The sequence below is a fragment of the Eublepharis macularius genome, chromosome 3 (genome assembly GCF_028583425.1).
Source record: "Eublepharis macularius isolate TG4126 chromosome 3, MPM_Emac_v1.0, whole genome shotgun sequence".
In the NCBI taxonomy this organism is placed as follows: Eukaryota; Metazoa; Chordata; class Lepidosauria; order Squamata; family Eublepharidae; genus Eublepharis; species Eublepharis macularius.
The window spans coordinates 158,925,905-159,189,123 of NC_072792.1; the positions used below are offsets into that span (position 1 = coordinate 158,925,905).

The 263,219-nt window shown below is 43.5% G+C and overlaps 3 protein-coding genes across 4 annotated transcripts; 2 read left to right on the top strand and 1 right to left on the bottom strand.

The window, feature by feature from the left end:
• The first annotated feature begins 38,516 nt into the window (after positions 1 to 38,516).
• On the top strand, positions 38,517 to 144,805 carry ARHGAP20 (Rho GTPase activating protein 20). Its single transcript, XM_054974447.1, has 15 exons — positions 38,517 to 38,618; positions 60,434 to 60,519; positions 102,533 to 102,703; positions 110,131 to 110,280; positions 113,062 to 113,103; positions 113,995 to 114,079; positions 118,779 to 118,856; positions 123,983 to 124,049; positions 130,046 to 130,234; positions 135,812 to 135,990; positions 137,878 to 138,039; positions 139,108 to 139,217; positions 139,574 to 139,763; positions 140,966 to 141,080; positions 142,280 to 144,805. Exons 1-15 carry the CDS (start codon positions 38,517 to 38,519, stop codon positions 144,013 to 144,015), a joined length of 3,462 nt encoding a protein of 1,153 aa, XP_054830422.1. The 3' UTR covers positions 144,016 to 144,805.
• Positions 144,806 to 168,796: 23,991 nt separating this feature from the next.
• FDX1 (ferredoxin 1) lies at positions 168,797 to 183,037 on the bottom strand. Its single transcript, XM_054974733.1, has 4 exons — positions 182,803 to 183,037; positions 178,567 to 178,691; positions 173,521 to 173,650; positions 168,797 to 172,183 (listed from the first exon to the last, which is right to left on the bottom strand). Exons 1-4 carry the CDS (start codon positions 182,937 to 182,939, stop codon positions 172,069 to 172,071), a joined length of 507 nt encoding a protein of 168 aa, XP_054830708.1. The 5' UTR covers positions 182,940 to 183,037; the 3' UTR covers positions 168,797 to 172,068.
• A 26,004-nt stretch (positions 183,038 to 209,041) lies between these two features.
• On the top strand, positions 209,042 to 248,424 carry RDX (radixin). Of its 2 annotated transcripts, XM_054973518.1 has the most exons (14): positions 209,042 to 209,406; positions 218,475 to 218,548; positions 226,686 to 226,769; positions 230,561 to 230,656; positions 232,853 to 233,127; positions 233,952 to 234,035; positions 234,222 to 234,368; positions 234,648 to 234,744; positions 235,867 to 236,030; positions 237,465 to 237,595; positions 240,540 to 240,700; positions 241,909 to 242,001; positions 243,475 to 243,717; positions 245,929 to 248,424. In XM_054973518.1, the coding sequence occupies exons 2-14, from the start codon at positions 218,537 to 218,539 to the stop codon at positions 246,091 to 246,093; spliced, it is 1,752 nt and encodes a 583-aa protein (XP_054829493.1). In that variant the 5' UTR covers positions 209,042 to 209,406; positions 218,475 to 218,536; the 3' UTR covers positions 246,094 to 248,424. The 2 variants fall into 2 exon arrangements, with proteins under 2 accessions (XP_054829493.1, XP_054829494.1); XM_054973519.1 differs by lacking the exons at positions 209,042 to 209,406; positions 218,475 to 218,548; positions 230,561 to 230,656; positions 232,853 to 233,127 and having other exon boundaries at positions 226,711 to 226,769.
• Positions 248,425 to 263,219: the final 14,795 nt, after the last annotated feature.

Genomic DNA, 263,219 nt, shown 5'->3' on the forward strand with positions numbered 1-263,219 from the left:
GCATCCTCTAGGCTTTAGTAATGGTGTAGTAATGTTAACAATGTTTACACACACATTATATATAGAGAGAGACAGAGAAGGAGGGAGGCACTGAATCAAGATTATAGCATCTACTTTACAGTCCCCTTCCAAAGCCAGGGCAGCATTAGAACAATGCCCCTTCCCCCCCAACCTGAGCCTTAGAACCAGTTTGCAGTGACTGGCCTATGCATCATACTCATTTTTGAGCCACAGCCAAGTTGTGTGCTTTTTGGAGAAGAATGGTTAAGGTGGTGGGGTATACCCATTTAAAGATATCCAGCGTAGTGCAATGGCTAGAGTGTTGGACTAGAATCTGGGAGACTCTGATCCTGTGGCTTGGAGGCTTGCTGGATGATCTCGGCTCTGCTAATGTAACACATAGGGTTGTTGTTATCAGAGGCAGTCTTAGTTATTCTGGGGCCCTGGGAAAATGTTCACGACAGGGCCCCAGAATCAGTGCCGCCCCACCACTGGCTCCTTGCCAAGGCCAAGCAATGGGTGGCCCTTGCCCTATGTGGAGTGGGCAGGAGCTCCTGCTGCCGCCATTTCCAGTTTGTTGCCTAGGCCCCAGATAGAGTAGGCAGGAGTGTGTTGTCTTCCTTCCCCCCCCTCCACCTCCTTCAACTAGTAGGCCATTGGTGGATGAAGTCACTCCCAATGTGGGGCCTGGAGCAGCTGTCTATTGTTATAGCCTGTTTGTTATGAGGATAAAACAAAGCAAGGGAGAACAATACTGTAAACCACTATAGGTTTCCAGGGGGGAGTAAAACAGGGCATAAGTAACTAAACAAGTAACTGAATAAAATACAGCCCAATGCCACTGCTGTTTCAAACCCATTTTTGCTGATGGATTGACTTCCATTGGCATCACTGAACTTGGAAGCAGGAACCAGAAAGTGTTCCATGGGGGCTACACCTACCGTGCCAAGGCTATGAGTACAGAAATGAGGTCTCTGTAGGGTTGCAAACTCTGGCCTTGGAATTTCCTGGCAATTTGGGGGTGGGACTTGAGGAAAGGGAAATCTGAGTAGGGATTTCCCCTAGAATCCATGGTCAATTTTGCCCTCTAAAGAGTTTGCCCTTGGAAGCTGCCATTTTCTCCAGGGAACTACTCTCTGTAGCCTGAAGATGGGTTGTGATTCCAGGAGAACTCCAGGCCCTACCTGGAAGTTGGCAACCCTTGGCCTGTTCCAGAGAAAGCTGGCAAAGGAGGGCCAGCAACTGATAGAGGCATGGAAGCCCTCACCAAGACAGTAGCCGGGGCCTACTTGGGAACAAAGGACTACCAGGGAATAAAGTCTTATGGATGAGGAGAAGCTAGGGAAGGGAAAGAAGAAATGAACATTGTTTGGGAGAGCTGTTGATCACAGGCAGAAGGAAAGAGAGGCCAAGGAGGAAGGCTGCCATGAGGGTTCCTTGCTAGTTGAAGGCTCAGCCTGCTCCCACTTGGGGGGGCCATTGCATGGCCTCCCCAAGTAGGTGCTCTCAGCCCCCAAAGTCCACCCCCTACTGCCCCATACAAACCCAATTCCCCCCCAGCTGCCACACACAGACCCAAATCCCCACATTAGCCCCTCACAGACCCAAATCCACCCCCAGCTGCCCCACACCCATAACCCCAGGAACAGGCTGACCAGCCCTCCCCCTTTGTTCCCTATGCTGGGAACTTCTAAACTCTCTTTCCCAGGGCAATTCCGCACAGCCTAGGTGGTGGGCACAATGGGGGGGCACACTTCTGAGTGCCAACTTGTCCCTGGGAAAGAGCACCTGACACACAGACAACCACCCCCTGACCCCCCCCCCCTACAGAGAAGGCTGGCCAGCCTGCCCCATTGTTCCCTATGCTGGGAACCAACTTCACATCAAAGAATGAAGCGCACACACACAATGATTCAAGTTTAAAAAACTTTATTTTCTCACTTCCAAAGTACAATAGGTCAACACATCACGGCAAATCACACTAACCGTCCCCCACACAAAAGGACAACACAATTCACTACACATCAGAGAATCTTAAAAAAATTATTTTAACAAACTCTAAATTTTTGAACAGATTCAGGTTACATAGTAGGAGGGCACAACAGGGCATGGAAAAAGAAGTCCACTAGACAAGATTAACATAACTACTAGCTTCATACAACCATCCCTCCATAACCAAACTTAATTGGGGGAAACCACTGCAACAAGGTCCAGCAGAACCAATGTCATTTCCTGCGGCTATGCTTTCAGTTCAGCCACAAAAAGCTGGACTGGGCACTGCCAAGGCACTGGACAGTGGTATTTCTGGAGCAGTGTTGCAGAGGTTTCCCCCCACCCCCACACCAGCCTCAGCATTTACCTGGAAACATCTGCGAGAGATCATCATTGGCTGGTGCCCAGCCCCAACTCTTCCCGCATTTCCCCCCCACAGCAAACCAAACAGTAACATTTTTCAACTTTTTTTTTTTGGTTTTTTTTTACATGAACATTTCATCAACTTTGAAAAAACATTATTACAACTTTTGTTGTTGTTTTTTTTATACATGAACATTCCATCAACTTTGAAAAAACATTATTACAACTTTTTTTTGTTGTTTTTTTATACATGAACATTTCATCAACTTTGAAAAAACATTATTACAACTTTTTTGTTGTTTTTTTTATACATGAACATTTCAACTTTGAAAAAACATTATTACAACTTTTTTTTTTGGTTTTTTTTTTTATACGTGAACATTCCATCAACTTTGAAAAAACATTATTACAACTTTTTGGGTTTTTTTTTTTAAACAAAGATTTCAACTGTGAAAAACATTTTAAACATTCAAAACAGCAGGATCTGACATTTTCCCATTCCCTAATCCCCACCTAAGCAATCCCTTTCTAACCTATTTCTCCCTCCAGTGGCAATGCCTGTTTCTGGGGCATTATTTTTCAGAATAAATTTGGTCCCACAGGGTCTGTCTCAGTGCTGGGAGATGTTTTGAATTCCCTTGTGGGGGGCTTTCAAACTGCTGGGTGGATTCCCTTTGCCACTGGTTCCTAACCACCCTCCCTCTACTGGCCGGTTTTAACTGCGTCTACAGGGTTTTATGCAGGGGAGAGCGTGATTCCAAAGGATTGGACTCGCAGAGGATGCAGGCCACAAGTTGGGCTCACCTCAGTCACTCTGGAAGTCCAGTCCTGAGAAATCGAAGAGGCGAGAGTTGACCTTCAGGAAGGTCAACTGTTTGACTCTCCATGGGAGAAGGTGAGTGCGATGTGGGCCAACAATGTCGCCCGCATGAGAAAAGACGCGCTCGCTCTCCACGCTCGTCGGAGGACATGAGAGCAGCCTCTGCGCCTCGAGGGAGAGGTCCAGCCAGACCGACTCCTTCTTGGCCCAGTAGCTGAGCGGATCGGCGGAGAGCAACTCGCAGGGCTCTGCGAGGTAGTCCCTGACCATTGCCTCCGCCGGATCCTCTCTCATGGTCCTCACGACCCCAGAGGGGACGAGGGCCCACCGGAGCATCTCCATCTCCATCGGCACTCCGGTGGTGGCCGTGGGGGGGGGGGGGCCTGCGCAGAGGGGGCATCAGAGGGACCCGCACGGCAGGGCCCCTCTCACATCCCCCCTGTCGAGAGGTGCCCCCTCTCGGCCTGCCTGCGCCTCACCCACGAGCAGAGGGTGTTTCTGGCTTGGGTGAGGTTCCCGTCCCGCTCGGCGAAATTGCCCTTTATGCGTGGGTCACACATGGTCGCCAACATGTATGACTCGACCTGCATGAGAGGAGTTAACCTGGCAGCTATGCCATGCTGCAGCCTTCTCACCAGTGCATGCAGCGCTGGAACAAGGTCAGCACGGGGCGCGACCCAGTCTGCAAGGGTGGCCAGATTCCTCTGGAGCGTGTGCACCAGGGGAATGACCAGACCGAGGGTTGCCGTGTCTGACGAGACCGCCACAGTGAAGTCCTTGAAGGGCTTCAGGACCTCCACTGTCTGGGTGACGGTGAGCCAATCCTCCCAGCTGAACTCACCCACCTGACTCGCACCGTGGTTCTCGGAGAGCCACGTGTGCGGTGCGGCCTGCTGCTCCACCAAGTGCTCAAGCTTCGCGCAGGTGGAGTTCCAGCGAGTGCTCATGTCAGTGATCAGAGCATGCTCCGGCACACCTGTCCTGACCTGTGTCTGGCGCAGTTCGTGCGTGGCTTTCACGCTGCACGAGAAGTGACCCGTGAGCCTCCGACATTTCTGGATCAGTAACTGGAGTTCACGAGTCCGGGTATCAAGGGTTCCTTCGAGGAGCCCATCCCCAGCGCATCTCTCACCACTAGGTGAAGTTTGTGAGCCGCACAGTAGATGCACTCTCAGCTCACTAGATGCGCCGCTGCCCTCATGTTCTTGCCACTGTCCATCACCATGCATCCCACGGTGGCGGGTCCCTGGCCTACCCACTCTTCCAATTGTCTCCTCAAGGTGGCAGCGATGTTCTCCGCCATGTGGGACACGTCGAGCACCTCGGCGTGAAGCAAGGCCTTGAAGTAGCCGGCCCGGCGGTCTCCCATCCTTCCCTGCCTTGCTGTGCTAGGCACCTCCCCCCGGCCCCCACCCACAACCGCCTCAGGTTCCCACCAGTGAGCAGTAAGCGAGAGGTACGCTTGCTGCACACTTGGGCGGGTCCAGATGTCGGATGTGAAGTGCACAGTTCTCCCGGCAACCCGGGACAGCTGTGCCTTCACATGGTCCCTGGCAGCCCTGTAAAACGAAGGCACCACCGATCTGCTCAACGTCGTGCGAGCAGGGACGGCGTACCAGGGAAAGAAATCGTGGAGCAGCCCTGAGAAGCCGAAGTCTTCTACTATGGAAAACAGTCTCCCATCCACTGCTACCATGTTGACAATGTGGCGCGTGAGGCACCGGCTCGCCCTCTGGATCCCCTCTCTGGGCACACTAGGGCCCTGCGTACCAAGCATCTTCGGGAGAGAGGCTTGGCGTCCCTTCCCTACAGGAACCCTTGGGGGGAGAGCACCAGAGGAGCCTGCCTTCTTCTGGCTAGCTGGCGGCCGTGTGGTGCCACTTGAACTTTCCCCCCGAAGAAGCACTGCCTGGTGGTGCCTCTTCATGTGGGACCTCATCCCAGACGAGGAGAGATGCAGCACATCTCTGCCACGGCTGCTCGGGGATCCTCCATTGTCTGGAAGTGCTTCCAGATTTCGGAGTAACAGGCCGGCCCACACTTCACAGGAGAAGCGCTTTCGGGCCCACCCTGAGGCACCTCCTGTGAGGTGCTCTGGCCGGACACACCGTGTCCCACTCTCAGACAGGCAGTCGGGGATGGACGAGGCTGAAGGGGCAGAGATGTGGGCTCTTCCACCACAGTCTCTGCCTCTTCCTCCTGCATCCTCTCCTCCTGCACAGCCGCAAGAGGCCTGCTGCTGGCCTCAGAGGAAACTGGGGTGGATCGCCCCAGGGGGGGGGTCTCACAGGCAGTTCCTCCAACATCCTCCGGGTTCCTGGGGTGATCGTGAGAGATGGAAAAGTCACATGCCCCACGTCCATCCCAGGAGACACCACATGCTGCCCCTCCTCCAGCAGCTGGCTCGCAACCACTGGAGGAGGAGGAGGAGCCTCAGCAGCAGGCCCCTGCCCAGTGCCAGCCCCTGCCTCACGCACCTGGGTTGGGGGTGGCCCTCCAGCAGCTGCCTCAGGAAAGAGAGTCTTGCGAACCCTCTTCCTGTCACCAGAAGCCAGGCTGGTGAATGGCAGCAGCGCAGGGGAGGGCCTCCTCTGCTCAGATGGGGGGGCTGCCGCAGCAGTCCCCCTCTCCCTCCCCTCCTCCCATCTAGATTTCTCCCTAGCCTTTCCCCCGGGGCCCCTCTCTGCTTTCCTCTCTGACATGCTTTCCCCTCCCGAAATCTACCCTAACTAATCAGAAAACCTTGGGAAAACAAAGGTCAACTTTGTTTTCGAGACCTAACTTACCTGCTCTAAATCTGTGTTTCTGGTGGCTCTGTGACTTGGAGATGAACAATCAAGTGCCTTTTTAAGCGACCCTATTTATGTCGGGGAACCTGAGCCTGCCGAACAGCTGAATTCCTCTGGAATTGAGCTGGCCCTAAACCCCAATAACAGGTGACACAGCCTTAGACACTCACACACTAGTATGCCCGGGCCAGCCTGGCACCACCACGGGTGCCAGAGATGGGCAGTGGAACCCTAGTTATGGGGGCACTAATGGGAAGCCTATTGACAGCTATTCCAAATTTGTATATATATAGAATTCAAACCTAACGCTCACTCACTAATGCTTTTCCTGCTGAGTCCCTATTTAGTTTTTTTAAAAAAACTAGGCTTGGTTTCCCTATCGATTACATTGAGGGCAATTAGCCACTGAATACCTACCAACTGGCCTACCTACCTAAGACACTATTTAGTGGGAACAATGTTTCTGTGGTGTGTCGGTGTGGGGTGTGGATGTGGTGGTCTGAAGATGAGCCTCCCCCCTCCCAAGCTAGCAAGAACCCACCCCTAAGCCCACCCAAATATAAACCCGGACTCACTCACCAGTCCTGCAGTCCAGCAATGTTCAGGCAGTCTTGCAGCTGGTCCTCCTCTCCTCCGCGATGCTGTCAAGAAAGTTGGAATGTTAACAGAGTCAATAACACACGCCGCACACGCAATCCCCAAAAGTCAAGGCCCCGATCTACAAGTCAAGTCAAGGCACCCCCCCCAGAAAGGCTAGGGCCAACCAGTGGTAAAACACAACACATCCACCCTGCAGAGCAGGCCTGTGTGCAGGCCCGAAGCTGGCACACTCATTTTTTAGTCCTGGGAAACAGTAGATCAAGCCCACCCCACATTCAAGCATAACAAAGGAAACATTAAAGAAAGAAAGCACAGCAATCAATACTGAACCCCCCCCCAACCCCCAAACAATGTCCTCTTGCCCAACTAGAAAATGTCCCCCCTAGCCCAAGCCATAAAGACCAAACTAAAGCATATGCTAGCAGATTGCCACAGCAGCAGCAATAAGTTCAAAAAACAATTTTTTAAAAAACCCTACCAGTCCTCCTCTCCAGATGTCCAGCAGCAAAGTTCATCCTCCACACACAGAGGTCTCCAGGCTGATGTCCTCCAAGTGCAGTCCAGTCCAGAAGAGGTCCACGAACGGTCAGCAACCTGTTTGTGAAGCATAACTGTGAGTGCCAGGCCAGCTAGCAGAGAGAGGCACCAAAGCCACAGCAGCAGGCCTGTGTGTGGGCCAGAGGCTGGCACACTTGTTCAAGAGCCTGGTGGGAAGCCTTGGAAGAAGGGGACCAGACACAGCAAAGCAAGCCACACCAATCCAATTTGTGAAGCATAACTGTGAGAGCCAGCCAGAAGAAAGGCACCAAAGCCACCCAGCAGAGCTTCTGGCCTGTGTAGGCCCAAAGCTGGCACACTCATTTTTTAGGCCTGGGAAACAGTGGATCAAGCCCACCCCACACTCAAGCATGGCAAAGGAAACATTAAAGAAGGCAAGCACTACAACCAATGCTGAACCCCCCCACCCCCAAACATTGTCTGCCCAACCTGTCCCCCCAGGCCATGCCAAGAAAGACTAAACTGAAGCATCTTTTTGCAGAGGCAGGCCACAGCAGCACATTACCCAGCATCAATACATTTACAAAACTTAAAAAAAAGGCCTACCAGGTCTCCTCTCAGGTTGTCCAGCACAGTTGATCCTCCAGGCAGATGTCCTCCAGGTGCAGTCTCTCTCCTCTCTCGGTCAGCAGCAGCAACAGAACTGTTCCAGACCAGTCTTGCCCCAAATTTAAATCCCCTGCTGCAGCCTCAGTCAAAGATTTGAATCTATTGGCTGGCAGAAGGATGCAGCAGTGGGATTGGTGACTCCTAAAGTCCCCCCTTCCTTGCCTTACCCCCCCCCACACTCCAACAGTCACCCTCCTCCTGCTCTCCCTCCCCTACCAGTTAATTTTGGTGGGAATCTCTGCTTCCTGTCACTGCTTTGCAAATGCAAAGTGCAATGCTAGCAATGCACCTTGCATTTGCAAGGCAAAGCAAAGGATTCCCTTTCCTCCTTTGCAAGAGGGGTGGGGGGTGACAGAAGGAGTGAGTGACTCAATCCTTCTCGCCACCTCCCCTCTTCTAAGAGCCTGCAGGAAGCCTTAGCTTCCAGCAAGATTTTGCTAGACGCTTGCAAAGACAAACGCCTAGCAAAAACAAAATGGCGATTCTCGGAACCCAAAAAAACCTTGAAACAACCCGAAACGTTTCGGGTTATTTTATTTCGGATAACCCGAAACAACCCAAAACAAGTTTGTTTCGGGGGTTTTTCGGGTTTCAGAAACCCGAATTGCACACCCCTAGTTGCGAGTGGAGTACCGAATCAGATTCAAGGTTTTGGTACTAACCTATAAAGCCCTATGTGGACTGGGACCAGCTTATCTGTGGGACTGCCTCTCCCCATATGTGCCCCAGAGGACGCTCCGATCAGGGGATAAACAACTATTGGTGGTCCCTGGCCCCAGGGAGGCCCGCCTAGCCTCGACCAGAGCCAGGGCCTTTTTGGTCCTGGCTCCAACCTGGTAGAACTCTCTGTCTAATGAGACCAGGGCCCAGCAGGATTCACTATCCTTCCGCCGGGCCTACAAGATGGAGATGTTCCACCAGGCCTATGGCTGAGACTGAGCAGGGCCTCCACTGGACGAATAGAGGAGATCAGGCCCCTCCCTATTAGAGGCATCCACCACTTGGCTTTTTAGGAGATGTTTGGGTGTCAGATTGACTACCTTCCTGCTACTATCTTGTATCTTTTAAATATTTATATTACATTGTCTGTTTATTGTAGGGTTGCCAGGCCCCCTCGATCTCCCAGCGGGAGACTGGGGCCTGGCTCTTACCTTGGAGGAGCTCGTGTGTGCACGCGTAAAGCGCGTGCACGTGCTCCTGCAAGCGTAATGACGTCACTTCTGGGAGTGACGCCATCACGCAGCCCCCGTTTGGGCGCTGATCGGCCCATTGTGGGCCCCTGCGGAGCGCAGGAACGCTCCCACGCCCCACAGGGGCCCACAACGGGCCGAATCCACGCCAAAACGGGCCCAATTCGCCCCCGTTTGGGCACAGATTGGGTCCGTTTTGACGCGGATTGGGCCCATTTTGGACCCCTGTGGAGCGTGGGAGTGTTTCTGCGCTCCGCAGGGGCCCGCAACGGGCCAAATCCGTGTCAAAACGGACCTGATCTGTGCCAAAACGGGCATGGATTGGGCCCATTTTGGCACGGATTGGGCCCGTTGTGGGCCCCTGCAGAGCACAGGAACACTCCTGCGCTCCACAGGGGCCCCAATCCAGGCCAAAACAGGCCTGATCCTGGGGCTGCTGTGCGCAGGGGGGCGCTGCACCGCAGGGGGCACGCATGGAAGGTGCGGCCCCCCCGCTGGCCAGGTAAGTGGGGAAGGGGGTGGGAGGGTGGGGGTGGGGATCCCCCGCCCCCACCGGGGGTCTGGCAGCCCTAGTTTATGCTGTTTTAAATGTACATTTTATGGAAATGTTTTATGGTAATGTTTTAATTGAATGTAATCTGCCCTGAGCCTGCCTGTGCGGGGAGGGTAGAATAAATAAATAAATAAATAAATAAATAAATAAATAAATAAATAAATAAATAAATAAATAAATAAATAAATAAATAAATAAATAAAAGCACTATGGCTCTAGACTCTAGAGGCCCCATGAGAAAGCAGTTAACGGACCTCCGAGTGGGATCTGTTAGGATTAGTAATAGCAGAAATAAAGAGATATAGAGAGAAGAGCTTTTCATTGGCCCATCTGTCTTTGGCTCTTCCTCTCTCAAGACATAACTTTATATTATGTTTTCCTCAGGGATTATTGGGGATATTTGTTAGTTGATGTACAGTTGCAAAGTCAGTAGTACAGTGTGGAACTGCGTGTAGTGAAACACTCTCCAAACCAGTATATTGCAACAGATACAACTTACTTTTATTGAAGGTGATTCACGTTCACATGCATTTTTGTAGTAACAGAAAAAAAACATAGATCCAGAGGAGTTAGCCGTGTTAGTCTGTAGTAGCAAAATCAAAAAGAGTCCAGTAGCACCTTTAAGACTAACCAATTTTATTTTATTGAAAAAACAGAAACTTAATCTAAACAACACTAGTCCTTATTACAAGTGGCCAACAAATCTGGCTGTATGTGAATGGGAGTATAGATGTGCCTCTTGCAAACTTTCACAGGAGAGTTCTACAAAACTGTCTTGCCTCTTGCAAGACCACCAGGACAGAGAGAATAAAAGCACAGAAAGAGAAGGAGTAACAGAAGCTTCCAGATCAGATAAATATACAAATAAATACACAATCTGCTTCTAAAGCAAAGGTAAAAACAGCACCTCCCTGTGTTCGGGCATGCTAAGTTACTTTTATTGCAACAGGGATGATCCTGGGTCAGGTCAAGTGATGTGTTCTATTGTTCTATACATCCCAGACATTCAGGAGTCTGATTTGAATCAGGACAGTGGAATACAGGGAAAGAGGGCCATTTCCCCAAACATTTCTCCCAGGGCCATTTCCCCAAACTAACTGTGTCTCCTGCTTTTTCTTGGAATATAGCAACTTCTTGTATACAAAGAAGAAGAAAAGATCCTGCAGGGGACAGTAAGCTCTAGAAAGACAGGACCGTAGAGGGAATACCTTTTAAAGGACATTTTCCCCTTGTCTGTCTGCAGAATGCTAATTTTAAACTGTTTTTAGAACTCTGCATGCTCACATCTGTCTCACAAGTTAGTTAGGCAGCTAGGTATATCTTTCCAATTTCTTATCTAGTGTGTCAGTTCTAATAATAAAGTTTTTGCTAATCTTAAATCAGTTTGATGTCCTGACTGTTGCAAAGGCACTCCTGCCAACATTTCTTCCCACGATTTTGAAAAGGGGATTCTCTACCTGGTTGCAGGGCTACTCCTGTTTTACCATTTCAAGAAACTGAACTTTATAGATAAGGTTGCCAACTCTGGGTTGGGAAATTACTGGTGACTTGCAGGTGGAGCCAGGGGAAAACAGGATTTGGGGAGAGGTGGGAGTATATAGCCATAGAGTCCACCCTCCATAGCAGTCATCTTTTCCAGAGGAACTGACCTCTGTAGTCTGCAGATTGGTTGTAATTCCAGGGGATGTCCACATCTCACCTGGAGATTGGCAACCCTTATCTTACATTGGGTCATGAAATATCTCTATCCTTGCTTATTTCAATAAGAAGTAAGGAGGTTTGCTCTCCTCAGCTGAAGAAGAGGAAGAAGGGTTTGTGTCTGGCGTCCAGGCAGAGTTCTATTCTAAATGTTACACTTAGCACATTTCCAGTTGGTGTAGTATGAATGCATGCCATGCATGTTGATCATTGCAGACAATAATATGCATTGTATGATGAATTTTTGAAAAAGTTTCTGCTGCAATGTATTCCTCCACCTTGGAGTTCTTGAAGTTTCATGTCCCAAGAGTCATGGCTAAGTTTCCAAGGAAGTTGTAGAAGCTGTATCCAAAGCCAGTAATTTGAAGGAGAACCACAGACACATAGAAGGCTAGACACGCTGTTCTTCTGTATGATTTGGAGTCAGAAAACAATAGCTGAGGAGGCACACAATGCTGCTGAAAGCCTCATCCCTTTTGAGGTCTGCTCTATGTTCAAATGACACAGGCCCAAAAGGTCATATTAAATCATTACAGAATTCTTTAAGTGGATTCTTGAAGCAGCAAGCTAACAATTCAGCATGCCAAATAAACATTGCAACCTTGACACTTGAAAACAGAAAACTCCATATGATAGTGTAATGTTTGGAGCAGACCTAAGAAAACAGCTGTGGAGTGGAATGGCATCAATATGCAGATGACACCCAACTCAGTGTCTCACTATCTACATCACCACAGGATGCAGTAGACATCTTGGGTTGCTCCCCGACAGCTGTGGTCAAATGGCTGAAAATGAACAAATGGAAATTGAACCCAAACAATACAGAAGTGATGCTCATTGGGAAGGCAGAGATCTTGAAGGACATTGCACTCCTCACTTTCAATGGAGTTCAGCTGACCCTTGGAGACTCAGGGGCAAGCTAGAAGTGATGAGTTACACTTGAATGGCAAGTGAACAGACTCACATGTTCACTCCCTGTTCACTTGCGCTCCACTTACATTCCACTCGATCAAGTGGAGTGCAAGTGGAGCGCAAGTGAACACGGAGGAATACATGTGAGTCTGTTCACTTACCATTCAAGTGTAACTCATCACTTCTAGCTTGACCCTCAGTTAAGAGCCTAGTAGTTATACTGGATCCAGCACTAGTGCTAGAAAAGCAAGTTAAGGCAACTATTAAAAATGCTTTCTACAACCACACTCTAGCCTGGAAGATGGCATTCTACCTCAACATGGCCAATCTGGCCACCTGGATCTATGCTATGGTAATATCAAGGCTTGACTATTGTAATGCACTATATATAGGTCTCTCACACAAATCAACTAGGAGACTCCAGTTGATGCAAAACGATGCAACTCAGTTGTTATTGGGAGTGAGCAGGAAAAAGAATATTACTCATGGTTGTTGGGGGTTTTCCGGGCTGTATTGCCGTGGTCTTGGCATTGTAGTTCCTGACGTTTCGCCAGCAGCTGTGGCTGGCATCTTCAGAGGTGTAGCACCAAAAGACAGAGATCTCTCAGTGTCACAGTGTGGAAAAGATGTAGGTCATTTGTATCTACTCAGGAGGGGTGGGGTTGAGCTGAGTCATTCTGTAAGAGTTTCCCAGGGTGTGGAATGCTAATGGCGGGAGGCTTCACTGTAACCTGAGGAGGTTCTTTTGCATATGGATTGGTGCTTGATGTGCTAATCTTCTCTGCAGGGCTGTTGTCGGGTGTGGAGTGTTTTGTTGGCCTGGTGTTTTTCAGAACTGGAGCCCATGCTCTGTTCATTCTTAAGGTTTCTTCTTTCCTGTTGAAGTTTTGCTTATGCTTGTGAATTTCAATGGCTTCCCTGTGCAGTCTGACAAAGTAGTTGGAAGTGTTGTCCAGTATTTTGGTGTCCTGGAATAAGATACTGTGCCCTGTTTGAGTTAGGCTATGTTCAGCCACTGCTGATTTTTCAGGCTGTCCAAGTCTGCAGTGTCTTTCATGTTCTTTTATTCTTGTCTGGATGCTACGCTTTGTGGTCCCGATGTAAACTTGTCCACAGCTGCAGGGTATACGGTATACTCCTGCAGAGGTGAGGGGGTCTCTGCTGTCTTTTGCTGATCGTAGCATCTGTTGTATTTTTCGGGTGGGTCTGAATACTGCTTGAAGGTTATGCTTTTCCATAAGCTTTCCCATCTGATCAGTAATTCCTTTGATATATGGCAAAAACACTTTTCCTGTAGGTGACTGTTTTTCCTTGGTTGTTTGATTCATCCTGGGTTTGATTGCTCTTCGGATTTCATTTCTGGAGTAGCCATTTGCCTGAAGTGCGTGGTTTAGATGATTAATTTCCTCATTGAGAAAGCGCGGCTCACATATCCGTCTTGCACGATCCACTAATGTTTTCATTATGCCTCTTTTCTGTCGGGGGTGGTGATTGGAGTTTTTGTGTAAGTACCGATCAGTGTGAGTTGGTTTCCTGTAGACCTTGTGACCTAACTGAAAGTTTGCTTTGCGGATGACCAAGGTATCCAGGAATGAGAGTTTTCCCTCACTTTCTTTCTCCATTGTGAATTGTATGTTCAGGTGGATGTTGTTGAGATGATTCAAAAACTCCCTCAATTCTTCCTCCCCATGGCTCCAAATGATGAATGTATCATCCACAAACCGGAACCATACACTGGGTTTGTGGGGTGCTGATTCTAGAGCTGTTTTTTTCAAAATGTTCCATGTAGAAGTTTGCTATAACTGGGCTGAGTGGGCTCCCCATGGCCACCCCATCCATCTGTTCATAGAATTCGTTGTCCCATTGGAAGTAACTGGTTGTCAGACAATGATGGAATAAGGCTGTTACATCCTCTGGGAAAATCTGATTAATCAGTGCAATAGTGTCTTTTACTGGAACCTTGGTAAACAGGGATACAACATCAAAACTGACAAGTATGTCTTGTGGATTGAGTTTCAGAGAACTGATTTTGTTGATGAAATCTGCTGAATCTTTGATGTAAGACGAGGTTTTCCCGATGTGGTCCTGCAGGAGATCTGCCAGATGTCTAGCTAATTCATATGTCGGTGAACCAATGGCACTCACAATGGGTCGGAGTGGGACTGAATCTTTATGTATTTTGGGGAGTCCATATAGTCTAGGTGGCTGTGCTTCAGTCTTGCATAGTTTTCTGTGCGTGTCGGGATGTAGTGAGGAATTCTTGATCAGTGCATTTGTTAGCCTGGTGATTTTGCAAGTGGGATCTCGTTTTAGTTTTTTGTAGGTGGAGGGGTCCAGGAGTTCCTTAATCTTCTTTTTGTATTCCTCCGTTTTCATGATCACTGTAGCATTGCCTTTATCAGCTGGTAGAATGATGATGTCTGGATCTGCATTGAGGGTCTTGATGGCATTTCTCTCCTTGCGTGTTATATTGCTGGTGGGAAGCTTTGCCTTTCGTAGAATCCTGGCTGTCTCTCCTCTTATTTCCTCAGCTTCCTCTTCAGGTAGATGACGGATGGCAGCTTCTACATTTGCAATGATGTCTTCCACAGGAATTCTGGTGGGGGTGACTGCAAAGTTTCCTCCCTTTGCCAAGATGGAGGTTTCTTCTGGTGAGAGTTGACGGTCTGTCAGATTGATGACAATGCGTGCATTGTCGAGCATTGGGCTTGTCTGTCTTTTTTCCTGTAGTTTGTTAAACTTCTGCTTCTGTCTGGATGTGTGGTTGGTAAACACTTGTTCCATCTTCCTGTAGGTGAGATTATCGACCTTGTCCCAATCCTGACTTCTCATTTTATGGCTGGTGTTGATATGCAAGCACTATTGCACTGATTAATCAGATTTTCCCAGAGGATGTAACAGCCTTATTCCATCATTGTCTGACAACCAGTTACTTCCAATGGGACAACGAATTCTATGAACAGATGGATGGGGTGGCCATGGGGAGCCCACTCAGCCCAGTTATAGCAAACTTCTACATGGAACATTTTGAAAAAACAGCTCTAGAATCAGCACCCCACAAACCCAGTGTATGGTTCCGGTTTGTGGATGATACATTCATCATTTGGAGCCATGGGGAGGAAGAATTGAGGGAGTTTTTGAATCATCTCAACAACATCCACCTGAACATACAATTCACAATGGAGAAAGAAAGTGAGGGAAAACTCTCATTCCTGGATACCTTGGTCATCCGCAAAGCAAACTTTCAGTTAGGTCACAAGGTCTACAGGAAACCAACTCACACTGATCGGTACTTACACAAAAACTCCAATCACCACCCCCGACAGAAAAGAGGCATAATGAAAACATTAGTGGATCGTGCAAGACGGATATGTGAGCCGCGCTTTCTCAATGAGGAAATTAATCATCTAAACCACGCACTTCAGGCAAATGGCTACTCCAGAAATGAAATCCGAAGAGCAATCAAACCCAGGATGAATCAAACAACCAAGGAAAAACAGTCACCTACAGGAAAAGTGTTTTTGCCATATATCAAAGGAATTACTGATCAGATGGGAAAGCTTATGGAAAAGCATAACCTTCAAGCAGTATTCAGACCCACCCGAAAAATACAACAGATGCTACGATCAGCAAAAGACAGCAGAGACCCCCTCACCTCTGCAGGAGTATACCGTATACCCTGCAGCTGTGGACAAGTTTACATCGGGACCACAAAGCGTAGCATCCAGACAAGAATAAAAGAACATGAAAGACACTGCAGACTTGGACAGCCTGAAAAATCAGCAGTGGCTGAACATAGCCTAACTCAAACAGGGCACAGTATCTTATTCCAGGACACCAAAATACTGGACAACACTTCCAACTACTTTGTCAGACTGCACAGGGAAGCCATTGAAATTCACAAGCATAAGCAAAACTTCAACAGGAAAGAAGAAACCTTAAGAATGAACAGAGCATGGGCTCCAGTTCTGAAAAACACCAGGCCAACAAAACACTCCACACCCGACAACAGCCCTGCAGAGAAGATTAGCACATCAAGCACCAATCCATATGCAAAAGAACCTCCTCAGGTTACAGTGAAGCCTCCCGCCATTAGCATTCCACACCCTGGGAAACTCTTACAGAATGACTCAGCTCAACCCCACCCCTCCTGAGTAGATACAAATGACCTACATCTTTTCCACACTGTGACACTGAGAGATCTCTGTCTTTTGGTGCTACACCTCTGAAGATGCCAGCCACAGCTGCTGGCGAAACGTCAGGAACTACAATGCCAAGACCACGGCAATACAGCCCGGAAAACCCCCAACAACCATCGTTCTCCGGCCGTGAAAGCCTTCGACAATACAATATTACTCATGTTCTGCAGTCACTCCATTGGCTATCTATCAATTACTGGGCTCAGTTCAAGGTATGGGCTATCACATACAAAGTTTTTCACAGCCTTAGTCCAGCATACATATGGGACCACCTCTTTCCCTGTGTTCCTCCATGGCAGCTTCACTCATCTGAACAGGGTCTCCTGCATGTACCACCCTGCAGATGGGCAAAATCAAGAGCTGTCCATACAGGTGCATTCTCTGTAGTGGCCCCCGCCCTCTGGAACGGGCTGTCTGAAGAGGTTAGGAGAGTCCCTACTCTCCTGGCTTTCTGCAAACAATGCAAAAATGAATTATTCAAGAGGCCCTTTTTACTCAGATAGGAGGGCTGTACTGTAGGGAGGTGGTCTCAAAGAGATGCTTCACTAAAGAGATAGGGACCATATACTTCACCACTATGTCCTATCTGTTGCTTTAAGTAGGTGCTATCTTTTGCCTTAAGTATGATCCTTCTGCGTAGTTCTGCGTTGAAGAAAGCTGACAGGAAGAAAATTGATTCATTTGAAATGTGGTGCTGGAGGAGAGTTTGTGGATACCACGGATGGGCAAAAGGACAAGTAAGTGGGTTCTAAAATCAAGCCTGAATTCTCCTGAGAAGCTAAAATGATGAAACTGAGGCTATCAAACTTTGGTCCCATCATGAGAAGTCAAGATTCACTGGAAAAGACAATAATGTTAGGAAAAGAGGAAGACCCCAAACAAGATGGCTTGACTCAATAAAGGAAGCCACAGCCTCCAGTTTGCAATTTCCGAGCAAGGCTGTTAATGATAGGATTTGGAGGTTGTTAATTCATAGGGTTGCTGTAAGGTGGAGGCGACTTAATGGCACATAGTCCCATAAAGGTAGCTGATATAAGTAACTGGGTATTTGAAGTCTTTTTGTGGAAGCAAAAATCATATTGGTGTGACACTGGAAATGCAACATGGTACTGGCTAGGAAAGGATGGTTACATATGGTTGTGAACATTTTGGAAATATATGTGAAAATCAAGCACACCCAAGAGATTTTTTTTTAAATGGTACCCTGATTGTCATTGCAAAAACATTTAGAGAAGGGCAAGCAATTTTTGACATAATCATTATAAAAGTATCTTCTTATATATTGCCAGATATTTAATAGATGATGTAGGAAACAAAACTCATGTATTGGCTATTTTTTAATGACTTTCACTAACAAAAATTAAGATCCTAGTTGTATTTTACAAGCATCTGGGATTGAGCACAAAAGTTACTTTGCAAGCAAAATCACTTGCAAAACTAATAAATACTAGGGAGGTAACCCTTTTCACCAAGCATTTATAGGAAAATGATTGCTCACAAGACCACTTTAAAGGCAGCCTGAACCACATGGAAGCAATACATTTTCCCATGGATGTGTGCTTTCTCAAAGTTAATGTATGGCATACATTCCATATAATTAGAGATGGTATAAAATCTCTGCAAAAGAAGCCCTCCCTCAAGCCCTCCATGAAATGTCTGCAATAAACAGCATGTGTTTATAAATAAAAGACCCTGCCAGACAATCTTGATTGCATATTGTGACAAGAGTTTTAATATTACTAGACCAAGAGAATGCAGACAACGAAAGATTCTTTGAGTTTAGTAAAACAATTGATACAATCTCACTCTCAAAATATTGATATTGGCACAGATACAATGTCACGTGGACCAAACACTTGCCGGAGTAACTATAAACAGAAGGTTAAAGCAGAGGGACTTGGCCAATGAAGTCAGGGTCACAGTGAAGTGCCTATTGAGGCGCCCAGCTGATGAGTCTTAGATCCTGCCTTCCTTTAACAGCATCAAAGAGTAATTGGCCTCTTAACAGAATTTGAAAATGAGAAGAAGAACAACAAACATGGGTAAGGAGAACAGATTTACTCGGGAAGAAATCAGGGAAAAAATGTGTAGAAGATAAAACTTTGACTTCAGTGAAGAGCAGGGCTTTTTTCTGGGAAAAGAGGTGGTGGAACTCAGTGGGTTGCCCTCGGGGAAAATGGTCACATGGCTGGTGGCCCCGCCCCCTGATCTCCAGACAGAGGGGAGTTTAAATTGCCCTCTGCGCCGCTCCAGCGGCGCAGAGGGCAATCTAAACTCCCCTCTGTCTGGAGATCAGAGGGTGGGGCCACCAGCCATGTGACCATTTTCAAGAGGTTCCGGAACTCCGTTCCCCCGTGTTCCTGCTGAAAAAAAGCCCTGGTGAAGAGACAGGAAGCTGGTTCACACATGTATGCTCACTTGCTTGATTTTTCACCAGGTTAGGCAAGATGTGAAGCAACTCCATTGAAAAGTGCTGTGTTGGAGGTGAGATAGGGTAATAGAAAAGTTCTGTCTTCAGTGATAGTTTCTCTGTTAGCTCCTTTACATGTGCAAGTAATACCTTGGGGATATTCAGGAATGCACCCAATGTATTGACAGATAATGGACTTGACTCTTCTTCACAATCGAGAATGCTGCAAAAAAGCAGGGATCCAATGACATAAAAGAGCTTATGAGCATACAGCTACACATGAACAGGGCCATAGGTAGACTTTCAGCTGAATATGCTGATTTTGGAGACAGGTGCCAACAGGTACAGCTCCTCTCCCCTTATGTACAAACACTGTACACGCTTTTGAATGTGTGTACAGCCTTCTGATGTTGGAGCCATCAAGTGGTAAATATGCATGCATGAACCAACCTACACCTATGCTCAAGCCTGTCACAGCCCCACACTAAAAGTCAGCCAGTGGGCTACTGCCTCAAATAGCATGTGGCAACAGGACAGAATCTGTCCATCATGCTGTCCATCAGATTCTGTTGATTTATCCATGTTATGTAAGCAATTAAGAAAACAAGCAGGGACCCATGAAAAGCATGTGGGGAAAGGGAATTCCTATACCTCAGCTGGCCCCTGCTTCCTCCACTCTTTCTTCACTTCTCCATTGCTGCCTCAGAGCCAAACTTCAAGAGACACCTGACACTAGTTGAACACTTGTCAGCTTCTCTCAAGTTTTGATGGGAAATGTAGGCAGCTTGGTGGAATGTTGGACAAGTGACAGTTGAAAAGTCCATTGGACAGCAGTCAGAGAGCCAAGCTGCGAGACCAGGATGCCTACATTTCCCATCAAAACTTGAGGGAAGCTGACAAGTGTCCATCCTGTGTCAGGCATCACTTTTAGTTTGGTTCTCAGACTCTTCCTCTGCATTGCCACTTTCTTCTTCTCTAACCCTCCTGCCAGCCAGATTATCAATCAGCTGGGTGGTGGGGAAGGGAGGGAGTCTTGAAGTTAAAAACACATCCTGTGTGCTTTCTGTTCCAAGCCTCTTACTGCTGCTACCACCAGTAGGGTTGCCAGCCCAGCTCCAAGTTGCAGTGGGAGCATTTGGGGGACAGAGACTTCAAACCACCATCACATGACACTGCCAACATCACTTCTGGCTAGAAACTTGGAAAAGATGGTGGTGTCATGGGTCAGTCAGAGCTTGGGGCTAGTGAGGACTCCTCAGGAGAAGAGGAGCCTAGTGTAGCCCAGGAGGACTAACTCAGCAGAAGAGGAGCCTGGTGCAGGAGAGGCAGCGCTCACCTCCTGGCCAATGCCAGCTGCTGGTGGATAGCAATGACGAGTAGCGCCAGGACAGCTCCCTAGCAGCTGGCTGTAATCAACACACAGCTATAAAGACCAGCCCAGGAGACCTGTGGGGCATGAAAGCAACAAGTCACATTTCCTGACATTGTGACCACTACCTTGAACCTTGCCTTGACTTTTGGACCGTGTGGATCTTGCCCTTGGCATATCTTTGGACTTACTGGTAACCGACCTCTGAACCTCCTGATTTTGCTGTACGCACTTGCCCTTGGACCACATTACTGACTGTTTGCACTCTGTGCCTTGACTTTGGACTGGACCTTGACTACTCTTCCAAAGCTAAGCGCGTTAACCCACCATGCCCCATGCCCGGCAACATCACCAATGCCAGCTCAGCCCAGCCCACAACAGGTGGATTTCCCCCTATCTCTACAGTAAAAAACATAGAAAATGGAAAAATTTCTAGAGCGTCACCACATTGTACCAATGTCACTTATGGGTTCTATCCAGAGGTAACATCATGTTGTTGGGTGATGCCGTTTCCCCTATTTCTTTACCATCAACACTCCAATGAGTGCCAGTGGTGGATGGGGAACACTGGCAGGGGTTTGTCTGCTGTAAGTGGGCCAATGGCCACTGTATAGACTAGAGCCAAAAAGGTGGGAAATGAACCCACAACCAACACATCAAACAATAAACCCCCAAAAGGTTGAGCAACAGATAAAATTGATTGTGAGATACAATCCTAGTAAAACAATCCTGCTTTAATAAAAATGAAAGATATATATAAGTTCAAAAGTGTAAAACATAATACAGACCAAAATTAGAGTGTTTTTAAAATCTAAGATGCAGAGGAGTTAGTCATGTTAGTCTGTAGTAGCAAAATCAAAAAGAGTCCAGTAGCACCTTTAAGACTAACCAACTTTATTGTAGCATAAGCTTTCGAGAATCACAGTTCTCTTCGTCAGAGAACTTCGTCAGAGAACTTCGTCTGACGAAGAGAACTGTGATTCTCGAAAGCTTATGCTACAATAAAGTTGGTTAGTCTTAAAGGTGCTACTGGACTCTTTTTGATTTTAAAAACTAAATATTTTCTTATTTTGGTTTGTATGGTATTTTATGCATGCACACACATACACACAATGGACTTAGACTGGAGTAATTCTGCATAGAATTGCACCAATAGTGTATTTATTAAAGCAGGATTCCTTTACTAGGATTATATACATTCTCACAATAGATAGTATCTATTCCTCAACTCTTTGGGGGTTTATCAAATGACAATCCTAACCAGCAGCCTGCTGATGGGAGGGGTGGTTGAGACATCCTCTTCCATTCACACCCCCAAATAGACTAGTGGTGATAGCAGCAGTAAGAAGCTTGGAGCAGAAAATGTGTAGGACATGCTAGGGTTGCCGGCTCCAAGTTGGGAAATTCCTGGAGATCTGGTGGGGTGAAACCTGGAGAAACCTGGAGAAAGTGGGGTTTGGGGAGGGAAAGGACCTTGACATGGCATAATTCCATAGAATCCAGCCCCCAAAGTATCCATTTTCTCTAGGTGAACTGATCTCTGTGGCCTGGAAACCTGCTGTAATTCCAGGAGATCTCCAGCCACTACCTGGAGGCTGGCAACCCTATGCTTTCCACTTCAAGCCTCTGCCACACCTCCCAGTGGATTGAGGGTGGGTGGCTGCAAGCAGTGTTGCTGCTGTCACTGCTTCCTCTTTATCACCCCCCTTCTATTCCGCCACCTACCTGTTGCTGCCTACTCCTCTCCCTCCACAGCTTGCTTCTGCTACTGCACCTTCTCTTCCTCCTCTTGCCTCACTGTTGCTGTATCCTTTTGCTTGTTCTCTTCCTCCTCCTGCGGCTTTGTCTCCTCATAGTTTTAAATGTTTTTTTAAAAATGTCTGTTGGAATACTAGAGGTGTTCTTAGACTGACTTATTCGGTTTGGGGATGGAGGGGGAGTTACAAAACCCATTGCTTCCAGATTCTTCTACAAAGCTTGGTTTTGCAGACACTCATTGGAAAATGGCAAAATTTTGTGGGCTTTTTGATCTGCACTCTGGTTCCATTGTTCAGAGTTATATATATATGATAGCCAGAATACTAGACATCTCCATCTGCTGACAGCCATCTTCATAAAATTAGGTCAATAAGCATCATTTATAGATCTGACCAATTTCACCACCCCAATTGTGTTTCAGAATGCATTTCAGGGGTATAAAAATATTTTAGAAGACATCCAGTTTGTGATAAACTCTTTCATTAAAACTAGTACAAAGATTTCTTTAAGTTTGTTTTCTTTGGTGGGTTAGCACTCATGTTTGTGAATAAGGCAATCGTGAACTTGAAAATGCCTTACCTGATGGATGTCTCCGAATGTGAAATAATTGGTCACTGAAAGCTTTCTAATTCCTGTCAGCAATGCGATGAGGTAATGTAGAAATTATGGCGCCCTTCAGAAACAGCATTACAAATATCAAAGTAATCACAATGTTTAAAGCAAGTCACTTACTCTGAGAAAAAAATGATAGCTGTAGCTGTTCCGAGCACAAGTATTTTGAGGGCCTGAAAAACCCAGAGATGATATCATGTTGTAAGGCACTGACATTCCTATAAGATCTGACACACATATCTCCACATGTTTAAATTATAGTTCACAGAAAATGATTTTTTGCTTTCTTGGTTGCTCAAAATTAGCCTCTTAAGCACATGACTTGTCCAGAGTCCAGAATCCATTAATTTTCCTGTCAAGCCTCAAGAGATCGGCATTTTCCACTGATTTCTTCTAGCTAGAAAGAAAACACTGCTAAATAGAATTAAGCAGAGAAAACACTGTATTTAATAGATATACCACATATTTCTCTATCTACACAATGAACTTACTACCATTTTATACACTTTTTAACTGTCATGGCTTCCCCTAAAGAATTCTGGGACTTCTTGTTTGTGTCAAATGCACAGAATTGCCTATTGCAGCGGCTTAAGCTCCCCATGCAGAGCTACAGTTGTTTCTGTGGAGTGAATATGCCTTATATGGTAGTTGTAGTTCATCAATCAATGATTTAATACTGGTTATGTTGTGGAAACCAAGGGAAAAGAGGGATGAAGGCAAATTGTGATCCTGAGAGGTCCCCAACCCTTTTTAGCCTGTTGGCACCTTTGAAATTCTGACATAGGGTGGTGGTCATACAATCACAAATGGATGCTGCAAGGAGATACAGCCAATCCAAAATAGTTGCTGAGGTGGTAAAGCCATACACACACACAGAGAAGTAGGAAGCCCAAGTGCAGGGGAGAAGAGAGGTAATTTTAAAATATATACTGGGGGAAAGGAGTGAGTGAAAGAATAAAACCAACATTGTGGTGGCAACTGCTGCCAAGACAATATTACTTCAATCTGTATAACTAATCATCTCCTACGTCCAATAAGAAGCCCTTCCAAGCAAGAGCCTCACCTGCTTTCTAAAACCCTTGGCAGGTGCCTGAAAAGGTGTCAGCAGACACAAGGTGGCCACATTGGGAACTCTTCTTAATTCAGGGCAATTCACAATGATTAGCTGGTACAGACAGCACAGTTTGTTTATTTGTGATATTTAAATCTCATCCTTCCCCCAAGTTGCTTAGGGCATTGTAGAATAAATCTGAGTTACAAATTAGAGAACAATGCACTAAAGACAGTATAATATGTAAATATAATGTAACAGAGCTGAATTGCAAAATTGGCCAACAGTGCAATATATACAAGGAACAAAGCATGAAAATGAAATTTCACAGACATTGAACAGTATTATTCCCTATTATTAAAATGCCTTTCAAAATAGTTCCATTTTATACTTCTGTGAAATGATAAATGGGCAGGGGCTTTCCATGAACTCACAAGACATGCCCTTCCAGCAGGCGAGATCCATGACAGAATGCCTGGGTACAAGCAGCTGTCAATCTTATCCTCTTTCAAGGAGGTACCTTCTGTTTTCAGACCAAGGAAACCACTGGGTGAATTTTTACCTTGGCAATTAAGTCATTAGTTGTCTTTAGGTAAACCACAATTCTTTCTGCAATATGGGGATAAGATTTGTTTTTTTAATTTATACTTGCTTTTTTCTTCCATCAGTCCATCTGTCCATCCATCCGTCCGTCCGTCCGTCCGTCCGTCCGTCCATCCATCCATCCAGGCAATATTTCTCTGCCACCATTGTGTCTGCATGTAATTATCCAGCTGAGTTGTTTTGCATGGTTCAAGGGCCTCTCCATCATGGCCCCATGGAACTAGAATCTGATAACACAATGGGCTCACTGTGATTAAGTGTTGACTGACTTTGCAGACAAAATCGCCAAGAATGGTTCTGAATAAGATGCTGGCATGGATGCATGGTCAGAGGATGTAGCTCTGGCAACTGCTTTTCCAATTTTTATGGATACCTTTCAGCTTGTGGAGACCAAGGATGTGGACAAGATCCTTGCAAAGATGAGTGACTACCTGCATTCTCAACCCTTGCTCTTCCCGGCTATTAAAGGCTGCGAGAGGGGGACTGGCTGATTGGGTAAGGGGAGTGAAAAATGCTTCCTTGAGAACAGGAATTGTACCACCTGTTCAAGGAAACAGTAATTCAACCTGTTGTTCTGGCTGACTGGTCAAGCCTGATTCAGATATAGGTGTGCACTTAAGAAGTCCTGAGCATCTAGTTAGTTTTCCTATATCAAATCATTTAACTCCTGCCAAGAGGTACACCACAGATAATGTCTTAGGCTTGTTAGTGGGTATTGTACACAGGTAATACAATTATGGAATCTCTGCTTCCGTTTTAAGCGTTTATTATTACAAAATAATTATTCAGTATTCTTAATATCAATTCAATCAACAGATGATCGTACCATTCATTATAACTACATAGATCATTAAAGGAGAGCGATTACATGAGTCTTACCCAAAGATATGGAGGTCACAGGCAAGGAACCCCTTCTAAGAAGAAGCTCCATATCAATTTAGCCTGTCATATTTATAGAGTTTCAGAACCTTCTCTTAACAGTAGCTGTCTATCCCGCTTCAAAGACTCATCTTATGACTTATCTTATGACTTCATACACCAAACGAGGTTATCCATATTTGAAACATACAACAATAGTTAGTTCATTCTTGCTGCTTCTTGCCATAACAGAGTCTACGTAGAATTAGTGATTACAAGTTTCTCATACATTTCAATATCTTTTGGCCCTCCACCAATGCAGCAATTCTTGAATAATATTGTCAGCTTTTATGAAGTTAAAAACTCCTGTCATTTTTAGATACTGCCTGTTCCTGGGCCTTGGTACATTGTATATTTGTATATATTGATATGTTAGACAGCTCTTCTTATCTACACATGGCAATACAACTGTGTAACTCTATTATTTTACGTCCCTCTCCAAGGTTGTTAGATTCTAGGCCTCTAGACGCCCTTTGTGGCCTATCTACTAAGGAGCCAGAGTAGCCCTGTTTCTGTATGCAAAGGTATCTTGAACGACTTTCTTTGTCATATCCAGCAAGTGTTCCCTTATAGTTCTAGCTATATCCATGACATTGTGTTGAAAAAAACCCTCCCTGAGCCCTACTATGTTGGAGAACTTCCAGCCAGTCTCCAATCTTTCACTTTGAGCAAGATGTTAGAATGGGTGGTCACTTCTCAACTCCAGGGGTTCTTGGAAGAGACTGATTTTCCAGATCCATTTCAATCTGGCTTCAGGCTGGGATTTGGAACAGACTGTACTGGTCACCTTAATGGATGACCTCTACTAAGAACTAGATATGGGAAGCATGACCCTGCTATTCCTTCTGGATCTCTCAGTGGCCTTCGATATCATTGACCATGGTATCCTTCTGAGACACCTCTCAACCCTGGGGTTAACAGGCACCATGTTATGGTGGTGTGAATTCTATCTGGGTGATCGGTCTCAGACGGTGGTCCTTGGGAGACCCCTGCTCTACTCCATGGCCATTGACCTATGGAGTCCAACAGGGGTCGATTTTATTCCTCATGTTATTTAATATTTACATGAAGCTGCTGAGAGAAGTCATCAGGAGATTTGATCTGCAGTGTCATCAATATGTGGATGATACCCAGGTCTACCTTTCTTTTCCATCTAATTCCAAGGATGCTGCTGATGTTCTGAACTGGTGTTGGAGTCAGTAATTGGCTGGATGAGATGAACAACCTGACAGTTAATCCTGACAAGACAGAGTTTCTCTGGGTTAGTAGAAAGGCCAGCAAGTGATATGAGATCACCTCTGTCTTGGATGGGGTTACACTCCCCCAGAAAAGTCAGGTTTGCGTCTTAGGAATACTGCTTGACATGGTGGTCACTTTAGAAAGCCAGTTTGCAGCAGTGGCTCGGAGTATATTTGCCAAGCTCAGCTCGTGCATCCACTGCGTCCATTCCTGGTTCAGTCAGATCTAGCCACAGTGATCCATGCCTTAGTTACATCTCGACTGGACTATTGCAATGCACTGGGACTACTCTTGAAGATGGGTCGGAAGCTGCAGCTAGTGCGGAATGCTGTGGCTAGAATGCTGGTCGGGGCCAGCTATCAGAAATATGCGACCCCAAAATTACAGCAACTGTACTGGTTACCAATCTGCTCCCAAGGTCAATTCAAGGTGCTGGTTCTGTCTTATAAAGCCCCACATAGCTTGGGACCAGGGTATCTGAAGTACCATCTTCTTCCATATATTCCTGTCTGGGAGCTAAGATCAGAAGAAGAGGCCCTACTGACTGTCCCATTGACCAAATAAGCTTAGTTCGTGACAGCCTTTTCTGTAACAGTCCCATGGCTGTGGAACAATCTCTCCTGGGAGTTGCACCTGGCCCCCTGTTTTATTTAGGACAGTACTTTAAATGTATTTTAACTTTGTTTTTAACTGTTTTCAACTACTGTTTTTTATTTTATATTGTAAGCCACCTTAAGCACATTTAGAGGAAAGGTGGCTAATAAATATTTTAAATAAATAATAAATATATTTTTGTTTCCTCAAAGAGTTGCAAAAACTTGGTAAGCCAGGACTTCCCTTTGCAAAAGCCATGCTGTTTTTCCCTCACCAGGCTTTCTTACCTTATGTGCCTAATAATTCTATCTTTGATTATAGTTTCTATTCATTATGGTGGACTTCATGAGAGCAGAAAGACAGGGTATACATTTTATAAAACAAAACAAAATAATAAAGAATTTGCCTGGGATGTCAGGCTAACTGGCCTGTAATTTCCTGGTTTCCTTCTGGACCCCTTTTTAAAATCAATGTAACATTTGCTATTCTCTGGTCCTCTGGTATAGTGGCTGATTTTAGCGTTAAGATAAATATACTGGTTAGTAGATCAACAATTTCACATCTGAGTTCCCTAAGAACCCTTGGATACATGCCATCAAGACCTGGAGAGTAATCAGTTTTTAATTTCCCCAGTTAGTCTAGAACTTCATTTCTCCTTGCCTCAATTTTATTATTTATTTATTATTTATTTATTTTCAACTTTTATTCCGCCCTCCCTGTGAGCGGGCTCAGGGCAGATCACATCATTTAAAACCATAATAAATATCACATGTTCCATAAAACCAATAAAACATTTAAAATTCAGTCAGCATTCAGCATTTCGTACAATATAACCAGCAACAAATGGCAGCAGTCAATATTATCGAATTTGAAGCAGATGGGGGACAAACCCAATTGGGAGGGTTTAAATCATTTCTCTTCCCCTCTTACCAGGCCGTTGGAGGCCTGGCCCAGCCTCAACCATATGCCTGGCGGAACATCTCTGTCTTACAGGCCGGCGAAAGGATAACAGCTCCTGCTGGGCCCTGGTCTCAATAGACACAGAGTTCCACCAGGTTAGAGCCAGAACTGAAAAAGCCCTGGCTCTGGTTAAGACTAGGTGGGCCTCCCTGGGGCCAGGGACCACCAACAGCTGTTTCTCTCCTGATCAAAGCATCCTCCGGGAATATATGGGGAGAGGCGGTCCCGCAGATATGTTGGTCTCAGTCCACGCAGGGCTTTGTAGGTTAATACCAAAATCTTAAATCTGATCTGGTACTCCACTGGCAGCCAGTGCAGCTGGTGCAGTATAGGTGTTATATGTGCCCTATTTGGCACTCTTGTAATAACGTGCAGCTGCATTTTGAACCAGCTGTAATCTCTGGGTCAGACTCAAGGGCAGCACTGTGTAGAGTGAGTTACAGTAATTCAGTCTTGAGATGACCATTGCCTGGGTCACTGTAAGTAAGTCGCGGGTCGAGAGGTAGGGGACAAGTTGCCTGGTCTGCCATAGATGGAAAAAAGAGGACCTGGCAACCACTACGACCTGCGCCTCCATTTTCAGGGAGGCATCCAGAATCACCCCTAAGCTCCTAACCCTCGGAACTGGTGCAAGTGGCGCCTTGTTGAGGGTCAGGAGCTGGAGTCCCAAACCTAAACACCCACAGCTCCAGTTCAGGACCTCTGTCTTTGTCGGGTTCAATTGCAGCTGACTCTGCTTCAACCATCCAGTCAACCAATTTGACTCAGTTCCTCAGACTTCCTGAAAACAGTAGCTCTGACTTGGATACATGCCCCGTGTGCACACGAGTTCCATAGGACATTCCAACAAACACATATTAGTAGAAGTGAATTTGCTGTCTCCTTACAACATTTGGAAAAGGCTACTGATGTCTGGGAAATCTGCTAAAAATTACATTTCCCTGCTTAAGAGCTGCATTCACTCCCCTGATGTCCTAATGCCCCCTTTCTTTCTCTTTTTGGAAAGTGTACTAGGATTACAAAGAAAACGATTAATTTTCTTCGCAGTTCAGTGCTTTGATGGACCCTGTGCCTAGCTGCAGTCATCTGCAGGTGCTAATAATAAATTGAGATTCGACATTATAGCCGTAGGTGATAAACATGTCAAGAAACATTCTGATTGCCTAGAATTCAAATTGCATTTCCAAGAACAGAAGCCTACCAGGCAGTTTTCTGTGCTCTGAGAAAAATGTCTCATTAGTACCTCATTAACACCAGCTGCTAATGATCGACAGGTCATGGGTGTGCTGCTGCTATTCAGCAACAAATGCTGCTAGACAGTAGACACTAACAGGTCGCTTTGCCAAATATGTCAGGAGGCAGAACCCACCATGTTAGCTGTGAGAAGAACCCAAGCCATGCTGAATTCTAGCTGCTCCCCAACCTCTTGTGTGCAAGTGTCGCTAGGCACTGGATTCAGCTTCTGGCTCCTCATGCTTCTTCACACATTACAGAGGTTGGGTCTGGGTCCCATGTCAGTTGTAACACAATCACACATGAGTTGTGGGCTCTCCTTGGTTCCTGAGCATGTGGTTTCTGATTAGGATCTGGACCGTGGTGCACATAGAGAAGAGACTTAATGCCTACCCCCCGCCCCCACATACTATTTTCCCACCCAGAAAGAGTTCCAGGACAACATAATCAGTTACCATATTCAAGGTTTTGACCATCGCACACAAAGCCCTTCATGGCCTTTGCCCTTCATATCTGTAGGGCCACCTCTCATCCTATGCTCCACCATAGCAACTTCACTCACCTGAACAGGGCCTTCTGCAGGTATCACCCTGAAAATGGGCAAAATCAGCAGCTGCCCATACACATGCATTCTCTGTGGTGGCCCCCACCTGATGGCATGGCCTGTCTGAAGAGGTCAGGAAAGCTCCCACTCTCCTAGCTTTCTGCAAACTATGCAAAACAGAATTTTCAGGAGGGCATTTTTACTCAGATAATAGGCCTGAGCTGTAAGAATTGGCTCAGAGAGATGTCTTGGATAGGAACAGGGTCTGTAGACTGTACTACTGGGTACTGTCTGTTGATGTAGTTATTCTGCTACCAGGTAGTTTTCACATCTTTAAAGATGTCATGTTTAATTACTTACGCTTTGTTTCAGCAATGCTTCATCTCTGTGTTTCTGATTTATGCCCGTTTCATTTGTGCAACCCATACCCTATTGTATTTGTTTACTGAATGTTCTAGCTATTGATCATGTATTTACTCATTGAATGTCCTAGTGGTTGCTCTTATTGACTTGCACTATGTAACCTACCTTGTGTCTCAGTGAGTAAGTTGGACAAACAAACAATTTGGAGAAAGCCACATATCCCCTGGGATACATGAGGATTTCCCCAATAGTCCCTATAGCTCACCCTGGGACTGTTTCACGCTGGGATTTTGGCACATGAGGAAGGCTGAAAGTCCTTCTATATGTACACCATGATGGACATGATCTAAATTCACCAATGTAAGGGCAGCAATTGAGGAGAACCGACAACTCGTGATTTTGTTATATCTGACACAAAGTAGGAACCAGACCTAACTAGTATACTCCACAGCAGCCATTCTGTCTAGTAGTAACAGAGGGGGAGCTGATACCACGAGGTTCCATCCACCAGTCTGACTGGGGTTCAGTTGCCTTGGCTCCTCCCCTCCGAGGCTTATCCTGCAACAGCCATTCAATCTGGTCTATGACGACCATCATGGAACAACTGTTTATATTATTTAAGGCTGAGACAGGGGTGTCCAGTTTTCAGCCCATGAGCCACTGCCAGCTCACAGACTCTTTTCATCCAAACCATGAAAATATAATAAAAAACTAACAAAAGCAACCAAATTGGGGGGTGCCGAGTGTCCAGGTCAGCTTTGTGCCTCTGATGGCACACCTGGAAGTAAACAGTAGCTGCTTCCACACACGTTGGATAATGCACTTCCAATGCTCTTTAGTGATCACTTGGAACTGGGTTTTTGTGTGTGAAACAAAAAATCCACTTCCAAAGGCCTGTTAAAGTGCATTGAAAGGGCATTATCCAATGTGTGTGGAAACGGCCACTGTGTCTCTGCGATGTTGTAGAGCCATTCCCTGGATGCCTGTCTGTTCTCATTTACAGGTGCTAGAGTGGCCACTGGGGCAGGTGTGGCATAGAAAAGGAGGGTTGGAGGATAGAAAAAGGGAGACAGAATGGTTGGGAAGTTTGGTTGCCAGTGTTGAGGTGGGGCCTGGAGATCTCCTGGAATTACAACTGATCTCCTGACTATGGAGACAAGTTCCCATGAAGAAAATGGCTGCTTTGACGTTCACTGTGGCATTATGCCTTGCTGAGGTCCCTCTTGAAACCTTGCCCTCCCCTAGTACTACCCTCAAATCTCCTAGAATTTCCCGGTTTGAAGCTGACAATCCTCAGGAGAAGGAAGAATGTGAAGACGGCAGAGGCAAAGAGGCTGCATAGCAAACAAGAGGGGGACTGGAGGCTGGAAAGAAAAGGAATTCGGGAAATAATTACAGCATCCAGGAATTCTGGGTGTGTCCCAGATGTGAATCTCTGGGTTTTCTGACTTTGAGTGAGTTCGGAAGGGGGGCTTCCCAGAAAGGTAACAAAAGGTGTCTGCATCTAGATAGAGTGGGGGGAAAGGACTAGTAGGGTGGAGGCCTCACCCATGCTTGCGAAAGATTGGTAGGAGATGTTCAGGCAAAGTCAGTAAAAGTAATCAAACCCACCCGACTAATTGATAGTAATTAGAGTGGGTCCCCCACTCCCAGCCTGTTCCCCTCGACGCCACCTCTCACCTGGCTAGCAGTAGGAAAAGGCACAGGCAATGGCCCCAGGAGCCCTGCAGCACACGCTCCAGAGGACTTTCTTGTCATTTTGGGAATGACACTGCACATGCGCGTGAAGGTGAGTCTTCCTGCAACAGGCCCCCCCCCCCCCATCTCCCGGTTTGGGTTCTGGGGGACCTGGCAGACTCTACAGTTCAAAAGCACATTTATCAAACAGTTGCCAGGCGCTACTCATGTAAACGGGACTTGAGTGTTGAGCCTGAGAAAACTGATGCATCACTGGAAAAGTCCACATTTAAAAATAAAAACCTTGATCCATCCAGCCATAAAACAAACTGGCATTACTGAAATCTTGAATCCGACATTGGGACAATCTACTTTTCCTGTGTTTGATTTTTGGCAATCTCTGTTTGCTTTTGTTTATCTGTTTATATCCCTTGGGATGAAAGAGATCTAAGGTGTGGGGTATGCTGGCTGCAGTCAGATCTTTTTTTAGGGACTGTTCTTCAGGATGCTTGACCGTTGCTCTTGGGTTCTTAGATGTGCACACTGTGTCCATTCCATTCTCTTGCTTTGCAGGCACTCTATGTCCTCGGTCTTTTAGGAAGCACAGTTCATATAAACTGCTATTTCCTCTGACTCACTTCTTCTAGGCCTAGAGAGTGTACTGAATTCACTAGCTTTGTGGCAGAAGGAAGGTCATTGAAAGTCAACAAAAGGTGCCCAGCACGTTGTGGATACAGGCTCTGAGTTGCAAAGAAAGGTTTTACAGCTCCCTGTGATTAACCCACCAAGAGAGTTTTGACAAACAAGCGCAGATGACATTGGAAGTCCCCCCCATCCCCCACGTGATGTTGAACATCAAACCGTAAGGATGAGTATTTTTGTTCTGATTTCATTGAGGCGTTGTACTCCCCAATTGGATCCATTCCAGGAAGAGGAAGCAATCTCTTTACCTCACATTGTACAGCTCCACTTCAGGGGTATTTATTTATTTTACATACTTCATATATACCCTGACTCTGCTGCTTAAGTTCTTCTCCTTCCCTCCATTTTATCTTCACAACAATCTTTTGAGGGAGGGCAGGCCGTGTGTGTGACTGGCCAAAGGTCACCCAGCAAGCTTTCATGGGAGAGTGGGGATTTGAACCTAAGACTCCCGGGTAGTTTCTGTGCTTAATATGTCTGTCTTAGAATTGCTTATGCTCTGTTCCAGCATTTCTTCAACTCTGGATTGGATTTCTGCTGGCTTTAAATCTTGCAAATTTGCATTTAGAGACCCTATGAGATTGTTTACGGAAATGTTTTTGAAACTGATTGCACTGAGTCTCTGTGAGAAAGGCGGACTATAGATAATGTAAATAAAACAACCAGATCTCCCAGCTAGGGACAGCTGACTAGTCTATGGAATGCCCAGTGGAAGGTCCAAGGCAAAAGACTTAGTTTCTCAGGTTTTCCCTCAGTTGATTTTTGGAGGATATTCTCTAAAAAAAGCTTTACCTTTGCTGTGAAGTTCGTAACTCGGTTATATTTAGAAGTTGATCTGTCTACTACCTTAGAAGTAACCAGGGCTCATGGAGTGGAAATGTGTAAAAATAAACTGTTCTGACATTATTCTGAAAATCATTAGGATAACTTTATTCTATAAAGAGAAACGTGCATTTCCTGCAACAAGCCTGGAAGCAGATGATCTGGACATATAGACTGGAAATGGACTTTTTATTTGCTGGAAATGGGGAGTTCGTTTTTGCAATTGGTCAGGGATGGGGTTTGTTAGTGAGAGAGTATCATTATGTTGAAGTATTCGATGTTCTTTAATATCAAAATTCAGTATAATAATTAATTGAAGGGAAAACATGCAATGCTTAAAGTTCCTGAAGGTCAGCATCAAATTCTTATTCTCCTGTTCTGCACAAGATGGTGGTAGGGTTGTTGCCCCAATTTCTAAATGATTATAATATTTATGTGCTATTAAATTGCAACCAGCTCATGGTGACCCCTCATGGGGTTTTCAAGGCAAGAAATGAGCAGAGGAGGTTTGCCATTGCCTTCCTCTGCATAGCAATTTCCTCAGGGGTCTCTCATTTGAGTACTTCTCATGGCTGACCCTGCTTACACGTCCTACCTCTGATGAGGTTAGGCTAGTCTGGGCTATTCAGGCTACTTCTAAATGATTAGGGAACCAGATCTCTGAGGTTTCTTGGGGGCGGGGCCGCAGTCAAATGCATCTGTTCTTTTAATAGCTTAAAGAGCGGATTCTGGCTGGTACAGCTTGTCTTGAGTGGTTTATGACAAATTCTACACATCTATGAGGAAGAGTCCTGCCTTAACCCTAATTTTTCCATCCCTGCATCCTAGCAAAATAGTGAATCTCATTCCTTAATCCAATGAAGTAAAAGCCAATCTGTTAGGTACCCAAGGCACTTAAGCTCCAGCACATAGATTGCTAAAGGATATTTTGTTTCCAGCTGTGTTGGTCCAAAAGTAAAAACCCAAAAATGCATCCACGTAATACCTTTATTAGGACCAACCCAATGATGAATAACAGTGTGCAAGCTGGGTACAAAAGCTTACATTGATGCTGGTTTTGTTTAGAGATATTTGATTGGTGCCCTGACCTGGATAGCCCTAGTGAGCCTGATCTCATCAGATCTCAGAAGCTAAACAAGATCGGCCTTGGCTAGTAATTGGATGGGAGACCTCCAAGGAAGACCAGGGTTGCAGAGGCAGGCAATGGCAAATCTCCTCTGTTAGTCTCCTGACAGGAAAACTCCACCAGGGGTCGCCATAGGTCAGCTATGACTTGAGGGCACTATCCACCACCTTTGATTGGTACATTTAGCATTCCTTTCTCCTAACAGTGTTGCCAGTCCAGAACTGTAATAGCCAGTGTTGTTTAGTGGTTACAGTGTTGGACTATGAGCTGGGAGACTGTTAGGTTTGAATCCCCCTCTACTTCAGAAGCTCACTGGGTGTCCTTGGGCTGGTCACTCTTTCAGCCTAACTTACCTCACAGGGTTGTTGTTTTCAGGATAAAATGGGGTAGGAAAGAATATTAGAAGCTGTTTTGTGTCCCTGTGGAGGTGGGTAGTGAGGGATTCATAAAATAAAATGAAATAAAAAACAACTCCCCCCATCATAACTGCTAGAGCTAACATTCCCACCAATACATAACAATAATAATAACATTCGATTTATATACCGCCCTTCAGGACAACTTAATGCCCACTCAGAGCTGTTTACAAAGTATGCCATTATTATCCCCACAACAAACACCCTGTGAGGTGGGTGGGGCTGAGAGAGCTCCAGAGAGCTGTGACTAGCCCAAGGTCACCCATCTGGCTTCAAGCGGAGGAGTGGGGAATCAAACCCAGCTCTCCAGATTAGAGTCCTACGCTCTTAACCACTACACCAAACTGGCTCTCATGATGAGTTTGTGGGTGAGACCACACAGAAGACAAGAATATAAAGGCAATGTTTTGGGCTGGGTTCCCCTTCCCCTTCTCCCCAACCATAATGCAGATGTTCCTTATTTGCCAGGGTCATCTCTTTTTCAACAGTCTTGTATAGAAAGGATGTCCCTTGATTCCAGTGAATCTATGAGATGATGCCATCATTAAAGATGAACCCAACTGACTCTTTCTCTGTAGGGTGTTTTTATATGATACTAATGTGAACCTCTCAGTCTGAAGAACTGTTCTTAATGTGCGACAGAAAGTGAAGAAAGGCATTTTAAATAGATATCTTTAAATAGAAATGTTATTTTGAGTTAATAAGACCAGAAATGGAGAATAGGTTTGTTTAACTTACTGAGAAATAAAATCTGATATGTCATTTAACTACTTTCAGATACTTATATTTACCTGAAAGAAGATCCTGTAAACAAAAATTTGTTTACTTATTTTTATCTTTTTACTTCATTCATACTCTGCCCTTCTCCACAGTGGGGACCCAAAGCAGTTTACATCATTCTCTTCTCCTCATTTTTTCCTCACAAGAAATCCTTTGAGGTAGGTTAGGATGAGAGTTTGTAACTGGCCCAAGGTCACCCAACGAGCTTCCATCCATGGCGGAGTGGGGAATTGAATTTACATCAAAAACAAAAGGTTTTGTATTACCATACAGACCTGTAACACACATGCAAATTTAGAACCCCTTATTTTTCTTGAGGACACTCTTAGGGAGAAACAAACAAACAAACTAGCCTTTCCTTCAGGTAAATAGGGTAATTTTTTGCTTCGTCAGTTTAACCCCCTCCCCTTTGGTCTCTGTCTCAGTTATTACACTGCCTGAGCAAGGCCTTTTTTTTGGCAAGTTATTATTTTATCCTTTTAAATTAAAAAAATAAACCCTGAAAGCTGAGAGTTCAGAATGGTAACTTAACTAAAAACTCATTTCAATGGAATGTCTGCACTCCTCTGTCTGTCCCACTATTGGCCACATCTGACAAAGACTGAATGCTACTTACAGTCCCTGTTCTGTGTGCACACCATGCATGGGCTGATGCCTCTCCACTCAGGAATCCCACTGAGCCCAAACAACTGTGAACTGGGCTGCCACCTTACTTCAGACTAGAATCTTATGTATACACTAGCAATAAGGCCCGTTGTTTGGGAAAATACAACGGGCCCTAGCAGTGTTTCCCTCTGTGCCTCCCCCCGCAGCATCAGTCCTCCAGCCCCTCAGCCACCGCTCAACTTGTGCACGGCCCTCCTAAGGCCCTGTAGAGGCAGCAGGGAGCCCCGCCCCTGGCCACTGTGGGACCTTGGGAGGGCCTCACCACCATGTTGAGACTTCCCACAGCAGTGGCAGGTTCTTTGGGTGCCATGGCAGTGGCGGGCTTCTCCATGGCAACACTGGGCCTTTCTGGGCCTCTGGAGGCCCTGAGGAGGCAGCGGGGAAGCAAAACATTTTCCCCTGACTTGCTTCTTATCCCTGTATACTACACCTGCGCAGGGATAAGAAATGAGTTGTCGGGAACATGGTTTGCCTTTTATATAGTAGGATAAGAGGCAGTTTGGTGTACTGGTTAAGAGGGGCGGGACCCTAATCTGAAGAACTGGGTTTGCTCCCCCACTCCTCTGCTTGAAGCCAGATGGGTGACCTTGGGTCAGTGAGAGTTTCTAGGTGCTCTCTCAGCCCCACCAACCTCACAGGGTTGGTCAAGTTGTTAATTTTTTATCCTGCTTCTATTTCTTAAGACAACTCTTATAACAACAACAACAACAACAACAACAACAACAACAACTGCATTTATATACTGCTCTTCTAGACAAATTAGTTCCCCACTCAGAGCAGTGAATAGTCTTATTATTATCCCCACAACACAGCTGGGGATCTGGGGCCGAGAAGAGCGGCTTACCCAAGGCCACTGGCTAAGCTCATGGCAGTACCAGGATTCAAACCAACAGAGTGCAGATTTGCAATCCAACCACTTAACTTCATGCTTCTTTCTTGAGGACACTCAAGAAAGTGTCCTCAAGTGCCAGTTTGGCGTAGTGGTTAAGAGCACGGAACTCTAATCTGGAGAACCGGGTTTGATTCCCGACTCCTTGCTTGAAGTCAGCCTGGGACTCTAATCTAGAGAACAGGGTTTGATTCCTTGCTCCTCCACTTGAAACCAGCTGGGTGACCTAAGGTCAGTCACAGCTTCTAGGAGCTCTCTGAGCCCCACCCACCTCACAGGGTATTTTGTTGTGGGGATAATAACATACTTTGTAAACCACTCTGAGTGGGCATTAAGTTGTCCTGAAGGGCAGTATATAAATCGAATGTTATTATTATTATTCTTTTGCCTGTGCCTTTAATAGAAGTTTCATCTGCTCCCTTCCTTAAATATGAATCTCCAACTGTTAACCTTGAAAATTATATGGATATACATGTGTTTATAATTTAGTATTTAGCTATTTTTAAATTATCACAGTATGTTTGAGTTCTTAATCAGATTAGATTTAATATGTACACACACTAATAAAAAATGCCTCTTTGGGGATGTGAGAGCAGCTCAATTGTATTAAAAATTTTGGTATCAACTGGCAAGATTAGTTTTATGTATGATAATTGTTTGCAAAGTAAAAGAAAGAAATCTGGTGGGATTGGGGCATTACAGATTGAATGAGCAATTCTAAACCAGCCTACTCGCAAGTATGTCCGATTATATTCAATGGGGCTTACTACTCCTAGGAAAGTCTTCTAGGCAGAGTTACCCTCTTCCGGGCGCATTGACGTTAACAGAAGGTAACTCGGGTTAAGATGCCGCTGCAAGAGTTATCCTGGCATCACACTTTTGGATCTAGCCCCTACTTTGTCCGACGAATAAAACCTTCCCTCCGTTGGCCAATATTTGCGCAGGCAGGCATGCACACATGACAAAATATAGGAGACCAAAAGGGGCCATGACAGTCCCATTTTACTTGCAAACCGTTTTCATTTTTTTAAAAAATTAAACTCTTGCATGCCGCGCCACGCATTCCTTCTACACACTTGGGTGGGCAGGGCCATACCTAGAGGCGTGGCCGATTAGGCAGGATGACAAGAAACCACAGTTGGTAGGCGGGGCCACGCAGCAGCCGGGGCGGGGCCTCCTATGCAGATTACCGTGCATGGGTGGGGCTTGGCGACAGGGCGCTCCCGTGGTTTGCTTGAGGGGGCGTGGCTAGCTGCGCAGTCCCTGCCGCGCTCGGTTCGCCTCTTCCCGGCTGCTGGTGCAGGCAGATGCAACGGCAGCGAAGCCCCTTTGGCTAGTGTTGCTGCTGCTGCGCGCTGCACAAGGGCTGCCCTGTTCATCCATGAGAAGCGCCAGGAGCGGCGCCCGGGCTGCCTCGCCTCGCCCTGCGGTGGGGACGAGCGTGTAATGCCTCCGGGCTTCCTTCGGGCTGCCTAACAGCCGGGGGTGGCAGAGGAGCTTGATGGAAGAAGCGATGTCCCCGCAACAGGATCACCTCGGGCAAGGACGCTCTTCCTCCCTGGCCGGAGCGTCCCGGCTCTCTGCGCTCTCCGACGGCAAAAAGGTGAGGCCAGCTCGGTCGTTTGCGCTCCAGTCCTCTGGGGACTTCCCTCTGCCGGGCAGGCTGTCCTCCACCTCCACCCCTCCGCCGATGGGCATTTCTTTCTCGCCCGTCCCTTCTTCACGTCTGCAGCTGGCTCCAATCCTGCGGGCATGTTTACTCGGGAGTAAACCTGACCCACTTGGATCTACTCCCGAAGACACACGCATGCTTGAGGATGGCGACTGTGAAGTCCGACCCAGCGCGTTTTGCTGGGAATCCAGCCCGGCTGCAGTTGGTGGGGCTGACTTCCAGGTGGAGCCTGCGCAGGATCGCCGCCGTCGCTGTCACCTGGGAGGGAGAGCTGCAGCGTTGGAGTCCAGGGGCACCTTAGAGGCCAACCAGATCCGCAGGAGAGACGCTTACCGGAGTCAAGCTCCCTTCTTCAGGTATCAGAAGAAGAGAGCTCTGGCTCTGGAAAGCGTCTCCCCTGCACATTTCGTTGGCCTCTAAGGTGCCCCTGGACTCAGATCCGGCCGTTCTACTGCAGCCCAACGCGGCTACCCCCTTGACACTATCCTCATGGGAGGGAGGGGGAGCTCTCCCCGCTGTCCCTTCTTGCCGCCCGCCCCTCCTCTGCCTTTCCCTCTCCCTGACTGTCTATTCCGGGCGGTCTTTTCCCGCTGCTCCCTCCTGGGCATCGCCGGAGGGTTACCAGCGTCGTCATCTGGCGGGGGGGGGGGAGTATTGAATTAAATCTACCACATTAAAAGGGAAAGGTGGAGGGGGCCCAATTCCAGCCTGAGAGGCAGAAATCCTTTTTCAGGCAGCCAGCCTGTGCACGCCTACCTAGGAGCAAGCCCCGGTGAAGACAGTGGGGCTTACTTCTCGAGGAGACGTGCTTTACGCCGCCTTCCTCTGTAGGATCGCTCGCTGCACACGCAGGTAGTCGTGACCGAGAGCGACTCTCCCGCCCACGCCGGAGAACCCCCCGCCCCTGCCCTGCGCGTCGTGTTCTTTAACCGGGAAACCTCGGGGGGGGGGGAGACTCGTGATCCCCCCCCTCCTCCTGGACTGCCGCATGCGCGCTCCCTCCCGCCTGCCCCGCTCTGTGTGCTTTTAGGCGCGTTTGCACTTCGATGGGTGATTGATGGCCCTTCTTCCAGGGTGGCTGCTGGCGCTTGAGTGAATGCCGCTCGTGCTCGCTGCTGGCCACGCAGAGGGGCGGGTAGGTGAGTGGGCATCGCCAGTGCCCAGTGATCGGCTCTGGGTGGCGTTTTGGACAGCCCCGACTGGACCCTTTGCGCCCCGGTGTGTATTTTCCCTGAGTTTGGAACAGCAGGGGGCTTTTAAAATGGCAATAGATCAGAACAGCTGGGCGATACTCCTGCAAGGAAGTCACTCCTCTGCCAATAAACCAGCCCGAACCTATGCAGATTTACAGGGAAACAAGTCCCACTGAATTCAGTGGGATTTACTTCTAAGAAAGTGTGCATAAGCCCTTCGTGTTTTATTAGAACGCTTTCCCTCTGACTGCTAGAAGCGCTTTATATACTTTAGCTTGATTAACTGCACAACAGTTCTGTAAAGTAGGCCATATTACTGAAGGGAGAAGGTTGATTTGCATATGGCCTAAGGAAGAGAGTTTGTGGAGGAGGTGAGATTTAAACTCGGGGGCGGGGCTTGGCTCTTGGTGTTAAACAACGTCCCACACTGCAAACCAAGCACAGATTGTCATGTGTGACAGTGTAATAAATTTAAGTTTTGGAGCATATACATTTGGCATATATGGATGGTTGGGTGGTGGTGGTGCATTTATTGGGAGCTTCCCACTATATGTGACAAGAAACTGTGTTGACCATCTCTCATGACAAGCTGCATTCAGGGATCATTCATCTTTCTGCCCAGAGGTGATGACCTTTTAGGAAATTTTTGCCTAGTAGCCTTTAGAGAATGTAGCCTTTAGAGAATGGCTACTTTCTTTGCCTGAGATCTTACTGCAGCTGTGGTAATCAAGTAGCTAATAATGAGAGAGAATATTGCCAGATCTCTACCTTGCTCTCCTGCTCAGTAAGGGTCTGTGCTGTCCCCTGCTGTATCTGGAATTTACTTGAATAATAGGAAAATCTATACTTTGTATACAGAATTCTGTTTCTGTATTACGTATCTGTACTCTTGTTTATACCTACATGCACTATCTTTGTTAAGGAAAACGAACTGTTTAAAAAGGGTATGAATATTTGAAGGCCTCCAACAGGGTTCTTCTTATATTGTTGCTCAGATTGTCTAGCCCATTTTACTGTTTCCAGCAGCAGTTAGCCAGGTGCTTCCAGGAAGTCCACAAGTTGGGTATGAAGGCAAAAGCTCCCCACTTCCGCAACTGGTGTTTTGTTGTATGCTGATCATGGAGGCTCCGTTTAGCTAGCATAGCTGGAAGGCATTAGTAAATTGAATGAATTATGTATTGTGGCTAGTCCCCCGCCCCCAACTTGGTGCCTGGAGTGTAATTTATCATTATTGCATCCCTTGATTCAGAAGATCAGGTGTGTATAAGGGCTGTAGGTGGTTATTAACTAAAGAAGGATTAGTATTCTGCCCATGGTCAGAGGTATTCCATCCGTTTTTAACATTCTTGCACATTGTATTTATTTACTTGTATTTATAAACTTATATTTATTTACCTTACAGCATTGTTTATGGAAATGTCTTTGATATTGACTATACTAATCTCACACTGTGTAACCTGCCTTGAGCCTCAATGAGAAAGACAGACTGTAAATAACATAAACAAACAAACAAACATTGTGGGGTTAATGATAATACTGACTTTGTTCACTGTTCTGAGTGGGGCACTAATCTGTCTAGAAGAACGATATATGTTTATTGTTGTTGTTATGCCTTAGCCCTTGAATTGAAAATGGGCTTTGGGAGGGAGGGGTGGCAAATTCTGGTTCAAAGTAAACTGACCCCCCTCCCCTACCATGCTCCAGTTATGTCTAGGGAATTCGTCCACACATGGATTGCAAAAAGCTATTGGTGAAATCTAGTTTGTGAATTTTGCAGATAGTGGTAACAAGCACTCCCAGTTCTTTTCAGTCCTGACTCCTGAGTCCTGCTGTGTTTATCACAATGGGAGTAATATTTAACAACTGTAAAAAGTACACTGAAATGCTTTTGTTTAGTTCTTTTTGAACCTGGATGAATTTCTCATGGGATATAGCTGGGTTAAGAATGTGGAATGCAATGGGTTAAATATCTAGTTTGGGAACCATGGAGGGCAGTCTAGGTTCACATCCAGCCATAAGTCTGGGCAAGTCATAACCACATGGGGTCTACCTCACAGGGTCGTTGTGGTGAATAAAGTATGGCTAGAGCAAGTCTCCAAATATGTATGGCTACCCTGAGCTTCTTGGAGGAAGGGTGGAATAAAGAGGGAACAAAAACCTAAAATCTGCAGTAAGCTCTTTGAAGAGGCTGTGGACCTAATCTAGCACTCTTAAATAGTACAGATACTCTTTGTCGTATATCTGGGAGATTCTTAGAGTAAAAGTTGTCCCTTATTCCTGGCTCTATGTTTTTAAAAAAATATTTTGCATCTCAGAATATATTTTCTCTGTGTGGGATTGCTTCTATATGCAAAACTTGGCAAAAGAGAAAGTGTGATTTCTGAGTCAGAGATTTGGTGGGGGCCCAGAATATTGTCCTGTGTACATTCCTGTTCTCCTCCTACACACACACACACACACAGGGCTTGTATTTTTAAAAAATCTGGCCCTGCCTGAGACTATTCCAGAATAAATAGCACGAACACTAAAGAGAACCAAGCTGGGAGGAAATCTCCTATTTGCAGGGATTGCATTAAAATGTCATTAAATCCCCTCAAGCGCATTCTCCTTAGAGAATTACTGCAGCAGGCTGCCAGATTGCTTATTGGGATTTTAATGTCTGTCTGGGTTATAAGTGCACTTCATAAATATTTTCCGTCTTCCTGATCACAACAGAGAACGAGAGGGGTGCGATGCAGTGGGGACTCCTGGGAGAGAATCTTTCTCGTGGACCTGGGCTCTCGGGCATATTGTGGGCTGTTCCAGTGGGTCTGCTCTCTCTTCCTCTGGTTGAGTGGGGCAGGCTGGCTCCTGAGGATCAGGACTTAGGAGAACCCTGAAAAAGGTGCTGGTATTCAGTACCAGTGAGCACCATGACAAAAAAATCCACAGGTATCTTATATGAGGTAGATTTACTCAAGCATGGACAGTTCAGACTCTCCTCCAGGGTGGGTATCATTTATAAAAGGAGGAAGAGCGCGGGCTTCTTCTGTCAAAAATTGCTAACATAGGTTTGTGTGAACAAGAGGGCTAATGAAACGAGTTTTGTGGCTGCTAATTTAGTTGCTGCGTCTCTTTCAGTCTACACCTTACACCAGTCTTTCTGGATAAACTACTGCAATACAACAGAAAACAACTATCTAACTCTGTGATAATACTAAACTCATTACAGTGAGGGGTTTTTTTGTATTGTACGCTGTGTCTGATGCCGTTGCAACCCTATTTAAATAACATTTTCTTTATCAGAATGTCTGAGTATTAAAATAATTAGAATGAAACGAGTCCATTTGGCTACATTAAATTGTACTGTGTTAATGACCAAATCTCAAACAGATTATAAAAACTGTCCCCCTCCCCGCCTTTTCATATATCATTTTGAGAAATATTCTGTCAGTCTATTGTATCACGCAATTCACAAACAAATTTCAGATGCGTGCGCAGGAAAATAAGGCTTAGTGGCTTGTTTTCAACCACAGAGTAGGCGCTCTAAGTTTTCTTCAGGGGAAGTGGCAATTTCTGACAATCACCTCCACTCCCATTTTATTCCAGGCCCCAAGTACAATTTAATGGGGATATGCAGTGGGAGAGGGGAATCAGTGGAAATTACCATCTCCTCTTAGAAAAGCAGAAGTGCCTTTAGTTTTTGGAATGTGGTTGAATATAGGCTACTGCACAAAATTATGTATTGTTCAGATAATTTTGTTACCAGATTTATATATATTCATTTATAGTCCACCTTTCTCATTGAGAGCCAAAGTGTAATACAATATTATCAGCAGTTAGGACATTCACTGAGCAAGTACAATAATGAACAACATTTAGGACATTCAGTGAACAGATACAATTGGGTAAATGGTAGCAGAAAATTTGAAAACGCATAAAGTCAAGCATAAATATGAAATCTTTCTGAAACAATGCATTAGATATTTGCTGTTAATCTTACATCTAACTCAGTAATTCATAAGCAAGGCTGGGTTTGTAAGTAAGCATTCTATTCAATAACAAAAAACATTAAGTAAAACTAGCAGATACAACACCACAGCAGATTCAGCATAACCAGCTACTAAGTGAAACATACCTGCAGATTCATTTAGACACATATAGCAGATTGAGAAATACAATACAGTTAAGAAATACAGTAGTTGGATTTTTAAAGAAATTAACATAGATAAATAAAATACAAACAGACAAACATTGCTTACCATATTTTCATATTATTGAACATGGGGACAGGCTGCCCTTGAAAGATCTTGTCCTCTAAAGAATAAATTTATTTATTAAAACCCAGTCTAATTCTTCAGCCTGTAGGATTGATGAAGCACTGCCTCTTCTGAGATTTAATAAATCTTGATTTTTATTTGAACTAATCCTTATATGAAGCATGACATTTCAGCAGTGTATTTTTCTTACCACATTTTTGAAGAGAAATGGGAATTCTGTGGAATATGATTTAGTGGGAAATCCCCTCCTTGGAGTTTGGTTTCCCATTGCCTCATAATAAGGATTGGCCACATTCTTTGCCTAGACCAATGGTATGTAGTGGGTTTCAAGATGGTGGCAAGTACAGTATACACAGCAGTGTATATGGGCAAGACTGATTATTTCATTCATTTGACTTTTCATTCGACTTTTATTCCGCCTCCCCGCACAGGCAGGCTCAGGGCTGATTACATTCTGTAAAAACGTTACAATAAAACTTACAATTTAAAACAGTTTAAAACAGCAAAACTGAGGGTCATTTCAGATGATATAGCTTACACAGTGACTATTTAGAATCTCTCTGTTTAGCAATTGTGTGCACAACGAGGAGTTCAGAATCTATAGTGAGTGTCCACACAAAGGAGATATGGTAAGATCAGTTTCGTTATGCAGCTATGCACTGCAGATAAGTGACTGCCCACACAGATACATGTGCCATATGGTATGATTATAAACAATCACCATGCGGTGCTGTGTCATCTGAAATTACTCCCACAGCCCATATTTTTGTGGAGATTTTCTTTTAAAAAGTCCTTTGAGAGATTCTGCTTCAGATCACTTTGGCAGAGGGCATGCTGTTTGGCATTGGTCTTCACTGGTGATATTCACCAGTCTTCACCTGTGATGTTCGGCATTGGTCTTCGCTGGATCACTCCCCACTCCTCCACAAAGCCAGCTGGGTGACCTTGGGCGAGTCACAGTTCTCTTGAGCTCTCTTAGCCCCACCCACCTCACAGGGTGATTGTTGTGGGGTAATAATAACACTTTGTAAACCGCTCTGAGTGGGCATTAAGTTGTCCTGAAGGGCGGTATATAAATCGAATGTTATGTTATGTTATCATACCAGTTTTATGGGGTACTTTACAGTTTATTCACTCTGTGGATGTGGACAGGATTCTGGGAAAACTGACGCCTACCACCTGCTTGCTTGCTCCTTGTCCCTCATGGTTGCTTAAATCTGCCAGGGGAGGGGGTGCTGACTGACTGGGTTCAGGAAACAGTAAATGCCTCCCCTGCCTTGAAACAGGTGGTAGTGGGTCCATTCCTAAAGAAACCTACTCTGGACCTGGGAGATATGAATATTGTCCAGTCTCAAATGTACCAATCTTGAACAAGTAGTGGTAGGACAGGTCCTGAGATCCCTATATGAAGCGGATTTCTTGGATCCTTTCCATCTGGTTCAGGGCTGGTTAGTAGGCTAAAACAGCCCAGGCCTCCCTAGTTGAAGATCTGCACCATGAGATGCAACTCTATTGATCCTCCTGGACCTCTTAGCAGCATTTGATATCATTGACCATGGCATTCTTCTGGAGCTCCTTTCAGGGTTAGGACTAGGATGTACTGTTCTGCAAGATGGTGCAGTGGGACTGCTGCTTGGCTCCTGGTCTGTGGGTTCCCACAGAGTTCCAGCCTACCCAACCACTATGGTCATCTTCAGGGGCCCTTGCTGTCTGAGGTTAGATGAAGTGCAACCAGAGAAAAGGCCTTCTCAGCCATGGCATAAAAAATATGGAATTCCCTCACAAGGGATATCCATCTGTCCTTCTCTATTGGTGTCTTCTGCCAGAGGGTGATAACGTATCTGTTTTACCTGACATTCCCTTATTGAACCTTGTTCCAGCGTATATGTTTTAACGGTATATGTATTTTGTTTAATTGCTGTTTTTATAATATGTATTTCAAGGCTTTTTTGAAATGTTTTTGATTGTTTGTCGATTTGAGGACCCTAAGCTGAGTGGAAGAGTGGCATAGAAATTTTTAAAATAAAATAGTAAAAATAAATAGTGTATTCTCTTTTCTAGCAGCAGCATGACAGGCAGGTATACTGAAAATAAAATTTCTGACCACAACAGGATCTTCTCTCAAAAAAACCCTCCATCTGTTGATTATTGCCTGAGTTGTTGTTGTTAAAGGCGCAGGAGCCTTGCCTGGAAACAAATGTTGGCAACCCCACACTTGTTTATGAACATTGGCCCCCAAATGACAAGCTGTTCTTGCTCATAATCATTTTCTGATGTGAGTTCATTGAAGAACCTAAGGATTGTTTGTTAATAGACTGTTACCGCTGGGATATCTGATTCATTGTGCCAGTACATCACATGCTGTGACAGGCACTTGTATGTCTTTTGTGTACTAAATTGCTTATCACAGGTACCTTAATGGTTGTCCATGAGTCTTAAATTTACTTTTCTGGCAAGACATACTCCATGATGAAGATTCTTTCTGGTAGTATAGAATTCGAAGGGGCCCCCACCCCTTAAAGCCTGGGGTGTGTAGATAGCTCAGATGCCAAGACCTATTTCTTTATGGCTTTAGTTCTATGCACACTTGGACACTCCAGGACTTATTCAAAGTAATCATGTACTGAATAATGCTGCTTAAATCTGAAAATGGTTCTAGGAAGGAGGGTTAAATTACATGAGGGCATGTGTTTTAACAAGTTTGGGAAGAGCCAGTGTGATATACTAATTAATATGATGAGGCCAGGACTGTGGAATCCTGAGTTCAGATCCCCATTCTGCTATGGAGCTGAGTGGGCATCCTTGGGTTAGTCATTCTCTTTCAGCCTAACATATCTCAAAAGATAGTTTCAGGTGGGTAGCCATGTTGGTCTGCAGAAGAAGAGCAAGATTTGGATCCAGCTGCTCCTTAAAGACCAACTAGATTTTCAAGGTATGAGCTTTTGAGAGTCGAAGGGAGGTTTGACTGTTAAAAGCTCATACCCTAGTATCTCACAAGGTTGTTAAAGGGGGAGGGGGAACCCTGAGTTCTTCAAAGGAAGGGTGAGATAAAAATGTGATAGCTTATTCCATTGCAAGATTATTAACTCAGCAAGATTCGAGTCCACTTGCACGTTAATTTTCAAAGTATAAGCTTTTGAGTCTCGAAAGCTTATACCCTTGAAATTTTGTCAGTCTTTGTACTCAAATCTTGCTGTTCTAATGCAGACCAACACAGTTTCCCACCTGAAATTTTTAACATACTTTCCCTTTTGACAATGTAAGTATATGTGGAGTGAAAATAGGGTTTCCAACCTCCAGGTGGAACTTGGAGATCTCCTAGAATTACGACTGATCTACAGACTACAGAGATTAGTTCCCCTGAAGAAAATGGCTGCTTTAGAGAGTGGACCCAATGGCATTATACCCCACTGAGGTCCCTCACGTCCCCACTGAGGTCCCACCCTCCATGCCCCAAATTGCCAGGAATTTCCCAACCTGGAGTTGGCAACCCTAATTGAAGGTATTCATTAAACAATTATTGCTGAAAGGGCTGCAGTATTCTGGGCCATTTTTTAAAAAATAAGGCAGAGTAGAATAAGGGCTGTTCTTATTTTAGAGACAGGGAAATAAACTTACTATGGAAATAACATTGAGTGAATTTCCTGTAAAAACTGAGAGCTACTATGGTCCAGGATTTTCAGTGGGTACTGAGTGGCCTGATTCTACAGGACTTGGTGTCTTTGAGAAGAAAATCCTAATATACTTTCAAACTGGCTTTCTGCTCCAACTCTAGGGAGGGGAGGGAACTTAGCAGGTATAGTGCCATACCCCTTCCAAAGCAGCCATTTTCTCCAAGGGAACATCTCCATAGTCTGGATCACCAGGCTCCACCTGGAGGTTGGCAACCCTATCCAACTGTCAGTTCACAGTTGAAGTGTGATAAGGCCTCCGCTGCAGTGTGCACCTCTAGTTATTTTTTCTGTCTCTAGGGGTTGTGTTTTGTTGCCAATGTTCAACGACCCCTTGATCACCTGAGTGCTCTTGACAGGGTTGACTTGTCTGGCCATTTCTTGTTGTTTTCCTATAGCGGCCATTTTGAAGCAGGAAGTGGCAGTTGAATCAGGATGAGGAGTTGCTGAGTAGGCTGAGAATTGTACACTGGAACTGGTGTAGTTTGAAAGTGTGAGGGGAAGCAAGAGAGGAGGAAATCAACACAGAGCCTGGTGTTATTCAAACAAGTCAGGAGCAATGTAGAGTGAGGTAAGCAGATAGATATTGCAACCAGTTATGCGCTTGTCTAATTATAATTAAGTGTCACTGTTTCCAAGCTGGGAAGTGGTGGAAATATTTTTTGCAAAATATTTTTGGTGGTAGCAGGGAGGACGCTGAGAAATGTTACAGTTAGATAGTGACAATAGATATTCACTCCATCCTAGTAGTTTAAAATCTCTCTCACTTTCCCATAATATGATGACTGGAGAGGGAAAGGAAGGTGGAATTGCGGTCACTGAAAGACCTGCAGAAAAGAATATCCTATCCCTTTAACAGAGGCTTGATGTGTGTGAATGGGCAGTTGCAGCGTGACATGGTAGTTAATAATATTATCTGGTAAATAATGTCCTGTTAAGCCATTGTTAAAGAGACAGGGTATTTTTCTCTAGGTCTGTTGGTAACGCTAGGTGGCATGGTGATCTGTAGCAGCCAGGTTGTGGATGGAGATCTCCTGGAATTGCAACTAATCTCTAGGCAACAGAGATCAGTTCCCTTAGAGAAAATGGCTGCCCTGAAAGGTGAACTCTATGGTGTTTATACCCAGCTGAAGTCCCTCCTATTCCCAAACGCAATCCTGCCTAGGCTGTGCCCCCCAAATCTCTGGGAATTCCCAACCTAGAGTTTTCCAACCTAGAGTCTTACATAAGCAACCTAGAGTCTTACATAAGCAAGGAAGTGTCACTAAGTACTAGTAATTGTTAACCTCTCCCTCACTTTGTCTTTGTGGAAGGGCTATGGCTCAGTGGCAGATAGGGTTGCCAGGTCTGGCCAGGGAAATTCCTGAAGATTTGGGGGCAGAGCCTGGGGAAGACGGAGTTTGGGGAGGAGAGGGAGCTCAGTGGGGATATGATTCCATAGAGTCCACTTTCCAGATCTGCCATTTCCTCCAAGGGAACTGATCTCTGTTGCTTGGAGATCAGCTATAATTCCAGGAGATTTCCAGCCACCAACGCTGGGTTGACAACCCTAGTGGCAGAGCATATACTTTGCATGCAGAAGGTCCTATGTTAATCCCTGACCCTGATATCTTTAGTTTAAAAAATCTTAAGGGTCTTTCCCAACACATCCTAAGACCCTGAAGAGCCACTGCCAATCAAAGAACACAATACTGAGCTAGATGGACCAATGTTCTGACTTGGGCAAGGCAGCTTTGTATGTCTATATATTCACCAACAGCTAAAAAGAAAGGCATGTATGAATGAGGAAAAAAGAACTACTTCTGAGTGTCTGTTCAGAGTTTCTTTCCAACAGATTCACCCCCCTTTCAAATAATGGCATATGTATATATCAAATCCTTCTTGGTTTTATACCATTTTGTCAAAATCTTTCCACCAAAACCAAACAAAAACTTTGGGGAAAAGAAACCTGTAGCGGCAAAAAGTTTGCACTTGTAGCTCCCAAAGTCTTTTCATAGAACTTTGAATCCCAACGTTAAACTTCCTTAAGTTTGTAGTGCTGAAATGCCATAACAGAACAAATTAAAAAATTACGGACAGTGTAAGAGCAGTTATGTTGGCTTTCTGGAACAATATTTCTTTGTAGTAGATTTGTTTTAGTCTCCTGTCCTAGTCAGCTTAGAATGTAATTGATGTTGCCTGCATGTGGCAGGTGAGGGCCATCCAGCTGATGGATCAAAACAAGTTGTTGTTTGATTGTCTTGTTCAGAAATTTGGGTTTGGTTTCGTGCCCTCCCCCAAATGAGATAATCAGAAACTCTTACAATGAAAATAATTTTATCTTCCTCACTGATTAACAGTTGAAAAAAATGAATTTGATTTAAAACTGTATCCCTTCCTCTGAACCTCCAGTGTTTTTAACCAAAAGTTGGGGGTTTGCTGGCTGCATTTTAAAAATCAGAATCTGAATGCTAGCATTTGTAGACAGAGCTAGAAAAATCCATGAGCTGTGTTACTTTGGTTCCTAAAAATGTAATGTTGGCACCTAATTGCTTACCTAAAAGCTGTTAAGAACTGGCTGTTAGGAGTTTGAAATATTATTTCTGGTCCTGTTTTGAACTAATTATTGGTACAGAGTTACTGTTTGTGCTGGTTCCTAGGACAGCTCTGTCTTAATTAATTCCGTTTTAGGTTCACTTCAACACACGGTTGTGTATTCTTAATTCTTTTGACGTCAGTATAACTGTGTGTAGGATTGTACCCTTTAGGATTATCTGCTCTGAGTTATACAAAATGGTTAGAGTAAAAAACTGTGCCACTACACATATGCATACTACATAGTTAGAGGCTGGATCCACTAAGCAAGGAATCTTCCATTGGAAGGAGCAGAACTGACAAATCTAACACTATATTTTTCATGATTGCCTGGATGGAATATTTAAAAAAAAACATATTTATACTACACGATACTCCTAAGCTTGCTTACTTGGAAGTTCCATTCAGGTCTCTCAAACAGTTTCATTGTTTTAGTCATAAGCCAGTCCAAGTTCATCCATCAGCGGCTATGTATGTTAACACAATATTTAACCAGCACCAATCTGCCAATAAAAACGTACAGAGCACACACACATTCAAGCTGCTCCAGCACAGTTCATAACATGTTGCTCTTGGGCCTTAATGTCTGTCCATGGCAAAACATTTGTCTACTGATCACAGGCATATTTTGGTTCCTTAGTAAAAATTGAATTTTATGATCTTTAATTTCCATGGTGATACTTTGTGTAAGATAGAAGCCAAACAGATCCCCCCTATTGCCTTTTATAAGGAACATTCTAATTAGTAATGGGAGAGGATGCCTGTGCTCCAGAGATATCTATATAACAAGCTGTTGATCAGTTCAGGAATGCCTAACAATTAGGTCCATTTTTGGCACCCACTGGTGATGAGGGGCAGTCAGTGCCCAACTATTTTTTTTTTTTGCGTAATGTCCGATAATCTTTACACTCAGAGCTGGATGCTGGGACTGGCATGGATTTTTGGATTTGGCCAATCTTTTGATGAATAATCTAGTTATCAAGATTTTCTTTCATGTGTGTGTGTTTAGGATGAGAACATCTCTTTGTAGAGTACCATGTACATGATTGTCTAACCTCTAATGATTGAATTGTGTGTGAACCGAGCTTGCCCATTCAGCTTTGACCCTGGACCTCACTCTTTCATTTTTCTTTTGTATAACCCTATTTTAACATATATACAGGCTTGGATGACCACTGCTTGGCCTGGACTCTTGGTTCCCAATGCTTGTTTCAAGGCAAGCTATAGTTTGCTTAAAACTATAGTTTTCTGCTTTGCATGTTATGGCAAACTGATTTGCAGAGGGAGCGAATCTAAAAGCTTATGGAAAGGGCAGTGTAAGCACTGTATGTTCTTGAGTAGAGCTTTATATCTGAATTGACTGACACACAATGATGACGTTGCATATCTAAGTAACCATAGCAGTGGGCATTAACAAAGTCCTAGATAATGTATCAGTCTTAAGAAAACAATACAACTGCATTAGGTCCCAAAGGGCTTTTTTTTTTTGAGCTAGCTAATTTTGTGGTCCATGAAGCAGTTTTTTCTGGACTATGGTACCCCAGCAAACTTTAAGAGGTGTACGAATCGGTCCACATTCATAAGGAAAAGAAATTTGTTTCTGAAGGTTATGTTTGAAAAATCAGTTGGTTTATTTATTTCATTTATACCGTGCCTTTTCCCCCAGTGGGGACCCATAGTGGCTTACCTCCTTCTCCTCTCCTCCATTTTATCCTCATAACAAAACTATGAGGTAGGTTGGGCTTAAGGTATGTGGCTGGCACAAGGTTGCTCAGCACGTTTCCATCGCAGAGTGGAAATTCAAATTTGGATCTCCCAGATCTTAGCTTTCTGGGTTTTGCCTATAATAAATCTTACCAGGTATAATGCAGTAAGGTCATATGGTAAAAAATATTCCTTATCTTGGTACAATTCTGTGGAGAATAGAGCAGCCCTTGAGAAGACAGATGATGCCCACTCCTGATCTGGGTAATGCAGTTTGGATATGAGTATTTAATGAATGATCTTAATGAATGTTAGTGAATCCTGCTGTAGGGCAGGGCATGGAGTCCACCCTCCAAAGCAACCATTTTCTCCAGGGAAATTGACTTTTGGAGATCAATGGTAATTCCAGGAGATCTTCACCTGGACGTTGGCAACTCTATTAGGACTTAGCTGACTTCCTTATCTATCATTCCATGACTGTATTCCTGACATTTCCAATAACTAGTCTAAATTCACAATGATTTTCACACTAGGCAACATGTCAGTGACAACTCTAGTTTATATTTATATACGATCTCAGTGTCCATGAGAAGGAATTCTTGCTATGAAACTGTATCTGAGAGCAAATAACTTGTTTCAAACGTCCCTGCCCATTATGAGGTCTCTGAGTAGGGTTTCTTTGGCACTGGAACTTGGCATGCTTATGTTGGCTTGCCTGCACAGAGACATATCCCCGGTAGCAGTTTGGAACGAAGTTAGGACTGTCTGAGTTGTGTCAGTTTTAAAATCCCGCTGGGAAAGCCCTGAATTCTTGGAGTATGGGTGCATACTGCCAAGTACTAATCTGCTTGCTTTGTTTGTATATATTTGTAATATGCAAGCGCTCCTGGTCACAGAGGCAGGAATACAAACTCTATCATACTCATTTGGCAATGATGTGAAGTAGAACTTGCAATAGAAAGTGTATTGGGAAAACGTCCTCTCCTTAAAACGTCTTCTGTATACAAGCGTTTTTAATAATAAAGGGTTCTTCTTTCCATCCATGCTTGATCACAAGCGATATCTTGCTACCAACTTTAATTTAAAGTGGTAAAATTGTCTCATGAACTCTTTGTTTCACTGTTGGTAACCAGTGGGTACATAAAAAATGCAGAATGTTTTGCAGGCCTTCCCTTGCAACATCCTTATGAGCTGAGGCACCATAATTCCCATTTTATAGATAAGAGATGTGTGGGTTTAGATTAAGGTTTGAACCCAGTTTTCCTGAACCTGCCATGCACTTTGGTTTCGCTTTCTTAGGACAGAAGAATCTGTCTATACTTAGGCTATGGCTCTGTCCAGCCTAGTGCTGTATACTTCCCATACTCCCAGGAAGAGATATAACACTTCCAAAAATTGTAAAGCTGTGGGGGTTTTTTTCTGTGAGGGAAAAAAAGACATCTGAGAGGAATATTCAATATGTGCAATATTTATTTTCACATAAAACTGAAACCTATTTTGCTGCTTTAACATAAGATACATTAGTTAAAATTTGTACTCTGACATATTTATGGAATTCAAAACTATAAATGCCTTGATGTATTGTCGAAGGCTTTCACGGCCGGAGAACGATGGTTGTTGTGGATTTTCCGGGCTGTATTGCCGTGGTCTTGGCATTGTAGTTCCTGACGTTTCGCCAGCAGCTGTGGCTGGCATCTTCAGAGGTGTAGCACCAAAAGACAGAGATCTCTCAGTGTCAGTGACACTGTGACACTGAGAGATCTCTGTCTTTTGGTGCTACACCTCTGAAGATGCCAGCCACAGCTGCTGGCGAAACGTCAGGAACTACAATGCCAAGACCACGGCAATACAGCCCGGAAAACCCACAACAACCATTATAAATGCCTTGGTTTTCTACAAGCAAAAAAGCAAATACAGCTAATGCTAAAGCGACAGAAAGCTGCAAATTGTTGTATTCTGTGCTATCGTAGCACATTTCCCTTGTTACAAAAGAAAACAATCCCCCCCCCCCCCGGACTTCACATCTCTAGGGTGAGGTCTCACCAAGCTCTGCTCCTTGGATATGCCAGGGATTGAACATGGGATCTTAATACATATAAAGCATACATGTGCTCCCTACCTGACAAATCTTTCTCTTAAAGATTAATTTTTCTCCTACATTTTTGTAACCTAATGCAGTTTTAGGACAGGCAACATGATAAAACATTTGTCTGCCCCCTTTTAGTCCACACATAAAGTGGGTCAGTACTAAAGCCCCCCCACACACACTTTTGCATGGCTAAGAGATCTCCTGCAAGAAGAATTGAAATGTGGGTTCCACGTAGCATTTACTATAGTAACGGTATTCCCCATAAAAATCCATCTTCATGGGTAAGATGTTATTGCATATGTACTTGAGAACCTACCTGACCACTGCAGCCATCTTCTGAGGTCCTCCTTCAGGTGTCCCTACCTTTTGAGATCAGGCAGGTGCAACACGGGGGAGGGTTTCTTAGCTGTGGCACCAACATTCTGGAACACTGTCTTCCAACTTGCCTATGCTAAGGTTACCATCTCAGGTCTGGGAAATTCCTGGACATTTGTGTGTGGGGGTGGAGCCTTGGGGAGGGACCTCAGCAAGGTGTAATGCCATGGAGTTCCCTCTTCAAAGCAGCCATTTTCTCCAGAGAAACAGATCTCTGTAGTCTGGAGTTCAATTGTAAATTTGGGAGATCTCCAGGCCCCTCCTGGAGGCTAGCGTCTCTAGCCTGTCCCTTCTGTTGCCATGTTCAGCCAGTGAGTGAAGACATTTTTTTATTTGTCTGGTGTTTCCTTAGTGATCCATCTTTTCTGCTCTGTTTTATTGTTTTTATGGTTTTGTATGTTGATTTTATCTTAGTTTTAATTATTTTAAGGATGTGTTTTTGTTTAGTTTTAAGACTTTTTTTTACTATATATGCTTTTAATCTGTTAGCCACGGTGTTTGGAAGCTATTGGAAGAGCTGTGTGCAAGGGTATGGGGGACTGTGACGCTGCCTACAACATCACGTCTCTTTTGGCAAAAAAACCAAAAGTGACAAGGTAGCTCTAGGAATCACCATAAACTCCATAGGTTTATTGTAGAGTTTCCTGCCATTCCTAGAGCTACCCACTGGCACTTCTGGGTTTTTATTGGAAATGACATGATGCCACAGCCAAAGCTGAAGAGTGGCAGCGGGTAACAGGAATGGGAGGCAGGGAGTCCCCCTCTACCACCAGGAGAATGGAATCCTTCGTTAGCAGCCTGGGTGGCATTGATGAAGACATAAAGGTGGGGTATACATTTTCTAAACAAAACAAAAAAACAATAGTCTTGCTTTTTTTTGTTCTTTCAGTTTTAACCTAATTAATTGCTTCCTCTTCCTTCCTGCTGATTATTCTCTTCTGGCATTCATGAATTTGATTGTTTGTTCTGGTTCCTTCAGTGGAGGAGGCTTTAGTAATCTTTTAGCTTACTAGCAAGGCAAAGTTACTTCTCCTAATTTTTACTTAGCATGATGACAAAATAACAGCCATAACAATGATTTAAAAAAAAAACATCAGTAGCTTTAGCTGATTAAAAAAGCACAAAATTGTAGTTAAGGCTCCCCATGGGGTGGGGAAGACAAGGGCTGATAATGGACTAGTCCATTGCATCAGAGAACAGGATGTAGTTAAGCTGGAAGGAGAAGAACAAGATGAAATTTTAAAAGGACATTAGCCCCGGGAAGCCTCAATATTAATTAATTAATCAAAATTATTTCTCTCCTGCTCCAGAGATGCTTGAGACATTTCCCAAGCAATTAAAAAGCAATATAAATAATAATCACATATTAGAAGTCATATTTTAAAATAATCAATAGGAAGCCTAGGGCCTACAATGACGTTTTTTGCTGGCACTGGAAGCTTAGCACATACAGTGCTAGACAACTCTATATGGCAAGGGTCCCCAACCTTTTTGAGCCTGTGGACTCCTTTGGAGTTCTGACAAAGGGTGAGGGGCAACTACAAAATGGCTGCTGTAGGAGGAGGCACCAACCACAAAGTGTCAGGGAGTGAGGTTTTGTAGAACTCTACTAGTAATTCTTCAACATTTCAGGCAGAAGCTCTGCTTAACAGTGAGGCTTACCATTTGCCTGCTTATGGTGGGCAATTTCCAGGTAATTTTCTCTGTTGCCCACCACTGCTCCAAGCAGTAGAAGAAAAATAAATATAAATAAGGCTCTGACCTAATTGCTGCCAGAGTACACCTTGGAAGTGACAATGGTAGCTCTAGGAATTGCCAAAAACTCTGTGGCAAATCCACCATAGAGTTCTGCTCTGCACCCAAAGGATACAGAAGGTATCTAGCTCAGTCGCATCCCCTCATTTATGTCCGTGGGCAAAGGTCTTCCCCAGTTATATGTAATTTGAAGCCAAGACAAGTTATCTGATTGCTCTCCCACAAATCAAGTACTTCTTTTATCTGCTTCACACCTCTGAATATAGTTATTGCTGCAAAACCTATGAGGTCTTGCAGTCCTGTTTCTTGTGAGGAACATCTCCAACCCAGAATTTGCATAGTGTTTTGTGTCTGGTTGGTGAGTCTTGATAAGGGACACTACATTTACTTTGGGTGGGCGATGTGGCTACTTGAAATGGCATCCCGGAATGAATACCTGTTCAGGACACTTAGGAACTCCTCTATTTGGCCTCAGATACGTGCCATTCTGAATGGTGTGGTAACATTGAGCTTCACTTCTTACCTTGTTAACATTAGTGGCTAAGATAATTGGTGGCTGGCTACACAACATGAAAAAGACTTTAACAGAGGACTCCAACTCTTGATCATCTCGTGGGATGGCTGTTTTTTTACTTTTATATGTATTTTTTTTAAAGAATCGAATATAGGTTGCAGTGGTTTGAACACAGTGCTAAATTTATATTGCTAAATCTCTGGTGCCAGATGGATTAAAATCACAAATGGAATCCACAAAATATGTCACCACGCCCTGTCCTGCAGAAGCCATTGCAAGCAGTAAAGACTTGGCCTGTTTCTGAAAGGTGGTCAGGTTTGGGTTACTTCATGCAGCTTCAGTTCTTTCCCTTGTCCTTATACAGCCCTTCTTTTAACCTGTTATTCCCTGATCTCTAACCCATAGTCACTGCAAAAAGAAGCAAGCAGATTTCTAGAAAGGGGAAAACAGATCCCACAAATGATGCAATATGATAAAGAAGTTTACATATACGCTAGCTAGTATATAGCAACATACGTGGTTGCTTATTATAAAGATTGTCTCCAGGATAGCTTCCACATGGGGGAGATTCCTCATTGTGCACTCGTTGTTCCCACAATGCATGCACAGCAGCAATAGATTATACACGTGGGTGGTTTTCCCTTTCTATCCCCTTCCACCCACCATTTCTCCACAACTGGTGAGGTTTATTCGCAAGCTTTAAAAAATCGGTAGCAGCTATAGTGCAGTAACTAGTAAGGAGGCAGGTGGAGTCAAGGGATGGGGAGAGAAATGGTGCTGAGAATCCCTGGGCTGTAGTATCCACTCCTTTCCATCCACATAACAAAATCTATTTTTAGTATAATCGGTCCGGAAAGGTGGTACCAAAGCAAGTTTGGGGGGAAATGCAACGGTGCACAGAAAAACCTGGAAATCAATCAGTGTTACACAGAGCCGCCCCCTCCCCCCAGCTGCAGTTTGGGAGGCAGCAGAGCTAAATATCTGTGTTGAAGCAGCTCTGGTGTCTATGTTGATCCATTTTTTTCCCTTTTATGCTGTGAATGCTTGCTGTGGATATGTATGGAAATACATACTAATTACAACTTGCTTGCAAGTCCACCTATACAAATCAGTCCAAGTCCGTACTGCTGTGGGCACTTACTTCAGAGTAAGCTCCCTCCCAGTTCTCCTGAATAAACAGTGAAATATTTTCTAAATGGTATTTTTTTAATGGGTCACAGAACCCGAGATGATTCTAACTGAGGACTCCAGACCCCCTTCCCTGTTACATTGTTTTTCATTGTTTCCTTCATTTCAGTGCAATGTTTGGAAAAGCTCATTCAAGCACAAGCATTTCGTTGCCAATGTAAATAGTTACTAAGGATAGTGGCTAACTGCTCTTGCCTGCTTTGTCTCCGTAGCGGGCAAGTCCTTAGGAGGACGTTACATTCTTTGTGACAGAACCCCCCTGCAAAGTGCCAAGTGTGTGCTGATTGTATTAATGCCTGAACTATTGGCTCTGTCAGCAATCGGAACCTCCCTTTAATGGAAAGGAGTACGGGTCGAGTCTATAAATATCATCGTCGACCTGCTGACGAAGGAGAGGTTCTCTTATGATTTGAATTAAAATAAAATCAGCTTGTTGCACCGTGATCTTAGAAGTATTAGAGACAAAAATAGAGGCTGGTCATGTTTACTGCTGCCCTGATATGGATTTGTAGGATGGGTGGCTTGAAGGTTTTTTGTACCTCTTTTCATGCCTTCAGGTCAAAGCCATTTGTAGGGCTTATAACAACAATAACAACAACAACATTTGGTGTATATACTGCCCTTCAGGATGACTTAACACCCACTAAGAGCATTTTACAAAGTATGTCATTATTATCTCCACAACAACAATCACCCTGTGAGGTGGGTGGGGCTGAGAGAGCTCCTAAAAGCTGTGACTGACCCAAGGTCACCCAGCTGGCTTCAAGTGAGGAGTGGAGAATCAAACCTTGTTCTCCAGATTAGAGTCCCATGCTCTTAACCACTACACCAAACTGGCTTTCTACTGAACCATGTCAAATCTGTGCATAAGACAATTTTGATTTTATTTTTAACTAATCCAGAACTGTGGATTCATGCTGCTATTTTGTTGGTGCTTAAACTGCAATAGAAAGTGAAACTTTTAGACTTGAAATTGTTACCTGTGTTTATTGAAAGCAGATTTCCTCTAGCACTCATATACACAGGGCAGGTGCCAGACTACCCCCTCCTGTCGCAAAGTCCAGGAGATAGGTAGGTGGTGATTGGCTTGAAAGGAAAACAATAACAAAACCCCAACCACCTCAAATTTCTTACATAGTGCTCTCACAATTACCTTGTTGGCTGTGGCACAGGGTGAGTTTTTGGTACCGAGTGATAGCCTTGATCTACTTGGATTCACATGGAAATGGATGCTGAATTGTGCAATATGGTTGTGTTCTTGAAATTACTTGCAGTTCACTTACAGTGATGAAACTGATACTTGCTGTGCAATTGTAAGCAGAGTTTCACCCTGCCCTTAAGTCCGTTGAAGTCAGTGTGCTTAGAAGGATATAACTGCTAAGTTTCAGGTGGGTAGCCTTGTTGGTCTGCAGTAGAACAACAAGATTCAAGTCCTGTAGCACCTTAAAGGCCAACAAGATTTTCAAGGTATGAGCTTTTCAGAGTCAAAATTTCCTTTTGACTCTCAAAGCTCATATACCCTGAAAATTGTGTTGGTCTTTCAGGTTCTACTGGACTCATTACTTGCTGCAGCTCTGCTTAGGTTTACAATGTATAGACATTTTCAGTTCCTAGTACTCGTGACTGCAAACTGCTATAGAGACAGACAGCGCTATGGAACCTTGGAACAAATGTACTTTTTGGAGACCGGCTTACCTTGGATTTGGGAAATTAGTAGTCATGAGGATGAACAAAATGTAAAGATTGTTTCATTAACTTAAAATAGGTTTATGCCTAGCAAATAACAATAGTGGGTTTTGGTGAATAGGTATGTGTGCAATAGGATGGATTTTCTCTTAAATCCCAGAAAAGTAATGATGATCGTAGCAGAACACTGTGAAAAGTCTGTAAGCGCTAACGTTGAGAGGAGGTGGATCTTACCACATTTTTTGCTCGTTCAAGAGGGAGGCTAGGTGGGATCACATCTTAATTCCCTCCTCATTGCAGCCTCTATTGGGGACTCATAACCCCCAGCAGAGCCTTTTCTGGGATCAAAAGGGGGCCACTCCTTTGTGCCGGAGGAAAAGATGACAGAATCCAACCCAGCATATGGTCATTTAGGCAGGAAGTGGAGGAGTGCTTGTTACAAAAATGGCCCGCTTACAAAAACGGACACACAAGCTACTAGTGGTAACCTTTTACTGACACAAGTCATACGAGGGCCTGTGTTCCCTCACCTGGAGATCTCTCCTTTCCCAGTATATAACATTTTGCAGACTTTGCTCTTACCCCCTGGGAGCTGGGAAAGCACTTTCTGCCAGCGTGCTGTTGGAATCCATCTAGTGAAAGCAATTTTGTTTTTCCCTGTTCATGTATTTCTTCCATCCAGTTATTATTGTAAAGTTTTTTTTTTAAAAAATTCATTTTGTTTCTGTTTTTCATCAGAAAATGAAGAGCTTGGCCCAAAGACGTCAGTCTGCCCCGTCCCTCGTGATCAGCAAGGCTCTGAACAAGACCAGAACAAATGCCAGGTGAGGTGGAATGTGTTTTTTCTGGCAGTCCCTCCTTGCAGGTTTCCCATCCCAGACTGTAATGTGTATTTTTGACAAGCAGTTAACTGCACAAGGCTAAAATGGTATCTGCAGAGGAAGGTGCAGTCGACCCCCCTCAAGGACCGTTTCCGGAGGTATTGAATCTCTGAGAAGTAGAGAAATGTGTGGAGCAGAGTAATGGCTATAGCTTCACAAATCAGGTTTCTCACATTTAGAAACTTTGGGTAATAATATTTGATGATCGTTATATTTGAGGGGGGAAAATACCTATGAAATTCCTTGCATGGGGATTTGCAGAGGGAAAGTGATTATTTTCAGGACTGGGCGATGGACTGCGTGTAGCTTGCCTGTACATTTTATGCAGGTGCCAAGCTCTGTATGCAAAACAACTGGCTCAGACCATGGAGACTCTACCTGCCTACCTACCTGTCACTTTCTTGATGTGAAAGAATGAAACTTCCTATAAACTTCTTTTGCTTATACAGACCAGTCTGTCGGCTCTGGTTGGTTCAGCAGCTGCTTTTGGAGGTCTTTTTCTTCTGGGAAGTCCATTTGGCCTCTGTTAGATCTTTGGCCTTTTTGCAGATGATGCCCACCCTCTGGAATGGTATGCAAGGCATCTCCTCTGGTTAGGTTACCTAAACTGTGTGCAGTGCTGTTTTATTCCAGCAAGCTTTTATTAGTTAAATTTTAATGCCTATAATCTTTGGGTTTACATTCTGAGCAATTTTATTCTTGTGTTTATTTGAGCGGATTCTTTTTTTATTGCTTCTGCTGTATGAAACTATTTCAAAGTCTTGTGCTGATGGATTATGTTGGGAAAGGGGAGGTCTTATTGATTCTGGAGACCTGTGGAAAAACTCAAGGATGGACCCCAGAATTACTCCGGCAGTGGGGGGGGGTGGAGGGTGGTCAGCTGTAATGAGGTCGGAGTTCACCAACCTATAGCTGATCATTCTTGCCCCTGACTGAGTCTCAGGCAGTGCGAGGGATTTTATGGCAGCAAGGTAGGGTTGACAGGTCCCCCTGAGTCCAAACTGAGGGTTGGGGTGTGTGCATCGGGAGTATTTACCTTGAGAGCACTTCCTTGTTGTGCTGGGAATGATAACGTTCCTGGAAGGAAGGAAGTGAAGGCCCCGAGCAGGGCTGATTTTTAATCACATTTTAACAAATCAACCCCGCGTGGAAACCTTCACTTTCTTGTCACTTGTCATTCTGATGTGACAAGGAAGCGTTCTGTAGCATGCAGAAGCAGGCTGTGGGGATCCTGGGCCCATTCCCCATGCCTTTTTCCCCTGCTGGCCAGGTAAGAGATGGAGGGGGGGGCAGAGCCTGGAAGCAGGGTTTCCCCTGTCCCCGTTAGGGGACTGGTAACTCTGCAGCGGGGACTTCAGGGCAGCAGCTTGGGCAGCTGGCTGCAGAGTGGTCTCTCAGCACTGCCCCCCTCAGCATGAGCTTGGGGCAGCTGTCCTGGATGCCTCATGGCTAGGTTTGACAGGTCCAGGGTGGGAAATTCCTGAAGATTTTGGGGAGCCTGAGGAAGATGGGGTTTGGGGAGGGGAGGAACTTCAGCAAGGCATAATACCCCAGATTCCACCCTTCAAAGCAGCCATTTTCTCCAGGGGAACTGATCTCTGTTGTCTGTAAATCAATTGTAATTCCAGAAGATCCCCAGGCCCTACCTAGCAGTTGGCAACTCTACTCGTGGCTGAGATTACCCCTGTGTTGAAAGCTACTTCCAGCATAGGTAGAAGTGGGGCATATACTCTAAAAATGAATAAGGGGTGCTTGCAAGATGAAGAAAATGGATGTACTTTTTGATGAGCCCAACCCACTGTTTAGAGAGACTCCAGCAATGCAAAGCTAGCGGCTAGTGTTTCCTAAAGAAGGAGGGCAGAGCCAAGTGGGAAATACAGACGCCTGCTGCAGAACGTGGCTGCCCAGAATTTTCATGGGTTTCCTGGAAATAGTTTTTCTTCTTCGATGGGATTAAGTAGTTTCATATTTTTAATTATGGCAATTGAAGAAAGCCTGTTGAAAACATTTAGAAAATTCTGTGATGGCTGAGTAGAGTCATGCCACTTTTCATTCTATCGAGATCCCTGTTGAGGAACACAGTAAGGAATTTTTTAAAAAATGAAGGCAAAGTATAATACATAGCTTTTTACAACCTTTTGATAAAGCAACCGTGTTGGTTAAAGCAAAGGTATCTAAATAGCATCTGCACAAATGGTTTTTGTATTTAATTTAGATTATTACAGCACACTGGTCTCACTAGCATGAGCATTTGCTGGCAAGAAAACTTTTATTGTCCAGTGGAAGTTCATGGTACTTGAATTGAAAATAAAAATAATTTTTTTCCAAAAGAACCTATGCTGATATATCATGCCCGCCTTTTCAGCATTCTTACGCTTTGATTTCACACCACCACCACTACCTGGAGATTCCACCCCACCCCCACCCCCCAAATCACTGCCACTAAAATGGATTGCCTGTTTTGTTTGGAATGTATTTATGATAGGAAAAGTGTGTTCTGTCTTCATTCACAATGTATTGAGAATAGGAATAGCCAGGAGCATGAAACTCCTTTCCACTTTAATCATCCACTACATCTTCCTTTATTTCTAGAACTAGCACATAAGTAAACGATTGCTGGACTGCAGCCCAGGTGGTTCATTTTTATTCTGCTCTGAGACATCTGTATTGGCTACAGCTATCATTTTCAAATGTCCTAAACTTGGGGAAACTTTTCTTTTGCATTCATCTTTGACAGACAAATACCACATTTTATAGTCTGTCTTTCTCATCGAGAATCCAGGCAGATTACACGGTGTAAGTCATGAGCTGAGAATGTCCTTAGGACACATAATACTCGATTGTGGCTGCATATTACAGGGAAAGATGAGTGGTGGGGGAAAGATGTCTTTTAGGAAAGCCTATCTACCATTATTTATTTCTCATTGAGGTGTCCCATAAGCTTCTGGAGAACTTCAGGACTCCGGAGCTGAAAACTTCTTGGTAGACCCAGAGCTCCTTTATATAAACCTGTGCACTGCTCTAAAGAGATTAGCAGATAATAAGATTAGTTTGCTAAATGTTTTGTGCAGCATTTTTCTACCTGCACTGTCATCATCAAAGACTGTGATGCATTGGCCTATCCTCAGATGAACTGTCCCCCCTCCCCCCGTGCTTTCCATCTTCACACTCTGTCGCTGCCCAACCTATTCTGTAGTTCATATACTCATTTGCAGGTGTTCTGAGATGGCTGGCACATGATATCGACTCCTTTAAATTAACACTTTGGGTTCTGTTCATTCCCCCCCCCCCCACACACACACTAATGTGCCTTCTTTTCTGTTTCATAAAATGCCATTCCTCTTCATCAATAATCAAACAAGTGGTTTCTAATCTATGCTGTCTGTAAATGCTTAACTCTTGTGAACTTCCCTTTTATAAGCAGTGGGGGGGGGGAGCATTGAATAGCATCACCTCTGGTGTATACAGATCTTCACGTATTTTGCCTCAAAGTTATCTTGGTATTTAGCATTTCCCCCCCTACAAAATAGCTACTGATCTAGGCTTCAATCAACTATTGGTGAATTCTGGCACCAAATCCTATTGCTGATAGTCAATCTGTTTCGCGATTGACCTGTCTGTCACAAAACTCTTCCAGTGTTAGTTTACATCTGCAGGGGATTTAATGAATAGTCTCTCCTTCAGCAGCTGATTCATCTTGGTACTTATTAAACTCATTGAGTAAGTTTAGTCTGGAAATATTTAGAAAACCTGGCAAGTTTATCGTTTTGTACCATTTTATTGTCTGTTCTCATGTGGCTTCTCCCTGTCAGCTGCTCCACAATGTAGTCTTAGCCACGGGAGTTGAAAGATGGCTGCCAGGATTTAAATAACGAAGCCAGTTTTAAACTCTGAAAGTAGTCAGTCAAGCAGTCCTTGGATTGTGTGTCTTGATGTGTGTGGGAACTTTGGACTGCAATCCTGTCTGCAGAAGGGAATTCCCATTTCCTTGAATAAAACTAGTTAGTGAACTGTTTAATAGTTAACTGTTTTCTGCATTTTTTATTTCTATACATTGAGTTGTACTGAATTTAACTCCGTTGATAATCTAAAATTACTCCTTCTAACAGAGTGAATACTGAAATTTGGTTACTCTTATTATTGTTTCCAATTGATGGGGAAAACAAGGGTGCATTCAGACATCGTTTTAGTTTCACAATTATGAAGAGCTCAGACAGCATACATGAGTCCTCTATTTCATCCTCACAGCAACCCTTTGAAATTGGTTAGGCTGCAAGTTAGTAACTGGTTCATAGAAACACATTGAATAGGGATTTGAACTCAGCTTGGTCCAGTCATAATTGGATGTTCTAACCACTGTGCAACACAAGCCTGTGCCCTTTTAATAGGGCAATAATTACCTAATTAAATAACTTGATGACATTTCCCTATTACACCAGTTACTCAGATGCTGATACCACAGAAACTTGCTTGGGCTTGGAACTATGGTTGCCAGGTTCCCTGACCCCACCCCCCAGGCAGGTGGTTGGGTGCCTGGCACCTACCTTATGGCTTTCCCTCTTGCACGTGCTTCTGGCCTGCATGATGATGTCACTTCTGGGGAGTGACATCATGTGGGTCACGTGCCACCCTGGGAGTGCTCCCGTGCTCCCCAGGAGGCTGAATTGTGCCCAATTCAGCCCCAAATTGGCCTGAATGGGGCTGCTGCAGAGTGCAGGAATGCTGCCTCATTCCACAGCAACCTAAGCGGGACATGGGAATGCACCGTGCCACCTGGAAGCTCACCCTGGGAAGTGTGTTCCCCTCTCCTGCCTGCCAGGTAAGTGGAAGCGGAGGTGGAGGGTGGGAGTGGGGGATCCCTCCACCCTTGGTGGGGGACTGGCATCCTACTTGGAACTGTGGTAAAAAAGCTGACTAAATACACTTGCTACAGATATTTACCATGTAAATTTTCTAGAAGGATGACTGATGCATCAAGCTCATTGTATCCCCAGGCTCAAGATGAATAATTTCAAAAATGTTGAAATGTGTATCTTGTTAAAACCATGCCAAAATGCATAAAAGCCCTGCTGGCTCAAGTCGGTAAACCAAGTGACCCTGGGAGATTTAAAGACATCAGTAATAGCAGCCACATATCCTCCCTCCTCAGTGATTCAGTCTTTTCCACATTCATTTCCAATCTGAATGTCAAGTTTAATTGGAAAGAGAACGTTGATAATCTGGTCCTGCCATCATATTACTACCAGGTAGTTTCTGGCTCCCACTAGTAAAGAAGATACCTAAAAATGTCCTTTTCCTTTTTTCCCAGTTTGTTTTTTCTCTTCCATCCATTGATGCAAGAGGCTTCTGGAGCGCTTTTCAGAATGTGCTTCCAGATGATCACATTGGCATATTCCTTTCCATTAAAATAGACTACTGAGTAGGTTTGTGTAATGATTCCAAGTAAATGTGTGCCTTACACACACTTAGCAAATGGCAGTCTCAAGCTGTATCTACCCACTTTGGACCTTCTTATTTTAAGTCTCTGAATAGCTGATGAAGGAGCCCTGGGGATGTTAGGTAGTATTTGGCTAAGAATATGGTAAACAGCTGTAATCTGCCTGTTTATCACTGGGATTTTATTGTATAAGAGAGATCTTAGTACTGAATTTTAATGGAGTACTTGAGATTTGCCTAAACCAAATAATTATCTTCTGTTGGAATGCTAGTTATGCAGGGAGATGAGAATTGGAATGAAGACCAGCTAACAAATCCCTGGAAGTTTGAGCTATTTAAGTGCAGATCTCTCTAGTGGAAGCCAAAACTCTGTTGACAGCATGTCATTCATTTCCATTTGTACTTTGAACAGATAGTTTTCAAAACTGTGTAACTCCTTGCATTCTAATCCAGAGTAAAATTTCCAGTAGTTTTATTAGCTATAATATGGCATAATTTAGGCTGTGTCCACATGGGGAAGATTCTCTGCATTGCTTTCATCACCACTGTGCACCATGAATCAGACTATACAGCACTGGCTGTGTTGTACCATGCAGGGCTGCTGTCCGTTGTTGTACTCCCTGAGAGTAAAGAATGCACGGAAGACATCTTCATCTCATAACTCAGTATCTAGACGAGTGACTCTTTAATGTCTAAAAAAGACAAAGTCCTTAGTCTGTTCTCTTGGAGCTGCTCTTTCAACGTCCTCCATCACCTGGTACTGATACTGGTGTAAGCCTTCAGTGCAATTGTCTTCTCCATCTTCTGCCACTTAGTTATCAGCAAAGAAGTTGGTCAGGCTTATTTTTCTCATATACAAGAGAAGTTAAAATAATTTCCCCTCTGTGACAAACAGGAGACTGTCCTGCCTCTGGAAAGTAAAACAGCCAATCAGCTGTTTCATACCTGAGCCTGTTTAGAATGCTATTCCAGCATCCAATCACCTTTCAGAGGAGGGATAGCATGTTGGAGGGAAGCAAAGCTGCAGTCAGTTTGGGTCTGCCTCAGCAAGAGTGCTGCCTGGTAGCACGGCAGAGTGGTTTTGCTGCAGCTCTGGGAGAGGACAGATTACCCAGTTGTGAGGCCTGCCTCTCATGATAAGCAGACCTGGTACCATTTTGCCTGATTTTTATGAATCATATGCATATTCATTCATTCATTCATTCATTCATTCATTCATTCATTCATTCATTTATCATATTTGTATTTTGCTCTCCCCACAAGTGGGCTCAGGGCAGATAACAACCTTAAAATCATTTAAAACGGTCCATATTAAAACAATTTTGGAACAATTTTGTTGCTCTTCAAGGTGCCAATTAGTCTTTAGAATTTTGCTAACATAGCTATTCCTCCGGAAACTGTCAGTACAACTATGGTTCTTCTCTGATGTGACCTAATCGGGTTCAGTAATACAAGACAGACACTTGCTATTCCTCCTGACGTCCTCTTCTCCTTGCATTGGTTGATGGTCAACTTTAGTATTTTCCCATTTGACCTCACAGCCCCCAAGATCTGATGTCTCATCTCACAGGGAGGGGCTGTCAATAGGATTTGGACAGCACAAGAGATGGGATAGAACGTCATCGCGATGGAACTGACCGGAGTACTAACTTCATGGCTTCGGTTTTCTGAAGGAAATGGCAACTGATGACAGTTTCATCAAATATCATGTGAACAAGCTTCCTGCATCTGTTGTGTATAATCAGTGCATCATTGAGATTGGGGCATAGTTTTTCAAGTTCTGGTGTAAGCCCCACCTTCATGCTTTGAGGACCCGTCTGTTTCTTCTGTCTGCATATTGGCCCCTTCCAGCACGGAGAGCCATGGTAATATTTTCCACCCTCTAAAATATTTTCCATCTCTAATGCAACTTCTTTGCTCCAGCATGAAGCCCACCCTTTTTAAAAATCAACTCGTAAGAGAACATTTGCAGCCCATAGCAAGCTGTGATCTTCACCTTCTTACTTTAAAAAAATGCTTTCCTGTAATTGCACTGATGACCACTTGAAGAACACCAGCATCAGCAGTAGAGCCTCTTGATTTGCATTCAAAAGGTCCCAGCTTCACCCCTGCATCTCCAGTTAAAAGGACCAGGTGGTTGGTGATGTGAAAGACCTCTGCCTGAGACCCTGGAGAACTGCTGAACTGCTGCCAGCCCGAGTAGACAATACTGAATTTGATTGACTAGTGGTCTGATTCAGTGTGAAGCAGCTTCATGTGTCCATAATTTCTCTCTGTCGTTCGGGGAAAGAAGATGGTGTTCTTTCTATGTTCTCTTTTTATGTTTCGGAGTTGCTGGTTTTACAATTTTTGAAATGAAAGTAGTGAAGCCTGTACCTGTATCCTACTGTAGTGAAACCAATATATGTAGCAGCCTAGAGATAGTGCCTGTTTGTTCAAAACAGGATATTGGCATGCTTCAGGAGGAATTTTTAGTAGACTTGATAAATACATTTATTAGAATTCTCTTATTTATTACGCTAAATATAGATTTGCAGACAGTGAATGGAAGATGTGGTTTTAAGGCATTTCCTTGACTTTTTTTCCATCCATGTTGAATAATATTAAAGATCTGCATTTCGTGGAAACCTCTCTCTTGTCTAAATCACAGTAAATGATTTTTGACGTGTTATTTTACAGTCTTGTGCCAGATATGAAGTATTCCCAGATAACAAATATCACGTGTGTTATCTGGTAATGCAAATGGTTTGGTTTAACTGCGGAGATACAGTGTGTACCCTAAAGAACTGCACAGGGTGTTCCTGAGGATTTAATTTGAAGCCATGGATCATTTAAGCTATGCGACTAGAAATAGAAAGAACTAAATGAAATGTGAATTGCTAGGAGACCTTATTTACCCTGTTCCAGAAAGCTCAAATAGACTCTGCTTATTCAAATCTGGATTGGGGGTTACCTTTGAGAAGAATATCTTTGGACATTGCATCAGTGAATAGTTGTGCACCATATAGTTAACCAATTTTCTTAATGTTGCTTGGTATTCATGATAAACAATATATTAATGGTAGACAAAATCATGATTATTTGGCACAACAGCTAAATGGATCCTTTGCCTTCAGAGGTGATGTAATTCTAAACACCAGTTGCTAAGGAACAATAGCAATGGAAGGATTTTCTCCTGCTTATGGTCCTCCTAGAGGCATCTGACTGTCCATTGTTGAAAATGGGATCTTAGACTAGATGGATCATTGGTCTGATCCAGCTAAACTCCTGTTGTGTCAATAAATTTCTACTGCAGTGATACATAGAAATCATGGTAATACTGTTAAGGGAACTGTGCATATTACCGTAGTCCACAATAGACAAGATCAGATTATCTCATAACATATCCCAATCCTTTTGAATGTATAGTCTGTAGTCTGCCTTTTCTAGGCAAAGTGATTGAGAGAGTAGTAGCATACCAAGAACTACAGGTCTTCTTGGGTTACTTTTGGGCTCTGAACCCTTTCCATTCTGGTTTCAGGCTGAGCTATGGGGTGGAGACAGATCTGATTGCTTTAGTGGATGACCACCATCTGAATGTAGGCAAAATCCATGCTTCTTTGTTGCTCCCCCAGCCTTTGACACAGTAGGTCATACCGTACTGTTGAGGTGTTTGCAAGCAGAAGTAGGTATCATGGTATGCGCCTTAGACTTGTTTGAATCATTTCTCATGGAACAGACTCAAAGGGTTGCTGTTGGACACCAGTTATCTTCCTGATGGGGATTATTTTGTGGGGTTCCACAGGGCACAATCTTATCCCCCACATTATTCAACCTCTACATAAAGTTTTAGGAGAACTGATTCATAGTTATGGAAATGGATCTCATCAATATCCAGATGACACCCAGCTCTATAGCCCTCTATCCAAATCCTCTGGTACTAGAGGTCCTAGTCACTGCCTGACAGCTGTGGTCAGTTCGCTGAAAGCAAACAAATTGGAACTGAATCCAGACAAGACAGAAGTGATACTGGTTGGAAGGTGGAGATATTGAAGGACATGGTGTTTCTGCTGGGGTTCAGCTGACCCTTGCAGACTCAGTTAAGAGCCTTGGGGCTATACTAGATCCAGCACTACTGCTAGAAAAGTAAGTTAATGCAGCTGCAAAAAATGCCTTTTGCAAACTCAGTCTAGCCCAGAAGATGGCTCCTTACCTTGACGCAGCCGATCTGGCCATCTAGATCAATGGCATGGTAACACTGAGATTTGACTACCGTAATGCAAAGGCTTGATTTTCCCCTGCTCCTCTCTTTGGTCAAATAAAGATGATATTGAAAAAGACTTCTAGCCAGACCTGGGAAAGCTGGACCCATGTTTCAGGTGAGGAAGAGCTGACAGTGAAGAATGTTGAAAGTAAGCAAATGGTATTCCTCGGGCTAGATGAGTTCTCCCAGAGCAAACTTGGATATTATTCCTAAAGTGCTGGTGGTGCCTGAGAATAGGGTTTATACCGACAGTCACTTTTTCAGTGCAATGGAAATTATTTTCCAATTAGCACTAGGGTGGAACTAGTTTAGAACCTAAACAGATCACTCTGCAGATATAGTAGCTGGGGGAGAGAGAAATATGGGCATAAAGCTTGTTTGCTGCTTCCTTTTTTTGAAAAGCAAGCTGATGTTCACGTCTTTTAAGGGGGGAGAGATTTGGCGAGTGTTGTTATATTTTGGGTTTAATGTTAAATATTTTTAAGCTGCTATTTTGTAATCTACAAGGAACGGTGGAGTAAAAATGTTTTAATAAATAAAACAAATCTGTGCTAGGAGGGGATGGATGCTTGAACACAAGAAAAAAGGAAAAGATTAGACTCTGAGTATGCAGGATCACCTTCACTTAAACTAATTGTAAAGTCCCAGTTTAGGTACAAATCACTTTCTGTGCCATTCCCTGCTACAGGGGCAATAGGTGTTGTGAGATCTCAGCTGCAAGCAGGGTGGGTGTGCCCAGCAATTCTATAAAAACAGCAGCAGCATGTATGAAAAGAAAGAGGAAGAAGATAGCAAAAGGCCAAGGTAGAAGAGGAAAGGGAGTAGAGGCAGAGGATAGGTGAAAAACAGTGGCAATCAAAGGGAGAAAGTTAAAGTGGGGAAGACAGTGATGGGAGGAGGGGGAAGGAGGAAGCAAAGTGAACATTCGAATGTGGGGACTGGGATAGTGATTTCCCCTCCCTGTGACTTCCTTGTGGGTCCCTGCATGTTAAAAATATAAAAGATAACATGTTAAAACTGTGTGATTTTGCCAAGCAGACCTCAAAACGGCTAATGATGGAAGCACAGCATAAAAAATTAAAGGGTGTATATTGTGTGCAACAAAAGGAGATTAAAGTATCTCTGCAACAGTATCATCTGCACAAGCCCACTGGCAGCTACGGCTGTGGAGCTCCAGATGTTAAAACTTTGAAAATGCGACAGTGCCTCGTTGCAGCCTCTCTGTAAACGGCTGAATCAGTCTGTGTAATATTATATTATCTCACTAAGCAATTTTGCTGTTGTGTCTTCAGCTGCAAGTCATGGGCAGACCCGGCAGGGAGCTCTGCTGAGAGAGAATGACAATAATCTGACCTCTTATTGAAGAGGGCAAATGTTGCTGTTCTGGAGTTGTCCCAGGATAAATGAGGATGTGACCAGCACACCTGAGAAAACACCTTTGCTCATCGTGGCACAAGCCTGGTTTGGGAATAAAAGTGACAAGAAGACTTTGTACTTACAAGAGACTAGAAGAAGGCTTTGCCTTTTCCTCTCCTCTGTTGATGATAATCATTCAGCAAAACTCAACTATTCCTTAATATGTAGGAAGCAAGAGAAACTGAATTCCTAACTTTGAAGAATTCAGCCACGGGACTGAAATGTCCTCTGCCTCCGCCTTTGCTAGTCTATCAAGCCTTGGTCTCTCTCTTTAGCTTTGTCTCATTCACCCCCATGGATGAGGCTATAATCCACTGGTAGAGTGAATAACAGTAATAACAATGTGCGTATCTACCTTTCTTCTAGACAGATCAATGCCCAACTCAGAGTGATGGACATAGTCAGTGCTATTATTATCCCCACAATACAGCTGGGCAGCTAGGGCTGAGAGGAATGGCTCACCCAAGGCCACCTGCAGAGCTCAAGGCAGTACTGGGAGAACCAGCAGAGTGCTGACTCATAGTCCAAACAGTTAACCACTATGCTACAGAGTGTCTGCTTTATATGCAGAATGTCCTAGGTTCAATCGCTGGCATCTTACATTAAAAGATTTAGGTAGTAGGAGATGTGAAAGCCCTCTGCCTGAGATCCTGGAGAGCTACTGGCCTTGATAGTCCAATGATCTGATTTGGTACAAGGCAACTTCATCTGCTGTCATCCTGTTACTTGTAGCCAACTCAACGCTTCCCATTATGTGCTGTAGCTTGCAATCTGGAACATGGAGATGACAGCAAGCCAGCCATATGAACTGCACAGCCAGTGTGTGTATTGTGTTGGTCTTTTCCTATGTGTGCTGAGCACTGGAAGACCAGCACAAGCTGCAGCACTCTGCCTTCTTGGCAGGGGCAGACTGGGAAGCAGTAACAGCCCTGGAAAGCCACTAACTTTCTAGCCAGTCCTCACCCCCTCTCCACAACCCAGGAGGAGCAAAAGATGCTCTCTCACCACTGTGGGTAGTGTGGGGCAGGTGAGCCACTGCCCAGGACCAGGGCAGGTGGCTCACTGGTGGTCGTGGCTCACCTACCCTTCACAGGGCCGGCACAGCCAGCTGGTAGCAATTGCTAGGGCTGCTGGCTCACTGCCGCAGTAGCTACAAAGGCTGCCCTGAACAGGATGAGGATAAGAACATGGTCAACTCAAAGAGTGTGACTACAAGTGATTTTCTTCACGTGGAGAACACTAGATTTTTCTCGCAAGGTTACCTGGGAAGTGAAGTCCGAGTGGTCCTTCCCCTCTCTGTTAGAATCGCTGCCTGAAGAGCCACAAGAGGGCTTTGTTTGGGGGCGGGCAGCTGCTACTTTCTCCCAGGGCGTCCTGCGGGCTGCCTGCTCCCTGGGGAGCTGCTCTGGAGAAAGTGGCCGCGTTGGTGAAGCTTCAGCCGCAGCGAGACAGCAGAAGAATCTGCTGCAGATCCCTCCACTGTTGCTGCGGCTGAAGCTTCACCGACGTGGCCACTTTCTCCAGAGCAGCTCCCCGGGAGCAGGCAGCCCACAGGACACCCTGGGAGAAAGTAGCAGCTGCCTGCCCCGAAACGAAGCCCACTTGTGGCTCTTCAGGCAGCAATTCTAACAGAGAGGGGAAGGACCACTCGGTCTTCACTTCCCAGGTAACCTTGCGAGAAAAATCTAGTGTTCTCCACATGAAGAAAGTCACTTGTAGCTTTGCTCAAAGTCAACAAGCCTTTAAAGAACAACACAAGACCTTCATATTTGACGGAGCCTTCCACAAAGATAATCTGTATGTTTATAAATATCTTGGACTTTACTCATTGTTATAGCCATGGCTGCAGCAACATTGGCGGGGATGTCATATTCCTAGGTGGGACTTCAAGGGAATGAATGAAGAATCAGTGGTTTGCAGCAGAAACTTCTGTAAGTTTGCCAAATGCCTGTTTTTCAGTTAAACTTTTAGCATCCAAAACATGTTCGTTGAGTTCTTAAGTGCAGAAGCTTTTATCTGTTTGCAATTAACTTCTTCCTTAAAGAAATAGCATCATTGCATTATTGTGTACTCCATTTTAGCACCCTACCTTATTCTTAGATCCAGAGGAGTTAGCTGTGTTAGTCTGTAGTAGCAAAATAGTAAAGAGTCCAGTAGCACCTTTAAGACTAACCACCTTTACTGTAGCATAAGAGCCAGTTTGGTGTAGTGGTTAAGAGCACGGGACTCTAATCTGGAGAGCCGGGTTTGATTCCCCACTCCTCCACAAAGCCAGCTGGGTGACCTTGGGCGAGTCACAGTTCTCTTGAGCTCTCTTAGCCCCACCCACCTCACAGGGTGATTGTTGTGGGGTAATAATAACACTTTGTAAACCGCTCTGAGTGGGCATTAAGTTGTCCTGAAGGGCGGTATATAAATCGAATGTTATTATTATTATTATAAGCTTTTGAGAACCGCAGTTCTCTTCATCAGATGCATGGAGGGTAGGAAGAAACCTTGGATTGAATAGAGACTATGAATGGTTATCTCATTATCAGAAGTAACTGCCCTTCAGTAACTGCAGATTCAGCTATGGAGGGGAGGAGTCACACCCAGCCTGGATTGTGCACTCCACCTCTTTCATGACTTTTGCAACTGATTGCATCTACCCCCCCCTCCCCATCTATATCTATCTATCCAGTTTCTTCATACTCTCCATACATCTGACGAAGAGAACTGTGGTTCTCAAAAGCTTATGCTACAGTAAAGTTGGTTAGTCTTGAAGGTGCTACTGGACTCTTTACTATTTTGTTACCTTGTTCTGAGTCACAGAAGCTAAATGAGAAGTTGTTTCAGTATGTGAGTAGGCGGTTGAGTGTGATCACTGAGCCAGGCGATTCTTGGGAGAGCATAGTGGGACAGGTCATGTGAACAGAGTTTGGAGAACAACTATGGGGAGGAGGTATCTGCTGCCACTGATATTTTCTCTGTCCGAAAGGTTTCTGTTCTTAAAAAGAAGATTGCATTCTTGGAATGGAAGTTGTCACACAAATCCTATTTTTTCAGAATCTTGTTAGGTGGGGCCCAGGAGGGGCAGTACTTCCATTGGTCCCACCTGGTTGCAGTACTTGTGGGAACTCATGTTTGAACATTTTCCAGATGGAGATGCTCGTGTGATTGCCGCGAAATCCACGAGCCAGAGTGTGACAGTGGAAATAACCCTTAACATGCCCAAGGAAATAACCGCAAATATCATCAGCCAATTTTCACACCTCACTCTTGAGGTCAAAATAAGGATCATTGAAAAGGAGTCTAAACCCAATCCTTTAATGGGAAATTAATGTGCCTGATGTTTTTTTATGAGACAAATATATAGTTTCTCGATTAAGAAAAAAGAAAAGATAACAGAGGCAGATATGGATGTGTATAAAAATGTGGGAGTGGGCAGAATGCCAGCACAGCAAGACGCTCAGTCCTCCTCATATGAAATCAATTATGCCCAGTTCAAATGACTAGCAAGACTATTGTGCAAAATGGAATTTTAGGATCTTTAAATTCCTGTTTCATTTGGGTCAGCTCTGTGCTGCTGATGTACTCCCCCCTTCTCTAAACGGTGCACTTGAACTCCAAAGTTATTTTTGTGCAGTAATAACGAGGGATAAAATTTCATTAAAACTGTTAATAAGGAACAACATGAACCCTCCAAGGCCTCAAACGGTCTCTCTTTCCCTCCCCCTCCCATTAATTTAGAGACTTCAAATCCCTGTCCTCCTGCTGAGTTTTTTCCTTTCCCCTGTGTTTTTGTAGGACATTGCAGTTGTATGGGTTATTACATAAAAGTAGCTTACGGCTGTGTTTGTACACCTGGAAAGTGAAATGGGCTGGTTAGATGAGACTTTTGTAGTATGCTGGGTTTTTTAAAATTAAAACAAAAGGAGAGAAGCAGGAGGGAGAAGGATACATTCAGAACTGCATTTTAATTTAATAGTTTAATAATTTAATATTTACTGGATTGATAATCCGGGTTTTTTTAATGCTGAATTTTGACCTTTCTAAACAAAAAGGGAGATTCAAAATTTGGTGGGCAAATTATCAAAATATATTCAGTATGTTGTGGTAGTTAGTGTCCAGCTATGCTTGTTAGAACCAGCTCCAACTCAGCACTCTGAAAGTCTTGGGTCAGTCATGTGTGTTCATCTAACCTACCTCATAGGGATGTTGTGAGGAGAACCTGAAAGAAGGGGAGCCATGTGTTCTGTCCTAATCTCTTTAGAGGAAGGGTAAGATAGAAATATAATAGTCACAAATGCATCTTAAAGAATCATCACGAATAGCTTGAGTTAAAATATTTTTCAAAATATGGCTATATGAAGTTTATAGCCACATTTTGAAAAATATTTTAGCTCGAGCAATTCATGATTATAATTTTTTTAAATATATTTTTTTTAAAAAATTAAAGAGTTCTTTCATAATGCATTTCTGAGTTGCTCTTTGTGAAGGGGTCCCATGTATGGTAAAGATTCTGTTCTCTATTAATGAGCCCAATCAGCTATTAAAGACGTCAGTGGAAATCTGTAGTGGAGCATTTCCATTTCCAGGTGGGGCTTGGAGATCTCTCAGTATTACAACTGATCACCAGACTACAGAGATTAGTCCCATTGGAGAAAATGGCAGCTTTGGAGAGTGGACTTCATGGTATTATATCCACTGAGGTCCCACCCCTCCACAAACTCTTGTCTTGCACCCCCAAATCCCCAGGAATTTCCCAGCTTGGAATTGGCAACTCTAGTTTCTTTAAGATGTTTGCCTTTAAAAGCAAACCTAATAAACTAAAAAGCTTGCTGTTTGGTATGACCTAATCAAAATACTACCCTAAAGCCCACCCACCCCCGTCCCCCAATGGACCAACACAGCAATCTGCATTTTTATAATCTTTTTTGACTTTAGGATTTCTAGACTTTGCATAAAATGACTTCATAATACAATTGAAGCATGAGGCCAGAGAAATGTAATTTATTAATGAATCTGATTGTGGCATCTTGGGCCTTGAGAAGGCAGAATTATAGGTGTTTCTCTGCCTAAAGCAGTAGACATATGAATATAATGCACAAGCAAATGGGTAATCAGGATATGGTTTGTATACCTGTTATCTTTTCTAAGGTGGTTAACTAGTTTTTCATCTTCGTTCTTCTGTGCTGACACACATGGGGGACTGCGCAGGCGCAGGCCAGCCGCCGGAGAATTTTCTAGAGCTTCCAAGGCTCCGAAGGGGCCGTCTGTCGCGCGCCTCAGCGACCGTCTTCCCGCCCAAACGGTCACGTGATCCTACAGCGACCAACGGCCCCTTCCCTCAGTTCTCTTCTTGCCGCCGCTTGGAGAGAACGTGAGCTTCGTTGCTCTGTGCTTTTTTGTGCTTCGTGCTTTATTCTGACTGATTGCTTGGCTTTTTGACTTCGGACTTCGTGACCTCGACTATTCTTCGGATCTCGTTTTGGACTTTGTTGTGGACTCGGTAATTTGACTCGGACTGTTTTTGACCTTCCTTTCGCGTGCCCCTGAAGATGGCCTCAAAGGCTCTCTTCAAGCATTGCCTCCAATGCCACACGAAAATGGCCAAGACCGATGGCCATGAACTGTGCCTGTTCTGTTTGGGGGAGACCCATAATGTGACGGCCTGTAAAATTTGCCAGGGTTTCACCAGCAAGGCCCGGCAGGAGCGCAAGGCCCGACTGAACTCCTCCCTGTGGCAGAAGGTCATGTCCGGAGGCGCTCCGTTGCCCTCCTCCAAGGCCGGCCCAAGCCCCTCTGCCGAACGGCATTCCAGAGCTGGCTCAGTGGCCTCCGCGAGGTCGGGGTCGAAACCGCGTCCCCCGAGTACCTCGGCGTCGAGAGCGGCCTCTCCAGCGCAGGGACCGGTGCGGCCGCCCCGTAGCGCGTCATCTACCAGGTCGGATCCGAGACCTACGTCGGAACCGAGGGTCCTGGTACCGAGTCCCCGGTCGGAACCAACGTCCAGATCGGTTCCGATGAAGCCTAAGAGGTCGAAGCCGAGGTCCCCTTCGGAGGTGAGGAGCGCGTCGGTTCCGAGGTCTTCTTCGGAACCAGCGAAGAAGAAGAAAAAGACCAAGCACCATCGGTCACCGCGTCCCGCTCCTCAGGAGGAGGTCATCGTGCTTCCTCACACGCCTTCCCCTCACCTGGGCTCCCCGGAGCCAGAAGACATCACCGTTCCTGTGCCGGATCCGATGGCCTTCGAGACGGTGCCCGCAGAGTTCTCGTCGGGGCCGGAGCCGAGCCCGCACCGTCGGAGCCGACCATCGCTTCCCCTTCGGTCGCCGAGGCTGGAACCGAGCCCGTCTCCTCGTCGGAGCCGTCCGTCGCCTGCCCGTCCGTCTCCACCTCCGGTCGGTCGTGAGCGGCATGGTTCCGGGGACAGTGTCCGATCAGTTCGGTCCACTGCGTCCCGGCATCGGCAGGCTTCCTACCTCCCCTCGCCATACCGTTGCCAATGGGAGGGGGCACCTGCGGGCTTCTCCGTGTCGGAACCGAGGCCTTCGACATCGAGGTCGGCGTGGGCTCCCCCTCCGCTCCAGGTTCCGGAATCCCAGCTCGGTTCCGATGAGGAGGATGTGGAGAGCTTTGGCGGCTACCAGTCGGAGTCCTGGTCCGAACCATCGCCGGCTGAGGAGCTAGTGCCATCGGCGGACTCGCCATTCGAGGACCTCCGCATCTACGCCGACCAGATGGCAAGGATGGCCAAGGCTCTCGAGATGGACATCTCCTCGGCAGTTCCCCAGACCAAGGACAAGCTCCTCAAACGCATTTACGGAGACAACCCGGCGTACGTTGGCTTCCCCATGCTCGAGGGTATTGAGGAAATCGTGGAGAAGGTATGGCAGGTGCCCTGTGATCAGCCTCCAACATCCAAGAGGATTGAGCAGCTCTACAAGATCAAGCAGGGTACCTGGCCGGCGCTGGTGAAACACCCTCCACCTTCCTCCTTGGTCACAGAGGAGTTCAACCCCAGGCGATCGGGTCACTCCTCGGTGCCTGCCGATAAGGAGGGCAAGAAGCTGGATGCCATGGGCAGGCGCCAGTACATTGTTTCTTCCCTGGGTCTGAGGATTGCCAACTATCAGACCATCATGGCAGGGTACCAGCTGTACCTCTGGGAGAAGTTGGCATCCTATACACGAGACCTCCCTCCTGAGCAGAAGGCTGTGGTGTCCCTGCTGCAGACAGAGGCTGTGAGGCTGTCTAAGCAGCAGATGAACGCTGGGAGCCACGCTGCTGACACTGCTGCTAGAGGTATGGCGTCGGCGGTGGTCCTCAGGCGCCACTCCTGGTTGCGGTCTACGGCCCTGTCCCAAGAGGTACGTTCCAGGGTGGAGAGCATGCCATTTGAGGGGGACTCGCTGTTCTCCAAGTCGACCGACGAGACCCTGAAGAAAAAGAAGGAGGACCGGCAGACGGCGCGGTCTTTGGGTCTGGCTCCAGCGGACAAGCCCTCCTCCAGGTCACGGTACGCTCCCAGGTCTGGCCCTTACCACTACCAGGGCAGATACCAACAGCAGCGGCCGGGCTACCATCAGTATCCTGCCTACCAGCAGCGGCCTTACCCTCCCGCACAACAGCAGAGGAGGCGTCGGCCCTTCAAGCCTCGTCAGGCACAGCAACCGGCCCAGCAGAAAGATCAGCAGGGCGCCGGGAGGCAGTACTGACGGGTCGCGCCAGCCGTATCCCCGAACTTTTCGGACAGACTTAGTCCACTCCTCTCTGAGTGGGAGTCAATAACATCTGACTCATGGGTCTTAACTATTGTTGAACTGGGATACGGGCTGGAGTTCGTTGAGCTGCCTAGATGCAGTTCACCCCTGACAGCTGTCAATAACACTATGGCCGAGCTGGATGCGGAGATCGTGTCGCTCTTGGCCAAGGGTGCTGTGGAAGAATTGCCCTATGAGGACTCTGTAAAGGGTTTCTTCTCTAGGTTCTTCCTGGTCCCTAAGAAGGATGGGGGTTTACGTCCCATTTTAGATCTGAGGGGCCTTAATGCCTTCCTCAAGGTGACCAAGTTCAAAATGGTTACGTTGGCGGCGGTGATCGCCTTACTGAAGCAAGGGGATTGGTTTGCGGTTCTTGACTTAAAAGACGCATACTTTCACGTGGGCATACGGGAGGAGCACAGGAAGTACCTGAGTTTTGTTTACCGGCATAGGGTTTTCCGGTATAAGGTGCTCCCCTTTGGCCTGTCCACTGCCCCACGAGTGTTCACTAAATGTGTGGCCCCTGTGGTTTCCTTCCTACGGGAAGAAGGCTGTACCATCTTTCCGTACCTCGATGACTGGCTCATCGTGGCTGAATCAGAGTCTAGGCTGGTGCAGGACATTGGCTTGGTACTTAGCACTTGCCAACGCCTGGGGCTCCTGGTGAACTTGGAGAAATCCAAGCTGGTGCCCAGCTGCAAGGTGTCCTACATTGGTGCGCTTTTAGACTCTGTAGAGGGTAAGGCCCTGCTCCCCTTGGAGAGGGCTCGGTCCCTGAGGGGTCTTGTGTCCATGTTTAAAAGGAACCGGTTCCAGTCTGTGCGCACTATCCAGTGCTTACTAGGGCATATGGCAGCGGCCACCTCTGTGGTGCCTTTCGCTAGGCTGCGTATGCGCCCTCTCCAGAACTGGTTTGTGCGGAGGTATGATGCTCTACTGCACCCTCCGTCCCTCAAATTCTCTATCCCGAGGGTCATCCTCTCCTCCTTGGACTGGTGGCTGTCTGATGACAACTTGTTTAGAGGGACCCCTTTCGGGTATCAACACCATGACATCACGGTTACCACTGATGCCTCTCTGTTGGGATGGGGGGCTTACTGTGGTGATGTGTCGGTGCAAGATGTCTGGTCTGACAGGGAAAAGACCCTCCATATCAATGTGCTTGAACTAAGGGCCATTCGTTTCGCACTTGTGTCTCTTACAGCACTGCTGAGAAATCGTCATGTCCTGGTGCAGACGGACAACACGACTGCCATGTACTACGTGAATCAGCAGGGGGGCACAGTGTCCATGGCCCTGTGCCGGGAAGCCACACTCACTTGGCAGTGGGCTATCAAGAACGGCGTGTCGCTCCGTGCTATACACGTGGCTGGGTCAGACAATGCCCGGGCAGATGCCCTCAGCAGGGCCCCTTTACTAGACCACGAGTGGGAACTGAACGGAGAGTGCATTGGGCCGATCTTCCGGATGTGGGGTCATCCGGTGATAGACGTGTTCGCCACTGCGGCGACCACCAAGGCCCACACGTTCTGTTCCAGGGCAGGGAGCGACCCCCTCTCTATTGGGGATGCCTTCCAGTTTACGTGGACGCAGGGCTTGCACTACATGTTTCCTCCATTCCCCTTGATTCCCAGGGTTCTGTGCAAGATAGAGGAGGACGGGACGGACTGCATCCTAGTGGCCCCCTTCTGGCCACGGCAGGTTTGGTTCCCGAAGCTCCTGCAGATGTCCCAACGGACGTATGTGAGTCTGCCCCCTCGGCAAGACCTTCTCCTAAACGGGAGCCTGGTCCACCACGATCCCAGGAAGCTGCACCTAACGGCTTGGCGGATCGTTCCTCCCCGATAGGCTTTACTGACGAGGTACAGAAGGTCCTCCTGAATGCTCGTCGGCCATCCACTAGGCGCGCTTATGCGGCCAAGTGGCGCAGGTTTGAGCTCTGGGCACTTGCCAGAGGAGTGGTGCCTGACAACAGTCCCTTGGGGGTTGTGTTCGAGTATTTGTGCCACTTGCGTGGCCTAGGCTTGAAGGCTTCCTCCCTCAAGGTCCACCTGGCAGCGATATCAGCTGCTCACACCCGAGTTGAGGGTGCTACGGTGTTTTCTCACCCACAATCCCGCCAGTTCCTTAAGGGCATGTACAATCTTTACCCACCTGTATCAGCGCCAGTGCCTCAGTGGTCGCTGTCCTTGGTGCTCTCACGTCTCATGTTGCCTCCATTTGAACCTATGGCTACATGTCCCTTGGATATGCTATCCTACAAGGTAGCATTCTTGGTGGCCGTCACATCGGCCAGAAGGGTCAGTGAGCTGTCTGCACTGCGGTCTGACCCTCCCTTTCTTGTGTTTCATCCCAACAAGGTGGTCCTGCGTCCCTGCCTTGGGTTCCTGCCCAAGGTGGTGTCCGCCTTCCACCTCTCGCAGGATATTTCACTGCCTGCATTCTTTCCTCAGCCTTCCTCTAAGGGGGAGAAGGCCCTCCATTCCCTAGACTTGAAGAGGGCCCTAGCCTATTACCTTGATAGGACGAAGGGATTCCGCACCTGTCCTCACCTGTTTGTCTGTTTTGGGGCCAAGGACAAGGGTAACAGGGCTTCCTCGCAGACCCTGTCTAGGTGGATTGTGTCGGCCATTAGCAAGGCCTATTCCCTGGCAGGGGTGGCTTGCCCGCTCCATGTCAGAGCCCACTCCACGCGGTCCCAAGCATCCTCTTCGGCACTCCTCAGGGGGGTGCCCCTGGTTAGCATTTGTAAAGCAGCCACATGGTCCTCTGCAGACACCTTTGTCAGGCATTACGCCGTTGATGTCAATGCGGAGCAGGATGTATCTGTGGCCAAGGCTGTCTTACACTCCCTCTTTTCCTGAGGGAGTTTTGGGATGACTTTCTTGGCGTACCTGCTGGGTACCCTTGAGTGAAAGTGTGTGTATATGTACCTGGGGGTGTATATATATGTAAATATTGAGTATTTATGTGTCCTTACACAGTTTTTTACATAGATGTATATATGCATATCTATTTATTGTTGTTCTTGTTTGTTCAATAAAATTGTGTTGGACTTCACCCCCGCCTTCCTTGTTGTGTGAAGCTTGGTACACTCCCATGTGTGGAGGCACAGAAGAACGAAGATGAAAACAGGGTTAACATACCTGTAACTTATGTTCATCGAGTTCTTCTGTGCTGACACACAACCCTCCCTCCTACCCCGCTGTGAACTCCAATGCACAATACTGTGATGGCTGTAACGGATATTGGTGTTTTTAAGGTGTTATGGCTGAAGTGTGTTGGTCAAGCGGCGGCAAAGGAGAACTGAGGGAAGGGGCCGTTGGTCGCTGTAGGATCACGTGACCGTTTGGGCGGGAAGACGGTCGCTGAGGCGCGCGACAGACGGCCCCTTCGGAGCCTTGGAAGCTCTAGAAAATTCTCCGGCGGCTGGCCTGCGCCTGCGCAGTCCCCCATGTGTGTCAGCACAGAAGAACTCGATGAACATAAGTTACAGGTATGTTAACCCTGTTTATCCCCTGCTCTAGTGTATTAATATACCTGTCCCCTGCTCTAGTATACCCCCACCTTTTCTGTCCAGTATAATAAATGAATGATTCTCCTATAGCCCCAATCCTTATTGCATTTACTCAGATGGAAGTGCCACAGTTCAGAACTAGTTAAGATTTTTAGGAATTGTTGTTAGACTTGGGGATGCTTAAGCATTTTTATTGACCTAGAGAGGATCATTGTGGCAAGGAAATATGACACACTCCAGTCTAGTTAATATGGGCCGTCGTCACACGGGCATCTCTTCCGTTAAATTTACAGCATGTAGCGTCCTACCTCTTATCGGCACAGTAACGTTTCTTTGGGTCACCTAACGGCTCTTCGCGCCACCAGCTGTCCACACCGAAGCACTCTGTTCTGTTCTCTCTAACCGCGCAGAAGCAGCTCCTCCCCCCCCCCTTTTTTTATTATTCTGTCGTTTAATTCCGCTATAACGGATTAACAGCATATAAACATTACGACCCTTTTGTTTTTCCAACTTTGAAATTATATAAATAGCCCTTTGCCCGCAGAAAACTCCCTGTCTGATGTGATCCCCATCGCTGAAGACTCTGCCATGGCGATTGAGTCATATTTACTTCAGCAGAAAGTTTTCATTGTGTTATGTCGTTATGGCGTTATAAGGACATAATAAAATTAAAAAAAGGGGAGTCGCAGGAAGAAATGGATTCTGGGATTGAAGGAAGGGCATAGGACGTTGCGAGGCGAAATACATCGATGTGAGGCATTCACACTGAGGCGCAAAATATCGCAACTATCAAGCAAAAAACAGCAATGAGGAAATCACATCAGTGTTGGAATAAGGTGGGTGTTTGCCGGGAAATAGCGCCATTTTAGCGCTAAAAAAAAGCCCGTGTGACGACGGCCATGATGTAGTATCTCAAAGACCTGTTATTCATGAAGACTAGGTAACCCAGAACACTTTAGAGAAAAACATGGGACTGCCATGGTACAAATTCTTGGTGGTCCTTGCTTTTGGCTAAAGCAAATAAATAAGGAAGTTAGTGATGTGATTGATGGATCAAGATATTTATATGACTGACCAGAGTGGGTGCGGAGGGCATCTTCAGCTGTTGCATGTAGGAATGCTTGTGAGATGTGATGTTTTGTTACTTATGATGAGAGCCAGCATGGTGTAGTGGTCAGAGTTGTCAGACTAGGATTTAGGAGACCTGAGTTCCAGTTCCTGCTCTGTCATGGAAGCTCGCTGGGTGACCTTTGGCCACTCACACTCTCTCAGCCCAACCTACCTCACAGGCTTTTTGTGAGGATAAACTAGAAGAGGGGAGAATGATGTAAACCACACTTTGGGATCCTCATTGGGAGAAAATTTGGGTACAAATGAAGTTTTTTAAAAAGTTTTTTGTGTCCTTGCAGGCTTTTGCTGCTTTGTTAGCTGACATGAATCTGAGGAGATAAAGTAGGGTATAAATATTTAAAATAAACGAATAAATAAAATAAAATCTTCCACATGTCTAAGCTTGAAAAATAACTAAGGTCGAGATTTTAGGATGCCTTACTCATTGGTAGCAAGCTGTACCATTAGATCAGACTTCCTCTTCTATACTTGATAATGTTAGTGGTCTTGTTGCAGAAGAGGGCAGACCTGTGGCTTGTGACCTACATCCTCTAACTCAAGTTGCTTCTGGATTTTGTGGTTGGGCTGCACGATAGATTAGTAGACCAGTCTCTTGCTTTACCAAATTTGTAGACCAGGTCTCTTGCTTTACCTCCCACTCCTTATTTGCCACAGAGTTTTCCCCAAATCCTACAGTGTTGCATCGATGTCATGCCAGTGATGTGACATCACTTCTGGTATTCGCCAGAAATGATGTTACGCCACCCATGTGGTTCCATTCCCCCTGTGTACACACACATACACACACACCCTGTTGATTGCCAGCCGTTGCCTATCTTACTTCCAAATGAGCTTGGAAGAAAGTGTTTTTGAGGTGTTCTGTGCTTGCTTTTGCACAGATCTTCAGAGTACTGAAGAACTGGACTCATTTCCCTAACAAAGCTTAACGTTCCAAATAAAAATGTTCAAAACCCTAGGTTTTCTGAATAACCCAGCTGTGAATGGGCAGATAGGTGGATGCAATGTGTACTCTTTTATCTGCTGTCCTGGCTCTGATGGAATCTGGGTCATTCTGCATGTACATTTGCTACAGCTAGCAAATCCAAAAGAATCAATTATTATCTTCTGATCTCTTCAATGCAATTGGATAATCCCTGTGCGGTAAGACAAGCATCAAAATATCATTTAAAGCTCTATAGATAAATCCAGGTCAAATTCATTCCTGTTAACTCTGTGGGACCTCTGGTAGCAATTTCATTTTTGGAGCTTCAGTTTGACTCCCGGTCCAGACTCTGTGCAAAATCAAGTAGAGAACACCTCAAAAACATTTTCTTCCCAGACCATTTGGAAGTAGGTTTGTCAGGCAAAGTTTTATCTTAAACAGAGACCTAGGAAACACAATGGAATATGGAATCTGGCCTGTAATGTGAAATCCATTACTTTAACAGAGAATCCCCATTCCAAGTGAACAGCATGCTGCTATTTATCTCTCATATTTTCAGTATAAAAATCAGTGTTTTACAATACTGTAAATACAATACCATCATGTAACTGGGAAAAGAGATACAGAGCAATCTTGTTTGTCCTTCAGTTGGCAAATCACCAATCTCGCACACACACACACCCAAACGCGATCTGGCAGGGCAGGACCAACTCCCAAAGCCCATGCCGTGGGGACCAAGTCTTGTTAGTACTACTCAAATAGCCTTGCAGAGCACCTACAGAGGACCACAAAGATTGGGTTAGGTCTAGGGTGTTTGGTTCATGGTGACATTGGCAGTGGACCACCAGTTGAGCTCTTCTGCCATGATTGCACACTCTGGAAATTAAAAATCAGAGAACAGGTTCAGGGAGTGGTATAGTTCAAATCCCCATTCTGCTGTGGAAGCCTGCTGGGTGACCTTGGGCCAGTCATCCTCTTAGCCTAACCTTCACACAGGGCTGCCATTGTGAGTATAAAATGGAAGAGGGGAGAATGATGATGTTAGCTGCTTTGAGTGCCATTGGGGAGAAAAGCAGGGTAGAAGTACGGAGTGAGGTGTCATTTCACCGCAGAGAATAACCCTCCTTAAGAACTTGTCTACCTTTTTCCTTCCTTCACTCATATTTTGCTGATAATTTGGGTTCAAAGTCTAGTCCATTTTCATCAGGGTGTAAGAAGAACAAAAAGACCTTTTGTCTTTTAAAAAATATTGGTGTATGTTGATTCACGTAATTGTCTTAGGAATGCTGCTCAAAGGGAGCTTCTGCTGGGTCACCAAATAAAAGTTAATGAGCGTTTTGGTTGAGAAGAGCCCAGGCTCAGCTCTTCTTCTGCAGTCTCAAAGTGCTTTGTGGACTTCAGCATGCTTGCATGTCTCCACTTTGACATGGATTGACAATGACATGTAAGCTCCATAGACACTTTCCCCCCCAATCCAATTGCTCCACTGTCTGCAAAAGAAGCAATCTTTGTGAATGTTGGCGCCACAGCTCTGTTTATTACAGAGCCCTGCAAACTCCCTTCTGTTTCTTGGATCTGTTCAGGGTTAAAAGCACACTGCGAACTTCCTTCATGTACACCACATTTTATTTTTCACCTCAGACACGGTGCACTGGACTTTCTCCCAGTGGCTCCCAATACATTCTTATTTCTCAACGTAGCAACTTCCTACTAAACAGTAAACAGCCTGGGATCTCCAGTTTAGGAAATCATGTGACGATCAGGTCACGTCTGGTTTGCCGTTTTGAGCAATAAAAATACCGTGACTGAGTGTACTGTGAGGTGAATACTGTGAGGTGTGTAACAGAGGTGCCCGTGGCTGACAGCAATATAATATTTGAAATCAGACTTGGGTCTTTTGCAGTGCAAACTCAATTTTGAGGTCTCCCAATATTGGGGTGCAGGGTGTCCCCCCGCCTACAATTAATTTATTAACAAATCTTCAGTCATTTTTCCCAGCAAGACCTGCCATTTGAGGGGAAGAACCCTTTTCATTACAGTTAATGTGAGCTTACCTTTATGAGACAGTGGGTGAGATTTCACAATGGGAAATAACTGTAGGGGGGAGGAAGGGGATAATCCATTGCCCTATTTTCCCAACTTCAAACCATCCCAGAGGACCTGTTGTTTGCTCTGTGAAGGAAACATACAAGCATCATATGGTTTGCCTGCATATTTTTCCTGGTGGGGTAAATATCCAGCGAGCCAATCTGAACTGGATAAAATGGTGCTGTCCTCCACACCATTTGGCTCTCACATTCTGGTTCTAATTATCATGAGGATAATTGGTCTATGTATATCAATGGACTTTGTATCTCCTGAGGTTCTATTGAACACAAAAACAAGAATGCTGATAGTAGATTAACAATGAAATTTCATTAATGCTGTTCCCCCACTCCCGATAGTGTAATGGCATTTGTGTGGTGCTTCGGAATGTTCCATTAAATGCTTGTATTCCTTCCAACCATCCTGAAGGATAGATCGGTAATGCCTTGTCTGAAATGACCTTATATGATTATGGCCAAGGTGAAATTTGAACTGGGGGCTTCCTGTTATGTAGCTCAGTCTCTTATCCGCTACACTGCTACAGTTCCCTTGAGAACTTTTACAAATATTCCACATTGAATCTTTATAAAACATTTTACTTTAAAACTGATCTTTGTTTAAAAATGGGCAGAATGCATTTGTGCAGAAAGTACTTTGCTTTGCAGGGGTGCACAAAACTCTTGAACCATTAAAAGAGTTGCTGCTGTTAAACAGAAGGGCCTCATTCCTCCGAATGGGGTTCTCATAGCGCTGAAGGGGTCCAATTGACAGTAAAATTTCACAAGATTTGTCTTTATGAGAAAGGAAGTTTGATGCTTTCTGTACCCAAGCATATTCTATTAATAGTCAGCATAAACGTACAGCCTCATAGTAACTTTCCGGAACTCCGCTTTTATTTATCCTGACTTTTATTTATCCTGACTTCTTAAAGAAAAGAATCAAATATGGCAAGGTAGATTCTATTTTTTTAAAAAAATTATAAACGTATAAAAGTTTTTAGTTGCCATTTATAAAACTATCCCAAGGCAATGTACAAAATTACAAATATGTGCAAACTGCAGATAGAAAAGTGCAATAAAATATAACTCTAGCCGCAGTAAAAACACTCCTGGACCACAGAGGCTCATAAACTTTGAGAATAAAAAGTGCTTTACTCATCAAAGAAAGTTAGTAAAAATCAGGCATGACAACAGCCTCCTTGGGGAGACTTGTTCAAAAGAATGAGTGTTCCATTGAGAAGGCCCCACTATACTCCAGTCAATGTTGCTTTCAGCTTTAGGTGGCACCCGGAATAAATACTTTTAAAAAATCAAATGGGGTTCTATAATAACAATACAATTAAAAATCAACTAAAATGTTACAAGGCGGATGGAAGAGATCCAAAAGATCAACAATTAAAGAGATCCAAATGATCAACAATTAGATATAAAAAATAGTGGATAATCAAAAATAACAGATGGCCAGGAAAGTAAGGGCTACAAGCTTTGATTTGTTTGTTGCTGCTGCACACTGTGAGCCAAGCTACAAGTGATGCCTGACACAGGTTGGACACTTGTCAGCTTCCCTCAAGTTTTGATGGGAAATGTAGGCATCCTGGTCTTGCAGCTGCAATGGAAAGCCAAGCTGTAAAACCAGGACGCCTACATTTCCCATCAAAACTTGAGGGAAGCTGACAAGTGTCCAACCTGTGTCAAGCATCACTTGTAGCTTGGCTCTCAGCATTTGCATCTAGCGATCCACTGGAATCCTGAGCTCCCTTTCCCCCTCAGTTATGACTAGTTTGGACCTCATCAGCATATATTTAAAATCAAGATTTTTTTGTTCCAATGTGCATCACTTTACAATTAGAGTGAACGTTTTGCCACATTATTTGCCCACCCACCTAATTTAGAGAGTTCCTCCTGGAGCTCTGACCATCTGCCTTGGTTTTCACCATCTTGAATTAATTTGGTTTCATCTGCAAACGTGGCCACTACACCACTGCTTGCTTCCTCTGTTGCAATAATTACCCATTTATTCCTACTCTAATCTCTGCTTCCTGTTTTTAGCTAGTTTTTATTCCCTACAACTTCATCTCTGGTCACCTCAAATTTGACTTTGTTCTTTGGACTCCTGGTTCTACACATTCTCTCTCTGAGATACCCAGCTGTTCTTGGCTGATGGCTGTGGCAAGAATACTACATCCAGAAGAATGAGAAAGTGTTGCCCAACTGTCTTACCCTTCTCTCTGTAGTTCTTCTTGTACTGCTCTGCTTCCTGGGGAAACCGTTAATCTTCTTCAAGGCTGCCTCCTTTCCCACTCTGTATTTTTTGGTATGTTGCCATCTTCTTTTCCTTTAAACTGGAGAATCCAACACAAAATTGCCAAAGTAGAATTCAGTTCAAGTCTATTTGCCCCCAGGGCTTATCTGCAGCTTGGGATTCCTCAGTATCTATAGCTGCTAATATTTTGCATATCCCGCTGTAACTTTCTACGTCCACTTATCTTGCACTAGAGTTTATGTTAATCCTGCTTTGCCTATCTAACAACAGTTGACAGGTGGCCTTCACCACCCTTAGCAAACTGATTATTCGTTTATTAGACTTTGTTTTAAACTTCCCTGTCTTTATATTGTCTCCCCTTCCCTTCCCATTCACCTTTCCCATTGTTAATATAGAAGCATTCTCCTAACGGACATACATTCAGTGCATCTGATGAAGTGAGCTCTGACTCCCAAAAGCTTAGGCTATCATGCTTTTGTTAGCCTTTAAAGTGCCACTCCTGCTTTATTTTGCAGCTGCAAACTGACTAACATGACTACTCATGAGGAATTATCCATCTAATATTGTTTGTTTGTTATCTGCCTTTCTCACTGAAATCCAAGGCAGATTACTAAATGTGAGTTATAAATACATTATAATCAACAGTTAGGGCATTCACTAAGCAAAGTACAATAATGAACAACAGTTAGGACATTCAGGGAAATAGATACAATAAGGAATGGTAGCAGAAAATTTTTAAACAGTGGGGGGTGAGACTTGCGTCACTTTGTTCTGTGACGCACTTAACAAACCAATAAATGTTTAAAAGTAGCAGTGATATTGTGTAACAATTCTTGTAATTGTCAGAGAGGTGTCCATAAAGAGATCGACACCTCAGTCTTAGTCATCATGCGCCATGGCATTTCAGCTAATTGCACAAACCTATTCAACTACAAACTGGTGTCCCTCAGGACGTGGAACGCCCAATCCATATAACACATATAGGCCAGACCACAGTGTGTTGTGAGCAGAGGGCAGGGAGCGGACAAAGGTTTTTGGCAGACCATACAGGTACCTACAATTGGCAGACCATATAGGTACCTACATCAAGGTTTTGGCAGACCATACAGGTACCTACAATTCAAGCAAGGGAACAGTATCATGAAGGAAAGTGAGACCAGCTCAATCAGTTAGTTGGAAATTTTGCTGTATGGGAAGATTATGTAACATAAGAAGAGCCCTCCAGGATCAGACTAATGGGCAAGTTAGTACAGCATCCTTTTTGCAACAGTAGCCAGCCAGATGCTTCCAAGAAGCTTACAGGCAAGGTATGAATTCTTCCTAGACGTCGTCTGAAAGCAGCTGATGCAGCCACATTGCCAAGGCTAAGCTAGCCTGGGTCTGGTCAGTGTCCAGAAGGGGTGGGATTGCCTGGGGGTGCCATCTTAAACTCTCTGTAAGAATGAAATGAAATAAATAATGATACATAGATGAGGATGTAACATGCATAAGATGCTAAGCGAAATGTGACATAGCTGCAGTGCAACTGGACACAGTGTTGAATTCATGCAGTGTAGCACCTCCTTCAGTGATCTAGAAATATATGTGGAATATGTACTTTCTGCTATGTTCTCTGGTCATTACATATTTTACTATAATCGCAGGATTGCTTTCCATTTTGGAGATAATGGCTCTGGATGCAAATGATCTAGCCAAATGGACTTGGCTAATTGTCTGTACTTTGAAGTCTGCTGCTGACAAGAGGTCAGTTTGGTTGCTAAGATGCAGCTAGTTACATGCAGAAGTCACATCCTTTAAACAAGTCTTGAAATAATGGCGTGCAAAAGGGTTTTTTCTTCCTTAGAGGAATTGTTCTGAGACTCTGAATCTGACAATTAGGCTTTGAAATATGTTATCGGAGAGCTAAGGCAGCCATGTGCTCGCGATAATCGTGTTCATTTTCAAAATGTGCTTGACCAAGCTTTTATCTTCTTGGGATAATGTCTACAGAAAGAGAGCAATGGAGCACCTATCCTTTCAATATGTAGTATGAAAACTTTCTAGATACAATAAATTCATGTGAGTTGAATGACATATTATGGATCCAGTGCCTATGCCTCCCACAGCTGTTCTACTTACCAATATTTGCTGAGGTGGAAAAAACATAATGTAGATATTCAGTCTGCGAGTGAACTGTGCAGTTTCATTTAAAATGACAAAAATTTAAAATTCCAGTCTCAGGCACCAGCAACATGTTTGATGTCAGGGATAGTTAAAGCAAGCATATTTGGAGAGGATCAGGGAAGGCAACTAAATTTAGGGTTTTTAAATTTTCCTTAATTTATACTTCATATTTCTTCCCCAGTTGGGACCCAAAGCAGCTTACATCATTCTCCTCCATTTTATCCTCATAACAACCCTGTAAAGTAGGTTAGACTGAGAGTATGTGACTGGCCCAAGGTCACCCAGTGAGCTCCATGGCAGAGCGGAGATTCAAACCTGGATCTCCTAGATCCTAGTTGTTACTCTAGCCACTACACCACACTGGCTTTCATGCCACCATTTTATCACACTCTTTCTGTGGTTCAGTGTTCCTAGGAGTATGGATCGGGAGTTGCCTTGAGTCCAGTAAGGCACTCCACCCAGCTAGTCAGCAGCAGCTGTGCTGGAAAACAAGCAGTATTTTCCCTGCATGATCTCCTGGGCTTGTTCCGGCCTCAGCCAACCCATGATAGGATTATCACCTACCAGCTTGTCTTCTATTGTTGGGTAATTGCCAGAGATGATAAGAAGCAATGATCCATGATGACTTATCACAATGACGCTTGATTATATCAGTTTCACACAATCAGATAATTGAGTAGTGACTGAGGTTGTTATGTGACTATAGCTGTCACGTAACATTGTCAGTTTATCCCCAGCTTTCTGGAAGTTGTGAGCTGTGTCCAGATTAATATACACACTTGTAGTATATGAGCAGGGGGGGAAATGAAAGCAAACCAGCATAGTTAGGTGGGTAGCCATGTTGGTTTGTAGTACAACAGCAGGATTTGAGTCCAGTGGCACCTTATAGACCAAATAGATTTTCAAGGTGTAAGCTTTCAGGAATCAGAGCTCCCTTCTTCAGACCTTGAGGAAGGGAGCTCTGACTCTTGAAAGCTTACATTGTGAAAATCTTGCTGGTCTCTAAGATGCCACTGGATTCGAACCGAACCAACATAATTCATATGAGATTTCGGGACATTTTAACTCGCAGTGCAAATCTAGACATAGACTCATATTTTGATCCATGCATCTGACAAAGAGAGCTGAGGCTCTTGAAAGTTTATGGTACAGTAAAGTTGGTTAGTCTTAAAGGTGCTACTGGACTCTGCTATTTTTCATATTTTTGATAGTATCTCTTGCTTATTTCTTTCCCCCTTCTCATTTCATGTTCCTTTCTTTTCCATTGGCAGAATGAAAATAGGAAAGAAATACTATTATTCTGGATGGAAATGTTCTTTTCTTGAACAGGGTGTTTAAAAAGTACAGGAAGTTTGAGTGGAATCTCTGGTAGCAGCCAATATGAGATTTTGCCAGAAAAAGATCTTTCCTAGATGCTTCAAGCTTCTGATGCTTCTCACTCTGTAACATGCCTGCTGTTCCCCTTTGATTTGAAAGACATGCTAAAAATAAACTTAATGATGATAGTTTAGAGTTCATATTTCCCAAGACTCTCTGTTTCTGCTTGCTTAGGTCTTTTGCACTGGGCTCTGGCAATGCAGAACCTGCAATTTCTGCAAACAATGGCTGAAATAAAAAAAACCCAAGTTAGTGGATTATTCATGATTCTTTCCTCTCCCCTATGGTTCCTTCGCAGTTAAGACAGTTACTCTTACAAGCAGGGCACAAGGGCAGTAGCCTTCTTCTGTCCTCAGGGTCTTCAGGAGTATTCTATATGCTTTCAAATACCTCCTTTACCTGCTTGTTTAGGATGAGTGAGCATTGCTTCTGGATGAGCAGATAGCTTAATTTTAAAAAGCTGTTGATATTCCACAATGATTTATGCTATTATATGTTTTGTAGGAATACTAGTCAAAACATTTGGCAGAGGGTTGGAGTTGAAAATTTCAGACTGGGAACTTCCAGGAGATTTGGGAGTGGAGCCCGGGGAGGGAAGGGACCTCAACACAATATAACACCATAGAGTCTACCTTCCAAAGTAGCCATTTTCTCCAGCGGAACAATCTCTGTAGTCTAGAGATCAGTTGTAATTCTGGGAGAACTCGAGCACTGGATTTCTAGGAAGCACTCAAGGAGGTAACCAGGAGCCTCGTGGTGCAGAGTGGTAATCAGCAGTACTGCAGCCCAAGCTCTGCTCACAACCTGAGTTCGATCCTGGCGAAAGCCGGGTTCAGGTAGCTGGCTCAAGGTTGACTCAGCCTTTCATCCTTCTGAGGTCAGTAAAATTAGTATCCAGTTTTCTGGGGGTAAAGTGTAGATGACTGGGGAAGGCAATGGCAAACCACCCAGTAACAAAAAGTCTTCCAAGAAAATGTCATGATGTGACGTAAGTAATGACTCAGTGCTTGCACTGAGTGCTTACCTTTTTTTTACTCTATGAGGTAGTTGCACCAGTACATCCTCCTGTCACAGGGTCAAAAGATGGACATGTCTGCAGCCATTTTATATTGACTCATTCTGAATCCTAGGCCTCAGGAGGGTTCCTTATTTGTACTGAAGGCCTTGTCTCCATTCACAAATCTTAACCAAAGCAATCTGAATTTGTCTCATGGTGTTGTTCCTGTTTCTCTTAGACCAAGAAGCTCTGTACTTCCTTATCACTATCCTCCATTTTTGTGCTTTGTAGATTTTGATGCACAGCTCCAACTCTATGCCCAAATGCCAATATGGTCAGTTGACTTCAAGTGGAGGTGGATTTGGACGCTGGAGCTGCTCATGAACACGCCTCACATGGGCTGGTGTATATCACTGGGCATGTGTCTGTGTTACTGATGACTTACTTGTCTTTCACCTAGCTGTAGATATTAAAACATATCTGTACTCTGTTCTGATTGAAAATAAACACTTTGATGTTCATATAATAAAGACAGCAGCTTTATTTAGAACCACTGATGGAAGTTTTGGGGGAGGAAACGGTTTGTTGATGGTTCTTGTTTTAATATCCTGGTAAAGATGATGTCGTAATGATGCGAGAGCCATAGTGTTTGTTTTCACTCTGGAGGTAGCATGGTTGTTCTTTTCAGTTTTTAACTGCCTCGTCTTAATCCTAGCCTGAGAACTCCCAGTAATCCATATTACATATGGGTTTTGAGATCATTTCAGAGCTCCAGCAACCATGTTAGGAAAACAGGAAGAAAAAGGCTCAACTTCAATTGAGCATTGTCTACGTAGGTTGCCATGAAACTGCATTGCATAGAAGGCCTGCCACCTTATCCAGGTAAAGAAGGGAAACGATCTTGTTGACACTGCCATTTTGGATTAAGACTCAGCAGTATTGGATAAAGCTTTACATGCATGGTGCAGCCACTGCATATATTCATAATGCAAGATGTCTCTCTTCGTGTGACCAGATATACTACTAGTTTCTTAAAACCAGTCCAGAAATTGATGTCTTGGATCCAAGCCATCAGTAAATTAACTCAATAATCGCAGCTTTTCTGATTTCTGTATATCTTCTGAAACTTTCTGTTGGCCAGATGCCCCTCTGTCTTGGAGTCAGATTTTGTGCCTGGGCTCTGGATCATTTCCAGGTTCCATAGCAACCCTTAAAGTGGTAAGGTCAACCATGGTGGTCCTTGGTTCAATTCCAAGGCTGGCAGCCACTATTAAAAATACCAACCAGTTATAGGCGTATTTAAATGTGCAGTAAAAAGGTCACTCAGAGGTAACTTTCACTCAGTAATCCATTGAAATGAATTTATCAAACATGGCCAGTGATCGGGGGGGGGTTGGAGGTGGGGGTTTGATATCCAAGTAGATATCTTTTTAAATTATGTGCGTTTTTAGAGGATGATTGCTCATCACATCCCATATATTGGGCCGTTTAATGATAGCTGATGTCGGGCACCAGATCACTAATAATTCTTTAGATAAATACTTCCACTTCACCCCTTTCCTGTATGCTGAAATCCTGTATCAGGCATACTGGGGACAGACTCCAGCCAAGGTCCTGTAAGTCATGTGGCTCTGGTATGAGAATGGCTTCAAGGAAAAGCCGGTGGTTCCCACAAAATACTTCTTGCCACTCTTAGCTTTAAGTCACAGTATATTAGGTCTTATAGTATGGATTGGAATTGTACTCATCTCCGTTCTGTGAAGTGTCTAATATGTACGGCAAAATCCTTGCTTCCCTAATACCGGCCTTTACCACCCCTTTGCTGACTCCAGACCCTCCTGCAGAACACCTGAAGCTGTGGACATGCACACTTCATTTCCTCTGCTCTCATTTTAATTTGTAGTACAAGTTGTGAAGACTGCATGTTTCTGTAAGATCAAGAACCAGGCGTTATGCTGATATTGATATATGAATTGCATTTCTTACCCTGGGGCTACAGTTTCTGGGCCACCAGTGCAGAGAGTGGAGGAACAGTGTGAAATACAGTGCTATTTTGTCAGACCGTGTAGGTAGGACTTAATGTTGTGTCCTGCCCCTTCACACGAACGTAGTAAAGGGTTTCTAATGAGGCACGGTCCAGCTGTCGCAGCAGATCTTTGAAGTCTCAGGCAAAAGTCATTCCTAACACTTGCTTTAAAAAATGGTAGAGTGCATGCATAAAGTTCTCCTGTTATCTCCAGTTAAAAGAATCTTAGAGGCAAACTGAACAAGATGCTGAGAGTTTTTTTATTGGAGTTTCCAGCAGCTTTTTGAATGCAGTTAGCAACTGCACAGAAGCCTGATTCTAATCAAAGCGAAGGGGGTTAAGCCTCCCTACCAGTGGAGGTTTCCGGATGTGAAACAGCTGTACTGAAGCACTATTTGCCCCATTGAGGCAAGCATGTGAGTATCTGTATTTGTTCCTGGATGCTTCTCCTGCTAGGCAAATAATGAGTCTTTGGATCCATTTCAGGTTAGGAAACTGGTGCAGGATTGGGGGCGGGGGTTGGCTTAAACCCACCTTTCCTTTGGTCTGTAGTCCCAATCAGCATTAGACAGTCACTTGCCTTATCATTGCATTAAAAACCCCGTTCATGGAATTTCCAGCAACTCAGTCTGGTTGACTCTGAGATTCCTTTAATTAGAGGTATCTGAGATTGAATCTGGAGCTTTATGCATGTACTCTGCTACTGAGGTATGACCTCGACTATATCTGACTCTTTATGGATGCAAGACCAACCCCCCCCCCTTTCTGTCTTTTACCTGACAAGACAGAGGTTCTCTGGGTTAGTAGAAAGGCTGACTAGTGATGTGAGATCTCCCCTGTCTTCGATGGGGTTACACTCCCCTTGAAAAGTCAAGTTTGCAGCTTAGGACACAGCAGTCACTTTAGTAAGCCGGGTGGCTGCAGTGATTTGGAGTGCATTTGCCCTGCTTCAACTGGTGTATCAACTATGCCTGTTCTTGGTTCAGTCAGAACTAGTCACAGTTATCTCTGCCTTCATTACATCTTGACAGGACTGTTGCAATGCGCTCTACTTGGGCTATCCTCGAATAGTGTTTGGAATGCTGCAGCTAGACTGAAGTTAACAGGAATATGTGACCCTATAATGCAGCAATTACACTGGCTATCGATCTACTCCCTGGCCCAGTTCAAGGTGTTGGTGCTACCCTTTAAAGCCCTACATGGCTTAAGACCAGGATATCTGAAGACTGTCTTCTCCTATATGTTCCTTCTTGGGAGTTGAGATCACAGGGAGAGGACTTCCTGATTGTCCCACCAACCAAAGAAGATTGGTTGGTGGGTAGAAGAGAGGTCCTTTTTGGTGGAAGCTCCATGATTCTGGATCTCTCCAGGGAAGCACGCCTGGCTTCCTCACCCTGGATCTTCAGGAGGCAACCAAACACTGTTTTATTCAAGATGGCATTTAGCCAGTTTTTTTAATGTATTGATCATTTTAAATTATTTTAAACTGTGTTTTGATGTATTTTTATGGTTCTGTTTATATTATAAGTCGCCTTGAGTTCCATAAGGTAGAAAGGCAGCTAATAATTTTTTTAGATAAATAAGCTACAGTAGTGTATGGATCCTGTCGCCCACAAAATATAACCATTCATACTTTTTTGAAAATTGAAAGGAGCAATATCATGCAAATGATATATTGTGCAAATACTCTGGGGAGCAAGCATAAGTTGAGTGATAGTTGGTCATTGGAAAACAGAAATTCTCACACACAAAGATCAAAGGAAGCAGGCTCTGCAGTTGATTTTGACGTTGGAAAAGGTCACCCGTGAGGTCAGAATTAGTAGAAATTAAGCCAGTTGCTTTGGTCGCAAAACATTGCCGACTTTTGTGCTGATGCTTGCCATTTAAGAGCTCGAAAGTGCCTGTTAATGTTTTTAACTGCAGTAATAGAAAGCTTTATGTCTTTCCTTAATAAAGTTTATAAAATTGTGCCCCCTTTTAAATTTGCTAGATTTATCACAGGTCCTCAAATTTAGAAACCTCTCTTTATGTGTATTTGTTCCCTGAGCCTGTGCTTTTCTATCACCTCTTCAATTTCGACCCCCTGTACAGCTTTTACAAGCACACCCCTACTTTGTGATCGCTCTGAACCCTGCGTGTTTATAGACCTGATGCCAATAAGACTTGTCAAATAGTTCTCTTCATCTCAGCTAACCCTTTGCTGATGTCTCACACCTGCCGGTGGGAGAATGCAGCTCTGATGTTATAACACTGTTTAGTTTAGCATGTGAAATGGGAAGCATTTACAGGCTAATGAAACTGAGAGAGTCCAAAAATACTTGAGATGATGAATAAGCAAAGGGAGAGTACAGTAGAAAAGATTCTCAAGTATGTTTCCACAGATGCTGAAATTCCCATTTGAGCTCAGTGCCCCGAAATGACCCCAGAAATAGAACACTTTGTATATGCATGCCCCCACACCTTCTTTTTAAAAAAGGACAGTAACTTGAAGATACTTCCTGTTCTTGAAGCAATAACTGAGGCTGCAAATCCTCAGAGAGACTGAGGTCAGTGGATTTTTTTTCAGAATAATTGGTTTGAGGATTACAGCTTTATTCTGGTTTTGTAAATAATCTTTAATGTCAAAAAATCCAGTGTTTTCAAACAACTTAATTGGGGGCAGTGACTGTCATAACCTTTTCTTATGGATGAATGGGAACAGGATGCTAGTTAGATGAGAGTGTCGGCCAAGAACATTCAGAGAGGCAGATGAGAGAGGTACAAGAGCTCTCCAATGCAAAGCTGCACACATACAAAGTACTTCAGTGACTGCTGTTTCTGGGTCCAGGTTTCTCCCAGCAGTCTCTGCAAGCAAGTTCCTAACTAGTACTAGATTGGTGCATCTTGGAGAGAATTATAGACATGCCACATTTTTCTCAGATGCAATATAGATATATATGCAGAAACCTGTTAATTTTCAGATGGTTCAGATGGCAATGTTCAGTAACATTGCTAGACTTACTTACAAATAGGTTCTTATTTTCTATTTGGACTTGTTTATAGAATTATCACTTTTTTCTTGGCTAGCATCTTGTGTCTTTAATTGCTGAATATCAGACAAGAATTCAACAGATGCCATTTTCTTTACACTCTGCTTTAAAGGAGCTTTTTCTATATCACTTCATCTGCTGGTAGACCCTTGAATAGTGGGAAGGAGCTATGGTAGAACACACACTATGCATGCTGAATGCCCCAAGGTCTAGTTTCCAGCATCTCCAGTTAAAAAGATCCTAGGTAACAGGAGTGGGAGAGAGGGTGCTTGCCAGTCAGGATAGACAGACCAAGCTAGGTGGACCAATCATCTAAGTAGCAAGTAATTTGATGTGATCTGGTCTTGTCTGTCATAGAAACCTAGTGAGAGGTGAGTTTCCTGGGTCATTTTTTAAGATGCATACAGTTTGTGCAGAACTTGGTCAGCTCTGTTGGGCCTTCCTGTTGACCTGAAAGTGCAGCCTTAAAATACCTAGTATTCTGTTGCAGCTGTGTATTGTATGGAATAAGGAACCTGATTAACCATCACTTACCTTTCTTTGAGCTTCCCAAAGAATCCTACAGTCTACTAGAACACAAAATGAAAACCATTTTGTTATTGTAGCTCCACACATTACCTGTGGGAATTGCTGTGCGTCATGCAGAAGTTAAACATGCAAGAGGCAAAGGGGGAAAAGGTGACAACACAACTTGTTCATACAACCCAGATCCAAGATTATCTCAGGTTTTTATCTGGTGTTGTAACCCTGGCATGAACCTGTCTGCACAAACACGGGCAGGATGTTTCAGCCCCACCCTTTTGTATGTTTGGTCATTCATAGGCCATTTTCCCCCTCTGCAAGTTCTGCTTCTCAACAATAACAGCTGCTTTGTTCTAGGGTGGAAGGGGGGCATGTTGAATACCCTAATCTTGATGGGAATTTTTAAAATTCTAACTCGCTTCCATCTCCAATCCTCTACCTGAAAAAGTAAACCAAAGGGGAAAGAAGCAATGGCACAGAGAAGGTAGGATTTTGTCTACTTTATGGAGCTTTTAGGCACCCTTAAATCCCTTTCCAAACAAGACCTTTACAAACCTGCTCGCAAACCATGGGGTAATCCATTTCCACAATCAGTCATTTATCTTTGCTTGCTTGCTGTAAACATCTGAGTGGGGAATTAATTGCGTAAAAACAAAAGGAACCCTTAATACAATTAAGGAGCAATTTTGAACAGTGTCCTTGACAAAGATGGGAAATGAGATGCTAAATCTGAACACTGTTGGGCAGCAGCAGTTTGCAGTCTCCTAGCAGGCCAGTGAAAGTGAGTCATGCTCCTATGGGCCAACTGAAGGACATGTACTGCCAGCCCTAGCTGTCAGGGTTTCCCAAGGCAGCACTATCCTTGACCCCTGTGTAATCCAGCTGCACTCAGCAAGGGTCACAACAAACACTAGGAAGGGAGACGCCTGGAAGCATCCACTCTCCACATTAGCCCAGGCGGTGGACCTTCAGAGTTCACTTGGTGGCCAACTGTTGCTCCTGGTAAGGGAGTGTGTAAAGCATTCAGGGGAACAGCCCGTAGTCAGATTTGACAGAAAGAGATCAAAAGGTTCACTGTAGCAAAAAATAAAGGACTTGACTTCCTTCTGTGGTTTTGAAAGTAATAACTAATCTGCCTTTTTGCTTAAATAGAATTTGAACTAGGGATATAATCAAAATTTTCCCCATTTGACTTTCTCCCCAGATTTGGGGGTTCCGAATGGTGTGATCTTTTTCAGAGCTTCCATGTATTTGTGGTACACTCTTTTAAAATTACCAGACTGGTTTCTAAAGGCCTAACTGTACGTTACCTTTTCCTCACGTCCTCCTGTTCTTTTCTATTACAAGTTACTAATGTTCACCAGGGTATAAACACATGGGTCAATACACCACACAAAGAGGAATCTTATTATGGTAATCCAGACTGCATTGATCTGTGCCTGTATGCACTTATGCGTGTTGATGACCCATAAAGGGGCGGGGGGGATACAAACTGAAAACTGCAGCAATATGTGCATGTGCTAGTTCCAAAACACCAGTCTTGAAAGTTCCTAAACAACAAACAACAACAAAACCCCATTAAATACATTCAATAGAACTATTGGGGACTATTTTATTGAGAACAAACGAGAAACTATTGGGTGCAGCGGCTAGAGTCCTACTTGGCAACCAACACAACAGATTGTATTTTGAATTGAGGAAGTGTTGGAGGGCCCGGCAGCATTGGGTCTGCCCACTGACCGTCCAGGTTACATCAGAAGGAAAGGAGTCTTCAGCCCTTTCGGTTCTAGTGTGAACAGCAATCAACTGATCCTTTCCTTTAACACCCTTAGCTGCTCTCTTCCTTTGGCTACTCATTTCCATTTTTGTCTTGGCTTGCATATGGGAATGAGTAGCTGAGATCTATGAGTAAGGGTATAAGCTCTGTTGGGATACACCTGGAGAAATGGAGGTGGAGGGAAGAGTTTGAGGAGGGGAGGGAGCTCACCAGGGATGGGATGCCATAGAGTCTACTTTCCAAAGCTGCCATTTTCTGCAAGGAAACTGGTGTTTGTGGGAGATCCCCAGGTCCCACCTGGAGGTTGGCAACTGTATGCATGAGGAATATCATGTGGTTCTTGCTTGCTGTTCACACTGCATGTTTAAAGAGCCCTTTGGGTGTATCTCAGCTTGGGCTAAAGTAGATGGAGTGCATAATACTATGTGCGTGAAAGGGAGGGTGTTTGTGTTTGGAGGTTTTGCTGGGGGCTGAACTGGAGGCTTGTGAGAGCTAGGGTTGACCCCTGGACCTCCTGGTGTCTAGTGTGTTGGGCTTGAAATAGGTAAGCTGAGGTTCAAGTTCTTCCTCTGCTGTGATGCTACCTAAATAGCACTGGGCAAATCCCTGCCTCTCGTTTTAACCTACTTCATAGGGTTATTATGACCTGAAAGGCCACTCAAAACTCCTTGGTTAAATATAAATGATGAAAACAACCAAAGATCAAACTTACTACTGGAATATTTCATTGCTCTGTGTTGGGTGCATAGGCCAATAATTCGTGCATTATTGTCCTGGGGTCCATCAAGTGCCTTAAAAGTCTACCTTTTTCCAATAATGTTATTTGTGGCTATACAAGATACAAATGCATGTGCGCGCACATACACAGGCGGGAAACTTTTTAAAAGTGACATTTATTTTGCACGCTGCTGAATTAGCAACTGACAGGTCCCCATTGTTGAAAACCCTGGTAGTGTTCCTCCTTATTCCTCACCCCGTCTGGCACCTTCTATGAAAAAAGGAGGAAAAGAGTTCTGCAGACTGCACAGTAATGCTGACCTCACAGTTGTTGCTGTGTGAACAGGCAGGGGACTGGCATGGGCGTAAGCCTCTTACGCATCTAGAGTGCAGGAACACAACTGATCCCCTGAATCAGCAGTAGACATATGTGTCATTGGGGTAGCAGCATCTTTCCTGTAACAATTTTATATTAATAGCTGTGAATGAGTTAATCACTTTTGAAAACGGGATAGCTAAGAGCAGAATGTTCTGCCGAATTATTCATTGACTGGCTGATTACCCCCCCCCCCCCGGTTTTTCTTGCTACAGGGAAGGTTGCTTCTCCCCAGTCAGTCCAGAGACGTGTCTGCTGGTGCAGTCCTTCCTCTCTCCCACCAGAGCATTGCTCCTGGAAGGACACGTGCAGCTGAAGACTGGCTTGCAGACTCAAGAACGACACCTTTTCCTTTTTACAGACATCCTTGTGATTGCCAAGCCCAAGTAAGTTCAGAGCTTTAAAAAACCTGTTGCCTGAAATGTCATGATGTGAACTAGAGCTGAGGGCAGGGACATGATGCGGAGGGAGCAACACTGGCTGCAGCACTATGTCACTTCTGGCAAAACCCTCAAAGTGATGTATGGTAGCTCTAGGGATCGTTAAACCATAGAGCTTCTGGTGACACTAGCGACACTGCCATTTTTTTAAATTATAAAATTGATGGGCAGTGGGAGCTGAGGGTAGAACATTCCCTAGCCCAGGAGTCCCCAACACGGTGCCCATGGACAGCATTGTGCCTGCCAACACCTTACCTGGGGCCTGCCAAGTGTTCTTAGAAAGTGGATGAGACCAGGTGGGGCTTTTGCCAAGCATTGCTTCTGATGGGCCATTGGAGATTTCATCAGCGGTGCAGATTTTTAAAAACATTGCTTTGGCAGAAGCTGCTTCCACAGAACAAGGATCTTCACTGTGTGATTGAAGGTAAGCTATAGCAGGCATTTTGTGACTGGCTCAGTCGCCTGCAGCAGCTATTTTGTGGCTGTACCCACCACATTGTGACAGAATTCTAAATGTGCACCCAGGATCAAAAAATTGGGGGATCTCTGCCCTAGCCCCACTGGAGGAATGGGGATCCTAATGTGAACTACCACATTTTCCCCAAAGCCAACACTTGTCTTTGTGTGTGTGTGTGTATTACATGGGCATGTGCTGAACAGTTACGTGGCTTACTCATTTAACCTTTCAGAGTTTTTACCACAGCATACCTGATGTTAGCAGCATAACAGTGGCCAGATGCTAAGCTAATATTTGGTTAAGAGATAAGGAACTGGCTACCTGAGTGGACCCTTCACTGTGCCCCGCCCCCACCTCATTCCATTATTTCTTCTCTAGCACAGATTTTCTCTACTTGACTTAGCTATGGTTAACCAATTGCTTGGTATCCAACATTAATGCAAATATATGAATGTAGTTGACCATTAAAGTTCACCACTTAATCAGAGAGTTTAGCCAGATTTTAAAGCTAGTTAAAAATCATGATTTAAACAGGGACCAGTTTCGCCTTCAGCACTGACATTAAACTGGGTTAGGAAACACTTCTACCTCAGTTAAAGCAGGAGGGGGATTCAGGTCAGAGTGGGGGAGGAAGGCATGCTCAGTCCTGCTGCCTGTTTTACATTTCCTGATATAAGACCGTCTGTCTGATGACATCACCATGCACTCATTCATAAGAGCACAGCAGTTGCTTTTCTGGACCTGAACAAAGTGTCGTTCTCAGGCAGACAGTGTTCCAGCCACGTGCCTCTGGGAAACTCTTAAGCAGAGCACGAAGATGGCATCCATCCCTCAAATTCCTATGAAGAGAGTTTATGTAATATTGGCTTTCCCAGTAACCTCTGTAATCATCTTCCAAAGGGAAGAATGTATGGCAGTCCACAAACACATCAAGCATCCGCTCTGCTGTATCCATTATCTTCCGGGACTTTTCCCTCTTATTTTCCTCCTTCATGCCTAATCACATGTGAAAGGACCCTCCAAATTTGCCTGAAACCACACACGCTACTACGTGAGGCTGGCTTGCGAGAGCTCCAGCTTGTAAATTTGATTTAATTGTGAATGGTCGAGTGAATAATCCAAGCTCAGCATCAAGCGTGATTGCACACAGGCGGCTTACCCAGACTCCTCGGTGCGATCACCTTCTGTTGAGGAGTGTCTTCTGAGCAATTCTCATTCATGCAGAAACGCAAGAGGCTATACAGTATGCTTACTAAAAGAGGCACTTTTGTAAATCTGTGGAAGTAATTAAAACAGTTCACGATACACATTGCGCCTCTCCCTCAGAAGTAAAAAACTGGTTTGTATGTTACCTTATTTTATTCACTCTAGTGGCTTGCAGCTCAAATATATTTGGTTTTCTCGCCTATGCTTTTCCCCATATCTGACCCACGTTGTCCTCTTCTGTGGTTTGTCCATAAGAGTTACGTCTTGGAAAACTAGGCTGCCCTGACAGAAGCCTCGCTTTTGTATAATCCTCCTAGGGTTTTCTTTTTTCCTTTACATTCCTATCAGACTGGAATAGCAAATGTGTGTCAAATTCACATTGCAAGTATAATCGTGCACTTGGCAAAAAAAACCCTTAAAGACCAGATGAAAACGACGCTTATCTGGGTAGGTCTCTCTTTATTGTTAAGAGAACCGTTAAAGGGCCTCCAGTATATTACTGGCATATAGATATCCTAGTAGCAGCTTTTCCAAGGGAAAAATAAAGTGTGGCCACACTCGGTTCTTCACTCTAAATCATATCCCCCCCCCCCCCAGTGTCTTTCTCGAGGAAAAACAGCTGCCACATTTTTCACACATGCACACAACGTGTAGTCTGTGGTGGAAAGTGCTGACTTATGGTGACCCCCTGATGGGGTTTTCAAGGCAGGAAACTAATAGAGGTGGATTGCCATTGCCTGCCTCTGCAACCCTGGTCTTCACTGGAGGTCTCCCTTCCAGTTACTAACCAAAGGCAACCCTGCTTTGCTTCTGAAATCTGATGAGGCTGGGCCTGCCTGGAATATCCAGGTCAGGGCAACATGTAATTTAGGTGGGTCCAAAGGCAGTGGCAGGAAAGGTAGTGGAAAATTAGTAGCCCAGGCAAGCCCTTGGTCATGAATAGGTCTATCATTGAATTGAATCCTGCATATTCAGAGATCATATAATTCTGGTTATTGAAGGCTGTGGGCAAGGAGAGCATGTTAATAATAATGCAAAATATTAAGAGTGCTCACAGTGCCTCAAATATGTTATTTCAATAATCCTTAAAACAGCCCGGTAAGGTAGGTCAGGATTATTATCCTCATGATGATACAATGCAGGATTGAGGTACAGAATAGATACAGGAAGTTGCCTGTAGCCTTCTACTGAGTCAAGCTATTGGTCTGTCAATTACTTGCATCACGCTCCAGGTTTTCACATATTTTCCACATTGCCAGCTACTTGATTCTTCCCATTGAAAATGCCTGGGAGTGAACCTGGAACCTTCTGTGTGACAACCAGATGCTTTGGCATTGAGCTACAGTCAACCCCTTGGGGCTTGCCTAATGTTGACTTGTGAGTTCATGGCTGAGATTTGAGCCTGCAATTTCCCACTCAGAGTTTACTAAGTCTTACGGCACGACTAGTCAATAAGGTGTCCATGGGGGCCCCACAGCCATTTCACTTCAGGATTTCTGTTGCTTTAAAAATGCCACTGAGGTGGGGGGGGGGGAATCCTGCTTAGGACTACAGTGTGGAGGGGAGAGCTCCTTTCCCCATGTCATTTTTCAGGAGCCCCTCACGCAGACTGTGGTCCTGAGCACGATCGGAGCACGCAGCATTTTTGAAGCAACAAAAATGGGTTGTCCCTGGGAGTACTACATGGCCTAGTTGTGCGCTTAGAATCTTTTTATAAGGATCTTTCTTTGAGCCTTTCTATTTTTCCCTCCAGAACTGCTTAGTCAGTGAGTACATTAGGTTACAAACTGAAAGCTGAAAGGGAAATGAAAGTGAATAGTATATTATTGGAACCTGAAACTTCGTCTGGGAGAAAACCCGCATGTTCCTCTTAGGAACTGGGTAAGGAAATAGAACTGCTTTTCCTAAAGAAGACATTGATACCTTTGTGACATCAGTAGCCATTACTCCAATCCCCGCTTTTATTTCAGACATAACTTGCATGCCTAAGCAATCAACACACCTCAAACTAAGAAAAGTAGCAAAAGACTGCCATGCTGAACAGACCTAGCAGAAAAGGGTCAAGAATGAGCATGACGTAAAGTGGTAAGCAGAAGCAGCTGCTGTCTGGAAGAAACTGATAACAGTGCAAGAGTCATGAAGGGAGGAACACAGTGTAGTGATTTGAGACGTCTCCCCACTAACATAACCACAGGGATGGGCTACAGCTGAATAGAACTGAAGGGGGAAAGGAGAAGGAGGCAACGGAGATAAGGGTCGTGTGAGGCTGTGGACAAAGACTGCTGAAAGACCCGACGTAATGATGCGGCTTCCATAGGAATTTCTGCCGTGTTGGTTCAAACTGGACACAGTTTAAAAGTAAGTTCTAAGTCATGTGTTTTTTCACATGTGAAGTGTTACAAAAGCTAAGGGGAGAAGGATTTTTCTCCTCAGATTTGAAGTGTGAGTTCTTAATTCAGATTTTGTTGGGAGCTGGCTCATAGGAAAAGGTGGTTGGTACTGAACGTGCTCCTGTAACGGACAGCTCTTGATTCAGGCAATTAGTTTTGAAGTGTTTTTACTGAAGGTGAGGGTTCTTTTTCTGTACTGTTTAGTGAAATTAGCAATGAGCTGCTGTAACTTCACTTTTTTTTAAACTAAGAATTCATTTGTCAATGTGGTGTAACTTCTTTGTAGTAGCGCTCTTGTAGTGCCTTTAATAGCTGCCTGTAGAAATTTAGCAGATGAAGCAAAGATTTTCCCATCACCTTCAACACCATGCCTGGAAAAGCTTCACCTACCAAATTTTGCATTTACGGTAGCTGTTAAAGGCACAGTAAAATAGATGAAAGGCTTAAAAAATAACAGAGGTAAAGAAAGATCTGGATTTGAGAGATCAAGAGAGATGGAGGATATACAGTATTTTTGTGGAAGTTATGTTAAAAGCACATGGCATACTGTTAGAACTTTAATGTGTCCAGAGTAATGAAAAGTTATGATGGGAATACAGTGCAAATCATCTAGAGGGAGAGATAAAGTTTAGCAGAACTTATATGCATTATCTTAGATGTGATGTGTTATTTGGATGGAGCCTATTTTTTAATGTAAGTCTATTTGATGTCCAGGCTAGATTTGCTGTGGAATGTGATTCCTCTCTAATAATTCTATAGCAGTCCGAAATCTCTAAAATATAGTTCTCTTAATACTGCAGTGGTATGAGAGGAGAAACTGTGTCTGGAAAAATTCCCTGTTCTATTCAATTACTTAAAAAGCAGCACCATAGTGACTGTCAGGTAACAAAGTGTATTAAACCAGTTATTTTTCTAGAGATCTTTCCAGTGCAAGTCTTTTTTAAAAAATGTCAGTGAGAAGTTTAAGAGCTGCTATTTTCCCTTGTTTGGGATATTGTTAGCCCTCACTTTTTTTCCCCCTGGAGGTTAGGAACAAACCAGATAAGACCACTGAGAGTTCTGTGAATGAGCCCTGTTTGTGTGTATTTGTTTGTGTGCATGTTTTCTTCCTTTCAAAAGCAAGTACATTGTAGGGCTGTAGAGTTTCACGAGATGGATTTAAGCTTTCTCTGTTGTGCCAGTTTCCCAATCTAATTTCCGTTTGGGCAAACATACAGGACATCTGGATCAGAACTTGAATTAGATACCTATTAAGGTTCTCTTTTTAAAGCTGACCCACTTTTATATAAGAGCTTCCACTCCCAGGTAGTAATCCGCTTATCAGGTGAGAAACTCTGCAGCAACCACTCCCAAACAGAAGCAGCTTTGCAGAGCCAAAAAAAGAAGGGAGGAGCTCATCTTTTTAGAAGCAAAATAACTGGAAGGTCACACAAAGGGGAGCCTCTTTCAATGGTCTCCTACACCATTCAATTGGAATGTGAAATCTGTATATTCAAGCCAGGGCTTTTGCTGTGTCTACCAAAGGTAAGTCTCCCAGTTGTGCTACCTCCCAGAGGAGATTAACCTAAGTTTATTGTGATCTGTCTCCCCTTATAATAGCTAAAGAGTGATCCACTACTCCTGGCCTTGTAGAAGGAGGAGGAGAATAGCCAAGCAAAAAAAAACAAACAGGATGATGCTAATATACTGATCAGATGACTTAAAGATCCCTTAGGAGGGAAGGCACTGTAGTCCACTCTCATCACATCTCAGTAATTGGATGAGCAACCACCACAGAAGACTCTGCAGAGGAAAGCAATGACCAACCACCTCTTCTTCTCACTTGCCTTGAAAGCCTCTTCCTGAGGTTGCCATAAGTTCAATCCTGTGACCTCTGTACTAATATCTGGATGATTTTGTTTCTGCCTGCAACTTTCTTGTCTTGCATCAGGGACTGGACACCATTTTATGTTTCAGTTTAGAAGAACAGGGGAATCAAATGTGTTTCTTCAGTGCTGCTAAGTCCAATCTGCCACATGTAGCCCTCTCTGTCTCCCTATAGCACAGCAAAAGGGGAATCTCAGGGTCAGTGCATGTGCTGGCCTGTGCTGCTGCATTGTGATATAAGCCTGGGTTTTTTGTGCCATATTTTTCTGAGAACTGAGTGTCTGTTTTGATACACAAGTCCTAAACCACGAGCAGATGAATGCCAGAAGTATGGTGGGTAGGAGGCACAAACTCCCAGGAATGCCTGTACAAACCCAAATAAAACTCATAGAAACTAAGGGTGCCTTTAGACGCTATGTTTCTGCACAGGTGTGTGCCCATTTTAACATGCTCTGTGCAATGACACGACAGTTGCGGTGAACTGCATCTTTTTAACAAAAGAGATCTTAAACGGGCTCAGAATGGTGCCACGAGAGAAGGGAGAGCTCCTGCCTATCCCATTCTCCACATGGAGCAGCAAAATCAGCACACACTATTTTCATGCAGGAAAATGATGTGTAAGAAAGACAGGAACTCTGCCTCCCCTTGTGGCACCATTCGGAGCCCATTTGAGTGTGTGCTCTCTTTTTTAAAAGAAGCAGTTTTCCCCAACTGTCTTGTGGCTGTGCATAGCACATTAAAACTAGAGCATGTCCATGCAGAAATGTATTGTCTAGAGTCACCTTGAGATTAATAGGAAAAGCTATGATCTTGTTCAGTGTCCAACTCCCATCCTTTTTCATTGGGTTTCTGTAAGAGGAAGTTCTCAGCAAGCTGTGCCCAGGACAATGTTTACATCTGTGGAGTTTTGGTTTGGTGCCATACCCTCTGTGTGGCACAGCATCTAGTCACAGCTGTGAAGGGAATATATGCTAAAGTCTTTGGAAGATCTGCACATCCTGAATGTAGGTCAGTCCTTCAAAATCCATCGGGGGTCAAGGACTCTCACACTGGATGGCTAAATAGCTTATGTTTGTATTGTGGTTCTGAAGAAAGTGGCGTTGCATTGTCCATGCGCCAGGAGGGGTGTCCAGTCCTTACATGGCATTTGGAAATCCAACCAAAGTGAGACTGGGAAAAAGTCAGGCTCACATGCATCCTCTTCTTCTACTCCTCTCATGGGTGGAGGGCTCATGTGTAACCTCCCCCATTCTCCCTCATGACTGGGAGAAGACAACAAGTGTTGAGGGAGTTGAATTTGGGGAAGTGCATGTATTGATAGGGATGGACGGTGATCTCCATTTCTACTTTTGTAATTGCTGTCCCTTCCTCTTCGACACTTCCTCTTTGATCTGTTTTTCTTAAATTGCAGCCATTGTCAGTGGATGTACTTTAACAGACTTCTTCAACTGCAGGTCACAGTTGCACTTCAAGCTGAAGAGCCAAGCACGTCTCTCTGAGATATGGATAGCATCTTGCATGGAGGAGGTCTGTGAGGGCAGTACTAACCCTGAGAAGTCCTTTGTTTTAGGATGGCCTACCACCAACTGTGTCGCTAACTTCAGGTACGAGATGTTCTTTACATTGGTTGCTGTTCTGATTCATCTCTCGAACTGAGACTGAGGGTCACTTTAAGCATTACTTCCTTCATGAGTGCACCATGAGTGCGCAGACACGCAGCAGCTTCAGGAAATGGCTTGCATTGAAAAAGGAGATCCCAAATGGGCTCTAAAAGCTACGGCTGGGGGATGGAGAGCTCCCGCCTTTCTCCTAAGCTTCCCCCCACCCCACACAAAAAGAGTGTGGTGGGAGTGAGAGTTTCCTGTTTCGTCTGCTGCATGTGGAGGTATTTTGTGCATGTATAGCTGCAGAAATGGGAAAACTGGGCTTAGAGTGGAGTAACTCCGCTTAGGATTTCTCTGTATACCTTCTAAGCCCGTTGACCTCAGTGGACTGTGAAGGATGTAACTCTGCTTAGGACCGCCCTGTTAGTGTGCCCTAAAAGTACTGCAAGAACTGTGGTTACTATTGTCATAAAAATGCTTTATAAACATTTTTAACAAATAAAATTGCGAAATCACAAAATAATAACAACAACATTCGATTTATATACCACCCTTCAGGACAACTTAACTCCCACTCAGAGCGGTTTACAAAGTATGTTATTATTATCCTCAGCAATCACCCTGTGAGGTGGGTGGGGTTGAGAGAGCTCCGGAGAGTTGTGACTGACCCAAGGTCCACTCAGCTAGCTACAAGTGGAGGAGTGGGGAATCAAACCCGGTTCTCCAGATTAGAGTCCTGCTGCAGTCTGCAGTAAAAAATAAAGGATTTTTTTTCTTATCAAACCTTTGAAAAACATTAAAACCATCTTTTTCTTGCCACTAAATGATTTAAATTAAAATAATAAACATTTATTTGAAATCTGAAACTCTGGGTTTCAACAGAGTGGATATTTATCCCTATCTCCTTAGTTATTGCTTTGAAGGCTTGTAGAGGGCCACTCAAGGTACTGCCAATATTAACCTGTCATAGTCATAGTCTTGAGAAAAAGGTACCACCGTCATCAAATTTTCTCCTTTATACTGGGATAGTAAAGTCACACATCACAAAAGGCAGTCATTTTGCCAAGATTATTCAGCAATGAGACGATTTGCCTGGATACTGAATCTCAATACAAAACACAATATAATCTTTTAATTTCTGCATGACCATACCTGGGCTTGGATCCCACCTAGAGCCAAGCTACAAGTGACGCCGTACACAGGTTGGACACTTGTCAGCTTCCCTCAAGTTTTTATGGGAAATGTAGGCGTCCTAGTTTTACAGCTCGGCTCTCCATTACAGCTGCAAGACCAGGATGCCTACATTTCCCATCAAAACTTGAGGGAAGCTGACAAGTGTCCAACCTGTGTACAGCGTCACTTGTGGCTTGGCTCCTAGACTTCAGAAAGCACAAGGAAGGGGGTGATTTTTGCTGATCCCTGGTCCCATAGGAAACACAGTTCCCCTCCCTAAGCTATTCCTGCCCTGAGCTGGATAGCCCAGGCTAGCCCAACCTTGGTAGCTAGGCAGGGTCAGACCTGGTTAATACTTGGATGAGAGACCACCAAAAAAATCCAGGGTTGCTACGCAGAGGCAAGCGATGGCAAGCCACCTCTGAACATCTCTTGCCTTGAATATCTTACAGAGTCTCCATAAATTGGCTGCAACTTAACGGGTTCCCCATCCCTTAGGAGCAGCATTTCAGGGGTGCTTGGGCTGCCACAGGAGGGGGTAATCAGCACCAAAAATGCCCCCCTCCTGCACACAAACCCACAGAAATGTAGGTGGGATTAAATCCATGGATGACAGACAATTCTGTGCTGGCTGGTTTTTGTATTTTGTTTTACATTTGACCAAAAAGGCTTTAAATGTCTACGATGCAAGCCACAATCTATCTAGGGATACTGAGCTCAGCATGATACCTTTAGAATAAGTAGGCTGTATGGCAATAAATTCCTCAGGCATTTATCTGAACTCCTGTGTCAGTGAAGAAAAATCGTTTAATGGATGCACGTGCCCACCTTCCTTTTGTTAATCCTGAAGCCATCTGACTTATAAATGAGATGGAATTTTTGATGTTACACAGGCTGAGCTGGTCTCTGTGGGAGGTAAAAGAGGGCTTCTGAAAAATTTTACAAGAGTGGTTCTGGAGTATTTAATTACTCAAGAATCTAGTTAGCAAAGAGATTAAAAAAGAACGCCCAAATATTTACAAAGCACATGCTGTGGGAGCCACTGGCACTTTCCAAAATATCCTCTTTGAATCTTGGGGAGTCTTTGAAACTTTCTGAGAGACGAAGATATACAAAGGAAAGACTTGCAGTGTTTTAGGGGGCGGTAGAAGTTCATGACCATTGATGAAGTTCAACAGCCAACCTCAGCCTATCCCTGGTTTCTTAGCTAGTTTTTGACATAGGGGGCAACCCAGTTCTAAATGTTATTGGTGCTAAAATTTTTATAAATTTGGTCAATGCAGCCCAGCCTTGAAGTGTGCGCTCAGCTGGTCTCTTTTATATACCGTGCTCATGGCCGGTGGCCATGTGACCATTTTCACCGAGGGCGATTTAAACCAAAGTGACATCATTGTGCGGTCCTGAGTTCCACCACTGAGTTCCACCACTTCTTTTCCCAGGAAAAAAGCCCTGTGTATTCTAATTTGATATCTCATGCATTCACCTCTTCCCAGCTATAGTAAATATTCTAAAATATTGCTCAAAGCTGTCTTTTACTTGCAAAAAGATATATAGATGGGATTGTTATATTGCATTATTACCATGTAAAACTTCTTTTTAACGTTTCAGTTCCACCGAGCAGAAAGAGAAGTGGCTCACTTCCCTTCAAAGGTACTTCTGTTTTGCTGTCTCATCCATAAAGAGCCCCATGACGCAGAGTGGTAAGCTGCAGTACTGCAGCCCAAGCTCTGCTCACAACCTGATTTCCATCCTGGCGGAAGCTGGGTTCAAATAGCCAGCTCAAGGTTGACTCAGCCTTCCATCCTTCTGAGGTTGGTAATGAGTACCCAGTTTCCTAGGGGTAAAGAGTAGATGACTGGGGAAGGCAATGGCAATCCACCTCGTAACAAAAATTTGGTCAATGCAGCCCAGCCTTGAAGTGTGCGCTCAGCTGGTCTCTTTTATATACCGTGCTCATGGCCAGTGGCCATGTGACCGTTTTCACCGAGGGCGATTTAAACTTTAAAAAAGTCAGTAATGACTCGGTGCTTGCACAAGGTGCTTGCACCTTTACCTTTACCATAACAGAAATACACGCAATACCAAGCCTCATGTATCTGATCTGTATCTAGCCAGTTCTTTATTACGGATTTCTATCTGAAGTTTCCTGTGCTGTATCTAGTCAAAATATTGTTAAGTTGGGGGTTTGAAAAGTTAAAGATTTATAACAGTGAATGAGAGGGATTGACATGGGGCTTGAATAATGGAGTCAGGTCCATACTTCATTGAGTAAGATTTTAGCCTGCACAATAAAACTCAGCTATTCAGAGTCTTTGTGTGTAGAAAGTGCTTCACAGAAAAAAGGTTAAGGGGTCTTCAAAACAGGCCACTGTAGTCACTTCTGCTGTTGAAGAATGTCCGTCTTCCAGAGCCCATATGGAACATTCTTCTGCCAGCAGAAAGTGAAATACCTTTGTACCTGGACTTTTTATAATTTGGAATTTATTATATAATTGACTGTAGGCATTTTTAAACTAGCTCCATTTCTGTTTATTTTGACAGCCGAATCAAAGAAGAAAAGGCAAAGGACTATCCCAAAAGCATTCCGTTGAAGATCATTGCAAAAGATCTTGGAAACTGTGCATATGTAAGTGTCCCTCAGCTTCTGAGTCAACAAGGAAGATGTCAGAACACAAGAATTGTTCCTATTCTTTGGAAGAACAGTACAAATGTGAAAATTCGTTTCTATTGTGCTGTGATTGGGCAAATGTTGCAGGATGTCCACTGTTTATTCTGAGCACTTTGGTATGGAAGATAATCTTTTCTGCATTATCTTGATATAAAGCCCTAAATAGTTTGAGACCAACATACTTAAAGGACTGGCTGCTTCCATGTGAGAGCCTGCCCACCAGCTGAGAGGGTAGGGTTGCCAGCCCAGGCTGGCAGCTGCCATGAGACTCAAGTGTGTGGGAGGCCTTGCCACTATGATGTCACCAGCAATGGGATGGCATCCCTTCCAGCACCAGCAGCAAATGACACTATCATATCATCAGTGGAGCTCTAGCATTTGGCAAAAACTCTTTAGTATAACCATAAAGTTTTGCCAAATATTAGAGCAACACCCAGCATGACGATGTGCCTTCAGGGTCATGTTGGAAGTGACATGGCATTGCCATTGGCAGTGATCCTGCCCCCTACAACAAAATATTTTCTGCTGTTCTTAAATACTCTTGGAATATATTTCAGGATTTTATTGTATATTTGATGCTACTAAAAATGCTGTTGACTTTTAAAATTTCCTGCTGGTTATTTTTGAAATAATTTTGCCTATTTTTGCATTTATCCATTCTACTGTATTCTTAAAATATTTTTATTGTAAGCCACCTTGAAAACCTGATCCTGAGTGAATAAATTTATTTATTTAAAACATTTTTACCCTGCCTTATCTTCTTGGACTTAAGGCGGTGAACAAAGTAAGTTGCAAGGAAAAAGTTTAAACAGATTAAAATGCAAAATATACCAATTTAAAAGCATTAACACTCAACTCTCATGAGAATTAAAACACAGAAGATCAGCAGATATAAAAAACAGAAGATCAGCAGATATACAGCTGAATCTGCTGGAGAAAATTTACTCTCCCGCCAAGGATTGCCTTACATGCCTCCCTAATTGTAGCAAGGGATGCGCTGTCCGCACCCATTCCAGAGGACTGGGCCCACTACGGAAATGGCCCAGGATTTGTAAAAGATACAGATTATTAAAATAAATAAATATCATGGACCAGTATGGATCTAATGGATCAGTAGAACTGCCCAAATTCTTTTCACAGGTGGTACTATCCAACCCAGTTTTCACCCATCCAATATTTCTACAACTGATTTTTATTACCCAAGCACAACACTTTATGCTTGTCCCTGTTAAACTTCTTTTATTTCCCTGGGCCCGATCCATCCTATTCAAGCCCAGCTGCACCCTGTTTCTATCCCCCAAAGTATTAACTATCCCATCCACATTTTGTACTCAGTCATCTGAATCATTTATAAAGATTTTAAACAGCACTGGGCCCAAACAGAACCCTCAGGCATCCCACTTGTCACCTCCCTCCCTCCTGACAGGGAACCATGAACTATCATCCTTTGGAACAAGATTTGAGTCCAGTGGCACCTTAGAGACCAAAAAGATTTTTAGGGTATAAGCTTTTGAGAGACAAATCTCTCTTCTTCTCATCCATAGAGGAGGGGAGATCCCTGAGCCTTTATAGCCCAGTCAGGACTGGTGGGTGAGGTGAAACAAAACATGACTCCTTTGATTCATCCCACCCACCTTCTACGGGAAAGAAAGGGATGTCTGTCAGGGCAGGAAGATTTGGGGGAAAGTGGCAGGAAAAGCTGTGATGGTGGTGGGGGGGGGGAATCACTTGGCAGTGGGGCCTCCTGTGTGGCCTACAAAGCTGGCCTTCCTTCCCCAAGGAGGCAGAGATGGGAAAAGGCTGTTTAGGGCCTGGCTGCCCTCCAGCTGAGCCATAACTGGGGTGGCAGAGGAGAGGCTTCCATTCTCAACCACCAGCCTAGAGACAGCCAAGAGAGCTAGCCTGGTTTGCTGCATTCTTCCCTCCACCCAGATATCTGCCACCGCCACCGGGGCAGAGGCTGACTCAGCCTGGCGATAATGCAGCCTAGCGCCTCCCAAGCAACACATCACTCTAGCAGCGACAGCCTTGGTTGATGCCTGCTGAAGCTGTGCAGTGGCCAGCCAGGGCTGGGCACCGTAAACGCTGCCTTCCCCTGACTAGCAGCCAGTGGAGGAGCTGAGGCAGCGGGAATGGAGTCCCTCTACCTCAAAGACAACATTGGGAGGGTTGAAGAAGTTCAGCCCTGGGGGTTGCCTCAGGACCCCCAGGAGGTCCTGTTGGCAAGGAAACGTACTCCCACTTCCATCCTGCAGCATGCTCAGCCCCCATTCTCCCTTTGCCGCACAACTTTGTTGCAGGCTTTCTCTAGAGCTTGGGTGATGGTTCCGAGGGAAGCCTGTGCCACTCCCCCCAGCCAGCCCAAGGTCACTCCAGCCAGGTTGGGAGCTAGGATCCATGCCCCCACCTATTCGTGGTGCAGAGCCTTCGGTTTGGCTGGCTGTATGTACTTGCAGCACAAGATGTAGAATCGTGTTGTTTGTGTCTGCCTCTCTGCACAATAAGACTGCTTCAAATAAAAGCCAACCTCCTGTGATCACAGGACTGCATTTGAATAAATCTACACCCAAGTGAGTCTTTCTTCCTTTGGGTAAGGTTTTAAAAAGAAAAACGTGAGAACAATTCTTCTGTTTCAGGCCAAGATCCCGTCTAATCCATCCTCCTGTTTCCAACAGTGGCCAGCCATATACCTCTGGGATGTCTATAAGCAGCAACGGCCCTCACCTCACAGTGATTTCCCCCAACATTCGTCTATTTAGAGTTGTGCTGCCTCTCTATTAGGAAGTTCCATAGCGGCCACAGCTGTTTGAGAGATGTGTCCTCCATGAACTTTTGCTATCCTTTTTTTAAAAAATAGCCATCAGAACTATTGGCTTTCAGATAAACCAAAGGAAATAGTGGCTGTAGACTGACTCAAGTTTGGGAAGCAGCATCTGTCAGCCACGCACTGAAATTCTGCAGTGGTGCAGAAGCTTTAGAACAGTCTTGGGTGGAGCGGGCATTGCGAGATGGGTCAGCTTGGAAGTGAAATTCGGTAGTGCTAGCCGGGCTTTTTTTCAGGTGGAATGGAATTCCGGTACCTCTTGAAAATGGTCACATGGCTGGTGGCCCCGCCCCCTGATCTCAGACAGAGGGGAGTTTAGATTGCCCTCCGCACCACTGGAGCTGTACGGAGGGCAATCTCAACTCCCCTCTGTCTGGAGATCAGGGGGCAGGGCCACCGGCCATGTGACCATTTTCGCCAAGAGCGATTTAAACTTTAACCTTGTTCCAGTTGACCCAAAGTGATGTCATTGTGCGGTCCTGAGTTCCACCACTGAGTTCCACCACCTCTTTTCCCAGAAAAAAAGCCCTGAGTGCTAGAAATGTCATTGCCAAGCCCAAGGGCAGCAGATGGAAGCTTCCTAAAAATCTAAATACTTTCTGTGAAGCTCCAACTCAGATTTTACTGCACTACACCAGATAGCGAAATTTTGTGCTGTGGTTGTTAAAGCCCATTAGAGTGTAGACCTCCATTTTGGTTGCTCGCTTAGAACTATGCCGACTTCCTGGCTTTTACAAATTTTGATAGATATTAGGAAATTATGGTTTTAAACTGTATATATTCATATGTTCCATGTTCAAATGGTTGTAAAATGTGCACTTAAATTTCTATGGTAAATGTACTGGCTAAGTGCTGTAATAAAGAATTGAATTGAATTGAATATGAAGCTCCACTTCTTGTTCTGCTAGAGCAGCTGGAGATCTCAGGGAATTGTTTCATTTTATGCAAGCGTTAGGGCTAGTGGGAGGGGGGCAGTGTATGCAACACAAATCACTTTATTATATTCTCGCCAAAGGCAAGCCTTATGCAAATGTGCTGACCTACTCCTGAGTGCCAGATGTCATTACTTTGAGAAAATGTTAATTTTTTTGTGTTACAGTCATTCAGCTATATCTTTAGGCTAAACAAACAAAAAAAGATGCCATTTGCTTCAGTTTCCTTGACAGTTTATTGTTTACAATGACTCGGGCAGAGGGATGTTGTGGATATTGTAAAATTGTGAATTGTGAATTTTCTTTAATAAGATGTTTTAGTTTCTGGTTTTACTTTTAATTTTTAAAAAATGTTTTATTGAATATTTTGAAACCGCCTTGGAGACTATTTGGTCAAAAAGCAATCTGAAAGCAAGCTAAAGAAATAAAATACTTTGCATGCTGCTGGGAGGGGGTGTCGTGTGACCTGGAAGTTCTGTACTCAGTTTACAAAACTGATGTGAAATGTGTGCATGGTAGAGTGAAGCAGCATGCCCTTGAGACTAACAGTGAAATCCTAAGCAGAGTTACTCCCGTCTAAGCCCGTTGATTTCTGCTTAGGATTTCACTGTAAGATGTTGAAGTTTAACCCTGACTTTGGTTCTTCCATTCTGTTCGTCCTGTCAGTGTTGGCGAAAGGTCATTGATACTAGAGTAGAATATATTTCTGATTTCTGAGGAACTGCATCAGATCACAAGCACCATGTTGCTTTATCAGCTAGAAATTAAATGCTAGTTCTAATTGAATTTTTCAGCCAATTCTCTCCTGTGCAAGTCCAAGGATCATGAGTTTTTTGCTGCTTTTCAAATGCCATTATTTTGATGCTCATGTTCCCTTCTGCCTTTTCGCCCTTTCCTGCAGTCAAAAACGTTAACTGTAACCAACACAGATACAGCGAACGACGTGATCCTCATGGCCCTACAGCAGCTGGGAATTAATGTGAGATATGATTACTTTTTTTTTTTAGCGTACATTATATTTAGCTTCTTAAAAGGCTATAATTTCAGGTATATTATTTCTACATCTAATACTAAACTAGCTGGCCCCCATGTGGTTGACAGTAGAATTAAAACTGGGCCGCCCACAGACAAGGTAGAGCTTGCTTCATACTCAAAGGGCTTTCCCAGGTATGTAGAAAAATCTGACTTCTTAAACTGACCAAAAGTGGCGGGGGAGGGGGGGGAACCCTACCCTAGTAAGGAATGAAACTGCTCCAGAAAAGATGGAATGTTTAGAGTCAGTTGGGGGGAGATTTTGAGGAGGAGGAGTGAAGTTCCAAATTGCTCTTCTCCTTCAACGATTCTTTGGTTTCTCTTGACTTGCAAACTATATTCACTGGACCACCATTGCAGGTATCTAGTTGGAGATATAGGTGTCATTATACATGTTGGAGTCCTGTGGCCATGAACAAAAGGAACAGAGGTCTGAGGGAATGGCTCTGGACCTTCCTCTCCCTGTTATTGCAAAGGAAAGCCCTCTTTGGACACTTGTAGCCCTCCCTCTCTCTAAATGGGTTGTTATTTTATCAGAAGGGAGAGATGGCATGGGGGGGAGAAGCATCTTGAACTTGTGTTGTGTGCTACAAGAAGGTTTAGTGTCGGAGTTAGGAAGTGGTAGCCTCCGGGCCAAATTCAGTTCCCTGAGCGGTTCCATAGGATTTCATAGGGGATTCAGACTGTGTTTGACTTTTGTGTAGACATGGGCACAAACCCAAAAAATTTAATGAACCAGTGGTTCGTAGTTCAGTGCCGACAACGATCCCGAGGTCGCGAACCACAACGAACATTTTCCGTTGCCGAACCAGTTCACTGTTCATGGGCACGCGGAATGGCCCCCGTGGCACTTAAAGAGCCCATATTCCCGGGGAGTGTTTTGCAAGCTCTTCTACAGCCATCACCCAAGTTTGGACAAGATTGCAAAAGGGATCTTGGAGTTATACCCTCTCCAATCCAAGGCCTCCACGAAACTCCCACAAAAATCCAAGCTCAATTATACTCTCAGTCTCTCTCCCCAAAGGCTAGCAAGTGGCAAGCAAAAGCTCTGTCCCACTCCACTGCTCGCTGAAAGTGAAACCCAGCCTGGGAGCCTACGGTTATTGATAAGCACAGGTCCCATTGAGCAACGCAGGAGGTCTGTATTTGGCCGTCAGAGCTGCCTATCAGGGTTTGCAGGGATGAGATTGGAGTGCCCATGGCTACAGAACACCCCATTCCCCCTCCCTCCCCTGGGTATCTTCTCCCAACTTGTAACCGCTTTGCAGCTCCATGGTTGGAAGGAAGACCTGCCGATCAAGGTAAACTGGGCTTCCATTCGGGTTTCCAGGGCGACAGAAGGAGCACAGACAGAGTTCAGGCATTCCCCCGGCTCTGTTGCCAGGGAAATTGATTGCTGGCGCCTGACTGTCTGGCTTCCCGAACCGCAACCAAATTCACCAAACCAGGCCTCTCCCGAACGCTGGTTCGTTGGCCGTGGACAATCACGAACCGCCGGATCGCGATCACATGATCGCCAATTTTGTGGGTTTTTGAAGTTCGTAATACAGTCCGTGCCCATCTCTACTTTTGTGATGGCTGAGTTTTCTTTGGGATATTAATGAGTTGGATTTCTAGGGGAAATCCAGTTTCACCAGTTTCCTGATTTCTGATCTTCAGACTTTCCGTTCATGCTATTCCTAGGGTTCTCCTGTCCTCCAGGAGAATATTTCAGGGGTCATTTGGGGCTGCAGTGGGTAGGGGAAGGCAAGGAAGTCCTGTCCTGCTGATTGGAATCCCTTGTCAGTCGAGATGTACAACCTGATCCAAGACAGTATTTGCATCTTTGACAATCCAGTCAAGTTCAATGGACAGAGTGGTTGGGACTTATTTTTTCCAACAGGTTCCCATGTAATACATATTTTGATCGTTTCCAACTGTAATTTAATTCTATAATTAATTGGAATTGTACTGAGGAGAGATCAAAGTTTGAGGGATTTTTGAAACGAATACACACTGCCAGGTTTCATCATGTACTTGGATGAATGTATTTGTTTTATGTGTGACACTGATCACTATAGATTCTGATACTACTTTTACTGTTTCATTTTGCAATAGATGTATTTTATATTTTCTTGAGGGAGGAATCCTTATTTTTCTTGCTTTTTTCATTTTGTGTTCATAGTATCATAGAGTTGGAAGGGGCCATACAGACCATCTAGTCCAACCCCTTGCCCAGTGCAGGATTAGCCTAAAGCATCTCTGACAAATATTCATCCAGCCTCTTCTTGAAAACTGTCAGTGAAGGGGAGCTCACCACCTCCCTAGGCAGCTGATTCCACTTTTGAACTACTCTGACCGTGAAAAAGTTCTTCGTAATATCCAGCCGGTACCTTTGTGCATGTAATTTAAGCCCATTGTTTCGGGTCCTACCCTCTGCTGCCAACTGGAACAGCTCCCTGCCCTCCTCCAAATGACAGCTTTTCAAATACTTAAAGAGAGCAATCATGTCCCCCCTCAATCTCCTCTTCTCCAAACTAAACATTCCCAAGGCCCTCAGCCTTTCCTCGTAGGGCTCAGTCTCCTGATCATCCCCTGATCATCCTTGTCGCTCTCCTCTGCACCCTCTGTTGAGGATCTGCTCCTCTACTTTTGTTTGTCAAAAATATTAGGAGTGTGGCATTTTCAGAGTCAACACAATATGCCACTTGGCCGCAGTAATTCAGTGCATCAATAACAATAAGTAACGATCAGTTGAATGTAGGCTTTCCTGAGTAAGATGCATCTGCCTTATTTCAGACAGGTTGGGACAGGCTCACAAGCACCTTTTTGTGAGGAATGGCATATGCATTAGTCACAATGACCACCTCAAGGAAATAGTTCTCTTTACTTGTTCTCTGTACTTACAAGAAGTCGTCACTCGTGGTGACTTGCTTAAATGAGGGTAGCACAGTGTGCCTGGCAAATTTCTGGTTTCCAGACACATTCAGAGGGAGCATTTGCTTTTAAAAAAGATTAGACAGTCCCTTAAAATCTCAGACCCACAGGCTCATCTGAGCCTTGCACTTGCGCTTGACGTAAAGAAATTGAAAATGAAATAGCTAAATGGTTTTGTGTGGTGGGGGTTCTTTGGAAAATAGGAGGGCAGGGGCAAGAATCGTTTTTCATACCATTCAGCTGCATTCTGTCCCGACTTCTTGCTGTGAAGCATCAAGCAACTCTCCAGACCCACTTTATTTTCCTTCTGCTGCCTGTTTGTTAGTTTAGCAGTGGTTCGAATCTATTCACAGGGCATCTTCTTCACGGTCCTTTGGAGATGTTGGCATTATAGACGACAGTTTGGGTCTGTCAGCTGCCACTACTCACCCAGTCAGCCTCCACCCCCATGCATGCACACACCCTTGCACCTGGGGATCATACCACACAGAAGTGGTTCCCATGGTGCTGGACAGGTACGGGAAGAAGACCAAGAACTATAGGGGTCCTGCAAACAATGTATTAGGATTTCTGTCTTCCTCCCTACTATCATGACACAGGATTTCCCCGCTGCTGTGGGGAAAGTTCATACATTGTAATGCCATTTGCAGCAGCAGCTGTGTGTTCTGTATATATTTCACACATATGTTAAATCAGGAAGGGCATTCTTGAGATGGCGACTTGCCTCACTGTCATTTAATGGTTTTCATTGCCTGGTTCTCCTGCCCCCCAATTGCCTCTGTTAACATTACACAATGGCTTTCTGCTTTTAAGATGTAGCTCACAGCATGGTATCATAGAATTGTCGAATACTTCCATTTTATCTTCAGAACAACTCTGTGAGGTAGGTTAGTCCAAGAGAGGGGCCTAGGTTCATCCAATGAGCTACGTGGCTGGACAGGATTATGAACCCTGATGTTCTCCACCCTAGTTCAGCATTCTTACCTACACCACCACACAGGCTATTTCTCTCTCTGTGTTACATTGCTGTTGTGTTATGCTGTGTGGCTGAAACTAGCCCTAGACAGGGTACCCCATCCCCAGACTATTTCACGTGACACATATTGTTTAGCCATGTATCAATCATGCAGCAAGATCACAACTGTAACTTCAGGCACCTGGTAAGCAACTACTTTTACCAATGGAGGATATAAAGAAGAGTGCCCCAAAGTTACTAGCAGTACAGAAAGACACACTTCCTCTTTCTGTCTTCTATGCATTCCCGAAAAAGTGGGGCAGATGCAAAGCAAGGGGTCTTTGCCTCCTTTCTCAGATGTTTTTTTACCCTTGATAGAAGATGGGTAGTCACTGTGTGTGTATGTGGGGGTGAATAATAACTAAGGAAAGGACTAAGGTCTCTGTCTCTCCTCACTATCCAAGCTGTGTTGAAAAGTGCAGGAGGTGGGGAGGCAGACGGGATTGGCAGTTAGGTTCATCTGGCAGGCTGGGAAAGTGGTTGGCACAGGTCGGGAAAGTGGTTGGCACTTTCCCGACCTGTATAGATATTTTCAGAACTGCCTGCATTCTTGCATCATCTGACCGTTATTGCCATGCCAGATGGTCAAGGTTCAAAGTCTGTTTGGGGGAAGTCACTTGTGTATCAGATTTTTGGTTATGTGAAGATCTTGTTGCATAACAGGCTTTCTGGCTTATCTTCCACCCAGATGCCTAAATTACTGTAAAGGAAAAGTACAAAAGGAAATAGAATGTTAAAAAGAAATGCAACAGAACATCTTTTTTTCCTGCTTCTCTGTTCTCACCGTGTCACTAGAATCTGTATAGAAGCATCAGTTGCAATTCAGCGGCATTTGTTATTCACTCAGTAATACCTTGGTCACATGCAGTGTCATGGTAAACCAGAATCTGGCATAATATTCTGCCAGTGGCAGATCTGTGGAATGCCTGCAGTTGGCTCTGAGCTTGTAGTTGGCAGTGCCAGACCATCACTGGTGAAAGAAATGCAAAATAATTTCGATGTGTAAGTGTTGTGTTGCATGTGCTCTGCTCTTTAGTGAGAACTGTGACACTTGTGTTCAAAGCACAAACAGTTGTAATATACAGTTTTTAAAACATCAATTTCCTGTTCATTCTAATAACTGTGAAATTATATTTTTAAAGGGCTCTGAAAACGACTACCAGCTGTGGGTGAATTCTGGGAAAGAAGATGCACCATATCCTCTCATTGGTAAGTACGCTTTCAGCCTTTTCTCTTTATACAGTCAACTGGCGTCTTTCAGTCATTAAAATAAATAGCGTATAGTTTGGTTTGTACATGTTTGGTTAAGATAATTCCTTCATCTAGCAGGATCTATAACGATTTTTTTTAAAGTAGCTGGTCTTTCTGTTTTATATACATTGGCTTAGATCCACCAGAGTGTTTCTGTGGACAGAAGGATTTGCGCTCGCGAAACACAGCTTTCTTACCTCCTCCCTCCTACTGCAGCCAAAAGGCTGTGGCAGAAGGGAGGACTTGAGAAAGCCACTCTCTGCAGGCAGACATCTTCCCGTTTGTGGAAATGTTCTGGTGGATCCAACCCCTTGTCCCCAACAAGAAAAACAGTAACTAAATCTTCTGCTGAACTGAATGGCCTCATACAGTAGCTAACAGTGGAGTAATGATTTTATCTCTAATTCCTTTACAGTAATGATAGAGAAACGGCATATGGGCTACCGTCTCTTTTATCTCTGCACTGCCTGGATAAAAAAGTTTCTGGGACTATATTTTATATTTATTTGTCGAGGCAGTTCATTTTCTATCCTGCGCTTTCCCCAGGCCTTAGAGGAGGTGACAATAATTAAAAAGGGAAAAACTTGTATGAAAAGAAAATGCCCTATTAAATTGCAGTTCTTTCAGACCTGCTTAATCCTGGCTCTTGAAAGCCAGCCCAAAGGAGGAGATTTTACAAGGCTGGCAGAGAAGTGTGCAGGTTCAGAATCTGATGCATGGCGACAGGAGGAGAATCCCGTGGTTGTGAGGCAGCCATCAATGACACCTCCTCTGTTTGGTGCAGTTGCTTTTGAATGGCACAGTTAAAAGGGCGTTAGTTTAATTGTATAGAATTAACTGTCATAAGCACAAAAATACCCCTACTTGCCCCTACCCTCATGTGCGGCTTTGGTTGTGCTGTACCACCTGATAGGAGTCCACAGAACAATGTACAACTTTTTGTCGATCATTGGACCATTTGGCTCAGTATTGTCCACTCTGACTCCCGGAGTCCGAGAAAGGTCTTCCCGATACCTGCTCCTTTTAGAACTGGAGATTCGGGATTGAACCTGGGACCTCCCATTTGTGTCCTGCCACAGCACCACACCCCTTCCCTAACTATTTCCCAAAACAAAGATCAAATTATTAATGTTAAATGCTCTCTAGTTAAAACAGTCTGTATTGATAGAACTCTTTTTTAATATCAAAAGAGGACTTGCCTTATTGAAGGATTACAATTTGGGGAGCTGTCATATCTCACCTATCTAAATGGTGTCCAAAAGAGCTTACAAGGGCAAAATATCTTTAAAAAACAGAAAACTGCTGTGTTAATCTGTTGCAGCAAAAATAAACAGGAGCCTTGTGGCACCCGAGTTTAAAATAAATAGAAGTATTGCTGAAAGAAACGGCTCTGCTTTCCCATTACATATAAGAGAATAAAACTTATTTGTAGTCACTAAAGTTCCCTTAGAAGCCAGTCAGTCCTCTCCAAGCTGAAGAAGGGAGACAGAAGAAGGGGGCCTACTTCTTTGGTTCCCTCAGCAGAACAGATCATCTATTTTTAGGCCCTAGCGGGTCAGGGCTGACTGAATCAATAGCTTGTTGGGGGCTGGAGATCTTGCATTCTATCTGTTTCTGGGCCCAATACCATTGCTCGTGCTAACCTTTAATGCCCAGTGCATTTGAGAGAATACCTGCACCTTTATGAACCAGTGAATAGCTTAAGATCTTCTGAGGTTGGTTCTCCTGAGAGTTTGAACACACAAAACTCTCTCAAACTAATTCAGGACATTAGTCTGTATTGCTGAGTGTTGTTTACCTTGGCAGAAAAGTCTTTTCCCAAATCTGCCGCCCGAGATGCTCTAAGTGGAGATGTCAGGGCTTGAGCCTGAGACTTTCTGCAACTCAAGATGTCCCCAAAATAATGTAGTAGAGCTGGAAGGACAAATGGGGGCGATAAAGATGAGCAAGGGCACCTTTCCTATAAGGAAAGCCTGAAGAGTTTGAGACTTCTCACTTTAGAAAAAAGATGGTGGGAGAGGACATGATAGAGGTTTATAAAATTATGCATGGGATGGAGAAAAATTATAGAGAGAGCTTTTTCTCTTTCTGTTATAATACTAGTACTAGTATTATTCACCCAGTGAATAACAAAAGAAAATACTTCTTTGCACAGCAAGTAATTAAATGGTGGAATTCATTGCCAGTTCACACAGAGATGGGCACGCGCATAGATGGCTTTAAAGGATGGTTAGACAGATTCATGGAAGAGAGGCCCATCAGTGATTACTAGCCATGGTAACTAAAGGGAACCTTCATATACAGAGATAGTAAATCTCTGAGTAATAGCAGCAGGAGGCAACATCAGGGGGAAGGCCTTGTTTTTTCTTTCCAGTTTCTTGGGCCTGCGGGGCAACTGATTCGCTGCTGGGTAAAACAGGATACTGCTGGTTTGATCCAATAGGGCTCTGATGTGCAAAGCAGGTGTTCTCCTACTGAGCCACAAACACTCCCCATTTGTTGAACTACAGTGTTGAAAGCAGATGGAAGGGATTTTAGTTCACAGAGTGTCTTCTCCTGCAAGCGCAGATCATGATCTTCTTCTACTGAAACCGTATCACTACCATGAGAGCACGCTCAATATTCTCCCTAGGTCTTAAATCAAGACTGCCAAGATCCCTTTTTCCATCTCTGTTTGATTTTCAGTGGGAGTTGCACAGAAGGCAGATTGTGGCCCCTACTTCTTTAGCTTTGTTCCTTGCTGCCTTTACGCCCACAAACAGATTTCTGCTTTCATAGATTCCAAATAAGTGTCAGATGATTAATGCTTTGCAGTATTTCACAGAGACAGACAGACAGAAACAGACCCAAGACAGAGCATGTTGGAATTCATTTGTTGGTTCTGATACTTCCTCTATCCTATCAAGGTTGCAAAATGCCTTGATTCTGGCCTGTGCATATTTGCTGTGATCTGAAATGCAATTGAACCGCAGGATCACAAGGCAGAGAGATTTGGTATTGAGATGAACTAACAAAAGCACAGGACGTGGAGAATTTGCAGTAAAGGCAGGAAATACTTTGCTGCTTTAGACCGAAAGGTCCAATTAATCCAGAACTCTGCTCTACAACACTGGGCAGCCCAATGCTTTGGAAGCTTCACGAAGCCGGGCTTAATGATGATAACGATTTCCTCTTCTCTATATATGGCATTCAGAGGTATACTTGTCTCTGAACATGGAGGTTTTGTTTAACTATAATGGCTAAAATAGCAAATTAATTTTCATACTGTTGCTGCATTTGTTGCTTGATGAGCCATAACATGAGTTATCTGGCCACTCCTGGTCGCCTCATTTGTAAGAAAAGAATTGGAAACAATTCAAAGGGTGATTAAGGGCTTAAAAAAGATTACATAGGAGGAAAGTAAATGGCAAGTTTGGCTTTCAGGAAGAAAGCTAGAGCGAAGGTTTGAGAACAAACTTTAAATATTGAAATAGCTAGAAGGTTGTTGTCTTGGATTAAAGAGCATGGCTTTTTCTGCTGAAGATTCTGCCAACTCTGGCTTGGGAAATTCCTGGAGATTTGGGGAAATACCTAGGGAGGGACTTCTATTTCTCCTAGGCCGTATAGTATACCATTGAGTCGGACCTTCAAAGCAGCCATTTTCTCAAGGAGAACTGATCTCTGTCATCTGGAGATCAGTTACACTGGGAGAACTCCATCTTCCACCTGGATGTTGACAACCCTATTTCTGCTATCTTGTATTCCTCCTCTTTCGCCCTTGCCTGACACGTTCCATATAGTCATCTGGTTCAGCCTAAGTACATTGTGAGCCTTTGCTGAAAATGGCCAGGCCAGGCTTGCCCCCAGCTCAAACAAACTGGCCATTTGGCACTACTAACTGAGTGGAAAAGTTTCGGGTGGGGGAGGGAGAATATGTGCCATTTTTTTCTTTTTGTTTCGTTCTTTTTAAAAAGGAGAAACCCACACTGAGGAACATTCTTGTTACGAAGGTCAGAGAAGGGGGGAAAGCACCTTTCGTCTAACATCCAGATGTTCTTTCACAGAGCAAAATCTGCAAACTTGGCTGTTGCTGTCGTTTTTTGCTTTTTTAGCATAGTGTGAAGTATAATAGAAGCCTCAAACTAACTTCAGTGATCTCACAGAGGAACTTGGAAAGACAGCTTTAGCTTGAGCTTGCTGTGGATCCATGTCTCCTTTTTGGACAGATACAAACTTCCAAACTGGATTGAGCCTCAGAGCAAACTGTTTGTGCTGTTTCCAGAAGATACTGGCTTTGCAGCGACAATACCTTGGCTCTTGTGGCAATCACAAAGCCCACCTCCCTCTTTGGCTGTCTAGAGTGGTGATTGGGTGCTCCTTGTGACAATGTGGTAGAAGTGGTCTGGCTGTGAGAGATTCTCCCCAGAGATACTTGTATGCAGCCCTGCGTTCTTTGGGGTGCTGTGGTAAAAGATTTCTTCCAGGCTTTTGAGTTTTGACATGGTTTAAGTGCTTCTGGTTTGTTCTTAATAATATACCTCCACACAGCTGTCTTCCTGTGCTTAGCCCTGAATAGGTCCATCCCCCAGAGGAAGACATTAACCTTAGAGGAAGCTTTTGCTCCATAGGGAACTATTACAGGTTGACTTTTCTGAGCTTGATCTCATTAGATCTCAAAAAGATAAGCAGGGTCAGCCTTGGTTAGTAATTGGATGGTAGATCTCCAGCGAAGACCAGGGTTGCAGAGGCAGGCAATGACAAACCACCCATTTGTCATTGCCATTTGGGGCCCAGATTGGCCTGTTGTGGAGCACGGGAGGACCCTCGGGACAGCACGATGGCATCACTATCGTCGTTGTGCCACCCTGGGAGGCCTGTTTCTGCGCCTTTCCCTCCACCGGCCATGTAAGGGGGGGGCTGAGGGTGAGAGTGGGAGATCCCCCACTACCACCAGGGGACTAGTAACTCTGCTATGACTTAAGGACATTTTTCTCCTCTCTTAGGGTTGCCAGCTCTAAATTGGGAAATTCCTGGAGATTTGGTGGTGAAGCCTGGGGAGAGAAGGGAGCTTATCAGGGATGTGATATCATAGAGTCCACTCTTCAAAGTTCCCATTTTCTCCAGGGTCTCTGTAGTCCAGAAATCAGTTATAATTCCAGAATTACAGGCCCCACCTATAGGTTGGCAGTCCTACCAGTGCTCCTTTATATTTCCTACAGACCCAAATGACTTTCTCCTTTATTCTGCCCCTGGGCTGCTGCCTTCCTTGGGCATGTGCTCTGCTCCCCACCTTCTCCTCCAGAGATAGGGTGTCTAGGGCTGTGAAACTGCTTTTCTTGCAAAGACTTGATGCAAGTTGTGCAGTTTAAAACAATACAGGGACAACAATAGAAAACATAAAACCAACAGACAATAAAACTGGTTAGCAAAATTAGAAAACAATGCACTAAAACAGTAGCATGCATACAAAGTAACAGTGTAATACATACAAAATACTACTAGTAGTTGCTGTGGTAAATAATAATGGGCATGCATAACTCCCCCTGAAATCAGTTGGCCTGAAAAATGCTTTATTTTGCAGAGAGTGTACCCAGTGTATTTCAGTGTGGAAAATACTATCAATATGTACAGCCCATTAGAAATGTATAAGTCCTACTCCTCTTTCTTAGGAGTTTATATACTACAATCAGACAAAGAGGGGGAGAGGCTTAGAGAAAAGGTTAAATAGACTGAGTCTGAAACGGTGAGCATTTTTAGGAAGAAAAGTTAGAGGCTTATCAGAAGAAACAGGGTGCGAGGATACATCTGGCAGCTGACCAAGCGAGTGCAGGCTTAGTCAAGAAGGATAAATATATTCGTTCTGAGTTTTTTAAAAAGAGAATAAAGATCATTGCAACATCCCAAGGAAGTGCTCTGCCATTGCCCTGAATCTCTACTCAGCACAAATGAAATCCTCTTCCCCTTTCTTTGAGCAGGACATGAATATCCCTTTGGAATTAAAATGAGCCACGTTCGGGACACTTTGCCTCAGAAACAAGGATCAAAGGACTGCGCCTGCCCTCTAGACCTTCAGGGGGCCTTCCTAGTGGAGCAGCTGCCCCGGGAGCTTCAGTGCCAGTTCATCCTCAAGCCAAGCCGCCTGGCCTCAGGCCATCAGCTGAACGGTAAGTCCCTCCCCTCACAGAAGCCTCCTTCAGAGAGCTATTTGCAGACTAGCTGTGTCGAAGCAAGCCAACATGCTCAGGAGAGCATACCAGACAAGAGACAGCTTTCTCAAGGTGGGGGGTATCTAGGAATTCTTTTCTTATTAGGGACAAGACTTAGATACAAACATGTCTAAGCCAGTGAGAAAACAGGCCACATTTTTCTATTGTATAGTCTGTTACTTGTGAATGACTAGAGCTTTTGCTGTATTCCTGGTAGTAAGGGCAGACTGCGAAGGGCCCCGTTGTCCACTAGTCCGTTGGTTTTCAGAAACAAGTCTCATCTTGAGAGCCTGGTATGAGTAACAAAAACGGAAAGAGCAAAACGGAAAGAGCGGGGGGGGGGGCCTTGATGTCTCTGACAGAGTGGATTTTGAAATGGCTGCCTTCAGGTAATTCTATCCATATTGAGTTGTAAGGCAAGGAACCCCTGTATGTCTGCCAGGGACACCTGAAGCTGTTTTATACTGAGTCGGACCACTGGTCCGTCTAGCTCAGTATTGGCTTTTCAGGGTTGGAGGAAGGTCTTTCCCAGCACCTGCTGCCGGAGACTGTTCAGCGGGAGATGCCATGGATTGAATCTGGAAACTTCTTCATGCAAAGTGGGAGCTCTGCCAGTGAGCCATGGGATCTCTATATGTTGCTCAAAATTGGATGTCTGCCATCACATGCATTTTGAAGTAGTGTATCTATAATAAGCATAGCTGCACTGGGGTTATAACTTCTAAGACCTCTTTCTATTCTTTCTACAGTTCCCCACTGTACAGCCCACCCTCACTTATCTGCTCATTTCATAATTTGCTATTTCTAAAGTGGCCCAGCCAATCTAATGGATGTTTTGCTTGCTAGCATCCAAAAATTTCTATCTTCACTGACCCACATTCTATAGTTTGGAAAGTGGAGTTGTCCAAGTCTTAGAACTTAGAGCCAAGCTACAAGTGACGAATCACACTTGCCTGGCAAGTGAACAGACTCATGTGTATTCCTCCCTATTCACTTGCACTCCACTTGATCAAATGGAGCGCAAGTGAATGGCAAGTGAACAGGGAGGAATATACGTGAGTCTGTTCACTTGCCAGGCAAGTGTGATTCGTCACTTGTAGCTTGGCCCTCTGTTCCATTTTAGACCCACTGTTGATCTCCATCTATTCGCTTATGAAGTCGACCAGAGTCTCAGCATTCGAAATCTACTCTTTGTATTACGGCTTCTCTGACTCTCTTGTCTCCCTGTTGCATCCAAACTCTTCCCCTTCTTAGCCACATTAATGTAATACACAGTATACCTTAACTTTTCCATCATCTTTAAAAAGACAACACCTGATAGCTATTTGAAAAATATAGATTCTCTTGCATTTGTTCGGGTATCCCTCCTTCAAACACTTACGTGACTACAGAAACTACATGGTGCTACAGTATGAAGCATTGCTTAGGACATACTGCGTACTTTCCTTTTAATATTTTCTTTGAAACCATATGAAATTTTAGAATCTTAACTTCCAAGTATTTTACTGCAAATTATCATTTGTGAGAGGATTTAAGATCTAACAGAGAATTCTCACCTTTCCCTTTGGAAGCCATGGTAATTTAAATCTGTGGAACAGGCTCAGTGAGGGGTCTGGGAACATTCAGTGCCGCAGCGCTGCTAAAACTAAATGGATGTGGAATCCTTCCCTCCTGCTTAGACACCCCAGGAGAGTAGCTCAGGCTTTCCCAGAATCTGGCGTGATAAGAGTTTTGCATAATATTTAGCGTGACAAATGGTTCCACAATAGGAATGTGTTGCTGCACAGACACACTATGGCTGTGCTTTTTGCTTTTTTTTTGGTAAAGTCAACTGGTCGAGTCTCAACGTGGCTACAGAAAGACAACCAAACCATTTGGTGTCAAAGGCGCCTTGTCTTTTAGAGGGCTATTTTTCCACATGTTGATAGACACTGAAATGTCCACGATGTTTGTTTCTCAGCAAGGCCTTTTGTATCAATGCTGCTACCATTTCATGCAGTATATTTTATTGCCCCGGACTGTCTGGCGTCCAAGTACTTATGTAACCATCTGTTACAAGGCAACAGAGTATAGTCAACTGGTCTCATCAAGCCTTGGTAACGGCGGGAATACTCCAGCGTTATTTTGTTTTTGTTTTAGAAGAACTTGGGCAGAAAAGACTCTGAAATTGCTAAATAAGCAAATGTTCTGTTTTCTTTTGAATAGTCAAGATATTTCTTAGTAGATTACAGCATGATGAGAAGAGGAATGTATTTTTAATACCATGCGTAGATTAATACACTGTTGTTGAAGTGCTGGTCCAGATGGCTTTCTTGGGGGATAATTCGATGCCTGTTTACGAAGAGGGATGTCCTGCTGAGTTCAATGGAACACTGAAGTAAGAGTACATAGGACATTTGCTGCAGTCCCAAACTAGTGCCAGGAGCACATGATTCTACTCCTGTGTAATAGTTGAAAGGTAGCCTGATGGCCAGGGATGGCTCTGTCTCATGGTTGCCTTTTTTAAAAGATGGAGATGTGTCTGGTGCTGAAGGTGGGGGCATCTGTTACTGATATAACTAATTAAGAAAAGAGAACCAAAAAGCAAACATTTCACATAGACCAAATCCATGTGTGCCACTTAAAGCAGTTTTCAGCCCAGCTATTAGTGTGCAAACCACAAAGACAGTTTTCAGTCTGCTGGTGTCTAGGTTTGCCATTTGCTCGCTCACAGTAGGCAAGCCCTCACCTTCAATCCCTCACCCTTGACGATTTGAGAAGCGGGAGAAAAATGGGGGAGGAATAGCATTGATAGTGATGCTCTAGAAATTTCCCCATCTCTGTGGTAAAGCATTTATCACTCGTGCATTAATATTGAAATCACAGCAAGAAACTCTTATTTTAAAGATTGTGTCCCACCTTTTGGTCAAATGTTCCTAAACACAACGCAGATTAAGTGCAACACAAAAACAAAAAACAAGACAAAATATTGACTCGGCAGGGCTTGGACTTGCAGCTTGAGGCAGAAGCTCAGATATTCTTCCTCTTACTTTTTTCTCCCTGGGCAACTGGAAGTTGACCACAGCGTTGTTCTGTCTGGCAGGGAGGGCAGAATCAAGGTCTCTGTGGCTGCTCCTTTCTCTGGCTGATGGCTGGAGACGGATTGGACTTTCCCAAGAGATGGTGCCCTTCTTGGGAACTAGGAGAACTAGTTCCCTTCTTGGGAACTAGGAGACTAACAGATGTGATTTGCCATTGCCTGCCTCTGCATAGTGACCCTGCTCTTCAGAGGTCTCCCATCAAATTACTAAACTAATCCGACCCTGCTTAGCTTCTGAGATCTGATGAGACTGGGCTTGTTTGGCTATCCAGATCAGAGAAGGAGGCAGCTATTCCCGTTTGGCCATTAGACCAGATGAGTTTAGGGGTGGTTGTAGTAGCAGCCTTGAGAAAGGACAAAACAAGTTACAAGTGTTGATAGAGGAAAAAATAATGGCTAGACAAGAAGGTTTGTCACTGAAACCAGAGAGCTGAGGATTTCCAGGATGTGTCTGTAAAGTAGAGAATCCTGTCCTTGATGCCGGCGAGTCCTTGCCTCCTCTGTCATCTAGATGAAACATCTGCAGTTCCCTCTGCTGGCAAGCTATCATAGCCACTCTTGTATGCCATTAAAGGTATTTGAATGGAATTGAATCATAGCCACTCAGAGTAAGCCTCCAACATAGTGCTGAAAAATTGTAGTACTCATTTAGATCTGAAAAAATAAGTGTATAGATCTCATGGTTCATGATGATGAATAAACACACACGCGCATGAATTTCTTCCTGCATTTCAAAGCTCAGTAGTAAAATCTACCAGACTTCTGTTTTCATATAGCTGTGGTTTGTTTTCATTTTACATCATGGAATATTTTATGGAATGACTTTTCACCAGCCATTATAGGCTTTAAAGCAAAACACCGTTTGAATCAGAGGCTGCTGACCTTATTGCAAGCTTTTAGTGAAGAGTATTCCTCCCACTCCCAAGGTAAAAGTGAACTATGAGTGCATGCTGTGCCCCAAAAGCTGCTTTTTACATGCTGTGCACCAAAAGCTACTTTTTACATGCTGTGCCCAAAAAGCTACTTTTTACATGCTGTGCCCGAAAAGCTTGTTGGGTAATAGAACATGATTAATTAGTCCACTTGGATCCCACAGTCTCGGGGAATGGACTGCTTTGGGGAGGGAATGTGGGAAAGATCTGTGAATGTCAACACCTTTTGCTGGTGGGTGAAAGAAGCCAACCCAGCACTGACAGGATGGTGTAGCAGTGGGAATGGCAGACTAGGATCAGTGTGACACAGGTTCGAATCCCCACTCTGCCTTGGAAGCTTGCTGAGTGACCATCCGCCAGTTACTTGCAGCCTAACTTTCCTCACCAGGATGCTTGATATGAAGATAAATGGAAGAGGGGAGAACAATCTTGTAAGCCACTTTGGGTCCCCATTGGGGGAAAAGGCAGGGTATAAATGAAGTGAAGCGACTAAATAAATGGTCTCCAAATAGCATGTACCCAAGTTTATACTACCAGTCGTAAGCAGATACCCTGAACATGACTGCACTGCATTAAGAGCCTGTAGCTGATTGCTCTTCCAGTCTTTGCCTAGCATTTATCAAAACTCATTATTGATTCTGTGGGTAGATAAAGTATATTATTCTCTCATATCACCTGAGATAATCTTTGCTCCACCTTACGTTCAAACTTTCGGATGTGTGGGGCATTTATTGAAGAAGGCACTAGACACTTAATTTCAGAGGTAGCAAATGGCTATGTGCCACTGCATTTGCCACATGGTAAACACTAGGTTGTGCATTTATTTATTTATTTATTCACATTTGAATCTTGGCCTGCTTCCACTGGGTTCAGGATGGCATACGCTGGAGCGGCCCCGCTTTTATCTTCGCAATACCCCTGTGAGGTAAGTTAGATCAAGAGGAAGCAATTGGACCCAAGTCATCCACTGAATCTTCATGGGTGATTGGAATCTGGATCTCCTAGGTCTCTCTAAGCACGCAACTGTGGGTTGGTAGCACAAATCTTTTCAGAAGCAAATATTCAACTTTCTTAAACTTGTGATCTGGAGAGACTCTGAATAGGCTTTGTCTTTTGCTGGTTCTCTGTTACCTCTGCCCTGGAGACAGGTGTTCCTACCCGAGAAATGGAAACTTGTGTGTGTGTGTGTGAAAATAACATGAATCAGATTCCTCACAGAGGAAGGCTACAGATGCAAAGAGAGTCAGCACAGCAGCCTGGATTTTTCATAATCCCATCTGCACAGATAACAGGCTGTCTATCACTAAATGCAGTTTCTGGAAAGTCATCTTGAGCCCAAACATTTTCCTCTGAGCACGTACTGTTCGGAGGAGACAAAAATCAAGTCTGTGGCAGCCGTTTGTGTTCCTGAAACTTGCTTTCCCATTTCCAAAACCATAGCAACTACTGGAATAAGAAAAAAAAGTGGTCATACAAAGTACTTTTAAACTAATAAATTAAAAAAGCAACTTTTTCTTTCCTCAGAGTTAAGCCAAAAGCCATTTAAAAGGAAAAGATCCATTATCAACTGGGCCTTCTGGAGGGGTGCAGGCCCTCCACTGGACAATGCACCATCATCACCAACGTCTCCCTCATCAGGGAAGCTTTTTGGCCTTTCGCTCCCCACCATCTGCGAGAACGAGAACCTGCCTAAACCAGTCTTGGTGAGTTCTGCAGGCTGAGAACTGAAAGTTGGGTTGACTCCTTTAACTCTGGAAGAATGGCAAAGAAGTTCTAGTATACCATCAGAGGAAGTACCACAGAGTTGTGGTTTGAAAGAGTTGTTCCATCCCCTCCATCAATAGATGGATCCTGTAGGAATTAAGCAAGTTGCTTGGGGAAGGAATATGTACTTTCACAAAAGCGTCAGTCTTAATTTATCTGTTCTCCGTATCTTAAATAGGTGTAATGTTAAATAATTAATGGGACTGTTTTTAAATTGGCTTTCCATGAAAAACATGCTCAAGGCAGCGTGTGGAAGGTAATAACCAAATACTATATAAGCATAAAATCAAATGTAAAACCTGGCTGCTGGGTCCTGGCTGCTGTGAATCACCAAGGTCCCATTGAGTTGGTAGTTAAGACGTTCCCAGAGCTGTAAAAGGTGGCCAAGGAGACCAAGAAGTACTACTCTAGGTTGATCCTCCAGCACCTTTGCTGCTGCTGCAAAACACCTCCCCACTGTAGGAAAGCAGAAACTGGAGGTGGGTAGGTGATAGTTTCCATCTAGTATAGCAGTGCCCTGGCCTGGAGCCCTGGTTCTGTGCTGCTGTTGATTTGGTTTGGTTTGGTTTGGCTTGATTTGATTTGTATTCCGCCCTCCCTGCACCAGCAGGCTCAGGGCGGAAGAGTAGAGTGATGGGGAAAACCCAGGGTAATAGGCATCACACAAACACGGCAACGTCATTTCCAGCACAAACCCAGAAGTTACATTGCCACAATGACATCACCTCCAGGTTCGTGCCAGAAGTGACGTTGCAGCTTTGGTATGTCTGTTAGCAATCCCAGCACCCACTGGTTGCAAGTGCTTGGCTGAGAGCCCTACTTTCATCCCAGTTTCTATATACCCAGGGTGATCTGGGTCCCCAAGGCCTTAATGGCTCAGTGAATTGGTAGTTCAATATTAGTTGGTAATAGACCTCCTCTTCTTCCCACGGTTGCTGGGCCTACACATGCCGTGGAATGAGGCGAATAGAATGACTATACCATTTCGGATTGCCGGTTCCAGTTTTAGAAATTCCTGGAAATTTGGGGGTAACACCTGGAGACAGTGGAATTTGGGAAGGGACCTCAGTCGTGTATAATGCAGCGAGTCCACCCTACAAAGCAGCCATTTTCTCCAGGGGAACTGATCTCTGTAGTCTGGAGATCAACTGTAATTCTAGGAGATCTTCAGGCAACCTTAATACCATTTCAGACTACGGGCGGGCCAGGTGTGTGTGTGTGTGGGGGGGGACACTTCTTTTGAATTCTCCTCCAATTAAAAAACAAACAAACCTGGAAATGGAAAGCTAGTACATCAAGAAGATGGTTTTAGCTCAGCCTTTTGTTGTGGTGCTAGTTTTCAGGGAGATTTTTTAAAGTAGGGAGCGTTCAAAAATGTAGATCCCACCTGCAGTCTCAAGAGATCCACCCATTCTGAAAAAGAAACCCTGTTTTTAAGAAGTCCAAAGCCTGCTCAAAGCACCAGATGAGGTGGCAGGGCAAAAATCTACACTGAAGTTTGAAGTCCTCTTTGAGTCTCGGTGAGAAAGGTGGACTATAAATAAAATAAATAAATGTGTGTGTGGCAATTAAGGAATGCAGAAGGGGAGAACCAAAGATCTGCAAAAAAAGCCAGTGTGTACTCCGGGAGGGAGGTGCACCCGTACACAGTGTTAGCTGGCTCGCCAAGCCGTATAGCGAATTTGTCTACAGGCCAAAGCTGTGTAAGTCCTTGAGTCAAGCAAGCAGTACTGATGTTCCAGTCCTCCTTACTCCATTTGCATCATGGCCTCCCTCTTTCAGAAATGTTAGTCGCCAACCATGGCTCTCTGTTCTTTCTTTTTCAGGATATGCTTTCCTTTCTCTATCAAGAGGGGCCTTTCACCCGAGGTATTTTCAGACGTTCAGCAAATGCAAAATCCTGCAGGGAGCTGAGGGAGAAACTAGACTCAGGAGCTGAAGTGCACTTACTCTGCGAGTCCATATTTGTGACAGCGTCTGTGTTTAAGGTGGGCAGAAATCTCCCTCTTTTGGGCTCTTCTTCACTCTGGCGTGAGTCCCATAAAAGAGCTGCATTTCTACTGAGCTAAGCCAAACGTGCAATCCATCTAGCCTGACTAGCAGCAAGATTTTAATTCTAATTCTCCAGGTGCTGAGGCAGAGCCCAGCCTGACATCCAGAGATCCAGACAGGTGCCAGGGCTTTAATCTGGGGCCCTTTAAATGTAAAGCCTTCCCTGTACTACAGGGATATTTTCACAGTTCTGCCGCTCTTAAAGAGCTGAATCCTCCAACTTTCCCATGTGCAAATCCCCCTTGGAAATCACTGGAAGAGCAGGATTTCATTCTGCAAATATGCCATAGACGGCCAGGCTGTCTATGGACTTGGGTATTTAGTACTTTCTACAAGCAAAATGCATTAACTGCTGAGGTGCCAATTTGGATTTGTGGGACAAGGCAAAGCTCCAAAGGCGTTCTCTTCAATATATTCGAAATTAAAGGCTTTTGACACTTGAAAGACCAGCCTGTCTGTTGAGACATGAGCCTTTGTGAATCAGAGCCCTCTTCGTCAAAGGCTGTGAAAGCTTATGCCCCTTAGTACGCTTGAGCTGCTTTGCAGAGGCAGTGAACTGGGGATGGTCAGTGTTCAGGTTGTAAGAACCTCGGCTACCAGAGAGTGAAGATTTCGTTATTTGTTTGCCACCTTTGGTCTCTCACCCTTCTTCCAGAGAGCTCAGAAGGATTTGTTTTATAGCCAGGTAGGTATTTAAACTCAGATCTTCCTGGTATGACACCACACTGACCGATAGCACATTAAGAGGAGACTACAGGGTTGTCCCCCCCCCCCCCCAGTGTCAGACTCTTTAGTTCCAGCTTCATTTACCAAGTGGGAAGCTGTTCATTACTGTTAAGGTGCATCCAGACGAGACCTAATTATTTAATGCTGGGCTGGTGGGGACAGTCTATATGAGCTTAAAAGAGACAAGGGTACAGACTTGGGTGTCAACTGTATTGCTCCTTCTGCCCCTTCAGCAACTGATGGCTCATCTGTTTTGTTCTCCTTTCTCACTCAATAAGGATTTTCTTCGTAATATCCCAGGCAGCATATTCTCATCCCAGCTCTGTGAGCAGTGGGTCTCCTTAATGGATGAAGGAAACTGTGAAGAAAAGATAAAAAACATCTGCAGGTAGAATTATTTGTGTGATTCCTTCTGCCACTTCCAAAAATACATACAGCTTCCAAGCTGTGTTTCATAACCTTAGATTCGTGTTGCTTGATTGCTTACCTAGCTAAGCACTCTGTTTGGGTCTCCTTGTCATAATCTGCTCATTGCATGATTTTTAAGTGAATTTAGGCTACAGATCCCCGTGTTTTTAACAGAGAACACGGGAATTGAATATTTATTTGGAAAATTCCTTTCCCCATGAAATGGAACTTGCATCCCAAGTAAAGGGCTCAGCTGTGATGGTGGGGGGAAACTTGGGGCTAATTTTGTGCAAACACAGTGTTGTGTTTTACAGGGTTACATTTCTGTGTTTCTAGGCTAATGGAACAGCTCCCCAGGGCCAATGTGGTTTTGTTGCGTTACCTCTTTGGAGTGTTATACAGCATAGAGAAACAGTCTGAAGACAACCAGATGACTGCATTTAACTTAGCTGTTTGTATTGCACCCAGCTTGCTCTGGCCTCCAGCTCCTGCAAGCCCCGGGACAGAGGGCGAATTCACAAAGAAGGTTAGTTCAGCTAAGGTTAAGTCCTCTTCTGCCAGTCTGAAGTATCTTTGAAGAAATGTCCTTGAACAAAATAGTAACCCCCTCCCCCCCGCAAATCTTTGCACACTTTCTACAGGCTGGTCTTTGTTTCCTGTTTGAAGAGCTGGCAGGGGTTCTTTGCTAGAAAGATGGGAAAGGACTGTGAGCACATGGTGCAAAATTCCTAGTAGATGCCAGTCATGGAGTATCAGCTTCTCCTTTCCAACACACACTGCATTCAGATCTCAACCCAGGTCATACGGATTCAGAGGCAGGACACCAAGACATATTTGCCATTAGCTTCTCAGAGGCCAGTTCATACATTCAGCATTCAGCTGGATCAAGAGGCAAAACCATTCCTGTGCTGTACTAAGTGTGGGGTTGCATGGCTGAATACTCTCCCACAGAACAACCTCCTTGCAAGTGGAACATTCATTCTGTTGGATTCAATTTACCCTTCCTTTTGACATACAATGTCAGTGGATTTTATTTGCAAATGATATCCAAGAGTGACTCCCCCCCCCCCCCCAGCCTGAATGGTATCACAGAATTCTGATAATAAACTGGCCTTAAGCCTGTGCTAGATCCTTTTTACATTGATGATTTAATCTTGTGTAAAGTTTTGTCTAGATGCTATAGAATCAGGAGCCACCATCAAAGGTGATGAAATCAGCCAGTCCTCCTACATTTCCTTTTTTCCGGAGCTGACCTATAACTCTGGCAGGACAGACTGCAGTCCTGTCTTGGGAAGCAGCCTAGAACAGGCAGGTTGCACTAGGAGGATTTGTGTGGGAAGAAAAGAACTGGCACTGAGCTGGGATTTCATACAGCTGACAGGAGGGAGGCAAGGCAAATGTTCTAGGGCTGAGCAAAAGAGGAAGGCGTGGAAGGAGTCTGCTCCATGCCAAGGAAACAGTCAGGACTGGAAGGGAGGCCTGTTCTATTTCAAGAAGTTCATTATGTTATAATATTAACTTACATGATCCTTAATGTATAAAAGAGCCATTTACCTAACGGCACATTCTTTCACAGCACAAAGCTTTGGAATTGAAAATGAGACACTGTTTACATCAAGGAGAATGTAAAAATGGGAGAGGGGAGAGGTGCTGCCACCACTTTGGAATGGATGACTTGGTTGCAAAACTATTGTAAATTTTTGGTCAATATTTTGCTGTTGGTTGCAGGTTTCTGTCCTTGTCCAGTTTCTGATTGAAAATTGCTGCAGGATTTTTGGAGAGGAAATTACTTCCATCTTTGCAGCTATAGTGCCCAAAAATGACAACAGAGAAGACGGTTCAGGTAAAAAAAATGGAGGGGGTGGGTGACACTTGACATTTTGGCTTCAGGTTCCGTGGAGCTGCTTTGGTGCCGTGTCTGTGGCAACTGTAATCTATGTTCAAGGTCACAGTATTGTACAGTGAAGTGTATATAGGATGAGAGATCCTTCTGTGGCTATTCACCATGATGTCTTAATGGAACCTCCGTGTTCAGAGGCAATACCCCTATGGCTGCCAGTGCTGGGGGAGCTCCCCCAGGAGGAGGTTTTGGCCACCGTTCTCTACTTTTCTAAGCCTTCCAAGGGCAAAGGGTTGGCCACTGTGTGAAACGTGATGTTGGACTAGATGGACCGCTGATACGATAATGAAGATACTTGAACATTTGTGTGACTATAGACAACCATCTGACCATATGGGGATGTTTGGCTTACTGTAAAAGTAGTGCAATAAAGGTGGTCCTCAGCTGGTTTTCTGATATTCTGTGGTTGCTGTTGATTTACCCCTGGTTCCTGACTCTTTTGTCTCTACAAATGAAGGCATTAGTTGTCCTTTTACTTCATACTTCCTAGTTATTTATCTCCTGAGCCTTGTGTATTGGTAAATAGCAGACACAGGGAGCTGGGGATAGGGAGACAGAGAGCTGTGGAGGGCCATTTGAGGTCAAGAAATTGCCAAGAGAGAAATCACAGAGGAAAAGGATAAAAACTTCCCTCTGTACCACCCAGTTTGACTTTGAGGAGTGGGGCTGGTGTTTAATACCAACGACTGATCAGAACATTCTGTTAGCAGAGTCTCAGGCTTGGATCTTATGTGTAAGTTCTGTTTGCACTAGCTAATCTTGCTGTTGAGTGCATTTCTTTATGTGCCAGTTCTTCTTTTTGCACAAGGGCTGATTGAAAACCATTGCTCTTACCCAAAGCGAAGTACTAGCGCAAGAGGAAGTGTGATCCACAGTAGTTTTGTGCACAGAACTTGTTCGTAGAATGCAAGGCCCACAGTCTAATCTAGTTTGGTGCTGAGCACCCTGGAGCCAGTTACTGTCTCTCAGCTGAGCCCTACTTCACAGGATGATTGTGAGAGTGAGATCAAGAACATGGAATCATGCCGGACACTGCAAAGAGATAACTGAAATGGTTCCTGTTTTTAATATTGGGGGACGCTGCTTTTCATTGAACAGACAACACCTCATGACGTGCTAACACCTATTTTGTAATCTTACAGATCTCTCCTCTTTTCATCTGAACGACTCCTCTTACGACAGTTTGGAAAATGAGTTGAATGACTGCACAGATTCCTCATTTACCAACCTAATCAAAAAACGTGGTCAAGAGAACAGGAGCAGAGATTCTGTTTTGACCCTAAGTGATTGTGACTTGGACCCGCCAGAAACAGAAGGCGCTCAGATCAAATTGCCGGCCAAATCACAGCCAGTGTCCATTTCTGCTGGCTTCCATCACAAATCTCCATCACGGGAACATTCTGAGAATGAATCTTTGTGCTCCATCACATCAGGATACTCATCAACCACCCTCTCGGATGTTCTCAAAAGCTCAAGAAGACACAGGCGCTGCTCTGAACCCACTATCGGCCTTTGTGCCTCAAAGTTTACTCCAGTCGGTGGGTTCCATGAAAGTGCCGTACGTAAAGCCAGCTGTGATGCTGTTTTGTCCCATACAGATGAAGACTGTCTTAAGCAGCTTCGCTCGCTACAGGTGGAAGGCCGGAAGCTTATCAACCAGAGTTTGGTTATGGGCATAGATGTGGGCAAGAATGTTACAGAAAGCCACAGCAGCGAAAAGAAAGACACATCTAACCGCCTTCTGCTACCACCTCCTCTTAGGCTGAATATTAGTTCAAGAACTAGCTGTTCTAGTCTGTCATCTCCTGGTACTTCCCCTTCTGGGTCTTCAATGAGTTCTCTAGACAGTGCTTTTTCACAGTTTTCGGACTACTCAGTATTTACCCCAACTGAGACCTCCTCTCCTTTGGACTGCACTTTTCACCCTCCAAGGAAATATGGAGATCTTTCCCCAGATTTTAATCCTTTCTCAGGTATCCACCATGGGTCAGGGGCTGGCTCTTTTCCTACTCAAACTACTAGCAGCCATAGCAGCAACTTGTTAAGCATTAAAAAAGAGAGCCTGGAGTGGCCTCCTCATAAAAGCCTCGTCACCCTTCATCCCAGCACGTGGCTAAAAAGCGGGGCTTCCACCATGAAAAACTGGACTCTTCGAAAAAGGGAGAGGGTCTCCAAGCAAGAAGAGAAGAAAAAGAGCTCCACTAAAATATCTGTGGAGACAGAAATGTGTCCTTCAGATATGTGTGAGATGAATTTATATCAAGGGCAATGCCACGGAATGGAAAATCCTGTTACAACCGTAAGTGTTAATGCTGCATCACTGAACCAGGAAAACAGTTCTTCTCAGGGAGCTGGGCAGCTTGGCGGTATTCCCTTTTGTCCAGGGGAAGTCAAAGACAAGAGGTTGAAGGCCTTGGAGCTTTTGGCTGAACAAAGTAAAGAAGAGGAAGAGGAGGAAAGTTCTTCAGTTTTTCCTTCTCATAAAAGACAGCCTTCCAGTACAAACCCAAGTACCAAACATAAACTGAAGCCAGATGCTGCATTCAGCACTGAAAATCAACATAAGGCCAAGGAAAACTTCAATGAATCTGTGATTTCCTCAGAGGCTGAAGTGAAAGATTCCAAGGGTGGTAAATTTTTGTCACGTGTAGAGTCCAAATTTGCCAGTGCTGGTGACTCTGAAAGAGACTTGTGTTGCTCTTCGGAACTCACAAAAGCCAAGGGGGAACTTTTGATTAGATCAAATTCTAATACTTGTTTCCCAAAATCAGAGGGTGGGAGTGATACCGGCAATAGAGAGTGGATGAAAAAGCTATGTGCTGATCCCAAGTTTGAGGAAATTGACCAAAAGTTTTTTAGTGAGGAATCTTACGTTTGAGAAACAGCCTGTGTCAAAAGAACTGTATTTCAGAAATTTTTATAATTTTTGTTTGGTGTGATTATCCCAGGAGGATATATTCTCTCTTGTCAGGGGCTTTAGTGGAACTCATGCTGTATGAGGAATTAACAGAATGACTTTCCTGGAGACAATATTATGGATTCAGAAACTTTTGGTGGCCTCTGGGGAGGCTACGACAAAACCTTAAGAAGCATTCTCAGCTCCACAACTTGAGTCTGCTTTGCTATTCAGTCACTCCTGTATGTTTTAAACACTATAAATCTGTTTTGTGTCCGTTAGTGATTTGGATGTAGTGTGGGGAGGTCATGCTGAACTCCATAGCTGTGGTATTGTTGTGCAGTTTTGAAGCTGATGGTCCCTTATATTGTCCTCCAAGGGAAAAGGTTTAATGTTTTTCTATGTTTTACAAGGCAACCGCTCAATAGTTTCAGTCATTTTTCCTCTTGCAGCAAAAGAAGAACATTTTAAATGAAGCATATAATTCCTGAACCTCCTATAACTTACAATGCCAAGTTTTTTGTGTGTATGTCACTTACTGTGCTCCATTTGGATGTTACATTTTGGTTTCCAATTGTGAACAGTTTCTCAATGATAATGCTGTCAGATGGCATTGTGTATTGTCGTCGTCGTTCTTGCCAGCTGAACTTATGTAATTTTTATTATATACCATTGAAATAATCTTTATTATAATATATTGAAAGTCATGCATTATCTTAAAAATGCTTTGAGATTGTATAATATATCTTGATAAAAATTTTGCTATTGTATATGTTCCCAAATAAATGTGTATTTTTGTACTTGCGGAACATGCTGCTAACTTTTTGGGTGGTGAAGGGCTCTGGTGGTGATGTGTATGCATTTCATGGTGTATTTGAAATAAACATTCTGCTATAAAGCTGATGGGATGAGAACTCTTGGGGAAAGAGCGTTCTTCTTTGCGGTCTCTCTGCTGCCCCACACATGGGCTCTCTACGCCTGTGCAGATTTATAGTCTCATTTCAAATGTTGTGCTTTATAGTGTGATTTTGGTCAGCATTGGCTGATGGGTGGAAGTAGCCAACAGAAGTGGATATACTTTTTGGTCTCCTTCCTAATAATGTTTGGGCTTTACCATTTCAGCTCACAGATAGGTAAACTGAATGCTCCTCCACAGAAATCATGTCTCCGCATAAATGTTGCAAGAAGAGTCCTAACTTCCCTTTCTCCCTAAATGTCTACGTTCAGGTTTCCTCACCTGCAGCCAGAAGTGGGATAGCCCAGACCCCAGCTGACTACCTCAATAAAAACTAGGCCTCTTTTGAATGGTACTGCCTTCAAGTGCTTCATGTCTGCCTATACATACAGCAACCTGTGCTAAAATTCTTCTAACTGTACCTTTTCTAGCCTACTTTGGTGGAAACTAAATGGCTACTGTTAGCTGACTATTGTATAATTGCACAATAATTCCAGAGGGGTAGCTATGTATGCATGTATGTATGTTAGCCTGTCGAAGCAAAATAAAACAGTACTCCAGTGGCACCGTAAAGACTAACACGCATAAGCTTTCATGAGCCAAATCTCAATCAGATACATTCAAGACAGCTACGTTGGAATGAATTTTGTGGGTTTTAGAATGTCACTGGACTTCTGTTACAGTTACACAAAGAAGCTGTGCATTTTTAGGCCTGCACATAGTGCAGCCCATAAGCTAAGCAGGACTTGATCCATGCTCTCCTAGCTTTATTATTTATTGTTGTGGGCATGTGGTGCTGTGGCTAAAGCAGCTTCCTCCTGCCAGGGTGCTGGGGGACAGCCATGCAGCTCTTGCCTTGAAATCGCACCAGCTTTCTTAATGTGGTGATGACATCTAGGCCCAGTGAGGTTGTTAGGCGTTGGATGTCTGGTGAAAAAAATCTGGCTGCTACAATATTTGTCTTGTTACTGCTTGTTACATGCTAACATTTTTCTAGGGCTTGAGGGGGTGCTTTTTAATATATCAAAATAAATGTGCAACGTGATCCTAGCATCTTTTTCCTAGGGAATAATAGTTGCCGGAGGAGAACTAGAGCTGAGAAATAAGGGGGGGGGGTGGAATTTAACCCTTCTCCCACTGCTGCTTCTCCACTCTAAATCATTCTCTTCTGAATCGCCACACAGTGCTCCAAACATGTTTAGAACCCCACTAGAAAAAGTGGTTGCTGGGAATGACTTGGAATCAAGAAACAGAAAATAGGGGAAGGGTTAAGTACATCACCTGTTTCTCTACTCCTAAACCCCCTTCCAAAGTTGGTGTTCCCAGGAAAACTGGTAACCAAGCTTTTATTTATTAGAGTTATATTCTGCCTTTCTTCCATATGATATCCAAGGTAGAGTCCTAGGAGATCTCGGCCAGACCCACTCCTGCACAGTGTTGTGTGCCTCCCAGCAGTGCCTTGGAACTCTTTGGTTAGAGGCATATGCAATGCATTATTTAGCCTCAAGCTACCTGAGGAGAAGTGGGAGAAAAACAAGTAAGTAAATCTTCCTGCTGGTGTCATAAATAACACTCCTTTCATTGGAAAAGTATTTTCTGACCTGTTGGGACATTGAATGAAGAACTTCTTAAACTACGTAATTTCTGTGGTGTGGAGCTGATATTCCTGGCACTCAGAGCAACCAAGGCTACCCCTATAATGCCAGGGAATGTGTGAGAGCAGCCAGGAATTCCCCAAGTGAAATGAGTTCGGTAGCAGTGGAGCAGCTAGTTAGAACCTCTGGTGCAGAGATGGTTTGTAAACAGGAGGGGGCTGTCCAGATTGTTCATGCATATCTGAGAGCCAAGCTACAAGTGACGAATTACACTGGCCTGGCAAGTGAACAGACTCACGTGTATTCCGCCCTGTTCACTTGCCATTCACTTGATCAAGTGGAGAGCAAGTGAATGGCAAGTGAACAGGGAGGAATACACGTGAGTCTGTTCACTTGCCAGGCCAGTGTAATTCGTCACCTGTAGCTTGGCTCTGAGCTGGTAGCAGGCTTCTTCTTGCTGCTGAGGCTAGACAATGAGTGCCTCCTCCTCCCCAGGCAGATAATGACTTCTGCGAACCAAACACCTTCTTTGCACAATTCCTCCCCTTCTGAAGATAAAAAGGTGGGGAGGGCAATTCCACTGCAGTGAGAGCCACTGCAGTACAGTTCCAGGTGGGCAGCTGTCAGTCTGTAGCAGAACAAAATTCAAGTCTGGTAGCCCCTTGAAGATGAACAATGCTTTCCGAGGTATGAGCTTCTATAAGTCAAAGCTCACATGTTATCTTTCACCTTGGTATCTGACAAAGTGAGCTAAAGCTTGTGTGTGTTATGTGCTTTCAAGTCACTTCCAACTTACGCTACCCTATGAATTAACTATCTCCCAAGCTTATTATCATTGACAGACTTACTCAGGTCGTGCAAATTGAAGGCTGCTGCTTCCTTTATTGAGTCAGTCCATATCTTGTTGGGTCTTCCTCTTTTCCTACTGCCTTCAACTTTTAATGAAAGCATAAACCGTGGAAAATGTTGTTGGTCTTTAAGATGCTACTGGACTTGGATTTTGTCCCAGTGTAGCTAAAGGGTCAGACTAGGAAACTCAGGTTCAAATCCTGACATTGCCATGAAAGTTCACAGAGGTGACCTTGAGCCAGTCACTGTTCCTCAGACTAACCCTACTGCCACAAGCCTGTTGTATAAAATGGGGAAGGGATACACCTTGATTGGCACCTTGGAGGAGATGGGATAAAAATGTACTGGATAAATGGACTTTCTGAACAATTTCAGGCATTCAGGAAGCTTGGCTCTTGGGTGATGTCAATTGCATGGTGGGGGCGGGATGGCTGCGTTGCTCCCCAGGTATGAATGAGTGGGAGGGCTTAGTCTTAACTTCACAGCAGCAACCATGAACCCCTCACACACACACACCCCAAAATTCCTTTCAGCAGATCTGCTCGCCACTTCTTTTTGTTCTCTCTCCATTATGCGTCTTACAGATTGCTTAAGACTGGGCAGCACTTTCTGAGAGAGAGAATGGCTGCAGCAAAAACACCCACATTTCCAAACCTAAAAGTCTTTTTTAATGAAAAGGAGCCAAAGATTCAAAGTGGAGGCAGCAAGACTGGCTCAGTTTGTTTTATGACACATCCTGTAAATGTAAGGAGCACGTTTCTAAATTCTAAAGAAAACAGCTGGGATTCTTAAAATGATATCAAAAGTTCCTGAGCCGAAGGGGAGGGGAGCTGCTTTGTGGGCTCAGAACAGCCCACGTGCCATATGATTCCCTCCATTGTGATCATATGGAAGGACACACAAGGAGCTATTATTTATCCTTCTCGTATGAATATCCCTGGGGTGGTTTAAGAAAAAATGATTGAGAGGCAGAAAAAGTAGAAATAAAACATTCTCTTATTTTAAGAGCTAATCTCCTGCGACATGAGGTTACAATGAATCTCTTTCTATCGTTAAGAGCTGTATTCTTTAATTCTGAGAAAAAGTAATCTTTAAAAAGCTTCACAGTTTGGTTCACACGTTGTGTGGCAGCAAAACTTGTTTTCCAATCAAGGGTTCCCTGCGGGTGGTTGCTGGCAATCCGGTGTCTCTGACAAGTGTCCTTGTGTTACACTGTTTGAGTTTGAGGCTGGAGCCCTCAACCCGTAAGATGATCCAGATGCTAAACCCCTACAGATGGCAATTTAAAATATGGAAGGAACCCACAGATGCTCAAATGCAGAAAAGAAGAAAGCCTGGGGAAGTAGAAAGAGAATTACAACCTGCCTCCCCACAGAGTGTTCAAGGCAGCTGACAAGCAATTTAAAAAGAACAAAAATGCAAATGACAGCCCAAGCAGACAATAATACTTCATTTGGACCCAACAAATCCATACAAAATTCGCTAAAACATGGGCTGCAGGGAGAATTCTGTAGCGTTGAACATTAACAACGCTGCTACTGCTCAGAATAAATTTGCTCCATCTTCTAAAGGCATCTATCACAAGAGACAAGCAGATGCACATTTCAGAAAGGGATGCAAACCATGTCAAGAAAACATAACCTGGCACAGCGGAGATATCTCCCCAGCACACTTTAGTGCTGGAGTCTGGTCCAGAACCTAGGAAGGGTGGCTAGAAGGTACCAGGCATCAGCCCCGTTGTCCTGATACAAACAGGAGACGGCAAGCCCCATTTGAATTCTTGACTCTCTGAGTTAGCAGCTGCCTGCTATTATTATTTCCAGATGTTACCGGATACCTTTTAGGATATACTTCAGGATTAAAATCCATTTCAAATACTTTAGCATATGAGACTATACCCTGTCTTTTGCCCCAAAGGAAACCTGTGAAGGTCAAGGTTTTAAATGCTATTTAAACGGAAGGAGCATGCTGCATAGTTCAACCACAGCAGTCTCTACACCAGCCTTCTATTAACAGTCTGAGCCCAAGTCCCTTCTAAATACAGTTCTTGCATAGAAGACATCAAGGAAAGGGGATAAAAAAAAAACGTTTACATGTTACCAGGAATAGGAGAAATGAGGTTCAGTAATGAGGCTTAAAAGTATTTACAGATAACACACATCTGTTGATGGGCACATTAAGTTATAATGTTTCAGATGTTTAGCCCTTAGGTACACAGAATAGTTAACAGCCAAGCTTTTATTCTTGTAGAGAAGGCTGGCCTTCCCTCAATCTCTGGATTCTCACAGTGTAAAAAATGTGAGCTTTTCCCAAAACTACACATCATTAGACAGTTACTGTCTGAAACGAGGCCCTAAGACATCCACAGACTCTCCCAAAATGTTTACTATGCTAGCCTGCTGGGCCACAAAAGTCAGGCTGCAATTTTTATTATCTCCTGAGACAGGTCCTCTCCCACTTAATACAGTGCCTATCACCATACATGCACTGTTTTAGCCTTCTTACAGACTCAGGATCTCACCACACAAGACAAAATACACTCAAATTATAGAGGTAATTCGAGTGTATTTTGTAATTCAAGTGTATTGGGGTGTAATTTGAGTGTAATTCAAGTGTATTTTGTTTCGTGTGGTTTGACCCTCAGACAGGATCCCTGTAGCCACCCTTTCTCTGAAAGCTCAGGCCCAATCTGATCAGAGCTGACAGTGTAACAGATTTTTATTGTGTTTGGATGTTTCCTTTTTTTCCTGTTGCTGTTGCTTCTTCCCAAGCCGCCTGATGCCTGCACCATTTTAAATCTACGTATCTGCTCAGTATTCCACACAGAACATTTACAAGGCAAAGCCTTAAGGTTATTGCCCAAGACATCTTTTTTCCTCCTCCATCACCCCCTTTTTAAAACATCCAGATAGATGAGGAGTTCTGCAGAGTTTGAAAATTTGCACACTGGTATTCCTTGGCTTTATGTTTTTGGATTTTGCCTTTGAGTAACACAACCACCTGCAACCCTTTTGCATAGGTGAGCTTTTGCTCTCTTTGTTGAGTCTACTCACATGTGAGGAATGGCTGTTTGTCTCCCTAGACAGCATGGAGGGCTTTTGATCCTTCCATCCAGGGCTTTTTTTCAGAGGGAACACAGGGGAAAGGAGTTCCGATACCTCTTGAAAATGGTCACATGGCTGGTGGCCCCGATCCCTGATCTCCAGACAGAGGGGAGTTGAGATTGCCCTCTGTGCTGCTGAGCGGCGCGTAGAGCAATCTCAACTCCCCTCTGTCTGAAGATCAGGGGGCGGGGCCACCAGCCATGTGACCATTTTCTCGGAGGGCAACCCACTGAGTTCTACCACCTCTTTTGCTAGAAAAAAGCCCTGCTTCCATCTAATGCCAGACTAGAGTATATGAGCAGATGGAAGGGTGTGTGTAGACAAGGAACATCCTGTGTTTGTTGCTGACCCACAACTTCATGAAAAAATATTTTGAGCTCAAGTTGTGAGAACCCGAACATGAGGTACTGAATCAGCAACTTCCTGAAAAGGGAATGAATGAGGAACAGAGCATCCAACCAGTGCTAGCCCGGGGGTGGGGGGATTGGTTATCCTAGCTCAATACAAAAATGGTTGGTATATATGGTTAGTTGTGGGTGAAGGGGGGGTGGAGTTACACCCATCAAATTTTCCATTGGGAGAATTCAGTAGATGGCATTTTCTCTTGCTGATTTCCACATTTGGCCCTAGGAAGACATTTCATCCATGTTGAGAGGTTCCCTGCTGACCCTGTGGGAGATGGGTTGACTCAGAGCCAAGCTACAAGTGATGCCTTACACAGGTTGGACACTTGTCAGCTTCCCTCAAGTTTTGATGGGAAATGTAGGCATCCTGGTTTTACAGCTTGGCTCTCCATTACAGCTGCAAGACCAAGATGCCTACATTTCCCATCAAAACTTGAGGGAAGCTGACAAGTGTCCAACCTGTGTAAGGCGTCACTTGTAGTTTGGCTCTCAGTTGCTTGTGTCATCTGTATCTGGGAGGAGAATTTCACTACGCTTCTGCCAGCAGCAAGTCAAAAAGCTTGAGGAAGCAAGTGAACAATTATTTCTCCCAGTGGCAGGAGGATGCCATCTGCTTACTATTTATTTAGTTAGCTACTTCATTTATACAACAACTTTCTCCCCCAATGAGGACCCAGACCAGCTTACATCATTCTCCTCTCTTCCATTTTATCCTCACAAAAACCCTTTGAGGTAGGCCAGTCTCTGTGTGTGAGTGACTGGTCCAAGGTCACCCAGTGAGCTTCCATGGCAGAGCGGGGATTGGAAGCTGGGTCTTCCAGATCCTATTCCAACATACTAACCAATCCATTACAATGGCTCGCTTATAAAAGGGCAAGTTACCACTTGGTTAAATGGTTATCGGTATTCAGTTATCTGCTCTCACAAAGCTTGTGCTTTTTAACACAATATGTGATACTGTTTTCCTAAGTTCCTTACAACAGCCCTGGGAAGAAGGGAAAACTGAACATGGGGGCGGAGGGGGGGGAGAAAAGGGTAACTTGGCTAGCGGGTGGGAAGGAGAGAAGAAAGCCGAAAAACAAGGGGCTACAGGGGATGGGGCTTTCAGGGAAGGAAAAAAGGGAATACTGGGAAAAGGGGGAAATTCAATAACCCCTGCAAGTCCTTGCAGGTCCCCCACTTGTCATTATCTAATGATGCAGACTGTCTTACATTTTTAAAACATACTACACATTTTGGCCAAGGAAAATCTTGCCTTAAAAAGCATTTCAGTCATTCCAAAATAGAAAATATTTAATAACAAGTTTTTCCTAATTGTTCCCCCAATTTTCCATCAAAAAAATTGGGAAAACTCTGGGAAAAAAACAGGTGACATTCAGGAAGGTGTGCAAGACAATTCAGAGAGCATTTGGTAGAAACTAAACTTTTGGCAGATTTGTCTATATTTTAGAATTTATGTGTTTCTATTTTGGCTGTGTGTCCTTGCAACTTGTTACATTATTAGTCACCCTGAGTCAAAGGAAATAAGTTGGGATATAAATATTTTAAACAGACACACAGTGAATGTGAAAGTCAACAAGACAGTAAATATAGAGTTACTACTCTAAACAACAACCAAATGCCAAGCCTTTCCTCCCTTCTCCTTTGTACCATCTAGTAGAACCCACGTTTTACATAGCCCCCCCCCCCACAACTCTCTATATCATTGGTTAGTGGTGGTGATGAGAAAATATAGAATGTCATGATGTTACAACACAACATAAATGTTTGGTGAATTGTGACAGCCTGTGGCTATAGACAATAAACTCTTTTGACTTTGACTAAACTCTACTAGCTATTACTGAATGGAAGGGCTGGGGTATAACATCCCATCACTATTTTTGCTGGCTGATTGCATGGGCCTCATCTAGTCTGACCCTTGGATCTGAATTAATGGTTCTGAGAAAACAGAATAAATCTTCCCTTTGTTTCTGACATTAATTGTTCAGCATCTCATGCCTCAGTGCTTGAAAACCTGACACAAATACTAGTAAAATGAATTTGATTTCCCCCTCAAGAAAATCTTCAGAGATACCTCCCTTGTTGACTTCATAAATTTGTTTGAAGTAATATTTAATGTTTACTAATCCTCCCAGAAGTCCTTTGAATTGTCTTTTATACAAGAGGAAACAGAAGCAGGCAGGTTAAGAGACTTCCTTAAGGGCTCTGAAGAAATCAGCGTAAAACCCAGAATTTTAGAAATTCAAGCACATTGCCAACGTCTCAAGGTCAGACATCACTCCTGCAGATTTTTTAAACCCTTAATGTGTTGAGGTTGCTTATAAAACATGATAGCTGCAGCTTTTCTCTTTTGAGGTAAAATCAGAAGACTAGGGGCATTCAGCAGCAGGCATTTTAAGCTGGATATTTAAACAGTACATGACAATGAGGATCAAGTGGAGGGAAACATTGTTTTATATTGAAAACACTTCTCTAAGAGGAGGTCACAGAGTGGTTAAGTTCTGAGCTGTTTAATGTAATTTCTGTCAGTTGCAGCACCCGCCTACTTGCCCTGAGGAACAGTTGACATTTGCAGCCAAGCCTTCGAAAGATCTCACTGTAATAAGACCTGGGCCACTCTTTGTATTGAGAAAAGTCAGTGCTCGGCAGACAATTCAAATTAACAACTTAAATGCACGTGCCAAGTCTAATAGGCCTCATGTCGCAGAAATGCCCCATGAGGGACCTGAGAAAGATGCAGAGCTCCCATCTGTGGATTAATTAGTTTGTCTATCCCCTGTGACAACAATATGGCAGGGTTCATTGGCAAAGGGAAGCCATCTATGACTATCAAGACTCTTTGCTCTGTACCTGGCAAAGGATCTATTTTAGTCAGTGCCTAAGGCTTTGAGCTTGGAAATCCCAAGTCAGGAACACTCCACTTGGCCTTAATGGAACTACAGGTTACCTTGCTCACCACCCCTTTTCACAAGCCTGTGGGTTGGATCCAATAGTGCCCTTCCACCGGCCTAATGATAGTTAGCAGCAGTAGAACTGCACATCTCTGGGTGGAGAGAGGATTTTTGCCCATTCCCCTCACATTTGAGTATCCCTTTTCCACCAGGAACAGAATTGGGGGCTTGGTAGACTAAAAGGAGGCAAGGAAGTCTCATTCTACCATATTCAATCTATTGGCTAACCCTGGGTTTACAGGGGCGAGACACACATTTTCAGGGGAGAATCAGGGTAAAAGAAAGATGTCCTCTAAACATGGCTGGTTCTCCCTTGCAAATTCCTTGCCAAGGCTGTTTTTTTTCCTGTAGCTGAGTTTCAAAGCCTGTGTGTGTGTGTGTGTGTATAGTACCATCAAATCACAGCCTACTTATAGTGACCCTGTGGGGTTTTCAAAGTAAGAGACATTCAGAGGTGGTTTGCCAGTGCCTGCCTCTATGTAGAGACTCTGGAATCCTTAGTGGTCTCCAATCCAAGTCTTAATGAGAGCCAGCCCTGCCTAGCTTTTGAGATCTGACAAGATGGGGCTAGCTTGGGCCATCCATGTCAGGGTATAACTAAGTTAAGTGCTGCCAAGTTGCATCTGACATGGCAACCCCTCATTGGGTTTTCAAGGCAAGAGATGAGCTTAGTTGACGGAAATACTTTAAATGTCTGGAGCTCTTTGTGTTCGCAAGGGAGAACGGGGATAAATGTCTCTATATCTACAAATGTTCCTGTGTAAATACCCAAACACGTTAAAGTTATGAGGGAAATGTGGGATTGGGAAGCTTATTTCCATCATTACATGCAGGCTCACTGTTAGGCAGCAGTCCCCTGCCTCATCACTCTCATTTCTCCAAACTGCATCATGGGAATAACAACATTCCCACCTTCCAAGGTCCTGGCTAACAGGATCAAAGACACTGGCATAAGTGAAGATCACTAGGTGCTTGTTTTAAATTGTATAAAATGTTACTTTATTAAATACTGAAAACGCTCAAATACCTTTAAATGTGTGTGTGAAGCGGCATCAAGACACAGATGAACAGAGGTGGTTTGCTATTACCTACCTACTGGGTAGCCCCTGGACTTCCTTGCTGGTCTCCTGTCCAAGTATTAACTACAACCAGGGCTTTTTTTCAGCGGGAACACAGTGGAACGGAGTTCCGGCACCTCTTAAAAATAGTCACATGGCCGGTGGCCCCGCCCCCTGATCTCCAGACAGAGGGGAGTTTAGATTGCCCTCGGTGTGGTGGTCAATCTAAACTCCCCTCTGTCTGAAGATCGGGGGCGGAGCCACTGGCCATGTGACCATTTTTGCCGAGGGCAATTTAAACTTTAAAAAACTCCCCCCTTATTCCAGCTGACCCAAAGTGACATCATTGTGCAGTCTTGAGTTCCACCACCTCTTTTCCCAGAAAAAAAGCCCTGACCACAACAATGTGTAGCTTTTGAAATCTAATGAGATCAGGCTAGCTTGGGCTGTCTAGGCCAGGGCCCTCTTAAATCTGGGCTGTTTAGCGTGGAGTCACCCCCTACCCCAACCTTTAAGGGTTCCATTACTACATCATTTCTGGCTGTAGGAGTGAAATTCTTATTTTTGCAGATATCCCTTGACACACCCTGTAATAACCTTCTCCCCCCCCCCCCATTCTTCTCTGCTTTCTTCAATTTTATTCCCTTTTGTGTCTGGAAACCAAAGACTGCAAACCTAAGCATTTCTCTTAAAAGGATTGAGTCAAGACTCCATAAGCAGCAGAGTTGCAATCCTTCGGTCACTTACACTGGCGAATGCCTATGCAATAAGGGCCTTGGCCGGGATGAATCTCTTATTTTCCTGTTCCACCCTCATATTCTGTTCCTGTACTTTATGAGCCAGCTGAAATAATACAGCCAAAAGGGACCCATTAGTCCAATGTTTACCTCCATGCCCATCAAAAATGACACCTGATTGGCCCTTGCTCATGGATGTTTTAAGCAAGAACAGTGTGTGTGTAACAACATAGGACATAGTGGTGCTTGGCTTAAAAAAATTACTGCTTGTCTTGAAGTAAAAGGTGTGGGGGAGGTCATTTCTTCACAACCCTAACAATGGGTCCTCAGAATCTTCCTAATGTGAAGAGGGTAGCAGAAGCACAATGGGTAGTTAAGGGGGAGGCAGTAGATTGTGGGCCTGTGAGTGCAGGGTGGCAGCAAGTCACGTCGGACTAAATGGAACTTGGTCTGATGCTGCGTGGCCCCTCTTGTGTTCTTAGGACAGCATATTCATGATCACGTAACACAAGTTTAATCGTGCCATAAATCTGAGTGTGCACTCCTGCTATCTAAATTTAAAGCACGTCAGTGGAACTCAGAGATCCTTGTTAAAAAAAAAAAAGATTGAAATTAGCTTATGCCTGGTATAAGGAATGTGGCAACTGAGACTGAAGGCCGATTCACACATTACAAAAGCCTACGAATGACATGTGGCCTTTCGACAGATGTGGTCTGTGCTTGGAATATGTGTGCAGGGACCCAATTCAGGTCAGGACAGTATGTAAGGAGACAGGGTTTAAGCCTTCCCCAACCCCACACATGCCATTTTCCTGCCCCGAAATTAGCCTGGCAAGCTGTTACTTGCCCCTTTGAGAAAACGTACATGTTCTGATGGCTACACTGGTTTCCTCAATGGGGCAAACAACAGCTCGCCAGGGCCATTTCAGGTCAGGAAAGCAGCTCAAGGGGAAGCCTTAAGCCCCTCTAACTTGAGTGTTGATGAGAATTGGGATCAAACAGACCTGAAAACTGAATATTTAAACATTCTGGCTTGGCCTTCAGACAAAGGGGACCCAAGCTGCATCATCTTCCACTTCCCTTTTTTAGGTGGATTTGGCCTTCACACTTCCAACACCACTTCCAGCAAAAACAGGGAGGACTTCTTTATTTTTTTTTCGTTACAGCTTTGTATATCATAATTTCCTGGCCTCAAAGAGTCTTTCCCCTATAACTTCTTCTGGGCGAAAGTCTTGAGAACTGCCACTTCCCTGCTACACACCAATCCGCTATTCATTTCCATGGCGACCACCCTCTTTTGTGTGTCATAGACTTGCTCATTTTATCTACTGAAACAGCTTCCTGCTGTCAGAATGAGGCTTTGACAGCTTCGCCCCCCCCCGCCCCAGTCCTTTCTGTTTCACGCATCAGAGTCCTCCTGAGCCAAGAACCCTTTTGGCTCAAGAATGAGTTTCTGTGTCAGGCAGAAAGAGGTCGACAAGCTGAATCCTCATTAGCTTCTGCGGCCCACCCTGCAGGCCTCAGTACAGGCACCTCTGCTTCTGTTAGTAAACTGAACCTCCATGACACAGAGGGGGGAAAGCCTGAACAAATGCAGAAGGTCTCAAGTACATAATGGAAATTATGTAATGCATGATGACGTGTGACCTTTTGACAAGCAGAACTACAACTTCCTCCTTTGTCGCGTGTGTTTTGGTGTCGTTCTTCAGATACCCTTCAGATGGTGTGTGTGTGTTTCTCTCCATCATCTTCTGCAAAAGGTCAAAATGTGATAGGGAGAGAGTCATCAGTATTTAGTCACACAACCTCATGCAAGGCAAGACGTAGAAAATCTTTTTTTAAAAAAAGAAGAAAATCAATGCTGAGCCCTCTCCCCTTCCCAAAGTCTATTTCCTGTCATTGTCCCCAAATCTCTAGAAATTTCCCAAGCTTTTTAAAAAATTGCTACATGCATTTATACACATCTATTTCCTAATCCTTATCATATCTAATTTGGCTTCGAGGCTAATAATCCATTTAGTTTCTCTGCAAGTCTTTGTTCAGTATCCCTTTGTTACCAAAGTAAGTCCACTGTTTCTATAGTGGATTTCCTACCTCTTGCCATGATTATGAGATCTTCATCAATGTAGTTCTCAAATCCCTTCTTGCCTTACTGTTGATTTTCACTGTGATTTAATGGCAGGCTGCTGATCTGGTGGTGAATTGAGTGGGACAAGAGAGTCAATGTTCTAACAAGCACTTTTATTGCAAAAAACCTTCACACAAAATGTTTTTAAGTAGAATAGACTGGAAGTCCTCTTGCTTCCTGTTTCTTCGACGATAGTGTCTGGCCCAAAATATGTCTGTCGCACCCAGGAGGTGAGTAAGCTGTCCCTACATTGGGAGCTTCCACATTTCCTGGATGGCGGAGATGTGCAGTTGCATTTCTGCAGATCAGTGTTGCAGAGGAACTGGAAGCATGAGGCATGCATCTTTCTTGTTCACTGCACAACACAAGATGGTATAGATAAGGTTTCATAGCTCACGGCGGTAAGTAACCCCACTGTTATTACCCTAGGAGAGGGGCTGTAGTCTTAATAGCAAACCGTATTTTGTATGCAGAAGCCCCAGGTCAGTTATCAGCATCTCAAATCAGAGATAATCTTACGTTGCAGAGTCTAGGGAAATGCTTTTGCTGCCTGAGAACCGCAGCCAAAGCAGGTATTACTGAGATGGATGGATCAATGGGTATATGTTAGCATCATATGTTCAACAGACCCACTGCCTATATTTCTTTCATCCTCTTCAGCTTCGGAAAGAAAATTCCTCTTGCTGTCTAACCAATGGGTCAAGGTGGATATCTACTATATCAACAATGGTCACAGCAAATCCTTTGCTGATTCCAGCTTCTCAGCTTGCTTGATATATTCACAAGCAAGTCAAAGGCTGGTTTCATCTTTTGCCATTAAAAATGGCAGCAAAAACAGTACACAAACTGTTTGAGAACTGGGAGAGGAGGAGATGTGTTAGCGATATCACAGGTACAAGATCAACAACTGCCCATTCATTCTGACGAAGGGAGCTTTGACTCTTGAAAACTCATACCCTGGAAATCTAGAGCTGCTATAGTGTAGTGGTTAAGTGGTTGAGCTGCAAATCAGCACTTTGTGGGTTCAAACCCTACTCCAGCCATGAGCTCAGCAGGTGGCCTTGGGTAAGCCACTCCTCTCAGTCCCAGCTCCCCAGCCCTATTGTAGGGATAATAATAACACTGACTTTGTTCACTGTGGTGAATGGGGCACTAATCTGTCTGGAAAAGTGGTATATGAGTGCAGTTATTATTATTAGTTGGTCTTTAAGGTGTCACGGGACCTGAATCTTGCTCCACCCATTCATGCATATTCATGGTGCCTCCCATAGTTTGTTGTTTGCGTTATCTTCTAATTCTGTAATCCTGGTGCTATAGCATTGTTCATTTGATGTCTCATAAATGCATTGTTTTTACTCTGTAATCTGCCTTGAGTCTCAGTGAGAAAGGCAGCTACTAAATAATAAATAAATACTCTCCAAAGTTGGCTTTTCCCTCATTCAAACTGAACAATAGCAAAAACATGCAATTTCCCCCCAGGGCTCATCCTGATCCAGAAAAGGGTACATTCTGTATTGTGTGTTGGCTTGCAAACTGCAGACTGAAAGCAGCATGTCTTTCTTTATGACCCTTGAATTCTGCAGAAAAAAAGGAAGTCCCCCAATAAACTTGAATTTTTATGTGTTGGGGGAAGAATCCAGTTCTTCTACCTTCTGTGAATAAAAATCGCCGAAAAGACCACACAAAATTATCCCAGCTTTCCTTCAAGCCAAGCAGGCTGATACAACTCTTTCTAGACTTCCTTTTTACACTTACATAACCATCCCTTCTGTCTCCTTACCCATCTTTCTGGGGGGGAAATTCCAATGGGGACGACCCATGTCTGGTGAAAGAAACATCAGGCGAAATGCCAAGGGCTTCAGAAGTCACTCTCAGGGGGGCTTAATGCAGGAGGTGAGTTCAAGGAGGGATGTCCAAGCAGGCAGGGTATGTGGAATGAAATGCCTTGGGGAAATGTTACATTCCTTACCATGCCAGCTCCCTTCTCAGAAGCAAAGACTTGTCAGAGAGTGACTATCCTTGCAGATGCAAGGTTCAAGTGAAAAGACCAAGCAATGGTTTCAGTTGTAGCATCAGATTTCATAAGATAAACACATTTTGAAACGACAGGAAAAATAGCCCTGATGGCTAAACCTGAATGAATAATCGATGCATGAATTCCATGTGCCTGCAGGCCAAGGGTCAACAGGGGCTAGAACAGGAGTGGTCCCAGTGCAATGGTAAGAGCACATGCTTTGCATACAGAAGGATTGCCCAGGCACAACGGCCTGCCATCTACAGCTGCAGGACCCAAAGAGCAGGGATCTTTATGAAGGGATTAGAACGTCAATACAATGAAATAGCCCAAGAGGTTACTTTTAGAAGGGAATACAATGGTAGCATTTATTGTATGCATCACCTTGCTTTTACTGCGTTGTATTCTACCTTTGTTATCCGTTGCTTGCATTATTGCATGTCCTACCTTAGACATTTTTGTTTCTTTGTTTGCTTTCCAGCTCAGAAATCCTAGTCCTACGGGCGCTGCTCATTGAACATTTTATGCTGTCTGACTGAAATATTTTCTGTATTTTGTAATCTGCCTTGAGTCCTAGAGAATAAGGTAGGTGACAAAAAAAGAAATCTCAAAGAACCAGCATTAAATAGACATGCTGAAACTTTGTAGGATGTTGAATGGAAATCTAAGCCCCTTTTTAAAAAGTATTTAAGAAACTCAAATCCAAATAATGTCATGCAGAGAGAAGATAAAGAATAATCCCCAAGGCACTCTCCCCGGGTTACTACCTCCACCCCAGCTGCCCTCCATCACCTCTGCAAATGTCCTACTGGTAAAACTAGTGGCTTACCAGGGCACTAAATCAACACTGCCACTCAGGACTAGAGAAATTTCTAATTGTGGCACTGAACTATCGGTTCTGAGGCTGTCATCACTGGTCTATAAGAGGGAACTGATACTTAGCACAGAATGGAAATAAGGAAGCTCTTGATAGTATCAGACTTAACAAAACATAGTTAATAGAACATTGCCTTATCTTGTTTAGCAGTTAATCTGCGTAAGCAGCAGAAGTGGGGGAAATGCAGAACGAAAGATGCTTCTGCTGCAAATAAGGACTCTGAATCAGGAATGGAAGGGGGACGTTCTGACGCCTTGACTGAAATGGGGTTTCAAAACCCGTCCAGATTTGCCAGCCACGAAGCTCTGAAGTCAAGCTAAATCAGCACACAATCTTCTTGGCCTGCGACCATCTCCTTTTGTGCCTGCAAAGCCTTACAGTGACAGTCCTGGACTCCTTGGTGAGAACAATTTAAAGGAAATGTCAACTCATCCTGAATCAATCCAATTTATTCTGCGGTTCTCGGTCACTTCTCGTCTTGCACTGGGAATAGCACATCAGAGGCTGGCTGGGAAATTAACCTGGTGAAACGGACTGAGCTTCCTTGCCTGAAGCCAATTAGAAAACTGAACTGTGATTCTTTCATTCTGCCTTCACGCTAAGCTAGCAGCACCATTTGTCAAGCGGCTAAAGGACATGGGGAGGCCGATTTGCTACCCACACTCTTCAAATTGGTTCAGGAGTTCCAGAACGAGATGGCAAAACAAGGCTATTTTCATTTAACAGCAGTTTTCAAACTCCTATGCCTGAGGACATGGGACAGTGCCTTATCCCAACTCTTGGTCCACCTAGCTCACTGTTTGCCTCCTGGCAGTGGCTCTCCACTGTCTTAGGCAGAGAAAGAGATCTTTTCCAACACCACCTACTTGAGATTCTTTAATTGGAGATACCTGGGAATAAACCTGGAACATTATGTATGCAAAAGAGGTGCTCTGTCACTAAGCCACGGCTCCCTCTCATATTGGTCAGTACAGACTTTGTGTCCTTAAAAGTGTGTATCCTTGTCTATGACTACTGCTTCTTTGGCCCCGCCACCCTTAGTCAAGCAAAGGTTTCCTGCTCTCATCCATGGCAACACCCATTTGCCCTTGCTCCCCTTCTTCTTGGAACTCCTGCATACAGCTGGAAACACAGAAACGAAACATGAAGCTGGACGTAATGAAAATGAGAGAGATAAAGAAAACAGTTGAACAGAAGAGTTCGTTGGAGGACCCAAGAAAGAGTTGGAACATCCGAAAGTGCGTTGAATCAATTCCGAGACACAAAACTGCATCCACACCTTGCTGGAGATCACGCTGTCGATGAACCCTAGCAGTTGTTTACAACTAGATTTTCCTGCATGGGCAACACAGTCCAGGAGGTGAACAATCACCAGAGCACAAGAGTGCAACAGCCAAGGTGTAGATGCAGAAATAACTATATTTATCTGGATTTTCCTGTCTCGGGGAAATGGGCAAAGGCCAGAATCATGGAGCAGGTGTGAGAAAACTCTCACCTCCATAAGCCGCAACTCAGGAACCAGTCTAAGCATTGTAAAATCTTTTGTGACTTGAACTGGAGCCAATTAGATTTTAAGAGGGAAGGCAATTTGCTTATCTATTCTCAGGCTCAAGAGACTGCCTAAAGTCCGAGACACTCACTTCCAAGTCCTTCTAGACGGAAAGACAAATCTTTCCTTTACTCTACAAGAGAGAGGCTGGGGGAAGCACAGAGATAATGATTGTATCATGAGGACAAAGGATAACTTATACTCATTCACCCAGCTATAATCTTCAAGATCTTAAATTCATGAGACCAAAACCAGGCCATTATTTTTAAAGATAGCTAGTTTGCAAGAAACAAAAATTCAATTACTTGTTTTAAATCTCAGCCTGCAAAAAAGTTTAAACAGCACTACCAATAGCTATGAAACAAGTTTTAGTGATAGCATACGGCCATGCTTATTAGATGTTTGGGTTTATTAATAAACGCTACAGTTGAGTTCTCTGTCTTATTTAAAGATACCTTTGCATCAGTGCTTCTATTTAAAGCAAATTTTCTAGCTCAGAGACGATCTGTTACAGGTTTCAGTTTAGCAGCTCATTGGTGAGACTGTTCTTTAAAAGATTAGAGAATGGCTGAAGTTGGTGCGAGTTTTACCAATGGATTTGCACCTTCTGCCAATTCAATATGCGCATGTCTTCTGATCCACACAACCCTACACATTTCAAATCTTGCCACAAATCCTGTAAGCACAGTAGATCGGTATAAAGGCAGTGCGTCCAGCACAATCATCGCATAAGGACTGCGAATCTTCCAGGCTGTTCTTTCCCCCCAGCAGTCCTTTCCAACCTTGAGAAAATTTACTCCCAGGGTTGTGGAACCCACTTAGAGTAATAGCCACACAAGCCAGGGAAGCCTGAAGCGGGATGGGGAAAAGGGTAAAATTGCTCCCTTATTTTTCTTTCATCAGCAAAACTCCACTCAGAGAAGAGGCAGAAGGGAGTGATTTAATTCCTTTCTTTCTCCCCATTGCAGCATCCCAACTCACGTAGCTACTACTGCACATGGGTTCCAAGACCTTAAGCAGGGCTGGTGTGCCCATTGAGGCAGGTCCGGCCCCCGCCTCGAGCGCCGAAGGGGGCGCAGCGGATGGGGGTGTGTGCACGCCATGGAGCTGGCGGCGGCAGCACTGGCGGCTGTGCGGGAGGGATGGGAAGCCGCCCGTGCACCGCCCCAGCCCCCTGCCAAGCCTGGCCCGCAGCTGCTGCAGCCTGCCAACCCTCCCACCCTGCGCCACCACCAACACACGCCCCTGGCCGGGTGCAGCAGAAGGGCTGGGAGGACACACGTGCACCTTCCCAGCCACCCGCCGTGCCCGACTGGGAGCAGGGGCAGCCTCTGTGTGCTGTTCCAGCTGCCTGCCGCACCAATGGGTCTGGCTTGCTGCGTGATGACGTCACACACAGTGACATCATCATGCAGTCCGGGGCGCACGTGCACTCTGTGCGTGCGCATGTAGGGCCAGCAACGGACCTGCGGCTGCCCCCAGCCTCAGGCACCAGAAACCCTGGCGCCGCCCCTGACCCTAAGAAAACACTTTCTCAGGGTTGGAAAGGACTGCTGGGGGATGGGGAGAAAGCAGGGGAAATGGTGACAGTCAGCACTTTCCCACTGAACAATCACAGGATCCAACCCAGTATGCATATAGGAGAGAGCAAGACTGTGTTCACTAGATCTGCACTCACTCTACGAATATTTTGCCGTATCAACACAGAGCCTATTCAAAATATGGACGTATCAGTTCCTCCCAGATGCTTTCCAAGGGTTTTCAATAGTGTGGTCAGAGCCTAACAGCAAACACAGAAAGTGGGCGCTCTGCTGATGCTAGGCTGAATGTGTGTAGGCAGGGGGTGGGGTTAGCAGGCACGATCTCACTTCTTGCTGCGGACAGGTTCTCTTGGCCACAAAAATGTTGTGTACAAGGCTAGGGAGCATGATGAATTCACATGAGTGCTTCTACCTGGGGAAATCCACTGAGGCAACAACGTGATGATTGGGACTTGGCTGTTGCTAGCAAAATAATACCTTATTAGGAAATACAATACCCTTTGCTATCAGTTCCTGAAGATTCTAAAACAGACTTGATTCTAACGTAATTTCTTCTACGGCCAGCCAATCCTGACAGGCTCCCACCCCTCCAAGAATTGCACATGATGACCTTTGGCAACAGCCAGAGTGTAGAAAATGTGATGGATGATGTAACCATACAGGTTCCGTAACACAGCCAGAGTACGTAAAGCAACCAGCCATTACTTATTCTTCCTTTCTGACCTCCCACCTAATACTGGTAAAACTATCAATGATGGAAAATGTTTTTACGCCGTGATCTGGGCTCATGAGTCTATTACTGTTTTTTTTTAATTCTCTTAACTTGAAACCCAGAGCTGATAAAAGAAAACAAAAAGCTTGGCCGAGAGTCCAGTAATGCCTGCATTAACAACTCTATTAAAGCCAGATGCATCAAGCTGCTACGCATTACACAATGAGTCTCCAGCCCTCTTTTCCAAGGTTTCACAACTGTTTTAGGAAAGGCTGAATGGACAAATAAACCTGTACATAAGACAACAAGCTTTAAGAATACATCTCTATTGACGTGGGCTGCATTGACAGGAGGTGTGTGTGTGCAAAAATGCACCCCCATAACGGAAGCAGTAGTAAGAGGCCACAGGGGTGGTTTCTACATCCACCCAGACCCTGTGCTGCTCACAGCTGGCACAGCTTACTATCTTCTGCTCCTCTGTCTTTCCCCCATCACATCTATGCAGAAGTACAGATGCAACGGCAGTTTTGCCGGGTCCCACCCCTTTCCCATCTGAGCTGCACCATAGCAGTACAGCATGGATCAACAGAGAGAGGAAGCCCCTTCAATGGCTAAAGGGGGGGGATGACATGCAGGAATATACTGCCCCACACCATTTTGTAAATGGAGCTTACCTTCACCCTCTCTTCCCTCTACAGGCAGTGGAGGCATGCCCCCTTTGAACTGGACTAAAAACTTATTTTTAAAGGCAAAAAGCCTGGCAACACTGCAAATTGTGCTTGTGCTTGGAACGAGCATGATATTATGTGGATGCTCTTTTTTAGAGAGTGAGAGTGAGTGAGAGAGAGAGTGTGTGTTCTGCAGGGATTTTTTTCCCTGTGTGGAAAGCAGGATCCCCCACACACATATTAAAGAGGGGTATGATGTTGTGTCCATTCTGAACACAATTTGGTGTTGTAAGGGATTTCCCCTTTAAGACAGATTAAAAACACAGTTATCAAGAATAGCAACTTACAGCTTTTCAAAGATGGTGGCCGTCATTAACTGAGTTGATGCTCAGCACACCATCAGCAGCCCCCTCTCCTTCACCTATGGACCAGTTTGACCTGGTACTGAAAAGAAACCTAAGGCCAAGTAACAGCTCCACATGCACACATACACATGAATACTGAATCAGACCAGTGGTCCATCAATTGCCTACTCAGACTGGCAGTGGCTCTCTCAGGCAAAGAGTCTTCCACATCTCCTACTGCCTGGTCTTTTTAATGAAGATTCTGGGGATTGAACACAGGACTTCCCGCATGCCAAGCAGAGGCTATTCCACTGAGCCACAGCCCTTCTCCTCTCCAATGGAGCTCTGCTTGGAAATTACTACTTACCTGTTAAGAGAAAATGGAGATTTTTTTTTTTGCAGATTGGAAGTGTTTTATTCTTGCGTCGTCTTTCAGACTACCCAAATATCACAATTAATAACAAAAGTATGTGTGAGCAACATGGGCTGGTAAAAAAGAGGGGGCTCTAATAACATTTGCAGCCTTGTCAGGAAGAGAAACCTGCCGCCCTCATGTCTGTGCCCAGGTCTCCTTCTCTCCAAAATAGCTGCTGAGTTTCAGAAACATTTTTATACCATATTCTCCATGCAAAACAATATTGTATTTTACAGTTAATTAAATGCAGTATTAAGACATGACTTAATGGCAAAACAGTAGGGAAAAAAATGGAGAGTAAATATTCGAAGGAAATTCTACCAACACGAAAGACACCTTGGCATCCTTGTCAAAGGAGGACTGCGCTGAATTTGAAAAACAGTTTTCTAGACTGTCCTGAAAAAAGAGCAGCTGGGTGACCTTGGAAAGCAATTCCAGTATGAAATTCTCAGTTCCTTCTTTGTTCTTTCTATCAAAGCTGTCATCTAAGCCTCGCATCTACTACAAACATAGCAGGTAACACCCTGTTTGGGGAAGGGGGTCTCTTGCAATACAATCCATTTCCAAGTCCAAGGCCCAATCTTGGTTCTACTAGCAATAATTTCTGAAATATAATACTCAGAAATGTAAGTAAATTGGACAGAATACCCACACACTGAATGTGAGTCAGTGTGACTTCATGCATGTAAGGAAGCCATTAACACTATACAGAAGCAGTTTTGACATGCTGGGCTAATGTCCACATATATGGGGAAAGATCATGGCTTGGGCTTCAACCACCACAAGCAAAACAAGTTTGCAAAAACCATCTTTGCTCTTTTTCCTCTTCCCACAAGCCCCAGTTCATCCCAAAGCTGCTGCTGAGGGGAGGCAACCTTGGGGCATGGCATGGGATCTGGGGCTGTGGAAAAATGAGGGGGGAAATCAGCTGAAGACTCTATGCACTGTTGACCAAGCTCTCCCAGAAATGCCAGAGGGGCGAGATTGCTGCAGATTCCCCCTTCTTGCTGAAGCCCCCTGCCAATACCTCACCAGCAGCTTCCCAGAGGGCAGCAGTTGGATGAACCCTTCCACCAACCCTGCTCCATCCAGAATCCAACCCAATGTGAACGGCATACATCACAGCTTATTTACCAGAGGTGCAAAATCCAGAACTGAAACATGGGCTTGAAAGAAGGGTACAGGAAGGAGCTTGTGGGGGGGGGGGATCTCACGGGGCTCTTTTTTGAAAGTTCCATTGATCATTTAAACGCCATGGCTTAGAGTCTACCCATGGGAAGGAACAGACTAAACTGGAAATGCCCACTGATTTCCCCTTCCCACTGCAGACCTGCTCCATGTCTTTCCCCAAGTCTCCTATACCACAGAAGCAGTATTTCATGGTGATTAGTGGGTTGTAGTGGGGGGAGGCAGGAAATTTGACTAACAGAAAATTTAGTCTGGATCCAACCTCACATTTTCTGATCATGGAAAACACTTCAGTTGGTTACAACCCCCCCCCCCCCATTTTTGCAAATTACTCATCCCATTATGGACTTCTGCCATGCTGTTCCCAGGGTCCAATGACACATGCGCGCGTGCGCGCGCGCGCACACACACACACACACACACACACACACAAAGCACAACAGGCTACACTGGACTGATGGAAATCGCAACAATCAAGTGCTGCTCTGCTCTTGGTAATTAGGACGTAAGCCACTGAAAACTCCTTAGTCTGTTAATATTGCTTTCTAAACTTGTATTAATACACTATTTTTCTTCTCATTTTTAATGAAACTTTTTTGTAAAAGTCTGTGTAATCATTCATCATTGGCATTCTCATGGTTGTGTCTATTACAGTTGCCTGCTTTGCATTAAACGTAATTTTGCCTGAAAGCTACATTTCTTTCTACAAGTCTCTTTTATCATTCCATAGTTAGGTGCTTAGTATTTAAAACCTTATGGTTAACAAGTAAGCTGAACTTTGAGTTACTTACCACCCTTTAAAATCATTTTCTTTTAAATTTACTGATTCCTAACAAATGAGCATTTTTTCCAAATGCTCAAAATATGAAATATTACTTGCAATGCACCTTCAATTAAATAATGTACCTTCAGACTGGATATTGTTCACACAAGGACTGTGCTCATCATCCGCAAGGGTTCTTTTTTTTATTGTCCTGACCCTCATTTCTGCATCCACTCTTCTTTTTGGGAACGCAGCTTTCATTTTATGTGTGCTGAAAGTACTGGGTGGGATTCTACTAAACTGTGAATGGGAAGAGTTCATGAGATGGGTCCCCCTTGGCCCTCTTCCTACACTCCATGAAAAAGTAGTCTTGTGGGTTGGGGGGAGGGTGGCTCTTGGGAACAGAGTGGAATATGCTAGGGGGCTGTACCAAAAAGGGGAAATGGGCAGAAACTGCCTCTTCCTTTCCTACACAAGTTTTTGCTATGTGCCAGCGAGAAACTGCATCAGCCACTCAATTTATATCACTTCAATAGGAATATCAAATGCTTGTTGTAAGCTCTGCAGAAGTACCTCAAATCAGTGTATATTAATATTTTAAGTTCTTCCTAGGAGCCTGGATCTTAACATTGGGGCGTCAGTCCAAAACAAAATGAGCACGCTGCTCGCTCTACTTACTATTTGTTCCCCTGGTTCGAAGTTTCTCAATGCCCAAAGTCATTTACAGGTAACTTGCCTGATAAAGCCAGAGGGGAAAGTCCACCTCTCCTTACTGTATGGAAGACTCCCAAGTATGAATCTTTTGGGACTGTTTTGAATAAATCATGTTTCTTTCCTGGAAAACTGTTTACTTTGGCACAGTTACCAATACAAGTAAAAAAACAGAAAGCATTCCGTCACTAAGAAAATGCTCAGAAAAAAATATAAAGGATTTATTTGCCAATTTGTTTAACAATGAGAAATATATACATCTTGTGGATTTCCTTGTGTAGATTAATCACCAACATTTACAGGACAGCTATTGAACTAGAGAAAAAAGTAGGATTTGAGTCCAGTGACGCCTTAGAGACCAACAAGATTTTCAGGGTATAAGCTTTCAAGAATCAGAGCTGCCTTCTTCAGATCCCCCCCCCCCCCCTGCAAAAAAAGGTGTTTACTTCCCTGGTTTACACGAAACTTATTCTTTCTGTGTTAAGTTCAAAAAACAACTTTTTTTTTAAAGGAAGTCCAGGACGACTTCACTATAAAGTATCTATGCTAAAATCCATCACCAAATCATGACTTGCTGTGTCCACTGATATTTAATATGACATCAATAGGATTCAGGTTCAAAAAACTCAGGAAATGAAGCAACATGCAACGGACCTGTACACACTGCTTTGAAGTAAAATCAAGTATTTTAATATATATGAAATATATACGAAATAAGGGAGAGTAGGATAAAACAATTGCTTTCTTTCAGTATGTGATCGTATAGGCCTCACAGATCAGTGAAGGAATGGAACTTGGCAGTGAACTCTTATGGACAATTTCTTAAAGATCTTCCTTCAGCTTGTTTAATTTTCTATACCTTGGAGCACAGCCAACGAACTGATAACTGTATCCTTTCATACAGGACAATAGTCAATAAAAAAATAAATGTCCTCACACAAGATGAAAGGCAAAAGCCCCAAACAGAACGGCAACGGGCTGCACAAGTTGACAGCCACAAAGCAAGGCTTCAAGAAGCATCCAACAGATCAGTCCTGGAAGTACAGATTTCATGACAGCTTAAGGGAAATTTAATCGTTATGTGAAACAAATCAAGTTATCAAAAAGTCTAGAAAGAATTGGGTATCCCCAAGTTTAGCAAGAAGATGAGGGCCTGGAAGGAATCTACGCTGGAAAGAGGGAAGAAGCTAATTGGGAATTTAGACACATGAGCAGCATAACAGTTCTTAGGATAGACAAGTAGATTTCTTGCTCTCCTAGTCCTAAATTCAAGCAGTCTAAATGGTGGCAGAATGGGCAGATAGTGCTGAACAGGGGTCATTTCGTAGAAAAAGAGCTAGAGACGCTCATTAGCATAACTTATTAGCATATGTCATGCCCCTTGACATCACTGGAAATGTGTCATTAGTATAACTGATTTGCATATGCCACACTCCCTGACATCACCTATCCTGGCTGTTTTGGAGCCAATCCTGGCCATTCAGGGCCAAAATTGGGCCCAAAATGGCAAAAAGGGGCTGAAAATGGCCGAAAAGGGGCCCAAAATGGTCAGGATCCGGGCTGTTTCGGCCCCAATCCAGGCCAAAATGGGACCAAATGGCCAGGAGTCAGGTGGGCGGGGCCCATCTGACATGTGACCTCTTTGGGGAACTGCAGGAACTGCATTCCTGCACATTCCCCCTCAAAATGAGCCTTGGTGCTAAATGCTGGGGTTTGGGCCTTCATCTCGCCCCAAAGTCAACAGGCCCAGTGTGAAGAAAAGGACACTGCTTCTCTATGCTTTCTAAAAATTCTATCCTTTCTCCAAGGAGCTCAGAGAGGCATATGTGGTTCTTTTCTTCTGGTTTATCTTTACGACCACCCTGTGAGGTATAGCAAGTAGGGAGAGTTTCACAGCAGAGCGGGAATTATAAACCCAGACCTCCCCGAGTCTGACTAGCTAACCACTACCCACACTGGTGCTTTTATCTATTACCTCTCCCTCCCTATGAGGTATATATGGAAGAGTCAGGCAGAGGGATCAGCACCTCACCAGGATACTATCAGAGGCTGGAACGTGCCAATTTCCTCTCCTCCCCACTTCCGTCTCTAAGAGCTCTATGACTGCAAGAGGGCAATGGGAAATTTCAGTCTTCATCCAGCTATGGGGGGCATCTTTTAGAAAAATGTCTTTCTGTATAGGGAAGTCCCTCAAGTCTGAAGAAACTCAGGCCTTGCCTGTGGACGCTCCCTTTGCACTGCCTTACTGATAGGCAATGGCCCATCAACCTTGCTATTGCAAGGAGTAGTAAGTATTGAGTGCTGTTAAAATGCCCCATTTTTACTACAGTTAGCTAGATGTGGAGGGGGGAAAGCAGATGGACTAATTAGCATATATTTGAATGTAATATTTTTAAGGACCCCAACCCTGTTCCCTGTAGCATTGATGGTGAAAGTCCAGAGTTAGAAGGCAGACACAAAGCAACTGCAGCAACTGGTTGCATTTTACAAATGGGAATAAGGCAACCATTGCATATAGCAAAACATTTTTAAAAATCCAAATTGATGTGTGTTACAAAATGCCCAAAGTAATTTTAAACTATATATGTAGTTCAATTGTTATTCTTAATAACAGAAAATGTGGAGGCTTAATAAAATATATCTACCATTTGGCTATAATACAGCACATGGCTATGCATACTCAAGTACTATAGATCACAACAGCTCACACTGCTTAATTTGGTTACACACCAAACGGTCACTTTCAAAGGGCTTTCATTTTAGAGGACTTAATTTGTGGGAAGACTTGCTTGTATCGTTATATGGAGGCGACTGCCTAATCAAGACATCGGCTGAGACATAACTGTACAGTGAGGCCACTGACATATGTTTTCAGCATCAAACCAAGGGCACTTGGAATAGTAAAACTGGAGAAGGGAGTCATACTATCCCATTATAGGAATGACTCCAAACTCTCAGATCTCATGAGACTCCAACGGAGCTCATCAAAGTCATAAACAATATTTTTGAAACTATCTCCATCTTTACAGCTAAGAGACTACACTCACTCTGGTTAAACCTGCTTTCAGTGCTTTGTTAAATTAAGCTTTAATTTTAGAAAGAAGACTTTGCTTCCATCCATCTCAAGCTTAGTATGTAGTATACTAACACTACATATGTAGTGCTTAGAACTTAAAAAGAACTATTTTTCAAAAAGATTCACTACTTCAGCAGTAAGAAAACATTTGTAATTTAAAATACAAGACAAAAGAAAGTATTTTTCTATGAGAAAAACTGTTGTGTAACATTACACAGTTCATTGCTAACTATTCTCCCATTTCAGAATCATAACAATAAAGGGTTGACTTTGATAAAGAAAATTAAACTTGACCATCTAATACAGTCTTAAAATTATGGTATTTTTTCCTTGTCATTAAACATACGGAAATAAATTATAAAAATAGTTTGGTTATCAAAAAGACATCCTAATTTGTTAAGGGTTCTTGCCAATGTCTATAGATTGCCTGACATCAGCAACGGTTTCTGGCACTCGGACAACCATATTGTTCATAGATTTCTGCAAGCAGATCTGGCAACCCAATCGAGACCTAGAGGAGAGAGGGGAGAAAAATCCTGAGTTGACACTCGGCTTTATAGACAACCTATACGAAATACAAACGATGCAGAAGTGATTCCTGCCAGGCTGGGGGAGAGAAACTACCTCATCATACTTAATATTTCAAAGGACAAAAAGGTGAATGTGGAGAAGAGGAAAAGGCAAGCGGTGAAGGAGTAAAAATTTAAAATTATTTATTTACATCATTTATAGTTTGCCTTTCTCACTGAGACTCAAAGCGGATTACAAAGTGTAATTCATGCTTTACAATGTTCTCAACATCGGCCTGGATCCAGACTTACATGAGCAACTTGGAAGCTTGGAAGGGAAGCTGGGCAGCTTCACCCCAGAGCTATCATGCAAGAACAAGCAGGGGGGCGATTTTGCCCAGTCTCCCCTCCTCACTGTTGCCCACTGGCACATTTTGTTTGAGGGTCTCCCAATCTTCATACAGGACTCTTTGGGCTGGGGTATGCAGAGGGATACTGTGGGATGAGGAAGGTACAAAGATTCTTCCACTTGCGCAAGCAGTGATCCAGCTCATTATCTTGTGCTCCTTAAAACACTAAGCAATCTTAATGGATTATTCCTCCATATTGTAGAAAAGGGGCTGATATAGGTGGATTGCCTTTTGACTACTGCATGAGCCGAAGGGAGATTTGAACGAGGAACTTCACAATTCATGTTTCGGTATTTTGGACACTGTGCCATCCCTGGACATCAGTAACGAGGCACAGGGAAACCGCAGGCACAACCCTGTTCTTTTCAACTGTCAGTCCACCAGGACTGACCAACCAACTGCTCAAGCAGCACATCTGAGATGGCATCAAATATTCCACTCAAGTCTTGTTTTAAAGTTACACGAATGCAAGACCACAGAAAAGGGTGACAGTCTGCCAAAAAATGTGACAATTCACCCTAAGAACATGACCAGTAAAGTGTTTTTGGCAAACAGACCTGGAGAGAAGCTCAGAAGTTTGCTTTGGCCTGTACGGATCTCTTTCACCACTGAGGATAATTAATTCAAGTTTTGGAAAAAATCAAACAAGTCTGGAAAAGAAGGGTAAGGACTGAAAGACCAGATTGCTTGGAACATAAAAATCTGACATCCTAGCCATTGGACCAGATGTGATCTAACAGGTAGAAAGCAGCATCAAAAATAATTAATAGATTTATCCAGAGAAAACATGGACTGCTTACGTAGCAAAATTCAGATTGCCATTACTTGCAAATAACCAATTCCATACATTTAGAGCAGCCTAAACAGCAAGCAGCTTCTAGAAGGAAACTGCAGATCCCTTTGGTAGCTTTCGAGTTGCTTCCCCTTACGTTTCTGTCAATCCATAGGCAAGGTCCAGCATGTCCAATTCCTCATCAGTAATTGCATCTAGTTTTTCAAATATGTGATCTTCAAAGATTAAGTGACAGGTAGAGCAAGCAAGTGTTCCTTCACATGCACCTAAAAATTAATACAAGAATCAGATCATACTTTGGACTTCTCCATGAGATTCCACTGTATTAATCTTTCAGTTAATGAGTTATACTGTCAGATCACTAGTTGGTCTAGCTCAGTACCCAGTATTAAGAGCCAGTGGCTCTCCAGAATCTCATATAGAGGAACATTTTTCCTCGCTGCCTGCTGTTCTTAATTGTCAGTGGCATCTCCAGTTAAAAGGATCAGACAGGAGGTTACATGAAAGACCCTGGAGAACCATGGCCAATCAGAGTGGACGTTACTGGCTTCCAATAGTCTGATTCAATATAAGGCAGCTTTGTGTGTTCATCTTTTAACTGGAGATGGCAGAGGCTGAAACCAGGACTTACTGCATGCAAAGCAAGTGATCTAGCTTTGAGCTACAGCCCCCCTCTCCTTTAACACATACAAAATAGTAATAACAATAACAACAACATTTGATTTATATTATTATTAGGAGAGGCAATAAATACACAAATTCTACACCCGCTTATTTCCCACAATCTGTGCATGTTCAAAAAAGTTCTTGTAAAACAGTAAGTGCATATTTTAACTACTAAAATAAAGAGGAAATATGTAGTCCATACATAATTTTGTTTAAAAGGAAGAGAATGCCAGGTACACCTAAGTCTAACAAAAATCAGCTCATTAATCAGGAAGGACGATGCTTCTTTTGGTTGTTGTGGGATTTCTGGGCTGTACTGCCGTGGTCTTGGCATTGTAGTTCCTGACGTTTCGCCAGCAGCTGTGGCTGGCATCTTCAGAGGTGGCTGGCATCTTCAGAGGTGTAGCACCAAAAGACTCTCTGTCTTTTGGTGCTACACCTCTGAAGATGCCAGCCACAGCTGCTGGCGAAACGTCAGGAACTACAATGCCAAGACCACGGCAATACAGCCCGGAAAACCCACAACAACCATCGTTCTCCGGCCGTGAAAGCCTTCGACAATACATCGATGCTTCTTTTCTTGAGGTATTGCATAGGTTATATAGGCAAAGGGTTTCTAGGTATGTTGGGTTTGTGTGTCAGAATTTGGAGATATGCCTAACACAGAAATGAAACAAAAAGTACATTAAGAACCACCTGGATTACATGAAGCAATACCTGAAAGTTAGCTGTTTCTGCAGTGCCCCCTAGTGACAAAATGTGAAATAGGATCTTCCTTTGCAGCATTTAATGATATGACATACAACTATTTGCATGGCAACCCTAACCTGGATAGTTCAGGAGGGCCTGATCTCATCAGATCTCAGAAGCTAAGCAGGGTCAGCCTTGATTAGTAATTGGATAGGAGACCTCCAATGAAGACCAGGGTTGCAGAGGCAGGCAATAGCAAACCACTTGTTAGTCTCTTGCCATGAAAACCCCACCAGGGGTTGCCATAAGTCAATTATGACTTGAGGGCAGGATTTCATTTTATTTGCAATGGTTAGAGACTAATTCCATCAGAACATTTCCATCATTTTGTTTCAATCATCTAACTTGTTCAAAGGATTGCCAATTTCACACACTGGCATGTTAAATATGATTTGGAAAGTTGAGTATTGCAGCCAGACGTCTGACTGGTGTGTGCACATCTGCACAGGCTTCATTTCTGAGCCAGGTAAGGTTTAAGGTGCTGACACTGGTCTTTAAAGCCCTAAGTGGTCCCAGAGCATATCCCATACAGGCCTCTCCCACTCAAGCAGTGCACTGAACTAATCTGTGGCCCTGCTTAGTCTCCATAGAATCATAGAGTTGGAAGGGGCCATACAGACCATCTAGTCCAACCCCCTGCCCAGTGCAGGATCAGCCTAAAGCATCTCTGACAAGTATTCATCCAGCCTCTTCTTGAAAACTGTCAGTGAAGGGGAGCTCACCACCTTCCTAGGCAGCTGATTCCACTTTTGAACTACTCTGACCGTGAAAAAGTTCTTCCTAATATCCAGCCGGTACCTTTGTGCATGTAGTTTAAGCCCATTGCTTCGGGTCCTACCCTCTGCTGCCAACTGGAACGGCTCCTTGCCCTCCTCCAAATGACAGCCTTTCAAATATTTAAAGAGAGCAATCATGTCCCCCCTCAACCTCCTCTTCTCCAAACTAAATATTCCCAAGGCCCTCAGCCTTTCCTCGTAGGACTCAGTCTCCAGACCCCTGATCATTCTTGTCGCTCTCCTCTGCACCCTCTCGATTTTGGCCACATCCTTTTTGAAGTGAGGCCTCCAGAACTGCACACAATACTCCAGGTGTGGCCTGACAAAGGCAGTATAGAGAGGGGCTATGACCTCCTGCGATTTCAATGCTATGGCCCCTTTGATACAACCCAAGACTGAATTAGCCTTTTTTGCCACTGCATCACACTGACTGCTCATATTTAGTTTACAGTCCACTCTTACCCCAAGATCCCTTTCACATATACTACTGCCCAGAAGTGTATCCCCCATCCAGTATTTGTGCTTCCCATTTTTGTGGCCCAGATGTAATACTGTGCACTTGTCTTTGTTGAATTGCTTCCTATTCACAGCTGCCCACTTCTCCAGAGTATTCAGGTCTTGTTGAATTTTAATTCTATCTTCTTGGGCGTTTGCTACTCCTCCCAATTTGGTATCATCAGCAAATTTAATGAGCAGCCCTTCCACTCCTTCATCCAGATCATTGATAAAAATATTGAAAAGTACCGGGCCCAAAACCGAGCCCTGCGGCACTCCACTGGACACCTCCCTCCAATCTGATGAAACGCCGTTGACCACCACTCTTTGAGTGCAGTCCTCCAACCAGTTCCCTATCCACCGAACTGTCCTATAGTCCACTCCACAGTCTTCCAGTTTGCCCATCAGAATGTCATGGGGGACCTTATCAAAAGCTTTACTGAAATCCAGATAAATCACGTCAACAGAGTTCCCCCGATCCAGTAAGCTGGTCACTCAATCAAAGAAGGAAACCAGGTTGGTCTGGCAAGATCTGTTAGGAACAAAACCATGCTGACTTCCCCGGATCACTGAGCGGTCCTTCAGATGCTTAGAGACTGATCCCTTTAAAATCTGTTCTAACATCTTCCCAGCAACAGAAGTCAAACTAACCGGCCTGTAGTTTCCCGGGTCATCCTTCTTCCCTTTCTTAAAGATGGGGATAACATTCGCTCTTCTCCAATCTTGTGGCACATCCCAAGTCCTCCAGGAGGCCTTGAAGATGATGGACAGGGGTTCTGCAAGTTCGCTAGAAAGTTCTTTCAGCACTCTTGGGTGCACCCCACCCGGCCCAGGGGATTTGTATTCATCCAGTGCAGCCAGATGCCTCTCCACAACCTCTCTGTCAATGTCAATTAGCCACTCAGGTGTCCTGCCACATTTTCTACTATCTCTTGATGTGCCTGAGTTCTTCAGGGAGAAAACAGAGGCAAAAAAGTCATTAAGCCTGTCCGCTTTTTCTCTGTCCTGCATCAGTTTCTCCATCTACTCCCAACAGCGGTCCAATTGCCTCTTTTACCTTGCGTTTGCTTCTCACGTATCTGTAGAAGTTTTTCTTATTGTAGCGAGCCCTCCTGGCCAGACCCAGCTCATACTGAGCTTTGGCATCTCTGGTGGCTGATCTGCAGTACCTAGTAACCTTCATATACTCCTCTTTAGAGGTCTGTCCTTCTCTCCATTTCCTGAACATTTCCTTTTTCTCCCTTAGCTTATTCTGGAGCTCTCTGTACATCCACATCAGTTTCTTGGAGCCCTTACCATGTTTCCGTCTTGCTGGGATGGTGAGGGCTTGAGCTTGCAAAAGCTCGTGTTTGAGAAGGGCCCACCCTTCACTCGCTCCTTTCCCTTCCAGCACACTCCCCCACGGAATGACTCTCATCAAGCCTCTGAGTTCATTGAAGTTGGCCCTACGAAAATCTAACCTACGAGTCTGGCTATGAACTTCCTTGGCCCCCCACAGCAACTGGAATTCAAGGAGGACATGGTCACTTCCCCCTAAGGTCCCGACCACCTTCATCTCACCTACCAATTCTTCCCTGTTGGTTAATATCAAGTCTAGTATGGCCGAGCCCCTTGTAGCTTCCTCCACCTTTTGAAAAAGGAAGTTATTGGCCAGGCAGGTCAGGAAATTGCGTGATTCATGACGCTTTGCTGAGCCTGTCTCCCAGCACACATCGGGGAAGTTGAAGTCACCCATAATTACAAGGTTGTGATGTCTGGATACTCTGCCAATCTGTTCAAAGAGGGCAGAATCCGTTTCTTCTCGCTGGTCAGGTGGTCTGTAGCAGACTCCAACAATAATACCCTTTGTCCTTCCTCCCCTTATTTCTACCCATATACTTTCCACTGGGCTGTGCGCCCCATTCTCCATAACTTCTTGACAATCAAGCCCTCTCCTCACAGGGAGGCCAGGTTGGCCTTCTATGTAGTTGCCCTATAGGCTCAGAATACCTTACCATGACAGTTTTAACTGAGTTGCTGACTAAGCTTTTATACCTTGCTCGTGTTTATGGTGACACTTTCAGGTGAACACCTGGATTCATAGATCAGCTATTGTGATTTTTAATTAATTAAATACATTAATCTTGGCTTGCCTCAAGGCTCAAGTTTTTTTTAATAGTTCTATAGGAAATTTACATTTGTTGAACCCCACTCTGGATTTCTGAAAAGTGGCTAATAAATTTGGTAAATAATAAACAGTAAATAGCATATCAGAGTTCTATCCACTTGGATAATATTTTAAAATGAGGTGGTGTGCTGGATAATCAGGCTTGAGTGCAGAGAGCAGGATGCTAGCAATAAACACATCGGAGTTAGGGTGAAGGCAGAATGTGGAGTTGGAGAAGCAGGAAAAAGATCAGAAGCCTGGATCCACTGGCTATTTCAAAGGTAAAACACTTTGTTCCCTTATGAAATAATATTCTGTAGTTATGGGAAATTAAGTACTTTTTACTTACCAAATCCATCTATGTCAAGATTGTTATCAACCACAACATCCAAAAGCGAGTCTCCAACTTTTCCCTGCGCTGTTAGTTTATCTCCATCACGGGTTATAAAGTGCACAGTAACTTTATCTTCTGAGCTGCGGGGGAGGAAAAAACCACAATATTTTTCTTTGCCCACAGGCAATGAAAGGGACTCATACTTTTTGGAAATAACAGTAAAAATTCTTAATACTGGTAGTCAGGGCAGCTGAAAACTAGACAAGACACTGAAAACACATAATGTCTTTACCCTATACTGTAGCTGTAAACATCTGTAGCGGGTTAATTTTTTAAAATCTCCACAAGAGTTTTCTCAGTTTAGGCTTTTGATATACAGTTTCAGAGATTGCTACCAAAAGTATAGATAGAAGACATGGACACAAAACGGGTTACAATGATCATCTGTTCTGAATAGTCCTTAAGAGCCGAACCCAACGCATATCTGATAATGGGATCAAAGGGATTACTTCCAGGTAAACATACATAGGAATGTTACTGGAGTATGATACCATACTGAAGTAAGCAAGATAAAACAGCTACACAATCTTTAGCATTATGTGGAATTACTTTCACTGGACTGTACTACAGTAGTGTGGAGGCGGGGGAATCACCTGCTTTCATGTCCTCCCACACAAAAAATCTTCCTTACACAAAGAACACTAACAAGTCAGGGACAAGACGAGGGTGGAACAGAGTTTTTCAAGTTCAGAACCTGGGTAACTTAGGGGTGCATGAGGACACTTTAGGAAGTCCACAAGACCTTTGTAAGGACTGAAGACAAGCTTCTCCCAGTTTTTGTCAGATAACCTGTTGATCATTCCCCCTTCCCCCAAGGGACAGTTACAAGCTGCTCTCAGGAATAATGATTTGCTCCTTGGGACACCATCAGTGATCAAAGACTGACCTCCGCAGAATTCAATCACATATGCGCTCTTTGGATAGTTAACTTTCTGAATTCCTACAAAGTTTAGAATAGTAGTTATTAAGGACACTGAACTGTCACTATAAATCACACACAGAAGTAACGTTGTCCACCTGCAATTCTACCTACGTTAAGATGGGAGCTGACCTCCAGTTCACACATTCCTTCCCTGCTGGAAAAAAGAACAACTGAATGAAGATCTTCTGTTTATTTGAACACAGTCTCTTCCTGATCCTACAAGATAAAACAAACTTTCTAGCTGGTTCTCTTGTGATGTCAGTGAGTTCTTGTGTTCAGATGAACAAAAGGATCTCCCTGGTTCATTTCTCCACACAGAATGCAATGGGAAGAGGATGGGTACAGCCAATGTCAACATAGGTAGAATCCTAGGACCTAAATAACTGAGTGAACAATTGCTGCCCCATCCCCAACCAAGCGCCTGAATATCACTTTACTGAGGTGTAAATTAATAGTATCCAAGAAGTGAAATGGAAACAGAAGCCCAAGACAAAAGGTATAAACCCAATGGAGTTATAGTGTGGTTTAAAGAGAACGTAACAGCACCCACAGCAATCTAGATAACATTTTCACGCTGATAGTACACAATACAAAACTAAAGATGGTGCATAAGTAAACCAAAAGCGGTAGATAGGTAACACAATGGTAACCATCTTTTTGGACCATGTGAAGTCAAATCCAGGTAGAAGTGCCATTTTAGCACACACAAGGATATATAAGCAGTGTCCTCCCCCAGCACACATGAAGCCATCTCTCCTATGCCTTTGTGTAATTTTCTTCTACTGCTAAAGCTGGGGAGGAGACAGGCAGTGGCATAAGTCAGGAAAGGTTTCCCTGCTACTTATGCCACAAGCTAGTGGCCATCCACAAAGAAACAAAATAACGCTGCCACTTTAATAGTGTTGGGTACATTTCCTTTTGTCAAGCTTACCTTCCTCTTTGCCATCCTACTGCCGCTCCTCCCCAAAGGGGACCACTTAAACTAAGCAATACATCATTATCCCAATCCTATCAACAGCTATCATCCAATCACCTTATTTCCAAATGTCACAAAAAGCCAGCTTCCTATCACACAATGCAACATCTGGCCAGATCATTCAATGCAACATCTGGCCAGTGTTTTCTTGCTGCATGTTTCCTTCTATTATCACCGTTATTGGTTGTTGTGGGTTTTCCGGGCTGTATTGCCGTGGTCTTGGCATTGTAGTTCCTGACGTTTCGCCAGCAGCTGTGGCAGCTGTGGATGCCAGCCACAGCTGCTGGCGAAACATCAGGAACTACAATGCCAAGACCATGGCAATACAGCCCGGAAAACCCACAACAACCATCATTCTCCGGCTGTGAAAGCCTTCGACAATACATCACCGTTATTGTTGTTCAAACATATTTAGCACCAACTAAGAACTATACTGGAGTAATACAGTTGTTGTGCAGAAAGCTATAACCTAACTAAAGAGGGTAGAAAGACAGGGCAGAGTCTGATGAAAAGTAAAAGGTGTGGGGGGGAAACTAAAAAGTATCAGACAGAAAAATATATAAAATGGTTCGCGGAATTATATCAAATAGTCCTTTCTTCATTAATAGTAACTTCTCTTCCTTACTGTTTTTTCTGTTCAAAGCTAGTAAAATTTCCCAGCCTGCCATTCCTCAGATTCCTGCCCAGCTATAACCAAGGATTTATACCAGTTCAGGCCATTGAGGCATTATTGTCTGTTTGAAGAACTTATTAGTTAACTTCTATTCACTCTTAAAGGAATCTGCAAAATGACTTTTATCAACTTAAAATCAAAGGTCCTGCCAAAACAAAGCTGCTGGATCCAAGAATTGTGAGGGAAAGTCATTTTGTTCACAGAGAAGAGCATATTCTCATTCCATTTAAGATATTTAAAGCTGTTTCCTGGAAAACCACCACAGACACGTGCTTTGGATGTATTCAGGATACCAAACAAATTTAAATTATACACATATGAGAAATGCAAAAAGTTGCTCTTAGGAAGGAGTGGATTAAAGAGCTAGGACTGACAGAAAATGTGTAAGAACTGAAGCCAGATCAATTAGATGGTGATGTTATTGTCACACAATCTGAGAAGCTGTAACAGTAAATAATGGCTGCCTTCAGACATCACAAACAAGCCACAAATTGGTTATTACAAAGACAAGCATGAAATCCTTGCATTTGTACAGTTCTCCTGCAACAGCAGAGCCAAGATAGAAGGTGTCCTCCTGGCTTTGGAAGCATTCAGTTTAGCTACACTTTTTATATTGTAATTTATAGTATTTTATTCCTGTTTTACATTTATGTATATATTGATGTTATGATATTGTAATTTGCTCTAAGCCTGCTTTTGGGGAGGATGGAATATAAATGCAATCAATCAAACAAATCAATTTGTTGTGTTGTACAAATTAGGCACTAACAGATGAGGGTTTATTTCTTGTCCGCAAACAAGGTTTTTAAAATAGGATTAAAGCGTTGTTTAGAAACTTATGCAATCCAGAACTGCTTGGCGGCAGGGCTGATTTTAGGCAGCACATGGATAAACTTGTGTAACTGGTATCACAACAAAGCAGTAAGGCGATCCATCCACTATTGCTTTCCAGATAAAACACCAGTTTATCTGTACCTGCCAGAGATTATTTGGGAAAGTTTCAATGCTGCTTTTCTCCCAGCAAGGGGGGATCCAAGGAGGTGCGTGCTACTTGCACCTTATATTTGATTAAACACATGCTAAGAATCCCAAAACCTTCCCTATAGAGAGCCTGACCCTAAAAAGATTAGTTGCAGCAACGCCAGGGCTGCTCAGATTGTGCTCAAGATTTAGTCACAGGCCACCTTTTCTCGATATTCGCTCTCTTGACGCAGCTCAGAGCTTGGGACAAAGTACTTCTGCGGCACATCAACAGCTACTGTCTGACAGGTATGGAACTTGCACAAGCATAAGTCAGCAAGCGGCGCCCTTGCCAAGGCCCTTCAGCCCGTGCCAGAAAGCAGCTCAGGAGGACAGAACTGCTCTTTCCCCTGGACACTGACACAGATACTTAGCCCTCGTTTCTCCTTAGGCCAATGTTCTGCTTCTCATGACAGGCCCTTTGCCCTCGCCCTACCCTGGCTGCACCTACCATCTAACCTGCTATTCGAGAATAACGTACAGTTTGGCAACTCTCAAGATTTGCCAGCTCACGACTTCATAGGAAGTGCTGATATGATCATAACGTCTACTGACTGCCCTCAGCCCCCACTGGCACTCACGGTCGACGGAGATCCTTACCTGAGCCGAGCTGGGGCTGAAGCGTGGAAGAACCGGCTCGGACTTCGATTGGCAGCGACGCGGGAAGCAGAAAGAAGCCGGTGGCAGGAGGCGGCCGCGGCCCGGAGGAGAAGAGGGACGGCGCTTGAGGCAGCCATGGCGCGGCGCAACCGCGGGCAAGGACGGAGATGGCGGTTCCGCGGCGGAGCGCGGCCCAAAGTCCTCCGGCTTACGCAACCGGTACAGCCAGCGGCGATTCTCGAAACTCCGTTACGATCCCGTAACCTTCACTCGCAGCGGCGCTCGCTGCGGAGGAAGAACGCAATGTACGCAGAAGGGGTACGTTCCCAGGGAACAGAGCGCGGCAAGCAATACAAGTTTCCGGTTTAATAAGGGACTACACGACGTGCTCTATACCTCAGGCCTTGCCGTCTCTGTGGTGAGAATCTTATTACACACTCTGCATTGGACATTGATGGGGAGAATCGGCTCCGTTTGAAACCGGAAGTGTTTAAAGAGCCTTCTCATTTTTTACCTCTATGCTTTAACCGCTCACGCACATTGCGTAGAGGAAAATGTAAGATGCACAGTCTACGATGAATACACAAAGGGCGTTGCGTTTCTTGCGGAGGGTCCATTGAGCCAAGTCTTGGCTGACTCTACCCCCCCCCCTCGTTTCCAAAAGGAGAAAGCGCCAAAGCAGGATTACAGCTGAACATCAAGAAGACAAAAGTAATTACCACTAAGGAATTACACAGTTATAAAGCTGGCAATGAGGAAATTGAAATTGTTCAAGATTTTCTATTCCTTGGCTCAATCATCAACCAAAAGGGAGACTTCAATGAAGAAATCAGAAGAAGATTAAGAAAAGCAGCTGTGAGGGAACTAGAAAAGATCCTTAAAGATAAATATGTCTTTTTGGGCACCAAGATCAAGATAATCTAAACTATGGTATTCTCTATTGCTATGTATGGATGTGAAAGCTGGACAGTAAAGAAAGTTGACAGGAAGAAAATGGATTCATTTGAAATGTGGTGTGGATACAATGGACAGCCAAAAAGACAAATAAGTGGGTTCTAGATCAAATCAAGCCTGAATTCTTCGTAGGAGCTAAAATGACAAAACTAAGGCTATCATACTTTTGTCACATCATGAGAAGACAAGATTCTCTGGAAAAATCAGTAATGCTAGGAAAAGTGGAGGGCAGTAGGAAAAGAGGAAGACCCAAACTGGGATGGCTTGTCTCAGTAAAAGAAGACACGTCTTCCAGTTTGCAGTGTTGCCAGCCTCCCCCTCCAGAATCATGGGCTCTGTTACCTGTGCCTGTCTCCTGCCTCCAGTATTATGAACTCTGATTGCCTGTGCTTGTTTCCTGCCTTCTGAATTATGGACTCTGTTATCTGTGCCTGCTCTTTGCATCCCTGAATTATGGACTCTCTCTCTCTCTCTTGCCCTGAGACCCGTGGCATGCCTCATGCTGGGCATGAACTGTACTTTGGGCCCAGAACTTGGCAGCTAGCAATGACGCCCAAGCAAGGAGGATTCTCTGTGAAACGGACTAGGCGCCCCCTGGCCTGCGCTCCACAGGGAAGCCACCGCAGAACAGTCCTGGGTCCGCCATAATGCCCAGAGCAGCCTGCCAGCGAGCCCATGAACACACAGAAGCAAACCAGAGGGCAGCCATGTTCTCAGGCAACAGGCAGTTACTACGGACGGTTCTCCCTGAGTCCACCATTTCACCGCAAGGCTCCTGTCACGTCCAAAGCTATGCCTCGCCCTGATATGCAGATCGCTTGCAGCAGCCCAGGGACAGGACTGTACAGGGCGGATAATGGCCGACTGTACAGGGTGGATAATGGATGCTTATCAATACGCCCACTGAACATCAATATTCCAAGCCGATCCCATCAAGTGCAACCTGGCTTCCTGTCAAATCTAATCAACCCACCCAGCATACCTTCCCTTCCCTTTTGTCCCGTCCCCAAGGGTGTCGCTACCACACAGATTCTAAAGTGGCCCATCAAATTCCTAACATTGGCACATTATATCTTTTGTTGAAAACATCCTGAGAGCCATCATGAGGCACCCCCAAAGAGCCCCCGCCTCAGGGCACATTTCGGCTATTTAAGCAGGCTCTGCCTGACACTAGGTGCTCGGGGCTCAGTACCATGCCCAGTGCCCGGCGCCATGCTTGGCCAGGCGCTGCGCCCCATCCCCGACCCAGATGGACCCTCTGCGTGTATGGTGCTGGCATTATACACTGCAGACCCCTCCATCCCCGCTGCTGGAATCTCTGCTTCTCGCCATGATCAGGTGATGTATTGCCTCTCTGCCATCGATCTCAAGTGGGAACCTGCTAATGCAAATGTCTCTGTAACTCTTTCCATCCTTTATTTCTGAGTTCTTGTATGTCTGCTGTATGTAAGTGCTATGTCAGGCATATGCAACTCTTTTAGTAAACATTATTTGAATATTAGCCTCCTCTTTCTTGTCTGAGTAATCTGAAGGACTGACTCTGGTATACATTGGTTAAAGATCTTTGCTAGCTCAAGCCAGACTGCTTGCTAATTTCCCCTATAAAATAGCAGTTCTGGTAACAACAACGTCTGAGCAAGTCTGTTAATGATAGGACATTTTGGAGGTCTCTCATTCATAGGTCAGAGGTGACTTGATGGCACATAGCATACATCTATGGAAACCCAAGAGGTTTTAAATAAGTAGATCGTTTAGTGCCGTTTTCTGACCTCATAAGAATCATTATAAATTTCCATTTGAAACCTGGGCATCAAAGCATATTAGATGCAAAGAGGGGGGACAAACCTGTGATCATCATCATAAATATATATGTATGATATGAAGCACGCTGGTGCTTAGGCTATGAGACGTGGGAGATTTGGATTCAAACCCCTACTGACTCACTGGGCTGTAAAGTTCATTGGGTGACTTCTGCACCAGCTGAAGCTACCTCAAGGGGCGTGTTGTATGCAATGGGGAGGGGGATAGGAATTCTGGGTCCACCACTCTGAGTTCCTTGAAGAAAGGAAGGGATTGAAATGCAAAGGTGGGGATTGCCAGCTGTGCATGATTTCAGATGTGTTATAGATGAATAGGTGGGAAGTGGCTTTCTTTGTGGTGGCCCCTACCCTATGGAACGGCCTGCCTGAGCAAGTCAGGAGAGCCCTCACTCTCCTGGCTTTCCAGAAACGATGCAAAACCAAATTATTCAAAAAGGCTTTTTGCTCAGATAGGAGGGCTGAATTGTAGGGAGGGGATCTTAGATGATCCACTAATGAGTTAGGAACCACAGACCTCACCACTATGTTGTATTGGATTCCTGCAAATGCTGTGTCTTTGTGAACTTGTATCAATTTGGTTCAGCTGCGAACCAGCACTCTACTGGTTCGAATCCCACTACTGCCATGAGTTCAGTAGGTGGCCTTGGGTAAGCCACTCCTCTCAGCCCCAGCTCCCCAGCTGTATTGTGGGGATAATAATAACGCAGACTTGTTCACTGCTCTGGGTGAGGCATTAATCTGTCTAGAAGAGTGGTGTATAAGCACAGTTATTATTATTATTTACCCTATGGCATTGTTTATTGAAATGTTCTTGATATTGACTGTACTTAACTCACCCTGTGTAATCTGCCTTGAGTCTCAGTGAGAAAGGTGGACCATAAATGACATAAATAAATAAGCGCCACTGAGAAGTGGTGTACCATAGTGCAGACTAATTCCTCACACATTTTCTCATAGTGCAGCAGCACAGCCATACTGAGTTAGAATTATGTAACTTTTTTTGATGAAAACACGATATTCGCATACAAAGAAGGCACAATGGGTGTTTATGCAAAGGGAATGGAGATCTGCTCCATTGAGTGTTCCTTGTTTCCTCTGCGTATGTCACAAAATCAGCAAACCCAGTTCCTGTTACAGTGCATTCAGTTTTGCTTCCACCGGTCTCATATCTTGCATAATAGTACAGTGATACCAAACATTTAACAATGGTATTTAGTCTCAGTGGTAACCATGACTCGGCAATCAAGTTTTGTAAGATGCTGGCTCTCTTCCAGAAGTGTTGCAACATAACAAACACACAGAGCACAGCCAAATGTGGAGACCTGATGTAATGTCTGATTGAGCTACTTTTTCACAGAGCACAATGTTTTAAATCAGCAAATATTTCTACCCCATACACACACACACACACACACACACAAATCTGCAAAGTGAGGAAACACATTTTCACTTTGGCCTTGTTCTTGGCCCTTTGGCAAATAAGAATGAAAATGGCTTGCTCTTGTTTAGGCTTAACAGCCAAGGGCAACCCTTGGGAGCTTCTGGGGGCAGGGCTGGGCATTAAGTGGAATCATGTGATTCCATGTGACTGACATCATGATGTCACTTCCAGTAATGTGATGTGTCACATCTCACTGGGGATGCTCTATCAATCCTCCAATATTCTGTGGTAAAACCATAGAAGTTTTTTTTTTTTAGAATTTGAGAGATTGCTAATGTCAGGGCTTGTCGCTGCTGCTGCTGGGCAGGGCTGGCCCTGACATCAGAGGGGTGCCAGGGATGCTGCAGGACCCTGCTCTGTGGAAGGAGGGGTGGTATACATCACCCAGACTCCCTCTCAGTCCACTCGCTGGCCTGCTCAACCTGGCATGCTCACCCCCTGCATCCTCCATCATCTCTCAAAACTCTCCTCCAAGCCTCCACTCTCACACTGGTCCACTCCACACCATCACCCCAGAGCTCTCCCCAGCCAGCCTTTATAGGGCCTTCTCTCACCGCCCCGCCCTCCTTGCAGGTCCTGCCTGCCCGGCCACACCCCTCCCTGGCCTTCCAGCGTTGGCCTGGGCTGTCTCAAGATGCTGCAGTTGGGGTAGCTGGCTGTTCTGCCTGGATCAGCAACAGCTGCGTCATGTAGGCTGGCTGCCAGGCCTCTCTGGCTGAGCTGATTACTGAAGGTAGGCCCAGCTGTGTCCCCTTGGCTGGCTGCCCAGCTCTTCCCACAGAATGCCTTCAGCAGCTTCGCCTGGAGGGGCCTGGTTCTGAGCATCTCCTGAGCCAGGTTGCTGTCTTCAGGCTGACAGGGAGGGTGGGGCGTGGATCTGAGCTGCTGTGGCTGCTTCTCCTCTCTGCCAGGTAAGAGCTCTGTTTGGGCAGCTGCTGGGTCCCTATTCTCCCTACTTTTGCCCTCTCCCTCTGCTCTGCTGAGCCCCCTATCGCCCCCCTGGAGGGTGGATCTAGCTCGTGCCTCTCTGCCTCCTCTACCCCTCTGAGCCCTGGCCCTTTGCCCCTTTCCCCGGGTGTAGGTGGGTTCTGACCCTGGTTGCTGGCTGGGGTGGCAGGGCTGCTGTCTCCCAGTTGCCTCCCTCCCAGCAAGTCCGGGGGCTGAGGCCCAGACCCTGGACAGCTAAAATATTCCCACAATGCTACAACATCATCTCCAGTTATGCAACCAGAAGTGACATCACACATCACTGCAATGCACTTTTGGGACCCAACTTCTCCCACTGTTGCACTAAATAACAGTGGGGAACCAGAGGATATAGCAGAAGATCTGGTCCCTCTAGTCCCACTACATGACCCAAGGAGCCATCTCATGGTCTTAGGCTCTATAAAATGTGGACTTGCAAGCTGATTCTTGAGCGTGGTCAAGCTGGTTACCTATAAGGACCTGTCCCAACCTCCTGGAACTTGATTCTGGTTCATTAAGTTTGAACTGTTTATCTGTACTTCGGACTCCTTAATGTACTTCGGACTCCTAAACCTCCTTCTCGATTCTGGCCTTGCACTTGAGATTCCTGAACTTTAGCAGGACCTTGATTTGGCTTCATGCCACTGACCTGTGCCAGGAGTTCTTCCACTTTTGAGCAACTTGGAAAAGGGACGGAATAAAAATGTCATAATTGCTCTGATCACCTATTGGCTAGGTTTACCCATGTGACTAATTCTGGACCAAGAAAATGCACTACTTAAGGTGGGAGGCGGGGAGAGAAGTACTGCAGCAGGCAGGGGAAACAATGTCAGCAAATACGGTTATTTTTAAAAGTGATAGTCTAGTAATTAAATTTCATCCCCAGGGGATTTTTTTTGTACCTTTGAAATCATGACATTGGGCCCAAAAATGGTAACCAGAGAAACCGGTTTGGGCACACCTTTAATAATGCTGGCAACTGCAGTAGAGATCTTGGGTCGCTGCCTGACAGCTGTGGTCAAATGGCTGAAAGCAACAAATGGCCATGGAACGTAGACAAGATGAGAGTGACGCCGGATGGGAAAGCAGACATCTTGAGTGAAAGTGTGCTCCCTGCTTTTCAGTGGCATTCAGCTGACCTTTGCAGAGTTAGTTGAAAGCTTAGTGCTGCAGCTAGAGAAACATGTAAATGCAGCTGCAAAAACAGGCTTTCTTCTAATTCAGTCTAAGATGGCCTGCTACCTTGACATGGCTGATCTGGCCACTTTGGATCCACACCATAGTAATATTCAGATAGTCTACTGTAATTCACTCTGCATGGGTCTCCCCACAAAGTCAACTCATAGACTCCACTTGGTACAGAATGCAGCTGCTCAATTATTATTGGGAGCTAGGCAGAGCATGCATATTACTCCCATTCAACAGTCACTCAATTGGCCACCTATCAGATACTAGGCTCAGTTCAAGGTATTGGCTATCACATGCAAAGCCCTTCATGGCCTTGGCCCCTTATTTCTGAAGGTCTTTCTTCCTACGCTCTGCCAGAGCAGCTTGGCTCATCTGAGCAGGGCCTTCTGCCGGTACCACCCTGCAAATGGGCAAAACCAACGTGTTTGTATGGTTGCTTTCTCTGTTGCGGCACTCACCTTATGGAATGGCCTGCCTAATGAGGTTAGGAGGGCTCCCACTCTCCCAGCTTTTCACAAACTGCAAAAATGAATTTCATTCATTCATTCATTCATTCATTCGTTCGTTCGTTCGTTCGTTCGTTCGTTCAACTTATATACCCCCTCTTTTCCATGTCCATAGGTAGGAGGGCTATGCTGTAAGGAAATGATACAGAGAGATGCTGTGGTTACGGGGCTGTGAATGATATCTACTGGGTAGCTTCTGCATCGTTTAATGTGTCATGTCTTAATCGCTTATGCTTTGTTTCAGTACTGTGTCATCTCTGTGTTCAGATTTCTGTTTGTATTCAAATTTCTGCGATCCGTACCCTATTACATTGTTAATGAATGTCCAAGCCCTTGATTGTATTGACTCATGCTATGTAATCTGCCTTGAATCTCAGTGAGAAAGGCAGACTATAAATATCACAAATATTTTTTTAAAAAATATGCCATAACAATATGCCATAGCATTTTGGGTCGGGAAAATTTCTCTTGGACTTTTCACCTCTGAGTTAAGGCGGTACCATCTTGAGGGAGGTGGAAATGAATCTGCTGGTCTGAAATTCTTTGGCAGATTTGACCATATGAGCAGAACCACTTGTTTGATTATTGTTTTTTTAATTCTAATAAATGCGTGGGGGGAGGCTATAGTTTCCAGTGGAAGAGTCAGGATAGGGAATTTATAACATTTCCTCTGTGTAATCCACCCACCCCCTCCCCCTGGGCTTGAAAATCATTCACTCCAAGCTGCTTTTACACCCACTGGGAGAAAAGGATAGGTACTCATATTTTTCCTATCGGAGATAACATACTAGAAAAGCAGGTTTGAATTTTAGTGGTGGTGGTGGAAACAATATGGGGAGAAGGCTTAAAAGCCCCTCTGCCTCCTTGCTGGTCTTCTCCCTCCTAAAACTGCAGTCACTGGGGCTGCAAACTGTGAAAATCGGTCATTTGAAACTATCACAGAACTACATGTACTGTGTATTTCTGTGTTGGCCCTAATAGAGGTTGGAAACAGCCATTGTCTTAGGTGGGTTATCTCTTCTAGGGGTGGACATTCTTGGCTTGTCTAGTTACAGGAATCAGCATGTTTGCTCCTAAGGAATGAGTCTTGCTAAGTAATAGCTATCTCTACATTCAGGATCCTTTCATATTTTAACCTCACCTGCTACAAAAGGCTTTTCCTGCACTACTCTGATTCCTGGTGTTTATCCATGCTCTTCAGTGCACACTTCACGTATCTGACAAAATGTGTGTTTCTCGATAAAGAATGGCATTGAAATGGATATATTAGTCTTTAAAATACTACAAGGTTATTTTTGTTTTCTGCTACAATAGACTTTTCTGGGAAATCCCATGTGTAGTTTCCTAATGGATTATAGTTATCTGTTTCAAATACTTGGCTTTCTCCCCTCCCCCACCCTTACCCCCGCAGTACTTATTCACCTCAAATCCAAAATCTTTAATGAATCACAGCTTAGCATGGCATGTAATAAAATCCTTTGCCAACAGGGGGCGCGGCACGATAAGAAAGGACTACTTTCTGTACAGAATTATGCCTATTATATTGTGGGCAATATCCTTCAGGGTTTGCCATATGAAAATAATATGCTGAGCGAGATGCCCCTTGTAGCATGCATGACCAAACAAGTCTCATAGCTGGCATACCTCACTAAAGAACGGCTGAAATCATAAAAACAAAGTGTATATTAACTTGCTGTCCAGAAGACAACCCTCACATCTTGTTCCACTTTTCCTCCAAGGTCTTCAGGGTAGCTGCTGAGGCTGAGATGTGCATAATAATAATAATAATAACAACAGCATTTGATTTATATCCCACCCTTCAGGACAACTTAATGCTCACTCAGAGTGGTTTACAAAGAATATTATTATTGTATTGTCGAAGGCTTTCACGGCCGGAGAACAATGGTTGTTGTGGATTTTCTGAGCTGTATACATGGCTATACAGCCCAGAAAATCCACAACAACCATATATTATTATTATCCCTACAACAATCACCCTGTGAGGTGGGTGGGGCTGAGAGAGCTCTGGAAGAGCTGTGACTGACCCAAGGTCACACCTGGCTTCAAGTGGAGGTGTGAGGAATCAAACCGATTCTCCAAATTAGAGTCCTGCCACTCTTAACCACTACGCCAAACTGGCAAAGATTAGGGAGAGGAAGTTTCTTACTTCTCTCCCCTTGGACCACTTTCCTGCTGAAACCCCCAGCCCCTTTGCTGCACCCAAATCCAGACATGTAGATAATGCTCTCTAGTCTAGCACCCCTGAGATCAGCAGCCAAAGATGGTAACGGAAGTGTAGCAATCCAAATGTACTGTTATGTTGAGCAAGCAGAGGAAGCAAGCCAGGCTTCTCTTATGCTACCAAGCACTACTATTTATGCTAGGCATGGCCAATAGGGTTGCCAACTGCCTGGAGGGGGAAAAAAGTCCTGTAACTTTAATAGAAGCTTAACAGGGTTTGATTTACCAGGTGATGCTGTTTACCTCCCTTCCAAGAAAAGCTTCCTTTGCCCATTTCCACACATTAAGCAGCTATTAAAGGAACAGGACATTTCTCTCCAGGCAACTGGCAACCCTACTGGCCATTGCAGAGATTTCCTATTACCTGCTAACCACAGGAGCTGGTGTACTCTGCCCTATACTCTTCTGCAGAGGACTCTCATGTGTAAGCATACACAATCCACTGGCCTCTGACTAGGCTAGGAGTTGATTTCCTAACAGAGGTGATGCTGGGAAAACAGCTGCTTGGGTATTCCACAGTAGCTCAGAGTGGGCACATGGTGTGGGAAGGAAATCATTCCACCACCGCCCTTTTCTTTCAGGTGTTCCACTTCCGTTGCTGTTATTAGCCTTCTTTAAAGGGGGTGGGGGGTTACTAGCCTACTAGGCTAAAACACCACCAAGTGTGATTGTGCCAGGTTCAGTCAGCAAAACTCTGCAGCCTCCCCAGCTCCCATGCCACAAACCCCATCCAGACCCCACACAGCTGGGATGGCATTTTAAATGGGGATGCATTCCAACATGGAAACCCTCACTGTCATTCTGGAAAGGTGTCCTCTAAGAACAGCTGTTACTGCCTGCTGTTTCGCCATGTTTGTATTGGCTGTTGGCCCCTTCAATATGAACTGCAGTGGATTCATACCCAGCATGCTCTGGATTAACCGGTTTGTGGGCTGAGCCATGAGTTGACTATCAGGCAGCTAATTAAGATCAGAATTAGATAGCTGCATGCTACAGCCTGATGCACAAAGCCTGAAGGATTCCCTACCTTGCATTTCTCAGCTGACTGCAGCTGGTGCCAATGGCATGCTACGGAGCCAGGCTGGAAAATTTTCAGCGCAGAGTAATAAGAGTTTAATTAGAATAATATTCATGAGATAAGAATCTCAGCTTGCACAGGGCAGCATTTATTAGATTAATATCTTGCTGTTTTTCTGTGACAAAACTTGACACAGTGGTCTCTGCTGCAAGCTCTGGCCAGGCCCAGACCTGCTTAGCTTCCTGCACAGATGCTGTAATGTCCTTGTATAGAGCTATGATGATACAGCCTCTTGACTGGAATACTGTGTGCAGTAATGTGAAGGCAAAGACTATGAAGATGATCAAGGGGTTGGAACACTTTTCCTATAAGGCTGGAGAGTCTGTGACTTCTCAGTCTAGAAAAAGATGGCTAATGGGGGAAATAAGAGAGGTTTATAAAATCATGCATGAGAATAAATAGAGCGAGCTTTCTCTTCCTCTCCCAAAAGAATACAACTTGGGTCACCTAATGAAGTTAATAGGCAATAGGTTCAGGAAAAGAAATACTTCTTTACTCAATGAGTAATTAAATTGTGAATCTTACTGCTAGTGGATGCAGTGACAGACGGCCGTTAGCAGAGATGGCTTTAAGAGGGGATTAGATTCATGGAACAGAGGTCCATCAATGGTTATGCTCGCTGGGAGCAAGAATTCTCAGCTGGACAGCAGGAGAAAATAGGGGGAGAATGGGGGAGTGGATGCCAGTGTACCAACGCTCTGATGTCACTTCCAGAACAACCAGAAGTGATGTCAATGCATTGCCGGCAACACTGTAGCAAATGTTCAAAAATATATGGTTAAACCATAGAGCTTTGGCTAATGCTAGAGTGTTGCCGACAATGTGCTGGTGTTATGTCCAGTTGCAACTGGAAGTTACATCAGCATGTTGCTGGTGACATCATTATTTCACCAGCAAGGCCTCACTTTGGAAGATGAGTCTCTCACTGGTTGCCAGCCTTGTGCTGCCAACCCTAATGGCTACTAGCCATGGTGACTAAAGGGAACCTCCATGTACAGAGGGTGCAAACCTCTGAATATCAGTGCTCGGAGGCTACATCAAGGAAAGGCCTTTGCTTCTATGCCTTATTTGTTGGCTCTTGAAGACAACTGTTTCAGCCATTGTGTGAAACAGGATGCTGCACTGGATGGATGACTGATCTAGGCTTACCAGTTGCCCTCCTGCAGCGGACAAGCTCCCACTCCTGCCTTCTTTTGCTCACGTTCAAGCAATGGAGCATCTGAAGAAAAAATGGAGGAAATGCTGACACATACAATGTGACGTCACTTCTGAGTGTGTATTGCTTTTGCGACATTCTAGGAATCTACCCAATTTCTATGGTCTTTACTACAGATATTTGGGGCATTCCTGGAACATTGCAAGGAGGCTGTGACATCACTTCCAAGCTGTCATCCAGAAGTGACATCACAGCATCCACATTACTCTCCCTCCCCAGGCCCCGTTCCCCAAAAGCTCCTGGGATTGCCAGGTACATTGGAAACCCTACACTGGTCTAATCCATGGGCTCTTCTTGTATTTTTATTTCCCTTAGTTTAAACTGTACCCTGGACACAGTTCAGCATGCCCTAGCATGGTTAACAAATCTCAGTCAAGAACAGAGAGTGAGCCTTTATACCTTCTTTTTCTTGTTGCCCCAGGAAGAGTAAAAGAAAGTTCTGATTGTTTGTGTTTCTCCACTTCCTAATAGTAGCAGAAAAGGGAGGAGATTTATTATTTAGTTTGAACGTTTATATGCTGCCTCTCACCAGATACCAGCTCAAGGCAGCTCACAAAGTAAAAACATAATAATAATCATCAATATATCTAATTGTCAACATGGCCTCATCCATGGATACTTAAATCCTAAGAGTGGAACCATGAACAGACAGGAGAGTTCTTTCTACAAACTTGAGAAAAGCCTAAGGTTTGTAGAACAATCTGAAATCGAAATAAATAAATAAATAAAATGGGGGGTCTACCCCCCCAAATAATAGAGGCAGTGCCTGTACCTTTAAGAAATGAATGCCCTCTTAGAACTCAGTGGCCATAGTAGTTGCTAGGTAATTACGTTAATAATACCAGCTTTCAAACCTTGGTTTCTGTCGGTAAAGGCAGGAAGGCCCATTTCAGAGCTATTTTGGCCTTCCATTCCACCCCTGCTCCCTACCCTCCTGCCCTGGACGGACAACTCATTAAGCAACTTGCTATCGTGCAATTTATACAACTCACTCAGATGTGGTGCTGGCTACAACTTAATGCCACACAGCTCGCCTGGAACCATCAGCAGCTTTCAAACATCTTGCACAATTTGGCGAGGCCTGGCAGTGGCCACTATAAAACTCACCTGAGCAACTTGCTACTGCACAACTTTTGCAACTTGGCCAGATTTTTCCCAAGGGAGAGGCTGCCAGGAATGGTGGAGGGGGAGCCAAGAGCCAGTCTGGTGTAATGGTTAGAGTGTCAGACTAGGATCTGGGAGAGCCAGGTCCCAACTTTGCCATAGAAGCTTGCTGGGTGATCTTGGGCCATCACTGTCTCTCAACCTAATTTACCTCACAGGAACAAAATGGAGAAGAGGAGAATGATGTAAGCTGCTTTGGAGCCCCATCGGAGAGAAAGATGGGGTATAAATGAAGTAAATAAATAATAAAGCTGAAGACGAGGAGGAGAAGAGAGGGAAGGAGAAAAAGAAGCAAGAAAAAGAGAAGATGAGGTGGGCTGCCAAGAGGAAAGAGAGAATAGTGTGGGGAAGGGGATACTGGGGGAAATGAAGTGACCACAGCAAGTCATTGCAGGTTCCCTGCTTGTAGAATCGTAATTGTCAAGGTTTGCCCCAGTTCTACTCAGGACCAAACTAGATGTGATGGCAACCTTGTAGCTGCCATAAGGACATTACAGCCATTGTATCATTGTCTTCAGCTCAGCATGTCAAGTCAATTTGATCCATGCAGTTGAGAGTCAAAGTGCCAGGAGTAAACACCTCAGTCAAAGCCATCATATAGCATGTACAGATGTTGAGAAAGACCTTTCTCTGCCCCACACCGTAGATTGCTGCAGTCATTATTATCTTCATGTATATGAGGTCATGACAAGCTCAAACAGACAACTTTCCACCATACATTTCTTGGCTGACTTTTTATTATTCAAACATACTTTGTAATGCCGATGTCTATTTTAATGACAAATGCATAGGATAAGTTTCTGTTTATGAATGGGCATTTGGATTACCCACCAAAGGCACCAAAATATTTTTGGTTAGCCATTTGGTTAGTAATGTTTTAAGTTACAAGAAATTAAAAAAAGAAAGTACGTAATGCTTTGCTGCCAACTATAACTTATCAAATATTCAGATCATCACATATAAAAAAAATATTCCCTTATCTCTTCCCCCCACCTTTAGGCTTTGCAGTTATAACAAGGTTTCAGCTGGCTCTAGTTCAAAGTGCATTTAAAGTGCCTGGTAGTTTCTTCTGAATCCTAACTACAGCAATGGCTCCATCTGCAAAGTCATATTTCAAAGTGCTTAAAAGAAACCTCTTTTCAGCTAGCCTAATACAAAAGGCAAAGGAGTCTGTAAAGCCTGAGCTCCTTCCAGCAAAGTTTTCCTTTCCTAGGCAACGGAGTTAAAGGCCTCGGTTCAATAAACTTCTTTCCAAGCTGTCCCACTGCCTTCAACGGAACTGTAAGATAAAACATTTTCTTTTCTCAGAATCCCTCATTGGACTCCAGGAAGGCATTCACACTAAGACCGTTCAAATAGCAAGGTAGTTTAATGCATAACAGAGAACAATATCCAATTTTTAAGAAGCCAATTTGATTGAGATTCTCTCCCTTCTCTTTCAGTTTAGTTAAAAAAGCCATAGTCTGGTTCTTATACCAGTCCATAACTGGCGATCCATTCTTCAGCTGCATCTACACATCATTGGATATTATATTCTCAGATGTCCTATAGCAATCTTTCAAAACTGGATTTTACGATGGAGAAAAGATTATCCAGCTGCAAATTGCTCCGGTGCAATATCCAACGATATTGCCTTCACGTCCCACATATTTACAATGCACATCCTCACCGCCATTATCAATGATACCACAATTAATTCTATATCATCAAATCCAATATACTCTTTCAAAAACCCTATAAGATCCTTTGGTATCTCAAAAACTGGTATCTTTCATCAGTATGCATAACTAGGCACTTTCAAAAGATGTTCATTAGATCACCTTTCTTAGCTTGGCAATACCAACCATTTGCTACCACCAGTCCATAAATTGTTTCAAGCTTAGGGGTGGTTAAACGCCATCTAAACTGTAGCCACAGTGTCTGTGCATGCATACACAAGCATGGCCTCCTTCAAGGATATTCCAGGCTCTGTCCCTGCATTTTCATGTTTCATAAAGGAAAAGCATAATTACAACTGATCTCCAGACTAGACATGGGCACGAACCAAAAAAATTTAACGACTCCACGGTTCGTGGTTCGGTGCTGATGATGATCCCGAAGTCGCGAACCGCAACGGACATTTCCCGTTGCCCAACCGGTTCGCGGTGCTCAGAACAGCCCCCGTTGTACTTAGGGAGCCCATATTCACAGGGAGTGTGCAGCAGGCTCTCCTCCAGCTAGCACCCAAGTTTGGTCAAGATTGCAATAGGGATCTTGGAGTTATACCCTCTCCAATCCGAGGCCCCCAGGAAACTCCCACAAAAATCCAAGCTCAATTATACTCTCTCTGTCTCTCCCCAAAGGCTAGCAAGTAGCAAGCAACAGCTCTCACACTCCACTGCTCGCTGAAAGTGAAAGCCAGCCTAGGAGCGCAGTGCTTTTTATAAGCTGAGGTCCCATAAAGCAATGCAGGAGGTCTGTGTTCGGCCATCAGAGCTGCCTATCAGGGTTTGCAGGGATAAGATTGGAGTGCCCATGGCTACAGAACACCCCCTCCCCCTCCCTCCCCCGGGTGTCTTCTCCCAACTTGTAACCACTTTGCAGCTCCATGGTTGGAAGGAAGACCTGCTGATCAAGGTAAGCTGGGCTTCGATTCGGGTTTCCAGGGCGACAGAAGGAGCGCAGACAGAGTTCAGGCATTCACCCGGCTCCGTTTCCAGGGGAATTGATTGATGGTGCCTGACTGTCTGGCTTCCCGAACCACTGCCAAACACACTGAACCAGCCTTCTTCCGAACGCTGGTTCGTTTGCTGTGGACAATCACGAACTGCCGGATCACGATCGCGCAATCGCCAATTTCGTGGGTTTTTGAAGTTCGTAATGCGGTTCGTGCCCATGTCTACTCCAGACTATGAGATCAGTTCCCTGGAGAAAATGGCTGCTTTGGAGGATGGACTGTGGCATTATACCCCACTGAGGACCCTCCCCTTACCCTGCTCTCCACAGGCTCTTCCTCTAGGAATTTCCCAACCTGAAATAGGCAACACTTATCTTGTGTCCATTTCATCATTTGGTTTATGCTGGAACAACATAGTGAGATTTCTGACAAGCTCATTTTACATTGAGAGCCCCATGGCGCAGAGTGGTAAGCGGCAGTAGTGCAGCCCAAGCTCTGCTCACAACCTGGGTTTGATCCTGGCGGAAACCAGGTTCAAATAGCCGATTCAAGGTTGACTCAGCCTTCCATCCTTCCGAGGTCAGTAAAATGAGTACACAGTTTCCTGGAGTAAAGTGTAGATAACTGGGGAAGGCAATGGCAAACCACCCCGTAAAAAGTCTGCCAAGAAAATGTCGTGATGCAACGTCCCCCCCATGGGTCAGTAATGACTTGGTGCTTGCACGGGGGACTACCTTTACCTTTTGAATAGAATTAAGTGCTTTAAAATATTAACATGTCTGTATTTTGGGTCTGGATTTTCTGCACTGATTCTCCCTCTCTCTCTCTCTCTCTCACACACACCTGTATACCCTTAAGACCCCTTCAGAATAATAGTCCCGGCTACAGGCCTGCTTCAAAAATAGCCTGCTTTGAATATATTATTTTCAAAGGTGTACCAACCCACAGTTTGAGAAATAAAGGCACTGAAACTCTACATAACTGTAAAACACCTTCTATAGCGGAAGCTTTTATTTCTTTAAAAATGTACCTTTTCAGGATCAGGCAACTAGATAGCTGCAGACAGCCAACGGCAATTCCTGAAGTGAATAGCACAGAACAGTGGCTACAACTGTGTCACTTTCTTCCCTGGCACTGTTCCTAAACATTTATTGACTCTAGATTATTTTACTGTGTTTTTACAGCTGTAATTTTACTATCATGGAAAAGAGGGAGGGGGAACCCAAGGCAAATAAAACAGTTTATTCTTTATTTGCATTATCTACTTTTAACACAGCTCTAAACAGCTTTTATTGATTTGGATTAGATTATCCTGAGAGTGATTGTTTTTTAAAATGGCACCCCAGCCAAAACTATATTAAAAATGAATGACAGGTGGATGATAGTTTTTTCATTGCTTTAGAAACTGTTTGGAAAATCCTGATTGCTATCAAGTTAAAGGCGCAATACCAACATTAAAATCTCTAGAGTACCTCTCAGAATCAGAACTATGTTTAAAATCATATGCCTACACAAGAAAAAGATATTCACAGACAGAAATCATGGTGCAGTGGTTAGCAGTGTCTGGCTAGAATCTGAAATACCCAGGTTCACCTTAGGCTTGCCAACTCCAGCCTTGAGATTTGGGGGCAGTGATTGGGGAGGGTGCTCAGTGGCAATTTGATGCCATAGAGTCCACCCTCAAAAGTTGCCATTTCCTCCAGATGCTAATTTCTGCTTTAATCAAGCTGAACTGTACCTTTACAGCCTGAGTTCTTTGCTTCACCCCACCCACCTCCTGACTAGGATATAAAGGTTCAGGATTTCTCCACTCCTCCTTGTATCTGAAGAAGGCAGCTTTGACTGTCAAAAGCTTAGATCCTGAAAATTTTGTGGGTCTCTAGTGCTACTGGACTCCAATCATGCATTTCTTCCAGGGGTGCTGATCTCTGTAAGGCTGGAGATCAAATGTAATTCCAGGAGAAGCCAAGTCCCCGCCTGGAATTTGGAATTCCTAGGTTCACTTAACTCATAGAGTAGTTGCTGAGAGAATACAATGGAGTAGAGGAAGAATGATGCTGTAAACTGCTTTGGAACCCCAGTGGGAAGAAAAGTGGTATATAAATATCTAAATAAATAAATATATCTGGGAGCATCTCAGTACCCCTATGCCTTACTGACAATATCATCCTGATCTAAAGGAGCATGCATGGAACAGCTAAGGTTGCATCCGGAGCTCCTTCAGAAACATTAAAATCCACTCCCCAACAGAAGACTGGCAGCATTTTAATCTTTTTGAAAAGGCCCTGGATGTTTGATCGTAGATCAGAGTAGTGCATGCTGCTGAATCCATTTGTGCATGGGGTTCCTCTTGCTTGTTTGAGTTTTAGATTAAATCTCTTCACATGGTTTTGGAACAAGCCTGCACACCTTATGCCGTACCATGCTGAATTTAGCCTATTAGCTGTGCTGCCCTGGAGCTTTGCCAAGTGCTTGACAATTCTCTTTTTGTTGCAAAAACAGAAAGTTTATTGAGTTGCTTGTGAGCCACCAAGCATGATTGGCAGACTGTGTTAAACTTGGTGAATCACAAGTTTTGCAGGCCTGCTTTAGCAAAAGAGAACCCTGAGCTTAGGAAACATTCTTGTGATTTGTGGCACCTGCAAATTTTATTGCTATTTTGTTTTTGAAATCATGCTATACCCTAGAGCTCTAGGTGGGTCAGAGTTTAAAAAATCTAGATCAAATATCCAATTAAATAAAATTATAAACATATACAAATATCCCCTCTCCCAGTTAGAAGTTGGGTAGGGGTGGGGTTTGACCTTGATGAAAGCCATGTGTGTGATTGTGAATTATATTGACAATTTTGTACTCCCAATATACCCCAGCCTATGGACTTTACCTTTCTACCATCCTCAGACATTCAGTGGTCTCCTCACCTCACTTTTTATTTTATTTCATTCCTCTCCAATAAGGAACCACAGTGGCTTACATTATTATCCTCTCCGTTTTATCCTCACAACAACCCTGTGAGGTAGGTTAGGCTGAGGCCATGTGACTGGCCCAAGGTCACCCAGCAGGCTTCCAGAGTGGGGGACTGAACCTGTGTCACCCAGATCCTAGTCCATTACTCTAGCCACTACACCACACTGGCTCATTTGACTCTAGTTTTTCTCTTGCTGCCCCTTATTCCTGGAACAGCCTATGTCATGCTCTCACTTCCTTAAAATCTCCCCTCAAAATTCACCCTGTACAACCCCTCTCTACATCTGAAATTAAACACTGGTGATGGGAATACACACTCTTCCTCTGTTTAGCCTCACTTGTACATTTTTGCTATCTTAACAATAAGATATTTTGACAGTGGGTTGTAACTTAGAAATACGATTGACTAGGAGTAGGATTTGAAATCAGATCTTCTAGGTTGTCATGCCATAGTCATGTTCATTCAGTTACTTACAGCACCTGTGACGAAGAAATGACAGAAGAGAGGGCTACTGTCTCTTAAACTGTATTCAGATGTAATCAAGCTCTGAATGCCAATGAAGGGAGGCACTATCAAGGGAAGGCTTCTGTTTCTTATTTATTGGCCTTCCAGGGCAATGGTTTGGCCTCCGTGTTGAGAACTGAACTACAAGAGACAAGTTACACGTGATGGGTCAGCGCAAGTTTCCTCCGAGCTCCCGAAGGAAAACCAGAGCGAGGGCATGTCCGAGCAGCAGCAGATCCCGCTGCTGTCGCTGCGGCTGGGACTTCGCTGACCTGGCAGCTGTCTCTGTAGCAGCTCCCTGGGGGTGGGCAGGCAGCCCACTGGACACAGGGCACCCTGGGAGACAGCAGCAGCTGCCCGCCCCAAACGGTCTTTGGGGGCCCTCGCATCCGGCAGGCTTGTGCCTGGAAGAAGTACCGGTGATGGCTACTGCTGCTGGCTTCCTCCAGCTCTTCGGCAAGCGAGGGGAGCCTGAAGCTGGCAGACGGCTCTCACAGAGGCTGATTCCACACACGTTGGATAATGCACTTCCAATCCTCTTTATAGATGATTTGGAATGGATTTTTTTGTGTGTGGAACAAAAAATCCATGTCAAATGATTGATAAATCATTATACAACGTGTGCGGAATCAGCCAGAGAGGGGAAGGAGAGAGGAAGGAGTCTCCTACACTTCCTAGGTAAACTTGTGTTGACCCGCCGCATGTAACTCATCTCTTGTGGTTTGGCGAAACAGGATGCTAGACAAGTCTGGCCCAGAAAAGCATCTCTTATGTTCTTAATATGACAACCATCTTGTCAGAGGCTTCTCAATAAGGTTCAAATATTCAGCTTTTGAATGCCAAAGTCAAGTTGTGAAAACATTAATTTTACATTTTTAATTCATTCCATTTCAATTTTTGCACAAGCATCAAATCAAGAGCAGAGGAAACTTTCACTGGGGCACACACAGACCCCCCCCTCCCCACTGCACACCCCTTGACTTAGTATTAGCAGTTTTGCTCACTGTACAAATCCCAGTAATTCCTCTTGACTTTTATAAAATGGTGTAAGACTTCTCATCTGATTGACAATGCTTTATGAGGATCTTTGTGTCGTTTTAATCTTTTGCCATTTAATTTTGAGGTAATTATTTCCTGACGGAGTAAGTGACAGGAAATTCTGCCCATTTCAACTTAGTAGTAGGCGGGGAAAAGGATGGTTGATGGAGTTTGTGAGGCACAATATATCTTTCCATACACAAAATATTTAAAGAGAGATGTATAGGGTCTCCAGATGAGATGCCTGTACTCTAGTCTGGACACATTCCTGCAGCATTCGATTACATATGAACACTTTGTTACCTCAGGTTTTTGGAAAATGCATAGATAGTCTACCCACCACTTGATGAGGCCCTAAATCAGCTTTGCTGTCAAGGCAGCAAACTTATTTATATCATGGCCTGCACTTGCTATGCCACACATAACCATCTTGGCTTTATATAGATGAATCATGAAGATACCATTGTGAGTCCATTCTTGGTTCCTAGCTGCTTATATGATGGATTATCTGCTAACGTTATACCCACATCCTATAGAGGTAGGCTTGCCAGTCCCCTGTAATCTATATATTACAACCTTTTCTCCCCATTGGAGACCAAAATGCCTTACAAAATAGTCCACACAAATACCTCCCCCCACAATCCAAATAGTGCCCCAACTGAGGTAAAATATAGTTTGCTACCTTTTAATAGTTCCCAAACTTTGCAGCTTAGGTCAGGTTTTTTTTAATTATATGAAATTCCCCTTTGTTTTTGAGCACTAGATTAAGGGGTGATGAAGTTTTTTTATTATTATTGTTTGCAAATGGTATATATTCATTTTATTTTTTTTTAAATCACAAAGCCTTAAACAAGTGGGTTAAAATCCTTTACTGCTCTTTAATATGAAAATGAAAGAGTCCCATTCAAATTTCTAATGCACAATTGCTTTTAAACCTTTTTAAACACACAGGCACTCATACCATTATATCTATCAATGATTTGCCATTATGAAGCCTCTATAGTGTCCTCAGAGACATTATCATGATGCGCTTCTGCACAATAGTTTTTTTAAAAATCTTTCTTTTCTCACTCTGTCTTTTAATTGCAAATCCTTTCTCTTCTTCCCTCAGCTTTTTAGAAGACAGTCAGGGGCAAGCTGTATTAATAGCACTGCCTGCGTGACTCAAAATTGGTTAACTCAAAGGATTCTCTACTCCTTTCATACTGAAAGCTGTTATCTTCTGCTAGACTGTGGCTTTAAAACTGTTCAGTCTCAACAAAAAAATAAAGCTAACAGAAGAAAAACTTGGCTCCCCTCTGTATATTGCATCTCTGTTGTTGCTACCCTGGGGGAAGAAAAACAATACTCAAAGGATAACATTCAACATCAGCTGTGTGAGGAGTCTGAAATTTCTCTGGTTCACAGGAAGTTTAGGTGGCAAGGGAAAAAAAGGACAGAGCCTAAGGGATACCTGATTTATTTCTGGTATATGTGTCAAGCAACAAAGCATGAGGGGAAATGAAAGAGAGAATCTCAGCTTGCTTGTTGCATGGTGTATGGCGTCAACTGCCAGAGTTCAGCAGATCAACAGAAGGGCTGGTTCTACAGGCTGGCATCTTTACCATTGACCTAGGTTTGCTAATCTCCAGGTGATGGTTGGAGTTCTCCCGTAATTACAACAGATCTTTAGGCCACAGAGATCAGGTCCCCTGGTGAAAATGGCTCTTTGGAGAGTGGACTCTATGACATTAGAGGTGAGGCTCCTCCTCTTCCCAAACCCTGACCTCCCCATGCTCCACCCCTAAAATCTCCAGGAATTTCCCAACCCTCATGGGAAATTGCCACTTCATGAGTTTTCATGTGTGAACTAGACTTCAGCCCGGGCCTACTCATTCCTGTGTGTAAACTAGGTTGCCAGGTTCCCTGGAGCCCAACCCAGGGGACAGGGGGGGTTGTGGGGGGCGTGGGAGGGATCTACCTCACAGCTGAAGCTCACGCGTGCTCCAGAGCTGTTCCTTGTTGCACTGGGACTGATGTCATTTTGGAGCTACTGGGGCCCATTCCCTGTGCCCCCCCCGTCGCTGGCCAGGTGAGGGGTAGCGGGGGTGGGGGTGGAAGCTGGGAGTGGGCGATTCCCCCTTCTACTGGGGGACTGGTAACCCTAGAAATGGGGAATAATAATAGCAACGAAGGTCACAATCCCGTGTGCTGCACGGGCAGAAAGCGGGGTGTAGAGCACCTACTGTATAATCCTCCCTTCCCTGCTATGCTGACACTGCACCTTTGCTGCCCTGGAAGCATGGTTGCCAGGTCCAGGTTGGGAAATTCCTGGAGATTTGGTGGGGGCAAAGTCTGAAGAGGGTGGGGTTTGGGGAGGGGAGAGGCCTCAGTGGAGCATAATTCCATAGAGTTCACCCTTCAAAGCAGCTATTTTCTGCAGGGGAACTCATCTCTGTTGCCTGGAGATCAATTGTAATTCCAGGAGATCTCCAGCTATCACCTGGAGGCTGGCAAGCCTACCTGGAAGTGCAAAAACTTGGCCAACAGTTTACTTCCCCAATGAGGTGCTTCTATGCTTCCCCTTTGAGTGCTCAGTGCTCATTCTTTCCATCCTATTTCAAAAGAATTCAAGGATTCTCACAAAGAATTGTTTAAACCATAAATACAAATTAAAACCTAGCTCACCCAAGCATAGCTAGAACTGACATCAGCCATAAAATGCTATCTCAAACACCCACCAAAAGTTCTACAACAAATAACCTTTTGAAAGAGGGCTTTTTGTGTGCCCTTTTGAAGGACAGCAAGGAAGGAGATGCTCAGCACATTGCCTATGGCAAGCCATTCCTCAAGAATGGTACAGAAATGGCAAATGCCTAATTTCTGAGGCAGATGAGAAAGGCAGGAGAAAGAGACAGCATGTAAGGCAAATTAGGCAGATCTAGGAGAACAAATGGGCTCATACCAGGAGAGGTAGTCCTTTGGATATGTGGGCCCCAGGTCGTGAAGGGTTTTAAATGTAATTACCAGCAAAGGAACTGAAACCAAAAGCAACTCAGTAACCAATGTTCTTGTTTTATTATAGGTCTTGTATACTCATACCAGCTCCCATTCTTCCCCCGGAGTTCTCATTTGAGGCCTACAGCTGTACTTCTTATGTGAACAATAGCCTTGCTGATGTTGGTGGTTTACTTTAAAAAAAAAAAAGTAAATGGTTAGCTGCCTGGAAAATAATCCCTGGAAAATAGTTTTGTTGGATGATTGGACAGGCAATTTACTCCCATTTTGTCCTGCTGCGTGCAAATATGGTAGTTTGAAACAGGTAAATAAAACAAATCAGTGCATGGGTCTTATTTTTCAAATATTGTTTCTCAAGCGTCTCTTACACAATTTATTTCTTTGTAATAAAATTTCATTTGCAAGATCACCGTGCAGGCGTGTTCTGTTCCTGCTTTCACGCTTCTTAAAATACATGTCTAGGTTTAGATTGTATTTGGTCTTTTAACACAAGTCCAATGTACACAAGACTTCTGTTAGTTGATCAACCTCGTGATTCCAATCTGTTGTTTGCTTTTGAGTGTAAAGCCGTATCTCCTTGTGGCTTTACCTAAGATAACCTGCCCTGTGTATTAAATCCATGACAGCAGTTCTCTCACGCGTGCCAAGAGTAATTGTTTTGATCAGGGTTAGTACCTACACAGTGTTTTACCTGAGTGGCTAGGAAAGATTTATGTTTATCTCCTGGCATCAGCTGGAGTCATGGAATGTGCCAATCAAGCTCTTCCCAGCAAATTTAAATGTGATCCTCGTGATTTCAATAGGATTGCTCAGAAAAATGACTGTTCATATACAGATATTTGCAGGATTTGAGCCCGCATGAATGTTTTATTCATATATACATTTATGAGAGTCTTCTATACAGTTTATTTAAGGCACTCTACAACAGAAGTGTAAATAACCAGAATAAAAATAGTGGGGGTGGGGGAGGAACCAAAATATAAAAATAGCAGTAAAACACTATTAATAGTGCAGTCCTAAGCAGAGTTACACCCTTCTAAATCCATTGAAGTCAATGGGCTTAGAAGGGTATAACTCTGTTTAGAATAGTACTGTAAATCTGGTAAAGCACCATGAACACGAAGGAACGGGAAAAGCACTTAGAAATAAACCTCTAAGATTTTAAAATTTGGGCAATATGGTTAGAAAGAAAAGCCTTCTTTGATCAAAGTAAGTGGGCAACGAGGTGCTTCCCTATGAACAACGGAGAGAGGGTCCCCCCCCCTTTAATTTGCTTGCTGCAAGAAAACAAATACATCCCAGAAAACTGCAAAATAGGCCATTGTGTCAGTAGGGAGGGAGATCTTTACTGCAGGGCAGTTAATAAGGAGTGCCATTTGCTGTTAATGCGATCAAGATTTCATCCACTCAGGAACAGCTATAGAAAAAAGGAGGGCAAGCATCACGCAGGTGACAGGCAGTAAGAAAGGGCTGCATGCTAGTCAGGTGGCAACCTAAGAGCCTTGCAAACAGTTTGGTGAGCTAGTAAGGACACAGGAGGGCTAGCCCAGCTGCTGAAACAGCATGAAGGAGTCCTCACTAGGGACTGACTAGCCACAGAGCCTTCCGTCTTTCATCACTGTTATCTTTATTATTATTTAGCAGCAAAGATCAGCACAGGGAGCTTCATCGGAGGGACTGGAAAGAGAACAGGGGCTTCCTGAGGTAGAATTTTGTTCTAGTCCTCTTCTGTGAACGTTCCTCACATTGATCTTTGAGGCCTGGTTCCCACATGTGAGGGAATGGGGTGGTATAGTGCAGCAGGTGGAGGATCGGATTTTGAAATAATGATATACTAATGTGGTAATACTGATTAGAATGCTGTGGGAGATCTAGGATTAACCCACCACTCTACATTGGGCCAGTAGCTGTGTTGGTCTGCAGTGGAACAAGGTGCCACTAGACTCCGATCCTGCTGTTTCGCATTGGGCCAGTCGCTCTCCCTTTCAGCCTAACCTACCTCATACGGTAGTTGTGAGGATAAAATAGAGAGTTCAGAATTGGAGCCTACCACACACACTTTACAGTTCTGCAATCTCTTCTATCGCCTCAGTATTCTGCCACTGGAGTCTCATGAAGACCACTTTCCTGTGAGTAAGCTCCACTGAATAAAATGAGACTTTAAAAAAGAAAACCTCCTAAGGCTTGCTCTCTGAGTGAATAATGATAGTCATTCAGTGATAAAGAGAAAGCACTCTGCATATGCTCAAAAGCATAGTTCTTCACACATTCCAAGGATTAATATGGGCATGTTTCAGGTGGGTAGCCATGTTGATCTGCAGTAGAACAGCAAGTTTAGAATCTAGTAACTCCTTAAAGACCAACAAGATTTTCCAGTTACAAACTTTTGAGAGTCAGCACTCCCTTTGTCAGAGGGAGTCCCTTTGCATCTGATGAAGGGAGCTTTGACTCTTGAAAGCTTATATATCTTGAAAATATTGTTAGTTTTTAAGGTATTTCTTGGACTTGAATCTTGCTGATATAGACTACAATAATGCTTTGCTCAAATGAATCTCTGGATTTTGAGCTATACAAGGGAATTGGCAACCCAATTTTATGCATTATTGCTTGGAAGCAAATCCTACTTAGTTCTTCTAATCATCCCCATGTAAATGAAGTCCAAAATAGTACTGTGTGCTTTACAGGGTAGGCCTGTGCTATTGGAACCACTTACTATTTTGACACAAATCATTTCTGTTTGTCCATTGGCTTGACGTGCTGCTTTCAAGTTACCTTGCATAGAATCTTTGTAACTCTCAACATGGCCACACAATATGAGGGCAAGAAGTGAATGTGAAAAACTGGTTGGATATGAAAAGAATTGTGCAATCGCAATGAAGAACACCTGCCTAGGAACTTTCAACACACACCAGTTCTTCTAAGGTATTGTAATGAAAAAAACCTGTCGGTGGGTGCCATCTTTCACACGATCCTATGCGTGCTGTCAGATCATTGAACTCAACGGGCTTTCCTTCTTCGATCATGGCAAATAGAATTATACCTTTCTAAATCCATTTACTTCAATAGATTTAGGAACGGTATAACTATTTAGAATTTGCAAGAGACCAATTAGTCACCTTTACACGTTAGTAAACGCGACTTAACTCAGTGGTCTTTGCGCAGAACTGCAGAAGATGGGGTTAATCAGTGTGCACAACTTGCAAGTTTATCTATGGAATGCATCATACTATTTCCAAGGGGGCTTATTCCCATGCATACATAGGGCAGAAGTTTTATTTGCATGGATTTTTTCTTTCCACTCTAGCTCTCGCCTCTTTCTATACAGTACTTTTCCCATCAAAAAAAGCCCACTCACCCACGTGACTTCAAACCTTCCCTCATTCCCCCTCCCTTGCCCGAACTAAAATGCAGGGAGGCCGCTTCATCCCACCCGAAGGCGCACGCTCATATGGTCGAGCGCATGCCCAGTGAGTAAACGGAGGCGCCAACCACTCTGATAGGGAGGAAAATCTAAAGGGCCGCCGCCATATTGTCGACCTGTCAGCAGACGCGGCGCTGCCGCCTTTGCGCGTCTCCTGCGGCGGCGGGATCACCCTCAGGGGAGGAGAAGAGCGCCGACGCTCGGAGCGGCCCGCAGCGCCTCCTGGCCGGCTGCCGAGGGGGACTGCGCGGCCGGGCCTCCCCCTCGGCCGAAGCAAACTCGAGGGAAGCGGCGACAACGGAAACAACTGACGAGAGTTCGACGCCTCAGCCCCTGCCAGGCGAGGGAGGCTGGGAGGGACGCCGGGGAGGCGGCGTGTGCCCACCTTCTGAGGCTGCGAGGCCGCGGCTCGCCTCTTCCCACACCGGCTCTTACCTGGGCAGCAGGTAAGGGCTCCCGCGCGAGGGGAAGAGGGCTGGCAGGCAGGGCGAGAGGGCTGCAGCCTTGCAGAGGAGGGAAAGGGCTCTCTTGCCTTCGCCGCGGGGTTGCCAGCTCCAGCTTGGGAAATTCCTGGAGATTTGGGGGTGGAGCCTAGAGAGGGCAGGATTTGGGAAGAGGAGCGACTTCAGTGGGGTATAATGCCATAGAGCCCACCCACCAAAACAGCCATTTTCTCCAGGGGAAACTGACCCCTGTCGCCTGGAGGTCCGTTGTAATTCCGGGAGATCTCCACCCACCACTTGGAGATTGGCAAATCTACGAGTTGTGGGAGCGTCGCTTCTCTGCCTTTCCTCCACAACGTGCTGCTTTCCACAGGGGGTGTTTCCAGATGGGTAGCTTCGTTGGATCTGCAGCAGCAGCAACAAAAAACCAGGAATCTAACGAATCTAACAGGATTAAAACTAACAGAACTTATTCCTGTGCATCTGATGAATTGAGCTCTGACTCATGGAAGCATATGGTGGAATTAATGTTTTTGTTCTCCTGACATGCCCCTGGACTCCTGTTTTATTACATCTCCACTCTTTCTTTCTTGCTACTTCCTTTCTCTCTCTTCTTTTCACCCACCCTCCTTAATTTCCTCCTAGACAGGCTTGTTTGTAATGAGAATGGATGGTCCTCAGTAAGTGTGTAAAGACATTCTTGTTTGCTACTTGCCACATGAGAGTAATAAGATAGAAATAAGAGCTGATGCGATGCCAAGTGTTGGACTAATAGGATCTAGGAGACAGGAGTTCAAGTCCCCACTCTGCCATAAAGCATGCTGGGCCAGTCACACTCAGATTAACCTCCTGCACAAAGTCCTTAGGATAAAAGAGGGGGGAGCATGCTGTCCTGAGTTTTGGGGAGGAAGGGAGAGATTTGAGGTGTATGTGTACTAGGTAGACTCTTTTTAATGGGGCTGTGTAATGCAGTAGTTGAGAATAAACTGAGCAGGGAAACCCTCAGTTCAAATTTAACTTCTGCAACAGACTTCCTAGAAGGCCTTAGGTAAACTCTGTGCCCCCAATCTGTGATGTGGAGCTTTTGTAGGAGTTACTGAGAAAATGGCCTGTATTTCATTAAGCAGAGCTTGAAACCTTCTTCCAACTTAAGCAGTTCTTTCTCCAATGCAAGAGCCACATAAGCTGGAGGAAGGGTCCTCCAGGCTAAGGTAGATTATGACTCTATATGTGTGAGGTGCTGGATATATCTTTTATATTAAAAATGGTGCCACCCTCTGCTATCTATCCATTCTTACATTTCTTTGGATTGATTGTAGCCCTCTCAGACTGTTGTCTATTTGTCCTATGCATATTTTCTGAGTGGTCAGTCCTAGTAAATGTGGAAATTTATGCCTAGGAAGTATGCATGTTGATTTGGAAGTAAATTCCACTGGTATGCGTAGTTAAGAGAAGGATGTAAGACTGTTACCCTGAGCACACTCACTGGAATTAAGTTCTGTCAAACTCCGTACTTCTGAGTAACGTGTATAATGACATTCCATTTCTATGTGCATTTGCTTAGAAGAATACCCTGTTGGAATTATATGGGGACTTGATCATGTTCAGCATCTTCGTGGACAATAAACAAACTAGATTATCTCTCTATATGCATATAAAGTCAAATTAATGGATGTAAATGCTGAGAAGTGAGAGAAGGTGAAAGGTTGAACCAAAACTCTGGATTTGACACTACTACTTCCTACAAATGGGCACAACTACACTGTTAACACATTCCTGCTGTCAGTATCTGCTAGAAATCTACCAGTCTTGTATTCCTCATAGTCCCTGCAGTAGCGAAGGGGAAAGCATTGTCCAGAGAAGCTGCCAGCAATGAATAGGTGCATCAGCTATCATCCTAGTGGGATCAGAAATGTTTTCCAGGCTTTCTGTGTCTACCTTTTTGTTCTAGTCTTTCTGTTTTGTGGGGGAAGGTGTTTGTGTGTTTGTGAAATTTGGATTGTGGAAGAAGGTCCTTGAGGTTGAATTCTGCTTCACAGTAATGCACAGACTGGAAAAATGTCAAGTGTTACAGTAGAAGTGACTTGCATTCTGTTTTGGGGGCGGGTGTCTTGTTTTTGACAAACAAGCACACCATATTTTATTTGTTTTTGACAGAAAAGCAGAATCAAATGCAAGTAGAATTTTAGCCCTTAATTCTTGTTGTGTACTTGTATGCTAGTCATGTGTTCCTGATGAAAGAACCTAGAGTGGACAAATGATAAGGAATGATCTCATATACAGCAGCTCCAAATAATCTGATGCTGTCTGTTGCTGAAAACAACATTTTAGTGTGTTAATGTTGATTTACATAATGAGCATAATAGCTCTTTTGTAAATTATTTAGATCAACGCTGTATGCATGTCTTAAGAGTGATAAGCTTCTGAAGGCTGCAGTCATATACACAATTACCTGTGAGTGACTCTCATTGAGTACAATAGGACTTCTAAGTAAGCATAAGAATGGGATGTTAGTAAATTCAAAAATTTAGAATTTAAGCTGTCGTATTTTTATTGAAGTCCCATTGACATCAACGTGAGTTAATTAGCCTTTTTATGTTCAGGATTTTAGTCCAGAATCCTTTATTTCAATAAGAAAACCCGCTGGATCAGACCAGTTTCCATTCCTGGCCAACATTTCTCATTGCCTCAGCTCCCCCAAATGATGTGCAGAGATTTAGAAGTTCCATTTAGCTATTCTCGCTAATAGCTATTGGTAGACCTATTTTCAATGAATTTGTCTAATCCCTTTTTAAAGCTATCTTGTGGCTACAGATTCTGTAAGCTAATTATGCATAGTGTGAAAAAGTATTTGTCCTGGATGTATTCCTAATTGATTTTATTTAGTATTGCTTTTGACAGGCAAGACATACCAGTTTTGCCAAATTGAATGCAGATAGAATTTAGCCCCTAATACGGCACCAAGTTCTAATATTATGAAAGAGGGAGAAGAAAAATTATTTTCCTCTGGATGTGATGCATACTTTTATATATGTTCCATGTTTATCCCCCTCCCTGGCCTCTTAGTTGCCTCTCTTTGAAAGTAAAAATCTCCAAATATGTCAGCCTTTTCTCTCAAGGAAGATGCTTCAGTACCCTAATTGCTTTCTATTCTTGTTAATTGTTTTCCAGTGCTGTGATTGCCAGTTGTAGTTGCCCATTTTGAAAAGACTCCCCCCCCCCCTTCTTAATCCTAAAATTTCAGTTTTTCTTTTCAACTCATTTTTTTCTGGAAAAAAGTATTTATGTGACTTCAGTTTCCAGAGAACACTGTGACTGGAAGTTTTATGTCTCTACTGTGGTAGCAGTGTTACAAATCACAAATGCTTTGAGTTGCTTGTCATTTGTTGCAAGAAAGTAGAGGCCTTTAACTCTATGTGGATGTAAAAACTATAATCTTTTACAGCTATGTTTGCAAACTTTCTTTACCATGAACTGGCTGTGTAGTTTGCAGGCTGTGTAGTTTGCATGCAGCATAGATCAGAATTGCTTAATTCTTAGATGGTTGGAAGACTCAGTCTGGTTGCACATACCACTGAAGTTGGAAAAGGCAAAGGCAATGGCCTAAAATGAAATAGAGACTTGTGAAAGGTAGATTCTTCAAAAGATGCTGTTCAAAATTAGAAGAAGCTGCTGGTGGTGCTCAGTTTAATCCTAAATCTGAAACTGACAAAACAAACATTACTTTCTTGCCCAGTTGTGATGGTTTGATATGTAGTGATCCATTGCTGTCTATTTTTAAGACCTATTCCAGTATGGGATATTTGCTGTCTCATATCCCAGCCTAATGTGAGCCAATGGAGCAGCAGTATAACCATGAGTCATGAGTCACTGTGTTAGGACTAAAAGCACCAATTAATTACAAGTTTAAATACTTTAAGTAAAATGGAAAGCTGGATTCTACTATAAATTTGTCCCCACTCTCCTTCACCTTAGTCTCTGTAAATTAGTCTTGGGTGAAGTGTAGACCCAAATTACCTTTCCTTCTGAGAATTCAGCCAAACCTAGGAAGTATGTGAAAGGCTGAGGGAATGGAGAAAGATGTATAGGGGAAGGGATATATTAATTGAAAATGAAGCATCTTTGGGGAAGAAAACTCACCATAACATGCTGGGGAGGGGGGGGGCTGGGGTTGGATTCCTTGTTCACTAGGATGTATGTCTGGGATGGTTTTTGGCCTCTAGCTGAAATATGTGGACCTCCTTTTCTCTAATGCAGACAGAGATTGAATTTGTAAATTCTGACTACAGAGTTTTAGGGCAGGCACTGCAATTTCAGCTTGCAGACTCAAAAACAAATTGCTAGTAGTGATGATGAATGATATGGATTTATTTAGCCACAGAATTCTTCATACCTAAACACAAATAAAATATGCAACACTTTAGAACACCAAGAACTTTCTCTTAGGTTCTAGTAGATCAGTTCTGTTTTATATTCAGTATATTTTTGGAGGTAAGGAAGAATAGTTCAACTGTTCCTTTAAGTGTCATGGTATACTTGTTAAATGCATGGTTAGTGTGAAAAACACAAGTATCACTCTCATCCCTATAGAAAATGTGGTAGCCAGCCCTGTTCCTAAATTGTGTTTGCTTTGAGAAGAATCTCATTAATTTATTTCAAAGTGAATGTTCTTAGGATCACAATATAAATTATTGAAAAACTAACTTGGCTGGCTGTTCCTTTCCCATAGAACATTTGGTTGAAGAGCAGTAAATGCAGCTTTGTTTCTGTGATCTTTCAAAATCCTAAAAAAGAGCTTGACGGTGCTCTTAGGAGGCAATTTAATTTCACTTCTACCTTATATTTGTGCTTGTGTAGCTTAACTAGATACATAAATGCTGCTTAACTACTTAGCTTTAATTCTGTTTTCTGCATTTTTTCTCTTAAAATATAATTGCATCATAGGTAGCAGACATGGAAACTTACAACTAAGCTTATTTGTCTTACTGCAAATCAGCAATTTATTGAATATTCTGTCTGTAATTTAAACTGTACTTATCCCAGAATTGGGATAAGAAGAAGATTATAGAACATCTTTTACTAATCCTGATACTATGCTCCTCCTCAATATGCAAAGATAGTCATGAATGTTTGTTTAAAAGGGGTGAGTAGTTCTGCATCTATTTTCTATTCCAGTTACAAAATATTGCCTTACAGCTAGAACCATAGAACTGGATGGCTCACCCAAGGGTCATGAAGTCCAACCTTCTGCACAGTGCAGTTCCTCTGTGATCATTCATAGTCACTTGAAGAGTTGACTAGAGACTTGGTGTGTGTGTGTGTATATAAGAACATGCCTTTTGAGTGATACTTACTTAGAAGTAAACCCTATTAAATTAATTGGGCTTCCCTCCAAATAAAAAAATCATAGGATTGGACTATAAGTGATTTCTGTGTCTTTGAATGAAACCAAATGACTTAATAATCTCACAGAATAATTACTACTGCAGTGTTTGTCCTTGAAAGCTGGAAACTGCTGATAATGCAGAATTCTGTTGCCCGTATCTTGCCATAGGATGGAGTGGCAGAATATCAACAACAACAACATTCAGTTTATATACCGCCCTTCAGGACAACTTAATGCCTACTCATAGCGGTTTACAAAGTGTGTTGTTATTATCCTCACAACAATCACTGTGTGAGGTGGGTGGGGCTGAGAGAGCTCAGAGAGCTGTGACTAGCTCAAGGTCACCCAGCTGGCTTCAGGTGGAGGAGTGGGGAATCAAACCCGGCTCTCCAGATTAGAGTCCCGCGCTCTTAACCATTACACCAAACTGGCTATTAATTCTACCACATGGTGTCTACTTGTCTGCTTTGCCTGACAGTGAATTTTTGGTCACAACTCAAGGAGCCTGGTGACAATTGCTTATATTTGCATAAATCCTTTTTGCATAAATTTGCAAAAAATTGCATTTTTCAGGGTACATCATCTCCCATGTGATCCCTCCCCAGTTGGGTTAGATCAGAGAAGTCCTAATCTTACTTTCATATGTAGTGTAGACTAGTGACCCAGTGTCATACTTCTGACTTGACCTGAGGTACACTTTCCAAAGGGCTGACTATCACATTTTCTATATGTGTTTGCTGCTGCCATGTCAGTGATGAATTATAGACAAAAGGTGTTTAGCTCAGTTAGACAAGACCATATAGTAATTATAAACGTGGTTAGTTGCCTTTGTTTATATACTTTAGTTCTGGTTATTCTGTTTACAACTGATGATTTATATAAGACTTCCTTGCAAAAATTTAAAATAAAATTCCAGCTGATCTAAAGTAATTCACTTCATTGCTTCTCATGTATCCAAAATATTATCCTGTGTGCTAAGTGAATAGTTGGATGATAGAAACAAATTTGCATTTATATGGCCATTTAAATGTCAGTCTAAACACGACTAAACTATACTAATTATTGCTTCGTTGCAAGAAACATTCCTGTTCTCTGCAGCAACTGATATTTTAGTTTAGAGGTGACTTCCTATGCATTAAACATTTTTTTCTCTTGCAGCCCCACCACTAAAACTGTAGTGCTATTTGACTTTATGTCTTTAAGCGGGCCTTTCAGTCATCACGCGGGTCAGTCAAGGGTTTGATTTATATTTGGATTCAGGTGGTGATAGTTACCCTACCTTTATGAAATATGTGTTTCTCTTAAAGGAAATAGATAAAGTGTTTCTGGTGTCTTTTGTGTGATCAAAAAAATTAAGGGAGTGTTATTTTGTTACTCTGTGGTCTTTATTAGGCTTGAATCTTGCTCTTCTACTGCAGACCAACATGGCCCATCTGAAACGGTCTTCATGCTGTGAACTATATTCAGAATGGCTGTAAATGGCTCAGCATCTTCTTGGAATAAGCAGAATCTTTCAGGGTTTTGTCCTGAGTCCTGTAGTTTCTGAATACATTCATTAGCACATTGAAGGAAAGAGTAGAAGATTCACTTCTGAAGTCTATATCTGATACATCTTGTGATAATTCAACTAACTACCTTAAAGGATAGAAAAATAATTCAAAATTAAATAATCTAGAAAATTGTGTAGAAATAAGGTAAAGGTGGGCCGTAATATTTTTTTTATGATCTTAAAATAAAACACAAATTTATGATGAAACAACTCTTGAGGAAATGTTTGTTTTTTCCTTCTAAAACTTAATATGGGAAGACTTGCCTTGTAATAAATGTTACTTTTTGTCATGTCGTATCGTAGTTTGTCTCAAAAACATACTGTAACTAGTGACCATAAATAATCTTCCTACCTCCCGTGTGTCTGCTGGTGTGCTCAGAGAGTTTGGGGGAGAGGTAGTTTTTTAAAATTTGTGCTTGATTAAGGAGACAGTGAGAGACCACAGGAATCTCCCTTACATCTGAGAAGACTCCTGCTGTTTGTTTTTTTCTCAGCCAGCAGTGTGCACCAGAACTCTGGCTTCTGTGTTTCTGAGCATCCTTTTTGCCACAGGTATAGTAATACTAGGTTACAGGAAGTTGGTGAGTGAGTTTAAGTCTGATCGTAAGTATTTAGTCTATCTGTTACAACTATACTTCATAATTTAAATAACCATTCTAGAGTATTTTGCATGTTTTTTAAAAAAACAACTTCTGATATTGCACATACACTGTTCTAGCAGTCATCATATTAGAGAGCAATTTCTTCTTTCAGTTTAAAGCTTGCTCCTTTTAGCTGTTGGGCAGTTCTAAGGACATAGAAAATCTCTGAACACTTCCAGTGCTTGTCATAAGAGTTTGTTACAGTTGAGCCAGTTTTTGTCTAAAGCGCAACACCACACTGCTTAAGTTTTGATAAAACACAGCTGATGGATAGATAATATTTATTAGTTCCATTGAAGCTCTTCTTCATAGACTTTTAATGCTCTCTCACACATCACAGTGTAGGTCTGGTGCACTTGCTGTGGCTTAACTTTGATAACAGTTCATCTAATGGGCTTACTGAATTTGCTCTCAGCAGGGTGCAATGAGTATCTCATAAATGGTTATTGTATCCCAATGCTTTGCGTATCAGATTATGGACACCTGGTAGATGAATAGTTACCAAAGTGGTGGTGGACACAAACCCCACATTTCCGTATATCAGAGAACAACATTTGAAATCCAACTTCATAGGTGAACCTGTATTTTTTCCCTATGTGGTCCTTGTACCCTGCAGACTCTTGCTGTCCAGTTTTCTCCATGAATTCTGGCCCTGGCTTTTCTTTTTTTTTTCTTCAGCACTGAGATTGGCTAATATTAAAACTAGAGCTTGAGACAAGCTTCAGATTCTCATTACAAACTCTCGTTTAACACTAACCGTGAATTATTCATATCAGTTGAAGACATTGTTAAAATATGCAAGGATGAGGGAAGGACCCAGTACCTTTTTGGTCTGTTACTCTTACAAGAGATTATGATTAACATCGTAAGGACAAGGTATGCTATACAATTTGGATGTAGACATAAATTATGATGATGTCGTAATTCTGTCTGGCAGCTGGTTCACATAGCTTGAATTCTCTCTAAGACCAGTTAATAAAGGGGATGAGAAGAAGAGCCCATATAGTACAGTGATTAGACTAGGATCTGGGAGAACCGGGTTCAAGTCCCTACTCTGCTATGGAAGCTTGTTAAGTGACCTTGGGCCAGTCATACACTCACAGCATAACCTACCTCACAGGGTGGTTGTGGAGATAAAATGAAGGCAAGAACACCTTTGGTCCCTGCTGGCGAGAAAGGTGGGGTAGAAAGTAAATAAATAAACTTGCCCATAAGCCCTACAGAATACAACTGCACAGATGACAGAATACTTACTGTTCCTGCCTGGAAAGGGGGAGACCCTCTCCATTTTTAAACTCTTCCAGGCCAGCAGCAGCACCGGACCTATGACTGGCTCTTGCAGCCCTCCTCACTCACTTTAGTTTATTCTTGGAACGTAAGTGACATGATTATAAACAACCAGGTGCCTTTAACTGACCTTGAACACTTTTGAGTGGAAAGACAACAGATGACTATCTCAGATAAAACAATTACTTCTACTCTTGTATTTTAACAGAAAGCTACAAGACTAGTACAATAGATGATTTGAAGGAACAAGAAGCACAGAAAAGGAGGAAAATGCCGAAACCAGTAAGTAAACTGTTTTTTACCTTTCTAGAGCTTGATAGGATTTCAGTTTGGTCTGTGATCTTATAGCAAGCATTTTGAAAGTTGATAATTGTGTCTAGGTCTCCTTTTTTATTCTGAATAGATATGATGTTATGTAAAGGGTTTGGTCCAGATGTTATGCATGTGAGGAATAGTGCATAGAGGTTCTGCTTGCCAGATATGAGCTTCAGGAGCAAAAGTATAGAAATAGATAGTCCAGTTATCCAGGGCAGTGTGTGAAGTTACTTCCACTTTTAATGCAATATGGGATAGTAGGGGTGTACACTGTGCGCTGTTTCCTTATCAGGGAGTGTAAAGTTTCACCATGTAAATATTTGTGTGTGTTTTATTTCAGCTAATTAATGTAGGGTTTTGAATGTACGTTTATTGTGATTTGAAATGCAGGCCTCTAAGACAAGGCTGGATGGATGAGTGAAATGTATTATGTTTGGATGGTAGTTGTACCCTAGGGGCAGAGTGAGTCAGTTTAGTCAGGGCTGTTCTGAATGAAAAGTTTAGTGTGTTGTTCCAGTATTGATCGGTGCTGTTCTGGGGAAAAGTGAAATGAAGTGCTGTAATCTGAGGGAAGTCTGTGTGTTCTTTTCTTCGTGGATATTAGCTAAAGTGGCAACTGGGGGAAAATGTCTTTGTGACTGGGTCCATTTAGAAACTTTGGAGATCTATACTATCTTGAAACCATTACACTTATGAATGACTCTGAAACCAATATGCATATGAATTAAACCTAATCTATTACATTTATGTACTTATAAATAAACCTTTAAGTAAAACATCTATTTCATCTAGTATAAAGGATACACTTTTACCAGTGGATAAGCACATGGGACTCTAATCTGAAGTACTGGGTTTCATTCCCCACTTCTCCACTTGAAGCCAGCTGGGTGACCTTGGGTCAGTCACAGCTTCTAGGAGCTCTTTCAGCTCCACCCACCTCACAGGGTGATTGTTGTTGTGGGGATAATAATAACATACTTTGCAAATTGCTCTGTGTGGGCGTTAAGTTGTCCTGAAGGGCGGTTTATAAATTGAATGTTGTTGTTGTTGTTGTTACCTCACAGCCACCCACACACACTGACCATTCTGTCATTCTTCCAGCTATAACAAAGCCTTCCTATACTACAAATCAAACTAAGGCAAAGAACCTTTGGTGGGAGCACAAGCAAGTCAGAGAGACAGCAATATACAGGTCTCATAAAGGGGGCAAAACTCCAAAGGGACATGTATAGTTCTAGTGGGCGCAAGTTCTGGAAGTGTGAAGGGGGGAAGCACAACTCATTCACATTTCTTTCAGCTTCTCTGAAACACTTGAAAAAGATTTGAGATATGTGTTGGCTTATTGAGGGAGAGAGATGAAGATGCTATTATTATTAGTATTATGGAGTTTTACAGAGTACAAGATGACATTTCCCTGCCTTGGGGAGTTTATGATTCGAAAACAGTTTTGTTTTGCCTTATGATAGTTTGCTAATCTCTGCAGGAAAAAAGGAGGATTGTTTGGTTTTAGTAATTGTTATTTTACAAAGAATTTAGGAGCAACATTTTTCAATTCGCTATGGTAAAGTTTGCTGAACTCTCTATATAGTATAAAATTGGAGAAGGTGTGTGGCAAGTATAACTAATTTTCCAAATGACTGATCCTGTGTCAGTATCTTCTGGAAAGAAGTATGAAGTTCAGGTTTGATTATGTCTAGATGCTCCTTAACTCTTGAAAGATGAAAACAAATAGTCAGCTACTTCCATGGTTCCTTGGACTGCACCCCCCCTCCACATGTTGTCTGATTTCTAGCTTTACTGGTTTTATACATGCACACATGGAAGTCTATCTTAAACTAGACAGACAGATTTCCCAGTCTGAATGCTGCAACTAAAAATTCTATACATTTAGAAGGCAACTGAATAATGCTATTGTCTGGATGTATGAAGACACTTTGTTCTCATCTGTAGTAATAAAGAAGTCCTACTGTCAGGGAGCGATGATAATCTTGTTTTGTTTCCCTAATTTAAGTGCATGTTCAAAAATAATTAGCTACTATAAGGGCCTGGTATTGACTACCACACCATTCCCACAGAAAAACATGTGTTCGGTTTGATTTGACGGATGAATGGATCTGTGAGGAGGATTCTTCTTTGCATTAACTACAAGTTATTATGCTACAGCATTGATACTATGAGAGAGCAGTGAAATTTGCATTTTTATGACCATGGATGGTCGGTGCCTGTGTGTTTGCATACAGTTAGTCCTTAACTGCTTTCCTGTCTAATGCAGAATACTTTATGTGTTCCACGTTCAGCATCGTTTTACTGCTTATTGTTTCATCATAGGAGTCATGAGGAACTTCAGAAATTCAGGATTTTGCAGTTATGGAAAGCCTTGCATTGATGGATGATATGTAGAAGAACTTTAGGGGACAAATATCATTTGAGTCTCAGTCTAGAGCTAAAACAACTTGTTCCAGCAGTATCTTCAGTGCCATAGGAATTTTGCCATCATACCAGTATAATTTGGAAAATATGCACTTTACCTCTAGGCCCTGATCATCAGTACATGCAGTTGCTAAACAATGTGCCTTGCATCTTTAGTTGGTATCAGATGCTCAAATTCGATAGAACTTTCCTTCACTCAAGGTCCTCACCCTAGGAAAAGCCAGTGGTATGAACTCCTCTTGATCAAGAAAAGATTGCTTAGCTTTTTGATGCCTCTCTAATGTGGAAGGCTAAGAATTGTGGTTCTTACCATGTACCTCTTCCCTCACAGTATTGGAGTTCCTCTTTGTTTAGATGCAAAGAGGATTTAGGGCTATACATCTCCTATGGTCCCTGGAAAAGCATCTCTCTCATACCGTTGAAGACTGAAACCTGGCCACTTCTGGAAGAGTAACAATTTTTAGTGTGTTCGGGCAGCAATTCATTGCCAGTCACTGTGAGTACAAGCATTGTTGCTTGTCAAGCCTTGGATCTGTATACTGAATGATTTCTAAACTGGATGAAATGGAACATGTAATTTGTGTTCCCTTAACATGAAGTTTGATGCAGTCACCTTGTAGAATTAAGTTTTTCTTCGCTTCAACTTTGTTTTTGTTAACTTAATTCTTTCTATGCAGTATTATGTTCAAGATCTGTTGTTTTATATGTGGTTTAACACTACCTGCATTCTTGTGCATAGGATTGCCATATGATTTTACTCTTTAAAAAAAATTAATGTAACAAGTTTAGGAATATTGAAGCCTTTCCTTGATCAGCTGTCCTTGACTGTGGCCTTTTGATTTAATCAGCTTACTTTGGTGCTCGACTGATCTGCCTTACCTCATTCTTGTTCAACAAAACAAAGCATTTCTTCAGAAGGGCTTAGATCTCAAGAACTATTTGAACATTGCTTTGTTAGATGGACATCTGTAAACATTTATATAGATTGCTTTCAATAAAGTTAACAGTTATCAGGATTTAAAGGGAAATCACTTGGCTACCTGGTGCCATAATGTACCTGTACATAGTAAGTGTATGTTTTAAAAAAGTTTGCTGTTGAATATACAATAGTATTTTTGTTCTGTAGCAACAGACAAAAATGTTTAGAAGTGAACGAAATATGTAACCAAATGTCTTAATTCTTGAATTTCACCTAGGATGTTATGCAATGCATGTAAAGCACACAGCAGAAGATGCTCAAAGTATTTTGTGTACTCTTGAAAAGTAGACTGCCAAGCAGCAACATAGCTGTGAATATCAAACCTTTAGTAAGGCATTCATTTCCAAATAGTAAGTTGCTTGTGCTTATTAGAATATTATCAAAACACTTTCTGTAAGCTTTGCAATTCAAGTAAGCCAGCAATTAAATACAGCTCTTAAGGCACTTCCTTTATTACCAGCTTTGAAGATGAAACAGTGTGATCACTGTTATTAAAATTAATTTTACTATACAGTGATTTATCATTGTGATAACACTGCAATTAAAATAAATTATAAAGGGCCTTTCCCAAGTACACAAGACTGTATGCTGTGACATGACTCAGTGTACAGATGTCCCCTCTTTAGAGGGGAGTTATTTTTATCACTTCAGCATTGTAAAAGCTTTTTAAAAAAATAAATTCAGCATCTAGCAACCATGGCAAGAGAAACTGCTAAGACTCTTGAAGAGTATTCGTTCAAAACAGGGTGGATTTGATTTAAATCAAACTGATTTAAATCACGATTTAAATCACTAGTCATTAAGGCTTGATTTAAATCATAGTTTTCTACATAAAGACTAATTCTTGCTGGTATAACTTTAATATGCAAGTAGATGCCTGCCTTACCGATAGGTAAAGGAACTTCATTAAAGTATTCCCAAACTGGGTCTCTTTTACGGCCTGCTGCCATTATAGGTTTTTTTCCTCCAAGGAAAGAATGTGATAAACCTCAGGTCATACACACAAAAGATCCAAAGACTTGTGCAGTATTGTGCTCAAAAAGTTTCACTTTCATTTTGTACTGCTTGCCCCTCCCTCCTCACACTTAGTTTCTTCTTGTGCAGATCTATTCCACTCCAAACCATCAGAAAAATATTGTTTCTATTCACTGAACTTCTTGAAACTTAGCACTGGAGGGGTTGATTCTGTCTTCATAGGTTTGTAGAACAATAGGATTAAGGTCTTTTTCTCAACTCTGTTCATGTTATAACATTTTTGCTGTGAAGAAGAGGCATGTGATCTCTGCTGAGCTGACACAAATTCAGTTTTGAGAACTGCAAAACCAAGCATCTGTGATAATATCTTGTAGGCAGAGAAACTGCCCAATAATCTTACAAAAACCTCTGGAAGAGCATGACATTGTGAATGGATTAATGGAATTTATTTACCAAAAAAATTAAACATATACAGCCTTATTCTACATAATTAAAAATGAATCTTTATTTCATGATGGAATAACCTTTGGATGGTAATATATTTTCCTCAAAAAGCATTTTATTTTAAAAAATCCGATTTAAATCAAAAAAATCCGATTTAAATCAAAAAATCCGATTTTTTTTATTTTTTAAAAAAAAATCATTGATTTTTACCCACCCTGGTTCAAAACATTTCTATTGCAGTTTCTCTGTTTGGATTCAGTGTGGGGTGAGGACATAAATAATCAGTTTAATTTTAATAGATTGAAATACACAACCTTAAACATTCAGGTTTAAAGCATGAGAATGAAAACTCAGGGTCAGCAACCTCATAGCCTAATATGCTGGAACAATCCAACTTACTTCAGATGCTCTCTGGAAGAAAACTCTCTTACATGGTTTTCTGAATGTAGCAGGTGAAAATTCTCTCCTCACCCTCTCTGGCAGGTCATGCCAGTGGATTAGGCCTGCGAGAGAAAGAGCTGTTGATCTCGCTGTAACCGTATGGGCAGTCCTGAGGGAGGGCACTTTAAAGGAAGAGGCTGGATGAAGAATTTAATTGGTACAGGGAGGCATGCTGAAAGGTGTGGTTCAAGTATGAGGGGCCTAGGCTGCAAAGACCTTTAAAAAAATAACCAGCGCTTTGAATTGTGCCCAGAAGCAGATGAATAGCCAGTGGAGTTGACACAGCTGTGGAGTTATGTTCCAGCTAGCTGACCTCAGAGGGGAGTCTTGCTGCCCCATTTTGTACCACTTCAAGACTTCCTCAAAGGCAGCTCCATCTAGAGTGTGACAACAGTCCAATCTGGAGGTTACAGCGTAGAAAAGGGCCAGTTTATGAGCTGGATTAATTGAAACAAGGTGACCCTAGCAACAAAACTGTGACCGACTTAACTTTTAACAATGCAGAGTCCAGAAGCACCCCCAAACTCTTAACTGTGTGTATTATAGAAAACTTAACGCCATCTAAGTTTATATAATGCCCTTTCTGTGTTTGTTCTGCAGTAGCTTCAGTGTTATTCCCACCCGATGAAGCAGATGAGGTTTATACAGAATATGTTGGTTGTGAAAGAGGAAATGTAACCCAAACAGAGTAGGCGTAACTTTATAATTAACAAAAAGCGTGGTATTGCTTCCTTGCAATATAAGCCTTCTCTGATGAATGACATGTTCTCCCTGCCAATTTGAGCAGCTTCATGGTACCACGATAGAAGAATGTTTCCCCCTAGTCATGAGACCTGCCTTGGTAATATAGTGGTAATATGGCTCAAAAGTGGTATGTCTGGGATCCTAAAGACAGTACGGGGAGCTCTTGCAAAACAGGGCTTCTGAGCCCCCTGCGTCCAGTGCAGCCTGACAGCAAATGTTATGAGCTACCAGCACAGGAAATTGCAGTTGGGAAACACCTGGGGTGGCACATCTAAGCGTCTCTTTCAATCCTGGTAACAACATTGAAGGGCATTGTGAGGCCTGCAAGCCATTCCTGCAATTGCTATTGTAACATTAGTACATCGTGACTCTAAATGGAGATTTTGGAGGAAAAGGCTGTTCTTGTAACCAACCACTAAAATTAATGGTTTTATTTAGTCAGTAACTTCTGTGTTGATTATCCTCTTAGATCGCCTGCAGTGACAATTCTCCAGAACCAAATTGGTGACACATGTCAAAACAAGCATTTTGCCGGTAGCAGATAATGAGTGCGGGCAGGCTATGTACATTCAATGCATAGTTTGCTGAGCCATTAGTGAAAAGAGCATCTTATTTACAATGAGGGCAGCACCTTCAGCTCCTTCTCCAATGCCCGTGATGTGCTAGAGCCAAGGTGTCAGAAACCAACCAAATAATGATTTCCCAACTTGAGGCAAACTAACTGCTGTGTTGTGTGCTGTCCTACTTGCCTCTGGGCATAATTTTTGATCTTGAATTAAATAAAGCAGTTCTACATTTTTTTTTCCTTGCAGAAGTCTATCTTTGGAAATGTTAATGAGCAGAAGTAGGATTTTTTTGGTATTTTTTAAAAGAAGCAAAAAAAAAGCATAAATGAGGAATTTGTCCTATTTCTGTATATGGCTCTCATAATAGAGGAATCACTGCTGCTGAGGGTACAAGTCTAGACGTCAGTAATTGTTCCTCTGGGGCTTCTGAACACTTCATTCAAACAATTGTAATCAAAGGCAGCCCCCCACGCCCACCCCAGCATAACATACAGTTATATATTTAAATACAGAAAAGGAAACTTGTAACTTAAATTCATTGGTGCAGCTTGGTTTCTGTTTGTAAGGTGCATGCCATGAGGCCCAGTGTGACCATGGGCTGTGGGAGGCAATCTGCAGATGAAGGGTCTACTGCTTGCCTGAGTGGGGCTGAATGCATCTGATGAACTATGAGGCAGCTTTGTGAGCCGGTGAACACTTACATGCAAATAAAGCCTATTAAAGCCAATGGGACTTGATTCTTAGTAAATATGCATGTGATGATGCTGAGCCACTGAAACTCCTTAGGTAATTGATTTGGAAAAGCCTTTTAGTAGAAATCAGCAACATATTTGATCCCAGTTTTTAAAAAGAACTCTCGCCTTCTAAAATAGCTCAAAAGCGGGGTGCTTTTTGTATTGATACTGTGCTTTCTTTCTGGCTGAGGTATCAGGACAAAAAGGGAAGCTAGCGTTGCTTTCGAGGCACAGAATAACGTGGGCTGTAGAAATCAGGTGCAGGCCTAGGAGTGATGCTTTTAAAGGAACAGAGCACCAAGTTCTTTTGCCTTAAAAGGCAATTTCTTTAGATGACAAGCTTCCTTGCCACTGGTGACTTGGCCCCTTCTTTTGTGGAACACTGTGTTTGCAAGCTCAGTTATTGTTCCAGTCTTCTTATTAGTGGTTGAAGAGCTCTGTGGAAATCCAGCAAATGTGTATTTGTCAGCAGTTGCTGTAAATTAAATGGCATTTCCTGTGTGTATTTAGTTCCTACATATATATATATGGAAAGAGCTGTACTGGTAGTTGGTCTTAACAGTCTCATATTCTGCAATCATATGACTGAGAAACTCATTACGCTTTAAACAAACATCACTTCATGTACATTCAATAATGTTTATAATAAGAAAAAAGCTTATATTTGAATGCAAGTGTTAGAGTGTTCTGCTTTTTTTGCTTTATAGATGAAATACAATGGCAGTAATTTTAATACTTCAGTCCTAATCAAGATATCAGAACCTTAAAATGTACATTTTTGTTCTTTACAGATTAATGTAAGAGTTACCACGATGGATGCAGAGTTGGAGTTCGCCATCCAGCCCAATACAACAGGGAAACAGCTTTTTGATCAGGTAACCTTTTCCAGCATGTAAACACCTTCAGTTCAGACTCATTTTTCCTTGGGTGCCAAAAAATCAAGCATTTGCCTAATAAAGCCTGCTTGTAACTACCATAGAAACTGTGGAAATGTCTTTTTGATATTCATCTTAACCCTTGCCTCCTCATTCAAAGTGTTTCAAGGATATCCTTCATAAAACAAACTGAACTTTGAAGGCATAGGTCAAATCAACGAGTATTTAATTTAAAAATTTGTTAGATAAATGCAAAGCAATGAGTATATTTAGTGATGCCTGAAAATGAGCATTTATATTCACAGCTAATATTCGGACAAAGGTGAAAAGTAAGCTGTACAAGGGAATGCATTTAGCAGTTATTTTAGAACTCCACTTTCTTTGCTGCTGAAGTGGTTGAACTTCACGCTTTAAAACCAACATTTCTTCTGTTGCAGTGACCCCTGGTGAATCTTATCTTAGACTTCCTTCCAAAATATTTTTGGCAATTTCAGACTTATTTTCTAAAGACAGTATTCCTTGGTTTTGAATCGAGACCATTATAAAGCTCCTTAAGTTACATTTGTACATTTACAAAATCTTCTCCGGTAGCTGAACTCTAGGGCTGAATCCACTCTATTATGGGCACAATGCCAATACACAGAGGAAGCCTTGTGTTTTCTTTTTTTTTTGGTCCTCCCTCCTCAGCATGCACATTCGTCATGCCAGGTTGTTTTAGGGAATGGGAGGCCTGTTTGTGCCTATCTTTATCCAATTTCCCCTTTTATTTGCAAAAGGAATGTGAGAGCACAGGCTTAGTTGGGGACATTCTGCCTCTCTGCATGTTCTTAGGAAACCTTGCCTTTAAGAAAGTAGATTTCATATCAACATGTGAGCATTCTCAATATGCCTCCCCCGACCTAGGCTTTGAGAAAAGCACTAATTGTACAGTGCATTTCTCATCAATAAACATCTAACAAACTTGAGTAGAATGTCAGAATTCTTTTTTGAAAAGATGCTTTCTAACCAGAAACCGTTTTTCAAAATAATTGTTTCTGTCCCAGCCCAAAATATACAGTTGTCCATGTGAAATGATGCTTTAAAAACCCAGTATGTTTTAACTTGGTTGAAATAAAAAGAGAAAGGGTTTTTTAAAGAACAACGGTATCTCACTTAAGTGAGTCCTTAGATGGTGCTTCTTGTAGCAGAATAACTTTGTTCTTAACTTATAGGTACTATGCTGTTTTGCTTTTGGCCAATCAGTTGCAGGACCAGTGGGGAGTAATAGCTACACAGATTGGGAGGCTGCAATGGGGAAAGGGATAGGGGCAAAATTGTTCCTTCCTGCCTCTTGCATGCTGCAGTGATGGAAAGAACAGAAGGGAGTGATTTTTGCACCCCTCTCTTCTGATCTACATGGCTGTTACTCCACATGGGTCTTGTAACTCTAGGAATAAACTTTTCTGGGGTTGGAAATAGCTGCTAGAGGGAAGGGAGAGCTGAAAAAAATGGAGATCCTTGTTAAGATTGTTTGCATCCTTTCCAGTATGGTCTCCAGCCTGGTTATGGAACTGAAACAACCTTGGTCGCTCTGGTGCAGGGATCCCCAACTTTGTGCATGTGGGTGCCATGGTGCCTGCCAACACCTTTCCTGGTGCCCACCAAATGTTTTTAAAAGTGAATGGGCCAGGTGGGGCTTTTGCCCAACAGAGCTTCTGATTGGACATTGGAGATCTGATTAGGTGTGCAGATTTTTACAAAGCCGCTTCAGCAGCAGCTGCTAAAAGTGTGTGATCCATGTCTGGAAACTGGATAAAAAAGATAGATTTTTGATGATCCAGCTAATTCCAACTTTCGTGGATCAAATTAGAAAATCCTAGATCTGATAGATCCCCAGATAAATCCTAGTTAATATGGGTAAATCTGGGAAAAGTGGCTTCAGTCTCTTGGCTGTCATCTTCTATGCCTTTTTCCAAGAAGTGGAAGGAAGAAATGAGGGGGAGTGAGGCGGAGACAGGAGGGAAGGGGGAGTGAGTGGCCAGTTCATGTGGGAACTGTTGTTTGCCTGGCTTCTGTGAGTGACTCTGGTTCTGTTGGGCTAAGTTGCAGTAGTGTCCCTTACTTCAGTTTAGCTTGGGTGGAGTTCTCTGTTTTGATATGATTCTCTGGTTTGTTGTTGGTCCCCTTGCGTCATTTTGGTTCTGAGGGGATTCCAGTCCCTTGCTTCAGTGTGGCTTTGTTGGGCTTTCTCTGGCTTGAACTTGCATTTGGGAGTGTGCCTATGACTAGTGTCAGCCTTGCTCCTGTCAGTTTCTACCTGAGAGCCTTCTTGGAAAAGTTTCCCTTATAAGAAACACTGGAGAATGGTTGGAGGCACCTTTTTCAGGGTCTCCTAGAATTGGACCCTGGGGTCCAATCTTCCTGAAACTTGGGGGGTCTTTTAGTGGATAGTCAGGAGTATGTTTCCTTCAAATTTGGTGGTTTGCTTGAACCCCCCCCCCTGCCCCCAGCCTCATGGGGAGGAATAGTAGAAATCCTGAGCCGTTGCCTAGTGGCAATTTTAACGTCAGTGCTGGCCAATAAACTGAAGCTTAATCCCAACAAGATGGAATTGCTGCCGGTGAATAAAAGGTCTGTCCCAGGGCTTAAAGTGTCATGTGTTCCGAATAGGGTTGCACTCTCCTTGAAGGAACAGGTCTGTAGTCTGAAGAGGTGCTCTTGGATAAGCAGCTGGCAGGTGGCCAAGGTAAGTAGGTGGCAGTTGTGGTTAGGGAGTGCTTTTCACCAGCTTTGAGTGGTTACCCAGCTGCGGCCTTTCCTAAGAAGGAAAGATCTGGACACTGTAGTGCATGCCCTGGTTACATCTAGATTAAATTCCTGCAGTGGGCTCAGGAGCAGCCCCACATAGAGAAGTGTTGGGAAACTTTAGTTAGTACAGAATGCTTCAGCCAGGTTGTTGATTGGTGGTGGTTGTAGGCACTGTATTATTCTACTTTTGGCCCATCTACACTGGCTCCCAATTTGTTTCTGGGCACAATTCAAGGTGCTGGTGTTTACTTTCAAAGCCCTATATGGTTTGGGACCTTTGGGGTCAACATACTCCCTTATGAACCTGCTCAACCACTGTGGCCATCTTCCAAGACCCTGTTTCAGGTATGTCCCTGTCTTCTACAGTTAGGTGGGTGACAACCCTGGAGAGGGCCTTCTCAGTCATGGCACCAGAACTCTGGAACTCTCTTCCCAGAGAGCCTTGCCTGTACTCTTCTGTTGCTGTCTTTCGCCAGTGGGTAAAGACGTTTTAAAATTCATCTGTCATACCCTCAGTTATCCTTCTTCCCTGCCATGTGTTTTACTTTGCTGTTTTTATCAGTAGAAAAGAGCAAGAGTCCAGTAACACCTGTAAGACTAACAAAACTTGTAGTAGGGTATGAGCTTTCGTGAGTCACAGCTCACTTCTTTGTATCTGAAGAAGTGAGCTGCGACTCATGAAAGGTCATACCCTACCACAAGTTTTGTTAGTCTTATAGATGCTACCAGGATTTTCCACTGCTACGGACAGACTAATACTGCTACCCATCATGATCTTGCTATTTTTATGCATTTGCATGTTATTTTAGCTTGAGTTTAATTATTTTAATTATTTTTCTGTTTAGTTTTAACGATGAGTTTTTAATCTGTTAGCCACCTCGGTGGCCTTGATGGGGATAGAAGAGTGGGGTATAAATTTTGTAAATAAAATAAGGATTCCCCACAGATTGGTTCACGCCATGAAGCTTTTATGTTATGCTAATAATAATTTTTTCTTTTTTAAGGTTGTAAAAACAGTTGGCCTTCGCGAAGTCTGGTTTTTTGGACTGCAATATGTAGACAGCAAAGGATACTCAACTTGGTTGAAGTTGAACAAAAAGGTAATTGTAATAAGGGTGTGTTTCTTTAAATGCTTGGTAAGTTGCAGAAGAACAAGGGGGTGAAAGGGGGGGATGAGTGAGTGAGGTGTTTGGGTGGTTGGTGACTGAGGGTGTGGGCGGAGCTAAGAAGTGTGTGGGCAGGGAGCATCCACAGTTAACAGTTGCAGAGTCAGCAGTCTAGAGAAACTGGAAGAGCAGTCTTCTGGTTAGAATCCCCACGTAGTGCTGTGAAAAGCATTAAGATTGTAAGAGGAAAGTGGAATACTTAATAGAGGACATAGTAAGGACTAGAGCGAGTCAAATCCTAATATTGTCAGAGTATTATAAGAGTATGGGGGGAAGATGCTGACAGAAACCTGAGTTTAAAAGGGAGAGCATAACTGAGCAAAATATAATAAAGATTGAACAAAGTACATTCTGAAGATTTGAGTACATTCAAGGAAGATTTGAAAGAGAGAGGGGTGATTGTGAAATGAAAGATTGTGACGCCTCAGTCCAAAGTTATTAACATACACAGTTTTATTTACTGAAGAGAAGTTGCTAAACGTCCTGAAACCAATACGGTTCTTGTACAAATAAAGTTTTATTTTGTTTATGGTTAAACCTAGTGTTATATGCTGTTCCCATACAACAGTCTTATCCTCAGGAGCACGTAGTCTAGCAAAGGAGCCTTAAAGCTTGGGCGCAATACTATGGAAAAGGATAATTAATCAGTTTGTAGTTAGATTCCTGGTGGCAGGGGGAGAGAGAAATAAAAATGAGGTTGAAGACACACCATATCTAACCACATGATTAAAAGAGAGAAGTCATGACAGATATGTTCTTCCAAAACAAAATCAGTCCAAAGTAGTTTAATGTGTGTATTTAATTGTACAGACAAGTGATCTGTAAGTATTATTTTAATTTTTTCCCACAAATCAAGTGTAGATTGTTGCTGCTGCTTGCTCATGGAAGAAGATAGGTCCTTTTGTGTGTTGTTGCTGAGTATGTTAAACCTGTCCACCAATTTGTTTCTTCCTCACTTCTGAATTACTTTTTTCATGCCTTTTTCCCTGGGACAGTTTTTTTAATGGCAATATTTTATTTTTTTAATTTTACTTCACTTATAACCTGCCTTTCTCCCCAGTGGGGACCCAAAGTGGCTTATATCATTCTCCTCCAATTTTTCCCTCAAACAACCCTGTGAGGTGGGTTAGACTAAGTGTGTGTGATGGGCCCAAGGTCACCTAGACTTTCTGAAGGCCATGTGTAGGATTAATTAGGATATCAGGTTAAGTATCACATTATTTCTTAAAGTTAAATAAATTTTTAAAGTTAGTGATCTCATTCCTCAGTGCTTTTCTTGAGGGACAGATGTGGGCAAGGATAGGCCTGTAGTCCCTGAGCAGGTGCTGTATCCATGTTTCATTGGCTTACATGTTCCACTTGCGAAGAGTTATCCCTGTCCTCTTACCGTTTTGAGAACTCAATAAGGGAGCATAGAAAGGAGGGAGAAGGGTAAGGGAAGAGCCTGACACTCACCTTTTGTAACAAATACATCATTATTATTTGGTCTTAGCAAAAAAGTGTCTTACTGGAGACTTAATTGCAACTATTCCTGCTTTGTATTGTTATGCAACATTTTAATAGTGATTAGGTGTTTCTCTTTTTATACAGTATTTATTTAACGTTTATACCCTGCTTCTTCAAAATGGTATGGAGTACCTTAATAAATATCTTGGTGCTATGTAATTAATTAAGAGTAATTTTTCAGTTCTCAGTTCATACACTTCATTTGGGAAATCCTACCTACAGAATGCTCATTAGCTTGTCGTTTTTTGGAAAACCCATTCAACACTACCTTTTTTGTGGTGGTAAACTTCTAAGCTTCAGCTCCCACTCTGGTGTCCCTATGATTGAAAGTTTGGTATTTGCTAAATCATTCTGTTGTATATAGAAATGTTTCAAAACTGAATTTGTATAATGAAAACTGGAGTAACACAAGGAATACAATAAGGTCTTTAAATGGTTTTATGTAGCCTCTGAAAGCTGTCATGTTTTCCTAATTTGCAATTAATTATTTAGAGGTCTTATGTGAATCACAAGTCCTTCAATGTTGTGCTTTGTCGAGTTGAATTACAGTGTGTAGCAACCAATGATTAGATTGCTTTTCCTGAAACTCTTATGTTCTCTGTTCCTCTAAAAACTCCATTTTAGGTAACACAGCAAGATGTAAGGAAAGAAAATCCCCTTCAGTTCAAATTCAGGTCAAAGTTTTTTCCTGAGGATGTTTCTGAAGAGTTAATTCAAGAAATAACTCAGAGACTCTTTTTTCTGCAAGTCAAAGAAGCCATCTTAAATGATGAAATCTATTGTCCACCAGAAACTGCAGTTCTGCTGGCTTCTTACGCTGTTCAAGCAAAGTACGGAGATTACAACAAGGAGATACATAAATTAGGATATTTGGCAAATGACAGACTTCTTCCCCAGCGGTAAGAAACTTCTATGCCACATCATAAGCCTGGCAAACTCAAGTGCTCTACCTCAAGTGCATGTCTAGTAGCTTAACCAGTATACACTATGCTCATCAGTATTGACATTTAAGCCAAGGTAAGGCAGAATCATTAGTTCCTCTGGATTAAAAGTAAAATGGCCTGTGTATGAAATTTAGTTTGGCTGCTGACAAACATGCAGATGTGTTTGTATGATTTGCAAAGAAATGTTTGAATATTACAGTTGTCCAACAATTATTTGAGTAACACGGTAGATAGATTACAAGGTAAGACTCACTTCAGTTTTAACAATTAATATATCAAACAAATTTCTCACCTCCATCATTCCATGCAATGATACCAATTTGTAAATTATTTATAGGTGAACTTTTTGAATGTGTGTATTCTCATAACTAAAAGTACTGGTGAGCATAAAATATAAGTGCAGGGAGTGCTTTAAATGCTTTGCCCATCAGCTGTGCAACATCTTAAAAATACACATGCCTTCATCCCAGCAGTGATAAGGCTTTCAAACTGGACTAACATCCTTTTGGATAACCTACATTTTCTTCTGGGGAAGCTGCTTAAAAATATACTTACTTTTCTTTTTCTTGATTTAGTTATAACTAGTACCTGTAGGTGTTGACTGAAGTCACTTGCAGTCAGATGTTGGTGGACTAAATGTACTCTGAAAAGCTATTCAGGGTCCTTGTTTTTTTGTTTTTGTTTTTTAATCCTAGCCCTAAACTGTGCAGTTTTTGCAACACCCCCCCCCCCCCAAAACCCTAGGAAACCTGTTTCATGATGGACCTTTATTTTGACAGTGTTTTGGAACAACATAAATTAACAAAAGAGCAGTGGGAAGAACGAATACAGAACTGGCATGAAGAACACAGAGGGATGTTAAGGTAACTTCCGCAGTATAGATACAGTTCTCCTTATTTGACATTATTTATTTATTTATTTTATTCAGCTTATATCCTGCCCTTCCCACGAACTGGCTTGAGGCGGCTTCCAACAAAAATAGACAATTAAAACATACAATAAAAACCTCATAACCATATGAATCTATATGGCTTCTTTTCATTGAACAGGGAAGATTCTATGATGGAGTATCTCAAGATTGCACAAGACCTGGAAATGTATGGCGTCAACTATTTTGAAATAAAGAACAAAAAGGGAACTGAATTATGGCTTGGTGTTGATGCTTTGGGCTTGAATATTTATGAACATGATGACAAGTAAGTATTAATATTGCAGTGCTCTGCTATTCAGAGATCACGTTCATTAATAAGGAGAAGTGTATGTCAATGAGGAGATACATATCTGAGTTAGAAAGAGCTCTAAGAGGACCTGAGGGGAGAAGAATCTGGTGGGTGGCGGGGGTGAGGTCCTACGTTTTCAAGAGAAGTAAACGGGATGGTCTCCTACTCCATCCATCACTGATCCAAGGTTTATACTTTCTGTTTTTTAAAAAAAAAACTGCTTATCCTTTTACTAAGGATTCTTTCTCACTAAAGGTTGACTCCCAAGATTGGCTTTCCCTGGAGTGAAATAAGAAATATTTCATTTAATGACAAAAAGTTTGTCATAAAGCCCATTGACAAAAAGGCCCCTGTAAGTAAATCTTTTAATTTTTTTGTTAAAGCACAGTGCACGATACTTATTAAGCTTTTCTCTCTGATTCTTATCTAAAGTGTTTTACTGTTAAAGGAAACATTTTATCATATAGTGAAGGACTGCTTCCTCCCATACTGTCCAATTAATACCCACTTCACAAGCTCTGTTCTGTGTGTCTTGGCCTCCATAGGGTAGGTAGGTGGTGGTGAGGCCTCTGCTTTGAAATGCTCTCCTCCTTGAGGCCTACCTGGCCACATCTTGCTATCCTTTAGGCATAAGTCCAAAAGTTTACCCAGTTTTTAACTGAGGGGTCTGTGTTTCTAAAATTGTTTTTATGGTCTGCTTTTGTCTGAGGACTCTTTGACTGTTTTAGACTGCTTATGGCTTTCATACTGATTTTTTAATGATGATTTTATGCTGCTCTTAGATTTTTTTGTATTGCTTTTCTTTGTAAGCCAACTCGAGCAAGTCTCTGGAGAGAGGGCATCTAAATTTTCTGAGTAAATAGTGCATACATTTTCTTTTATGGCATTTACAATGAAATTTCTCTTTCATCTCCCTTGCCACTTTGAGAGTAGGGTTGAAAGAGGATTTTGGATATCAGCTAATTTTTTCCCCATTTTACACTAGTTTCTACTGTTGGCTGTTTTCTTTTGAATAGAACACTCTAAGTACGAATTGACATTAAAACCATAAATACTCACTTTATTCCAGGATTGTGTGCATACATGTTGATGAGTTGGATTTGGTCTTGAAATGACATAAGTTTTTCTTACATCAGACCAAGGTCCTCCAAGTCTAGCTTTATTTGTTCGGATTTTGTGTGCATGGAGTAGGGTTTGAAGGGATTTTTACCAGTTTCCCTCTTCCCATTAGAGGTCCATGAGTACCCCCCTTCCCCCAGTTTCATCTGCGCGTGTGTGTGTTGTTGATCAGATCACTTTTATTGTTTTGGAGCAGCTAATTTGTCTACTGAGTAGTTCCAACGTCCTCATCATTAGTTGGTGGTTAATGAAACTAAATCAAGACTTGGATGTAGGAAGATTTGCACTTAATTATATTAATCATAAATACATGTTTCTAGAAGATGTGGGATTTCAAGTATTTTAATTTCTTTAGGACTTTGTCTTTTATGCACCACGTCTGAGAATAAATAAGCGAATATTGGCATTGTGTATGGGAAACCATGAGTTATACATGAGAAGGAGAAAGCCAGATACGATTGAAGTTCAACAGATGAAGGCCCAGGCTAGAGAAGAGAAACACCAAAAACAGTTGGAGAGGTATGATACTGGCAGTTATTTATGAACAACATTTGAATTCCCCTTGGCATTTAGAAGTCAATGTGATATATCAGAAATAGTCCAGCACACATAAACTTGAGGTAGGTTTAAGTAGGAAAAATATGGCTCCATTAAGCTGTGCTCTCACTGAGACAATTCTCTGAAAACCATTATTACTTTCATCAGTACTACTATTTGATATCCTTTTAGATCCCATTATACATGGATGATACTGTTCTGGGAATGACAAATTGGGACCATAAGTAATGTGGAAAGGAGAAAACAATGTGTTAAAATCCTTGGATCTTAATAGGGCTATGGCTTCCTATTCCGGCTTTGTAGCATAACCGGATTCGTCCTGTAGCAGAATGCAGTGAGGGTAGGCTGGCTGCTCTAAAAGCCCTGATGCGTTATGGATGAACAGAACTGTTTGCTCTGACATGTAGGTCTCATGTACCTAAAGCTACTCCAGATGACCCTGTACTAGTATATGCTAAATATTTCCTTGGTAGGGGGAGGCATTAATGCCTTTTGCCAATTTTCCACATGGTGGAGTATCCCGCTTTGCACCCAACACTGTTCCCAAGAGTTTTCTAACCCTGCGTAGCAACTTCAGAAGGTACAGAGAACTATAGAAATGCAAATGAAGATCCATTCTGTGTGTGGCATTCCCAGATGAGGTTCTTAGTATCCAGCATACTAGAACTACTGTTAATGAATACAGATCCATATTGCCACTCAGGTATTAGTAGTTTAAGTCATTTTACTGTACAGTGTTCCAGACGTGAACGTATTTTTGCTGTATGGCAAAATTGGAGTTCTGTAAAAGTTTCTTGCTTGGTTCTCATGACAGTAAAATATTATTCTATCTCTGCATTATGCTGCTTTTCAGCAAAGCCTTTAACTGTTGCTACTGTATATGCTGACAGAAGAGGAGGCAGCAGTCTCACCTCTGACCTGCATGGCTATTCATCTACGCAGGAATAATCTTACTAGGGATTGCAAAGAACTGGGAGTGGGGGTGAGGTGGGGAGAATATCTGCGCACCCTCTGTTGGCACTTTGTGGGATGCAAGCCATAACTTGATGCTAGCTAATAATTCCATTGGAGGCACACAGTATTGAGAGTTACCGGTGAAGGGGCGAGGGGGAGGGTGACTAGCCTGCTCAAGCCCTTGGGAGGTGTAAAAATCTTGAAAGGGAATGGGATTCTGGGGTGAGTGTGATTTCTACATTCCTCATGTGAGTCCTTGCAGGCCCCCACCTTGCATTGTTTAACTTCTGTTTCTGACTGCAATAATGCTATAAATTGGACCTTGAAACCCTAGGATATAACTTTAATGCTATCTTCTAGAATAAACCTAGTTACAGAGGATTAAAAATTGAGATTTGTCCCTTGTTCCTCTGCTGTATATTCTACATTTCTTTAATTTAGAGCGCAGCTAGAGAATGAGAAAAAGAAAAGGGAAATAGCAGAAAAAGAAAAGGAAAGAATAGAACGTGAAAAGGAGGAACTGATTGAAAGGCTAAGACAAATTGAAGAACAGACCATGAAAGCCCAAAAAGGTGAGCTCTCACATCATACTTATTTGTTTTAACTTTGTTTTACTTTTTTAGAAGGCAATATTCATTACATTGCTATCTAGTTTTTATATTGAAAGATTACTATTTAATAAACACATGAATTTAAATGTTATACTTTTTCTAATGGCAAACTTTGGCCATTTGAATAAGATACAAGTGGTTTTTGGGAAGCTGATGTGATATCTCATCTTGATTCTGGGAGCTGAATTTGAATGCTGTCTGATTGCATTTTAAAAAATTCTGTAGTCTGCCTTGAGTCTCAGTGAGGAGTGTAGGCTGTAAACAAAATAAGTAGTTTGACTCAAAATTTAATTCAGTTATGAGCTAAGCAGGGGGAGTGAACACTTCAAACAAGAACCTTAATTCTAAATCCCTTTTTTAGGGGTAAAATAATTAATTTTTTAATTTATTACTAAGAGTTTTTAATCTCGTTTGTGTAGGTCAGATAATTCAAATAATAGTAGAGACTGTATGGAGAAATCGCCCCCCAAGAAAGGGGAGGGGAAAGCGCAACACGAAGGAGGCATACAAGTAAAGGACTTAAAAATGTAACGACTATTAGATCCTCATCTATAGCAAGCTACTGTGTGTTCTGATAGTCCGGAAGGGTACAGTCAAACCAGATTTGCTTTTAAATTTAGAAATAAAATCTTTACACTCTTAAACTCTTGCATTTGGTTTATTGAGAAAATTTAATACATTGTTATTTTTTGCTACAATTTTTTTTGTTCTTTCTGAATCCTAGCACAACTATAATTGCGTGACTCATAAAAGCATAACCACGTACCATGTTTTTACATCCAAATTTGTCAGAATACTAGCCAGTTCCTTTTCATAATGGTTCCTTGCAGTCAGTCTATTATTTGAAGCACTAAACTTTCACGTGTTACATTTTAATGGCTTCCATTAAGCAAAGGAGAGACTGCGTGTTATATGGCGACTGCTAATATGTTTTGAGAAACAGAATGGCTCTTGAGTGTCCAGAGTACCGCACCTGGCTGCAGAGGAAACGGCCAGCTTGCTCTCTCTGCTTGATTTGCTCCCATTAGTCATGCCTTCCTTCAGCCAGCCTCTTCTGGTTTAATTCTGTTGTGTGTCAGCATTGGGTGTGATCCATTTGATCAGACATGCAAGGATACAGTTCAGTGCCTGCAGAAGAGCTTCTCGCACCACAGGAAGGTGTCACTATTAGTGGAATCGAAGTGTGGGTTGGATCCCACTGTGTATTACCCTTAATCTGAAAAGTAAGCCTTTGTTGATGCAAGTGTCAAATGAGAAAGCCAGCGTAGTGTTAGCGGTTAGAACGTTAAACTAAATCTGGGAGAACCAGGTTTGAACCTCCACTCTGTCATGGAAACTCAGTAGGCAACCTTGGACTCGTCTTTGTCTGCCTAATCTACCTCACAGGGTGGTGGTTGTAAGGATAAAATAGGAGGGGGAAATGATGCAATCCATTTTGGGTACCCATTGTGGAGAACAACGGTGTTTTAACAATAAAGATGATGTCATGCAGAATCAATGTTAAAATTCCTTGGACACCTGCTTTAGGGTTTGATCCAGAAAACTCTGCAGAAGAGCTTGAAAATGGAAGATCTTGAAAAATCCCAGGTTCTTAAAAGCTTGCTGAGAACATAAGAACATAAGAACATAAGCAAAGCCATGTTGGATCAGGCCAGTGGCCCATCCAGTCCAACATTCTGTCACACACAGTGGCTAGAAATCCAGTGCCATCTAAAGGACTGTCAGTGAGGCCAGGACACCAGAAGCCCTCCCACTGCCTTCCTTCCAGCACCAAGACAACAGAGCACCACCTCCCCACAAAGAGAATACCATCTATCTCCTGTGGCTAATAGCCACTGATGGACCTCTGCTCCATATATTTGTCCAGTCCCCTCTTGAAGCTGGCAATGCTTGTAGCTGCCACCACCTCCTGTGGCAACGAATTCCATGTGTTTATCACCCTTTGTGTAAAGTAGTATTTTCTTCTATCTGTTCTAACCCGACTGCTCAATAATTTCATAGAGTGCCCACGAGTTCTTGTATTGTGAGAAAGGGAGAAAAACACATCTTTCTCGACCTTCTCTAACCCGTGCATTATCTTGTAAACCTCTATCATGTCTCCCCTCAGTCGTCTTTTCTCCAGGCTAAAGAGCCCCAAGCGCCTCAATCTTTCCTCATAGGGAAAGTGTTCCAACCCTTTAATCATTTTAGTTGCCCTTCTCTGTACTTTTTCCAGTGCTATGATATCTTTTTTAAGGTGTGGCGACCAGAACTGTACACAGTACTCCAAATGAGGCCTCACCATCGATTTATACAGAGGCATTATGATACCGGCTGATTTGTTTTCAATCCCTTTCCTAATAACCCCTAGCATAGCATTAGCTATGCTAATGCTAATGAGGAATTTTGAAAGATTTTTCAGCAGTGTGTGTAAATTAGTGGGAAGGGTCCAAGGCTTGGAAAGAAGGATGATGCCTGTGTTCTGTAGCCTACTCATCTGTTGTCAGTGCCATAATTTGCCTTTGGATTTTCTTTTGGCACTTTACCTGTTGCCTTCTCTTCTGCTTTTGACTCGTGTGATGGTCAGGAGCTTCACATAAATGCAAATTCCTTTTGAGAACTGAGTACTGAGGCATTGCACAGTTCTTTAAGCTGTTGAAAAACATATTGATAACGACCTGTGGAAGCTCCACTCAGAGTGACCAGAAAAACCACTTGTTGTTTGATTATCATTTGACTGAGGTTTGAGCCGCAGCGCAAACAAAATTAGTTCTCAGTTAAATCTGCGACAGCAGTGTAGGACCCCATCATCTTGGAAGTCTTTGGGTGATTTATGTTTTTACCTTGATGTTCCTCCAATATGGATGGGGATTAAATCCGGCCTTGTGCATGAAGCATGTGATAACCGTTATAAAATCTTGCACAGAATTGGAAGAACAGACAAGAAGAGCTCTAGAGCTGGACCAGGAACGGAAGAAAGCAAAAGAGGAAGCAGAACGCCTGGAAAAGGAACGCAGAGCAGCAGAAGAGGCAAAGGCCACACTTGCAAAACAGGCTGCTGACCAGATGAAGAATCAGGAGCAGCTGGTAAGAAGTGAATAGTCCCTAAGTTTATAAGTCTCTAATGTCAAAGCACAAAACGTAACTAAACATAGTTGCTATTCATCTTGAGTTGTAAAGTATAAAAATAAGGGCAACATTCTGTGTACGAAGCTATGGTACTATTTATGGCTACATTTAGATGCCGTGACAACTTGCCATGATGTCTGCATGCAGGCACTGGTGAATTGAAGTTTGATTCAGAGCTTTCTAAATCTGGATTCTTCTACTATGTTTTACCCTTTCCTTTGGAAAGGAGGCAGAACCAGGCAAGCACACAAGCATAGCAACAAGTTGTGTTCGTGCCTCTCTATGTTTGATGCCCGAATGCAGCCTGTGAGCTGCATGATGCTGCCTGCCAAGTGATGACGTCACACTGAACAGAATTCTCTCGCCGGAGAAGGCATGAACAGCTCCTTTTGAGTTTTCAGGATCTTACGAAAAAGTTAATGCTTTGCCATGCTTCTGAAACAGTGTGTCACTGTTGCCAGCTCAGCTGGTTGCTGTTAACAGAGTAGTATTAAGTAATTTGGTTATGTACTTCGTAGTCTAGCAATATTTCAATGGTTGGATGTGCATTATCTTAAGCTTATGATATGAAATAAATGGTTTCCGTATTTTAAAATAAATTATGAGCCTTGTATTACATAAAAATATGGGTATTGAACTTTCTGGGGAAATGCTTTCAAAGTTTCTGTGTGCTGGTATGCTGGCTCTAGATAAGTCATTTATAAGGTTACTGTGCATTTATAGAGCAGGTCCAGGAACTATGAATGGGTTAGAGCAAAGGGGCAGGTCTCACCTTTCTCTCTGTTCTTGCATCCCTGGAAAAGCTGGGATTCGAAGCCACAGCTTGAAGGGGCAGCAAAGTCACTCCTCCCTTGCACAATCTTTGTCTGAAAACTGAGAGAGGTCACATATGATTTCATCTGATCCTTCCTTCTTACTGCAGGCCAGGGTATCGCCTGCCACTCTGTTCCCTAGAGCCACCTGAACCCCAGGAACAGCTTTTGGAAGGACATGGGAGACTGCTGAGGAAGGGGAGAGACCCATTTTGTGAACTTACTCTGTTAATGCTTTCTTGGCAACTAATTCAGTGTTTCATAATTTGCCTGAAATTGCCAGGAAAAATGATATGGAGCTACAGATTCTTCCATTGTGTACTAAAGTGGATCACTTTTATTTTTCCCTTTTAGGCAGCAGAACTTGCTGAATTCACTGCAAAGATTGCGCTTTTGGAAGAGGCCAAGAAGAAGAAGGAAGAAGAAGCTTCAGAATGGCAGCACAAAGTAATTTTTCTGCACAGTAAAGCTGGGATTTGTGAATTGAAAGCCGTTCTGAAATATATGCTAAGGCTGCCAAAAAATAATAAAAACAACAACAAATGTGTAGTTATATGTTGGCTGACAATATTTGTTATGAAAGGGGAGCCAGACTGGCAGTGCAATTCTTTTTTTTTAGTTTTATCTTTTTATTTAATTTTCCAAACTGAACAACAACAAAATCAAAACAATGAGTTACATCCAATTAAGACATTGGTGGTAAAATAAGTTGACTTTCAATTATATATAGTATTAATTTTCAAAGATTAATACAACAATGAATAGAGATGAGAAGAAGTAGGTTGTAAACAGTTGAGTTCTAAATACGCGTAAAATGGAAGCCATTTTTCCCAAAAATCTGTTTCTAGGGGGTAATTGGTTCCAATTGGTGTAACTTGTCATCCATTCTTTCCATAATTGTATGGTTCCAAATTTTCACCATCCACAGCTCAATAGTTGGTGGTGATTTATCTTTCCGTTTTGTTGCTATTGCACTTTTGGCTGCTACTAACAGTGAATTAACAAGATCTCGTCTGATGCTGGGGATTGGTAATTGTTCCCATAATCCTAAAAAATTATTTTCGGTGAGAATGGAATGTCAGATCCTATTATCTCTCTAATAGCATTTAATACTTCTTTTCAAAATTTTACAATATATGGACATCCCCACCAGTAGTGGGCAAAGGTTCCCCCCCCCTCCTTTACAACCTTTCCAGAAAAGAGGTGAGACTGACAGTGCAATTCTAAGCAAAGCCACGGAAGACTTCGAAGGTGTAACTCTGTTTAGGGTTGTGCTGTTAACTTCTCTGCTCTTTGCCCTACCTCTGGTTTTCCTCTAGCCAGGATTCCCCTGAGTCCACTGTGTGTACTTTCCTTTTGGTCAGGGTCTGGATACTTGGTTCCAGGAGATTCCAAGGGCAGATAAACCTGGTGTTCCAATGCTAAATTGATTTCCTTTGTTAGGTTGTATAGGGACTTAGAAATATCTTTAAAATAGATCTGTGCCCAAGGAATTTTTTTTATGCCTCTTCCTAAATTTCAAGTCTAAACTTGAACTTCTTGCTTGGTTATAAACAGCAAAAGCTGCTGATTCTTCTAAATTGTTCAATAGGGTCGGGGTGGTTTATCACTGTTCCTTTGCACTGTTTTTTCATCAGCTGACTACAGCCAAACATATCTTTAGAAAGCAGAGCTGGTTCGCTGCAGTGACGCTCCACTTGGCTTCTCATCTAGTAGACTTCAAGTAACATTACCTACAAATCATAAAGAAAAACTATAACCTCCAACTTCTCAGTAAAGTCAGTTTGAGCCCATTGAAGGCCAATCCCACACTCCTGTAATTCTTCCCCAGGATATGCAATACAAGCCTCTATTCCGATACAAGTATGGTGGCTTTTAGTAGTCTGTGGACTTATAAAGTAATCTTTATTGCTCTTTTAGGCATTTGCAGCCCAAGAAGATTTGGAAAAGACCAAAGAAGAACTGAAGACTGTGATGTCAGCTCCTCCGCCACCTCCACCGCCACCAGTAATTCCTCCTACAGAGAATGAACACGATGAACAGGATGAAAATAATGCTGAAGCTAGTGCAGAATTGGCTTCTGAAGGGGTTGAGAATCACAGGAGTGAGGAAGAACGAGTAACAGAGACACAGAAGAATGAACGTGTTAAGAAACAGCTCCAGGTAACAGCACCTTAGAAGGAGCATGTGGCATGGGCTCCAATTCAGAGAGCTCTGTTACGTATGCCGGTTTATGCTCACTAAAGTTTTGTTCTTTTTTTGAAACTGTCACTCCTTACCCTATCACAATCTGCTTTTGAAACTTTAAAACTTATTTGTATATTTAGAGCAGTTATGTCCTGATCCTTCAGCTGAAAGCTTATGGGGTGATTTGCATACTTCTGACAGTAAAAACAAAAAGCTGGAAAGGAAATCACTAAAATAATCAACAGTGTAAACAGTGGAAAGTCTTAGCCAATATTTTCAAGGTTCCCAAGGGGTTGATGTTCTGGCTGGACTCTCAGGGCTAATTGTGCGATTCACTGACTTGTGGCCATAGGGTTATGTTACTTTGCAGAAATGTTATGTTCCATACATGTCACATATTTAGGCACCCCTTTATAGTAAAATAATAATGCAGAGGACAGCACCTTAAAGTCTGCTTTTAAATACTAGAAAAATATATGTTCTGATGGGAGGGACTGTGACTTCATGATAGAGCGCAAAGCTTTGCATGCTGAATGTCTCAAGTTCAGTCCTTGGCATCCTCAGAGCTGCTGCCAGTCAGAGTAGACGATACTGTGCTTGGTAGACCATTGGATGGACTGACTGATATAAGGGACGGAGGCTCAAGTCTTCAAACATTGCATTTGTTCTGTTTGACTGTTCAACATCAAACTGTTTAACCAAGCCTAAAATGAAATTTACACTTTAATTCAAGTGCTTGAAGTCGGCTGTTAAGTTCCCTTTATAAAGTCTCTGATCCCTTTAATAATGCATAGAAGGCAGCATTTACTTCAGAAGGACATCAAAACCAATATACAAGCTTCCTGGAAATATCATTTTATGTTTAAGCATTATTTTCAAAGATACAAATCTGTGATACAAGTAGCACGATCCTTCAGTTAGTTGAAAATTTTTTCCAATAGCCTAACAGATTTAACTAACCCCCGCCCCCCCCTGCCCCCACATGTTTCTGTTTCACAAGATGGTTTTGAGGGATGTAGCTAGCAAGCCACTGCCTTGAAAAATTAATGTCACTCGGGTGCTTATCCTTATTCCACGCCCCCAATTCTGTCATTCTTCCCCAGGATATGCAATGCAAGCCTTAGGTGATCCTTTGAAAACTGCTCTCTGAAAGAATGCTGGGTTGGCGCCAAGCTCTCATGAACAGAGTGAGCTCATGTAAGTGGATCTTTCCTTCCTCTGCACCCCAGTTCCCCTCAAACACAGCTGAGGGTTGAAGGACTCTCCAGAACAATATTCCACGTGGCCCAGGGATTGTGGCAGAAAGGAGAAAACAGCTGGAGTTGCCCCTGCCCTTTTACGCTTGGATGACGTGCTGTTCTGGAGGATCCCCAGACCCTCAGCATTGGTTTGGAGGGGCCACAAAGGGAAAGCCTAAAAGATCTGCTTCTGTGAACTCATTCCATTCACAGGAAATTGACTGCAAACCATTGTGTGTATTAATGCTACGCTCTTGAACTTTGTGTTTGAAATGTTCCCTGCTTTCAGAGAACCTTTTTTGTTGGTAGCAGGCTTTTCATATTGGAGGTATTGATAGGAAGTTTATAGAATTTTATAACTGTTATATTTCAAGTCTTTCAATTTCCTGTTAGCCTTGCACATGTGTCCTCCCTTTGTTGGTAGGCAGAAAATATTCTTACAGTTGTGTAGCAGCAGTCCTGCATGAATGTTTGGTTTAATGTCATTTGACCTTCATATTAGCGTGTCGTGATTTGTGGCTCCGGGCCACAATTCAAAGAGCTGTACAGCCAGCTCCATGTACCTAGCTCAGTTTCTGTGCTGTCTCTTTCTCCCCCCTCCCCCTTTTCTGAGGATCTGCCTCACCATGCTGATGGATAAATTGCCTACAAAACACTACCAGGGATAGGTGGAAGGAGAACACTGGCGTACACATGCAATACATTTTAGATCACAACCAGCATGTTAGCAATTCAAGTAGTAAGAGCACTACAACTATCTGAGTCAGATTTTGTTTTTGTTAATCTTGGTGTAGCTTGCTTCCCGTATTCTGTGTATGTGTTCAGGCTGTCTGGTTGGGAGAGTAAGGCCATAGGGCTGAGTTAGACTGGATGAACTTCTTATACCAGATGAAACGTTGCTTAAAGACTAGTAGTGTGAATGTCTAAACTCTGGGATTTTGTTCAACAGGCCCTGAGTTCCGAGTTAGCACAAGCAAGGGATGAAACCAAGAAAACTCAGAATGACGTCCTTCATGCTGAGAATGTCAAAGCAGGCCGTGATAAATACAAGACTCTTCGACAGATCAGACAAGGCAATACAAAGCAGCGCATTGATGAATTTGAAGCAATGTGAGAGCTGTTATTTTGCATATATGTTCTTCATTAAGCTTGAACCACCAGCAGAGAAACACAGGCCTTTCCACTCATGAACGGAACACACCCCACCTTGCCAAAGCACTTATACCAGTTTGTGGTTAAGCAGCATTTCATGAGTCATTCAACATTAAGGCAGCCCTGTCATCTCTGGCTCTTTGTGGGGTTGTGGTGGCAGTTTCCATGATCTCATATCCTATGTTTTATTCTTTCTCCTCTAAAAGAGTAGCACAGTCTCACACTATTACCTAAGCATTGATCATTTGAAAGGACACTGGCTTTCAACTTCACTGGCTGTGGTTTTGGTATGGGTGCATTTTGGGATGTTCTCTTCAGTTTAGCATATTTGTAAGAAAAATGACATTGCTGAATTGTGTATTTTCAGAGTTTTTTCACCTCTAGAGTGGAATTCTTTGGTGTTTCACGTCCTGTCATCATAGATGGTTTTCTTTGCCTATCTGTTCACAAAGGTCTAGATGGCAGGTAGCCGTTCCAGCATTATCTCTTACTTTTTTAAAAAATAAAGAAATGGAACGTTATCTGTAGAATATCTCCTACTTATAGGTCTGTTTTTACTGAAGTTTTCAGTTACCAGATAAAAGTAGGGAGCAGCTAAGTGCCCTATTCTCTTCCCTTTGCATCCTGTTATCCCAGTGAATTGCAAGGTGGAAAACCTGGACCTTTCTGGCAAGGGAGCATATGAAAACATCGGTCCCAAGGAGGGGACAGAATCCTACCTCACTATATATACATGATGACTGGTCATTCAAACACCACATTGAAATACTAACTGTGTTAAGCTGGGTTCCTCCCTAGATAAACGCTACACAAGTCTAGGAGCTTTTATTCTTTTAATATTTTTTGCTAGAACACAGCTTTCAAACAGTGTTCAGCTGCCTTTTTGTTGAGTAAAATTGTGCATTGTATATTTTACATTTAAATGTAAACCTATCTCTGGTATACTGTCCAATGAGAGGGTGTGAAATGGTTGGATTGAACATTATTTTCTAGACTCCCTTGTACTAAACTATCATTGCTGGGGGTTGATCGCTTAATGAAGGCAGTGCATGAACAAATGCTGCCTTGTGCTTGTTTTTAGGGCCCCTTTGCACATCACGTTCTTCCTGTTCACTTTGTGATAACTGTGAAGGTATACAGGAACATCATGCACAATGCTCTACATTTTCATGAAATCTGGTCATGGAGATGGTGGCAGAACAAGAGCAAATGAGCTATATGAACAAACTTTGATGCTGATGCATGCACTTAGTGAGCATTGAATGTACATTATAACTGGTGAGACCCTGTCTCATCTAGTTCTCCTTGAAATGACTAATGAAAAACCTTGAATTTTCACATTGTTTATAGAAATCAAGTTATATTCTTGATCTTTCACTAGCAGTTGGGAGAAAGAAGCCCTGATTTCTCTGAGGATGGTTCGGCTATCTTTTGTTCGGTATTATGCACTCAAAATTTACACTTACCTATTAAAATTGCCATTTTGTTAAATTTTCATGCACAGGTTTCTTATAAACAATTCTGTTGAGGGTTTTTTAGGGGGGAATATACTGAATTTAAGAAAGATATGTGGAGGAAGGACATCATGAAAGGAGAAATATATATTGTGCGCACGCGTGCATACACACACACACAAGTATTCCGGATTTTGTGGGTAAAGGTAGCTGGCGAGCCTTGAATAGATTGGGCCACAAATGCTGTGCACATACTTAAAACACTGCTTGGTTTTCCTTTAGTGTTTCTGCTACTAGTAGCTGAACATGGGGTCTTATGTATTGCAAGTTTTCACGCAGTGAATCATGAGACCTGAATTTCCAAAGTGTTAGAAAATTTTGCCATAGCAGGTGGAACACTGTGCTAGTATTTCCTGTTTTTTCCTGAAATGTGTGCACATGCATTGATATGCCAGTCTGTCTGGCGGGAGGGGGGGGGATACAAGTTAGGTTTGCTGTTCATAATCTACAGTGTATAGGTTAGAATTGAAATGGATATAATCCATTTATAAATGCTGTGTGAATTTTTCTAAGCAGTTGGGAATAAACATCTGTAACAACAAAGTTTTTCATAGCTAACAAAGTGGTGATAATGATCCATCACCAGCTGTCGGGGAACAATTAAATGATGCAGCAACATCAAGGAAATACATGGTGAAGTAATTTTGCGACATGCTTCCCTCCCTTTCCCCTCCATTAGCATCATGTTTTGTGTTGTAAAAATCAAGTTACAATTAATAACATCTATTATTTTGGATAACATTCATTGGCTAACAATAAAGAGAATACAGTTCATTCTTCTGAGGTCCACTGTTGTTATTTAACCCATCTTTTCCCTGATGGCATTGTTTAGTTACATTGTAAAAACCCACATTTATTGATGAAAAATGATTCAAGAGCAATAAAAATAATTGAAGCAAAGTTCGCTCCTGAGGGTAAAGGGCATGCACACCCGAATGGCAGAGGGTTGTGCAGTCTGAACCTTTTCCCTTGATTCCTCTTGAGATGACGTGATGTGGAATCAGAGATGCATGTGCTTAAACTGTATGAGTCTGCTCCAGTTTTACCACGTTTGGTAAATGGGCTTCATTACATCTTGGTCATGCTATCTGGGTTTCATCACATGCCCGTTTTGGGTAGGTGTGTATGGAGATAGCACAAAACTTTTTCACTGTGCGCAAAAGTCAGGATGCAGAGAACTGTGAGCAGATCTATACTAGTGAATGGGTTCTTTCCCATCTTCTCCTTCCTTGTCAGCCTGAAGATGAGTTTATAAAAATCACTCATCTTAAATAAATCATTTTTACTCCGGGAAGTGGGCCGGAGTTTGATGCAACCCATAGGTTTAAAAGGAATGTTAATTTGAATTGTTTAATGTTGCACATAAAAAAATAACTGCACTTGTTACCTGAACGCTATTTTCTGTCTGTTTCTGTGAAATCCAGAATATCTAAAATGCTTTATGCAGTAACCATTTTGAAGTTTGTGCTCTCCTATGTACCAGTGCTGGAAAATCTAGATTTTCAGTTTCTTCCAGTCAGAGGAGTATGTGATAGTCCATACAGCTGATGGCTGCCCAGCTGGAAGGTTTCCATCCGTTCAGACACAGCACTTGTAATTATGGTTCGTGGCAGTGTTCAGTCAAATCAGTGAAGTGGCTTGATTGTTGAATTCGGGACAGATCCTCACTCAGACTCAAAACAGACGTGACAAAATACCTAGATTCAACTCGTGTTCTCTTACCTAAAGGCTTGTCGGGAAGTGTAGGCGTCCTTGCAGCATAAAGTTTAGCATTTACAGTGCAGGCGTCCTTGCAGCTTAAAGTTTAGCATTTACAGAGCAGCAGGGAGGGAAGTGCAGGCGTGGGGTGCCTTTCCTCCCACTCTCAAGGTGCATCATGGCATTTTCCCTTCCCCTTACCCGGCCTGGCCCTGCAGAGCGATGCCTGGCTGCACCGGGAGACTTTAAGCTGCAAGGACACCTGCACTTCCCTCTCGCTGCTCTGTAAATGCTAAACTTTAAGCTGCAAGGACACCTGCACTTCTCTCCCTGCTGCTCTGTAAATGCTAAACTTTAAGCTGCAAGGACACCTGCACTTCTCTCCCTGCTGCTTTGTAAATGCTAAACTTTAAGCTGCAAGGATGCCTACACTTCCCGACAAACCTTGAGGTAAGAGAACACGAGTTGAATCTAGGTATTTTGTCACGTTTGTTTCGGCTCTCAGTCATGAAGAACTCTGGGTGATCATGGGGCTAGTCATTCACATACTCAAGAGTGTAGTTGTGAGTATACATTAAAAAACCTGTGCTCCTTAGCAAGGTTCAAAAGTTGAAAACTAAGGATTTCAACTCTATGTTCAATTACCTTACTCCTGCCAAAGGGTCCAATCTCTGCTTGCTGTAGCAGACATAATTTTTGCTGTAGATTATGCATAAATCTGAGAAATGGTTCAGTGCTATAGTTGAAAGATTGAGAAAAGGAAGCCTTGCTTCTCCACCAGAGTGAAAAGTCCTGTAACATAAACAGCCTTTCTGCACTGTTCAGAAAACCAAAGCCAATCTGCTCTTGTAGGACCTAAGGGACTCGCACTTGTATTGCAAACATTTGTCATCTTTGGCATGCTAACTGGGTTTCACATGTTCCAGTTTTGTGTGTATATTGATCTGGGTTGATCCATATCCATTTCTCTGAGGGTACTATGCATTTCACAGCAAGATTTCTGCTTAATGGCTTCGCATGGGATGCATGGAATCAAGGTAGAATTTCCACATCTGTGTAATGGCATATTTATGTGCTCAAGTCTGAATAATCTTTCATATGAATTACAGAAGCTCTTCTGATAGGAAAAGTTGCCCACCAGATGACTTCTCTGACTGTGTGCAATGTAGGTCTTGAAACAGCACCTTTGATTGCCCAGTAGTGTCCTGTGAAACAAACAAGGGATTTCGTTCCAAGGTGCTGTTTTACCAGCAGAATGGCACTTCCATTGGAGACAAGGGTGATTTTTACTAATTTCCCCCCTTACTTTGCATCTCTGTACTGGTTCTGAGGGTTCCTTGACTACTGATGGGTTGGGTCCAAAATACTGTTGATTCTAAGCAATGCATTGATACTGTGCTCTTATTGGATATGCTTTTGTGAAACCATTTTCCACCTCAAAATCAGTCATGTGACCTGGCTCCCTGTAGTCAAATGTGATTATGCAGGGTGTACAAGTGATGTATTGTCTGCTTCCTTCATCCCCTGCATAAGAACCGGTCAACTTTTTTGCTGTAGATGATGCCTAGATCTCAGAGATGTTTCATGTCTTTTGATGGGCAATCCTACCTTGTGTGTGCTCATTACAGGATACCCATCAAAAGACATGAAATGATGTGTTCCTTTGTCCCCTTAAGTATAAACCTCTCACTTCTGAGCAAGGCAGTGAAGTGAGAGAGGAAGCAGTACTTTCATCTTTGTCATGTGTAAATGTATCATCACTTTGGACCTCCTTGGAAATGTAACTGGGATCTGCTCCCACTATTCTCCCATGGAAGGTCTAATTTCCATACTTTTTACAAACCTTGTTTTAAAAGTGAAACTGAATAGAAAACTTTTACGGCCTTATTCTATTAAGAGGCGGCACTTGCAAGGTAGTACTCACGTGCAAGGCACCATCACTGATGCATTGCCTGGATATGTGCTGATGTCAATAGTGGGCACCGGAAGTTGTCGTACAACAATATGCATCCCAGGAAATTGCTTTATTCCAAGTCTAAATTTTGGTCCATCTAGTTCAGTGTTCTCTACTTCGACAGTAGGTTTCTAGGATCTCAGGCCAAGAAAGGTCTGTCCCAACACCTACCTGAGATTCTGTTACCGGAGATGCCAGAGATGCATGCAGTGTGCTTTGCCACTGAGCCACGGCAATCATCTTTAAATTAATGCTCCTTCACCAGAAGTAGCATAATGATGTGGGTGTGAAATGGATGTGAGTTGGGGAAAGATTTGCCTGGGGTTCCATTTTATGGGTACTTTGACCAGAGAGATGTAAATTGGCGCACACAACAATTTACCTTCAATTTCATAAAGCTCTTGTAATGGAATTGCAGTTGATGTACAGTATAATAGAATCGACTTGACTAATAAAGTTGTGTCCATGTGATTTGGATTTCTATCCTGCTAGTTATTGTAAAACTTAATGCAGTTTTATTGTAATAACTTTTCTGCACATATGTACATGTTATTAACAATGCTGACAATTATGTGAGAAGCCAGTTTGGTGTAGTGGTTAAGAGTGCTGGGACTCTAATCTGGAGAACTGGGTTTGATTCCCCACTCCTCCACTTGTAGCCAGGTGGGTGACTTTGGGTCAGTCACAGCTTTCCAGAGCTCTCTCAGCCACATCCACCTCACAGGTTGTTGTTGTGGGGATAATAATAGCATACTTTGTAAACTGCTCTGAGTGGGTGTTGAGTTGTCCTGAAGGGTGGTATATAAATCGAAATGTTGTTGTTATAAGCAGTGGGTAGAATTGAGTTGTAAGTCTAGACTCATGGTCTTAGGCAAGACTTCTATTGATAAAATGGAACTCAAGAGGGCAGTTTGAAAAATATTTAAAATATTCATATTCTGCATTTCACCTGTCAGTGGGACTCAGTAGCATATGTCATAACAATTGGCTAAAATCTCATTACACAAAAGTACAATACAGATAAAAGAACCTGTTTTGTTAAAGCCCTCCCGAGCCCTACTGTGTTGGAGAACTTCCGGCCAGTCTCCAATCTTCCATTCTTGGGCAAGGTACTAAAGTGGGTGATTGTATTCCCAGCTCCAGAGGCTCTTGGAAGAAAGTGACTTTTCTGGACCCCTTTCAATCTGGTTTCAGGCCAGGGTTTGGAACGGACTGCTTTGGTTGCCTTAGTTGATGATCTTCACCAAGAACTAGATGGGCAATGTGACCCTGGATCTCTTGGTTTCCTTTGATACTGTTGACCATAGTATCCTACTGCACTGCCTGTTGGTGCTGGGACTAAATACTATGTTGGTTTGAGACCTATCTGGGAGGTGGTGCTGGGGGATTTCTGCTCTGTCCCTTGGCTTGTTAGGTTCCACAAGGTTTGATTTTATCCCTCATGCTATTTTTTACATGAAACCACTGAGTGTGGTCATTAGGAGCTTTGGGATGTGGTGTCACCAATATGCAGATGATGCTTAGCTCTACCTGTCTTTTCCACCTAATTCTAAGGATGCTATTGATGTTTTGAACTGATGCTTGTGACTCAGTAACGGGCTGGATGAAGATGAACAAGCTGAAACTGAATCCTGACAAGACAGAGATTCTCTGGGTTAGTAGACCAGCAGACCAGGAATTGAGATATCTCCTGACTTGGTTTTACTTGTCAAAGTTATACTTCCCTTGAAATGCCAGGTTTGCAGCTTGGGACTGCTCAACACAGCAGTTACCTTAGAAAACCAGATGGCTCTGGTGGTTCCGGAGAGCTTTTGCCCAGCTTTGGTTGGTGTGTCAGTTGTGCGCATTCCTGCCTCAGTCAAATCTAGCCACAGTGATTCATGCCTTAGTCACATCTAGATTGGACTATCGCAGTGTTTGGAAGCTGTGGCTAGACTGCTGGTTGGGGCCAGTTACCAAGAGTATGTGGCCACAATATTACAGCAATTACACAGGCCACCAATCTGCTCCTGAACTCGATTGGCCTACATGGCTTGGGGCCGTGAATCGGGACCATCTTCTTCCATATATTTCGGCCTGGGAATTAACATCAGAGGGAGAGTACTTCTGACACTTCCATCAGCTAAAGAAGCTCAACTAGTGGGTACAAGAGAGAGGGCCTTTTCAGTGGCAGTCCCACTATTATGAAACAGCATCCCCAGGGAGGTGCGCCTGGCCCCCTCACTGCTGATCTTCAGGAGGATGCTGAAGACATTTTTATTCAGGACTGCTTTTCATTAACTTTGGCTCTATGTTTTATTGCCAATCTTAAACTGTGTTTTTAAACTTTATTCGTTTTATATTTTATTTATATTTTAAGGCTCCTTGAGTTCCTGCAAAGTAAAAAGGCAGCTGATAAATATTTTAAATAAATAATAAATACAAATAAAATGAAAGCAAACTGGCCCCCATTATAACTGATCTCTGCACAGAAGCCACAAAAAACATGTTGTAAAAGTTCGGTCTTACAGAGCCTTTGAAATTTCTGCAAGGATGGAATCTCCTTCAAGTCACTGGGAAGCCTGTTCCATAGAACAGAAGCAACCACTAGGGGAACCTGAGCCTGGACAAAAGCAGTTCTTACTAACCTGGCTGGAAGAACTGCATTATGCAGAAGATTGGACTAAGTGACCCTTGGGGTCCCTTCCAGCTCTATGTTTCTGTATAGCAATGTGAGACACCAATACAAGTGTATAGGGTGGTAAAGGACTTTAAAGGTTAGCACCACAACTTTGAACTGAACTTGAAGAAAACTGGCACCCAATACAACATTCATGAATTCAGGGTAATGTGTTTGAAATGCTTAACACTTTTTAACAATCAAGCTGTGTCAATGTACACAACTTGTTATGTTGCGTTATCTTTTAAAGGCAACTCCATGTAGAGCGAGCTACAATAGTCCAGTCTCACAGTCATTTATTTCATGGATTAGAATACCTAGGGCAGCCAAACCTTTAAAGGGGACTATTTCCATACCATATGATGTTGAAAAGGCCTTTTTTGTCACCTGGTTTACCTGCTGTTCCAGTAGAAGGGTTAGTTCCAGTGAAACCTTCAAGCTCTTGACTAATAAAGTAATACTAAGGTAGATAACAACTCTGTCCAGGACTGCAGCCTTCCCAACCAGCATTATTGTAAGAAAGACACCCAGTCAAACCCTAAGATCTTGCCAAGAGTGACTGAACTTTGGTTCATGCTTTTAAGTTATTACAAGCCTGGTTCTGACCTAGTTAGAAAAATGTGCTGGCTTGTTAATTCTGAATACCTGCAGGCCAGTGCCAGTTCCATGGAGATTTGGCCTTGAGAGACTGGCTCTCACAACTCATTCTCTTCCCTCCCCAATTTCACACGGCTTCTAATGCCTATTAAGTAAAGTGAGCTCTGATTGGCTCTTGGTTGATAGGATGATGTTGGCAGTTCTAAAAGATGGCGGCCTAGCTCTCTTCTTCTCTGATCGTCCTTTACCATCATGTGTGAGAGAAAACTGGTTCCATGCCTCTGGTCATCAACATCTCTCGTGTCACATGGTATGGAAATGGACTCCTTTGCTAAACCAGTGGGTGAGAACCTAGAAGCTAAGAAACTAAATCAGAGAATAGGTTGCAAGCTTTTAAAGTATTTTTAGATAGACTGCTGTTAGCTAGCAATAAAGGTTTGTTTTAATATCTGTTGCCTGAATTAGAGTACTTTATGCTCAGTGACACTCTATGTAACTTTGTGATCAATAAAGATATTTTATTCAAGCTGGTATCTGGAGTCACAAGTTGCACATGGGTACAATCTCTGGGAACCCAGAGACTGGGAAGTCTCACACGTTAAATCAACAGGTGCCTTCCTTCAGCCTAAGGGTTCTGGTGTGGTTGTTGTCATAGGCCAGAAACAGGAGTTCGGGGGTGCCTGGTTGATACAACTATCTTCATCTTACCAGGTTTATTGTTATATTCTTCCTTGGCAACTTGACTACAGCTTCCAGACATTGTCCTGACATATAAACAGGTGCTCCTGGAGGTTTATTCTATTTGATGTAGAGCTGGCTGTCAGCATATTGAGGACTACCCAATCTGAAGCTTTGGTCAAGCTCAGTCAATGTTCCTACACAGATGTTAAGCAACAACTTACAATACTGAGGCCTGCAGAACTCCACATGAGACCTCCCTCAATGCAGAAATTGTATCATCAATTCCTGTCAAACTTCTCCTGGTATACTCCCATAGTTCAGTGGCGCTCTTCAGACAGACTTCTGGTGTTGTACTCTCTCAGGATTGTCTGCTTTGCAACAGTCAGGTTGTGAGCTTTTTCTGTGGCAGGACTCGTTCTTTGGAATGGTTTACCAGAGTGGATATGGGGTATTTCACTTCCTGCATTGCGCCACTTCAAATTGTGGGTGGGGCCTTGTGTGACTGAAGGTTCCGTTTGTAGGAAAGAAAGAAAGAAGGAGAAAAACTTCCCTGCATGTGAAAAGTAGCATGTTAGGAAGATGGTTAGGTTAGAACCGACAACTAATTGCTTCTGCAAAATTCAGATGTTGTATGTGCAACAGTATTTGGTCCTGTTGCCTGAAGTGGTACATTCCTGACAGAAGTTTGTCATCTCAGCAAGAATTAGATTCTTTACCCTTCAGAATTCATATTGTGTGAATGTTGTAGGCCAGAAAGAAAACTTGTATCTCATACAGCCAGTTGCTTTTTGCTTCTGTTGTGTTAGTATCATCTGTGATTGAAGGTGCTGTAAAAACATTTTGTGGAAAGCACTGAAGAACTCGTCTTGATGCTGAACTATCTATACATTTTTAAGTGACAGTTGTCTGATCTGTTGAAGAAGTGACTATTTTTGAAGATCACCATAGATGGTAATTTTCCAGCCGTTCACAATTTTACTTACTTGTTTTTAGGCAAAAGGTAGAAAGTGCAAATCCATTACTAAGAGTAATGCAGACTGCCTTGTGAAGCTTCTAAAGGCCCCCAAATCAAATACTGTGCTGTGCCACAGTATGGGGATAAATTGCATCAGGGGAGTCAGCTGCAATTGCTTTTCCCTCACCTAGCCTTACAACAAACCCTTTTGGAGAAAGGGGAAGCCAAATCTCTTCCACAAGGAGTTTGGATCCAACTCTACATTCACTTTTAGGTCTTTTAAGAGTATAGAGCTTGACAGAGTGTTACTGGGTTTGTATAAGGCAGCGCTGTAGCACATGCTTGCTGCTTTAGGGTAGTTCATAGCCTGCATCTTCAAGTGGACAAACTTTTGGACAAAAAGTTATTTCATTATTAGCACTGCTAACACTTGGTAGAGGGACCAAATGAAATACATTTGGACTGCAACCATGAAAAGTCACCCTGCACTTTGGTATTCCATTTATTGCACATGACTTTGTACTGAGTAGTGGTCTTCAGTAATCAACAAGCTCTTCCTTCATTCTCATCTTCTAAGAGGGTTTTTTTTTTCATGCAGACCATTTCTCTGGGAGAAATAATACAGCTCACTCTTGCTTGCTTACAGCAGTGTGTGGTGTGGTTGTTTTCCGTTTTCTTATTAAACCTGCTTGGTTTTGTCTGTCTTCCTCTTCTGTCTCTCTGTGCAGGTTACAAACGTATGAACTCTTGCAACCGTTAGGATAGAAACTTACAAAGGTGCTGCAGAAGAGTCTGACTACAAAGGCCTGCCTTTGTGCTTCTGCTATTTGGAAACATTTACAGTCCTTAAAACTAAACAAACAAAAAAAGGTGCTAAGTATTTGTCAACTCTCTTGAAGGAGCCACTCATGGTTTCTTTCTCAACTTGGTTTTGCTCATTCATTTTTTTCCCTAAGCCTTTTGTTTGGCATTTGAAGAGGCGAGACTTATGCTTTAGAAATGCTGGCAGCGACATTCCCATGAGGCAAAGAAAACAAAGCTATTCATTCACCTAGTAGCTAAAATGAAAAGCAACACGGCAGCTGAGCTGACAAGATGTACTGTAACATGGGGTCTGTCGGATGCTGCATGCATGTTCCTTTGATGCATGGAACCTGGCAAAAGGTGGGCAGGGAGGGGATGGAGGAGAAGGTAAGAGTAATCACTATTTCCCAAGGGCTGACATTGTGATGCTATTTTATACTCCTTTAATTTTAATTCTTGATGCTGCATCAAGATCAGATCAATGGATAACAGGCAAATTCACAAATGTTCTTCCTTTGAAGGTGCCACAGCTGAATCTTTTCCTCAGATGGGGATTTTTTTGTATGTCTAGATCATAAATACCTTGTACATTTGTATTCTAATAAATGTAACCTAAATGGTCATACGACTCTGTCAACTTTTCCTTGGATGTTATACAACCATTAAATGCCTCTCATTTAAAGAGAGATGAATGAGAATTTGCAGTGTTCGCTTTTGTCCTTGCCTTAGGAAGAAACATCATGAGAAAAAAAGAGGAGCAAAGTTACATGGTCAGGAACAGAAATGCATCACTCGTTCTATGTAGCACAAGTTCCTTAAAAGAAAACTCTTCCTATTTATTTTCCTAATATTCACGCTCATGGGGTTGTTTTGAGATTGAATCATTACTGTATTTAGGACCCCTTGAATGTTTCAATCTGCAAGAATGTGTTCACTGTATCTGTTGCCTATTTTTTATTAAAACATTTGACTGTCTTATGTGAACATAGTAGATGGATTATAAAAGACAAAATGAGATCTTCTTATATGGGGAGCAGGAGCATATAAAAATGAAATATGTGACATTTAAGCTTTAGCCCAATGTCTGCCCCATCCCTGGCTGACTGAGCACAGGCCAGAGCATAGACACCACCGCCATAGTGCTTTCTGTCTGCTGATTCTTCACTTTAAAGCCCTTCACAACCTGGGGACCACATATTTCAAGTACCACCTTTCCCTCTGGTAGCCTCCTGCCAAGCTTAGGTTCCCCCCCCCCCCCCGCTTCCAGCAAGTTCATCCTGTGATAACTTCTTGCCATCCCGGTGGCCTTTATTTTTATGAAAACACGGGGCTTCCTTTGATTTATTGAAAAAAATCCTCCCTTTCTCTCCTTGGCCGCGTGGTGTGGATTTTATGGGTCACGCTCTATGGCCAGATTCAGAATTAGAAATATATACTCTGTATTAACATAGTTGATTTCAAGTTATAGGTTCCTTCCGTGAATTCTGCTCTGTTGTTAGTGGTGGCTTGGATTGAACCCAAGAGTATTTACAAAAACAATTGTATACATGCCATTTGAGCAACCTCTTGTTCCATTAACAGAAGAGCTCAAACTGGAAGGAGAGGCTCCACCAGTCCCTCCTTCCCACATCTTCATGTTCTTCCCCCCGATTCTCAGGAATGGATTTGGGGGAGTACAGGGTGTTTGAAGCAGAAGGAAGAGATGGGCAAAGATCCCCTCTGTGAACTCTGCTTCACTTCGTGGTGGTTTGGATTGAACTCAAAAGTCTTTACAAAAAGTCATATACATGCCTGCCTGTCTACTAAGATTTCTGTTGAGCGATGTTTTCCTTTGAACCTAAACATTTAAGAGAATGGCTATCAATTTAAAAATTCAAAAAATGTAGTAAAAATTTCATAGATATTCTACTCTGTGGTATGTAGATGAACCTGCAGGATAAGTTTCCACAGCCACAAACTTGTAACTGTTTTAGATGTTGACTTGGCTACACTTTGGGACTTGCTCCATTCACAAGCATCAGATTTAGCCATCTTAGACTTGCCTCCTGCTTTTTTCACTTGAGGTGTTAATAAAAAAGCTCCCTGTTTTAAGCAGTGGCCACCTTTTGAATGTACCAAACGATACCATTCTGAAGATATAAAAGCTGCTGTAGCACAGTGGTTAAGTGGTTCGGCTGCAAATCAGCACTCTACTGGTTTGAATCCCACTACTACCATGAGCCTTTGGTAAGCCACTTCTCTCAGCTCCAGCTGTGGGGATAATAATAACTCTAACTTGTTCACTGCTCTGGGTAAGGCACTAATCTGTCTAGAAGAGCAGTATATAAGCAGTTATTATTTAAAAGGGATAGAAATATGTCAATGAACTTTAACATCTGGATCAGGGCGGATCAGCACTGCTGATTTTGCTGGATCTGTCAGCAGCGTTTGATATGGTCGATCATGAGCTTTTGACCCACCGCCTTGCCGATGTGGGGATTCAGGGGACAGCACTGCAGTGGCTGGTCTCCTTTCTCCACGATCGGGGACAGAGGGTGGCGCTCGGGGAGAGGGTGTCATCTCGTAGGCCACTGGTTTGTGGTGTGCCACAGGGAGCGATACTCTCTCCATTATTATTTAATATCTATATGCGCCCCCTCGCCCAGCTGGTGCGGAGTTTCGGGCTTGGGTGTCACCAATACGCGGATGACACCCAGCTTTATCTGTTGTTGGACGGGCAGCCTGGATCGGCCCCTGATGCCCTGGAGCGTGCTTTTGAGGCTGTGGCTGGTTGGTTGAGACAAAGTCGGCTGAAATTGAATCCCACGAAGACGGAGGTCCTGTATGTGGGTCGTGGGGAGATGGTTTTGGGACCCCGGCTTCCTACACTTGATGGGGCAGCACTTACACTGGCCCCGAGGGTTAGGAGCCTGGGGGTGATTCTGGATTCCTCCTTGAAGATGGAGGACCAGATCACTGCAGTTGCCAGGTCTTCCTTTTATTATCTTCGGCAGGCCAGGCAGCTTGCCCCTTATTTGTCTCCCCGTGACATGACTACAGTGGTCCAAGCAATGGTCACCTCTAGGTTGGATTACTGTAACGCGCTCTACGCTGGGCTTCCCATGGGCCTGATCCGGCGGTTACAGCTGGTACAGAATGCAGCAGCGCGGGTCATTGCTGGAGCACCAGTGTGGGAGCATATTACACCGGTGCTACGCCAGCTGCATTGGCTGCCAGTGGAGTACCGAATCAGGTTCAAGGTTTTGGTGTTAACCTACAAAGCCCTACGCGGACTGGGACCGACGTATCTGAGGGACCGTCTCTCACCATATGAGCCCCAGAGGACTCTCCGCTCTGGCGGAAAACATCTTTTAAGTGTCCCTGGCCCTAGGGAGGCCCGCCTGGCGTCGACCAGGGCCAGGGCCTTTTCAGTCCTGGCCCCGACCTGGTGGAATGCTCTGTCTTGCGAGACAAGGGCCCGGCAAGATTTGCTTGCATTTCGCCGGGCCTGTAAGACAGAGCTATTCCGCCAGGCATATGGCTAACGCCGGGCAGTGCCCGCCCCCCCCCCGTGAAGGGGGGGGGTTAAACCATCACCCCTATGCAAACACAGAGGCATGTATGAACCACTGGGCAGCATGAATTGTTATATTTAGTGTTTTTAAATGTTTTTAAATGTATTATTTAATGTTTTTAAATGTTTTTAAACATGTTTGTATTTGTTATCCGCCCTGAGCCTGCGAAAGCAGGGAGGGCGGAATATAAATATAATAAATTAAATTAAATTAAACATATTTCTTCACCCTCATAACAAAGAACCATTTAATACCAATTCAGACCAATAGTCTTTCAGTCCAATTACTCTCTAGAATGACCAGTGAGCTATCAAGGGAAGTTGTTCCCAGCCCTCCCACGATGGGTAGAGGAACTTGGTATACAAAGCAAGATTTCTACCCTTCTGTTATGACTTCTCTACACAAGGCCATGTTGCTTGTTTCACAATGACTCTGTGACCCTATCCTCAGTAAGACTGAAAATAATGGTAAGTTTTCATGGCACTTTGAACAATGAATGTTAACTCTGGGAAACAGGTCACTATTATTCTTGATCCTAAGAACCATCAACTATACCCAAGATCCCACAATGAGTCCATGGCAGAACTTCAAGTTCTGGATCTTATTGAGGTAGTCCCACTGAAGAAAGCACTCTGGGAATTCCCTACTTCAGCTTCATCCTGAAACGCTCATCCAAGTTCTCACCGTATTATTTACAACCCGTTTGAAATACCAACGGTGCATATATTGCTGAGGAAACAAGGGAGGAGGAGACCTAGAGTGTGAGGGAGCAAACCTAAGTAGGTCTACTCAGAAGTAAGTACCATGTTATTTACTGGGACTTAAGAAAGTGTCCTTAAGATGGCAACCTCACACTGTGGAAGTTCTTTAGCCATAATGAAAACAAATTCTTTATCAACCTTGAAAAATCTATTTTTATGTTATTTTATGACACCCTCAAGCAAATAGGCATTGCTGTTTTGTTATGAATGCATTCTAAAAGTTTCCTGCTTAGCTTTTGTGGGTATTTTTTTTGTTGCAAGCTCAAGGATATGAAACAAAAACAGCCCAACCACCAGGAAAAAAACTACGCTTTTTATTTCTTTTTACTTCTAACAGTATAATTCATGTACATGTGTTGCAGTCATTTTTGCAGGGCCTAAGGTACTGCTTCACTGGATGTGAATAGCATATTGTAGAGAAAGTACACAATTATGAGTAAAAAAAAGGTAAAAATAATTAACAATCACTTTATCAAATGTTTCATATGCCTTTTTTACCTTTGTTTCTACAGGTAGACATTAATATTCCAATAAATCCAAAGGAACTGAAGGGACCATTTAAACAGAAATAATTTAAAAAATTGAAGCACAGGGATCAAATCCTCTCCTTGTCATCTTTAGAAATTATCGTTTAACTTAGCTTCAGAATAATTTTCAGAATGCTCATCTAACTAGGAATTCAAATAGATTTTTTGACAATTTTTAGAATTTTAGAATAGAATGTTGACAATTTCACATGCATCTGGTGAATATCTAAAAATACAAGAAAGACCAGTGAATGCAGACAATTGCTGAATTTCTTTAACTTACCAGTACAGAGAGAATCACGAGGGTCAGTAGCCAAAGAATATATTGTGACGTACTAACTAGTACTAACTTTGGCTATTGAATTCTTTTAACTTGACAGCACTGCATTAATGTAATTCCACAACTGGACATGTTGAGAATATTCTTTGAAGACCAAAGAGAATTTCTCCATCTCAGACATTCGTGACACTCCCTTTCCCAATATCCTGCAAACATCTACACCTATGCTTAGATCTAAGAGTTTAAAGATCACCTGATCCACAATCCTATTTGAATGGAATAGCCCATTCGCTAAGGAAGGAAAGCTACATACACATGGCCCTTTATGTGCATGAAACTGTTCTTTTTGTTAGATGGAACTAGGTAGCTTCCGGAGTTGTGTGTCCGCAATGGAGGCCACACACACTCCAAGTCACAAATAAAAGCAGACTGTACATGATTAAACTTAAGCATGGAAGTTTGCAGTGGAGCTAACGCAACACCCTGAAGGGAAAAGGTTAAATTTTTCACATGCTAAATAGCATAACAAACTATCTCAATAGCGGGCTTGGTTTAAGAAAAGGGCAAAGACACCAACAGGTGAACATTATTGTTAGTAAATTAATGTTATGTGCTTATGTAGCTACACTATGAACCACATCTGTCTGTTTTGTCAAGAGGCAAACAGTTATCAATGCACTACAAAAGTACACACTTCAAAATAACTGAGGTGTATGTTTCTGTCTTTTGTGGACACCAACTTATCATAATACCCATTTGTCATTAACCATCAAAGGGAACCTTGTTGAAATACTTCACTAAGTCTAATTAAATCTCCATTATTAAGCAAAGTTTCATAGGAAGTTGCTTAATACAGATCCATCTATAGCCAGCCCAGACGGTATAAAATTCTCCTAAACTATTTTAAGCTATATCTTACATTGTATGAAGAACAGAAAAAGCAATCACACGAATTTTAAAAACAATCTTTTAAAATAATTATATGGGCAGAAGCTTTCTTTTTATTATTTTTTTTGTTTTCCCTTCCCACAGCCACTATTAAACAGATCCAAGAGCAGTCCTTTTACACCCCATCTTTAAAAGCAAGGATGAACCCCCCACATA

What these genes read in the sequence shown, in the direction of transcription:
- RDX (XM_054973518.1), top strand. An exon ending in GACAGACTTCTTCCCCAGCG is followed by an intron (nt 233,128 to 233,951) that starts GTAAGAAACTTC and finishes TTATTTTGACAG; the next exon opens with TGTTTTGGAACAACATAAAT. An exon ending in GACCATGAAAGCCCAAAAAG is followed by an intron (nt 237,596 to 240,539) that starts GTGAGCTCTCAC and finishes AATCTTGCACAG; the next exon opens with AATTGGAAGAACAGACAAGA.
- FDX1 (XM_054974733.1), bottom strand. Translation starts at nt 182,939, where the DNA reads ATGGCTGCCTCAAGCGCCGTCCCTCTTCTCCTCCGGGCCGCGGCCGCC. An exon ending in TCAGCCCCAGCTCGGCTCAG is followed by an intron (nt 178,692 to 182,802) that starts GTAAGGATCTCC and finishes CCTCCCCCGCAG; the next exon opens with CTCAGAAGATAAAGTTACTG. An exon ending in GCCTATGGATTGACAGAAAC is followed by an intron (nt 172,184 to 173,520) that starts GTAAGGGGAAGC and finishes TCTCTCCTCTAG; the next exon opens with GTCTCGATTGGGTTGCCAGA.
- ARHGAP20 (XM_054974447.1), top strand. Translation starts at nt 38,517, where the DNA reads ATGGAAGAAGCGATGTCCCCGCAACAGGATCACCTCGGGCAAGGACGC. An exon ending in AACTGTGTCGCTAACTTCAG is followed by an intron (nt 110,281 to 113,061) that starts GTACGAGATGTT and finishes TTAACGTTTCAG; the next exon opens with TTCCACCGAGCAGAAAGAGA. An exon ending in AGGGCGAATTCACAAAGAAG is followed by an intron (nt 139,764 to 140,965) that starts GTTAGTTCAGCT and finishes TGTTGGTTGCAG; the next exon opens with GTTTCTGTCCTTGTCCAGTT.